This window comes from Ciconia boyciana, chromosome 2 (genome assembly GCF_034638445.1).
Source record: "Ciconia boyciana chromosome 2, ASM3463844v1, whole genome shotgun sequence".
In the NCBI taxonomy this organism is placed as follows: domain Eukaryota; kingdom Metazoa; phylum Chordata; class Aves; order Ciconiiformes; family Ciconiidae; genus Ciconia; species Ciconia boyciana.
The window spans coordinates 121,461,184-121,749,541 of record NC_132935.1 but is presented as its reverse complement, the minus strand read 5'-3'; the positions used below and the strand labels follow the sequence as shown (position 1 = coordinate 121,749,541).

At 41.5% G+C, this 288,358-nt stretch overlaps 7 protein-coding genes and 2 long non-coding RNA genes across 23 annotated transcripts in view; 6 read left to right on the top strand and 3 right to left on the bottom strand.

The window, feature by feature from the left end:
- Positions 1-15,946, bottom strand: part of MTURN (maturin, neural progenitor differentiation regulator homolog) — a 24,487-nt gene extending 8,541 nt beyond the window's left edge. The window contains exons 1-4 of one of the 4 annotated variants that reach the window (XM_072853879.1): positions 15,734-15,946; positions 9,733-9,855; positions 3,231-3,382; positions 1-566 (exon numbers count right to left, since the gene is read on the bottom strand). The exon at positions 1-566 is cut by the window's left edge and continues 319 nt beyond it. In XM_072853879.1, coding sequence (XP_072709980.1) covers positions 3,272-3,382; positions 9,733-9,855; positions 15,734-15,895 — 396 coding nt within the window. In that variant the 5' untranslated portion in view covers positions 15,896-15,946 and the 3' untranslated portion in view covers positions 1-566; positions 3,231-3,271. Of the gene's footprint in view, positions 567-1,435; positions 3,383-4,942; positions 5,072-9,732; positions 9,856-15,733 lie in introns of those variants that run through there. The other 3 variants (XM_072853881.1, XM_072853878.1, XM_072853882.1) reach the window with 3 other exon arrangements.
- Positions 15,947-28,535: 12,589 nt separating this feature from the next.
- EAF1 (ELL associated factor 1) lies at positions 28,536-49,082 on the bottom strand. The gene is made up of 6 exons (XM_072853877.1): positions 48,949-49,082; positions 45,233-45,327; positions 41,858-41,994; positions 39,153-39,319; positions 32,285-32,515; positions 28,536-30,204 (listed from the first exon to the last, which is right to left on the bottom strand). Exons 1-6 carry the CDS (start codon positions 49,049-49,051, stop codon positions 30,158-30,160), a joined length of 780 nt encoding a protein of 259 aa, XP_072709978.1. The 5' UTR covers positions 49,052-49,082; the 3' UTR covers positions 28,536-30,157.
- On the top strand, positions 48,624-60,205 carry METTL6 (methyltransferase 6, tRNA N3-cytidine). 8 transcript variants are annotated; one of them, XM_072853874.1, is made up of 7 exons: positions 49,161-49,769; positions 50,682-50,755; positions 50,924-51,213; positions 51,888-52,022; positions 53,271-53,441; positions 56,917-57,058; positions 59,737-60,205. In XM_072853874.1, the coding sequence occupies exons 3-7, from the start codon at positions 50,932-50,934 to the stop codon at positions 59,883-59,885; spliced, it is 879 nt and encodes a 292-aa protein (XP_072709975.1). In that variant the 5' UTR covers positions 49,161-49,769; positions 50,682-50,755; positions 50,924-50,931; the 3' UTR covers positions 59,886-60,205. The 8 variants fall into 8 exon arrangements, with proteins under 8 accessions (XP_072709977.1, XP_072709976.1, XP_072709973.1 ...); XM_072853876.1 differs by lacking the exons at positions 49,161-49,769; positions 50,682-50,755 and adding an exon at positions 48,624-48,816 and having other exon boundaries at positions 50,826-51,213; XM_072853875.1 differs by lacking the exon at positions 50,682-50,755 and having other exon boundaries at positions 49,054-49,182; positions 50,826-51,213.
- A 7,746-nt stretch (positions 60,206-67,951) lies between these two features.
- LOC140647074 (uncharacterized) lies at positions 67,952-71,816 on the top strand. The gene is made up of 3 exons (XR_012040651.1): positions 67,952-68,211; positions 69,999-70,203; positions 71,090-71,816. It is a non-coding gene; the product is annotated as an uncharacterized lncRNA (long non-coding RNA).
- Positions 71,817-91,028: 19,212 nt separating this feature from the next.
- Positions 91,029-145,172, top strand: SH3BP5 (SH3 domain binding protein 5). Its single transcript, XM_072853868.1, has 9 exons — positions 91,029-91,188; positions 93,276-93,338; positions 103,715-103,843; positions 124,482-124,646; positions 132,628-132,758; positions 136,763-136,805; positions 139,370-139,589; positions 142,778-143,038; positions 143,717-145,172. The coding sequence occupies exons 1-9, from the start codon at positions 91,108-91,110 to the stop codon at positions 143,896-143,898; spliced, it is 1,275 nt and encodes a 424-aa protein (XP_072709969.1). The 5' UTR covers positions 91,029-91,107; the 3' UTR covers positions 143,899-145,172.
- A 1,065-nt stretch (positions 145,173-146,237) lies between these two features.
- Positions 146,238-182,081, bottom strand: CAPN7 (calpain 7). Of its 5 annotated transcripts, none has more exons than XM_072853862.1 (21): positions 181,912-182,081; positions 177,527-177,635; positions 175,706-175,863; positions 173,414-173,481; positions 172,085-172,285; positions 170,478-170,564; positions 169,414-169,540; positions 168,597-168,682; positions 167,585-167,678; positions 165,850-165,996; positions 164,040-164,146; positions 162,357-162,477; positions 161,970-162,114; positions 160,028-160,127; positions 158,216-158,351; positions 157,684-157,759; positions 155,186-155,331; positions 154,560-154,622; positions 151,818-151,948; positions 150,494-150,586; positions 146,240-150,411 (listed from the first exon to the last, which is right to left on the bottom strand). In XM_072853862.1, exons 1-21 carry the CDS (start codon positions 182,011-182,013, stop codon positions 150,267-150,269), a joined length of 2,442 nt encoding a protein of 813 aa, XP_072709963.1. In that variant the 5' UTR covers positions 182,014-182,081; the 3' UTR covers positions 146,240-150,266. The 5 variants fall into 5 exon arrangements, with proteins under 5 accessions (XP_072709967.1, XP_072709963.1, XP_072709965.1 ...); XM_072853864.1 differs by lacking the exon at positions 181,912-182,081 and adding an exon at positions 181,540-181,793 and having other exon boundaries at positions 146,241-150,411; XM_072853863.1 differs by lacking the exon at positions 181,912-182,081 and adding an exon at positions 181,128-181,247 and having other exon boundaries at positions 146,241-150,411.
- On the top strand, positions 156,723-176,094 carry LOC140648208 (uncharacterized). The gene is made up of 4 exons (XR_012041144.1): positions 156,723-157,103; positions 160,451-160,552; positions 160,674-160,750; positions 174,105-176,094. It is a non-coding gene; the product is annotated as an uncharacterized lncRNA (long non-coding RNA).
- An 8,254-nt stretch (positions 182,082-190,335) lies between the features above and the next one.
- LOC140647252 (collagen alpha-4(VI) chain-like) lies at positions 190,336-273,767 on the top strand. Its single transcript, XM_072851612.1, is given in 41 exon segments — positions 190,336-190,392; positions 220,029-220,161; positions 220,794-220,796; positions 222,134-222,721; positions 224,238-224,685; positions 224,687-224,835; positions 225,518-226,141; positions 226,404-226,548; positions 226,550-226,872; positions 226,875-226,949; positions 227,437-228,036; positions 231,814-232,163; positions 235,179-235,257; positions 236,418-236,563; positions 236,657-236,749; positions 238,214-238,267; positions 240,573-240,644; positions 241,121-241,147; positions 243,647-243,691; positions 243,928-243,981; positions 244,227-244,289; positions 245,312-245,377; positions 246,517-246,570; positions 248,117-248,152; positions 253,469-253,531; positions 254,364-254,426; positions 255,321-255,383; positions 256,975-257,037; positions 257,479-257,529; positions 259,560-259,595; positions 259,720-259,782; positions 260,099-260,161; positions 262,937-262,972; positions 263,845-263,881; positions 265,061-265,072; positions 265,184-265,671; positions 268,353-268,443; positions 269,520-270,191; positions 271,084-271,177; positions 271,395-271,666; positions 273,595-273,767. Coding segments are annotated over 41 exon segments (6,624 nt in total).
- LOC140648678 (collagen alpha-1(XII) chain-like) lies at positions 220,937-221,776 on the top strand. Its single transcript, XM_072855036.1, has 2 exons — positions 220,937-220,971; positions 221,125-221,776. Exons 1-2 carry the CDS (start codon positions 220,937-220,939, stop codon positions 221,774-221,776), a joined length of 687 nt encoding a protein of 228 aa, XP_072711137.1.
- Positions 273,768-288,358: the final 14,591 nt, after the last annotated feature.

The window sequence follows — 288,358 nt, the reverse complement described above, 5'->3', positions numbered from 1 at the left end:
TAGCCACTGGGTCATGCTACCCCTGGTTAATTACTGAATGGCTACTAACCTCAGTATGTGGCGGCAGTGAGGGAAAAATAAAATACAAATAAAATATAAAAATACTTTGTAATATAACTAAACCAGTTCCACATCTCTTGCATCGTTTGGTAAGTATGGAACAAGTAACACGGTAATACAGAAATGTATTTGGTCAAAGTAAGCAATCAATATTTTTTGATAAAATACATTCTATATTAATGCTCATTCACATTTAATACACATGTAAATTAAATTTTCTATGTATAAAATTCCAGTTTATTCTCAGTGCTGCCTGGTCATGCTTCAGTTCAGCAGCAGGGCTCAACACATCCGGCTCCCAGCAAAGTGAGAGGGGACAAGAGTGCTCAGCTCTCTGCAGGACCAAGCCTCATGCATCCCCTGGAGCGCCCGGTCCTGCAGGTCCTGTTTGAATAAAATCTCGCTGGCTTCAGTGGGAATTTTGCAGGGGTGAGCGCTGCAGAAGAGCCCCCCAGCTGTCCAGCACTTGCGGTCTGGTGTGGAAGTCACCCAAATGGCATATGGCACTCCGGAAAAAAAAGCGAGTTAGTGAATACAGAAAATAATATATCTACATAATTTACAGCGTAATGTTTGCTTGCAACCATATTAATGCTCAACCGCTCATTAACAATTAAATCAATATGCAGGAAAGGTAGCAGAGTGCAATACATATTACAACCTCCTGTATGCAATTACAAGCACTGGATCTTTCAGTCTTTCCTCATTTCATGAATTCCTGCCTCTCCCGCTGCCACCCAGAGCCCAATTCTCCATTGAGCCTTGTAGAGTCAATCCTTCCCAGCACTTAGGCCGGTTCAGATTGCGTCCGCACCTCCGCCACGAGCCCCTAACACCGTGCAAGGGGTGCAAGGTGCCTTCGGCCGCGGGTCCTCAGCTACCACCCATGTCCACCCCTGCACCCTCCCCTCTGTTGTGCTGGCACCCGTCTGTGCAGCCACACGCTGAACCAGATGGTGGGATTGATCCAGCTGGAAAACTGCCTGCCCGTAAAAACGCAGAGGGTTATTTTCCAGCCAGACCAACCCTGCAGCCCAGCTCAGGACGCAGCCGTGCCCGGGGCTTGCGCAGGTGTGCGTGTGGGTGCGTGCATGTGCGTGTCGGTGCCAGCCACCTGCACCTAAGCAAAACGGGTGCAAGGGGCTAGCAAACCTGAGCGGCAGGACTTTGCCTCCAGCTTGTGCTACTGTAAATTATGTCTTGCATTACATTACAGCAGAGGAAAGTCAGCCCCAAAAGATCTACTTGTATGAGCCACAACCAAAGGACTGGATGCTACGAAGAGAAAGGTTCTCCCGAAGCAAGGCTCTGTTTAAGGTTATGGCATCTGTTTTAGCTGGAGAGGAAAGAAAAACTTAGGGACTTAAAGCAGGGATGGAAACCACTGGTCTTACACTTTATTTTAGTAAGCAAAAAGCCTATTGCTGCTGTACAGTGTTATACAATGAACTGCCACGGTTCTCACGTCACTAGTCCATAGAAAATGTGCTGCGACTACCATGTTTATGCCTGCATGCCGAAAGAATGTACAAAGTTGCGTTAAGCTCTGTTTGTCTTCCACATTTTTTTGATACTCTTAAACTCTGACTTTTGAAGTGTTGCAGACACTTCTGTGCATACTTGGGTACCACACACCGTCCCACTTATGGAAGGTCTTTGCCCCAGGTTGGAAAAACCAAGTGCTATGCATCTCTCGAGCCATCGTCAGAAATGTAAACCACCAAGAAAACTTGCTCTTTTAAGTAACCTTGAAAAAAAACTCTTTAAAAAGTCTATTGAAAAGGAGACATCACTAACAACAGGGTTTTCAAAATGGTGCGAGTTGTTTCTAGGAGTTGTCCAAGCATTTTCTCTTCGCTCACTTTTTGTTTTTATAAAGCTAATTCTGTATAAAAGGGCTTTTGAAGCGTGTGACCTTCATTTCATGATTTTTAAAAAATTGGATAAAAGGAGTAAATTTAGAAACATTTTGCTTGATTGTGGAAAACAGCTGTATTACAACAGAATCCCCTTTGCTTCTTATATTTTCAGTACAAAAGGCAAGTAAATAAAGAGACCCTGCATCTTCACAGTCTGGTACTCATCCAAGTCACTTAAATCTACCCAAAATAGGTATAAAATACGAGGGGTCTTCTTCTCCTTTATACCAAGACCCTGCCAAACCCCTCTGGGGAGCAAGTCCCCAGCTAAGTAAAACCTCACTAGTTTTTATATCAGCCAAAGTAGTAGTATTTTAGCTCCCCTCCAATGAGGTGTAAATGCCCGGACTAGCTCAAAGGCCCAGGGAGAGGAACAGGTCCAGCATAATTTTAAGAGCCAGGTGCTGGTTTATACCCTTATGGCTTCAAAGTTAAGTTGCACTTCAATTCACAATGCCACGAGGTTTGAGTAATAATTTAGCAGTGTATTAAAAACAGCAAAGCTTAAAGTTGGTTGTCATGCAGAAGTGGGATACACGATGGCTATTTTTTAAGTCATTTGTACAAAAGCAGCATTTGGCTTTGGATCAAATGGTGTCAGAGTACCAGGGTTGGTTATAAAGTGTACTGCTGATACTAATTACTCCCAGTTATTAATCCAGCACTTGTAAACTCAGGTGTCAGTAAAACGACATTAATATGCCTGACACCAACACTCCCCTGGCTTTCCCACTTCCCATTATTTTTGTTAAGCCTTCATGTGCACTTCTGCAGTACTGACCACTATTAAACTAGTGTTTTTCAGGAGAAATCTCTCCAAGTTTGGTACTTTGTCAAAAACCATAGCTGTTGAACTAAAAAGAAAAGCGCAGGTCGCGTTTGCTCTCTGCGCTGGTTTCCTCGGAAAGGTCACTGGTGAGGACTCGGCACTCTCACCACATGCTTCCTACATTCACGGTACTCTACATTCATGTCAGCGAACGCTACTCTCGAACACAAATCGAAGAGACAAGCCAGCGACAAAACTACTTCTAGACTGATAACGGCAGAATGCTACCAAGACAACTCCATAGAAAACCCACTGAAGCAGGAGCAAAATTCAGGTCACTTCTTAGCAAAGCTCATCACAGATTACTATTATTAATTATTTTTTTTTTTTAAACCATTTTGTAAAACTTGTATCCTGGGAGCCAGATATCCCCATGTGATGCACTAATTCGAACAGGCTAACGTGGGACCACCTGACCCCACCTGGTACCAAAGGCTTCCGAATTTTTTAGCTTCTCAGAAAATCACTGCTGACTGACACCCATCTGTTGATGATCGGCTTCTGGTTCCTCTTCTTCCACATCTGCGTTATATTCTTCAAATGCATCATCATCAACATCTGGAAGCCCAAGTAACTACAAAGAAGAGAAAATACGGTGTAATAGCAAATTACCTGCTCAGGCAGCTTTGCTGCAAATCTCCACACAATACCTAGGTGCCACTTCTTGAAAACTTCAAACCCTGGAATTTTGTATTGCATAACGATCTCGACTCTCTTTCTCTCCTTCCTGTGATAGAGAAAGATTTGAAAATGCATCCTCACACCAAATTAAGTGCTCAGAGACTGGAAGATAAATAAAACCAAAGCAAAGCACTTGCAAAAAGCTTTGTGTTCTTCCCTGAGGTCATATCATGAATTGTTGAATGTTTAGACTTGGCAGTGGTTTAACTTCAGAAAGAACTGTGATAATACTGTAGCAGTAAGTTATCTCAGTTTAAGATTGTGTTCAGCAACCCTATGAAAGCCAATGAAGAAAGCATCCTCCTGCAGAACTGGCCACTATGGAATAGGCAAGGAGTCCCTAAAAACGTAAAGATCCTACCACGTTAAGTGCTTCTCTTTTACCCTTCACTCCATCACACCAGATGAAGCCTTGCATGCTGGGTGAAGCCCTCGCAGTGGAAGTACTGTGTATTCAACTCAAAATTGCCCAAGTCCCTTTAAATATCTGCAAATTAGATTTGGGCTTGTGAAGAATGGCCAGCCCATCTTCCTCGTACAATGGTTGGATGCCTCCACCTGATGGCTCTGAGCACTTGTTCGCTACAGGAAAAGGAGCGAACAGCGATGGTTGAACTTTTCCCCTCTCCTCCAAAAGGTTGCCAAGCCAACAGAAGTCAGGAAGACAGATAAACCAAATAATAGTCAAAATAATGCATCTGTTGTGGAAATCTCATATTAGAACCCTACACTAGCAGCTATTAATATCCACAAAGCAAAATCACACGCCAGGCATTATTGGGAATGCCATGTATTTAGCTCGCCAGGGCTGGAAGAGCAGCACAGACGCATGCAACGCTCTGTTTGGAGAGTGACGCAGCTGTTAGCTCTCAAAAGAGGCAAAACCCAGAAAAATCGGGAGGAGAGTGACACTTGCTAGGTGGTAGCGTGAAAATGAGAAGGCTGTGATGAGGCAGATTTTTAGGGACCTAAACTAATTTAGTCTGTGATCAACATTCAAAATTATTCAGTGGGTACAAAGACAATGCACAGAATTAGCCTCTGGGTCCAATAAAGCTCATATTCCTCACTGCCACTGGGAGAAAAACAGCTTTTTAGTTGCAGGGTTTCTTCGACAGGGAAATGGAAGGAGAATTTGCTGACTAAACCCCCTCCTTCGCATTTTAAAAATAGTTATGGAGAGACCCCAAGCTGAAAATGTTCTTGTTTTCTGAGCAGAACAAAGAGTAAATATTCCTATGCATACATATTTTTCAAATCAAATGCTTAACCGAACATGAAACTATTTGGTTCATTTTCAGGATGCGGGGGTTTTGTTTCGTGTTGAAGCTAAAATTAAAATACTCAGTTTTTAAAATGCAAAAGCAAGGCCTCTAGACTTTCTTATCCACCAGTATTATTTTCGCTAAACTGATTCAGTGTATTGAAATTAATTGTGAGCGTTGCACTGCTCTGTTTATACCACCCGGCAGAAAGAGCTTCAATCACACTTTTTTTGCCCAGCTCTGGTTATAATTCCTCCTTGATTTGCAGGGAAATGAGCCACGTGAGTCTTCATTTCATGGGATACTGTAAGCCTTTCCTGTGCAAAATTAGCATGGAAAACACAACATACACCATGAGAACCACAAAGATGCGCATGATCCCAAAGGATGGGGAGCACGTCCTGCTTTTCACACATCCCCTCTCCCTTCGCCCTCGGGAAACCCAGCTCTCCTCTCCCTGGTGCAGCGTAAATCAAAGAGTGATGCCGCTGACATTAGCGGTTTTACGGAGCGTAGGAAGGATGGGGATGGGATGGGATGGGATGGGATGGGATGGGATGGGATGGGATGGGATGGGATGCGATGGGATGGGATGGGATGCGATGGGATGGGATAGGATGGGATAGGATGTTCCTCCAAGAGAGGTGCAGTTTTGTTCTCTCATGGACACTTTAGGATCTTCCAAGGCACCAAGGACCTCGACCATACAGGTCCTGCTGTATCCAGGGGTTGCATCTTGTTGCTTCCCACAGGACTACGATCCCTCACCACTGTTAACCCCTTACTGCTCCCTGGACTGCAGTGACAAATCAGCCCACACCTTGGCCCCAAGGAGGGAAGATCAGGGTCCAAAGTGCAGGGGTCTCTACAAACATTGGGTCAAAGCAGAAGGAAGGTGTATAAAAGATGAGGACAAAATAAGATTATGAAGTTGGCCTGAGCTGACCCTAGACGGACTCCCACCTTGTCTTCTTTCAAACACACTAGTTTCTGCTTCTAGTCCTTATCTGCTTCATATATTAATGTATCAGCTATGTGGCAGACTTGAAAGGACTTTAATGGAGTGCGAAAACAAGGAAGAAAGAGGTAAAACAGGAAAGGGGTGTAGAAAGAGAGAGCTGATCCATCGGCCAAACAGCCAAGGGCAGCAAAACCACCAGGCGGGGACGTGTGGGGAGAAGGAGGACAGGAGGGTGGTGAGGAGGGAGGGAGGACAACAACCAGCAGCAGCACCGCCTGAACTACATCTAATTATTCCAGCTAGCCAAACTACCCCTCTGGAGGTAAAGGAGAGGTCACTGGGACGAGTATGAATTCAATGAATATGGGGTAAATGGTTTTTACACTGCAGACTCCCCAGTTCAGATGTAGGCTTTTTAGGCTGAAGGTGAGCTCAATGCGGGAGCCCTGGAATTTGCTGCTGAATTTTACGACTCATGTTTTGGTTCTCTGCAAACTCTGCCAGTTGGTGTGATGTCCCTCAGGCATTTTTTATTTGTCTGTCTCTCTTAACTCTTTTGAAGTGTCCTGATTTTATACAAATAACCTAGGAGTTTTTAAGTCACGAAAGTAGAATGACATTGCCTCCTACCAAAAGCTGATGTACAAGCACACTGAAAAATAAGCCAAGTACAAGACCGAGCTTTAGCGGTCCACACGATGCTACACTAGAGATAACGTGGTTCTGTCAAATCCCGGTGTGAAGGGCTTAGTCTCCAGGCAGATGTGCTTACAAGCACCAGCATGGACACCTCCTGCACCAGAGAGACAAGGGCGTTGGAGGAGCTGGGATGCTCTGAGGCAAATAGTGGTATTTGAGCCCAGTGCTACTGATATCACTTCATGTACCTGCATGGTGTCTGGCACTTTTGGATGCCCCCTGAATAAGTGGATAATAAGGCAAATCACAGAGCTTTGTGGAAACTGACCCAGGAAGGCAGTAATGGGCAGAGACAACATGCCCCCCACCACCTTTCAGTAAAGAAACAGCTTGACCTTGTCTACAGCAGGATTTAGATGTGCAGTTTAGCTGTTGCAGGTTAACCAACGCTACTTAAAAGCCTCATCTAAATAAATATCCTGCCCTGGCACTGTGCTTATGCCCATAAAACATAAGGGAGAGATGCCTGAGAGCAGCGAGGGCTGGTGAGCAGCCCCCAGACCACCCTCGTTGCCTCCTGTGCCCAGGGAAGAGCAGCGAGCGGAGGAAAATCTCTGTCTCTCACTGAGGGATGCTAACTGCTGGGCATCCCCACTCTCACCGCCTCCAAAACACAGGGCCCAGCAGCGTGAGCAGCCAGTCCCTTCCCACACCGCAGCCCCAGGTTAAGTCTGTGGAGACACAGCTGGGCTGTTATCATGAATGTGCAGAGCAGGGCTGAGATGAGTTACCTGGTGAAAATCAGACTGGGAGCCTTTGGTTAAGGGAGGGCAGGTGCTCGTGGCATGCATGAGGGCATAGAGAGTTGCAGACACACCACCGGTGTCTCCTCCTAAAGATTTCCCTTCAAAGGACCCTGACAAAGACTTTCAAAACTATCTAGTAATCTTGGATGCCCAGCTGGAAATACCAAATGGAAAAGACTTTCAGAAGGTGCTTACCAAGCGCATGCTAAAATCCTGGCCCCTCCTCAGTGTCTCAGACTGAGTAGCCAGGACCATCAGACACTTCAGAAGAGCCCAGTCTGACCTTCAGCACCAGTTTTTCCTAAACTGCCATTTTTCAAACTGAAATTTGCCAGACTGGTCTCTGACAGCAGACTTGGCTGGGATAGCGGAGAAGAAATGCCCTGCAAATGCACTGTTACCTCCACGCTCACAGCAAGGTGGTTTCATTAGCAAAACGGGTCCAGCAGAGAAAGGATGAGGAACAGTGCAAAGTAACGCCAAGGAAATAATTTCCCCATACTGACAAAAAGTGGTTTTGTTCTGGCAAAGGCCCGAGGGTGTAAAATAACTTTTTCCATACATTTATTGTAATACCCTTCACTTTTTAAAATGTATCCTACCATGCATTTGCTATTTTTAATAATTACAATAAGGGGAAAATGTCAATACATTCCTTATTACACTTGTCTACGCATAACCATACCTTGAATGATAAAACCGTTTTTGTTATGCTGATGCAAATCACTCAATACTAGGTCAAAGGAGAATCTGAGAAACTTAATCTTTGTGGTACCTCCAAGAGAAAATGAAGAGGTACTTCACTACAGTCTGCAAGAGGTCTCTGACAATTGAGGAAACTGTTCTTGAGCAGACAAAAGCATAATAAAATTCAACAGTTAGGAAGCAAAACTAGAAAATCGCAGATTGTAGAAGTTTTTCACAGGAGCGTAACTAATGATGAGAAGAAAAAGTGTGCAGTAGCGTTGTATCCTTTATGTCACCTGAAGACTCTACATCGAGAATGGGTGTCTTTGGAAAAGATATGCTCCAGCTCAACCACAATTTATGTGCTTGGTGGTAGCGATCATAGGGTGAAATGTGATGTATGAACAAAGGGCCCAGACTAAAAGAGCGTAACAGTTCCCCTCGCTTTGAACCTTTTTATTCTGAAGAGTAGCTTAACTTGGTTTGACTGAAGCCAATTTCTCAGCAACTTAAGCTGTGCTGAAATAAATGTGGTTTAAATGAAATAAGTGATCTGTACCAATTTAATTAAGTCTTTTTGAAGTCCTCCTTAGTTAAACCAATGGAAGTTTCTCTTCAAAGACACAGCTTTTCTGAGCGGGAGAAAACAGCTATGAAGATCTAAGAGCCGAATACTGTTCTGGGAAACATATTTATATTTTTCTGTGTTTTCACAATTACAAGCAGCTGTACTGATGGATCAGATTTCCAGCCCTTTCTAAGAAAAGTGTGCATCTGTTCTATTTATTTCCAGTCTCTCAAAGGATTCTTTAAAACGATGCTCTTTTATGTCGACCAGCTGTGGCAGTCCACGGCAAGGCAATGCAAGGGTGTAACACAGGGAGGGCCAGTGTTTTCATATCGGTGTTCCAGGCCCTCCCTTTTGCTCTAAATACTTGGGATACATTTTCAGTTTTCTCCATTAGTCAGGCAGAAAAAGAGAAGGGAAAAATGTCTACATTTTCAGTTGAGTTTAAAAATGTCCATTGGTCAGCTTTCCCATGGACATCACCGGGGCATGGCTCTGGCAATGAACCTCTGCTCTGCTTTGCACCAGCCCCTTACCCGGCCCGAGGCTCTCAAAAGGAGAGGCTGCACAACGGGAGGATTTGACAAAAATGAAGGACAACAGCCAGCCTAAGTCACCTCATCCTGATGCAACCCAGGCTTTGACCAAAACCTTAGTGTTAAACAAGGACAGAGAAAGCTGAGTAGCAGCACAAGAGAAAAATACACACCCCCTCCCCACAAAACCCAGCTTCTGCTCCAACCTCTTCTCAAGCAGTGACCAAACTGGCATTTGCAAATACCAAGTGGCAACCATCCTAACAGCAAAATCTGGACCACTTGGGGGGAAAAAAAGCCAACCCTAAAATAAAACAAACCACTCTGAAGAGAAACCATATTTCCAGCCTCCCAGAGGTTTACTCTCACTACTCGGATCCTTGCAAAACTCCCCAATTCCAGTGCCAGGAAATAACTCTGCCACAAAGTCCCGCGGCGCTGACTCGCATCCCGTTCCTCGGAGTCAGCACTGCATCAGCAGGACGGGAGCCCCTGCGCAGCTGGGGAGCCGGTGCCACCGGCTGCCACACCAGTTGGCCTCCCACCCCGTGTGGGAATCTCATCCTCTCAAACACAGAGATGGAAATAAAAAGGCAGCTGGCTTCCAAGAAACAATTTCCAATTGCCTGATAGTAGCTTACATGCTAACACCCCTGCACCCAGGCAGCTGATTGGAGATGTAAGTCCCTGAAGAAGAAAAAACACCTTGTTCCATCCAGTGCTATCCTACTAAAAGTCACTGGTAACTGTCAATATTTAGAAGTAAAAAAGAGGCACTTACGGGTCTGAAGGATTTGAAGACTTTTTCCAATATTTCATGGAGTGTCTTTTTCCCACAGGAGGAGATGTAATCCTGTGCGAGCTGCAGAAAAGGTAAGCAGTCCTCACTTTCACTCCACACATGCTGAAAGCCAACGGCAACACAAGAAAGAAAAGCCATTAACAGGAATTCACGCCAGCCTTTCCATGTGATTTTATAAGGTGACATGTTGTAAACATCTGCCAAAGTACACTGGGCCTCCTGCAGCTCAGACCCACACTGGGGACAGGCACTGCAGGCTGTTTCAGAAGCCACACTTCTGAGAAGAAACCTTGATTTTATTAGCACAATGCATCAGGAAGCAGGGAAATCGATCTGGAAGAGAAAACACCTTACGACTGCACCAGCAATGAAGGGTACGCATGCCTTGCACACGCGCATTTTACGAGTAAAGGTGTTTTCATTTGACATCAGCCCTGCTCAGACCTGGAAGTCACGTTGGGTTTTCTCTTCTTCTGCATCATCCACTGCAATGAAGCCCTCAGGAAGAGCTAAAGTGTCTCTTTGTCTTCCTGGCGTTAGCACAAGTGTGATGCAACCCTGAAGGTGGAACTTGATATGTAATTCTCTTGACGATGCAGAAGAAAAGATGCAAAATATACCCGCAGGTTAGACACAGAGCCAAGGAGAGACATTTGGGCACTCACAACATCCTGACACTTCATGCCTCCCTCCCTGTTTTGAGGTTTACTCCTCCTAGACCCGCATCTTCTCTTCCCGGGCAGGCACATTTAAACCCATTTGGGATATTCTTCTCGTCTTGCTCTTACTTCAGAGATGCTGGTTCCCCAGCCTGGCTCTGTGAAGCCTCTCCCAAAATTGATGCTTATTGTTGAAACAGAGCTGGTGAGCGACGGTGGAAGCACTCAGGCAAAAATGCTTCTTGCACACAAGGGCAGCATGCAGCACAAGCTAATGCATACTTTTAAAGACCTTCTTTTTGAAGACTTTGTGCATGGGACTGTCTTAGGCAGTCCGCTACACAGAAAAGCGTAATACTGCAACATTGGTTTAAGACTCTTCTACCTCTATTTTTGCACAGCAGCTCTTTTCCCCAAAGTGCCGTGCTGCTTTTTACTGTGCTATAAACAGTAGGTTATGCTTAAACAAGGAAAGAGGAGGGTCTCTCTGAAGCTTAACTAACATTCAGGGAAAGAGTCAGAATGACAGATGTTTCCATCCCTAACATAAGGCTTGCATGTCGCCTTCCCGTTCAGTGGTGAATACCTGCCAGGGATGCAGTTTTACACTTACCAAAAGAAAACACTACTTAACATCACCTAAGGCGCATCTTTAAGATGAAAACTGTAACTGCCTTGCTATGAACCTCACTTGACCTACATTTTCTTTGCTGCTTGTTGCATTTTACAAGCATAAGCATAGCAAAAGGCTTTGTTATGAAAAGAGTCCTGCCTTACTGAGTAGGTTCTGCTCTTTCCATATAACCAGAGTCATCTCTTAACCAGTCTGGCAATAAAAATAAGTTCTTTACAGTCTTGCCAACTCTCAAAGGCACATACCACAAGTCTCATGATACTTCATGCCATCTTAGAGTCATAGGCCTTGTAGTCCTATAAATATACAACCAAATCTCAGCTTCTGTTTACAAAAAAAAAAATGTCTGCACTTTGTGATTTCTATGGCCTAAAAAGGCAGAAGGTACATAAAGTGAACTCAAATGAACCTTCTTTAAAATATCAAAGGAACACTTTCAAATCACAACATTTTAAGAACAGCCTCAAGATTTTGGAGGTCTGGCCCATGATTTCTTAATACTTGGGGTTAGCAATAACTGTTTGGTTACTTCTAATCTTTGCATCAAACTTAAGAGCTGGATGTTGCAGCTTGGCAATTCATGGCTTGTGCTAAACCTGTTGTAATTGTTTATATGTATAAAATGATTATGACTGCTAACATCCTGATTCTTGTTTAAATTGTGGCTTCTTTTGACTACCAGAGCTATACACAGGAGCTTCCATATAAATGAAAATCAGGCCCTGCCCTTTTATAAATAACAGCTAGTTCGTTCCCCAAGGAAAGTTAACCTCATGTTGTCCTATCATGTTTTTACAGTCTCTTTTCGAGCTGCACCATGTTTTAGACTCCAGTGTGAATTTGTCAGCAGTACCACAGAATAAGATGATCTAACACAAGGGGAAAACCTACGCGAGTAACTTGATCATTGAGCCTTTGAGGAGACTTTTTTGCATAGCATTGTAAGGCAATAAGCAAGTAAGGCTTCCAACAATTTCCACGTCTGCAGAAGATTTAAAACTTTGGCTGTAGCAACAAACACACTATGAAAGGTCTCGCGTGCCATTAGTGCATGCCTCTCATTCAGAAATGGCTTGATTTTATCTTCCCCCCAAGAAAAATCCTTAACTGTAATAAAGACTAGGGTTATAACACTATATATTCAGCTGCATCTACAGCTCTCTGTCCACGTTCAGCTCTGCACCGAGGCAGTGCAGGAACTGAGTCTCACCACTGACTCACGCATCTCCAGAGGAACCTGCAAAAGGAATTTTGGCCTCTCAAAATAAAAACAAACTTAATCTGAGGATTCAGCTCTTGCTTAGAAAGTTAGAGCAGTCAGTGAGGCTGCACATACGGAGATGCTTTTCCCGGAAAAACCCTGACGCCTGAGAACCTCTTTGCAGTGGGAGAAGCAGGCTGCTGGCAAACCGGTGGACCACAGTGCTCGGCCATGGCTGCGCAATTCAAAAAACATTAACCTCATCATCTGAGTATGTGTTTCCTAAGCTTGCCCAGTTTTGCTCACGGTTGCTTTGTGTCACTACAAAAGCACACAGCCACTCGTTTCCACCTCAGCTGACCTAGGATCATGGTTGAATTACTTAGTTCAGCGTCTACGCACAGCACATAGCTGAGGCAATTCATAGGGTTGCATCTGGAGGGGTTTGCTTTTCCTCATGCCTTTAGATGATTCAGTGTTGCTGGATGACAGAGTCACTTCCTGGACCACCTTCTTCTAACCAGCCCACCTGTTGAGCCTGGCAGCAAAACTTTTTCTTTGTGGGGATAATTCGACTTGCAGAAAATATTCAGACTCACTGACTCTGTTCTAAAATATTTTACAGGAAATCTTGCATCCAGGTGGCATCATATTTTTATTTGCTTTATCGGTTACTTTGAATACCAGCAATAACACAGTGACAAAACAAATGACAGACTATAAGGAATAGCATCACAACCCTCACCCTCATTGGTTTATGGCTATACAAGTCCAATTAATTTTTTGAGAACACCACGAGCCTCAGGAGCTAAATTATACATAGTTTAGCTATCTAAAATGCTGATTCAGAGGGTTTTAGTGTCCAGGTGGTACTGAAAATGCCAATAGGCATCTAGATGGGTATTCTGCATCCCTAGCATGTTAAAAACCTAGCCCAAAGATACCTTTACAGGAAATTAAAATTATATGATTGTTGTGATCTGGAATCTCAGATTTTGTAGAAATTCAGAGTTATTCTCCCCGAGATTGCATCTTGGCAACCTTTCCACGTTTTTATCCTCCTCCCTTTTAAGTTCATCATGCTCATCATTTCCTCCTTACAAGTGGGTTATCATGGACTTCTCTGGCACCTCCTACATAGCTTTTTAAGTCACATTATTATGAAATGAAGATGTAAAGAAACGGAACAAGAATACCAGGCACCAGATGCTTATTAAATGTGAGGCTCCTTTATGAGAGTCACAGGGTGCAAAAAGGCTGTAAAGCGCGCCACTGTGAATTCTGTTTATATTTACTCACTTTCACACTCCGTTGTGTTACTGGAGCCATGCAACAAGGCTCAAGTGCAAATGAGACTCAGTCCCCTGGCTTGTATTAAGTCTCCTTAAAATAAACTTTAGCCTGTAATTGCACATAGAAAGGAAACTTATCTTCTGGAACATAAAAAAAGAAAATTACTGCAAAAAACAACATAGCCAAGCTGGGAGCAGAAATGAAGTCCCACAGTGCACTAGGGGCAGAAAACACGATGCTGGTGAATCAGCTCATTAGTGGTTCTTAATCGCATTAAAGAGACACCCTCAACAGGAAAAGACTTAAGAATGACACCTATCTGCCTGTCTTAAAAGTAGTATTGCTACAAAAAGTGCCTCAAGTAATAATGCCAAAAAAAGACAGAAGAAAACACTGCTTCTAGTTTTCCACTGTCTACATTCTGCATTTGACAGGAGTTGGCCCTTCTGGCAGCTCTGGGTGGGGAGTCCTTCCCACAGCAACCCTGGAATGAAAATATTTGCCAAAAAAAAAAGGGGAAAATGTGGTTGCAAACCCACAAAAATTGGCCAGTGTTGGAAGCACGGGAATAGGGTCTGAAACCGCTTAAGATTTTTTTTAAAGTTGACTAGATTTTGTTTTGAAAGAGTTCGCTCAATTATTGAGCAGCATATAAAGAAACAATACACATCTAAGAAAAATAATGACCTTTCTTTGCAATTTCTGAAATCGTTAGCACCCAATCACAGCTTTAGCCTCGTCCTGCATTGGATTCATACATATCCCTGCTTAAGAGTCCAGCAGGCATGGCCCTTTCTGGGCACAGGCATCTCTAGAAGGGAACGAGCGCCCGAGTTTAACAGGCTTATAGGTGCTGGGAAGATGGGTGTGCAAGGCTAGTCACACCGTGGACCGGGAGAATCCACACCCAGAGATGCTCCACTGCCACGGTTGGGACTGCAGCTGAAGGTCTCATGTACCCCGGGACAGATGCATAACTAAACTCCAGATAACTTCTTTCATAATTCAGCGTGACCATCTGCCCGACACAATAAATAAATGTCCTGCTCGCTGAGATTTGTGGTCTGGGAGAAGTCACTTCACTGCTCTTTGTTTCCATGAACCCATCTGTCAAATGGGTTCCTACTGCACTTACCTGTTGGAAAGGGAATTAATGAACATTTTGTCAAGTGGATCAAAGGATGAAACTCGCTCCTAGGGAAGGACCTACAACATTCCTGCAATAATGGTCTGTGCTAGGAGCTATTTTTTAAAAAATAAAATAAAATCCTTTCATTGCAGTGAACTGGAGCTTTGCAGGTTACAAACCCCGTGGCGAGCTGCCGCTTTTCGGTAACTCTTCTTGCACTTCTGCTCCCCACCGGGAGGGCTGGGGGGGAGGGGAACACCCCCCCCACCCCCCCCACCCCCATCCCAAAGCCACGGGTTGTTTTGCCGGTGCCATTTCTGCACAAACTTGCCGCTGAACTCCGCGAGGGGCGGGGAGGGGACGCGGCGGCGACAGGCCGGCACCTGCCCGGGTGCCCCAGCCCCGGCGGGGCCGGGGGAGCGGCGGGGGGGGGCGCGGCCCTCCTGTCATCCTGACTCCATTTTATTCCTGCCCATTCTCCATTTGCCGTGACAGCCCTGCCAGTCCGCCCGTCCCTGCACCGTGCCCCGGCCCCGGCCCCCCGGGAGGACGGAAGGGGCCGCGGGGGGAGCAGCAGCTGCAGCCCCCGCGGGGCGCAGGAGGAGCGGGGGGGGCTCGCACCCCTCCTCCTCCCCCCCCCCCCCCCGGAGCCCGCAGCCTCCCCGGGCCGGGGTGATGGGGAAGGCGGGGGGGTCCCTGCCCGCAGCCCTGCCCGCGGGGCCGCCCCCCACCGGCAGCAGACTCCATTTTGCAGATTGTGGTGCGCGCTGGGGAGGATCCCCCCGGTCCCCCGCCCTGTCCCCGCCACCCCCGGTCCACACGCCGGGCACCCCCGCAGCCCCCGGCACCACCGCCCTCCCTCCCCGCACCCCTCCGGGGCACGGCCCCGTCCTCCGCCCCCCCGGCGCTCCCCCTCGGGTGCTCCCCCAAGCACCGGGGACCCGCGCGGAGGGAGAGGGGGGATGTCCCACAGCGGCGCAGGGGCTGCCCGCCCGTGCATGCACACGCACGGATACCCACGCACGCCCGCGCCCGCCCCCCCGCTCCCCTCCCGGGGCACTCACGAAATTGTCGCCGCAGGCGGCCTCCGGGCAGAGCACGTAGAAGGAGACGCCGGGCTCGGCGTAGAAGTCCATGCGCCGCTCCGTCTCCTCGGCGGCGATGAGCTGGAAGGGCGTGCGGGCGCACCACCGCTCCGCCGCCTCCGCCAGCGCCTCGAAAGCCATCGCCGCCGCCGCCGCCGCGATCCGCGCCCGCCCGCGCACCCCGCGCGCGCCGCCCCGCGCCCGCCCCGCGCGCCGCCCCCCGCCGCGCGCACCGCCCCACGCCTCGCGCCGGGCTGCCGGCTCCGGCCCCGCCGGGGGTGCAGCCGGGGAGGGGAGGGGAGGGGGGGGGGGCCGGGGCTCGGCCGGCCGCCGCCCGGGCGGGCGTTTGCCGCGGACGATTGACTTGACGCCTTCTGGCGACCGGGGGAGAGAAGCCCACCCGCGCACCCCGCGGGGGCCGGCAGGGCCGCGCCGCGCGGCGCTTTGCTTCTCGCCGCTCTCTTCCCAGAACCGGTCCCGAATTTTGGCGTTGACTAAAGAGAAAGTCCGCCTGGCAACACCCTCGGAGGCTAAACAAATCGGCACCCTTTGCGCCCAGTTTGGCGGAAGCCACCCAAACGCGAGGCGTCGGGCTGTCGAAACGCGGGCGGATTCACCCCCTGACGTCGGGAGGCTTTACGGCTTGTATCAGCGGCGCTGGGCACCGATGGATTTGCAGTTGGGTTCACATTACTCTTCCTAGCATATCCCAAGTGATTATCTATATGTCTAGCAAGGCATACGAGATGCGAGAGCTGATCTGCATTTATAAAGGGCCTTAGATTTGCATTGGTGTCTGCTGTGCCACAAAGGAAAACAAATCCCCACAGACCTGCGTGGGTTTTTGGCTGGAAGCCCGGGATCTCATAGAGGTGATGAGGTAGCACAGAGCCCGTACGTGGCAGCGGGTAGAAGAGTTTGCAGGGACAAAGGCAACACTGGCCTCTAAATAATGCCCAGCGGCTGTTGCTTGTCTCCAGAGCGGTGTTTAACTGCATTTCCACCGCAGGTACCGAACGCTCAGCTCTGTGTTACGCATCGTACGCTCCCATCGTACGTATTAGTTGGTGCATAGATCATTCGACTGCTGCCGAAGTGACTGGGGAGGTCGCAAGCTGTGGAGGGGATGAGGCTGAGCGGGGCAGCGCCAGCAAGGCTGTGGCAAGGAGGCACCCGCCCTGCCTCTGGCTGGCCCGGGACACGCTCCGAGCACCCATGCTGCTGCGCTCGGCCTCACAGTCATCGTCTCCTCTCCGCCAGCTTTGCCCCGCTGTGGGCATGGGTGCAGCGGAGCTCGGTACTAATGGCACCACAGAGAAAAACCTCCACTGGCGTTGCAGCCGAGCACTGAGGTATCAGGAAATACCAGCGACATGAGTGCTCATGCAACCGTAACTCAGCCCCTTTGTGCATGTGGGATGCGATTGCCTGCTGTTTTTTCCACCAAAGGATGTTTAATTTATTCCGTGCAGCTATTCTGGATATTGCCCTCATTCCTGGGGTTCTGTTAGAGTGGTAAATACTGAGCACCCCTCACTGCACTTGGAGCTATGCTCTGACTGTGCAAAGCATGGTAAAAATGACAAATGTTCCAAAACTCCTGGTCCAGGTGCCTCAGATCTCAGAACCTGGGGGTGCTCTTGTAGGCACTTAGCCTGGTCCCACCACACCTCCCTTCGCCAGGGGAAAATGTCAATCTCCTACCTACCGCACAGGCCTGGGGGAGGTGGGTGCAGTAATACCTGCGAAGCAATCAGTGGTGATAGGGGAGCTCCATGGGGGCACCCGTGGAAGATCTGTGGGTTTGCAGGCAGCCCGAGGCGGGAGTGGTGGGTCCTGAACAGCTGGAAATGAAATTTTAAACCACTTGCCATTTCCCAAAGGAGGCAGGGGTCCTGCAGAAACCCAAACGTGACCACAGGCTGTCGGGGCGCCGGGGCCTGGCGAGGCTGTGAGTCCTCTGCAGGGCTTTGCAACTTCAACACTCTTTCAGTGTTGGGTGTTTGGTGGGGTTTTTTTTCCAAATGTATTTATGGAATTAGCATGACAATAGGACATGGAAAAATACAGCACTTTCTCCTAAAACGTGACATTGTCAGCTTGCCTGCAACCGGTGGGCAAGGTGCTACCACCCGGGCAGACATCTCCCCTGCCACAGCGCTCAGCCGCCAAGGTCGACCCCAATCCTGCTGTCTCTTTGTGCTTCCCTGAGATCCAGCTTTGTTTTCCTTCCTCCCCAAAGACGGTGCTGGCGTTGGGTAAGGACGTGGTGGTGGCAGTGAAGTCTTGGCCTTCCCTCTCACTGGTGGGGCTGTGCGCAGGGTTTGGCACCCGGGTTTGGGGCCACCCGAGGCAGGCAGCCAGGCAGCCGTGTCCTCCCGGCTGGCAGTGCCCTGGCCCATAGCAGCAAGGGGAGGTCAAGGCTGCGTTACAAGCAGCCACAATTTCAAATAAACGAGGTCTCGGTGTTAACACCTATGATTTATGTGCATTTTCAAAGCCCCACGTGCACATCTTTTTAGTCCTTAAAACGTTGCTTTGAAGTACATGCTGTTGGTTATCTCCCTTCTGTGGGGTAGGGAAGCTGACAGGTTTCAAATGAGATTTTAAATATCTTATTGCAGCACGCGCTGCAAAATCCTTTGTCACGTCTGACAGCGTAGCCATTCAAACCAGACAGCCGTGCTTATTTGTTTATTTACATATGACAAGTCTCTTTGCCTTTACACGTGTACCCCAAAAACAGATTATAAAAACAGCCTGGTAAAGGATGGTGATTTTGGCAATGCTAGAAAGCAACCTGCAGAAGTGCTGCTTGCGGAGCAAGCCAGGCTCGGCGGCCCTGGCCATCACGCTGATGCTAGGGGCCGAGGGATGGCAACGTGGATGCGAGGCGGATGCAGTGCCCGTGACACCCTTCTGCCTCTCTGCAAGTCAAAAGGAGAAGCACTCGCTGCTCATTTGAGTAGATGGGTAGATGGCCAGCAGTGCTGTAACTATGCCTCAGCTTTTCCAAAATACTGTATAAATCACACGCATGGTTTTGCTTCCAACTTGCTCTAGATACTGATGAGCATCCATGCCCCGAAGGATAGCCACATAAGGGGAGCAGCTGTCTTCTTGGGAGAGGAGGAGAGGGGAGGTCAAGAAGCTGTCTGCTGTGGCAAGGATGGCTTGCAGAAGGGAAACCGCACCAGAGGAAAGGTATTTCCCTCTACCCTGCGGGTGTGCACTTCCATTTCCGTCTCCCTCCGGGACACAGCAGCTCTGGTGCTTTCCATCGCCCTGATCCAGGCTGTTGCAAAGTCAGGGCAATGTTGCTGTATCATTTCAGAGGGATGCCACTAACCAGTAACTATCACCTACTGGAAACGGCATTTCACTTCGAAGACCATACGGAGAGTATTAGAAAGGGAGAGCATGTGCACTGCCATAGCCCTGCTAATTGAATCAGAAATATAAATATTGGCATTTTACAGGTGAATTCTGGTTTTATGCAGGTTCTCCACCTTCTCAGAAATCAAATTGTCAGGTCAAAGGTGAATTACAGCATGAGTGTTCAGCGGATAAACCAATTTTCTGCCATTTGCATGGGTTGGAGGAGGTACGGAAGGGAAAGTTTTTAAAGTATCAGATACCTTGCTCCCAGGAGTTACCTTTACAAAAGCCCTTGCCTCCAAGATGCCTGGTGATGAGCGTGGTCTAGACAGCTGGAAACTCTACAGTCCTGTGCTCAAGGGAGGAAGGGAAGATCACCTCGCTAGGTGTTTACTATTCCCCTACTCTCCCAGGACACAGAGACATTAAATGACGCGGGGGAAAGACATGCAGGGAAGGGGGAGTGAGAAGCTGCGGAAAGTGGAGGAGCAGAAGGGTTTCTGAAATGTGTCAGACAAAGGCAACTTGCTGGCAGCTGTGGTGTCTCTCCAAAACACTGAACCACTGTTCTCCTCTGCAGTGGGTTTGAAATCTGACAAATCCAGCCCATGGACTGGCCACCTTCAAGATTTTTTTTTCTCTTTTTTTCTTACGAAGAGCCCTCATTGGTCTGCTTTTGGTGAACTGCCAAGCAATTCGCATTAATTTGCCTGACCAGCTGTAAGAACCCTATTGCCCTCCCGTGGCCCTCATTATGCACCCTTCCTGCTGATCTAAATACAGAAAGGTCAGGAGAGTGAGCTCCAGTAAATTATTAGAGATACACCCTTAATTGCTGTGCTGCGTCGGCTTCTTCTTTTGCATCTCTACGCTGTCTCCGCAGTTTGGTCTCCTAAGGAAAGACTGGTTCCCTTGCTCCAGAAGAGAAAAGGATCAAGAAATCCTAGGGGGAAAAAATGGGCAAGGGGGGTTGATCCCCTCATGGCCAACCCCTCATAGGCCTTCTTTACACGATGGACCTTGAAAAAGAGAATATTTCTTACTGTTATCAGTACTGGCTCATTTGCAACATGCATTTCACATGTCCAGCCTTGAGTATTGCACTTGCTTGAGAGAGGTGCTGAAACAGCTGTCCCTGCAAAAGCCTGGTCTGTGCAGGGCTTGCAATGGTGCTTGCACCATCACAGCTCTACGCACATTTTCACCGAGCCTATAACAGCGTTAAACGTCCTATGTGGACGGTGGGTTCTTCCAGGGACTCAAGCTGAGTGACTGTTGCCAGCAGATCAGTTTTTAACTGATTGAGGTGTAACATTGAGGTTACTAAAAAGTGAAAAATTCCTGTCTGCTACATTTCCAACCCATCCATCGGGTGCTGCATCCTCCCTGAGCACACAACCCCAACCACATCATCCCCTGAGGAGGCTGGAGTCCAGGAGCCAGCACGCTGGTGTCTTCCAAATTGTTCCCCACCTGACTTCCCCGCTCCTGAGGATACTCAGCTTTTCCAGAGTGTCTAGACAGCAATTTGTGTTTTGCTTGTCTTTAATGAGGAATGCAGCGGTGGTTGTCTTCTTTGCTTTGGGTTGTGGGTTTTTTTTAACCCATTGCCATGGTAAATGGAGTTGAGGAACGACCAAGAAAACTGTGAAGAATGATCCAAGCCAAGAAGATGTTGTAGAGGTAAGGTGAATTAGAAATGCATGGTTTCTCAATTAAGTTTTAAACTACCAAAAAATGTTTGTTAAAAACTATACAGAATGAAGAACTGGCTGCTCCCACAAATCCTGACATCCTCCTTTTGAAGTCAATGGTTGAACATCCTATTGCTTTGGCAGTAAGAAATCAAGCACATAAATAGTGATGAAGATCTGGGCTATGAAAAAGCCACTTGCTAATTAGCAGCTTTCCCTGGTGGCATTGCCTTCTCCAAAATATGAACTTAAATTTAAAAAATCATCAAACAACCCCCAAATCTGTCCTCCTCCAAGTCCCTGCTTTTTAGGAATAAGGAGATAATTTGCTAAATGTGAGGGAGAATATACTGGTGCACTGTCATCTTCCAGGTCCTGCAGGCAGGCAGTTTTGACGTCTTTATTGCTCTTGACACCCAGACCAGCGGCATCGTGCCACATTGCTGGGCGCTGTGCAGTAACAGTGGAGTGTCTCCAGGCTCAAAAGTGCTATGCTTTTATTAAAGTGATGGCACATTACATTTGTGAGCTGTGTACTGAAATACAATGGAAATATTTGATGACTCAGCAAACTGAGTGTGACACAAGAGGCTGGATTCGCCATAAAGCTCTGTAGATACTTCCATCCATCCTCCCTTTATTCTGACCATCAAAGCCCACCACGAAGCCTTCATCCTACTGCATGCAGGTAAAAACAACACCAGCTGATTTTGAAAGAAGTTGGTTTTCCTTGAAACTTTCTGAAGCACAGGCTGCGTACACATTTAATATTAGGTGCCCTTTTGAAAATGGTATGACTCATCTCAAATATAGACGCGATGGTAGAAATGAAGAGTTGTGAAATTTGTTTAGGGCTGGCCAGCTGAGGGTCAGCAAGCAGCCAGGCAGACGTGGCCAGAGATGAGGCTTAGCAAGCCCAGGCTGGAGGCAGGCATGGGAGAAATCAGGTGGAGAGCACTGGACAGCTTCTGCCCTTGCATCTTTTTTGGACAAAAAGGTTGACATGCCACAGCTCCTACCTTTTTCACCAGGAAGTATCTGCCAATGCTCTTTATCATTGGACCTGTGTAGTCATGAGCAGACCATGTGGCTAGGCAAGCCAAGCGTGGGATATATTATGAATTGGTTTTAAGACCCAAAGGGTGATTTTTCAAAGACCTGAATGTCGTAAGGCACCATAATCTCTTCAGGGAAGCAAACAGGATTTTTTGTCAATTTGCGATCCTTTATGATATTGAAAGGGCACAGAGCTGCAGACTGGTCGTGATTTTCAGATGAATTGCTCCACTAGTATAAAAGATATTCTCATAATAGTCCGAAATTAGTTGATTGCTTGAAGTGCCAGAATCCTTAATGCTCTGCTATTTTAAACATATGGAAATTGATTCAACACTTATCATCTATTTAGAGATGTAAATTTATTGAAAAAGATGCCACTTCTTCCTAAGCTTCAGGCAAGCTCTGATAGTTAGCTTTCTGGGCACAAGCAGGTTTTTACGAGGACTTGTGATTTTAACTACTGTGATTTATTTTCCTTCTAAAGGCTGGGAGAAGCAGAGGAAAATTGACTGTATTGTCTACAGAGGAAAAAAAGATACTGGTACAAGCACTGGTGTGAACTGACACAGATACAGCAGTATCTGGCACATCATACCCTGAGGGTCTTCTCCAAAGCACGGACACTGGCCCAGGCCTTGCCCTAACTTCTGTTGCAATTGCTCTGTCAGTAGGTCCACAGCGATGTTAGAAGCATCACTTATTTGTGTTATAGTCACTTGCTTTAGGGGAAGAGCAATGAAAAACCGAGCACAGGCAGTGATGGCAATGACATTGGTCAGGTCAACACCCTATGGCAAAGGAAGCTCCCCCCCTTCCCCAATTCAGCCTAAGCTTCTAAAAGCAAAAAGCATTGATCATTCATCTGCAATTAAAAGCTCTTCTCTGAAAGTCAGTCTGGTTCCCATCTGCAGTCTGTTGGGATACCTTCCTGCACGAGCAAGCCCTGCATTGATGTTGAGGGCATGAGGCTGCTATTAGGATTAGATGAGAAAATCTGCAGCCTGATCCTGGCTGTGCTGCTGACAGCCTTCTTTTTGATTTGGCATAGTCACTTAGCACCTTCTAAGACGGAGATTTGTGTGTATTACATAGGAATGCTGTTCGTGCCTTAAAGCTTGTGAAAATATGAGTTTCCCTGGTGGAAAAAGATTTTTTTTTTTTAAATGGTTCTCAGCTATTTGATCATGTGTTATTATTATTCAGCATGATTCATATATTAATACCATACTGAGAATGTCTCTATAAAGCCTAATATTATGCTTCTGGGATTAAGCAATATTTCTTAATGTGTTTCTTATCCCAGTATTTTTGCAGAGAAGCTGGAACGGGGCCAGTTCACGCAAGGTGCCTACTATTAGTGGTTAGCTCAGGTCAGGAGAGCACTTACAAGTGAATGTCCCAGTCATCGCCACTTACCCTGCTTTGGTTTGCATCATGGAGAGGGCACGAGGTGGATTCCTCTCAGATGAAAGGTGCATGGTGCGCACATTGCAATCTCAGCACTCTTCTGCATTACGGACCTGCTCCCGGGCTGTACTACTTGCTAGCGTAGACACAGCTACAGCATATTTACTGCACCTTAAAATCTCTTGATGGCCTTTGGGAAGCGAGTTTACTGGCTGGATTAACTAACCACCAAACCTGGTATCTTGACTGGCTAATGTTTAATCAGGGGCTTTATTTTCTTGTTTACACCAGTTTGTTCATGATGCCGAGTCTAGCCTCAGTAGCATGGAAGAAAAATCTGTCTCCGTTCCTGAGGTAAAGCACCTTAGTCGTTTGCATAAGCCTGAAAGAATTAATTTGGAGTAAGACAGAGTTACTACCAAACTGGTTTTTGGAAGTGCCCATTCACTTCTGGGGGTCAGGTTCAATCAGTATCTTTTCTCCCAGTGGGAACTGGTGATCTCCCTTGTCTTGAGACCCAGTAGCTCCTCTTTGAAAAGAGCAGGGAACCACCACAGCCTGCTGCTGCTGAGTGCTCCCCATGCCTACCCTTCCCTTGCACCTTCACTCTCCACCATCCAGACCCAAGCGACCAGCTCTCTTCCCTAATTATGCAATGACTCTGTACCTAACTATACTTCTTACATCATGACGGAAAGGGTGACAACCACCAGCATCTCAGGGCATTCAAAGCCTCTCCCCCATGCCAGTGACCTCTCACGTTGGTTGTGCTGGGCTGCTATGGGGCTACGGTGTCACCCAACTGATGGGACCCTGTGGCTGGCATCACTGGATGGACACTCACCTTCATGTCCCCTCCACCTCAGTCCCATCAACAGCCCTGCTGTCATCTCCTCTGTGCAAACCACTCCCAAACCTCTCCTCCCATTCAGCTTCCCAACGCACACGGGGCACAGCCCGTGGCTCTGGCGTAATTGAAAATTTTGGTACGCATCCCATACGCTTACGAAGTTGTGGCCACCTTTGTTACGTGTGATGAGCACCCAGGTCTCGTATCACAGGCTCTGTGTTCCTAGCAGACTATCACAATCCTGAGACTTATTTGAAGCATTGGAGTAAAACCCATGCTGCTCACTGAAGTATTTGATCACTGTTTTCCTGAGCAGATGCTTGTTTATTTTTGTCAGCTATTATAATGTCTGGCAGTAGGAAAATGTTAAGGAGGTATCAGAGCTACAGAGGAAAAAGCCAACTCCCAAGTTACGAAGGGGTGATGGCAGAATTTACGGGCTGGCTGGGGTTGCAAAGAAGTGGACAATTATATCTTACTTGCAACGCGCAGGGAATGTTTTCCTTCAGACCAGGCCCCGTACAAGAGTGCCTCAAAGGTTTTTGCACAGGGTCCTACAACAAAGCGAGCTGGCCTGGGAAGAAACGCAGGTCAAAATTTTCATGCAAAACCTTGAAGATTATATTTAGTGCATTTTTACACTCTGCCCTTCAGAAAGCCCTGTTTTTACAAAAGTTTGGGAGAATTAAAATTGCTGGCAGATGTACCAGAACCTATGGATTCTGTGGGATTTCAAGTCAAATTCATATGATTCCTTCCAAGATATCCCATCAGTTGTCTCATTTAGCTTGTCAGTGCCATCTTTAAAACATGGTTCAATTAAATCCAACAGCACACAGAAAAAAAACCACATCAGCCTCGCTCCAGCCCCTGCTTCCACCAGCATCTGTCCAAAAAGTCAGGGAGACGTGGGTACCCCCACTACGCACAGCGCACCATAACTCACTGGCAGAGCTAAATGAAACTTAGCAGAGCCAAACATCTCACCAAAACTCTTGTGCAAATCCCTTTAGCAAGATATTTTTAACCCATTTTTTCTCCAAACTCCACTTCTCTCCTCCCAGCCACAGGGCAACAGCAGCAATGAGTTTTGCGTTTTATTTACAATGATGCTGCGAGATCGCGTCAGGCTAGCTCAGGCCACGGCTTCGCGAGAGAGCATCCTCAACGTACACAGCAGCAGCTTGAGGTATTTCACCCTCTCACATCTCACCACTTGTTTGTTTGCTGTCCAAAGGAACAGTGTTTAGTCCCAGTAAAGGCAAGGCCAAGGAGGGGGAGGAAGATGGGTCCCTTCACGAGGTCTTTGTCATTTACAATAAATTTAGAGCAAGGGTGAATACAGCTAATGCCTTTGTAACATTTCAACACCCACCCCTTTTCCTGTAAATTCCTGCAGGACTTTGGCAGCAGAAAGCGTTCATGTGCTAGGAATAATGGAATTACAAAAGAAAGAAAGGAAGGGAGTGTAAGCAGTGGGAATAGGAAGAAATACCTAAACAGATACCTTTCAATTTATATACAGACCCTTCTCACATACACCAGCGGTAGTTATCAGCTAACTAACTATTAGTTTGTTAATCAGCTTATCTTTTGAGAACAGGGTTTGGGTGTACGATATAAGTAACAATCAACTACTTCAAATTCATGTCTGTCCCAACGATTCCCCAACATTGCAGCTTTTGTTTTTAAGGCAAGCATCAGCCATGCTTTTTTTTTTCCTTTGATATTACGTGTATTTGTGTGTGTATAAAAAACTGTAAATAACCAGGTGGATTCAACATTCATCGTTAGGAGCTGAACCCGAGACCCTCAGAGTTAGAAGCCTTCATCCCATCAAGATGCCCATTGCTTGGCAGCTGTGTTTTCCATAGGAGCTCTCTGACTCAGCGGCTAGCAGGAAATGCATAGCATGCTGAACAATGAAGCACAGGCAATTACTGAAAATAAGTGTTCTCCATTACAAGTAATTCCAGACTACATTTCTCTTAGTTTCCAAATTAAAAAAGAAAAAAGTAAAAAAAGTAAAAAAAAAAAAAAGATATGCATGAATTGCTGAACTTCATTTTTTTATTCAAATAAATGGACTTTGAAGGAGGAAAAAGAGACTTATAAAGCTTTGCACAGCAAACTGTTTCTATACATAGCTATAAACAGGCATATAGCTAGTATACAACAAAACAAACTGTGCAAATCAATTTAGGCATAGATTCTTCAAAATAGATGTACGACCCACAGTTAAGCTCTGAGCTATTCCAAGCAATGCTGAAGAAAACAAACATTTTCCTGTCAGTCTGCCTTCTCAACAAAATCGGTTCAGTCAAGACTTCTGATGACAGGAGGGGGATGCTTTGGTGGAAGAAGAGAGGGTCGTGCTGCGCGCTCTTACAAACGTGTGAGTCTCATCAAGGGACTGGGACACGTTTTGCCCGGAGGTGACCACGCACTGTGGTTTAGCTGTTGGGACTCAAGCCATGCCTGTTCGCAGGGCTGGTCAGCCCTCGGGGGTGGAACAAGGGCAGAGGTGGGTGGAAGCTTTTCTGCACGACTGCCATTTGAAACACCAGCTTGGGCATTGCTGCAATCGTATTTTAAGGTGTTCAAGATGGACAAGAAGGTGACTGAATCTGTCCTTTTTGAAACAAAACCTTGTTATTTAAAAAAATTAGTAACTATAGTTGAAATTATGACAAGCTAATTGAATCAATTTAAATCATTATTGACTATTACTCCTAGAGCAATTCTAATTATGGGAAAAGTCATAAGCAGGCCATGTTTGCTGCTGAAGTTTTAAGCAAAGTCAAACCACTGAAATGGATGAAGTCGCTGAACAGAAGAAACCATCAGAAACCAAAGCTGCCTTGAACTGCTAACCTCGCCATAGCCAGCAGGCAGCTTTCCCACGAATGCAAAGAAATATTTACTTCGTTTCAGTTCATTCAGATAATTGCATTCCACATGCACTGTTACATCACATTTAAACTAACTGGCATATAGAAGATGTTCCCACTTTATGTGGAAAAAGTAGTGTAAGGTGGTAAGATCTGCTAGTGTTAAAATCTTGTGGGATTAGAACCTACCAGGAATAATCAGGAATAATTTGTTTTATTACCAGGTTTAATCAAAACATATTTTCGTCAACTTATTTCTCCAGCATGTTAAAGATATTGCCAACTAATTAAAAGAATTCTAAACAACTGCTTTTCTGCAAGTAATTTGAATTCCAATTTCCATCTGAATAAAACTTGCTGCAAATCATGAACAAATGAACAACCATCTAATAGGAAAGGATAGACAACTTTTACTATTTCTTAATATATGAAACATAAAATTTTAAGAGCCCTAATCAAAATGTCAAGCTGGCAATGGCTTTAACACACACTCACATGTATTTAGAAAAAGGAAAAAAAAGTGGCAGCCACGCTTTCTGATCTTACAAGTTGCTTACTGAAGTCTCCACATGGTTCACCTTCACGAAGCACGTACCATGTACCTGTGAGAGCTGTGGGAAAGGTGCAGATCCCAGAGAGCTTCTCTGGCAGGAGAAGCTGGGAGCTGCTCAGGACACAGTGGCAGGGAGGGGACGGGCTGGTCACACGTGCGTAGGGACTGTCCTGCTTATGCCCACGAGTGGGCTGCGGGGCACTGTGTCACTCACCAGGCCTGTGGGGAGCCAGATGCTGCAGTCTGGGTGCAGGATGTGCAGCTAAACAGCTCACGAACAACAGGTTGGCCACCCTTGATAGGATGCATCTCCAGGGGGAACGAAGGATGGCCAAATGTAGTTTAAAAGCTGTTATGTAATTGTGTGAAAAAATAGTGATTTTGTTACCAACCGAGAGGGGAAGAAATCTTTTAGGGAGGGATAGCAGGGAAACGTGACCTAGAGTACAAATACAAAACAAGGCAGAAATTGATTATCTGAATTCAGCTTTCTCGCTTGCTGATCTAAACCATAATTAAATTGGCGATTCAAATCAATGTAGCTTGGTGTTGTCTGATCCGCTTAAGTTTCCTATATTTTATTTACACATAATTAGGAAACCTCCTATGACAGGTCCTGGATTTTAGAATGCATGGGCAGCCAGTGAATGATAAGCAATGAAAATGCTGCACTGCTGCTTTTCCATTTAAGCACAAGTAATGTCAACAGAACTCAGGAATAAGCTCCGGTAATGGGGAAATGGCATCAGAGAAATGTCTCCCTGCTTATTCAAATCTTAAGCTCGGGAAAAGTCAGAAGCAGTATTAGCATTAATTAGACTGCCAGCGACCATGCAGATCTCCTGCACCAAAGTGTAAAATCCCAACTTAGTATAAGCTTGTTAGAACAGAGCACTTTTACTGTCGGAGAAGGAACAGGGGAAGAAAAAATAAAAAAGAGAAAAAAAAAGGAGAGCAATTGTGGCTTTACATCAAGTATATTTCATAATTGTCTGTTAAAATACGTACCCACATCATAAAACACTTTTAAAAAAAGAAGTATTTTTAAATGTATGTACAATAATGCAAAAATATGCCTAAATATGTATCTAATGCAAAAAAATAAACCATTTAATAAAATCTCCCTTCAAATGTCCCCTTGCTCTTCAACACCTTAAAAAAGAAAGGAAAGAGCTCAGTAAACAAACAGGAGTTAAAACAAACTGACAATCAAAAGCAGTGCAAAGCAGACATCTAAGAATGGAGAGGCATCCAGTTCAGCTTCCCATTCCCCTGGATTACACCACAACTACGGCGCCACTTGTCCTATGCCAGTTAAATTTTGATTTTAAAAAGTCAGCCTGGTGTTCAAGCTATAAGAGGCTGCCTGTGACACTCGTTTTCCATGCAAGCAAAAAAAGTTAATGATAATCCAACTAAGCACCCTTTAAGCCCCCTTAAACAGGGGTGAATTTCACCCTAGGCAAATATTTCATGTTCTGTATAATCCTGCCAAGTATAGAGATCCCGTCCAACAAACAATATGAACTAAAGTCTACCTGGACAGCTCTGGTAGGAGAGAGACTTCTGCTGTTTCACAACTGTTTAGTCATCTCTTCTTTCTGCATTCTCCAGGAAACTAAAAACAGGGCTCTGGTCCTACAATTTCAGTAAGTCCAATATCGTGTATTTGTGACGTTGCAATTACAGTAGTAATCGGGCTCCTAAATATTTCTGAAGACTAGGTCTGAATGTCTGAGTTAAGTGAGACACTTTAGTTGCACAAGAAAATACTGATCTGGTTCTTACTTGGACGTGTTCAGGTGACTGATGTATATCCTTTGTCTTGCTAGAGTAAGTACCCTCAGAGTACAGTTGGCTGTATGTGAAATACAGCTCTTGTTTGCAAAAGCCATCTGAAGAGGTTTCAGTATTGCTCCCTATAGGAAAGGTGGCAGGAACTGAAGCTCCGTTTAAAAAACCTGCTTATAAGGCACTGGTGCAGCAAGGTTAGTGACGAACATGGTTTTATGATTTCTCTTTTCCAACTGTTTAAAAGTCCATTAAATCAACCATAAACAGCAATAAAAAGACATTAGAAAAGTCCCAAACCAAAGAAATCAACTTAGCATTGAAACTTAATTTATGACAGTCCCACTTCAGTGCACATGCTAGCTCCTGCATGTTTTTTATACTCATTGTTGGCTCATGCTCATCCTATATACAAAAGCCCCGCCCTCCCCCCAAGTCATGATGGGCTGAATATCTTCTACAAACAAGAAATTTTTAGATGACATCATGAAGTTACACATTAAACTTACAGATGATGGACAGGAACATAGGAACATCTATTGGCTTACCCACTGTACATATCTATTTAAAGCTTTAAAAGAATATACACAAAATATACACTTAATTCACAAAGTAAAACAGCCCTCAACATCTGCTATTTTGTAGGGCTATGCATTTCTTCTATTAAAATTCCACACATGGAACTATCTCTGTGCCAGCTCCTCTTCGTAAGCAATAGGATCACTTCAAGGTAAATTAGTTCTTCATGTATATGTAACAGAAACAGCAAAAGCTCAGCCTCTAGTCATCACTGTCACTCCCAGACTCACTCAACTGCAAGTCATTTCCTATGGAAAACAAAAAACAACAAAACACAACAAGTGGGTAGGCGTTAATTCACATTTCATGGCAATCAGACCAAAGAACAGTCACATTTACACTGGAAGATTTAAATAAGAATAACACAAGAAATGAATGCAAACATCATCTGTCATTTAATGGAACTGCTCCCCATGCCCAAGAACACTAAGAGCTGCATGGGGCTAATACGTGGTCGGATCCAGGCCAAACCGAGCGCCCTTGGCTGCACAGCCACCAAAGCTGCTCCCTGGTGGGAGAACAGCACTCCCCACGCTAGCAGCTGCAGAAGGCATTCCACAGCCTCCACCCAGCCAAGCTCCCGTATATGGCTCTGGGACAAGGTACTGGCGAATTCCCTGGCTTTCTCAGCCCTTTTAAAATAGATTTTTTTGTTTTAAGGCCATTTGGGTAGCCAAGGCAAGGCCTCCACATGTCACTAAACCAAAAGGAACGTTAGAGCCACCACAACTCAAGGCTATCGGCTGAACTAAGCTGACACATGCTGTGATGGTGAAAGCTGCCCTCCAAAGTGCAAAGACAGATCAGACAAAAGAAGGCCAGGATATGGATCAAATCTACAGTCTTAGACCCTGTTTTGCAGAGCACTTGTGATTTGGTGAGGTGGAGGGGATAAAAGGCGGCAAGAATCATGCTTGTGTTCTGGTAACCGAACATAGCTCTTCCAGCATTCTCCCATGGCCCTGCCCCAAACAGCTGCAGAGCAGCCATGCAACAGCTATGCCCTGGATTTCTTCACCTCCTCTCCCCTGTTATGAAACAAGAACTTGGGTTAGGGGTGATTCTCCCCATGCAGATGGTCACCAGTGACTTGAACGCTCAAGGACATATTAATCCTTGGCAAAAGGATTTTAAATCCAAAGGTAAAAATCATTGCCTGAAAAAAGAAGCTATCCTACCAGTTCCCAAATTCTCCTGGAGTCAGAGGCTTCTTGACATTCAATGACCTATGCAGTATTGTTGTCGTGGCCCAGGAGAAGCAGGGAAGAAGCAGCTCACAACCAGAACGGGGAAAAGAAAAGAGTCCTACTGACTTTGTTGAACTTTGGATTTCACTTAAGACATTCATTACTGGCAGGAAGACTGACAGGCATCTCCAGTTTTCCAGCAGGCCTTTTCAGTATTGTCTGTATAACATACTTGTCTTCTCAAAGCTGGAAACCCTACATTTATCTGTATTTAAACTCCACCAGTTTGCTATGTGTGGGTGCCAAGAGATGTACGCAAACATGCCTCAGGAGGAATTAAGACCAATTTATGATAACTAAGTTCCAGTTTCTTGTGAATGCAATATTTTAACTCCACTGAGTTAGAATATACCTGATCTAGCACAAGGAAAGAGCAACACAGATGTACGCCATCTCCCCAGAGAGTCTCATGGGACAAAATTATGCTTTAAAAACATTTTTTACACTTTTTAAAGGGTAGAGTGAGTTGGTACCGATTCAATGCTTGCAAACACCATAGCTGTAATATTTTAACCAAACACATTGCACTTCAAATTTCCCTTCAAAATGTGGTATTTGTGAAAATGCAGCTGAGACCAGCACAGTATATAGTAAATACTCTGACAAAACAATACAGCTAATAATGAAGACCACAGAGACTGTGCATTTACAACCACAGGACAGCCTTGTGCCATTCACAATTCTTTACAGACCTTTAACTGACACATGTGACAACCCCACTATTTATGCCTCATCTGTGTTTTCACATTAAATAACTCCCATCCTCTGGTGCACCATGTCCTCCCACACTGATGCTTTTCTACCCACTCATTCCAACTGGAGGCTTGAATCAAGGCTCAGCACAGTCAGTGGGGGCCATTGCACCGATGCCCACAGGTTCCAGACCAAACTGAAGCAATCTCCACACCTTCAGACAGGTCTCGGCCCTCTGTTCAAAAAACCTGCCCATGTATTTCAGCCAGTGCAACTCCCTGGGATTACTATTTGGCAAACTGTACTTCATGGAGTTAGCCTAACATGCTAAGAAAATGAGTGGTCTCAAGCAGCTTCCCACAGCGATAAGACACAAGCCTTTACTTACGGAGAGTGTTCATGAGCTGATTGCTTCCTTGTGGCCTGCTGGTGCCATTAGCAACAGCATTCCTGTTGTTATACTGCTGGTGTGGTGGCTGGGAAGGGGAAACATGTGCTGCCTCTTCCCCCTCGCTGCTGGAGCTTTCATCTTCACTCCCAGATGAGCTTTCTGAATCCGATGAGCTGCTTCCACTGCTGCTGCTCATCTGCTCAATAATTTCAACCTCTGCTCTCAGCTCTGAAATAAAAGGACATTCCTCTGGTTGAAACCATGAACAGAGCCCCATGGAATTTTGGAAAAGAATGTGGAAATACAATAGTTTTGTCAAGTATAATTTATCACATCAAAATATCTCACATGAAAGAGAGAGGAAGGAAAAACAAAAAATTCTGAAAACTTTTTTGCTTAGTTGTTGTAGCTAAATAGGTTAGTGTCATAAAACCTTCACTTCCACTATTATTATTTATATACTTTACACTCCTGAAAGCACTTCCTGCTTCATTATTTTCAACAGGTTATATGCTCTACATACAGAGTAAGTACATTTCCTGATTGAGTTTTACAGGCCAACAGCTAGCCCATTTTTTAAAAGCATCTTAACGTGGAGGAATCTAAATTGTTAGATTTCAGTGACATTTAGGCTTTTGGAAAACACAAAAAGGAGGGGGGCACAGCCACATGATCACAACAGAAACTGCCTTGACTTCAGATAATGTATGAAACTGCTCCAGCGGAAAGTCACACAACTAATTTTAAACTTCAGAAGCACATGGATGACATCAGATAACTTTGCAGTGGAGCACATGAGAATAGATGAGAATATTCACATGTTGGGGAGTGGTAATAATACCTTAACCTGCTATAGAGCTTACAAGTAGCCAGGAAAATACAGAGGCTACTCTGAAACTGGGAAGCTATTCAAGTCTGACACACCCCACTTCAGGGTTTCCAGTGCAAAGAAACACTAGAATAACATGACAGCACCACAACAGCCGCATCAGCAACAGCTAGTGTTGGCTGAACAACTGGTTACTAACAGCTATTAAGGTAAGTCACCCCAAATCATACCCTATTGTTAAATTTGTCATAATAAGTGGCCTAAACACTATTAGAGGACAATTCTTTTGTACCCACCCACAAAGCTGAATATCTAATGACTCGGTTCACCCAGGCAGGTTTCCATGAGAGGACAATATTCACACATATGTTAAGCATAGGATATGAAACCCTCAAAATTCAGGCTTTTGTTGTGCTAGCAGTTCTATACCCACAGGGTTAGAACTCAGTGCTTGCCCTGGAGAAGTCAGGCTAAAGAGACAAGAATGAAAGAAGGGAGAGATGAGGTATTATCATCTCTACCTGACAAATGGAGAACTGATGCCAGGAGTAATTCACCTTAGATCAGATGTGTGTCAGAGTGAGATGAACCCCAGCTCCTCAAGCGGGGACATCCTTCTTGTGTATGGCATAGCCAGATCACGTAAAATAAGCACAATTTTAATGCTTCTTATCTTCAGCCCCTGCAGGAGTAAGTCTGAACAACTGGAACTCTTCCCTTTTTTAAAATAAGGCCCATTTTCCTTGGGCTGCTTAACACTATAAAGTAACAGCTAAATTTTCAGCCTCTGCATTATTTGCTGGAGAGAGTTCCTCTAGCTCAGCATTAGTTTGAGAAATTAAGTTTTCTTTTGCCAGTTTTAAAATGGCTATTTTTCAATTTCAAAGTTCAGAGCTCAATTTCAAACGCTATACTTATATTGAATCAGAGGCAAGGAAGGTGTATTGAAAAGGAACAACCATATGACTAACTCCAGCTGGATATTTAAGCACAGCAGTGGTGTTCCTCCAACTTACTTCCTAAGTCTAGATCCCTGACTAGACCACCTGTGTTCTCTGTACTTTATTAGCATGCCAGGTAAAACTTACTCTTTCATCTTGAAGACATAGCATAAGAGACCATTAGAAGAGGGAGGAAGAATATATGATTAGGCCAACAGAAGATATTACTTTGTACTGTAATGTCTTTCTCCCTTATTCCCTCCCAACATAGTCTTGCAGGCTTTAAAAATCCATTTCATGCCTGGAGTCTGACACATAGACAAATGAGCACTTGTAAGTCACTGTTCTCAGCCTACCCATATCGAGGATTTCAAATTGTAAATGTTCCCTGTGTTCAAGGCTAAGAAATTCATAGAGGAAAGCTAAAGGAAAGGTAAACAGGAATAAGGGTCTTTCCCTTTAAAATGCCCAGATTTAAATTTTTTTTTCCCCTAGCTTAATGATGTAAAGTGTCCACATACTTCTAGTAATGGAGTTGTTAGTTGTACATTATAGTGATGATAATAATAATTGTTAGAATATCCTGGATTGTAGCAAGTACAATCACCTATAGACCACAGTCCATATTGCAAAAAGACTCGATAAACAAGTCTAATAAAGGACAAGCGTCCCAGAATTACACACGTATGCTTACAGAGCTAGAGAGTCTATGGCTGAAATGGAGGAGTGTTGGCACACGGGCTGAGAAGAACATAGCAGCTCAGAAAGCAGCATATAAAATAGTGTGAAGAAGGTGAAGCAATCTAAGAGGCATTGGTGGTGAAAGGGATAAGGTGCAACAAGAAATGCACTCCAGAGAACTAGGGGGAAAAAAAAAAATCTAAACAAGAAGTTTGAACTCAATACAGTAGGCGAGAAGATAACTGAAGGAAGGAAGTGATGCAGTCTGACGAATGGGAAAGGAAGATTAGCCTGGCTAATTTTAAACAGAATTAGAGATTAGTGTCAGATTGAAAAGTGAGGGTTTTCTGCTGGGGAAGCAGAAAACTAAGAGCCCATAAAAGAGATTTGGTGATGAGGAGGGAAAAGGAGAATGCCTTGGAAGAAGTGGTAAGGCCCACTATGCAGAATACAGGCAGGAAAAGCAAACCAGCACCAATACCACACGCTTCAAGGACTGGGAAGTTAAGGATGTTATCAGTGACAGTGGTCACTGGTGGAAACTTGGTCTGAGCTCATCTTCTAGTCAACTTTTGCCTCACAGGCTGTCAGCTTCCCCTCAGGTCTCTCTTGTCTCTTAATTCCTTGAGCCCAGAATACTAAACATCTCATCTGTGCAGATGAGAAAAAAGTAATTGTTTTCACTAATGTTATGGTGGCTGCTGCATCGCTAAAAGTCTGTCAGGCAGAACTCCAGCAGGACCACTAAGGAAGTCTATTCAAAACCCTCTTGTGTCACATTGTCAAAGATGGTGGATAAGCCAATGATGACACCAAAGCATTGTAGGAAAAACACATCTGCTTTAAAATTGTCCGATTTCGCATTTTCCTATTTGCCTGTTATGCTTAGTGCAGTTACAGGTACTGAAGCCTTGGCTAAACATCTCCTTGTGGTGCCTCCGATTAAACGAGTTGCGTGTGTACATATATGCTAAGCTGAACAACAAAAGAGTCAGACCTTTCCTACATCTTTTTGCGCCGTAAGATCAAATGCCTCATGTTGATGCACCTTTAAGGTTTAAAAGATGACAAGAGTTAGGATGTGCAGCAGTTACTTTTAAAAAAGCTTTCCATATAGTATAGTTCTGAACACTTGCCTTAATTGAGTCTACATCATCTGAAAAGGCTGACATTGCCAGGGGAGCCTTAACTTTTGTGCATTTCATGTTACAACTGTAGGCTTTCTTTCAAGAAAAGAAAATGGCTTACTGTTTTACACTGGCACTCAATGTAGTTTTTAGAGCAAAAAAAATTCAAGGTCAAGAATCATTATACAAAGAGAACAGCCCTTCTCAACAGGGCTGTCTTCTGTATATATTCAGTATCAAATGCCCTAATTTCTTTCCAGAATCATGTCTAAGAGTTCTTACTTCTTCTCTCAATTCCAATAGTCTATGCAGAATTTTTAACTACAGCCCTAACCTTGGGCTGCAAGAATACCATGAACTTTTGGAAATAAAGTCATTCAGCTTTAGGGAGGATAAGGCTGTATGCCTATAGCAGAATGCTTACTGTTAATAATGGTATGCAAGGTGGAGAGAAATCAGCTTGATACTGGCACTTTGAGCATGCGGAGATGGCAGCTAGAAGGGGCAGTATTTTACATTGAAGTGCAAAAAATTTGATTGAGGTGTTCTTGAGAGACAAACACGGTGCTATGGCATAATCCTTAAACACTACAGCTGCATTTTAGGTAAACAAGATCTGCTCAGATTTTTAAGCACTGAATTTACAGTCTCCAAACCAGAAATATGTTTCTGTGTTGTTTTTTTTTTTCCCCACGTACAGCATGCTGTAATTATGTCAATGTTATTGAAAACATTTCTGTTGTGGTCAAATATGTCTGATAAACACTGATTATTTCATGCACATAAATGGCTGTATTGTGGTGTATGTGTGCAAACATTCACCGCTTAATGAAGTGTTATCAGATGTAGACAAGTATTCAAAAGAACAAGCTTTTACCCTCTTCTTTTCCTCCCTTCAGGCAGGAGGACAGTATAAAAGCTTGCAGGGGAAAAGACTCTTCTGATGCAGGACCCTAGACACAGCCTCCCAAAGGCCTCTCTGCACGAAGGCAAGGACTGGTTCAACTCTCACATGCTCCGACTCTGTCCTCAGGCACTGTGTTTGGACAGCTGTGTAATGGGACAGAGAACTGGCCTACCTGAAAGTTCATTTCCCATCTCATCTGTAAGGGGAGCTATGGGAATGCAGAGCTGAGGGTACCGGGAGAAAGCAGAAACCTACACTGAGGTTACCTTAAAACTATTGATAAACATCACGAGGGCTGTATGTCTTACCACACCCTTAAGTAGGGCATACTGGGAGCAAAAGAGTGTCATAGTACCAGAGATCCTTTCAACCACCTCCTTTGGGGATTGTAAGTTCTGTGCTGTGTCCATTACAGAAAAAACACAGAATTTCAGCTTTATATTTATCTTTCTTTCATACAAAGGAGGTACTTCACCCAGAAGGAAAGCTACTGCTTGAATGGAAAGAACACAGTCTCTTCAGAACTTACAAGTTTTTGTTCATAAAAAGACATGTTAAGGGAAGGTAACAGGACTGAAGACCATCTCACAGCTTTTATAGTTAAGTTTTATCAATTATTTTCATTGTAGAATGGTGCCATTTTAGTTCTACCTTTCCCAAGTCAGTTCTTATGATATAAATGGTTTACTCATGCTGACGCTCTAGCTAATCAATGCTGGAAAAAAATTATAAAGAGCATAAACTGTAAGCAAAAAAACACCTGCCCAGGTATTTGCGCTCTTTTTAGGCCTTGAACGACTCTCCCTATAAAACACCAACTTGAAGTCCTATTTTTAGTACAAGTCAGGTGTTCTTTTGCTTGATTTTGGAAACAAAACTCTACAGGTTATTTATTTGGAGGTACTTTCCAATAAAAGATGATCAGGTGGCAAAAAAATTATTAGGACAGTTCTAAACAACGTGACTTATATTTTAGACCACCAGAAAATGGTCTTTGTAGAATAGATGTCACACCAGACAAATGTAATTATTTCACTATAACATGACCTTTACAAGTTGCTGTATGTATACAATGGTTAAGTAACTTATTACACACTACAAGAAAAGACATTTAAAATTCACAACTGATTCAATTTTTAAATTGATATATCACCTGTTATCTTTCTCCTTACCTATTACACAGAAAATAAAAATGGCAATGCAGCTAAGGGAACTGTAGCTAACAGACTCTCAGACGTTGATTCTGTCTGCTGACCAGCGTCCAGGTATTGAAAATACTACTGCTGCGAAAGAGTGAGACCAGTCAGCACTTATGCAAACACACAGATAGCGTAGCAGTAAAAATGTCACCTAGTGATTACCATGAACTGAAAAAATACCCTGCTAAGTAATTAACATAGTCTGGGCAATTAACATAGGCTATGTCTACAGGCAAAAATAGCTATATGGGACAGAGGAAAAAAAGAGAAAGAAAAAGAGACCCAGGAAAGAATACTAGACAGAAAGAACAATCTTAAAATAAAATAATTGCATCTGGTGCCAGACAAGAAACACAAGAGAACCAAATAAAAATTTTTTAAAGTCTTCCTCATTCTGACTGTGTTATCCACAGCAAAACCAGATATCACACCAGTATGAAAGGAAGGACGTGGGCAAAGAAAGTGCGCCCTGCCCACAGCAAAACACTGAGACAAAGCATTGCTTGAGCAGGAGACCGAGTTGAGCCAGTCATCCCTTCAATGTACTTTAATAGAAGTATAGCAACTATATGGCAGACGTGATCAAAGCTGCAGAGGAGTGGTTGTGGTAAAGGGGAAACTGCAGGGCTGTTCACTCTCATCCCTCCCCTACTAGCACTACTTGGCATGGCACAAGCTCCAGGTCTTGTGATGGGAACACAGCCACCCAGCCCTTCCATCCCACTGGCAAATGGCTCCAACCTTACTCAGTGCAGGAATAACTTCTGTCCAAGTTACTTGATTGCGTAACTACATCTTGGACCATTAGCTTTCATTGTTGTTGCTGCCCAAGACACCCATTCAACTTGTCTAGCACTCAGCTACAGGTTTCTGAATTCATGCTTATTTTGCCTTCTTTTCAGAACAGGGAAACAGTTTGGAAGAGGGAAAATTATCCAGAAAGAGGAAGTTCTCTCATGCCAGAGAAGACTGCAGTATAAATATCTATGCTGGCAGAAGAGAATAAATAATTCACTAAGATGCCTTAAAACAAGATATAAAGATGACAAACCAGCTGTCAAGTACCATCTTTTAATCCCTGAACATTCTAACGTTTTTATAAATTGCACAGTCATAGTTTTTATTATAAAGAAGAAAGACAAAACCAGCCAAAACTCAGGAAACTACAAACCCTTCTTTACCTCTCTTAATGTCATCCAGCTGAGGCTCAGGCGAAGGATTATCTTTCAAAGGAGAAGTTTTAGGTCCAGCTGCTGGCTTGGTTGGGGCTCTGAACTGTGAAGGAGGCTGAGATGCCCGGGCAGACTGTTGTTCTATTCGGGCTTGGATCTTACTGCTGCCCTCTGCTCTGAAAAAACAACCAGAGACATTCAGCAGTACTGTGCAACCATGTTCAGCTTTTCCAATATCCTTGTACTAATGCATCATCTGTGACTTCCTTTTGTAAAGATCTCTACTTTGTTTTATAAAAGATAAACAGTGAATTACAGACTTCTGTACACAACACTTGCTTTCAATAACAAATAAGCTTAGACAACTACACTGCAACAGCCTTACAAAATGTATTTTCAAATCCAGATGTGGTTCAGCAGTGCCAAATTCTCTACTTGAAGAACAATGAAGGCTTTAATTTAGCAATTAGTATTTGTATTTTTAAAAAAGAATAAGCAATCATAGTAATTTAAAGTAACTACATGATAAAACAAATCCACTCATAAAATCCTGCTTAAAACAATCACAGCAAAAGAAACAATTTTCTCACTTGCAATTAAATCATCTCAAACTGAACTCTCTTAGAGGTCAACCTGACTAGAGCAATCATTCTTACTGCTAAATACAGCATGCAAGCATTTAATTCCCGTTTTTCATTCATTTGCTGTTATCCCTTAAAAATAGTTTAAGCTGTTTCCGTAGTGGGAAATAGTATCCAGAATAACGCTATGCCTAACTGTTCAATTCAAATCAGGTATTTCTTCCCTTTACTGAATCAATGATGCGATTGAGATTGTAGGACAGTCAATATCCTTGGCAGAAAAAAAATCCAAACCAAAATACTTATCCAGGTCCCTCTATGGTACACCATAGCAAGGTTAAAGCGTGTGGTGTATTTATCGCTTAACACCAAAGCCTTTGGGGGTATGGCTTTATGTAGTGTAGCACAGAAGCAGCTTATGTGGATATTAGAACTCAGTTTTGGTTCTAGGGGGGTCCCAGCTCAGCAGTGTGACACTTTGTGCCTGTGAGCTAATCCCACTTAGAAACAAGTTAAACTAGCCCATGTGGAACTTCCTGGGACTTGACCTAAGCCGCTTCTGGTATCTGAGCTAGTACATTTAGCACTAACTCAAGTATCTCTGTGCCTCATTGAATTGTAGATGCAACCTCAAAAATTAAGCACAGAACCACCTCTTCGTTCATCACTGAAATGCAGCTATTAGATACCACATTAATACAGCTTACGCAGTCATTTACAATAGAAGTGAGGATTTGGGAATACACTCACTGTATCAAGTGAAAGGTAAAAGCAGAAGACTGTTTCCAGTATTAATTATGCTCTTGGAACTACAGAAGGTTTTATGTAGAATAAGTGCAATTACTCCCCTGTGAATATCATCAGGACGTTAACACTAAAAACTCTGCTCCCACAGAGTTTCAACAGGTTGTTAAAGATCAAAGTAGCCATGAAAAAAAAAAAGACACTTCTGATCTAGAAAACTGAATGATTTTGCAAAGCACTATTCCTCAAAACAGGGATCCCCAATTTTTTACTACCCTGCCTCTGCTTGAGAAAAGTTGAAATATTTTTCACCTCACCAGAGCCAAAACTCAGTGTATCCAAACACCTCACTGTACCCAAGCCCTCCTGCACTTCTTTGCTCCTTTCTGACTTAAGCTTCACATGGACAAAGTCCAGCAGAACTTAAATTAGGAATTCAAATCTCATCTATGATGTGCTCATATCCACTGGACAAGATGAATGCCACATGGATGAGTTTTCACATCACTGATTCAGAGCAGTGTTACAGTTCATTTACCTTGAACTCAAGGTGTTCTTGGCAAACTTCCAGCCAACTGCTGATGAGCTGCAACCCACATTTCTAGTAGTTGTAGCAGCTAAAAGTTCTACGCTGCAATAAAGTGTTTTTTCTTTTTTTTTTTTTAATGTAAAACTTGTAAAATTATTTAAGAGCTCCTTCACGAGACGTTTGAATAACTGATTTCTCTTTACATCTCAATAACCTGTGGTCCAGTGATACTGAAAGAACATGATCCAGAGACTTCAGGTAATTGCAGAGCACCAAGACTACTAAAAATGTTCCAACCGCACACTTTGTAGCAGCTGGCCTCAGCAATTCTTCTAGGCAAAACCTCATAACCATTATTTCTACAGTTCCCCCCACCGCAGCTGGAGGCTTTGGACTTGTCCTCCACTTTATGTATCACTGATCCAATACAGGCATGCGTGTTTCTTGTTCCCTAAGAGTATATTATTGACTCCCACAGGAAGCTGTAGGGAACAAACATAGAAAGTCCAACAATCCTTTTGACAGCCTAATATTTCCATGATCTTTTCCAGCTAACTAGAGATTCCCAAAACACATCCCATCCTTCAGCCAGCTTCCAAACCTTCAAATCATCAGAGGTGTTTCATTGCAAACTATAATTATAGCCTTTCAGCAGTGGAGAATTTACAAATTCTTTACTCTTGGATTCACACTCCTATTTGCATTTTTAGACAAGATAATTGGCCATGTAAAGCCCATAAGGCTTAGTAATTAAACATTACTAAAAAATAAAATAAAACTGAGTTCTGGTTCAAAAGACAGTCTGAAGAAGAAACTTCAGCAAAAAATAATCCTATCAACAGCCCTGTCCCCAGCTTTACCTTGTTTTCTTGACTTGAATGCTGCTACTAAGTTTTTCCAGGACATATTCCCCAGTGTCATGATTGATAATAAGCACACAGTCCTTCTGATATGGCCTTTTATTTCCTTTAAACACAGTCATTGGTGGAGTTGAACCCTGGTATCAAAGAAAGAGCACACATCTGTTTGGTTATATTCCCCTACCCAAAAGTTTATAAACACTAAGAGAAATGAATATATGTATTGTTCTGACCAAGAGGCTCAGCAGTTAATGTTTAGTTCCTACAAAAAATATTCATTCATTAAAAGGGAAAAATACAGTTATATGCAGTAGATCAGACATTTCCTCATAGCAATATTATGTCTTTCATCATTTTAAGTGTCTCTGCAGTGACAAAACATCTTCTCCATGGTTGCCGTTATTTACAGTTCTCATTGCCAAAATGGTAATATAACTGAATTTGCATAGCTGGCCCTGACAAGTGTCAGAAATCTTCTTGACATTTCTGCTCTGGAAATCTTGGGTTGGGATAAGAAATAAAGTTCTAATTATTTGTGTAGCAGAACTGCTGCCTAAAGAAATATGTGGTCAATTGAAAAATAATTTAAACTGCTTTGTATTTAATAAATATATATATATATTTTGAAAGGCAGTATTTTCATAGTGGATTACAAGCAACTGTCACAAACTATGTAAGAACAGCTGCCTTCTTCAAAGCCAGATTAGCATGTAGATGCCATGCAATTAAACCAAAATGTCTTCTCAAAAGCAAATGGGGTATTTTGACGCCTTCCAGAAAGTCCCCAAGTCCACACAATGCTGCATAGAGCCATAAAGTCTAATGGCTTAGACTAAGAAGCAATAAAGACAAACTCATGAGGTGGTGCACGCTGGCTAACTGATACTGCTAAGATTATGTTTAGCTGTACTGCAGGCATGCAGGGGCTGGCTCATACACCTGGTTTTGGTGTTACAGGAGGTAGAATCTATGGTCTATCTGCACATAGCAGCATGGACACACATCTGGCCATGTCAAAAAAGAACATGTTACTCAAAGGGAATATACAGAAATACATTCTCAGCTATGAAACCTTCTCAGACTTCTCTGTAATGTATAGCTACGGTACAAAATAAATAAAAAAGTTTCTTCACATGCACCTTTGCACATGCTGTAGAAAAGCAACCAAAATCAGGGAGAAAAGGAAAAAAGGCACTCTTCTACATTTTATTCTGAGTAGCAAACCCAAACAATCATATTTTAATCACTCAGAATGCAATTCCTATTCTCCGTATTGCTAACAAATAGAATATGTTTGAATTTAAAATGGCTTTGGAACAGTAAGGGTGAAAAATCTGCATTCCCAACAAAGATATAGTAAGACAGAGATACAATTCAGAAAAGATGTCTCAAGAAAGTCTAGTCTTCAAAGGCATGTTACATTTTTATCATTCCTACATTTAAGAGAGGAAAGCAACATTTAAGAAAATAAAAGGCAAGCTGAAAGTCAAATCCTGCTCGCTGTTGACAGCTAAGTCAGGAAACGTACAATGCACAAATTTAATGAAAATTGATCAAAGTTTGTTGGCTATCATTTTGATACCCAGAAGCCTCCTAACTCAAAGGCTGTGATTTTGACTAAAAAAATAAGCAGAAATGGAACCCTGCTTAAGCAAATTAACAGTCCCACCATTCTACTTTAAATTAAATGTTTAGGGTTTATGTTAGTGCCTAAATAACACTGGCTTACAGATTCTGCTGATTACAGGATAGAAGAAGAAGGTAGGTTGAAACAGGTGACATTGAATCAATTTGTTTTCATGCGAGGCTTTTTTAACAAACAGAATTCTTCACTTCCCCAACCAAGACTGTTTATCAAATATTAAAGCCACTAAATCTACATGTAGAAATAGTACTTCACTTTATCCAAGCAGCAAGGGACACCAAAATATCTCCACTGAACAAATTATCAGAGACATCCTGAGGACCAGGCAATTTCAAAAAACAACTTAGAATCTGAATCCTATCCAGTTGTTGGGCAACTGAGAACCAAAGCAGGATCCAAGAAATTCAGTAAATCTTGTCAGGATGAAACGATCTCAAAAATTCTCACTCTTTTCCAGTATGCTCAGCATTTTCCAGCTCTCTGTCTGGAACACAGGCAGCACTGCCTTGGAACAACATAGGTACAGTGGCTGCGTTCAGCGCAGTTAGCTGCCCAAGCCTCCAAAGCATACTATGAGCTTAAAGTTGTTCATACTCGTGGGAAGACAATCAAATTAAACTCATCAGTACAGAGATTCGGAAAGGGACATTACAAGTGCTGCTGTTCAACACAAAAGATGAATGAACAACACTGTTCCCAGTCAATCCAAGATGAATGCCACTGCTGTTAATTGTATTGTTACCTGCTCTCAAATAGCACTACCATGCTCATTGTTTTTATAGACAAAAACCAGTATGTGACCTCCTGCAGCACTAAAGGTGACCAAAGCCATATAAATAAGCGGGGGAAGCAGGCTAAAGCCTCATTCAGTGAGAATTATCACAGTACCATAACCTACCAATTAAAAACACCAACATGCGAGAATAAACAATACCAAAAGGATCTGACACACGGCTTCCAAACTGACTGGTACGCCCCTGCAATCACCAAACCCATCGATGTCTGTGAATTCTGGTTTATTGGCTTGACACATAGCATTAGCTTCAGCTAATAAACAAATCCAGTTCCAGCATGCAAGCACTTTCTTTTGTTTTGGTAAGGAAACCACTGAACCTTCAACTACAAAACAGCTGCACCTATAAACAGTTTGATCGCTTGTTTTATTACTGTTTGACCACCATCCTCACACAGTAGATCTTTATGGCATAATTTGAGGAGGAAGTGGATGGGAAACCACTTCATTGCCACTCATCAGAACAGCCCCCCTCACTTCCACTGATAAAGCTAAAGGCAAGGAACCCTCTATGCTACCTGTACGTGTTTTAGTAATGGGAAGAATATGCTTACAGGCCTACCTGTGGCTTCTGAATATCAAACCTTGACTAAAGCCCAAATTATTGGGCCTTTCTTCATTAAGCCATAGCACTAAAAATGGATGGAAACCAGATACAGAGCTTCAGCTAACAGTAGAAGTCTTCTTGTTATTCAAGGAAGAGCAGGAAGGAAGGAATCAAAAGCAAAGAACAGACTGCAAGCTTACAAATATAATCCTTTACAAAGATTCAATTGCACAGTCCTTTCCTAAGGTAACACATTACAAGTCTGGCTGCTCAAATATTGAACCCACTTGTATTAAGAAATATGAAAGTGAAAATAACATTTACATTAGACTGTAACTACATTGCAGATTTCTTGGAGAGTAAACAAGGACACATATATAACAAACTTACTGGAATATGTGGCAAAGTGATTGTTACGTCATCTCCTTTACCCACTTGGAGGTCCCCCTCACAAGATGTATCAATTGATGCTGGCTTAAAATCATCTAAAGAGGAAAATAATTGTGATTACGTTTCTTACAGTCTTCAGAAGTGTCATCCTACCCTGCAAAGAGTCACTGCACATTTACTGTGACTATAGGGAATGCTAAAACACACACTAGTGTTTACAGCAGGGGTGGAATAACGCACCAGTACAATGTGTCTATGGTCAGCACCCCAGTCATATGATGGTACCAGATTCTGAACTTCCGTTTTAAAATGGAAATAAGGTTCTAGACCTTGTGTTTGAAGACCAAAAGCAGACTTCTCCAAACCCCAGGCTTTGAGTGACACTTAATTTTGCAGGCAAGTGTAAAACTGTACCACGCATCTCAAAAGAGTATCAACTTCAAGACCCAGGGCTCTGTGTGGCTCCTGCCAATTCCAAACCTGAGGACTCTCTCTGTGACAACTAATTTAGTGACACCAACTCATTTAGCCTTACTGATATTTCTGGCTATTTAACAGCCATCTTGCCTCCACAGTACCTCAAGGGTAGAGGAGACCTCAGATATCACTTACGAGGAAGAAAGAGATTCTGATCTTACTTCAGCAGGCTCCATGCTAGTCCAAAGCCACTGTGGATAGAAAGCTTGACTAAGGTGAGACACTGTAATGGCTTTAAACTAACCCTAGTTTTAAGTATTTTTGCTGCATTGTATAGAATGCTTTGTCTCCCAAACAAGGCATTTCTGCTTAGTGTATTTATTTGAACTAAGAACATTTTAACTTAAAAGTATTTTCTCCTCGTAATTCTGTTGTGCTGATGAGCCATAAAAAAAAAAAAACCAAAACAATCAGAACCTGTAATATTTTGACAGAGGATTTAGATAAAGTGAAATAAGATCAGACAGATATAGGTTGTTTTGTTTTGTTTGTTTTTAAAATAAGCCTCTATTCAATTCTAGCATCTCTGGAATGAAGAGGTGCAATCATATTCATGATCGAGGCTTTTAATTACTGCATTAGTTAAGAAATTAATATCTCAGAACAAATGTAAAATATAATTCCACCATGAAAAGCACATTTGCAGAAAAAAACCCAAAACCTCAGCTTGTAATAAATTCTCATTAAGAGGACATTAATGTCTAATTCAGTTTTACTTTGACAGCACAACAAGCAGAATCAGGCACACTTGACTTAATCCTCATGCCTTAACTGCCAGACCAAATCACACCCTTCATTTTCATCTGAGCAATCTATTCCTAGCTATTGTTTCCCACCTACTTTATGTGCAAGCTTGCTAAATAAAACAAACCAGCTGTACAAGAGCTAGCGTCTTTGCCAAAAAGGGATCAAGTTTCAACAGCGCAGTCACTAAATTAAAAGGAATATCACTATCACACTTCTTTCTTAGGTATCAGCAAAATATAGTTACTCTAACTAAACACTCAACAAATTGTTTTCATTTGGTTAGCTTCCTAGGTGTATGCGCTTGGCTAATCTTGCTGTGGATGGAGTGCACATGTCCCTCCAAATGTAAACATAGTCCTTTTTCCAAAAGTCATATGTTTTTAAGATGAGTTTTCCAGGGATAATCCAGTTTTTCAGTACAGTATTTCATAAACATTATGGAAAGGAATGAAGCATTTTAAGAAGGCCAAAACAAATTTAGCCTACAAAATCCTCTTATTGTAGTTTGTGTGAAGAGGATTACAGGAACAATATAATGCTTGGATCCCAGATAAATCATTCCAGATCAACAGTTAGAAAAAAAATTTATAACCAGGAAATGAAAGGATCTCACTTGAAAGTCACGGATGGAAAATACAGCACACAGAAAGCTGTTTTGAAATAAAACTGCATTCTTCCAGTTGCAGTCTGAAGAGCTTTGGCTTTGCAGTCCCTCAAGAAATTGATTATTGAAGCACTTTCAATTCTAGAAATCCCGTGTATTTCTATCTGGATATAGCTTGGGTTCAATTCATACACTATCAGACAACAACCTCATTCATTTGATAGTTGGGCTATTTTAAAATTTTGATTTATAAATGGAGATTTGCTAGTATGTTAGTGCTGGATAAAACTGTTCAGTGTTATGTATAAACACTTAAAAGTACCAAACATATGGTATGGTATTTTTTAGCATGGTGGAATTATGTATAACCAGAGGGGTGAAACACACAAAATTTAAGTGTTAATCCACTAGACAGAGTTTACTATTGAGCAAAATAGCTTTGCCTCAGTCATTGACCATCTGCTTGAGTAACAGCTCAATCTAGAAAGCTATTCTTTCAAGTCGCACTCAGGTGACTAATATCACCAAAACTACTTACTTGTAGTGTGTAAATCTGGGCTGTGAGACTGGGCCTTAGATTATACATCATAAAACAAAAAATTCTACTGTTAAGCATATAAATTCCCCACCTTAATACAAAGCTACTGAAATATAAGTTTAGTATTACTTTCATTTACTGTTGGTGATTTACTACTCATTTTAAATCCTGGGCTCATTTAGGGGATGAGAAAGCAATTTCTTGCCCACAGAATTCAAATACAGAGATACAGCGAGCTCCTCTTCCAAACGATCTTCTAATATGAAATGAAATGTACCCAATGCTAGAATAGAGCAGTTGGAATAATACCTGGTGTCTTTAAAAAAAACACATATTCTTCCAATTATTCAAAAACTTCTTAACTGCTCGAGATCCTACCTCAGGTTTTATCTTACACTTATTAGGCAGTACTGGATGCATTTCAGAAATTTCTGCTCGCTTTCCGGGGAAGTGACTGATTACAGCTGCCTGCAGTCGGCACAGCCAGGGACGGGGCTGCTGGGTTACGCGTTGCCTCATCGCGAAAATAACCGGTTAAAAATCAAACTGCGGGCGCTTGGGCTGCCGACCAGCCGCGCTCCTCTCCAGGCGCTCCCGCCAGGCCGGGGCCTGCGGTGACCTGTCCTGCAACTCCCATTAGAAAAATACAATAAAATGGCAAGCCACCCCCTCACGGAGGGGATCGCTTTGTGCTCCTAAGCGATTCATATGCATTTCATTAAAAACTGCGTAAGGCGTTCGTCCTCCCCTGCCTGCCTTCCTCAAACCTCCTCCCTACCGGCGCTCTCGGCCGGCATCCACCTTCCCCTTCTCCCCTCACGCTGCCCGCCGGGGATGGTCGTCTCTGCGGGGAAAACACTCGTGGGAGGGAAGATGGGCGCTGTGGGGGGGGGGGGGGGCGGACGACGACAGCGGGGAGACGGGCGCTGAGGGGGCCGGGAGACGGGAGCTGAGGGGGGACGAAGCCCTGAGGCAGCGGCACGAAGGAGGCGGTGAGGAGCAGGGGCGGCCAGGGCGACAGGAAGGCTTTCTCGTGGCGGGCCGGAGGCCCCCGCAGGCCGGCGGGGAGGGGACGGCCCTTAACGAGGAACAAGCCGCGGCAGGACCCCGGGAGGAAACCCTGGCGAGGATGGCGGGGCGCCGGGCAGGTACCGCCCCCCGCCCCGGGGCCACCCGGCGGGAAGGGGTCCGAGGGCAGGCGGCTCGCCGGCAGGAGGGGTGAGTGCGGCAGAAGGAGAAGCGCCGCCGGGGCAGGCGGCGGGGGGACGGGACGCGAGGAGAGGGGGGAGAGGGAGGAAGAAGAGGCGGCCGCGGCGGGGCCCGCCGGGAGGGAAAGGGAGCGGCGCTCACAGCGGATGGTGTGGAAGGAGGCCTTGGGTCGCCGCTCGAAGCTCTCGCCCAGCTGCAGCGGGTGCTCCTCCTTGTCCAGCAGCGAGTTCGCCGAGCCGTTCATGGCCCCGGTCCGGTCCCGTCCCGTCCCCTCCCGTCCCGGCCGGTCCCTTCCTCTCCTCCGTGCGCTGCCGCCCGGCGCCCTTCCGGGGGCCGAGTGCAGCCAGGAAACTGCTCCGGGGCCGTCGGCGGCGGGTACGGCGAGGCGAGGCGGGCGGCGCAGGGCCGAGCAGGGGCTGCTGTCCCCGCGGAGGGGGCGCGGGTCCCTGGAGGGGCGTCTCTCGGGGAAGAGGTGGGAACCCGCCGCTCCCCGCCCTCGGGAGGGCAGGGCAGGGCAGGGCAAGGGGGGGCCTGCCCTGCCGGGGTATTCGGCGCGGGGGTGGCGGCCCCGGCCCCGGCCCCGGCCCCGGCCCCTCTGAGGGAGCAGCTGTTGGAGGGAAGCCGGTTTCCCTGTGGGGGTCCGGGGGCTTGGGCAGAGGTATTACCTGTTTGCGGTTTTAGGGCTGGATTAAACACCTTTTAAAAGGCTCTTCAGCTTAAACATAGGCTGCTAAAACAGTGTTTATCATCGTGCTAACTTCCCACCACAGCGTTTTCTGAGCGCAAATGGGTCAGCGAAAGGACTAACTCCGATTTTTTTTTTCTAGCTTGTCCTATGAAGAAATATAAACGTTGATCTTTTTGTAGCGTGCCAGGCACAGAGAAGAAATGTTGCTGATCAAGCTTTTTGTTGAGGATCTGTTCTTCTTGAGGAGACTTTCTTTCAAGGGAGCCTCTTCTCTGTAACCTTTTCTGTTGTTTTTGAAGGAAAAAGAGAGTGTCATCTGTCTCCTGTGAAGCTGGACAAAATGTTGACAGTTCTTTATTTCATTTGCACACGTTTGTATTTTACATTCGTGTTTGTATCATGTAAGATAAAATACGTAAGTGAAGTACTACTCCTTTTTTTGCTTTAGGATGGGTATTGTTGGGTTTTTCTCATTTCCATTTTGGTGAAATGACAAGAATGCCCAGTTCTGGGCACTGGCGTACATGAGTGGCACACTTTGGCTGCCTGGGCTTCCCTGGGAGTTACTGAGCTGTGCAGGATTTAATTCACATGTGCCATCTTCCAGGATCTGGATGTTTGTGGCAAGGCAGAGGTCAGAACTAGTTTAACATCAGGGAAAAGATTTGGATCCCTTCCCAGCCTATGCAGAACTCTTTTCATTGCTCCATTTTTGTTAACTTCTGAAAATAAAACCACCTGTGATTGTTAAAACCGGTGTAGATCCTCAAGAGGAGGCAGTGGAAGGAGTGTTGACAGAGGCTGGCTATGGTTATTTTGGCCACAGTACTGGTTTTACTCTCTTGTTTGAGTGACATGGTGTTATAAATGCTGATGTTTTCACCAGTGTTTTCTCACAGAGGTGAGAGCAAGAAGGAGAAATGCTAACGTGAATACAGTTTGTTTCATCAACTTCAGTGGGACTTTTAAATGTCACCTGTTTTTCAGTTATGATTTTTCTGAGGTGGTCTAACTGAGGTTAACAAGAAACAAAGGTTTCTTCTTCTTCCCATGCTTTCCTTTTAAAGTCAGTTTTAGTGAAAATAAGCTTAGAGCTGCACCATCTTTCTCTTGTTAGGTAGCTTTCTAGGATGCAGAGAGAAGACCAGCAGACTCTGTTAAGTATCTTCTTTAACTTTGACATCAGCGTGATGTTGTATGCAGCTGTTAGTTTGGATGGTCTGAAATGAAGAGAAAGCTGGTGGCATTGCAGTTCATCAGGTAGGACAGATCACTGTAAAATCGTAATAAGCGCACACTAAATCTTTCTCATTTTTTCTTCTGCTTCTAGATCCTCAGTTATTTTACCTAAGTTAAGTGATGGAAACATACACTAAAGAAAAAAAAATCACCCTTGGGTCTTTGGCATTAATTTCTTTTATGTGAAAGAATCTAGGATGTTCCAAGAAAACACATCAGCCAATTGCTTAAATATAATAACAACATCTACTGAAGATGGTGCTTTCCAAAAAAAAGGCCATAGTGCAAGAATCCTTAGCCCAGAAGAAGCTGAGAGACTGGCAAAAGATCGGGTTTTGGTGTCTGAGTTCAAACAACTAAAACTGGAGAAAGAGGCACAGAAGAACTGGGATCTATTTTACAAAAGAAACAGCACCAACTTCTTCAAAGACAGACACTGGACAACCAGAGAGTTTCAAGAGTTAAAAGCATGTCGGGAGGTGAGATCTATACACTTCCTCTGTAAAAGATGGGATTTATTATTTCCAAATAATTCAATAATACTTATAACAAAGCCATTAGGGTGAGAGCTGTCACATGTTAAGTTTGCAGTGCCCTGTGTAGTTTATCTTAATATCAAAGATAACCTCCTCAAAATCAGATGCATCAGTTTGGTTTCAGCTTATAATTGACCCATACTGGATACTAAGAATGAAATCTGGAATATTTGTTCTGTCCTAAATAGACAACTTGTCTATCTGTGATATGACATTTTCAGATGCAGGTTGGTGCACTTCAGAACGCTACTTTAAAGAAAAGCATCCAGAATTACAGGCTAATTGCAAAACATCATTAAGGGGAATAGCCAGATGCATCTGTTGTTCATTATAGCCGAATGAAAGACAAGACAGAAATGGTACAACAATCTGTTGATTACTTAAGGGGTAGATGACTAAAGAAATATTACTATATTCTGAAAATATTTGTAATTTTGCAGAAATCAAGATTTCTGTTTTGTAGTGTCAGATTATCCAATGGATGGCTGCTTTGGTTTTCGAATCAATGGTAATTAAAATTTATCATAGCTTTTAAAATGCTGATTGTACAGTGTCTCTGCTCGTATCATGAGGAAAACAAAAATGATGTGCTTTATCTTGGATTTCTTCCTCCCCAGTTTGCAGATCAGAAACTGACCATTCTGGAAGCAGGCTGTGGGGTTGGGAACTGCTTGTTTCCACTCTTAGAAGAAGATCTGAATATTTTTGCATATGCCTGTGATTTCTCTCCTAGAGCTGTTGAGTACGTGAAGGTTGGTGTGATATTTGAAACTTCTTTTAGAGTGTCTTTAGAAGCTTCTGAAATGACAAATGACAGGAACGACAGACTTCTCTTGCCTTTCTTTTTGTAAGAAGGTTAGAATAGATTTTGCCAAAAAATGGAGACTGATCCATTTCAGTGGCGCTTCTATGCAAGAAGCCGAATCATTGCTCAAGACCTGTTTTTTCAGTGTCAAATTGTAGCATTATGGTAATATATGTATATTACTTGCATGATTTGTGAAGACTGTGTTTTTTGGGAGCGCTACTATGTCTCTGCTGACTGTGCAGTATGAGCAAAATTTGTTTGGGATGGAAGCTTGCCTTTGATATTTGTGGGGCAGAGGGAGTCCCAAGGAGAATCTTGAAAACAGGACTATGAAAGTTATTGTTAAGGAAATTTGTAGCCTGATTAGAAATAGGTATGTTTATACTTATTCATAGGTAGGTGGTACCACAGTCCAAAATTAAGTCTTCCAGCAAGGCTGGTGGGGTCTTTGGGCTTTAAAAATCTCCTGGTTTATTAAGTTTATAATCACAGGTAAATTTCTATGTATCTGTTATTTGAAAACATTCTCTTGTGGGATATTTGTGACCGAGAACCACAAGACACATGCTGCGTGTCTCATGGGAAAGATGGGAAGAAATACGTGTGGCAAACAGGAGGGGACAGCAGCTCCCTGGGATGCCACAGCTGCACTGCAAGATGAGGTTGGGCTGAGTGTGTACCCTGGGTTTTGGATGACTTAGTGGTGTCTGCCTCCACAGCTCTTACTGAACTTCTTTCTTGCCAAGACCAGGTTTCCTTTTACCCAGCAAAACTGTGGGCTAGAACATACCAGCTGCAGGTTATGTGACATGAACCTGAACTGTTTACAGTCTGCTTGTAGCTTAAGAGCTGTACTTTGATCGCCTTGTAATACAGAATTTCTTTTAATAATATTTCTGTATTTTTAAAGAGTAGAAGCAGTGGTAAAACAGAAATGGTATGTTTTCTGAACTGTCTTAATGCACATTCCTTCTCAAATTCCACAGAACAGACTATTCTGGTAGTTGTAGTTTCACTATTGTAGTATGCAGCAAAGAATTTCTGATTGCATTAGTCACCTGTTGGAAGTTAATGTTCTTTTGCCACCATGTTTTGTGTTGCTCCACTGATTAGTTTCACAAGTTTTTTTGCTTTTTTGCAATAACAAATGCTGCTAATTTTCAGTGAAAGCATACTCTTCTCATTTCCCTAGAAAAATGCCTTATACAGTACTGAAAGATGTAAAGTGTTCCAGTGTGATCTTACCAAAGATGATCTTCTAGAAAATATACCAGCAGATTCTGTGGATGTTGTCACACTTATATTTGTGCTTTCTGCCATTCATCCTGACAAAATGCATCTTGTCTTGAAGAACATTTACAAGGTAAACCAGCTGATTTTACAGCCTTTAAAGCACTTCCCTTCTTTTTAGCTTGAAAGTACAATTCTTTTCTGAGAAAATAACCCCTCTTGCAATGGTGATCTTTAATACTATATTCCATGGATGTATTTAGTTAGTTCACCTAGTATACGGGACTAAAATACATTTTACAGTTGTGTTTTTTTTCTCTTTTGGTATTGTGAGGTTGTTTGGATTCCGGTCTAATGCATGCCATCAACATAACAAAAAGGTATTTTGAATCTGTGACTTGGGCTCCTAGGTTGTGTGCTACAAATAATGTTTATGGATTGCAGAAATGTCTGTGTTGATAAGGTGTGAATGACAGTGAACCAAAATTGACTTCCAGAAGATACGGTGACTTGCAGTTAGTATGTTATTATTATTAAACACACTTGATCTGTGGTGACTTAAAAGTGGGGTGTTCAGAGATCAACATTAATCTAGAGAGACTTGTGTCCCTGGGCTGCCTTTGCTAGTTGATAGACTAGGATAGGCCTGTCCAGAGGGTGGTGTAAACAATCTGAATTGTGATTGTTCCGAATTTCACAGAATCACAGAATCGTATAGGTTGGAAAAGACCTTTAAGATCATCGAGTCCAACCGTAAACCTAACACTACCAAGACCACCACTATACCATGTCCCTAAGCACCTCATCCAAATGTCTTTTAAATACTTCCAGGGATGGCGACTCAACCACTTCCCTGGGCAGCCTGTTCCAATGCTTGACCACCCTTTCAGTAAAGTAAAATTTCCTAATATCCAGTCTAAACCTCCCCTGGTGCAACTTGAGGCCATTTCCTCTCGTCCTATCACTTGTTACTTGGGAGAAGAGACCGACCCCCACCTCTCTACAACCTCCTTTCAGGGAGTTGTAGAGAGCGATAAGGTCTCCCCTCAGCCTCCTTTTCTCCAGGCTGAACCACCCCAGTTCCCTCAGCCGCTCCTCATCAGACTTGTGCTCTGGACCCTTCACCAGCTTCATTGCCCTTCTCTGCACACGCTCCAGCACCTCAATGTCTCTCTTGTAGTGAGGGGCCCAAAACTGAACACAGTATTCGAGGTGTGGCCTCACCAGTGCCGAGTACAGGGGCACGATCACTTCCCTAGTCCTGCTGGCCACGCTATTTTTGATACAAGCCAGGATGCCATTGGCTTTCTTGGCCACCTGGGCACACTGCTGGCTCATATTCAGCCAGCTGTTGACCAACACCCCCAGGTCCTTTTCTACCAGGCAGCTTTCCAGCCACTCTTCCCCAAGCCTGTAGCGTTGCATGGGGTTGCTGTGGCCCAAGTGCAGGACCTGGCATTTGGCCTTGTTGAACCCCATACAATTGACCTCAGCCCATCGATCCAGCCTGTCCAGGTCCCTCTGTAGAGCCGTCCTACCCTCAAGCAGATCAACACTCCCACCCAACTTGGTGTCATCTGCAAACTTACTGAGGGTGCACTCGATCCCCTCGTCCAGATCATTGATAAAGATATTAAACAGAACTGGCCCCAATACCGAGCCCTGGGGAACACCGCTTGTGACCGGCCACCAACTGGAGTAAACTCCATTCACCACCACTCTTTGGGCCTGGCCATCCAGCCAGTTTTTTACCCAGCGAAGAGTACACCCGTCCAAGCCATGAGCAGCCAGTTTCTTCAGGAGAATGCTGTGGGAAACCGTGTCAAAGACTTTACTGAAGTCTAGATAGACAACATCCACAGCCTTTCCCTCATCCACTAGGCGGGTCACCTTTTTGTAGAAGGAGATCGGGTTGGTCAAGCAGGACCTGCCTTTCCTGAACCCATGCTGGCTGGGCTTGATCCCTTGGTTATCCTCTACATGCCGTGTGATAGGACTCAGGATGACTGTTCCATCAGCTTCTCCGGTACCGAGGTCAGGCTGACAGGCCTGTAGTTCCCTGGATCCTCCTTCTGGCCCTTCTTGAAGATGGGCGTCACATTTGCTAATCTCCAGTCAACTGGGACCTCCCCAGTTAGCCAGGACTGCTGGTAAATCATGGAAAGGGGTTTGGTGAGCACTTCTGCCAGTTCCTTCAGTACTCTCAGGTGGATCTCATCACGCCCCATAGACTTGTGAGTGTCTAAGTAGTGCAGCAGGTCACTAACCATTTCCCCCTGGATTATGGGGGCTCCATTCTGGTCCCCGTCCCTATCTTCCAGCTCTGGGGGCTGGGTACCCAGAGAACAATTGGCCCTGCTATTAAAGACTGAGGCAAAGAAGGCATTAAGTACCTCAGCCTTTTCCTCATCCTTGGTCACTGTGTTCCCTCCCCCATCTACTAGGGGCTGGAGAGTCTCCTTAGCTCTCCTTTGCTGCTAATGTATTTGAAGAAGTATTTTTTGTTGTCTTTTACAGCAGCAGCCTGATTGAGCTCTAGCTCAGCTTTGGCCCTTCTGATTTTCTCCCTGCACGGCCTTGCTACACCTTTATAGTCCTCCTGAGTTGCCTGCCCCTTCTTCCAGAGGGCATGGAGTCTCCTCATTTCCCTGAGATGTCATATATTGACTGCAGAGGGAAATAGTCAACTTCTTTTTTATTTATGCATATGTGTGTATTTGGGGTTTTATATTATCAGATATCCTGTTTTATCATCAGTAGTTTGAAAAGGGAATGTTATATTTTTTGGTATATCTCCAGCTGTTTTCCAAAGTCAGGATTGGCTCTTAGCTCGTGCACATGAAAAGGCTAATTATTGTTTTCTCTGTGGAGATGCTTGGCTCATTTAACTCGCTTGTAGGTTTCTGCACAGACTTGCAAGTGGCAAGTACTCCTTTTCTCCTCTAACAAATACAGCTGGTATTTGATGAGGTAGGAAGGTTTCATGCATCAAATGTTTTAAGTCAGCATGGCCAATGACCATGTATTTCTAAATTTAAAACTCTGTGGCTTGATTTCTTTACCAAAGAGCAATTAAAAAAACCCCCCAAAACCGCAACCCATTTTCCTGAAATTGTTCCTTTTTTATTTCTTATTATATTGCAACATTTTTCTTTCTCACATGAAAAAAGAGATGTCATGGTATTCTAAATTTTATTGTTAATCATTAAGCAAAATCAGGTGCTAGACTGTATACTACCCAACAAAGAAAATGCCCTGTTAGGACTTAATTTTTATTGTTAAACTGTATATTTTCTTCTTTCCTCTGTATTTGAAGAATGTTGCAAAAAGCTTATTTAGTTGATCAGCACACAAACAGGTATCTTAAAACTATTTGTAGTCTACTGTTCATGGGGAAGCATTTTTAAGAGCGGACAATCCAGTTTATATACAACTTTTTTGTTGCACAGGGAATGAATTCAATATATGTATCACTTCTGTATTGAATGTGTTAGGATACCTTGCCTTAGTTATATGTGTATGTGTCTGTATGTGTATAAAAATAAATATATATATATATATAGCTAAATCCATTTACCTTATTAAAGCATATATGTATTATGTGACAGGTATTAAAACCAGGCAAGTGTGTCTTGTTCAGAGACTACGGGCTGTATGATCATGCAATGCTCAGGTTTAAATCTGGCAGCAAACTTGGAGAAAACTTTTATGTTAGACAAGATGGGACAAGATCGTATTTTTTTACTGAAGGTAAGACATACTGTAGAGTGCTTTCTTTTCTGTGAATCTTCTGTTTAAACTTGCTTCAGAGAATTGTCAACATGCCCATGGAAGTTTTGTTTTCCACAAATGAACTGTTAAATCGTGGTGTACTTCATTTGCCATCCTTTTTGGGAGGAAGAGGGTATTTAGACTGGCAGGACTTTTTGGAGCACTTTCTTGTTTACAAGCTTCTTGTATGTGCTATAATGTGCCAAGAACAGCAGTTTCTGAATTTGCTGAATTTCATTCAGATTTGTTATCTAAGGGAAAAAGACCAATGTTCAGTAACAGAATCAATCATCTTCATGAAGCAGCTAAGCAGTTACCTTGGCATCATGCTTTTTGCAAGGCTATTCCTGGTGGGCAAGATGAGGTCTACTGAAGAAGTCAATGGCTTCTAAAGCAGAACCATGACTACAGCGCTGAGATGCTTGTGCACAAATCCTGCTGAGATAGCACTGACTAGCTGTGGTCACTCTGCCTTCTGTTTTTTTTAGTGAAGATGATGCAAAAAACGTTTCCGTGTGATACAGTATTTAAACAGTTTTTCGTTCAGTGCTTGTAATGCTGTAGGAAGGAAGGTAATTATTGCAGTTTACTGGTGGAGAATTTGAAGCACAGAGACATGAAGGAATTTGCTTAGACTCTCACAATGAGTTGGGATTATAGCTCGTCTTCTAACTCCCAATTCCTCATGCTAAACTTTAGTGAACTGTTACTTCCCCCTATCAATTATAGGGCATTGTGTAATAAAAGCTGTGTGTTTATTTCTGTGGGGCTCTTTGTTCTTAGTCCAAAGCAAAATACAGCCACTGAAGAGACCAATTTGGAGCCAAGTAAATGTTATTCATATTTTATGACATAACGTATTACCTAATTGCTTCTGATACATAAAAAACATTAATCTTGTCTGAGCTCTCTCTATTCTTTATAGGACAATGATGAAATCTAAGATAATGCAGGCTGTGATACAGCTTCATTGAAGCATTTCTAGAACTGTTATTTATTGAGTGATTTTTTTTAGTTCTGTTTAAACAATTAGCTCTTACAAAGAGAATGGATGCTAAAGGGAACAAATAAGAGACTGACCTAGCTGCGGAATTTTAAATCCCATTTTTATTTATATGTTTCTGAATGAGAAATTCCTTGCTAGTATTCACATTTGCTTTGGGGGAAGAACTGAGGTAGGGAGGAGGAAGAGGAAGGAAGGAGAAAAGAGAGAATTTATCTTGTATTGCTCATGTTAGCCATTGTTTTGCCTTGGACTGGTCTGTGGCTGTCTCGTGGACCACCTCTGCTCCCATTTTTAGTCATTATGATCTCATTCATGTCACTAATTTTCATATGAATATTGCTTAATGCTTGAGAATTCTTTTGTTACTAGAAACATGTCTCCCATCATTTCTGCACAGTTTGCAACCCGTGCTATTTTTAATTTGTTGAGCACTACACTGGTACACCAAGTAATTGCTGCATGGGATGATTTCAGTGATGCTTATTTATAATATGTCTGACCTCAGAGAACAACACTGAGCTTCTACCATGGAAAAAAAGAGCCCCATTCTTCCACTGTTTGAAATGGTATTAAATTTGTGGAGGAATGCATGTTTATAATTTTGTGTTATGAAATATGTGCAAGTTCCTCACAATGAGATTTCAATAGGTCCACAATTAAGTGCTGTTTATTTATATTTCATTGATGTGGGTCCCCCATTTTACGTGAACACACTATGTTTACAACCAGTGCACGTGGCTTCATGGTGGGCTTAGGTTGATACAAGCCTGCACTACCACCAAAGTGGGTGTTCTCATCTTCCTTCCGCAACACACCACCTCATCTAGTGCTGGGGTTCCTGTACCGACATAATCAGCCATTTCATCGAGCTGATCCCCCTGAGCAGTGAAAAAATGACATGTCTTTGTTTTCTATCTAATAGCACAAGTTTAGAATGCCTTAAATTTATTGTGAAATTACTGCCTGAGTAAACGCAACAAGGTGCAGGAAAGGAAAAGTGATGATTAACATGACAAGTGAATAGCATGAGCAGCCCTTTCTGCTGCATAGGTCACTCTGTTTCTGAGGTACTTCTGCCTTCCCTAAAGGAGATAGCTTTGAGTAAGATTCTTTCGTTTATGGAAAATACTTTCAGTTTGACTTAGTGGAGGCTTGGTACCACCATACCCACTTGCCATTTTGTCAATTTTTCTGTTGAGCAATGGCATGTGAATGTCTGGTAACAGGGTGGTATTTTTGCTCAAGCAGAGATGCGTCTACAAGGCTGGATTACCTTTGGAATATTTGAACTAAGTGATGTATTCAGCTAGCGAAGGTCAGCTGCACAAAATGAAAATGCACTGGTGTCAGTCACAAGGAAAATGACAAGGCTCAATAAAAATAAGAGATGTGGCAAGTTTTGGAAACTAAACTGAGTAACTAGCTTAAGCCCCAGTTTTGCAAGCTCTTCTGCTTAGGTTGATGTTTCTAAAGGAGATCTGTATTGATTTTTATTCAGCAATTTGCCTGCATAGAACAGCTTGAAATCTGAAGGCCTGTGTGATTTTCATGCTGTAACACATAAGAACATATGCTTATATAAATGCTGACTAGTGTTTTAAAAATAGCTTAAACATAATATTTCATCTTATTTTTTTAAATTCTCTTCCAGAGTTCTTGTCTCAGCTTTTCAAGGCTGAGGGATATGAGCAAGTGGTCAATGAATATGTGCAGCGAGAAACTGTGAATAGGAAAGAAGACTTGCGTGTTCCAAGAGTTTTTCTTCAAAGCAAATTTCAAAAGCCTTTCAGTAAGACATAAGTTCTTGCTGATTAGCAACAGCATTGCTTGTTTGAAATGGAAGCTAGCACGTAGTTTTTCCTTATGTGTGCTCATCTTTCTGGTAAACCAGAAATGACTGCATCCAGTACCTCTTGTTGGTTTTCATCCTCAGATATGAAATATGAATGCTATTTCTAATTCAAATTTAAGATGGTTTAGCGAGGCAGGCAACCTGTTGAGTATCTGTATTCCTGCTTCTAAAGTGTATCCTGTGCAGCATTGTTGGAGGATCAGGTAAAGCACACAAAATATGGTTAGTTTTAAGCACTAGTTTTCATTAGTTATTATCATAATTGTTATTTTCATTTTTATTAAAAACTATTTTTTAAATAAGTATCCTGTGTTTCCTATTGCTTATGTTTTTTGTGGCCTGTTAAAGTTGCAGTATTTCATCTGCTTTCAGTACTTGTAGGACTTCTAATTTCTCAGATACAAGAATGAAATAGACTCAATGAGTGGTATAATGTAAGCTGCTTTGGTATTTTAATAATGGTATCTTTTTAATATGCTCAGCATTTAGATACGTAAACAAATGTTTATATTCTAAATAAGATCCTAATTTATGTGATTTCATGCTTGGAGAAAGTTGTTAGAGGATCAGGTTGTCTTTATCCCTAATTAATTTCAGACATTCTTTGTTGATGAGCAGAAATAGTTGAGGTTTTGCGAGTCAGCTTCCCATTTGGAACTGAAATCAGTGAGTCAGAAGTACTTTCTTTTATATCAAGTGTAGTCAGCTTCTTCTTTCCTGAGCAGAGGTCTTAATTCTTTTCCATCACTCTCAGGAAAGTTGTTGGTCTTTGCTGTTCCTATCACTAAAAGCCACTGTATTAATGCTATGGCTCATAGCCAGCCACAGACTTGACTGCTTGACCCTTTCCCTTCAACAGCCCTGGTGCTTTGCACTGTAGAACTTCTTTGTTCTTGGATGATATAATCTCAAAAACATGTCTAGATCTTTAACCTGCATTTTGAACAGCTGCTCTGCAGCAGAGGAGACTCAGAAGTATCCTGTGACTTGTGCAATGGGCTGTGCTGATCTAGTGTAATGTACACAAGTTGCAACAAGGGAAATTCCAATTAAATGCTAGGATTTTTTTATTTTTTGTGTGTAAGGGGAAGTCAGACACTGGGACAGGGTCCAGAGAAGTTGTGGAACATCTGTCCTTGGAAATACTCAGAAATGGACTGGGCAAGGCCTTGAGCAACCTGTGGCTTTATTTAGGGTGGCCCTATTCTGAGTAGGGATTTCATCTCTTGCAGTATATATTAGTATGTGATTGATTGACTCAGGCTGTCATTCCACTGGACTTGTGTGTTGCTAGATGACCCAGCCATACACATCTGATGTGGACCAGAGGTGAGCATTTGCCTCTGTTTACGACAGACTAGCCATAAGATGTAATGATGATTTTTTTTTTTTCAGCACTCTTAACACTGGCTGTGTGTGCATGGAGGAAAAGAAGTAATAACTTTTCCAGCATAAAGCCTAATGTTACAAAATTAACCAGTCAGAATTTTTTGAGCAAATTGGAGCTGCCAGAGGTCTTATTCAGTTGATATGTTTATAAATAAATTTGCAGCAGATTGTTGCTTTGCATCGGGGCACCACAGCTTTTTTTGGTCTGATACCATAAGCCCCAAAGCTGGATTTATTGTGTCATCAAACTTTGGCCTCAGAGGAAAAAGAGATTAAACCACACAATTCTCCTAACGACTCTTTGAGGAGGGTTATTACATGACATCTCCTTTTTTTATGGAGAGTATCATCCTGGGGATTTATGCATTGCTGACCCCTGCTGTGCAACCCATTAGCACTTTCTGCCATACTAGTAATAAATATCTATAACATTTATAGTAAATTAAAAAAATATGTTAAAAAGGGTATAACAATGATAGCATTTGTTATAATCTGAGCAATCATCATTTTGTGGCTTCCCTCAGCAAATGTTCATCTTTATTACAGCAGTTCTGCAATGACTGCGTGTAGTCTGAGCTCTGTTGATTTTTAGTGGGATTTGAACCCTGTAACACCAAGTGCTGTACAGGACTGAATGTTTGGTCCTTTTAGAGTATACAGCATATAAATGAGACTGAAGGATTGCCTTGCGTGGCTCCTCGTCACTTTGGCATATGATTGTCAGCATATTCAAAGGCAAGTGCACTGAAGTGAGCAACCCAAAAAGGAAATGAAATGTAGGCAAGTATTAAAAATATTAATCATAAGGTTTGAGTCAGCCCAATAGACTTAGCTGCAGACAGCCATTGACTTCCTTTTTACACTGAACTAATTATTGCCTGAACAATAATACGCCTTTTTGTGGCTGTAGCTTCAGTGTTTCTGTGTGTTTCTGCTTGAGGAACTACTGTCACTTCTTGTGTAGCAACACATTAAATGGAGAGTAGTAGTTCCAATTTATTTTGTTTCTCATTCAGTCTCATTTCCGGTCAGACCTGGAAAATAAAGTAGCATGCATTAGCACCCCTGCCAGAAAGGCCTTCAGCTGTAGTTGTCATAAAGCAGAGATTATTTTGAGATGAATGGTCAGAAAGCTTTGTTTGGTCTCTATGCCTCTGCTTCTGTGAACTCTACATCATTGCAAGTTTTTGTAACTGTGGTAAAGTTTGAGGAAGTTGAGTCAGCTTTAAGAAATCCTTGCCTCGTCATATGAGACCAAATAACTGATGGGACGCATGTGGCTGTTGTAGTGCTGAGTAAAGTAGATATACTCCCCCCAACCTTTCAGCCTTTCCAAGCTCATGTAAGCTCACCAGAGGTAGCATGTGCCACCTAGTATCCTTACTTGAAGAACTGTCCTTAGAGAGATGTGGTAATCAGGGTAAATAGTGTCAAAAGGAGTTGGAAAAAATATACATGCACTGAATCGTGCTCACCTTGCACGAACAAGCTACTATGCCGTGATTGTAATAAATGTCTTGATTGTTCTTTGACTTAAGTTGTCTTCAATCAATGGGGGCTGCTAAGACTGATTCAATTGTCTGTAGAAGACCTTCCTTTTTTTTCCCTTAAGCTGAGCTGGCTGCTCTATCTGGCAAGCATAAGTAGTAAGTTATTTCATTCCATCACCTTGTTCTGAGCAATATTTAGAATAGAAGCAAATTATTATTGAAGTAGTAGGACGAAGAAAACCCAATTTATTTATTTTAAAAAATTTTTTTATAGTTTGGTGTGCTGTGATTACATTCTCTGATGTTTAATAAAGTACGAACTCTGGTTAAAGCTTTTCCTGTGCTTAGGGAATCCTAAATGTCACATTCCAGCGTGGGATTCTCTGATGTCTCCTACTGGAATTAGACAGCGTATATTAAGGAATCATGTTAATGGGCAGTGCGTCAGTGAGGACATTAGTAAGGTTTGTTTGTTGGCTATTTTAATCAAATTTACAGAAATACAATGTCTTTGAGTCTTCTGACATTTCATGTCCTTTACTGTTCTGTGAAATTTGGTTGATATTGTCCAATGTGTTTGACAACAGGCTAAGACTAGACAGAAATCCACACATGTATTGGGCATGTACTGTATGCATGGGTAAGCTTTCTTTCCTTAGGAATATGGGCTACTGAGAAAAATACATTTGAACTTTAAAGTAGTGGTATCACAGGAGGTTTTGTGTAGTTCATTTGATAGCTAAAAGGCTATTTCTGTGCATCTTTCGATACCTGAAGGTTCCTTGGGTTTCAAAGGCATAATCATTTAAGCAGTTAATACAACACTATGCCCATGGTTGATTGCATATCATTTCTATGAAACAAAGTGCTATAAAAGTAGGACCTGAAACTCTAGCATGTATAAGCATCAACAGCCAACTGTAAAACATACAGCCTTGGTCTCATAGGAGGGAACTGGTGTATGGAGTCTGAAAGGTCATTTATAGGCCTAACTGATGTTCTTTTTTTTTTCTTGATTTGTTGTACAGTTTATATATCTGAATATATTGAGCGATACAAATTACCAGTTAGGAAGTATTTTACTGGAAGTTATTTGAAAGATATATATATATTTGGAGAGGATGTAAGTGTTGAGCATCAGTGTGTGAAGGAAACAAGGTAAGATTATGTTTAAGCTTCTGGGGAAAAAAAAAGTTTTCTGAGTTTCACAGGCCAGGGATGACATACAATTAAATGAGTTGTTCATCTAAAAGGTGAAATTTTGGGAATGAAAGCCTGTAGCTTCCAAATCTAGACTAATGGTACTAGGCAGGCAGAAGGGCGACATCTAATTGTGTGCAATATTAGTAATACACGCAAGACGATCTGGGAAGCAGAATTTTGTTTTGGAAAGATAGTATGAAGATACAGTTAATGAAAATAGGTAAGTTTTTTTATGGATTTTTACCTCCCATAGTGTAGCTATGATTAATTTTTCACTGGTTATACTTGTTATTATTAGGACAGATTGTAAGCCGTTTCAAACATTTGGGAGCAAACTTTTACTAGGTATACATTCTGCAAAAACATCTGGCCCTTGGGTGCAGTAGGTTCAGGATACAAGTATGTTTGCGCTCTCTATTTGTAATGTGAGTTCCTTTATTAGAACAACGGCAGATGGTGAGCCTGTACCGTGGGAAGGGACACAGAGGCATTGCCTGCAAAGATAAAAGCTATTAGCCAGGGAAGATGTTCCATTAGAGAACTTTTTTCACTCCTGCTTCCCAGGGTGATGTGCATGATTCGTTGTGTTTGCAGTGGGGAGAAAATACTGCTGCTGTGAAATCAGGGAAGACAAGGGCACAAGGAAAAGAGTGTGTGGTTTGTTTCCAAATGACTAGTGATTTTGTGTACCTCTACTTAAATGATCATGGGTTGGGAATTTATCCCCTTTTCCAGCAAGTCTTAGGTCTCATCCTTGGAGAACTGAGTCGCTTTTGAAGGTCTTTGCCAAAGACACAGGTGTAACCAAAGACACAGGTGTAACCAATGCATGCTTGTAGAATATGTGAAGTGAAAGATTTGGAAAGGCAGCTGTGTGACTGAAAATATAAATCCAGGTTTGTTTTTCTCTCTTGATTGAAGAGGCTTTATATTTCACCATCACTTCAGTGCTTTGTCAGAGTTCCCAGTCTGGGGTGTCTGTGCTGTCTTATTCTTGTTTAAGCTGGATGTGCCCTATCAACTCCAGCTCAGGTTTCCAGTGCCTGAGAACTTAGAACCAGAGGACTTAGAACAGGAATAACTGAGGGTAGTGGTAGGGAAAAGTCAGAGACTTGACAAGTCACAGCCTGCCTATTGTCTAGGCTCCACTCTGTATTTTTCTACAGTCAACTTTTCCAGATCCTTGGACTTCTGTAGTAGATTTTGAATAGTGGAGAAGCTGCTCTTCAATGGGGTAATAATATCTTCATGCATATGGGATTGTTGTGCATCTGAAATCTAAGGATTTTGATGCACTTTTTTTTGGTTGGCTTTTTTTCCAATTTTGGCTTCAAGCTTTTGTGTGAAAGATGACATTTAACTGGAATTTTTATCATCTAATAGAAGCCTTTTTCTTTTAAATGTACCAGACCTGTTGCTGTGAGGCTAAAACCAGAGTATTCAAAAGCAGGATGGAAGGGAATGGGGGGAAGGAAAGGAAAGGAGAGTTGTTTTCTGCACGAATACAATAAATGTTCTGTTCAGCTTATTTTATTAGTAAAGCAAATTTCACAGGAACATAAAAATACTTTGAAGAAGCCACAAAACCATTGCTACAATTTTTTTTCTGAATTACCTTCAGAAAGTTCTGAAGCTTGAAATCCTGTACAACTTCTAAAGACCTAGCAGTGACCAGTTGGCTGAAGTACCTAAACACACATTTCACATTCAGCATTTGAGGATGCTCTGTAATGTCCTTTAGGACCTGGCCCCAGGGAACATCACATTTGTCACCTCTTGTCTGGATGAATGTGAATCACTTATTGGAAGTTTAATATGCAGATATTCTAGATTCTCCACCTGATACAGTAGCGTACCCTCTGCCCCACAGTGTATGCCACCACTGTAAGTCTTTTGTTGGCTTTGGATCAGCTTCCAGTAACAGTTTCGGGCTGTGATTTTGAAAGCAGCTAATAAATTAAGGATCAGTAACCATCTGTATATTCTTGATCTGTACTTGGCTGGGACATGATGGCCAAGAGAAAGCCTGTTAGAAATAAGAATAAAACCCAGAAGACTGAAGAACCCACCTTGAAGTAAACTGAAACAATCAAGCTGATAGAGAGCCAGGATGTATTTTAGAAATACTGAAAAATCTTCCTCTTCCAAACATACTTTCCTCTATACAAAATATTAGCCTGCCCTTTTACTTAAGGGACCCTTTCCAAGCCACTGAGTAAAGGGTTTTAAAAAAAAGAACATAACTGAACCTTAAAGGAAAAGAAAATACTGCAAACAGACTCTACAACATGAGCTACATTTATCTCTTAAAGTGGGGCAGTGTCATTCTCAAAGCCCACTGAAGACAGGGTAAACTTGCCAGCTGGTACTGGTACTGAGAGCTTTTACCTTGATTCCGTAATGCATAGTTTATACTTCATTCATACAAACTTCTTAGGGGAGCTCTTTGTCTGATTTGGTCACCAATAGTAGATAAGTGAGATAGAATGGTTTTGTAGTTATAACAGATCTTAAGATTTATTAGTACTTCTGTAAAAGAAAGGCTTCTTATGAATGACTGATGAATCGAAGGAGCAAGATGGCTTTGTCAATGCTAGCAGCAACATGGTTTGTTCATGTCCCAGGCTAGCCTATTGTTTGGCAGGAAATGCAATGCCAGGCAGCATTTTGTAGTACTGCAATAAAAATCCAAAGATGAATATCCTTTAAAAAAAAGAAAAGCAGCTTTCAGAAATTTAGAGAGAGGAGCTAGAATGTGCCTGGCATGTTCAAAAAGCCTGCAAGTAAAACTGTAGCTGCGACAGTGGCGTTATTTGTTTTTAAATACCAAACAAAAAAAGTTGAAGATGTGTAATGCCAGACTTTGCTCCCGGGACATTCAAATGGTTTTGCAGCACAGGTAGCAGTAGTAAAACTGTCTATTACTATGGTGATACAGTTTTGTTTCATGTACTCTTGTAGAGAGTTCAAAGTATGTTACTGTTGACTATGGTAATAAATACGAGTAAAGTATAAGTCATAAATATGAGTAAAGTATGAGTGAAGTATGTGAAATTTGCTTTTGTGGCTTGATTTGACATTTCCTGGAACCTTTAACATCATATATCCTTATTTGAGCTAAGTTTTTATCACTATTGATTTTCATGTTGAATGTGTTGAATATTACGAGAGGTGGAAAGTAATATAAAGTGCTGAAATGGTGGATTGTACAGGACTACAGGAGAGTCTCTGAAACCAGGGTGAATGGAGCCCAAATGTCAAGTTTAAGATATGGCATCTTCCGAAGATGATTCTTTTGAACAAATCCCTTTAAAAATGTTCACTGCGTGCTTGTTGTGGCAGTATCTGGAGACCCATGAATGGGACAGCATTGTTCTGGGTGCTGTAGACACAGAGAGTAAGAGACAATCCCTGTCCTAAAAATTGTAACGATTCAATTATGCAAGATGGGTAAGAAAAGGAAGAAAGGACATCACCTTGTTTGTGACAAGACATAGAGATTAATATTTTCCCTACTTCAAATTTAAATTACTGTGAAAACGGGACTGAATAAATTGTTTCCCATATCTTGGTTTGGTACCTAAGTAACAAGCCATCTTGCTGCAGAGCAGATCCTCTGTTAATGAGAGATACTAGCTCTGATGAAGAAAAACATGGTTCCTGAATGTCACTGCAATTTGAAAGACAGGCGTACCGTTCCCAACCCTGCTGTTGGTTTCCTGGGTGATTTCAAGCCTTGCCTCTTACTTTCTGCCTGGTAGGGAGGCGAGAGTGAGTTTGGAGTGAAAAAAGGTACATAGGAAACCAGTAGCTGCTTTCAGTGTGAGTTCTAAGTCTTCCTATTTTTTTTTTTCCTGCTACAACCATCAAGTTTTTCAAAGTCTAGCAGATGAAGAGGTAACCACAATGCATCCTTGAAAAGGAAAGGATTGGATAAAAGGGCAACACCAGAAAGTACTTTCCCAGATTGGAAATGGACATGGTGAAAGGCTGCTGCTGTTTCTATCAAAGTCAGTGCGACTTAATCTGAATTCCTTGAGAGCTGTTGCAACTCCTAGATGGCAAAAGGAACCACACTTTAGGATGGGAGATCTAATGCATCCCTCCCCTTGCTGACCCTTGGTATTGGGAAAAGAAGATCCACTGATACAGTCGATGCTAATCAAGTCAATCCTTCATCAAAACTGATGAAGTAGGTACTCAAAATCCATGAGATTGGGGGGTGGGGAGAGAAAAAGATATAAAAGTGCCTTGATGAGGGATACAAAATAAATATTTTTGTTTTAAGCAGAAGTGTTTCAGTTACAGTGGCATGGTGTCAGGAGCAGACACTGTAATAAAAATGTTAGTATGTTACCAGAAGTGGCAGTGCTGCTCTTTGCCTGATCTCTCCTGCCTTTTGCTGCTCTTTGCCTGGTCTCTCCTGTCTTTCCAGTTTGTTCCTGGTTAGAACACAGCAAATCCAGCCCTCACGGAGTCTGTAGGGAAGTTAGAGCTGGTGATCCCTGTGTTTGGCAGCCTGCTGGATTTATAGCATAAATCCCTTTATATTTGATAATTTTAGTGCAAACTTTTCTTCCACTGCTGTTTAAAGCCCAGACACAGAAGAAACATAGGTTTTAGAAAATAAATTGATGTAAAAAAGGAAGGAAAGTTTGTCTGTCAGTGGTGGTTAGCAAAGTCGGTGGCTGACATGATGTGTATTTCTTGAGTAAGGGTAACATTAGGTATTATTTGCAATGCAGTGAAAAAGGAATAGCTTCTGTTAGTCAGCTGTACTGTAAAATAACTTTCTTATCTCTAGACTCTCTCTACTTTGTCAAGCTCTTCTCTGGCTTGGTTGGAGGCTTAGTCTCATGTTTTATGCCTAAATGTGGAGCTCTTACAATGAAATTACTTATTTGTGCAAAAGTTCTATTTTTTTTTTCCTTTACCCTGCTGCATAGGTACAGTTTGACTAAAAAGGGTGAAGGAAGGGTGTTTGGGATTTTGTTCACAAGATGGCACTAGCCACTAACCAGTGCAACCTTCCTTTTAACCCTAGCACTGAATTGTCTAAATCTTTAACACAATGGTAGGAAGAGCTGTTAATGATTAACTATAGACAAGACAGCTAGTCTTTTCTTATATGCAGTTAAGTCATCTTTTTGTCTACTTAAATAGCTCTTGGATCTTGAAGAAAGAAAACGATTTTTTTAAAGAAGATAAAGTTCTGTCTCAGAGGTACTTGTTATATAGAGGGAATGTTCTTAGCACAAAGTGAGGGAGAGTAAGGTGAAATACTATTACTGTTAATGGCAGCAGGGATCCTAATTGCCTCTGCCCATGAGGCAATAATTTGTTGCATTGACAACTTGTGGTTTGTTTCTGTTTAATTTGAGTCCCACTAAACTGTTACGTTAGAAACTACAGTGACTTAAGATACAGATTTCAAAATGCAGTACCTTAATACAATATTTTTTTTTAACTCCTCAAAAATTTCTGTTTGCATGAACTACTCCTGTTTTCTTCCCACTTTTGTTTTATAGATGAGCTGCTCTCCAGTTGAGCAGCTGTTCAAGCAGAGCTGCATAAGATGCACGTGACCAGAGAGGCTGTCTTTCTTATTAATTACTGTGTGAACTCGGCTGTACTTTAGTTTGCCATTTTACAGTTTCTCCTACTCTAGTAATCCCCATTTTGTCTCCAGCAAGCCCTCCTCATTTCAAGAGAAAGAGGAAGAATAGAATAAAATTACATTTACATCTTGCTGGCTTTATATCTCGCTTTAAACATTGTGTGGTTAGTATAATCTGTTACCAGGCAGCACTAATAAGCTACATGTAATGGCCTCAACTGCATTTTACGCAACAGTAATTCTTTTGGGTATTAAATATTTGAATTAGTGTAAGTGCGAATTATCTGCCAGGGCAGAAACCAATTTGTAAAAACACAGCTCCTCTCCTTGCCTTTCTTACGCTTTCCCTTCTCTTTATTTAGGACTAGCTTATTCCTGCTTTTTGCACAAGTGAGTGGGATCTGGCAACCCCAAAAGAAGGAGCACCATGGAAAGGCTTCTTGGAGTGAAACCTGTCACCAAGCAAAGCGCAGAGGCTGTATCCTAGATGCTTCCTTCCCAGCAACTGGATGATAGGCAGAAATGGAGCAGACTAAGAGCTGCTTTTTCCTACTTCCCAGGACAGTGGTGAGTGGGACTAACTGGTGTGTTGAGCCCAGGAGAAGTGTCTCTTCCCACAGGCAGCCTCTTCAGGCACAGTTTTTTCCTGGCCCCTCTCCAAGCAGTATGCCTACCTATGAAGTCTTCTTGCGGGATTTGTTGCTCAGAGCCTTCTTATATATTACCAAGGGTCTGATCCTACAAAATGCTGATTGACTTCCATGGAGGGACCACAGCATCCCACGGGTTCAGGCCTTGAGACGTTTCAAGAAAAGGTTACTTTGAGCAATGAGCGGGAACTGCAATAAGGGTTTACAAGTGACAATAGTGCGATACTGGAGTCCTAGGCATTGTATTATTCTTCCTTCCCAGTCCACCAAACTTGTCCTGATTTCCACTGTGTAGAAGTAGTATCTGACCTACCATTTCCTCTCTAAATAGCCAGTGATCAAAAATAAAACATGTCATTGTCATGTCAACATTCATGTTTCTGTACAGGCTGAGAGAGCAGCAGACCCAGAGACAAAGCCCGCTGAGATTGTACTGGTGTAGTGAGGCAGGACGAGAAGTCTTCCCTTTCTGGTTAACACAGGCTGCTGAGGTGTCACAGAGCCATGGGACTGTGAAGTTTCCCCATTTAGGTCAGGATTCTGTTCAGCCTTGGCAACTCTTTTCAGTAGACAGTGAAACAGCAGGGGAGCAGGCATGTTGAGCAGTACCCTGCACTGTGGTGTTCTTGTTGGCAGGTTGGTCTGTGTCACTGCCTGTGGAGCCATGGCCACCTCACAAGGGAGAAGGATGAGACTGGATGCTTGCATTCTACAGTGCTTGCACCAAGCCAGGTGCTCAGAGCCAACAGCCGTACAGCCTGCAAGAGGGATACTAAAACTGGCATCTGCCCTTTGTTCAACAGGGTGGACCATCCTGGCACGTACTTACTGAGGCTGCATCCAGTTCACAGCTACAGACACACCATAACCCCAGCCTTCCTGCTCCTCACCCCTCCAGCACTCTTCAGCACCAGGCAGGACAGCAGAATGACTCGGACAATTTGTATCCTGGATGTGCAGTGCTTTGCTCGGCTCCCAGCCTCATGGCCTCTTCCTTTCTGCCACGTTCACAGCGTGAAACTAGGAACAAAAGGCATCTGGAGGCCTACAGAGTGGTTGCTCCCTCCCCTCTTCACAGAAGTTGAATGGAAGCATGACTGTTCTGTGTTGGAACTAATCAGTTCCAACAGCTGCCTCTGAGACTGTGCTGGAGTGTTGTACCCCTGAGATACTGTGGCACAAGCAGTTGGAATTGGATGCTGTGCTATGCGGTGGCTTACGTTGTGCCAGGCTAAGCAATTAGGGCTCATCCACTGAATAAAGCAGACTGTGGCCAGGCTTCTTGGCAGTGTATGGCTGTTGTATGGCAGATGGGACACGGAGTATAACAGACTAAGAAAATATTCTGAGTGGGGAAAATGTTGCAGCTAAAAATGCCACCACAGCTGACGTTCTCGGAAAAGCAGAGGCCACCTGAAAAAGCCTTTTATGAAGACAGTGGGTACCAGCAAAAATGAAGACAGTCATGAGGTGTTTTTTTTTCTCACATTCTTAATCGGTTTATGTCTCTCAGGCTTTTGAGGCATGCTTCACCCTCCATGACATTAACCAAATAAAGATAAGAGGATAAGGTGGGTTTTTTTGTTTTGTTTTTAACATGAGAATGAAAATGCAAACTGAGGCACCAGCTTTTTCCATCAGGGGAGTTAACGTAGTCCCTGATGAACTGCCATATCCTGACTGGGATCTGAGACAAAGCAATCCGAGAAAGGCTATTACTAGAGAACACAAAACTGACCAGTTTTATTGATCAATTGTAATTTGCAAAGCAGAGGAAAACACCCAGACCAGTTTATGAAATTTATGAAGGCTGAACAACTGTCCAGTACTGTGGAGGTACTAGAAAATGAGAACTACAGACTGCAAGTAAGGAGATCTAATGCAGAAAGGCATGCCAGAGCTCAAAACTGGATTCTCAAGAAACAAAATGGGACGATACAGAGACTCTGGCAAAAATTGTGAGCCAAGACAACGCAGCATTTGAAAGAAGGATACAAGAACACCTGTGGGTTGTATTATTTGCTAGTGGCAGTAGTGAGTATAGGTTGGACTGGAGGATAGTGAGCTTCAGGAAGGAAGGAAAAGTGGATAATGCTGTAGCTGAAGCTATATAGACTAACCTCTCCTAAAGCAAATAGGACATGTGTTAGCAATGACTTAGCCAGTGGGGCACAAACCAATATAACATCAGAAATGGGAATGTCAAGATTGAAACAGTACTGATAAGGCTGAAAAGAAACAGATAAAGCCTAAGTGATGATGGTAAGAGATGTGAATTGATAAGTTGTGAGTGGGCACTATTACAGTTTGCTGCAGGGCAGGAGGGGGGAGGACAGTAATTGTAATGGGAATCTGGGACTTACCTAGTTGTTGACCTCCTCATGTGGATATACCCATTAGAGAGGCTGGAGGCAAAAAAAAAAATATTATGAAATAATTTGAAAGTGTGTTCACAGGTCAGCAATATTTGTAACATGGCACCAAACAGGGATAGTCCAACTGTCCCATAATTCACACCCTTAGTAAAGTTGTCCTTGCCCTGAGGCTGAAGTCTGGGGAGAGACAGGCAGATTGATTACATGAGGAATCACAAAATCAATAGGGGAGCTAACAGAATGGATGCCCATTTGCTCATTATTGTGGGAGAGGGCAAAAACCCAGAATCATCCACTTCATATATGAACCCAAAGACATTTAATAAGCATTTAGAAGGGGAGCATTTTCCCATGACCTAGAAGAAAAATGCTTGAAGACCTCAAATATTTTTCTTAAGCTTAGTGTGCCAGCAAAGTTCTGAAAGATGCTCCTAGCCTAAAAAAAGCGCATGCATGTATTCAAACCTCCTGCGTTCCTGTGACACTGCTTTCTCAGGCTGTAGCTAAACTGTGGGACTCAGACCTGCACACTGTCCCCCAAGTGACTGAATATTGGGTTAAGCTTATTTGTGCACCATTTCTCCTCCTCTCTCTTGAAGTCCTAGTTTTCATTAAAAAGGGGCATAGCTGTGTGGGCAGGGGGAGATCCGGAAGGGTCTCCGTGGGTATTGCCATGTGGTTATATTACGGAGTATACTCATCTGATACCCTTAAGTTGCCATTTGGGATTTCTTGGCACTTGAGGGATTTCACTGGAAAATGCAAAGGATAATAAATGGTAAGAAGAGCAAAGGTTTATACAGAGAGCTGCTTTGGCAGCCTGGGTCACTGCATGGGTCTCCTTCTCTCACAGACAATTGTGAGATAGATATTTTATTAACTGACAGAAGCTCTGAGTGATCAGGCCGATGCAGTGTGTGGATGCTGATGAGCACCGGCTGTGCACGGTTGGGAAGGGAAGCAGTGCTGCACCTTTTGGAAGGGTACGCTACAGAGTCCCATGTTGCACAGGGGTGCGTGGTTGCAGCCCACAGACTGCACGAGGCAGACCTCTGTGCCTGCTTGGCTCAGGGTGATTTCTGAATCAGGAAATTGAGCCCATAAGCAAGTCACCTCCTATCCAGCCCTTTTCCCCCTTTTCCATAATGTCCTTTCTAATTCTCCTTCCCTTTGCTAACTTGACTTGCCTGGCTTCTTTCCCCTTCAGTGATACAAGCTACCGTGTAACTAGCATTTGCCATTTGTATGTGATAAACATTCCCTTCCTCCTCTAGTTTTATTGCCTTTAGACTGCAAATGTTTGGGGGCAGGTTTGACTTCCTGTATGTTTATGTGGTACTTAGAACAGTGGAACTCAAATTTGGGCTGAAACTACCAGGATTTAGTCACCCCTGTTCTTATTTATCATTTCTAGAAGAGAAGCTCTACTGGTAAATGCTCTGGCAAAAACACTGCTGCCTCTGTTGGTCCTAGTTCCTGCTGTGCCTCATTTGCAAAGAGGATGTGCTGGAGGAAATTGTTCTACACCCAACATGGGGTTAATTGCTCCTTATTATACCCTTATTCAACATCTCTTTGGTTTTTCTTTTAATTTCTCCTTTTTCTATTAAGCACTGACAAAAATGTTGACAATTCAGATTATTTTTCTTTTATGAGCAGTAACAGCCTTGTCTGGCTCCTTGTTATGCTGGCTGGTGAGTTCAAACAGTTTCCTGTCACTCTTCACATACAGCTATGCAGAGTATGCCATCCAGCCTCTTCCCTTCAGCCGTTTGTTCCCATCTCGGCAAGCTCTTAGGCTATTAAAAATCCTAAATTGCATTAATTGGTCTGTGAGCCTACATGTAATGTAGCCTGGTTTGTGAGGCTGCACAGAAAGAGAGGAAACATCATTCATTGTAAGCTTATGTTCTAATTTCTTTCAGCCAAGTGGTGCTTGCAGACGTTTGTGCAAAGAAAGCACCTGTTCTCTACAGAGCCAGGACCAGTGCCTATTTCCCAATTTTGGGTCATGTTCTCTTTAGAAAGTAGTGGTGAGAGGAAGAGCAGCCCAGCTGAAGAGAAGAAGTGAGAAGAGATTCAAGGATGAGCTTCAGCTGTTTGGCAAAACAGAGGAGAAGCCTGTTTGAATTACTGGCTCTGGCACGTATAAGAAAAAGCACATAAGCTGGTGGGCTTCTGCTTTGGTTCCAAAAAACAAAAGTTGTGGGATCCTGTAACCACCAGAGAAGCATGGGTAGAGCTAATTATTACCTAGAGAGTTGCTTCAGGTGAGGTAATGTACTTACTTTAACATGAACACAGACAAAAGTCAACAGCGGTGCAAGACAACATAAGTGCTACTGCTAGCTGTGCTCTAAGCAGTTGGCTTTGTTCCTAAGAGTTACCTGGCCAGTGGGATTTACACTGGCCAGGTAACTCTCGCCTAACTAACTTAAAGCTGGCTAGCAAATGGGTGGTAGTGCCTTACACACACAAAGTCTGTTTGGAGAAACTTAAATAGCAGCTCCTGTTTCTTGAGGTAGGGGAGAATTAAACAGTAGAGAGTGAAGGGCAAGGCTCACTAGCAGATGTGTATTGCTGAGCTTGTATACTGAGACTAGCTAGGGATAAATGGCTGCTAAACTGTGCTGCCCTGCAAGGATATGGACAAGGGAGAAAATGCTGGGTTAAGCAGCTCTGAAGGTATTTTGGCCCCTCTCGCAGTCTGTTAAGGGCAAGAAAAAAAGGACCAGAGGGAGGTAGGCTCTGTTTTTCCTTGAGGCTGGAGCTTATTGGCTGTGTTTGCTTGTTTTCAGCTCTGTGGTTCTCTGTGCTCTCTGGCAGGAGTGTAGCCTGGGTGTCCGAGTGGGCTGAGAGCTGCAGGCAGTCAGAGGTGACTGCCCTCTTCTTGTTTTCCCAAGCATCTCTAGCTGGCTCAAGGCTCTTGATATAACATACTATAGAGTAGTGTGATGCTCAAACTCTTGGTCAGTATAAATAGTAAGAATTGCTCACTCAGCAAGCCTTGGCTTTAGCTCTCAAGAAAGCTTTCATTGGCTTGCCCTGAGTTCCTCAGGTCCCTACAAAAAAAAAATGTTCAGCTGGCCTTAAATTAATGAACACAGTACAAGAAAGACAAAAACCCACTTTGGACACCATTAGAAGAGAAAATAAGCAAGGAGTGTGGAAATAAGGTTTCATGTGCAACCTCAGCTCTCTATGCTGTCTTCCCAATATGCAGCCCACTTTCATCGTTTTCCTTTTTTCTTTTTTCTTGGAGTCCTGGTTCAGGTTGTTGTATTACAAACTCAGTTCTCGTTACCAGAAGTGCAGTCTCAGTTCCCAGTCCTCTGAGTTACAGAGCTTGAAACAATGGCATAAATAAGATAGTAAGACCCCCAAAATGGGGCTGTACTGTAAATCTATTTTAAGCAATTTTGTGGGGAGGAGGAGGGTATTTGGCTATATTATGCAGAAGCCACAGAATTCCCTTCCCTCACCCGTAGTTCTTGTAGATGAGGAGGTGGGAAATGTACCATGTTACCTGGAGTTGATGGGGGAAACCTATTTAGGATTTCTTGATTTAAAAACTGCTGGACATTTTGTATTTTAACAGAAATACTTCATGAAACTCTGCTGTGTTTCATGTGTGTCCCTCTTCAGTGCTTGTAGTTTTTAAAGGTGTCCTAGGTATAATGCACATAAAATGTATTCTGGATACTGCAGACAAGAATGCATGCATGTAATGACTGTTACTATTCGCAGGATAGGAATCTAAGTCAGTAGGCGTGCTAGAAACACCTAGAAGAGAGATCTGCTCATCTGAGAAACCACACAGAACTGCAGACTCGAAAGCAAACTGTGTGGCAGATAAAAGCAATCAGTGTCTTTTGAACTTCTCGCTGACTTTTTCTTGCTTGTCAGTGTATGTGTAAAACAGCTATGAGACCCTTTTAATGCATCTTTTGGAAGGAAGAGTAGTTTTAAAACTCAAATTTTCTTTCTTTCTCTGCATTTATTTTTCCCCTTTAGGGCATACAGGTGTTTCTTTGCTGTCTCTGTGCATGCTCATATTGCAATCTTCCATTTCAGTGCTTGAGGCAGGGGTGGCAGCAGCAGTCTGGCTCTCGGTCAGGCTGTGGCAAGCACAGGAGGAGATATCTGGAAGATCATACACTTGTTCTCCACCTCTGTTTTGAAACAGGCAGTGGGATGGCTCTAACTAACAGCCCTCCAGTGAGACCGTGTGGATTTGTGAAAATATCAATGTAAAGTGCCTGGCTGAAAACCATGATTTGGTAGAAAAGTATTTCAGTGCGCTTACTAAATTATTCCAATGTAAAGAATTCTTGCAGTTCTAAGAATAACCTTTCCGTACATAGCTTAAAAAAACCCCTACTGTTCCTTTTCTACTTTTTTTCAAGCAGTTTCTCATTGTAAACTATAGAATACAGCTTTCTTAGAGAAAGTGTTTCTATTTTTCTGCTGAATAGAAGAATCGATGTTCTTTGTTGTGAAATCAGACTGTAAATATGTAACTCCTGAAAGCTTAAAGTTTATCTCTTGCGTGAGAAAGCAAATTCAGGTCAGGAGTCCAAATTTCAAAGTTTTCTTTATGTACATTTATCTTAAGTTTTAAAGATTTGGATTGTGGAGAAGTAGGGAAGATACGAACTAATAACATTCCAGAGGAGAATTCTGAGCTCTGAATTTGGTGTTCATCACCAATGTCCAAGTTCCTAAAGTTTTGCTTATTTTTAAGCCATTTATTTATTTTGTCTGTAGTCGAATTATCATAAAGTTAGGAAACACATTAGCCACACATCTGTTATCACAGTGGTTCCATTAAAGTCTGATTGCAGTAATTTTTAAAATCAGATCCTGTAAGTGAAGTCTGTAGTATCTGTTTTCATCAGGATGAAAAGCAGCACTCTTTTTTTTGAAGAGGAGTTGATCTGACTCTGCACACTTGGATACCAATTAGGAACAAATTCTCACTGTAAAAGCACAAGGAAGAGTGCGTGGAAGGTTGTACATATCTTTAAAAAGGAACTGAAATAATACCCTTTTTACAGTCACGTTAATCTTACCATGTGAATCACAGAACATCTTGAACACACAGAGTATCTTGAGTATCACAGTCTAATATTTTAATCACAGAGTACCTTGAACACAAGCTTTTGGGTGTGGGGAAGGTGCACCTGAAAACAAGCCATAATCAGTGAAAGGATGCTGTGCTGCTCTGCTCCAGCAATGTGATACTGTTAAGTATTAATGCAATGCATTTCTTATAGGTGAAGGTGTGATATGCAGAATTTTTGTACCCATTTATGTGTTTTTGGTAGAGAGTCTGTTTCTTCCCAAAACAGTTGCAGTTACTGTAACCCTGTGTAAATGATATCATTAGCTTAAAACAAGCTTAGAATGATGTTGCTGTTTCCCATATGGGTGTAAGGTCAGATCTATCTTGCACATCCTGCATGAGACTTAGGTATTTGAGTCTCAGGTGTGCTCTGCTCTGTTGCTTTCATCTCCAGCCTTGTGTGTGACTGGGATGGAGGAGAGGCCGCAGTGTTATGGTGCAGCTGGGGCAGGTTTTGGAGCCAAGGGACCTCTTGCTAGAAGGTGATTTTCTATCAGTAGCTTCATACCATGGCCCTTCCTCCATCCTGCAGTTGGGAGCCAACCTTGTGCCATGTGATGCAACCAGTGAAGCCTTGCATGTTGGACTGAAAGAAGGTGGGAAAGGTCTTCACCTTTGTGCCCATGGGCTCAGATGGGCAAGCAAGCTATAGCATGTGGGTGGCTCTGCACCAATTGTCTGTGGGCATACTCCTGTCCTTGGGGAAACACAGGGGAATTTGAGCTAACTTTGCCCTTCTTCTGGGTGTCTTCGTCTGTACAAAGAGGGTTGTACTACATCATATCATGATTTTTGCACATAGGCAAGTCATGACTAAACCCCTTGCTTCTGTATCATAACATTGTCCCCACTGCTGACAAGGCTACGGACAATCCTTCTTCTCCGTAAGTGACCCGGAGGAGGTTACTCTGCGTCCTCACCCTTTGCGGCTCTTCTGGCCTCTGTCCCCACCAGCTCTGGCATGTTGGACTGGCTCTTCAGCTAGGGAAGGGGCACAGCTCCTTTGAACTCAGTGGAGCTCTGCTAACATATGTGAGTGGCAGATAAGATCCATTATTATTAGTGTTCCCAGGGGGTGATGCGCATCCAGATGCTGTTACTGTAGGCAGGGGATAAGAAGACACGGTTTTGTCCTTAATCTGTATCTTTGTAACGCTATGGTGGGGGGAAAAGGTGAAGAAGCATCTTGCCTTCTCTCACTTCTGCTAGTATTTACTCATGGATGTGACAAGCTGTCATTTTCTAGTTTGTGTGAAAAGTGACGCTTAATTTCCCTTCCCCCCATTGCAACCTTTCCAATGTATTTGCTGCATGCAGATATAGATTTGTGTTCATTTCCCTAGCAGATGTCACAGTGATTCAGTGCAAAATCTGCTTGGGGACATGATGATAATTGAACTGTTCTCCAGGAAGGGGAGATGAATGCATTGGTATTTTCTGCTTCTGTTACAATACTAGAGCTTTGTAATTCAGGTCCTTGATTCAGAGTTTTAACTTTCCATTTTGCACAAGAAGGAGGCAATGTGTGCAACTGTTTTAAACGCTTCAGAAATTCTGTAGGACCAAATATAAATAATGAAAGTTTCTGATCCTAAAAAATAACTTAGATCTATGCTGATTTCTGCGAAAAGGCTCTGAACATCCAGGCAGTGGCATACAGTGCAAGCTGCTATTTCTAAGGTGTTTTAGGCAAGGCTGGATGAGATGTACTGACATACCAATGTGAATTCAAGATGTTTCCTGCGCACTACCTAAAGGTGTTTAGGAACTGACTTTATATTCAGTGCCATTGTGAAGTGACAGTTGTTTGATATTTAGATGCAAGGAAGTGTGTATGAGTAGAAAGTGAATACTACTGTTATTTAAAGTAAGGTTTAATTAAATGCAGGCTCCTGTTACTGAGAATTTTACTGAGAATGCTTATCTCCTTTCTTGCACTTCTGCATCCAATTTGCATGGAAAAATCATTCTCTGCTGAGGAAGTGGCTCAAGAAGGTTTGGCATTCTTGTAATGACAATCCAGGGGCACCACTTCCCCCTTCAGAATACAAGTTAATTATATAGCTGCAGCAAAATAATACAGGAGCCAAATTTAAAAAGAATAAAAGGCAATTATTAGCTGCTCACATTGCTCACATTGCTGCTGCCATGCTATTGTTTGATAGCTGTATAATTGACGTGTGTGGCTGTGATATGCAATCTCTAGTTTGTGTGCATGCTTGATGCCTATATATTCTTTCAGGAGTTCCCAACTGCCTGCTATTTTCTGTCGTTATGAGTAGGTGCTTACATAGCAATGCATCTCCAGCTGGCTCTTGACTAAGCCTTCTCAGGTCTTGTGGAAAGACCCCTCCTTTAATAAAGTTAATGTCAGTGGAGATTGCCACCTTCAACCATTCTGATATCCTTGGCACAAAGGAAATGCTGTTTCCTCCCTCTGGAGGATTAGACAGCATTAAAGCTGCTCTGTCTGTGAAGATTAGCACACTGCTGGTGGTTGGTTTTTCTCCCCTTCCCCCCCCGAAGGAATTATTGCTCCAAAGGGGTGCCCACAAGGGGAGAGCTGTGCTGCAGACTGCCTGACATCTGCTTTGTTCCTTTAATTCTCTCTGCAAAATGCCTGCATCTGAAAATCAATTTCATCTCCTGCTGTTTGGAGAGGGTGTTCCTACGCATCCCCAGCACTGTGCAACAGCAGTTGAAGGACTGATTGTGCCACTGCAGCTATTGCTATACTGGGACTCCCTCCCAGTCCTGCTTGCTGGGACTGGGAAGCGGTATGGATGCCAGACTGAGTTAGAGCAACTTTTGTCCCCGAGTGTCAGGACTGCATTTGCACTGTTGACAGTTTTCCCAGTTTGCTTGGAAAATCTCAAGAGGCAAGCCTTCTGCGTCCCCAGGGTGTTGAGCACACTGAACCCTTTCTTGTGATGGTGACCAAGGATGTGGATCCATCTCCTTTCTGGTAGGCTTGCTCTTGAGAGATCTGCGTGTCAAACATATTCTCAGAATATTTTGCAATATGCAGGTCCTTCTCCAAACAAGGGCTGGATGATCCTCACACACCTGTCAAACACAAACCCCTTCAACTACCTTCCTCCTTATCTGCATTTTGTTTGGTAACCATGCTGATTTCCTGAGCCATTCAGTCCATTTGCTGAAATGGTGCTGGCAAAAAATCACCTAGGCATCCTTTCCTTTCCTAGGCACAGTGCCTGAACACCTCTTTTTTACGAAAAGCAATGTGAAGTTTAGAGAAATGAAGGTACCCTTTCAGATCAAATTTCGGACATGTAAAATCCCACTGTCCTACCCAGAACCTGCCCCAGGTATTCCTCATGCCTGCCATTTCTAGGGAATTCAGATACTTTGCATCATGGGAGAGATGCTTGTGCCTTGGCAGCTCGTCAGAAGTGTGGGTGCAGGGGTGTATGTACGGCTTCTGGTGCTAACAGCTCACTTGCAAGGAGTTACCCTGTGGGAGGGTAGGAAAGGAAAAGATGGGAGGAAATTGGAGGAAAGGCCAAAGGAGCTAAAAGGGAGGCTCAGGGGTCACATTTTAGATCAGAGGAACATAGTCCCCAGTGTGGAGTGATTTGTGTTCATCTGCATGTTAATGAAGGACAATCTGTCAGGCTCCCTGTGGTCCTCTTGGGCAGGATTTTCCGAAGGGCTGAAGCGTGCTCCCTTATCTCTTCCTGCTGTTGTGGAGCTTGCTCCTGGGATAGGCACTGCCTGTTATAGCTGGGAAATGGCCTGCCTGCACATTTGAGCTGGAAAATCACTGTTCTGATAATAATCACTGGCTGAGAGTAAAGGAGTTGTCACCTTACCTCCTTGTGCCAAGGAAAACAAAACTATGAATGGCCTTTTGGGATGAAAGGGAGCAGTTTTTTAATCCAGTTACCTGGCATAAAGCAATCCTATGTACCCCCCACTCTGGAGGTCTAGAGGGCATCTCAAAAAAAAAAAAAAAAAAAAAAAAGGAAAAAAGTTAGTTTCCTGACTGTTGTGGGGGGGTTGCAGGGACTCCCAAAGCGAAATGCTTCACTTCTGCCCCTATGAACTCTTATTCAGTGAGATTGTAAAACTGCCCTCATATTGGAGAGATTTCAGTGGAGAAGAATTTGCAGCACCATATGTTAGTCTTTCCTAGGGTTAAGCATGTTTTCTGTGGCAAAAGAGACTCGTCTGGTCTGGGGAGGATCAACATATTCCAGACGGTACTGCAAAAATTCTCCAGTCTCTGCAACAGGAAAGCAAACATGACCCCAAAGTGGGAGTTGAAATTATGTAGCTGCATCATTTGGACAAACACTGGTGTTGAACCATCGTTAATGGCAAGCGCTATGGAACAGTTTATATATGAAGAAAAGAAATCTGTTTCTGAAAAAATTTATTACCATAGCAAGAATTACTTTTTTTAGTTATGTAACTCATGCTATGGAAATCTTAGTGAGGTCTTTTAAGGACTATGCAGTAGGGCATGGCTCCTAAATAGGTAATTCTAGTTCAAAATGAGAAAAGACCTTTTGCAGAACTAGAGGAGTAGAGCAAGGATGAAGCGTGCCAAAAAGGGGAGTCCAAAAGAGAGGTTAAACTAAAATTAAAAAAGCAACTCTTGGGGTCTGCTTTTGAATTTTGCCATAAGATTCTTACATGCCTTTTTGCAGTCATTTGGCCTCTTTGTATCTTCATGGCTTTGCCTGAAAAGTAGATACAACAATAATACGAGTACAGGTTTTCTCTCAGTCTCATACCCAAAGCTACTTCTGTTGGCATTCTCTGGTACAGTGCTTGCTTTTACCATCCAGGAGAGACCATGGCTAGCCTGGCCTTGGGAATAGATTTTTGCTGGTATATTGAATTAATATTTTTAAGCCTAAGTCTGGAACTTGTCTCACCTGCTGGTGAAAGAGAAAAATCTGAAGCAGTTCAGCTAATAGTGAGACCAGAAGCATGTGGTACAGGTATCTGTGATTTGGTAGCTTTAAAGGTTTGGTCTTGTGCCTTCAGAGCTCTTCAGTTGATGGAGATATGAACCACTCAGTGTCATGGAACTCTGAAGACCCTTTCCCCACCCTGCTCCTGCATATCTATGCTGTACTTTCCAGACATCATGTCAATTTGTAGAAGCTGTAAGGATATTCCCTAATCCTCAGAAATCCCCAAAGCAGTGGGCAGTTTTGCTTTCATTTTTTTTGCATAACTTACGCTGTGTCTTCTTGCTGCTGCCTCTGTTCTTTGCTAGGTCCCTCAGGCAGCCCCAGCAGCCTCCACTTTACGCCTGCCTTGTCTGCATGGCTGAGGGACCTGTGGGGAAGAGCTGATGAAGGGTGGGATGGGTCAATGTCAGCCTGAGGTTTGGTGTCTAGACTTGAGATGGTAGAAAGAAGGGGAAGGTATTAAGACTGTGTAAAAAAAGAGACTGAGCTTGGATGGTGAGGGAGAAGTAGAGATGACAGAGTTGAGGAGTGGGGAGCAGAGGTGAGAGGGGGAGCCTGTTATCTGCATTGCAATCCAAAAGTGTTTATTCAGCTCTTGGAGATGTGAGGCACTTGGTCAGATACTGCTGGCAGCACGGTTGTGGCAGTGAGGCTTTAAAACCTGCCCTGTGTGACTGCCTTTGGATCGGGGCAGGTTTCACAGCCTTGGTGCTGCTCTGGGCTGCCGTTGAGCACCAAGGTGGAAATGCAGGGAAGTGGCTCTGCCGCAGCATGCCCCTGTGGGTTGTGGCATGGGGGAAGGCAGGAGAGGGAATGCAGATAATCACTACTTCTTATCCTGATATATAAAGTTGGGTGCTAAAACAGACTCTACTTCACTCCTACACACAATGTGCTCAATCGCTCGATTTTTATGTAACGGGAAGCACTGAAGAGCATGATTCTGCCAGGCAGTGGGTGGAGGGCAGAAAATCTTGCTATTAATGGTAGGAGAGGGGGTAAAGGGGCTTTGTACACAGGAAACATTTCACTTTTACAAAGCTGAGACAGATTTTTTTTATTTGAATATTTTAAAGACTTGTGGATTTCCGTACATATCTGGAAGGAGACACTTGAAGTGTGGACGCTTAGGATCTTGCAGGCATCAAACTCAAATTTGTTAAACTGACATTTTTTTCTGTATCTAGATACTTGATAAGCTCATATTTTCTGGCACAAGGTAAATTAGGCTATAATGGGCCTGGAAAGGAAACTAAAGAGGAGGGTAGCAAAAACATTTCCTGTTTCTCCTGTCACTGCTTATGGGTCAGCCAAATGTGGTTAGGACGCAAAGAAACTGTGCAAAGACCTTTCTTAATACCGTGCTAATGAGGCTTGGCTGTGGAAGGGCCTGTCCCCATCTTTGGGCTTCCCAGCTGTTTCCCTCTTGGCTGCCAGTCTGCCTTCACAACTCAGAGGCAGGAGTTCTCCTTTCATTGCCAGCCCCTGTCTCTTGTCTCTCTAGATATAGCCTTTCCTCTTTGCACTTGAGCTGGTCATGATGATAATGAGGTCCCAAATCTTTCTGTAGCTACCTGGTCTACTCAGCCCATTTCAAAAGCTCATTTTGAATAAGTGTCTGTTTCCCTGATCCTCTGGGCCATCCTTGTGCTTGAAATGTCTGTGCTGTTTCCCTCTATTTAATCAATTAGCACCTGTAAGAAATGGGATTTGTGCAGGAAACCAAAGGGAAAGCTTCCCTGGATAGCTGATGCTTGAAGGAGTGCTCTGAGATCCTCTGATGAAGGGTGTTCTGGAGGCTCAAGGTGTTAATGTTGTGCGTTCAGCAGCTTAAAATAGAATATGGGTGAATTTTCTGTCTGATAGCAAGATTACTAAGAAGTGAAGTCTGCGGTCAGAGAGCTTTCAGCAGTCACCAGGTTGCTTTTGCACAGAGCTGTGCTCCAGCCTGAACGCACCGGGTAGCTGTGTTCTGTAGGAGACGCCTCACTGGTGGTGGGAAGGTGCCCATGAACAGTGTCACAAAGCACCTCTCAGGAGCATTGCCTGTGACCAGGAGGCGTAAGGAGCCCCTTTCCTGGAGAGCTGGAAAATTACTCTGTGCTGAGTGCATAGAGTAGCCATGCTATGTGAGGGAAGGGTTGTGGAAACTGTCACTTTTGAGCAACCATTCGTGGCTCTCACTGAAGTACACTGGACACATTAATACCCTGAACGAGACCCGCAGGAGCTTCACTACCTGGAGTTTCTTGTTTGTCATTACATTTTCGTAGTGCTACGTTGCAGAGACTCCTGCCTTCATCTATCAGTGTTGCGTTTGGTATCATCAGCAGCATGGGCTGGTGGCAAGAGACCAGTGAGGGGATTTTATCCTGTAAATCTACCAGTGAGAAACCTACTAATATAGTTAAATAGCCACAAATATGGAATCTTCCATTGGAAAGATCTTTCATATGGAAGTCCTTCATATGGAAGTCTGAACATTAAGCAAACAAAGGACTGGAAAAATGAGATGTATTCTTGCACATGGCTAATGTTATTTTGGAATTAGAGGTGGTTCTTTAAATAAATGTTTTAAATGTGGTTTGCATAGATGTCTAAGTATAAAGAATAAAAGATGAGGGTGGATGTTTTTGTACTGAATAGCAATGATGTATCTTCTGCAGAAGCATTACTGAATTGTCAGGCTGGGTAGAAGAGAATGGCACTTGCATCTCATTTTGGCTCTCAAAAGGCAACACCTCTTGTCTAAGGCCTTATTTTGAGTACAGACTAACACCTTTGCATTTGATCCTGCTCCTGTTGAAACTGATGGGAGACTACTTATCGAGGAAAGCAGACAGCACAACTGGGAACCTGGGTGGATATATTTAACTTAAAAGGGTGCAGTATAGGGTTTTTCCTTGTTCAAATATCAAGCACTGTAGAAGGGATCTTCCTTATCATTCAGCAGCAGATCTGAGGAAGAGTCTCATGTTACTCTGTTATTTTCTAAATCTGCAAAAGCAGCACATGCTGTATTTTGGCCAGATGAGCAGCGGGACTTCTCTGCTCCTCTGCAGAAGTAGTGTCGTTGTACTGATGGTTTCCAGTGGGAAATTCCATCCGCCACCCGCCTTGCCGAAAGACAGCTTGGAGGAGGAGAAAATAAGTCCTGTGATGATGATGGTTCTTTCCCAATGAAACAACAACAAGCAGGGAAATCCATCAAGCTGTTAGTCATGCATTTTATATATATATATGCATATATAGCATAGTATATGTGAGTGTGTATATATATATAAAAACTATATTGCGCTCACATTATCTGTATAAAGCATCATTAATATCAGGTTTCAGAATAATAAGAAAAGTAGCTCATGGGATATAGATGTATATCCAGTAGAAATTGGCCCAGCAGGTAATTTTTCTAATAATCCTTGTATTTAGTTTTTATGAATGTTATTAAGATAAGTGTGGCTAGAAAATAGATTGTACCTCTTTAAATGAGCCTACTTTCTTTGTAGCCCTGTGAAACCTAGAGGGTATTTTTAATCATCCTTAAATGGTGCTTGTTAAAAAGAAGTGAAATTAAAGGGTATTTTGGGATGTAGCTTTTTCTTTAAATACATTCCTTGTAGGTGGGGAAATCTACAATTATTTGTACCGTAGATGCTCAAGCTCCATTAATGTGTCCTTGTGTGCATTGTTTGTATGCAAGTTCATAAGGTGATAGCATCTTACAAACTGGTGTAAAAAAGATAATTGATTTTTAGCACTTCCTAAAATGCAGAGCACAAGCATGCCACAACCACTGTGAGTATGGAAGTGTGAAAATTTGCTTGAGAAATAAGCCAGAGGAAGTTTTGATTCTGACCACTTCTTAAGTGTTTAATACCCTGCATGCGCATCCAGGGAATTTAAAATCTTCCATAAATGCAGCACATATCTTCAAAAAATGTAAGTGCTTAGCCTCTTATCAAAGATTAAGATATGGAGGACCAGATCTTCAAATGTACTGTGACTGTGGGCGAGATCCTACTTAATGTTTAAAAATGTTTTGAACACGTGCAATATACTTCTGAAAACCAGGAAAGCATATGGGGTTTGAATGTTGACAGAGCAATATCTTTGCTGCAGTTTGGAAGAGGGAGATGGTGGCTTTGTTTTTAAATGAGACATTCCCTGACCTAAACTAATTTCTGGTGTAATACTGCAAAAGTCAGTGTGGTAAACTGGTCTTCAGGATTAATTCAGTTAAGAAATTACATGGAGGATTTTATGCCCACAATTGTATTTTGGGGGCCATGTTTTATACATGTTTTTTTCTCCTTAGAATTGGACTGTTTATACTTCTTCTGTGTTTGTTTGATGGCAAGTTATTTAAAATCAAATTGCAGCAGAGCTTCAATATTTGAGGCCAATTGGAAGTTAGCCTCTAGCATCATAATCAATGAAAGCAGAAGAATTTTTCAGAGCAGAACTATTTCTCCAGTACCCTTGAGGAGAGAGGCAGTATTCTGTAAGCAAGGCTCTGTCTCTCAGGCTGTTTTCTCCACAAAGGTTTCCATGAACTGCAGATGTGTCTTCAGTAATCAAATGTGCGTTAATTAGTCCTGAACTCTGCTCAATATGCTATCAGTGTTCAAAAAGAGGAGATACTTGTTTCTGAGGAAGGAAATGCAGCTTTGATTTGTATTTTAGGCCCTTGCCTCTAGTGCTTGGGCAGAAGCAAGCTCTGAGGACAAGTATGAGCAGAAATTTGAATGTAAGATGAGATTTGGAAAAAAACCCAATCCTTCCTTAAAATCCATTCAGAATCTACCATTATCAAATATACATAAAATTACACTATCCATTCACTTTGATTCCCCCCCCCCCCCAAATTAACTAGTTATTAGTAAGTTTCCCCAAGCGGTTCTTCACTGATGCATACTTCTTCCCAGCTGATTTTATTTAAAATGCAACTTCTAGTTCCCCAATGTCTATTCAGAGATGTAATACCTAATCTACAAACCATCCTCCAGAACAAGGGAGAGAATTCCTCTTTGTACTCCTCCCTCAAAGTACAGATGTTTCCCTCTTTCCCCTGCCAAATGCTGCCTGTACACTGAGGATTTCCGTGGGGCCAAAAAAATAGGTTATCTAGCAACTTCCCCCAAAAGTAAGACTGTAGCAGTGCTCTTGGCCAGAGCATCACCCTTGCCCAGGAGTTTCCGTGCTTCAGGATCAGGTGTTAATGATAAGGCTTGTACCCCAAATGCCTGCTGTCATGTTGCAACACAGAGGTGTTGCCTGGTGCAATTACACTGGTTGTTGAAGTAACTTGGATCATGGCTATTCCTGCACTGGTACTTCTCCTTGTGCTTTTCAGGTGAGCTGTATCATCTCTGCCATAGCTCGTGTCAAGCTGCAGCCCGGCCCGGCGTGTCTGGGCTAATTGTCCGCTGCGGCTACTCTGGAATCCCATTAGTGAAAGAGCAAGCTGTTTCTCCCTGCCTTAACTTCACAGTGCTTTGTTCAAATATTGAATGCTTGGGACCAGGGTTTTGAAATATTGATACAGGAGAAAGCACAGACTGTCTTGGTCAGGCCTCGTGCAGGCTTTACTCAGCCGCCTTGGCGCATGTGGGAGCTGTGGGGGAAGTGAAAAGGTCAGTATGACTGGCTTTCTGGGAGTGGGGTGAGGCTGGCTTTTAACAGAGCATGTAGGAGAGATTTGCTGCGATGAGATCACTCATGACTTGGCAAAAGTAATACCCAAACATCATCGTCCACAGTTGACTTCTTGCACCATATTGACTTCAGCGGAGCATGAAGCCTGCCTACGTGCTGGGCAGGATTGTTCCTCGGATACTCCCGGGGCTCTGCTGCCCTTTGCATGTGACAGCGGTTTCAGCCAAAACTATTTCATGGGGAAAAGAAAAAACTGAGCATGCAAATAATATTCTTGAGTCTTTTATTGATCTTCATGTGTACTGAATAGTCTCCCTTTCCCTTCTCCGTCAAATCTTTCCCTTAAGGCCACTTTTCTGTTTAAGCCTTACTGATGTCTGCAGTGATGACAGACGTATGACCTGTGCATTCTTCAGCGATTTTTTAATATATAAATCTTTCTGATGTATTGGCTTGATATAAAATTATCTCAATGGCCTTGGGGCTCTGTGTGAGATTTCAGAGCTGTGGGGAAAGGGGCCTGTGTATTCGTACCATCTCTTGCACAGCTTTAAGCTCTGCAGGCAGCTCTCCCAACATGCTAATTCCACTGTACGACTGAGGAAAGAGACAGCTTGCTCTGCCTTGATGGTAGCAGATTGATGAACTTGGCTGGAGGTTTTCTGAGCTGTGACAATCACGGGGACTGTCACGGTGGCAATGGAAGAACAGGGTCCTCGCACAAACATTACAAATCCCTTGGGGAAAGCATGTCTGCACAGGAGCATTTCTGTACCCCAGGCAGCAGGCAGTGCTTTGCATGACATTGCTGTGGGTCAGACCGCGTGGGTTTTGGAGAAACATGGCATAGCTGCAGTAGCTGTTTTACATAGCCTTGTTTTCTAGAAATGTAAGCGATAAGAGTAGGATTGCCAGCATTAACTCTTCCATATGCTGCTTTGTGTTTTCTATGCTCTTTTAGGATGATGAGAACTTTGGATGTTTGACCACCATGGTCTCAGCATGAGCCACACTGGGGATGAGAGACACCAGGGCCCTAGGAACCTCTGGCTGTGTGTACACATTGAATTCCCTTAATGGACAACAGTAGGAGTAAAACACTTGGCTTTGGCTGATTTGGGTTTTTTTTTCCCTCTTTACATGATTTATTCTGCTGTGAGAAATGAAGATGTTGCAAACAACCCATCTGCGTTTTTGCAACACCTCCTCTGTTCCTTGATTATTTTAGTTTGTTGGTGTCACTTTGCATGTTTATATTATTTTCAAATGTTTGTGCCACTCTCCTCTTCCTCCCATCTTTTTTTTTTTTTTTTCAGTTGCTTTACAGTGTTTGGAAGAGCTTGACTGCTTTTCTTTTGCCTCCTTTTTTACCTTAGGAACATGAAATTTTACCTTCTTGTGCTTTGCTGAGATTTTTTTTTCATCTTCAGTCTCACAAAGGAAGCTTCTTCACCACATCTAAACTTTTATTTTTTTTAAAAATCTTTTGAGGAGTTTTCTAACAAAAATGGGGTTAAATCAAAAGTGATACTTTTAAGGCGGAGACCTATTCCTCATCTGTTTGAAAGGACTTGTTATCCACCCAGAGGGAGTAAGCAGTTCAGTATGGTTGGTGTGATCTGAGGAAGGGCCTTGGCTCAGCCAGTTGCCACTTCTTGCCTCGTTTTTCCTGTGCGGGTAGCCTGGCCCATGTGCTTTGGTGGGACTGTCTTCTCTGTGTCTTGAGGAGGGAAAAGACAAAGCATCATGTTTTTCCTTTTCAATGACAAGGGAATGCGCTGTTAGTCTCTCTCTAGGATTGCTGTGAGAAGGGAAGAGAAAGTAACTCTTTAAAATTTTATTTCTTCGCTGCAGCCCACAGAAGGGGTCTGAGCCGTGCCCAAGGCCAGCGAGATGAAGAGGCGCTGGAGCCCATCCCTGCTGGTACACTGCTAGTCAGAAGAGTTGCCCACTCCCTTCCCATTAGTGTTTGGGTGCCAGTCTGGGCACTGCCCCCATGATTAAGGAGCCCCTAATCTGAAGTGCTCTGCAAGCCAGGGGCCATGCATGGCCCCAGCATCAGGGCTTCTTGCAAGAAGTTCCTTTTTACTGACAACAAAAGGACATGTCTTTAGTATGTCTTTTTTATGCTGCATCCAGTAGGTACAATAGTTGCTTGCCTAGCTGCCACACAATAGAAATCTGGGTTTCATTTGAATTTTCAAGGTTTTTTGAAAGTGCCTTTAATATTTTTATCTCCTCCGTTTCTCTTCCCTTTTCTTCTCCATGGACACGTCAGTCCCCAGCAGAGCCTGAAAAAGAGGAAAGAAGAAAAGAAGGGAAAAAAAGACAAAAGCCACGCAAGGCATCGTTAGCATTTCCCTGCACCTGGAACTACTCGTTTTGGTTTCACGCACTGCAGTTGCGTGCGCTTGGTCTGCCCGGCGGGGAGGATGGCGGGGCGAGCACCGAGCACGGCGAAACACAAGCCTTAGCCCACAAAAAAGGGGCGTCGGGAGGGAAGAGGGAAGGAGGGTTACAAAAAAAAAAAAAGGAAACCCCGCAATTTTGCGCTCATTTATTTCCTCCTTGCGGTGCCAATGCACAAAGAGACGAGGGGCGCTGTGGGGAGGGAGGGCTTCCCCCCGGAGGCGGGGCCGGGCGGGGGCCGGGCCGGGGCGGCCGCGGAGCCGGAGCCGGCAGCGGCGGAGCGGGAGGCGCCGGCAGCCGCCGCCGCCGCCATGGAGCCGGGGGGCAGGCGCGGCCGCGCCGCCGAGGAGGGCCCGCGCCCCGAGGAGGAGGAGGTGGACCCCCGCATCCAGGTGAGGGCCGCCTCGCCTGCCTCTCCGGGGGGTGGGGGGACACGGCTTAATTTTTAAATTTATTTTAACGTGTGTATCATAATTGTTACAACGATTGCCTTTTCTTATTGTTGCTTTTTAATGCATATGTGCGTACGTATATACACACACGCGCATATATACGTACGTTTGCCCGCGCCGGGCGGCGGTGCGGAGCGGCCCCGGGTGCGGGGGAAGCGGCCCCGGGGCTCCCCAGGCCTTTGTTACCCCGCGGCCCCCGGGCTCCGTGGGGCGTCCGACCGTCCTTCTGCTGCTGAAATCCCCCTCCCCTTTTATTTTTGACCGTGACAGCATGACCTTGCTCGTGAAACAGGGCTGATGCTCAGAAATTCCTAAATGGGGGAAAACATAGATTTTTTTTTTTAAATTATTTTAATTTGTTTTAAAAAGGAGCCTTAGTGGAAGATGGTGTTTCCTCTCTATGAACGCCTTCTGAAATGCTTTTTATTCTTGCATGGTTTCTGAGCAAAGCTTTCCTCCCCCAAATCATGTCTTGACTAATTGCCTGGTGCAAACTTCGGCACGCTGTGGTCCCTGAAATGAAATGTATTTTTAGGTCTCTGCAGATTTATGGCTTTTGCCTCCAGCGTTGCTGGGGCTGCTTGTCATGAGAGAATATAAGCATGTGTGTACATTGCTGAGAGGATGGATCCTTGGCATAGGGCCCTCCTTGCTGTAATTGTCATTCTTTTCTCCACCGTGAACACTTCTTTTCCAGGGCCGAGCAGAGCAATTGCAAAATTCACGAAACATGGTTACCCAGAGCGAGGCCCTCGGCCAAAAGCTAGCCTGTTACTGCCCTGATTTTGAGAAGCTGAGCTCCGTTAGTGCCTATTGAGCTAATTTTGGCCTTAGGTTCTTCAGCTTGCAACGTTTCCACATACCTGATTTGCACAGTGTTGGTGAAACAGGGGTTTTGTTGAGTTTTCTGTTTGGTTGAGAAAATGGGCTGCTGTGCCTGCCTCTGTGAGAGCCATAAGGTTCTTAAGCCTTACAGGAAAAGGCAATTAGGTAATTTCTGTGTGAGTGTCTGTTTCAGAAAACGTGCAAATATGTATCTTCCAAATCCTAGGAGCTGGAAATGAAATCTGACCTCTGAGGATAAGAGAACTAAACTGTTGCAGTTAATTCCTTTCTGATTGTAACCAGAGTCATTCTTGTAATCTAGTGGGAAATCGCTCAAGTGACAATCAATTTACAGTGTTTGGTTTATACAGCTAAACATTTCAAGGCGGATTCTGTTACACCGGTTGAAAATTAAATAGCGTTTGAGTTAGAGAACGCTCCTGTTGAAATCGTAGGATCTCACATGGAGTAACATGTTGCTCAAATAAAGAAGGCTATTGGAGTCTGCTCCTGAGGGTTGCTTTTTGTGGTAAGAAAGTCATTAAGAATGAGCTTTGTTTTTACAGTAACTTCATTCATGCCAACACCACTTCTAGTAAATATTTATTCAAGGGATTTGACACCTTTGTTTTTGTTGTTAAGAGATCAAAATGTTGGCGTGAAGGCAGACTAAGTAAACATAATCGTATGTCCCGTTGACTGGTTGTGTTCTAAAATGGTTCGCCAAAATCCAGAGTAAAATGCCTCTCGTGCTGCAAGACACGTTCCTTATCAATGCTGTGCTTTCACTGTATGTCTCCTGTGATAGTACTAACTTCGTGCTAGTGCTTTCGGGGGGGGTGGGGTGGGGTGGGTTTGTGTGTATCTCACTGGAAACTAGCAGATACTGACTATATTGATTAACAAGACAGAACTTAATGTACTTTATGTTTATTTTTAATAGTGAGGAGTAAGCCAGAACAGGAAATGTACTGCCTTAAAATAAAGCTATAGAGCTTCTCTGATTATTTTTCTTGTAAGTAGTGAAATAGAAGACCAGTGGCAAAGTTATTCTAAGTGTCTCAAGGTTTCCTATTTTCACTGAATTTGCAAGCCACAACCTTTGTGAGCTTTCAGTGGGGATGCTGAATGAGCCTTCTCAGACACTCTTTCCCCCCTGATTTCTTAATATGCGTTTGACTTTTTTCTTTCTTTCTTTCTAGGGGGAGCTGGAAAAACTAAATCAATCTACAGATGATATCAATCGGAGAGAGACGGAGCTGGAGGTACAGAATTCATTCTTGCATTTTCCTTTTGTGCATGTTGGATTTTGTGAGCAATAGAACAGTATTTTTGAGTAGGTTCCCTCCTGAATTGTGCTATCCTGAATGGTAATTTGGCAGCAAGAGTCTGGTGATGATTTTTTAAAAGGTGTGAATTGAGTTAATAGCTGGAACAGAAAGGGAGAAGGTAGAGAGATGCTGGCAGTGTAAAAACCCTATGTGGAGAACCCCACCCTCCCACTGCCAAACCCTATTTTTAGGTTTTGAAACTAAACTTAGACAAGTTTTGTTTTTACCAGTCACTGTTTTGGGTTTGTGTTCTTGTGATTATAGACAGTGAAAGTTTGTTTGCTTAAGAGGTCTTTGCCATACAGTTACCTACCAGGATCTCCTCCTTGGTGGCTATTTTTTTTTAGTTTGTTAGTTTTGCCTTTTTTGTCATTACTTAGTAAGGAAAGTGATGAAGGAAAGTTGAAGGAATAGACTTTCTAGTTGGAAAAAGAGGTTTTCTTGGAAAAACCAATAGAAAGTTCTGAGGAAATTGTTTCTAAAGCCCCAAATTTGAGCTTCAGCTACTTGGTAGTTATTCTGGAAGGCTCAGCATTATTGATCTAATAACAAATCAAAACAAACTGTCCTGCTTGTGTGTCTAAATTTTCTTTTGTTAACTGCAAAACGAAGATAAAGCCAGTGGAGGTGTAAGATGAATATGTTGCTAAAGGAAAACTGGCATAAAATGCTACTTTTCATCCTAAATAATTTTGATAACATTACAGTATTTTGAATACTGTATCAAAACATGCTGAGATTGCAGTGATGAACATACTCTAAAAGTACATCTATAGATTTCTGTTCTGCATCTTCAAAATGTTAACGTTTGTGGTTGGGGTTTTTTTGTGTTTGTTTTTTTGTTTTGTTTTTTTTTGTGTTTCGTTTTTTTTTTTTTTTTTCTTGTATGTGTCTTCATGAGATGGATACCTGGAGCATGGGATGGTTCCTGGCAGTATTTTGAAATATTGGAGTATCCACGGTATGCACCAAACAGAATATAGGGTTATGAACTTCTTTGGAAGCAAAGCAGCCTTCTCATGTGGCTATTTTCTTCTCCCTACTTGTTTGCATTTTCTGTGCTTTGTGGCATGTAGATCATGAATTTGTTGTCAAATAATCTTAGTGGAATGGGGGACTACTTGTTATGCAAAATTAAACTATATTTCAGCTGTGAAAACTGTTCAGTGTCACTAGCTTGATTTAAATTTTATAAGTGAATTTTAAAAGTCAGTATGCTAGTCTGCAACAGTACCAATTAAATGGACTTCAAGACTCTTTATATATCTATGTTAAAAAAAAAAAATCATTATACATATCTTTTCAGTCTCTTTTTTTCATGCTGAGGTACTGAAATTGAAAGATGGTGCTATGGATAGTTGCCTGGATTTCATTAATCTTGTCATAACCTTGCACTGAGGACATATTATGAAGCAGATAGAGTAGTAATAATAATGCAAATGCATACTCATGAAGTAAGTCCCAATAAGTTAAGATGAGATTTTACTGCTTGATTAAAATTATTCATGTGTTCAAGTGTTTGTAAAGCCTGGAGATTTGTAGCTACTGTGTGTGTGATACATGCTGAGCTCGAAAGGCTCCTGGATGTATCATTGTAAATAAAAGAGCAGTGTTTCCACATTAGCTTGCTCTTAACGTTGTTGCTTACCTTACTTAGTCTAAGAAATACTAGGTGTCAGATAGTGCAGAGAATGATTATGTGATGCTTTCTACCTCTACATCATCAGATGTTTACTGCAGATCTGTCTGTAGTACTTACTGTAAGCAGTGTTTGATGGAATTAATTTGAAATAGCATCAACAGTATGCTTTCATGAATGTTTCCTCTTTGCTTTTCATCCAAAAATCTTACTGGATTGAAGCCAGTTTGTGGTATCATGTAACTGCATAATTTTTACTCCGGAAATATTTTAATTACTTTTGATCTGCTTAAATTTTGAGGACAAATGCAGTTGGATGATGTAAGCAAGGCTTAATTTATATACATGTTGATAAATGCATTTTAAATGGATTTAAGACCTTTCTAGAGGAAAGATATTTAAAAAACCCCCAAAAACTCAACAAACAAACCAACACTTATGGTTAGAAGAAAATCCCTGCATTCATACTCTGGACAAGAAAAGAAAGCTTTGCCAAGCAGCCTCATAGGATAAATCCGGAGTTTGGAAGGGGGAGTTTAGAACTGGGATCACTCTACTTCAAAGACTTCCAAAATCCTTGAATGCTGCTGAAAACATGGGCTTCTGGGAGAGCCATGCTGAGTTTGACTTTGAAGATTTGCTATTTTGGTTGTTATTAGCTGCTTTGGGTCCCTCTTGCTAGCCCTTCCTAGTTTGTGGTACTGCTATTGCAAGATATTTCATTAGAAGAAAGATGTGGGGTTTTTTTAACCAGACAATGGAGTTATATTTGTCCTATTCTTTTATTATTATTTTTCTCATCTTTCCAATATCTGATCATAGTTGACTTTAATGGGAACACAGACAGTATCATTAGGCTACTTACAGCACAAGGTGCTGATTGCAAGCTTCCTGTAGCGTTGCTTTGTGGTCCATACATTCCCACTGTTGAATTTTTTTCCCAGAATAACCTGGAAAAGCAATGGGAGCATTTGAGTAGAAGGTATATTTGCAGGAAGTTCAGAAAAAGACACCCATGTTTTTGTGACTTGATGTGCTCTCCAATAAGCAGGAAGAGTAACCTTGTGGCATCTAAGTACTGCGAGTCTGTTCAGGACTTCCTGTAACTTTGCACAAGTCGCTGTAAATGGGACTGCTGACTGTCTCCAGTTCCCATTAACTGGAAAAAAAGGCTGGAGGTGTTACATGCTTCTAAACCCCATGCTTTTGTTCTTGCTGTGCCTCGGGTCTACATCTGCAAAATGGAAGTAAAAATGCTGCTTTACTTGATGGAAATGTTATGGGGCTGAAATCAGCAGAGGCTTCTAGGATTTTGAGACTACACTCTCTTGGCGCAGCCATATCTGTGTTTGAATGATGTAGAAAATATTGGTGTTTGCTGCTCACAGAGGTGATAAAATGGGGAATTCTGTTTTAAGTTGATCAGTCTGCCACTTTAATTTTTTTTTAAAAGTTGTGCACCCAAACTGCCATGTGATCTGTTTTAAGTTGATCAGCCTGCCTTTTTTTATCTTTTAAAATAAGTTCTGCACCCAAACCACCTGTGAGAGGGGTGGATTTACATGTGTGGCATGACTTGAACAGATATATTGAAGTTAGCTACATCTATTCTTTTACTTAATATAATTACGCATGTTTTGCTCTTTTGACCTATCCTATTAAACCCTGGAGAAATATCCTGACCTGATGATGCTCACAGCCTGTTCAGGAGTTGCGGAGCTGCTGAAGGGCACTGGTAGTTATATGTTGCGTTAATGTATTGCCTGTTAATGAATCTTTGATTAGGCTTGATTTAAAATCCATAATGCTGCTCATACTAAGTGCAACACTGAGCATTACTGACACAGCAAAAGGACGATAAGGGTCCTCCGAGGGATTTAACACTTGGCTTCACTAACGTCCCTGTTTATGTTTGAAGTGGCTGTGAAGAGGTGGGGGAAACATCTTGCAGTGGAGATACAAGTATGTTTTGGCCAAATGCAACTTAGAGCGGCGCCTTGCTATTTGAGCTTTTTTCCTGTTTATTGGAAATGCATTTCCATCTGAACTCGCATCAGGAGTTGCAAATGTACTTAACAAATGTGCATGACTCGCCTGTCCAGCTAACTCATACACGTCTTTGGCTCCTGAAAGTACAATTCAGATGTAACAAATTCACCCAGGGACCCTCTGGCAGCATTGCGGGGAGGGGAAATACAGCACATACCATTAAAATTACCACTGGAATTCCAGCTATCCCAAATGTGGTTTTTGTTAGAGAGTTTTTGTGTTGCTGGAGCTACGAGCTAGCCAACGTTTGTTAAGTTTGTTAAGACTGCCCATGAAAACTAGAGCTGAACACTGCTGCTTTCAGCCATGCTTGTTATAAGTAGGGCCTGGTTAGGATCCTTCTTGTATGCTTGTGTAGATGCTCTGGTCCTGATCTGCAAGACTTTGTGTTACTTTTAGTCCTGGATTTATCCTAAAGGTCACCCTGGGTTGGTGTTGGATAGAGTCAAAGGAAAGGGGTGTATCAGCTCTGGTGCTCTTTGACTTGTGAGCCTTGTCAGCATTTGAACCCCTCTCAGAAGGGGAAGGGCTATTTTATTTAGAGTTGCTCTTCTTACTTCCTTGCTAAAATACTTGGGTTTGTGGTAAAGCTCAAGCTTTTGACCCTGTCACACACAAGAATTTTAAGTAGACTTTTTAAAAAAAATCCTCAAACTTTCAAGTTAGGTAGACTCTTAAAAAATTCTTCAAACTTTCAAGATTTAGAAAAATGGCCTGTCAGTGGCAGGAATCTCATTCTGAGCATGCCTGCTTGGCCTGGGGAAACATCTATCTGTAGAAACATCTGCCACCTTATCAGCACTCCTGTGCAGCATTCTCCAGTGTCCATATAAAAGAGTACAGAGATTAAGGGAGAAGCAGCTCACTGGCTGGTGTTCCTGCTGGTTTCTGGACTGTGATATAAATGCATGATGGATTTGCCCAGCACTAGCAGGACAAATCTTTCTGTGTTTCTTTATAATCTCCTTGTTTCCATAGGAAATGGCCTCTGTGTGTGGATTGCTTGTTGTTTTGCCTTCTGCTTCCATCCATGGATGAGTAAGGAAAGGCTCCTTCCTCTGCTATGGCTCTGGAAAGATTTTGTTGCCTGAGTGAGTCAAAGGGCTTTACTTGAGTCACGTTCTTGAAGCAGAGGTGGGTTTCTAGCCTAAGGGAGGGTTAGCCTAAGGGAGGAAGGGTTAGGCAGAGAAATCTTGTTTTGGAAGGAGCACCCAGTGCCCTCCCCTGCCTGCTTTCCTTTCCCTTCTTCGAAGAGGACTAAAAATACCAGTGTATTTGTAGTCTCAGTCTGTAACTGTCTGCAAGCAGGAGGCTAGAGCAACTTCCAAATACCAATTTTTATTGTTCTTAGATGGTAAATTAGAGCTGTGTGGAAAAAAAGACTTTTCCTCATGCTTAAAAATTGAGATGCTACTTAACGCCTTCCTTGCACTTTGTTTTTAAGGTTTCGTAGTCAGTCTGGTTTACTTGAACTGCTTAGGCACCAAATAGATGTTAAAAATGTCATTAACATGTTCAATGCTCTGAGGTAGATTTCTGAGCACATGCATGTGGATCTATCTGGTGTGTATGTAATTGGGAAGCCTGCCTACTTTGACACTTGGATGTTGTTGATACTGACGCTATTTTAACTTGAAAATGAGCTTTTGGAGCTGGTATGTCTCTGTAGCAGAGGAAGGCAGGTATGGATACTACCTGCCTCTTGGAAATAGATGAAGCCTGTCTCTCAGTCAGCAATTTCATTTCCCATGCACCTCCCAGGCTGGTTTAATGGGTTTTCAGAGGTGCTGCACACCAAATTGTCAGAAAGGTCATAGGACAGCCTTTGTAAATGAAATTTAGATGTACTTGGTACTAAGATGCTTCATACCTGGTTGATGTGTTAAGTTCATTTTAAAAAGAAAGTTGTTTGAAAATACACGCTTCATTTGATGGGCAGAAATAGTTATTTGCCTGTCGGCTGGCATCTAACACCAGCTTATCACCATCACTCATGAGAAAGGAAAACAAGCATGCTTTAGTCTCCAACAGGTGCAGTTTAAGTGTAAAACTGTATTTTAGTTTCTTTCCACATTTGAGGGTAGATCTCCAAAATGCTGCTGTATGGATGGCCTGTCATTAAGTGTGGTCCCTCTTTTGGTGCAGTAGCAGATAGCTGCCCAACAGCAAGTTAGTGGAAAAAAAAGTCTGCTTTTAATAATGAACTACTGCAGCAAAAGCGTGTATGGGGTAGAAGTCTGGCATGTTCCCTAAAACTGTGCTTGTGAAATCTATAATTTGGGAGAAAAGTACTAAAGACTTCCAGGAAGAAAGTTGATGAGAGTGGAGCTCTTGCAGCTGTAGAACAAGATGTTGAAAAGTAAACTGGAGCTGTTCACATGATGCGCTAAGTGCTAATGCCTGCTGGAGCATGTGTATGACAAACACCTAGGTAGTGAAAGTCTAGTTATTAAGACTATAACTTAAGTGAGAAGTTTTGACTGCTGCTTTTTTTTTTTTTTTGCACCTTGCGATATGCATTGCAGGTAAAGTGCCTTAATTGGCTTTTGTCCCGCTTTAAAAAGGTTTATTATCATCTCATTTGAGCAAATAAGAGGGAGAAAATGTTGGAAATGTTAGCCAGTCAGCTTTTGATATCACCTTTCTGTTTGCAAAATCAGTAACAAGGTGTTCTTAAAAATGGTCACGGAAGATTATGAGTGAGTAGAGGGGAAAACATGCTTTTGAAATGTTGTCTGGGTGTTTGAGATGTCTTTTGTCTGTTGCATTGCTTCTGTTACAGTTTATCTGCTCTGTGTATGTATTCAGTGCAGTGATGAGAAAAACAAACCCATGTGTTTTTTTCCAAAAACCCCCCCCAGAAATGGTGAGTGTGACTCACAGGGTTTGTACCTAAGGCTGCATACTTGCTTTTATCAGTAACTAGTGCTTCTGCTGGGAAAGCATAATCTTTCAAAGAACTGAAATACAGAAACTAGGAATTGACGACTGTGCTAGAAAAGTTGCATGGCATATGCTGCGCTGTCTTGGTTTTGCTCACAGCAGCAAGTTGCAGGAATTTTTTTTTCCTTTACCTAGCACACATGGATAATAGAGAAAGATCTAAATGAAGCAAGAGTTTTGCAGTTAAATAGTAACACTTGTAGGGTGGCACATCACACCAGAGGATTTGATAAGTTGAAGGTGGTGTGGTTGTCTTCCTAACACAGATGTACAGCTTCCCTTGTGCTGGGGACCATGGATGAACTGCACTGTTGTGCCGTTCCTGAGCCTCTAAGTTTTTGACGTGAGTGTTCTTCCAGAAAACACCATTAAGAGGATTTATAGCTTTGAACCACTTCACATGTGGGTTGAAGTGTCTCAGTGACAGTAACACAGGAAGCCAGACATGGAGCAGGGAATTAAATTGATTCTCAAGTTATTGCCTTGACCACAGGCCCATCCTTGCTGTGAACCACAGATGCACTTTTCATGTCACGTAAGTAGCAAGCGCACCAAGCCCATTTGCTCCTGGTGCAATTGCCTTGGTGCTTCTGACCTCCCCAGTTTCACATGAAGAGTAGAAATAGCTGCTGCACCTGTATTTCTTATTTAAACTTCCCTAGGGGCACCTGCCAGGGGAATTTTGCACTGTCCCAAGGGTGATGACTTTTACAGATGCTCTGCCAGTACGTGGCAGGGCCGACACACTGAGTGTGGCCGCGTGTTTGCAGGAGGGAGCTGTGCCCCTGCTCACAGGAGTTGTTGCCGTAGCTCCTATATAGGAGCTGCGGTCACTGAGACCATGAGAGCTGAATTGGTTTAGATTGAGGAGGCTGGGTGGTGTGAATGCACTGGGTTGCTGCAGGAGCACACACGGTGTAGATACACAGTGTGGGATCGTTTGCTTTTGTAGCGTAGTTGGGGCTAGTGGAGAGTAAAAGCGGTGCGTGTAGTGCAGGAGAGGGCATGGGTTTGGCGTTACACCTTCTCAGAGACCTCAGCATCTTCTTTCTGTGTCCGAAGGGGACGGCTGGAAACCTTTGGTAGGGGGACTGATCCCAGCAGAGTACGAGTATCTGCTTATTCTCTCATGCAAAGGTGGTGGAGCCTGTAGGCTTGCGTTCCTGACAGTCAGGAGCCTGAGAATAAATGTCATTTAAAATACGCCATATGATGGATGACATGGGTATAAAGTTCTGGGGTAGTTTGGTTTTCGTTATTGTTCTTCACTGGAGAAAATGAGGATGGTTGGACTCAAATAAGGCCTCAAAATAGGAAGCAGGCATCTTTTGGGGAAAGTGATAAACTGGAAGTTCACACCAGTATATTCTTCAGCTGAAGCTCCCTAGTCTGTGTAACTAGCTACTGTGTAACTAGACTGTAACTAGTCTGTGAAGTGAGGCTGTGCTCATGGATAAACGTGTGCTTAACCACTTGCAAGACCTGTGCCTCAGATGCCAGTTACAGGATTACTTACAGTTTAGTAATTTGTATGTGCTTCATCTGAGTTGGTGGGAGACTAATGGGTACAGAAGTTGCTGTTAGTTTGACTGCTCTGTCCTTGGTGTTTTTTGGTTTGTTTTTTCTTTTTTTAAACTCCAGGTGGGAACTAGTAATCTTTTTCCTATTGGATAAGAGCGTATGTAATTATTACATGAATAAATTTGGGGTAGGTCTCTAAGTACAGATTTGGTAGTGATGGTTTCTTTGTTCCAAGTGCTTATCTTACAAACATGGGAACTGAATTCTTTGATGCATCACTGCATAGGGCTTTCTTTACTTAATGTGTATACCTTTATGATTTTCTTTAACTATTTGCTTTCCACAACTAGTATCCTAATATGCAGCTTTCGCAAAGAAAGTGAAAACTAAATCTTCAGGCTCACTCATTTAGAAATGAGTTTTTAATTTTGTTCCTGCACTTGTAGGAAAAAATTTTTTTTAAAAATATACTTCAGTACTTAACGTTTTTCTTGCAATATAGTCATCATGCTTGCAGTCTTATGTCAGTTAATTGTGAAACTCGTTTTGAGCAGTGAACCATATATTGTCCAGTACTTTTAACTGGAAATATTCAAACTTCTCACTGAGAAAATAATTGACCCGATACATATTGTTTGAATGATACATTTCAGGCTTTCACTAAGAAATGAGATTATTGACTGGATTTGAGTTAATAAAATAATAAGTTAATGTGCATTTAATTCTCCATTTTTAACCTTGTTACCCATTTGAATACTTCCTTAGAATAAAGTGGAGTACCTTAAGAATCTAAAGCTATTTACGTTGGACTAAAATATAACCAATGCTGGTTAAGGTTTTAGATAACAATAAAAAGGAAGCAAAGAAGCTTCTGCTGAAGTATGCTGCTTTTTCTGTAAAAACTAATGTATTACTGCAGGTTTTTTTTCCACTTCTAAGAGCATAGTGGTAGGTTCCAATGTATTTTAATTCTTCCAATGAATAAACAGTTGTGCATTCTAGAAATCCTCAACAATAATGACAAAAACCTCCTGAATTAGAGCACTTCTTCAAGCCAGCTGCTTCCTGATAATCAACATGTCACTCCAGCAGTCTGTGTAAATCCTGTTCTCTAATTAGAATTACAAGGCTTGTCAAGAGCTCACATGGCCCATCCTCTTCATCTCCTTAAATCCTGGGCCAGGTCCCAGCCTGAATTTGCATCTCTCTGCAATAATTCCATTGATTTAGAGTCTGCGTTGGCTGCTGAGATCGAAATCAGAATCACTTTGCTTAAAGGTGTGGAAATTTCAGTGGAGCAGAGAAAATATTTTAATTGCTTCAGCTAATCATGTAAAGAGGGCAACTCATCCAGTTTGGAAGTAGCTGGAATTTACTCTTCTTAAAAGTAGTAAACAATAACAATCAAAAGGAAAGTAGGCAGCCTTACCCATTGATACAAACCATAGCTGAAAAGATGGGCTTTTATGGCAGGAACTCTTGCCACAAGGACATGGAAGCTTTTTGCTGCTATTGAAGTAAGTAGGCTGTGTTTATAAAAGGAAAGAGAAGCTGACTTGAAAATACACGATGTGGGAAGTGTCCAGTTCTTCCTGCAGAAAGCAGATCCTGTCCATCGTTGTTTGCATTGTGAAATGGTGTCTCTGGGGGGAACAGTACTAGGGGTCTGACATGCTAAGGTTTAGGAGATGCTGATTCCAGCTGATTTGCCAGCCTGTTGTGGGGATTTGGCCTGCCTGCTAGCCCCATTCTAGCATTGTCTAGATGAGATTTGTCTTTGCCATTGAACTCACTCTCAGAACTTGTTACACTGCTGTTTGCCTCCTCACCGAGCGAGTAATTTACAAGCTATTCCTCTCTGAGAAACCCTGCCAGAGGTGACATCTAGCACAGGCTATTGCAGGCTTTTTATAAAAGCTGTCTCTGAAAGACAAAGATTTGGTGTCCAGGATGCTAGCTTTCAGATGTGGTTCTGGGTTCCTGTTGTTATCTCTACTGAAGAATTCTGGCTTAGTCCAAACGCCAGTAACTGTTTAGAATGTGTCAGCTCGTGTGTGAATCTAAAGAGCAACCTGAAGGTAGGAACAAACAGGTAGAAATAAATTTTAAAGCTCTAATCTGTCTTTGTCTTTTCTTTCCTTTCTGCAACCTTTTGAAGGATGCACGCCAGAAGTTCCGCTCTGTGCTGGTTGAAGCAACAGTAAAACTGGATGAACTGGTAAAGAAGATCGGAAAAGCTGTAGAAGACTCTAAACCTTACTGGGAAGCTCGGAGGGTGGCCAGGCAGGTGAGAACTTTCTGCCTTATAAGCTTGTGCTGGTAGTTGGAGAACACATACTGATTGCATTGCTTTCCTGCTATTAATAACATCATAAGCATATGCACTTGGGTGACGCTGGTTTATGTCTTGAGTTGCATGTCAGCTGTGTGAATCAATGGCAAAAATGTGTTTCTTCACAGCCACAGCTGCACATGTTCTTCAGTCCAGGAACAGCTACAGCAGACACAAATGATCAGTAGCAAAAGACTAGTTCTGTTCTCCTCTCATTATCAATGGCGTTTCAGAGCCCTGCTCTGTCCTATCAGTAGTTGTAATTATTTGAAAATACAGCGTAGACTTCACGTGTCTGCTTTTTCTTCTTAACGCAAAATGCTCAGCAGCTAAATGACTGCAACTGGAAGGTGCTGGGAAAGAAGCTGGAGTGGGGCAGACTTGGGGAAACCTGCAGGGTTTGGTGCTGATTAAGTTGTGCTGAAACAGGAATGTGCTAAATGTGGCTCTAAAGCCTGTTGGTTTAGGGAGAAACTGAGCTCTGCATTCTGTACTGTCATCAGGACCTTACCTCCCTTGCCCCAACTACTACTTGATTATTGATAGGCCTGTGTGGCTGAGGCAGGGAATGAAGAGGCATGGAAGTAAGGGTGTGATCTACTGGCTGCAAGGAAAGCAAGAAAGCTTGTGACATGTCAGGCAGCGTCTCACTTCAGGGAAAAAGTAGCTGAGAGTTGAGTGTGTGGTGGCTTAGGCAGTGCTTCTGCTTGGTGTCTGTAATGGGGTTTGCTGGTGTCTCAGGCTTTTTGTTTTTTCTCCAAGGAGGGGAGGCTGTTCCTAGGTGCTACTTCTATTTTCTCTCGAGGCAGGGAGAGGCAGAAGTAGAAGAAGAGTTGCCAAGAGCTGCTGCTTCTGTGCTCGGCTGGAAGGATGTGTGGGGTGGCATCTGTGGCTGGATAGCCAGGATGTGATTGTGTTCAAAGGGAGAGTGAGAGATGGGGTAGCATGTGTGAAATACATGAAAATTACAGAAGGATTTGGTTTGTAAAAATAGGTAGGGGATGAGGTTGAGGGATGAGAAAAGTAGTGTAGGTGTATGCCAGAAGGCAGAACGTAAACTCGCAGGGTAAGAGAAGGGGAGAGAAGAGAATACATCCTCAGAACAAGGCACAGGAAAGGGAGGCATGAATGTAAGCTTCATCACTTTGAAAGCTGATGAAGCAGGAATTGGGTTGATGGGATGTGGCATGCAAGATAATACGTGACCACGTTGATCCTTTAAATTGCACGGCATTGCTTTGGAGCTGTTGTCTCAGGCAGTGGGAATGATGTGTAGGGGTTATTAGGCTTAATCCTTCAGACTAGAAGCAGTGTGGCAAATAGGTAAACTGCTTCAAAGCATAGTAAGCACAGTATCTACTACTCATCTGTAGCTGCTCTGAAAGCAATCCCTGCTCATGGGGCCTATGGTGTGTGCTAGAGATAAACCAAGAGTGAGCTAGAGAAAGAGAGGAAGTTAGTAATAAAATAAGATCAAGGAATTGTTTATATTGTGTTAATGAGTATGTGCAATTTAAAAAAAAAAAAAAAATCCCTGAAACCCTGCCTCGAGTATGATCTTATATGTCTATTACTATAAATAGCTATGTAAGGCACAGTATGCATAGGACTTCAAGAGTTATACTTGGAAAAGTCAATGGTAGAAATGCATACTCTGCAGTACAAAAAAATCAGATGACACTGAAGTTTGTAACATCAGGCACTGAGAGCAGTGAACTTGTCTTCTGTCCTGAAATTGGCAGTAGATTATGTCCTGAGAATGGAATTTTTTATTGCTATGTCTTTGCTACACCTGAAATCCATTCAGTCATGCTGGTTTAAAGGTGCTTTGCAAGGCCGCTAAGAAACCCAAACCACTGAAGGTCCTTAGATTCGTAGAATTGATACTCCGGTATTGGGCTTGTTAGAGAGAACCATTTTTTTTTTTTCCCCAATCCATTCTGTTATTAGCTAGGTTTAAATGCTATTTATCCCAGATCTGCTAACTTTTTACACACTCAATTTTCTTTTAATTCCTTGATAGTATTTTATTTTTTTTTAAGTAGGGATTCCCCTTTTAACGGTTAATTTCACTTTTTCCCATTTTGTTTTATGGAGCCGGTCATGGAACAGAGCTCCCTCTTTGTATCTGCTCAGCAGACAGAGCTGGAAGATGGTCTCTGGTTTCCCTTTGGCACTTTGTATAATAAAATCTTGAAATAGAAAATGTGAGGGCCAAGGGGAATATTGGCATTGAAGGACAGAGAATCTATCTGGAAACCAGGAGATTGGAAAGACTAGTACCAATCGTCAGTAAAGCATCTGCCTAAGGAGTTTTTCTAGTCTTAATTTAGTCTAGAAAAGTTCCGTTTAACTGGGAGCAAATTTGCTATATTAAAGCACAGGGAAGGAGTTAGTAGGGAAGTATGAAACTGGAGGAATGTACCAGAATATGAATATGTTTAGATGCCACCCCGCATCTTTCTTTTATAATTTGATTTGTAAAATTGTAGAGAAATCATGCGAATAGCTTGATATTTTTATGTTCAAATTTAAAAAACCATCTCGCCTCTGAAGACTGTCTTCCACCTTCTGTCTTTACTGTTACTTTAGAGCCATTAGGCTGCCTCTGAAAACATAGGCACAAGGTTCTCTGTGGTTGAAACAGCTTTAATTAAACAATAAGGGAAAAATGCATGACTGTGCTTGTAAGAGAAAGGGAAGTGTAAATTTTTGTTTGTTGTTCTCAGTAAAGGGAAGTAAAAATATGACCTATAAATTGAAGTCTTCTGGGAACAAAGAACTGCATAATTAATGACATCTAGTTTGGCAGAAATGCAGGAGTTGTCCAGAGTTAACTTGCAGTTAAGATGTCAGTTGTAGGGGGAGTCGGCTGATGCAAGCTGTATTTAGTCATACTGAGGAGCTTGTTTTCACTTGGCACCAGCATGATTCTCTTCTGGAAATACATGTTTCATTTATTAAGATAAAACCCATTAAAATTATATGAGGGCACTGATGTGGGGTCAGCAAAAAACAGGTCCCTGAGTCAAGTACTTCCCTGGAGAAGCTTTAGGACCTTGAGCCCTTTTGTCTCCTCACCCTTATCCCCATCCTGTGCAATCCTCTGTTGCCAGAAAATGGTGAATTCAAAACGAATTAATTCTCCCATGTAAGAGTCTTGCGGCATCTTGTTTGTGTAATGTATGCCAAGAGCATTTCAGCTTGGCCTGTCTCAGGGTGAAACTTTGCTTTAACAGAACAATGGTCCTTAGCGTTAGGATTTGAGTGCTTTGTCCTCTGAAGTGGTGGCACAGGGAATCAGGATGCTGTCTGTTGGCTCCAAAGCAGTGTTATTCGGCTTTTGTTGAGACTGAAGTGAGAGCTGGCTAATATTCTTGACCCTGTAAATTTCATGCAACTTCTGCCAAGACAACTTTGTTGTGATTCTTCATTTGGTATACCAGTGGGCCTTTTGCAGGCACACCTTACTGTTTTGGAGCATTTTGACCCAAATTTGTTGTTTAATCAAATTTTAATGTATGTCTGCTGCAAGAACTTTTTTGAATTTGGCATATTGTCTTTTCATGTTGTTTAACTTATGCCATAATGCACCTGTTCAATGGAAGAACCTTGGCATATAGTGGAGGATTGTGTATGTACACAAGCAATGACCACGTTGCAGCAACATGAAATTCCTATAATCCAGAAGGTGGTCCAGGTTCCAAGTGTTGGGAAGATCAGTCTTCCAATGTCTGGTTTTTTTGGGTTTGTGTTGTGGGGGGTTTTTTTTGGGGGGGGGTGGTTGCTAGTAATCTGCTTCCCTGGTTGACTAGTCAGAGGATTAGACCTTTCTTGCCCAAGAGTAATGGGGAAGAAAGGTGAAGTTGCCAGGAAACATTAATAATGTAAACAACAGTGTAGGTCTTGAGCCTCTGAGGTAAGAACTGTCTTAAGCCACTGTTGACTTAGCATTTTGCAGGGCTGGGGCTGGAAAGTGCCTACGCAATAGTGTCCGCAATAGTGTCTGAGCAAGTGATAGAGTTTGAGAAGTGTGTTACCTCCCTAGTGACAGCATGCTCTGGGACAGGATGCTGTGCAAAAGCAAGTGTGGTCTATTGCATAAATCACTGGGCTGGTAGGAGCTGATTTTGTGCTGCTGCATGGCGTAGATAAATTACTTCATCTGTCTCTTAGTTCCCATGTATAATGGAGTTGTCAAGCTGCTGTGAAGCTGAGTCCATTAAGTGAAGTAAAAGCACTTTGGGGTCATTGGGTGAGAGGTGCCATTAAAATACTGTTACCCGTACGTCATCACTTGTGAACCCAGGGACAAACTGAACAGAAGGACTTGCCTTTCTGCTTTGCTTCTGCTGGAAAAAAAAAATCTGATAAAAATGTGTTCCCACCCACCCCCACAAATAAAACAATCCATGCATTTGTAGTGACCCTAACCTGAATAAAAGCCCTGGGAGTGTTGCTTTTAATTAAGCTTTAGCTCCTGTTACTGAGTGTTTTGGGGGGGGGTTTTTGTTTGTTTGTTGGTTTGGGTTTTTTTTCCTCCAGAGTGAGGGGAGTTATGTTTTAGTCCCCAGTACTGGCTCAGGTTGGGAGTAGGTGCAGATGCTTTGCTCAGCTTTAGTACTGAGCTCATTTGGGAGGGACATGGTTTTCCTTTGTGATATTCCCCCCCACCCATTTAGCTTTTACAAAAGAGTGGCAGAAAACTTGCTTCAGGCAAAAAAGGATGAAAGATCTATGCTAGCTCATACCTATACGCATCTCTCACTAACACTTGCAGCAAGTCTTCAGAGAGCAGTATGTTGAAGGATATGCATGTTCTGCTTCCTCTTGGGTCACTCTTCCTGGTTCAGCTTTACAACTAATTCTTCTTTTCATGTTGTTGGCATACTTTCTTAAGCAGCACCCTTTTATCTCAGAAGGCTTGGAAAATGAGGCTGGAATCAGTATGTACAATGGTTCTTCCCTCCTGAAGTCTTAGGCATATCTGAGAGGAAATGCAGTTGACGAACAAGTAGATTGTGTTCAGCAAGGACAGCTAACCTGTCCCGTTCACTGCAACTTTGTATGTAGTAGAGCTCCTTCCTCTCACTTCACTAAATCTTTCTCCCATGTAATATTTTCTACTGGATTGCCACATGTGCTTGAAGAAATCAGTTGACAGGGTAAAGAATTATTAGGGGTAAGTTTTCAGATATTTGGACCCTGGGTCTCCATTCTGCCTATCTTCACAAAATTTAGGGCCCTTAATCACTGACTGTAGTCAGTTGTGAGAGGTAGGTGCATTTGAAAAGCCTTTTGAGGTACCTACGTCTTCCTTAAATGTAGAGGGAGTTAAGACATCTCGTCTTGTGTTGCTTAGCCATTTGAAAATTGTCAGGTGAATCCTGCTGCATCAAGTGGTTCAATGAATCTTATATCCAAAGTGAATCAGGATGAAAAGTAGCTGCTGTAATCTTGCAGAACAGGAACGGAGGACGAACTGAGCCACTTGGTGGTGAATGTGGAAGAGGTGTAAGCAGATAAAAGCACACTTACCTAGTTGGAAGACTCTTCCTCAGCAGATGAGACTGATACCTTTCTTTGCAGAAGTCAGAATTGCAGTGCCTATAAATGAACGAAACTTTCCAAAGTGGCCGTTGCATCTCAGTTTCTAGGTGTTCAGCTTGAGATGTCTGGAAGTAGTGTGGCAAGTGTGGAAAGTTACAGATGGTAACTTTCTTAGCTCAGGAGACAAAAGCTTTTTAAATTCACATAACTCTGAGTTTCAAAACTGCCAATCACCCTTAAAAATTAATTAGGAACTGGAAACTGTAGTCTTGCCAGTGTTGCTTCCTGCAGCACCCAAGTTTCCCATCCAAATCGCTCAGTGAGTGAGAGCTAATTGTATCACAGCACCAACTGGCCCTGCTGTGGACAGGAGGGCAGCACTTAGTGGGTGACAGCTCTTGGGTCCAGATCCAGCAGTGGTGGATAATCCAGGTCTTCCCCTCTGGTTCCTAGGCACTAGATGTGCTATCCATAGGTATATTGGAGGTAGCCATGTCATAAGGAATCTCCTTTTCGACCCTACTTTTATGAGCTGAAGTCCTCATGCTCACATTTAAGACAACAAGGAGTTAAGACTGATTTGTAGTAGCTGGTACGCTTATCTTGGCAAAAAAGGTGGAGGGAGAGGGAACTTGAGAAGCAAAAAGTAAATGTCAGCAGAGCTGTGACAGACTTGCATTCCTGTTTGGCAACTTGCCATGGAGCTAGTAAAAAGCAAAATTATTGGCACAGTTACAGTGGAACAACCAACTGACCTTGCCTGGCTGAAGGATTGTTTCTGGTTAACTGTTTAGTTTTTTGGTTTCTATCTGGTGGATTCACATTTTCAAAGCAAGGATACAGGAACTTGAAAATTGACTTTGACAAACCTTCTATAAATCCTTCCAACTGTTTAGGAAAAAACCCAAACACCCAGAATGCTTGACTGCTTTCCATGGCTACAGTTCAGTGCTGTGTTTTCATTGGTAAGTAATGATCATCTGTGCAGCACTGCTGCTAATGGACTGTTAATTCTGGTCTCGCAGTTTATTGTCTTGCACATGGAGAAAGCAGTAGAAAACGATGTGTGCAAAGGTGTCCCTTTTATCAAATGGGAACAACTCCTGTCACTGTGGGGTCAGTAGCTGCCATAGGCTCCTAAGAGTATTTCCACCCATGTTTGTGGTGGTGGAGCCAGCAGAAGGTATTTTGTATGGACATTGCTCCTCTGGCCATTCGCAATAATCAGTCTAGGCTGGCGATATAGGTTATGCTATTTGTGGTCTGCCTATGCTGATAATTTGTCCTTTTAATTGAAGTTGCTGTATTGCAGCTGCCCTGGTGGCTCCTGGGGCACTTCACAGTGTGAGGATAGAGGAGGTAACGATTTCTGGTTTAGGAAGGTGGGGTGAATGGTGTGAGAAGTGACTTGCTCCCCAGGTATGTAAATCAATCATACAGAAATGGCTGTGATTTTGTTTTTGGATTACTTAGGCTGGTGGGGTGGAGCGGCCACTCAGAGGTCCCTTCCTGAACTGGGACTTACCTGTTGGTGGTCGAGAAACTTGTCTGTGGGGTGGAGACTGACATGATGGCCTCGATTAGTACTGGGGCATGCCAGTCACAGGAGGGAGGGAGGCAGGCAGGCAGCACAAGCCTTGCCTGGGAAGAGATAGCTGGGGTGCTCCGAAGGGAAACGAGACATGGAAGTTGCCATGTGGGCAATCGGGGAGCTCAGCGCTGTAAAGATGGTAAGGAGGTGAAACATAGGTGAGCTGTGCAAGACGTGGTGCCTGAAAGGGTGAACCATGGAGGCTGCAGGTTGTACCTGATGGCCTAAGAAGTTCTGTGTGTCCTTTTTCCCTTTCTGCTCCCTGTGGACCTGCTCTAGACCTGAACCCCTTCTTCCCACTAACTCTTTCATGTTGTTTTGTTACGAAACACATCATTAAATCTTGGGGAAACCATGTCGATGTGACGTCAGTCCTCTTGTGAAACGTGGAGTTCCCATTGCTGTGATCCCAAGGGGTGTTCTCAGTATATTCATCTCCCTTTCCACGTGGTGCATGGCTGGCTGTGGGGCCAGGCACCCGTCTGAAGAGGAAATAAGCCAAGCAAGGGAATCTGACATTAGTAATTTTATTATTGAGGGTGAGGAGTCACTTCCTGGACTTTCACCAGGGAATCCACCGAGTTTCATAAACTTTTATTTCTAAAGGAATATGCACTTTGGGTTAAGTAAAGAAAATGTTTTGCCACACTCAAATTTTGATGGAGTGCCTCTTGCGCTCTCTTGTCATGTTTGCACAGTTGTGACTGAAATCCTGGGAGTAGCATGTAGGATTCACTACCCTGCATTCAGGTATGTATGGCTCAGTGTTTCACTGCTGCCATACATGGAGCAGTGAAATGATGGAGCTTGTGCTCGGTGTGTTTAGTTTGCTCCACTTGAATGCTTAAAACCTGAAAACTGCATTTCAAGTCTTGCATTATGATTCTGTTGCATTTTTCTTCAGGCCGAAGTTGTGATGATGCCTAGGAAGCAGGGAGCTCAGGGGGACTTACCTGGGTCAACCACCTGGGTTTTGCCTGGCTGATTTATTAGCGCTGTTATTTGAGGCCTTAAAGTTTAAGTAAATAATTCTACATTTGTGTTCTGGCTCTGTAGTCTGGTTGAGCAGCATGATATTCGAGTGTCTCAAACTACATGTCCTTAAACTGCTGAGAAGATAACGGATGTTGCCTGGTCGGATTTGGAAAGTTACGCCAAAGATCTGATCTGTGAAGGAAAGCTCCTGAATGTGTCTTCCCATCAACCCTGCTAATGCAGGATAGTAGGTCAGCGTGACTACCCTCTTAATCCTGAGCAGCTGGAAATCTGCCTCGTGTTTGGGAACACTAACAGCTGCTACTTCACAGATGAACTGAAAAAAAATCCTTACCTGATTCATATTTAGTGCTCTGTTACTTATATTTCCTGCAGACTAGGTGGCATCTGTAGCAAAACCATCTGCAAATACTATATTCTTGGCACCTTTGGATAGTAGGAACTAATTTTTAGCCACTTGGTTGTTGAAATAACCTGTATCGATAAATTCTGTGCATATATGTGCCCCCTCTAAAAGTTAGACCTCCTGTGTCTATCTGTGCTTTCTATGTGTCAGTGAATGGGTCTAGTTATTTTGGGTTGGTATTTATACAGCCTACACTTTCATTTTATGTGAGCACTACTCTGTTGATGGATGATGAGTTTTTGTATAACCTATTGATGCAAAAACTGTAATTGGTCTTCTCATCATTAGTAGAAGATGTGCCTTGGAGGGCTCCATTATTTAGATTTGTTAGCTGTGCACTGTAAATTAGAGGTTCTTCCCTCTTCTGCTTTTCTTTCCAGATGTAGAAGAAAATACTGTTTTCATCCAAGTGTTTTGAAGAATTTATCTTCTTTTTTTTTTTTTTGGTGTCTTTCTCCTACCCCACAAAGCATCCATCAGTTCTTATCTATTCTGGATGGCAGCAATACAAAGCCAGCTAGCTGTTCAACCTCCTCTCCGGTAATTGTCAACAATGCAATAACCTAATTATTTTCCCTACCCTTCAATAATGTTTTTTCTTGTTCTTTTTCTGTTGTGAAATACTAGAAGTGTTGGGCAAGGTCTGAAATATTGGAATACTGGGGTAAATTGGTGTAGAAATGCCCTCCGTTTCTTGGAGTAACAAGGAGAGGGCTAGGGCAGGAAAGTTTTGGGTTTTTTTTGTTACAGGTCAGTTGATTTAGGCAGAAAGAAGTGATACAGGTGATCTGGCTATTATGCTCAGCCACAGATGCAGTGGCAGATGCTGGAACTGGTGGGAACGTGTAAGCAGTTCTCAAAGGGTGCTGGGATGTGAAAATAGAGATGAATTCCTTTTTCCTCTGCTGTTGTCTGAAGATTTGATTAGCATAATTTTTGCATCCTCTTCAATTTGGAAAAACCCAAGAGATTTAGATTGTGGGTTCCTTTGCATAGCTGTAGCACTTTGCATAGCTGTTTCCAAAAGGCAAATCTACAGCACTTGAAAAAACGGTAATTTAAAGGAAAGATTGTCTGTCTTTGTTCTCTCTTACTGTTTCCCCTCCCAGTCTTTTTCTGGCCACTAGTACAGGCTATTTCAAGAGATTGTAAGCCACAGACAGGATCATCTGTTAAAAATAGTAGCTGGCATTTGAGCCTGGGTGACTTGAGGTCAGGGTGATATCCTATGTACCTGTTTTGCATGGTAATTACTCAGGGATGACTGCTGAAGGCAGCACAAATCTTGCAACTTTGGGGAAGTTGTTCAGCCACCCCAATCTTTATTGTGTACAGTGGTCTAAATAGGTGGGAGTTTATTATGAAATGATAAATGCTCATGTGAGGGGCTGCTGCCAAAAAAAATCTGATATGGATGTTGATTACTGCCTTCTGGGTGTGTTTTGTTCTGTGTCTTCTAGTAAAACAGTATGAATTTATGAGCTCTTGTCTGTTCTTGCTGGAAAATATTACCTGAGGAGTCTTAATTTCTCTGTGTGGGATCGGCTCTGCATTGACTCAGTTTCTGTAAGAAAAGTCTCTCTTAATTGCAGCAAACTTGCAGTTCTACTGTTAGAAGATAAATTTCACTGCCAGGATGTGGAAGTAATGTCAGTCTTTTTTAGTTGTGTCTGCTTCTGATATTTGTTTTTTCACTTAGTAAAGGGTGCTAATGGTTTGTTCTTAAAGGAGGATTTTACTGCTGTGCAGTGAACTTGAAATTTTGTCTGTTCCTGCTGCTACCTAGACCTTTTCCTCCAAGGAATGGACTTAGCCCTTCATTTGTCCAGGACACCACCTCCAATGTTTTCCTTTAAGCGAAGCAAGCCTGTTATTCACACATGCCATGGAGACATGTATAATTCCATGAGGAAAAATTTCAAAGGGTCAATAGATTAATTATCTTCAACAGCTCCCGTAGGAAAATGACTATCTCAAAAGTAGCTGTGAGCATGCTGTCAAAGATGTACGAGGTCAGCCTGGGCCTTTCTTCCAGAGCATGTCCCTGCTATTGAGGATGGGCAGTTGCTGGTGGGTGTGAGGCTTTCTGGGGACTGGGAGAACATGTCCAGCACAGCCCGTCACCCAGGTGAAACTCCTACCCATGCGCCTTTTCTTTGCTTATGTTGGTATCCATGCATGCATAAGATGTGCTTTCAGAACCAGCCTGCCATTTCCTTGCCAACCCTCTGGAAACTTCTGCGAACAAACATTTGCTGTTTTGGTGGCAATTAGGTGAGATAATGATCTGGTGTTTCTCCTGAATGTATCTGTTGCATCTGTATGTGCTGAACGTTTATTATCTTGGATAATCAGCAAAATCCACTAAGGCAGGCTGTGTAAATCTTGCAGCATGTATTTGTGGGAGTTTGTTCCTGGCTTCTATATTTGATTTCAGCAAAGGAGGCTGCTGCCAGGGGCAGGTGAGCATGCAGAGCCTCTGTAAACCTAGAAACCAGCTGTAAACCCTAGACTGGCTGAGTCACTGCCTAAGCCCTGAGAATGCAGGTGCATATTGGGGGGGAGGGTTATCTTGACATTTTTCTCTATTAATAAGATATTTTACCTTGGAGAGAAAAACCTGGACATATTCTGTGATCCCCTCTTCCAGAAGGCAGCAGCTTTATAATTTTGGCCACAAACAAGTGCACAACTAACAAGCAGATGGCAGTGAGTGCCCAAGAAGGCTGTGTCTGGATGGTATAAGGATGAACAACTTGTCATATTCTGGTGCTATAGACTCATTAATTAGTGTGAGTAACTCCAAGCAGACCAGCGTCTCGCAACAACCTCATGAAAAATGAGAGAGGGCCAAAAGGCTTGGTGTAGTAACTCCCATACAATCTCAGTGCCCAAATGAGCATCGCCTCCCTACTCCTGTGAGGCAAGGAGCTAGATTGATTAAAAACAGCGAGGAGTCCAGTAGGTTTCAAATGACTGAGTGCACAGTGGCGATGATTGGCTCAGAGATGATATTCTTGCCCTCGTTTCACAAGGTCCTAGTGTACAGCCTAGGTGGGAGCCACCAGAGAACAAAGAAGGGCTGGCAGCTGATTGTTCAGTCCAGTCCAGGATTGGTTTAACAGCGTTTAAGGAAACTGTGTGTTTAGATATTTTCTTTCTCATTTCCTTCCATAGCTCCTAAAGAAGGGAGGTGGGAATCTGTGTTTGAAGAGACCAACTGTCTGTATGCTGGTAACAGAAGTAGCTAATGAAGTGAGCTGCTGGTTGTGCCCTGAACTTTTTGTCTCTTGGAATATGGCTTGTGATCCTGTCTTAAGGGAGTTACACATATCGCCTAACTTTAGCACAGAGCTAGATGTCTCTGAGAACATGCTTTGTAGGTCTACTCTGATTTCCTGGGCCTTTTTAGAGACTACAGGTTTACCAGAAAATAAAACAGAGACAGGAGTCAGGTCAGTTCTATAACAATTAAGCTGTTAGAAAAGGAGGGGTGGATGCATGGATGGGACCAAAAAACCCAGCACAAGAACAAGATACCTGATTAAAAGCAGAGACTAAGGGACAGCTGGTCATTGTATTCCACAGGCATTTCATTAGTTATGCAGTAGGGAGGAAATGGTTTGTGTTCCAAAAAGCTCTAGCAAGGCTTATTTTCACCTTCTCCTCCCCTTTGTCTTCTCCACCCAAATAAAAATCTTCAAATCTGCTTTTGAAAAAGCAGATTTTAACCTGTGTACAATTTTATAGCTTTTCAATAAACAGCTTAAAGAATACAAGGGTGTTTCGGACTCTTGAGAGATTGTATTTTCTGTCAGTAACGCAAACAATCATCACAGATTAATATCTAGCTCACAAAAAGCCTCATAGATCTGCCAAAATGAGATCACTCCCAAGGCTTTGGATTTTATAAGTTGTTTATAAGCATCTGTACATGGCCTATAGCAAGAAGGGGTTTCTGTTTTTTACTACCTCTCAGTTCTGGTTTGGCCTGGAGTTTTTAGTTTGTAGGGAGAGGGGAAAGGAAGGTCATGGTCCTTAAAGAAAGCAAACAAAACTCCCACCCCCTCAACTGCATCACTATTCTGATTATTCAAGAAAATAAATGCATGGGTCTAAGAATCTAGGAGAATGTTCAGCATCACTGCAAATTTTTTGCAACTATGTTTTTTGCTTTCTGATAAACTGTAACAAAAATGGTGGTATCTGATAGAAATGCTGGTTGTACAGGTCCTCTGGAGGTCATCCTATCCAACCTCCTGCTCAAAGCAGAACTGTCACCATTGCTGGATTGCATCAACCGTGGCTTTGCCAAGTCTTAAAAACCTCCAGAGATGGAGATTTGTAACCTTTCTGGGTAACCTGAGGGTCACACTGCCCTCCTGGTAGGAAAGATTTTTTTAATGTGCAACCTGAACTTCCAAGCTGCTGTCTGTGGCTGTTGCTCCATGTTATACCATCCAATACTGCTGAGAAGCATTCGTTCAGCTCTGTCATTTTTGCAGCTCCCCTTCAAATTTTAGCTGGCAGCCAATTAGATTACTACTTAGTCTCCTCGTTGCTAGACTAAAAAAGCTGACATCCCTCAGCACTGCGTGTGGGAGTCATTGAGGCCTCTGGACCCTGTCTTGACATCCCTCTTGAACTGGGGGGCCTGGATGTAGTATTCAGTGTGCAACCTCACCAGCACTGAGTTGGGAGGAACGATAGCTTCCCATGACTGGCCAGCCATGGCCCTCTTAACATAGCCTAGGACATGGTTTGCCTTACTTGCAACAAGGGTGCACCTTTTCAGCTTTTTTCAGCCTGGCACCCGTTGTAATGCGCAGGTCCTTTTTGGCAGGGCTGAACTTCCCATCTGTGCTGATCATGGAATTATTCCGCCCCAGGTGCAGGGCTCCACACTTCTCCTTGTTGAACCTTGTGAGGTTTCTCTTGGCCCAGTTGAGTTTCACAAGGTCCATCTGGGTTGAGGTTCTGCCATTTGGTTTTCAACCACCTCCTCTAACTTAGTATCATCTGCAGATTTGCCGGGGGTGCAGCTGTGCCGGCATCAAGATTGTTGTTAGGATGTTGAGCATTATGGGCCCTTGTGTTGATGTCCGGGCTGCTGCTCTTGTTACTGGCTGCCAGCTGCATTGAAACAGGTTGAGGAAAACTGGAGCCAAAATAGCAGCACTCAGTGGCTAGTTACTGTGAGTGCCATAGCAAGTGCCTACTGCATTCACCTTGTAGGCTTCCAAATTACTGAACCCACTGCAGTGGTGGGCAAGATAGGTATGCTGTGGTCAAGGAGTGATGATCCTGCTGTCCTCATCCCTGCCAAAGCTTGCGCAGGATGCTGCAGTGCAGTCACCATGATCAGAGTGATCCCTGAAGACAAGCAGTGCTACGGCAACTCTGGTGGAGGAAAGTTCCTGTTTTAAAACACGTTCCCTGTTGTGCTTTACACAGCAAATTAACCGTGGGATGTTGTTAAATGAATGAGAGGGGGTCAGAATGGAAACATCTGAAACTCGCTTCCCTCTGAAGAGTGTGACTGGAAGCCAGTTAATGATTATCTATTTGGTAGTAAGCAAGTAAGTGTTTGCCTGTAGCAATTAAACTATTGTTTTAAGGATTAATGAATGGAAGAGACATTGGTTTCACATTAACAAACAAGCGCCTTTTAGAGCAAAGGCCTTGGGCCAGCACGTGATGTGCCAGTGCCTTGTTCTGAGCAGCAGCTGTGTGTTCCCTTCATGCTCCAGCTTACAGCGATTTTTATAAACAGAGATTGTTCATGCCTTCTATTGGCAATAGCGCAGAGATGCTGAAAGAAAGTGGATGTCAAGACCTTGGCAGCACAATATGAGACAGGTTCACCTGGCTAAATGAGAAGCCAATTTTTTAAATATCTGAAAATAACTGATCTTTGCTGACTCTCATTTCTAATGGGAAATTTGCTGGTTGTGTTAGTGATGCACTTTTCATGAATTTACCAGCACTTGTGGTCTGGTCCTCTGGTGAGGGAGACTGGCCAGGGGGAGAAATTCTGTAGCAGACTTGGCCCCACAAAATGTACCCTCTGCACCTATTTCGGGCAACCTGACTTGGCCGTTAGTTGCGTGCACGTGTGCTCGTGGGTCAGAGGCTGGGCAGTGTCTACCAAGGTGTATTAGATGTCAGCTAACCTCAGAGGAATGCTATAGCTGTGTTGCACCGTATTTTGGTGTCAGTGATGTTGTGCAGTCCCGTATAACTAGGTAGGCAAAAACAAAAATTGGAGATTAGATGAAAAGAGGAAGAGGAGTATATGTCTTCATTGATGTTTAACGCAGAAGATTCAAGCTATGTGTGGTAGGGTGGGAAAAATCCTCTATTAGGTCAGCCGGGCAAGGGTTCTGACTACAAAGGGGGATTGGGACAATAAAAGCTATGTGGACTAAACAGAAAATTGTATTTCATAATTAAAGAGTACAGGGTTTTCTGCTTTGAAAGTGGACAAGCAGATGTGTCTGCTGGCCTGAAAATCTGTCTGTATGCTGCTGCCAATTCCAGAAGAATGACTGCATTTTAAAAAGTGCTGGGTTTTGTTTTCTTCTATTAGCTTGCCATGGCCTGGCTTTTTTGTTTTCATCACTACCTTTAGCTAACAACATAATCCAGCTGTTGTGCATGGTTCCCTTCTGTGCAAGGCCCTGTGTAGACTAAGCAGAGGATTGCCCGTGAGGGTGCAGCTTTTATCCCTCCAAAAGGGATTTGTCAGGACTGAGCTCCTTTCAGCAATACATTAGTAGCTTGCAATTATGAACCCTGTCAGTGCCCGTTTAATTTTACATAATTTTTTATTTTAAAGGTTGACATATTTTATATTGTAGTTCTCCATTTGCTTCTGTGAGTGCTGCTACTGGATATCACCTCTGAGTCTTTGGGAGCTGGCTGGGAAGTTCAGGGCTGTGCATACTGGAGCCAGGGAGATGAGCGGCGGATGAGCTGGTGAGAGGAGATCACCTGTGCAGAAGAGCACAGGGTGGATAGTGGCAAAGAGAAAGCTCTCGGCCATGAGGAGAGGTAGAGAGGAAGGGGCTGAGTGGGCAGAGCAGGACTCTTGGGCATCCTGCTTGTTGTAGGGAAGGGATTTACTGTTGTGGGAGACTTGTTTGTAGCAGGTTGCTTGTAGAGTACTGAGTTGCAGGGGAGGGATGAATGCAGCACCAGAAAGAGTTGGTGCTCTGTGTGGATGGCATGTGACAGACAACGGTGGGATTCTCCTTAGCTGAGATCTGTGGCTGCTTAATTGCATTTCTTAGGGGGCCCCATTTTATATTTTACGCTAATAGGGGAAGGGTCTGCAGTGGTGAAGACGTTCAGTTGCGTTTCCTGGCAGAAAGCACTGATGATGAGGCACAACAAGCTCCCAGCCACTGTGGCAGCGGGAGCTGGGGCACAGGTTCCCCAGTTCCCAAGGTGTCAAGGCTTTCTTGTTTTCAATAAGGGGTTTCACTGGCCTAGCTCCTTCTGACTTTTTTGGAAGAGATGCTCACTTTTATATCAGGTAGAGTCCATCAAGCACTAGCGATATGGGTGACAGGCAGAAAGCTGACATCCCACTTGCCTCCGATCTCCCTCGGAGATTTTTGTCCTCATCTCTAGTACATTTTCCCTCGTGCTACCCTAGGACTAAACCTCTCTTAACTCGAACACCAGTTTGTGTTTGAAAGCAAAATAACCTAGTTTTCAGACATTCATTTGAATTTTGAATTTTTGTCTTTTGAGAGAAACAGCCACTGTCTAAAATGATTAAGTTCATATGCAATGTCAGGAGGTTGGATAGAGACGTGAGCTCCTGTTGTTCTCAATGGTTTTAAAAGCACATGAAGAACATGGCTACTCTCTCTTCCATCAAACTGAGTGACCGGCAGGCTTGAGACTGAGAGCGTGAGAGCAATCTGTCGGTGATGGTGCAGAACAACTTGTATGTGCTGGAGGGAGTTTTAAATGAAGGCAAATTATTGAGTAACTGTACTAGCTAAAAAGTGTTTGAGTATCCTTTTTCACATTGTCAAAACCGCAAACCTGTTGATGTTTCTCTAATGACTAATGTATCATTCTTTACCCTAGCATTTGGCTTTTTTCTTTCCCAGGTTTTCAGTAAGTTGCTTAAAATAAAAGACTATAGACTGACTTCAGATAACTGTTGAAGCCAAATTGCTATTTGGACTAACTCTTTTGCTTAAACAAAACAGCATTTTGTGTTCCAAAACAGTATTTCCAAACTGCCATTGCAGAGCAGCATTCAATAAATACAGCTGGGAGAGAGTATTTAAGTACAGTTTTGTTTCAGTTTTCCATTTGCCCACGCGGTTACGGGGCATGAAGCTGAACATGGACAGAGTTATGGGTCTGCCTGTTAACAGCTTCAGCTCTCAGTGTCCTACAGGTCCAGGTGCAAGCAGAAATCTAGATGAATTCTAAACTTAGCTTCTGGTTTTCTTATCATAAAGAACATTTTCCTGCTGTGCAGCCAATTGTGCTTTAAAGGCTTCATCAGAAGAGCTACTAGTACTGCAAGCTACCACTAAATGTTGTTTTCTGTGGGGATTTAGTAACTCAGCTCCTAATGCTCTGCAAACTTTTTGCTGGCTTAGATGTGTTGATCTCTGACCCAGGTATCTGTGCCAACAGAAACTTTCAAGTGCTGATGCAGTTACAGTGAGAAAACTGTACTTCTCCTGTGCTCGTGTTGCCCCTGGGATCTGGTTTTACTAGAGTTTCGAAAGCAGTTACTTGCTGGTGCGGTTCTGCCTGTGCTAGGAATGGGTTGCCAGTCTGTTTTCCTGTGTTTGTAAGTTGTTTCTTGTGTGGGCAGGCCCGCTCCTGCAGCAGGGCAGCCATGGAGCTGAAGTCTTCACTGGAGCTAGGCTTTGACGGCCTTATTGCCTGGAAGTTATTGGGACCTGGGTCCCCCTCATAGGGTCTTCCATGAAAATCAGTCCTGCTCTTCCTCCCAGCATCCTCAGCACTGTTCTGCAGTACTTGGTGCAGGCTGTTACTGGAGGCTTGCATTTTATTTCACTTTTTAAAATTCCATCTCAAACTATTTTTATGGAAAACTTTTTGCCTTTATTTGCATTGATCCGTTTACTAGCATAGGTCAAACTTACTGGAAGAAAAAAAAAGTTGTGAATTTTCGGAGAATTCAGCAGAGGATATCTTGGAGACTAAGATTCAGGCTTCTTGCTCTGTCCTTTGTTGGGAGCTTAGGTTGAGCCTCATTTAAAGATCCTCAGATGGCTTTCCTGTGCTTGGTGGGTACCATGGTTTAGGTTAGTGGCTAAATTAAAATATTCTTTAGTCAGGCTTATTCTGAATTTATAAACTGTGTTAATACGTTTGAAACAGGTAGCTGGTGACTGGGATGGTGAGGAGATGTAACGTGTGGGGTTTTTTCTTAGACTTTCTAAGAGACTGTATTAATGATGAATTTACACCAGGATGCAGTTCATCCACTAATATTGATCCAAAGCTCTGTGCTGCTTTGGGATGTGCAGTCCTGCATGGAAATGAACACTTTAATGCCCTGGCTCTTCACGAAGGCTTTAGGCAGGGTGGTGTGGTGTAAGCCGCCTGAAAGCAGCAAAGGGCATGGTTAGATGAATTTCTCTTCTGTGGAAAACACCAGCAGCCACTTCAGAAGGAAGTGCATCAAGGACCCTGGTTGGAAGGAAATTACTGCACTGATTGTGATGACTTTGATTTCCCTCCCCAGCTAGTAGCTGAAGGACCTCTGACACCTAACTCCTATTTTTCCACGGTCACTTTGGGGTGAAGTACGTCTCTGTGTGATAGGGGGAAGGAAGTAAGAAGAGCTTGCTGCTATTTCAGGACGTTGTGAGGGAAACATAGTGTGCTTTATTTCCTTTTGAGACTTGTGTTTAAATCAGGAGTCTGTCTTCCCTGCCACAGGGCAGGGAGGGAAAGGTTTTTTCCATTACCTTTACAAATAACTGTGGTGTCTCAAGTGTGAATGTATTTGATGCAGCTGGTGTTGAGGAGGTGTAGCCAGCTGTTTGCTGGAGAAATGCACCATTGTTCTACTTATTTCCCATTTTGTATCAGGGATTTTTAGCCACTTCCCAAATGACCACCGTTTCTTCACACTAAAACCTCTTCCTTTATTCATAAGACTTCATCTTCCTCAATTTAATATTCTGTATGTCAGAGTCCTTTCGCCTGTTTCAGCCTCAGACTCCTTCCCTGTATATCATGACATGTAAAGTCTTATTCATGATTTTGTTCTGTCAGTCATGTCTGGTCAAAGACATTTCCCATAGGTATAAACCGGGTAATTCTAGTTTATTTTTTTAAAAAAATCATTGAAGTGTAAACGAAAACTGTCTTCACAGTGCTGGATGTTCAATTAATTGAATGTGAAGCTTGCATTTGAAGGGTGGTGCTTCAGTGCAAAACAGCTCAAAAATGCTACTTTAAATAGAAATTTATGAAATATATAATGTAGAAAAGTCCAGGTAAAGATTTTACTTTTGAGCTAAACAAGGTATTTGTGTGTCAACCTCAAAAGGGCTCTAGATCAGTAAAGTGCTGATATAGTTAAGAGACAGCAAATAACACAAAAGCTTCAGAAATTAAAATTTTCTGATGAACTAAAACAATGTGAAACCTGCATGTTTGAAAGCCTGTTAACATTGCTAGTTATTCAGTGATAACTATAAAAAGAGGGGACATCTCTATATTATTAGGGGAAAAAAAACCAACAAACCAACCAAAACCCAGCCAACACCACTAATTTGTTTACTGATATTCTTTGTCTATTCATTGTAGAGTCACCTATTTTGAACATTTAAGACTTCTCACTGGTACTAAACCGCAACACGGCACACTGTTGAACTCTGTGATGACTTTTGTCACCACAGTACTACTGAAACCTGCAGTATGACTGGCATTATCTCTGCTTTATTGGCTGCTCTCCCTTTTTGGGCTGAATAGGCGAGGGCTTGCTGCTGCATTAGGGACCCTGGAGGGCTGGCGCTCGGCTGTGAAAAATGGAGGTGGCTCCAGCCTGCAAGATGGGATGTGAGCATTTTACTTGAGGACTGTTGAGAGTGGGATTTGGATATCGTGAGAGCCTCGTTAAAACCTTCAGGAGCGATGAAGGTGGTCTGTAAATGCAATGTCTCAGAGAATTTTTTTTGGTCCAGAATAAGAGAGATCACAGCTCATTGATTAGATGGCTTCTAAGCTGTGCTTGCTTTGCTGGGAAGGTTGTATATTGTTTTGGAGGGGTCTTTACTCTCACAGCAAGAACCATATAGTTAATCAGAAGACTCTGTTCTCCCCTGCTTCCATGAGGACACTTGAAAGTGCTTCTTTCAAGCTCAGACTTCGTGTTATTTTGCTGAAAAGAAGCAGCAGTTTCCAAAGGACATAGCAGGGCCTCTCTCTCTGTGTTTCACATGCATTGCAAATTTCCTTGGTTACCTTCCTGTCGGTGTACTGGGGAATTGCTGCACCAGTTGTGTCCCAGCAATAGCAAAGTAGAAGAACGTCCAAAGAATTAGCAGCCACCTTCTCAGAAAACTTGTTTATGCTTTATAGCAACGTAATACTTCCAAAACATTTCTGCAGCGTGATTAATGGTGCACCAGATAAAAATCCAGCCTGACTAAACTCAAGGAGTGCCATTCTCGATGTGTTCTTGACATGCTCCAAGTTTGCTATTGTATTTTCTTTTGTTTTGTTTCTCAGTGACTTAAACCTACATCATAAGGTATTTATCTCTCAGCCAGGTGCTTTTTTGTAGGCCATCAGCTGTGTGTTTTTTGATTATGAACACCATGAGACAGTTCTTTGCAAATTACCTGTTTGGGTGGGAACTGCTGTCTCAGCAGTACTTACTCCAGTGAGGAAATATGTGTCACTTCCAAATAAAAGGTTGGGAAACAGTAATGCTGGCGTGCTGTTTTTGAAGTCCTGGGATTAGTGTGGTAGGTCTTCTAAATGTGACTGTGAAGGTTCCTTTGTCTCTGATCCCAGCTTCTCTTTTTTAGGCACAGCTGGAAGCTCAGAGGGCGACTCAGGATTTTCAGAGGGCCACTGAAGTGCTACGTGCTGCAAAAGAGACCATTTCACTTGCTGAGCAGAGGCTACTGGAAGATGACAAACGTCAGTTTGACTCTGCCTGGCAAGAGATGCTCAACCATGCTACTCAGAGGGTAATACAAACTTGCCCCAGCATCTGTCTTTTCCATATTTTGTGTTCTCCTGTGGTGTATGAGGCTTAGTTTCTGAATGATGAAATTTTTGTATTTGTCCAGATACATGACATGTAGGAAATGAAGCTACAGAAAATTATGAAGCCGAAGGTTAAATGATTTGGGCCTTGGTCTGCTACTGGGACAACTATAGTTCTCTATCGGGCTGTGCTAGTAGCTAGTGGAGTAGCTCTCTAAAGAAAAAGAAATAACCATCTATATAATAGGGATAAACAATGTCTTAAGGCATATCTGCATTTGGAGTTATGCCAGAATAATTGCATAGGGTTGGCTATTCCTGAATACATGTGTTATGGAAACTCTTACTCTGGAAAAACAGGGACATGTTCCAATGTTAGTATAACCTGTTCTTAGTATGGAGTAAGCTGAACAAGGCACTTTGCTTCGGAAACGTGTGTTTGGATGTAGAATTACTCAAAAATGTGTGTTGCATTTTAACCTTGAACACTGCTCTATCCTGAATTAACTTTCAAGCATAGACAAGGTCTTACCTCCTTTGTAAAGTCTTTTTAAATCTACAGAAGAGATGCACTGTCTAACAGTGAAAGGCGGTATTCATTTTAGCAGCTGTCAAGAAGAATTTTCCTGTCATTTGCCGTGTTTCTCTTTTCCTGTCTGTTTAAAAAAAAAAAGGGCAGAAAGATTTTTTTTTTAACATGAAAGAACCAAAAATCGAAGTTAAAAACCTTTGTTCTGTCAAGAGTTCCCTTAATATGCCAGTGAAGCTGAACTTGCTATTCCAAATATGCTAGCATGCCATACAATGTTCGTATTGTCTTGTAGTCCTCAATGCAGTAGCTCTGTTCTGTTGCAGAAGCTTCTCAGTTATAAGAAAGCCTCTGTTTCAGAGTGAATTGTAAAAAGCAGCTGCCTGATGAAGAAACAGGGAACAAAAAGGATGTTGGCTGTGTGTAGGGGAGAGATGGAAAACCTGGTATATATTAAAAAAGAGAAAACAAACTCCAGGGTATTGTTTGTATTATTGTCCCTGTTATCATTAGGTATTTGCAGGTCTGGTAACCTCTGTGTGTTTCTGAAGGGAGCCCCACCTTTGCAGTGCATGTGCACCAGGACACCAGCAGCTGTCATTTTTCCTAGTTGTTATCCCTGTTCAATGTGAGCAAAGTCCAGAAATGCAGACACAATTTTTGATTCTCAGAATAGATAGGTGAGAAAACTGGAAGCATCTAAGGAGTTGCTTAGAGCTCCTGACTGCTAAACTGCTGAGATCTGGTGTAGAGTGATAGCAACCACATATGAGCTGGCATAATGAAAACTTGTGTTGGGGTGGGTGAGGAAAGAAATGCTAGCAATTTTGAGAGTTCAAATGGATTCCTCTTTTCCTTGGATATTTCAAGGGGATCCCTGTGTCCTTCTATAACCCTTAATCTTTCCCTGACAGTCTGCGAGAGGAGTACGCCTGAGATGGGCAAACCCATTTAAAGCAGAAGACGGCTGCTGACAGTGTTTGGTGGAGTCATGCTGGTGGTGTTGATATGTATCATCACTGAATGCAGAATATCTGCTTGTCAGAGGACTGATTCAAACCATAGTCTCTGATGGTTACAGCTGAACAGTAAATAGGAACCTTAGGTTTATTTACTGTGGTTGTAAAATCTCCTAGGCACAGACTGGATTGTATAGAGCAGCTGATGGCTCCTAGAATGGAAAGTGTGTTACCCAACTCTTCCTGGTGCTTAAAATAGTTTGGGTAAGCTCAGTTCCCAGAAAGCAGCTATCTGCACCTTTCCAGGGTACAGCAGATTTTGAAAGAGTTACATGGAAGTTTGTCTTATGACTTTTATTGGCCTTACTGGAGGTCTTAAGGCTAGGGCCAGAGCCAAGAAGGGTGAAAATGCTGTTGGAAGTCCTGCCTGAACAGACCCAGCATTCGTTTGGAGTGCTTGACTGAGTTTTATAACTTCTTTAGGAGCAGAGTGAATACAGTTTCAGTGCATACAATTAGTGAAGTGCTCAGTGAGGTAAACAGAATAATTGGGGTCTTGAGGAGCAGAAAACGTCATCATTCCGTACCAAGCTATGAAGGAAAACAGGTCGGAGGATGAGATCTCCTAGAACAAAAGTTCTGCTTGACTGCCCCAGTGTTGCTGTTAACTCAGATTGTTAACTATTAATTACATTAGAAATTACTAATGGAAAAAACTTTCTGAGGGTGAAGGCCGAGGGTTTAAAAATATAATTCCTCTACTTCCACATATAAAATCACTCTAGGAGAAAGTTTTTTGCACCCTAGTTGTTTGGATTTGCTAGCTTTTTTGCACGTATTTATAAATGACAGTTGTACTGTGGAGAGAATAATCTTGCACTGGGCCTTGTACTGCAATGAATCAAATGCAGAAAAGCACCTCTGTGCCAAATGTTAGAAGTGGTCTACTAATTAATTTGTTTCTCTATTGATAGAAATGTCAGACAAGAGTAAAGTGTTTTTATTTGCTATTCTTAGGCAGAGGTAGCAGGCTCTGTTGAATTAATCTGAAATTTGGAACAAAACCCAAGCCCTGTAGCAGCTTGGTAGCTGACAAAGAATGCAAACAGAGAGCATAAAGGAAAAGGGTAGGCAAGAGAACAAATGAGACACTTACTTTTTTAATACAGGCATGTATGGAAATACTGCCAGGTTACTTTTGCACTTGACCCAATGGATGTGGACAAATACTTGAGTCCAGAGTACCCAACAGGAAATGCTGTTTGCAGACCCTCACTGGAAGGAAATGGAGATAAGGGTTGCATGTTGTAATTGCTTTTTAATTTCTTCATAGACTGAAAAGCTATTAACTCTATTTTTAATGTGGCAGTCTAACAAGTTACTGCAAACAAGGCTTTTGTAGCCACTGATATAGAAAATCATATAAACTGATGAGAAATGGGAGAGTTACTGAAATTTTGCTTATCCTGCGTGGGCTGGAAGCATAACATGTGGAAAATGTTTTTCTTTGCGGAGCAGGCAGGACCAGCATGAATAGGTACAGGGAGTACAGGCTGTCACTCAGCAATTTTTTCACCTTGCAGTTTAAGCTATGTTTCCAAAGGAAGCTGGGTGCCTAAATAGGAGCTGGATGCCTGCCTGCCTGTGAAGGTGCAACTAATCCCTGTAAACGTATATGCTTGAGCTATGTGTTGACCACAGTGAAACACAGGACTGTGAAGTCAGGCAGCTGCTTTACCCACTTCTACTCTTAACTTGATGTGTATTTTCAGGTAAATTCCTGTGATTATTTTCTAGATGTCCATTTCTCCACAGAACTGAGATAAGTGTAATGACACTTAGGCTGGGATTTAGCTCATCAGTTTCAGGTGTCTAGAACACTACTTTGTATGTCCCAGTTACTTGCCTAAACTTCCATTATAGTCAAAGGAGGTCTGATCAATAAGTTGATGGTGTCTGGAGAACAAGTCATGTGACCAGAGGGGCAAGTTCATTGTAAGATGAATTCTCTGTTGATTATAATGGAAATGTAGTCACCTAGCTTGCATGTATAGAGGTTTGATGAGCTCTTAAGCTGCCTGGAGACAAAAAGTTAGCCATTGGCTTACCAGGTTTTTGGTAACTGCAGTTTGTCTTTAAAATTTGGAGAAAATGCTTTTGGGAAGTGGAAGTGTGTTGCCTATCTGCTAGTACCTTGAATTATAATGCTGCAGTTTGGGGTGCAGAGAGCAGGGCTATAAAAGGGCCAAAGTGTGGAGAATTTTGGAGGGATGAAGGAGAGAGATCTTCACATTTATACTCCTGTTGAAAATGATTGATACAAAATCATTCATTACAAAAGGAAAGGGCTGACAGATGTGTTACCTCAAGTTTGAGACAAGCTGGAGCAGAAAGGAAGATCCTTCATGAATTTCAAGATAAATTGTTAATTTCTAATTGCTGATGCAATCTGCAATCTTAAAAAGCTTCTGCTTTTACAGTCTTTGCTGGGATATGTTCAGTTCATAAATTCTGGCAGGGAGAAGAAATGTTTTGGCTCTTGATCATGAGACATTTTAAAAAGGAAGGGATGATGGGAGAGTGAAGAGGGAGGAGGCCTGCTCCCTCTTGGTTTAATTTGGCTTGTGAAGCTCCCTTTGATATTACACCGTGAAGTACCATCTGTCAGTGTAAAATGTGTGGGTGCTTTCGTGATGTAGAGAGAAGAGATACTTCCTGCAGATAGAAATACTTGGAGAAAAAGCGGGGAAAAGAAAAATCTGTAAAAGAAACAACAAAAATATCCACATCCTTCCCTGCCTTAATCTCTCTGTCACTTCACCCTGGAAATGCAGGGGTTAAATGCATTTGATTCTGTCCTCCTGGTTTACTGATCTTGCATTGTCTCTTACCTCTTTTATTTCTAATTCTTCCCCTAGAAGAGCCATCAACTTAATTTTTTGAGAAAGAAACAGTTGTCCAGAGTAATTCTCTGGCTTAGATGGTCAGCTTTGCTTAATTTCACTGATAAATTTTTCTTTTGCATCCGTTTTTATTACTAAAATTTTGCCTGGAGTCCATCTTTGACTGCAGATCATGCAAATCTTTTGGGGGGCAACAAAGCTACTTGTACAGACTTATTCACTGGAAATATATACTTTACACCAACCTTCCTTTCCCAGACATCTGGGTTGGAAATAGAGGGTAGGGAAGGAGAGAAGAGGAATTGATTGATACCTGTGTTGGGGTTTTTTGTTTGTTTTGTTTTCCAGTAGTTGTATCTTGTAGCCTGTGCTACGTAGGAGAATGAGTTCTGCCTAAGGACAGGTGTGGGCTACAGAAATGTCCAGTGAATGTGTGGGCATCCTAGAAGTTCACCCACTCTGGATGTTTTTGTGTTAAGAGTATGTCCTCTGCTCACCCAAGGGTATGAATGGCAGGTACAACGTAAGGAGGTGAGGTGTGTCTTGAGCAGTCTTAATTTGAAGAGGTGTCATCCTCATTTTTATCTCTGCCTTTTCCTAAGTGATGCTGTTGTATCTGTGATGGCTTAGGAACATCAACAAGGCAAGGTTGGTGGTAGAAGCACAGTGACTTTTATTAGACAAAACAGCTTGTTTGGTAACTGTAACCAAAAGCTTGTTTACAAGTCCATGTAAGACTGCTTTTTCCCCAACCGTATTATTATGTCTGATTAAAAAGTACTTCTTTCCTACACAAGCCTTGTCGGTGGTCTTCTAAGACCTTTTTAAAAGGTGAGGGGTTTCCCTAGCTGGTCTTACATTGAACCTCCCAGATGTAGAGCTGGCAGCATGGTTTACAGTCTGTTTCTGTCCACCTGCCCTGATGGACAGCTTCTCTGTTTAAAGGCTGTTTGGCTTTTGTGGAGGGGTGGGTGATATTTTTGTTTCTTCTTGTCTGAATGAAATGCTTAAATGCATGTTGGCAGGTGATGGATCTCCACAGAGATACCTCACAATCTTCCAGATATTGTCCTCAGCCTCAAGCGTGCACCTTGAGCCGCTGTCCCGGGGGAAGGGGACAGGCTGTCTCTGGCCTCTCCGCAGACTTGCGCGGGTAATGTGAGCGTGATTTCAGAATGCCCGTAGGAAAACAAGGGAATGGAGGGAGATGATTTTCCTTACATCACTGATTTCTCAAAAGGATGAAGTATGCAACCTTTTTTTATTTCTTTCCAGAAAGAGTAATGAATGTGGATATATATGGCTGGCAGCAAATTCCACACTTTGTCAGATATTTTGAGGCATTTACAATCTGTCATCCTCAAATCCCAGTTCTGTAGGGTTCAGCATTTCTGTGATGTTTGATATGAAAGATGTGCAAAATCAACATCATACTGGACACCTAACCTGCTTTACAACCCTGGTGCTGGTAGTACGTATCATGTGGTTCACCCCAGATATCAAAGTTGATGCTAATTTTGTCCCAAGAATGGATGTGAGGGATTGACATTTGATTGAGCATTGGCAAATTTCAGCTGCTCCATTATTTTGTAGCTTCCAGCGTTTTAAAATTGCAGTTTCCTTGCCATGCTACAAAGAAGGCGAACCAGCTTCTGTGTAGTCTTTGGAGACTGCATTTTAATTTAAGACACTTCCACGCTAAAACCAGCCTTGTCTGACATATTTCACTAGGGAAAGTAATTGCATCAACCTAGCTTTTGAACAGTTGTTCAAGATAAGAGGCTGCAGCTTGTTTTCAGGATGCAGGAGAAAGCCTGTTATGAATTTGATAGATTTTTTTTTTTTGACCTTTCTTCAAAAGTGGATGCCTTATTTATGTATAAAATAGTTGAAGGGAGTTGGAGTATATTATTTTATATCTAATCAAAAGAGCCTTTGGAAATCTTTTTCTGGTAGGTTAAAGTTCTGTAGCAACTTCTTTGTTTAATAATAAGTGGCGTGTGCAGATGAGCAAAACGTGGCCTCCAGTTGTGGCAGCAAGAGCTTTTAGTTGATGCTGATGCAGTTCAGCTTTGGCATGTAGCAGTATCACGCTTTCATTTAGGCATCAGAAAGGACAACATGACAGTTTTCCTGAGAGGAGCAGCACTCCAAGCAAGTCAAAGTTGGCTCTGCTCTTTTCTCTGTTCAGTTCAGCCTGAGGGCTAGGATGCTTTAAAGAAATTAGAGCTTTGTGGGTGAGGTTATTTAAAATCAACATATCTTGAATATTTTCCCTCTCTGGATCTGAGAGCTTAGATGCACTTTCTGATGGTGGGACCCAGGTGGAGCAAATTTGCTTGAAGTTGTGGAGCAGTTGGTTTCACAGCTGAGACATTGTGAAATCCAGTACTGGAGAAAATCAAGGCTTGCCATTCTTTGTATGGATGCCTTCATAGCTGCAAGAGAGGGACCCTGAAAACTGCCCGCTTTCTCCTCATTGCCAGACCAATGGAGAGGTGTCACCACTTTTCTTACCTTAAACAAATCAGTACCTCCCTGTCTGGATCTTGACTGCTAGTGCATTAAAGAAAACAAATTTTCTGACTTACGCCCCTGACATCTCAAATTTGCACAATAGAAGTACCCTGGATAGAATTACTGGCAAAACGTGACTAGGGGATACCAGCAGAGTATTTACTTTTCCTGTTGCTTTTGTAGACTCGTAATTGCTATAAAATGCCACGGCAGTGAGCATTTGTTTATCAAGCTTTGAGGAAATGATTACTTGAAAAATTTGCTAGCTTGTGTGCAGGGCTGCAGCCCGAGTGGCTGGGAGAGTGGCTGATGTGCTGGGCCTGGGGCTGCTGTGTGTTAAGCATCTGCCTGCCTAGATAGTGGGCTGGTCATCAGCATCGCTTCCCCCATCTGCATGATAGGGGTGTCAGCTCAGGGCTTGAACCTCCATGCATTTTCGGTGTTGAAACCATGATTTGAGGCTGGTCAGCTGTTTTAAGAGAGAAGCCGGCTTCCTGGCCTTCTGCAAACAGGCAGTCATTGGACACGCTGTTTTCTGGTGACTGGTGATTCAGGCTGAACTGCATTTCAGTCCTCCCACCGCTGTAGTTGGTTTTGAGCCCTTTTGAGAGTGGTAGGACTGGAGCAGGGGCTGACCAGCCTGCCGGCTCCCTGCTGGGAAAGGCAGGCTCCTCTGAGAGAAGCAGGAGGGAACAAAAACAGCGCTTTAAAGGTAACTGGGTGACTTCTGCTAGCGCTGCTCTGCTCCTGAATATCTAACTGGGTTAAAAAATGGATGATCACAGAATTTGGGGCTCTTCTGAACTTCCTGCAACAGGTATTATGCAAGAAGCTGCAACATCTCTGTCATAATTAACACAGTGTTGGCAAATCCGAGATATTGCTGCTCCTTTCGGGAAAGACTTTCAAGTAGGTTCATTGGAAGTAATTTGTTCTATACCCTCACTTTCCTCACATGAGCTGATTGGAGAGATTATGAGGATGCCGTTAATTAAAATGATAAGAAATGGATCATTGTGTCTTGCCACTCAACCTGTTTTTTCCCCTCTTGAAGGTCATGGAGGCAGAACAGACCAAAACGAGAAGTGAGTTGGTTCACAAGGAGACTGCAGCCAAATACAATGCTGCTATGGGAAGGATGAAACAACTGGAGAAGAAGCTGAAAAGAGCCATCAATAAATCAAAGTACGTTTTACATTTGGAGATGAGCTTCGTGGTGAAATTTATTTGGGGGGAAATACCTGTTCTGTGGGTTTTTTCAAACTGGTGAAAGCATGTTGCCATTTGTACCTTTCCCTTTGGGCTCCTGTCTGCATGCAACAGCCTCACAGCACAATTGGTACTGGTGTTTGTCCTTGCATTTGTGTCCTCCTAAGTGTCTTTTGAAGCACCTGACTTGATAGACTGGTGAACTAAGCATGATAACAAACCTTTTCTGGGCACATTCTTGGTCTTGTTCTAGTGCATTGAACCCTTTGGTGGCGTGCGACTTGAGAAACAGGCTCATGGGATTCACATAGATGCTGCTTACAGAGCTGCAGAGCTCTGTGCGTAGATGTTTTGCAGCTTAGGATTGTTTGCAGTTTAGTTCTTATTTTTAGTTAGGAGAGCAACAAAGCAAGTGACAGAAACCTGAAAGGTGCGAGACTGCATCAGTGTAGCATGCTGTACATCAGACTTGTTTACTTCCTAATGCTGCCGTAGCAAAGCTGTGCGAGAGCTGTTCTTGGGGAAGGAAACGCACTTCAGAGAGCATAGCTAAGCAGCAAGCATCATTAATAAATGTGGCTGCATTTGATGTGTAGTTTTGCTCTGTTGCAGAGAAGTGAAACAGCTTTTTGCTCAGAACCTATTTAAAATTTTGGCCCTGTTTACAACCAATTCTTAATCCTCTTTATATTTCACAGTCTTTTTTTTTTATATTTCCAGACTGTAGCTTGTCTAAACAATCTGCTTGCTGTATTTAGCTTTTAATCCCTCCATCTAAAAATTACTTTTTGGTGAAATTGATCAACTAAAAATGTATTTTGATTGGTGTTTGCTCAATTCAAGAAAGGATTAGCACTTCTCAAGGAAGATTCAAGCATGTTTGCTGAAACAGTGTAGCAGCGTGGTTTCCTAGAATGATCTGCATGCTGTTTGTCTAGCACTGCAGAGGGACTGTGGAAAAACATCATCAGGTCACTAAATGACAGATTCTTCTGGATAAGAGCTATATCTGAGAAGTGGTTTGGCTGCTAGGAGTTCCTTCCTTACAATAAGATTTAAAATAAAGACCCTGATAAGTTGTCAGTGAGGTCCTACATACCTTTGTATAACAATGGTGGTGCTGAGCCTGATGCCCCAGCTGCCTCTGGTGCGATTTGCCTTCTGAGTCTTCATTTCCTTGCTGAAACTAGCCTCGTGGGGGTGTTGTCCTGTGTCATTCTCCTCAGGACAAGCTGGTTTTCACTTGTGTGGAAGTATCCCAACATATTCCTTTGTCTCACAGCAGGGCTGACTGCAGCATAAACCACCTAGGCAGGGTGTTTTGGAGATCTTTTAATGAGGGGTGTACAGAAATGCCAATTTGAACTTAGTATTGAAGTGGAAGATGCCTGATGGCACAAACAGGCTTATCGTGGATGTATTTGAAGTCATACTACATAGGGATGTTGGAAAGATCAGTCGTCTCTCAGCATTGCGATTTTTCATGTAAAGGAAAATTGAAACTGAGCTGAAAACGTCAGAGCTGTCAAGTGGCTACATAAAACTGGGAAATGAGGCTGCTGAATTTGTGGCTGTTTGTATTGTATGATGTAACTGGCTACTAGCTGCTTTTCAGGAAGGATTTAACACCAGCAAACTGCTCTGCACTTCTCCCTGGGTGGTGCGGGAGGGTTGGCTGTAACGCCTGGGCCTTTCAGGTCCGTGTTGTCCACCTCTCTCCATAAACTCATGGGTAGACATGCTGAATGACTTGCTCTTTTCCATGCAAAAAATTATTTGCATTTGCTCCTCACTTCAGTCTGGAATAAGATGCTTAAAGCATTACTATTTGAAAGTAGACTGGGACAGCCTGGAGGAAAGTAATTTAGATTATTTGCCGTGTCAAGTTGATGAATGGATGATTGTTGGATTGTTTTGTTTTGGTTTTGCTTTTAATTTTGTTTCTGGGTGCTTACTTGCTTGTAAGCTATGAAGAGCATACGGCTGCATGTTCTTAACAGTTGCCAGATCTTCTGGCTCAGTGCCTCGGAGCTGTAGGATAATGAACTCGCCTGTGTTAGCTGATTTTTGGAAGTCACTTTCTGCTCTGGTGACTCGGGCAAAGTGCCTTTCACTCTTCCTGTCATCTACTTAAAAAGCACTTTGCTTGACTATGCGATGTCATGGACAACTGATGATGTAGGGCAACGATTGCATCAGTGAACAATTCGCTGGTCCTGCTGTGTCATGGACCAGGTTTCAATAGTTACAGGGTCATGAATGTAAGAGAATGAAGTGACCCAAGGAGATTCGAGTCCCTACCCTGCCAGTGCGTTGCTTTCTGCTGGCATCAGATGCCCAGCTGTGTGGTAGCGATGAGTGAGGAGCGCTTACGTTTGAGCTCTTACACGTCAGGCTGTTGGTATCCTTTTCCTGGCTTAGGTGCCATCTTTCTTGTCTGTTACCTGCATACATACATACATGCGTATATATATATTATTTTTTTCACACCACACAAACACACACATGCTTGTTTGCTGATAAAGAGGGGACTTTTCCCCCAGGCTTGTGGATGCTGATGGGAGGTTAGGATTCAAGCCTGGTTGTTCCCTCCCAGTTGGCACCAGGGTAAGGAAGGAGAGAATCAGGTCATTTGAGGTGAGTGGGTTTCACTGTTTTCCCTGCACATGTTTCCCTGCAACACCATTTTGTCAGTGTCTCTGCCCTCCTATCTTTGGGGTATGGCTTGTAGGAGTCCTTTAACTGTTGGATCCAGACTCCCAACTGTGCTGTTTTACCATGCCTGGCAGGTCCATCTGTGTAGACTTCGGCAGGGTTACGTCCCAACAAGGGAAGGCAGAGGTGCAGTTTGACTGGATCAGTGTCGCTGGAAAGACCACATACTTGGCTGTGTGCTCCTAGTGATGGTAGGGGCGTTGATTAAAAACATAGAAGCTGTGAAATCACCTAGTCTCAGGGAAATGTGACTTCGTTATTTAATGTATGACTGTGGAGTGAATTCAACCCTCAAAGCATATAGGATCAGAAAGCCACAGTTTTACACTCCTGAGTTCTGGTGCACCATCCACAATGTAGCGGCAGTAGGACTTACAGCTCAGAAGAGACTTGCTGTCAGGGTAGAAATATGACAAGGGTTGTTAACATTCTATTTCATATAAACCCATATCTGATTGTTTCTCTCCCATACTTTCCAGGAGAGCTTCTGAGAGGTGAAGGAGGTAGTAAGCCCTGCTAAAAAATCAGGGCTTTCTTTGCTGCCCAGTGTTATATCAGGTGGTATTGGCTTGTGGGCTTCAAAACTTTGAAGCTGGAATGTGGTTTCTAGGCTTTGTACTGCACTGCTTGTGCCCCTGTCCTCCTGCAACCTTATAAGCAAGTTTTGTTGTCTCTAGTGGGAAACAGCCTGGGTGTGACACTGTCCTCTGTGTCCAAGCAAACTGTTGGAGAGCTGTGCAGCGGGAGGGAAGCGGCTGGTGGGCCACTGTTGGGAAGTGCTGTGCCCTTGTATGTGGTGCTCTGACCTCCCTTGTCCCCTCTCCTTCACTGAAAAACCGAATAACTGCCCCTCCACCCCCACATCTGAACATAGGGAAGTCTAAGGTTCATGTTCTGTGGGGAATGTACATGTGCTGTGGGCTCAAAAATTAGATGGATACAGAGAGGATGCCTACACCTGAAGGCGGACATTGCATTTAAATATTTTGCAGAACCTAGGCCTGAAGGAATTATGCTGTCAACTCCAAAAACTGGAGTTTCGCAATTTCTATTTAGGTCGAAAGACCCATGAGAAATAGATATATTAGAGGGGAGAGAGACATATGAGGGCACATGTAGGCATTCTATCATCTAGATAGTAGTCCCTTGGGATTACAGTGAAACACAAAATAGCTATGTTAACGCTATGAAGAGAGCAACTCCCGCTCCAGTACTCTGCATTCAGTCCCAGTGATTGTAAACAATTGTTCTTTGTTTTTCCACAGACCTTATTTTGAACTCAAGGCAAAGTACTATGTCCAACTAGAGGTACGTATGTAATTCAGATCCATCTGAAACTCTTTACTGCTTACAGTAAATACTGAAATTACATCTAAAGTGCTCCGACAACTGTGTCGCGTTTCTGTACAAAACCAATTCAATTCAAAAACCTCTTGAGCAATTTGCTAAGCGCATTTTAAAGATAAAAGACTAAGAAAGGCTTTGTTTCCTTGTGTGAAATAAGAGTGTTCCAACCTTGCTGCTTACTGCCAGAACTGAACAAATACAGTTTGACTGTCTTTACTTCTTGTAGTTTGAAGTCTCTGGGGTTTGTTTGTTTGGTTTCCCCCCCCTCCATGTTTTATGCATCAGACTGTTTAACTGTGCTTGGAGTGCTCTTTTCTGTTCACTGGTTGGGCCAATTAACAGAACAAGTAACCTGCTTGTAGTACTCAAACATCATGCAGATGTGAATTTCTGATTTTTGGGCTTGGCAGAAGTGGGATTTTAGGTTTGGCTGGAGAGGCTGCCAGGGCTTTTTTAGCATCTCAGCACTGCACTCTGTGATTGTCATGGTTTAACCCCAGCTGGCAACTAAGCCCCACACAGCCACTCGCTCACTCCCCCTGGTGGGATGGGGGAGAGAATTAGAAGAGTAAAAGTGAGAAAACTCACTTTTGGGGGTGAGTGGGTTGAGATAAAGACAGCTTAAGTAAAGCAAAAGCCGTGCACACAAGCAAAGCAGAGCAAGGAGTTCATTTACTGCTTCCCATGGGCAGGCAGGTGTTCAGCCATCTCCAGGAGAGCAGGGCTCCACCACGCGTTACCGTTACTTGGGAAGACAAACGCCATCACTCTGAACGTCCCCCCATTCCTTTTTCTTCCCCCAGCTTTATATGCTAAGCATGACGTCATATGGTGTGGGATATCCCTTTCGTCAGTTGGGGTCAGCTGTCCCGGCTGTGCTCCTTCCCAACTTCTGCACCTGGCAGAGCATGGGAAGGTGAAAAGTCCTTGATTTACTATAAGCACTACCTGGCAACAACTAAAATATCAGGGTGTTATCAACACTGTTTTCAGCACAAATCCAAAGCATAGCCCCATACTAGCTACTGCAAAGAAAACTAACTCTATCCCAGCCAAAACCAGCACAGTGGTGCAATGATGTCTAGCCAGTGCTTGGGTACAGCGCATGCCTTGCAGGGCACAGTGGCCCTGGGGTGGGCATGGCAGTTGTGCATGGGATGGTAATCCCTGCTATTACAGCCCTTAGTCTTGGAGCTGCCAGGGGTGGGAGTGCAAAGTCGCACTAAAAATTCAAATGCGAGAATCGTTCTCTTTCTATTTGAGTGACTTTTGCTGCATGTGGCCCCCAAAAACTGGGAGCCTGTCTCCTTGGAGTTGAAGGGTAGTGGCCTGTGCAGTGGGATGCGCACAGGGTCTAAGTGGAGCACATTGCCTTGCACTGTTGGCCACGGGTGCAGGAAGGCTCCAGGGGGGCGCTGGATCAGCAGGAGCCTAGCTAGAAGAAGATTCCCATTCCTTGCCTGGGATGCAAAGTACGTCCCACACCTTTTTTGTGAGCCCTTCTCTGGGTTGCCTGAGATGCAACAGCTCTTTGTAAGCCTCGGATACTCTGGTACGCACCTTTTCCTTGCCAGGATCCAGGCTTGGGCTGCCCTCTGCTCCTCTGTCTTGCTGGCCTGTGTAGTCGTGGTCAGCAGCTGCTGTTGCATGGAGCTGAACCCTTGTCCATCCTGGGCTAGGTGCCAGCCTGATAATCCCTTCTGGCTAGAGGCACCTTTTGAGAAATCCTCTTTTCTCCACTGTTGGGGGCCTGTTGCTTTTCCATGACAGCTGCTCAGTGCCTTCCTGAAGCAGGGTGATTGTGTAAAATATAATACAAAAGACAGCACAGATTGCTTTTAATGTAAAATATAAAACAGAGTTGAGACAGCTACAGATAGACAAGCAGCGTTTTAGCTTTGGGAGACAGGGTGTACAACACTTTTGCCCTTGCTATAGAGTGGGTTTTGTGCCTGGGGACATGGAAACTGCTGTATTACAGCTGTCAGGGTTTGAGGCTTGCTGCTTTCTGGTCTGCAGGTTTAGTGACCAAGAAGTGATGGGTTTGGTGATCACAGGAGAGTGAAGCTTAGCCCCTTTAGGGACAACCCACAGCCTTGCTGTGCTCTGCAGGAAGGGGCTGCCAGCAAACCCTTAGGGGTGGTTGTGGGATAAGCAGCGACGTACTGTTGACAACTTCATTTGTGTTAACGAGAGATCCTGCATGTTAACAGGGGGACCCCTGCTCTGTGCATAGTCAGGGGCCATTACCACGCTCCAGAGGCAGTCCCAGCCCCTGGCTCCCATGGTTTACCTTGGTGCTGTCTCCTTCACAAGCATCACTGCTTGCGCTGGGGTGCTCTTGAACCTCTCTAATCATCTAGATTAGAGAGTTCATTACGAACTCTCTAATCATCTAGATACCAAGCCTGGTTTCTGCTAGCTTGCCTGTGCAGAGCCAAGCCATGTGGACACATAACAGAGAACTGCATGCTGTGCGTCGTTTGTAATGAAAGCACATCTAATATCTGTCTCTTCCTTGTTAGCAACTGAAGAAAACAGTGGATGACCTGCAGGCAAAACTGGCCCTGGCAAAGGGAGAGTATAAGACTGCCTTGAAAAACCTGGAGATGATCTCAGATGAGATTCACGAGAGGAGACGGTCCACTGCCATGGGGCCCCGAGGATGTGGCGTGGGTGCTGAAGGGAGCAATACGTCTGTGGAAGACCTGTCAGCAAGTAAACCAGAGTCGGACACCGTCTCCAGTGAGTATAGAGCACTCTTGTGCCTGGGAATATCCCATGGGCATCATAAGAAATGCTGAGATGAAGGTTGCTCTGCGTATTCTGCAGTTTGAAATTTGCTGGCTGTTGTGGGACTGTGGCTAACTTGTTACACCTCTCATTATTACAGGAGTTGATTGTATTCTTTAATAGCCAGTTTTCAAGGGGAAGGGATATGAGTTGAAGTGCATCAGCTGTTCCTTTAGCATCACTGTTGTTTTTTGTACAGTGCTATATGAAAGGAACAAAATTAATGCACTTCAAAGCATGCTTCTAATTTTTAAGGCAATGGTGCTGCTGTTGGTGACTTGCCTGGAGTGGTCGCAGGCTGTTGCAGCTCATTCAGCCAGGTTGCTGAGGTGGCAGTGCTGTTTAGAAACAGACCTTTTGGATTAAGCGCTTGTCTTGGAGTGCTGGGCCTGTGGCAGAGGGACTAAAGTTGTGGCTACAGTAGTACAGAAAGGCGTGATGCTCATGCAGAAGGGGTGTAAGGATAAGCTCCTTTGTGCTGCAGGATCTTTTTCCAATATGTGATTTCAGCAGAGCATGTGTGCTGCGAACAAGGGAAGCGAAGAAGCAGCAATATGCTAATGCAGTGTACTGAGACACTCTGTGTGAGAGACGTTTCTCTTGGGTGACAGCAGTAACAACCGAGCAAGCTCCAAGCCTAGGTAACCTCTGCTTTCTGCTGGCACATGGGGACCTTGGGTTGCAAAGACTGGAACGGTCTCTTGTATTATAGGTTTGCTTTTGTCCTGGCTCTGGGTGAAAGTGGATAGATGGACAATGCATGTGACCTACTTTTTCCTCCCTCCTGGATGCTTTCTCCCCTTCTTGATGCAGAAAGTCTGGTATACAAATCCTAGTTTAATTTGTATTTCAGCTCCCTTTCTGCAGGGAAAAGTCTAGGTCAGGGTTGCAGGAATTAATAAATACACAGCCCCGGTGCCCAAAGGCTGAATGTACAGTTCCCTCGTAGATGCTGGTGTGTACCGGTGCCTGAGTTGCCACAGCAAGCGAGTACGGTGTCTGGGCCAGCTGATGCAATGGGATTTTGGTATGGCTGCATATCTTCTGCCACCCTGAAGTCCCGAGGTTGAGCCTTTCTGAGTTAGGCAGGGATTGCCTCTTTGGATACCCGCAAGTCCCCGCTCCTTGTGTAGAAGGCCTCCCAAAAGCCTTAGGTATACCTGAGTTGAGAGTTTTCTTGTGCTAAAGGAGTTCAGGGGCCTGGTATGTAGGGGCAGAGAGGGCCAGGAAAGTTAATTCAGAGCAACCAGTTGCTGGCCTTCCTGGCCGCTGCTGAGGCTGCAGGCAAGGACTGGCAGCATGGGCTCATCCCTCTCTTTGAATTGCACAGTCTGACACAGGTGGAAGGACTCCAGGTTGCGTCTAGTGCCAATGCAGAACTGGGTTATGACAGGGCAGGACTAGCAGCCTGCCAGACGTAATAACCAAAATAGCCTCGACAAGTTAAGCTCTCACGCATTGTAATGTGTGGTTTCCACCAAGGCCCTTTTATATCTTGATTTCTGTCTGGTGGAGTTGAATAAAACACCTCATCATCAGCAAGAGTTTCTTGGCCCTAGCAGATGCTCCTGTGTGTTATGGTAAGTTTAGATGGTGATAAGTAAGCCACAGTTTAAGTTGTGCTTGTTGTAGACTGGCTGGTGTCAGGGCTTCTTGCCAAGTAGAGGACTCCTGTAATTGGAAACATCTTTTTTGCCCAACCTTTTTTTGCTTTCACCCCCTGCAAAGTTATCTGTATTGCTCACCATATATTGATAAAACACAGCAAGTGAGAAGAAAGGCCACTCTGCAGTCTCGGATTTGACATCATTAAAAACAAAACTGAAACCACAACATACTGTCTCTGAGCACAAAGTGCCCTGGAGGGGGGCTCAGGAAGGTGGATAATGGTGTTATCCATTTTATGTTTGAAGCCTTTTAGGTCAGTTCTGCAATGTGTACGTGCAGTTCTGCAATCTGCAAATATAGCAGAAAGAGGCTGAGCGTCTCTGCAATAACCATGACGGTAGCTGCCTCTGTTGGCACCCTTTGTGTCCGAATGGTGCACGTGAGCCCCAGGCTGCTGGGGTACCAGCAGAACTACTTTGAAACTTCTCCTTTGAGCCATTTTGTTAATGCTGCTGCTTTGCTCCTGCTGCTCTTTCAAGGTGGTTCTGAGCCTCTCTAACAATGGCAGGAATCGCAAGGAGGCGTAATTGAAGATAACCTCAGGTCACTGTAAATGTCTTGCTATTTGTGGGACTTCTTCAGACCAGTGTGATTCCAGCACACACTTTTGTGTGTAGAGGCTGGTGCACGTAAAAAAACCTTCTGATCCCAGTGGGACTACTTGTGTGCAGAAGTCTTTGGTTCGTAGGTCCCCATTCTGCAATGAGCCAAGATTGAAAAATGTTCAATTTTAGCCAAATCTACAGCCCTATGTTGCACAAAATGGAACCTTCTTTAATGGATTCTTCCTGCTGTTACTAACAAAGAGCCTGCAGCTTAATCTAGCCAGACAGTTTGGAGTTGGTTTGCTTTAATTAGAACTCAGATATGAGCAAACATGAGCAGGGAAAATGATGTATGTGGGTGGGGCTTTTTTTAATTTGGTGTTGCTTGGTGATCCTCATCCAAAAAGAGACCTTGGGAGTTCATGATGGATTTTAACTGCAAAAGTGGGAAGATAAGGTGGAAGCAATCTGCCCCTGGAGCTGTGTCTTTCTAATTAGTGCCTTAAATTACCAAGAGCCTGTGCTGGGATCAAGTCGGTGCTGGCTGAGGCGGGCACAGGGAATTGGGCCCTGGCCGAAGTTATGTACCGAAGACGACAAGTGAACAAGGCCAGCGGGGCAGGGGGGAGCAGGGACGGTAAAAATCCAAGAGCATCTTGGCATGAGGAGCAGTAGCTAGTGTAGAACTGGTCTTGCCTGGCATGGCTGGCAGGTGTGCTGTTCCTCAAAGCAGAATCAGGCCTTTGTGATCCATGTATGAAATGCCGGGTTAAGGCTTTGCAAAGGGGGCAGAGTACAAGAAGAGGCAGCCCGTGGGTTAGCAGTGCGTGCGTGGACAGAAGATGCAAACCTCAGAAGCTGCCCTCGCCCGGGAAGGTGCAGGAGGGGGGTAGGTTTGCTAACTGGAATATCCTTTGAACGTTGCAGTGGCTTCAGAAGTGTTTGAGGATGACAACGGCAGCAGCTTCATCTCCGAAGAAGATTCGGAAACTCAGTCGGTCTCCAGCTTCAGCTCTGGTCCTACGAGTCCCTGTGAGGTGCCCACTCAGTTTCCTCCCGCAACGCGACCTGGAAGCCTGGATCTGCCCAGCCCCGTATCCCTCTCTGAGTTCGGGATGATCTTACCTGTCCTTGGCCCCCGAAGCGAATGCAGTGGGGCATCCTCCCCTGAGTGCGAAGCTGAAAGAGGTACGCACAGCTGGATACGCCCTGGGCCAATGTTTTTCAGCTTTATAAAGGGAGCAGGAAAACCTTCTCAGCTCCCCTAGGCATATCGCCAGCTCACTGAGCTCTGACCTGCTGGCCGCTTCCTGGGGGAAGGCAGTTCTTGAAGGCCCTGCATCCCACAGTTAACGATGACATCTAAAATGTTTTAACTATTCTCCTGGCTGGGAAGGTTCCCCAGCTCTGTCTCAGTGGAGGGGTTCAAGGTTTCTCATGAAATAAGTGATCAGTGGGATTCTGATGGTACGTTTATTTTAAGGAAAATCTGAGTTTAATTTTTTAAATTACTGTCCTGCTTGCTGAAAATCCTGCTTTCCAGGAAAAAAAAAAAAAAGAAATAACGTGCCAAAAGGAACCTCTTGCAGGCTCTGCCAGCCCTTTCTGACAAATTCAGACTAGAGGATTACCACCGCTCTTGTGTACTCCAACCTAAGGCTGTTTACACTGTAATTTGCTGATGCAGTGCACAAGACGAGCGCAGCTTGGAAGGCCAACTTCGGTTTCGTTAAAGCATCTTGCTCCTGCTCCTATATTTTTTTTTTTTGCGTGCTTTGGCAAAGGAAGCTGCAGAGGCACCCGCTTGAAGCTTAAGTTGCAGAACGAAATCCGGGTTTAACATCTAGTTTAATCCTTTCTTTGCAGGGGATAGGGCAGAAGGGGCTGAGAACAAGACAAGCGACAGAGTGAACAAGAATAGGAGCAGCAACAGGAGCAGCTCCACTGAGGGGCTGGCTTTGGATAACCGAATGAAGCAGCTCTCCCTTCAGTGCGTGAAAATCAAAGAGGGAATATGCGCAGGCAGAAAAGCTGCCCAGATTGGCTGAGTCCTTCTTGTGCCCTGTCCTGATTAATGGGAGTATAAATATTTATACATGAACTTCTAAGTGTTTGAAGAACATTGTGCCAATAATATATGCCAAATCTTAAGCGTTTACTCTAAGAATTTAAAACTGCACTAAGAAGTCTAATTGATGTGGAGGGCTGAAGTTTTTATTCAGTAAATCCTTTGTAGGCCGGACGAGTTATCAAATGTTTAAGCTGTGCTCATATTTCACAGACTTTGTAAATTGTTTTGTAGCAGCCAGGCTGAAGCAATAACTAGTACTGTTCCCGTGTAAATTCATGCCAGTAGGGGGTCTGAAATTCAAGCCAGACATTTGCAGAGAGCGGTTTGGCTTCAGTTTTGTAGAATGAGATGCTCTTTAGATACAGTGGATCTCTTGAGTATAAGTGGCATATTCTTTAAACATCTGTATTTGTCTGTATTATGCTGAAACTGTAGAAGTATTTTGTATACAGGAAAGCTGTTGCATGTGTGGGGTCTAAAAGCCTTCACTCTTTCCCTTGGTGCTCACAGAAAGGATAAAAATGAGTCATGCCTATAAAAACTGGTGTTAAGAGACAGATGGACAGAAAGGGGATGGTAACACTCGGCGGTGGTAGGCCCTTTCTAGCCACCTTCCTGAGCCTGGCTTGGACTCTGAGGGTGATTCCAGTGACCAAAAAGAGTTGATTGGCCCCTTGCCCTTCCCCTCCCCTGAGAAGTGAAGTATTATTTTTCAGCACTTTAAGTGTTTTGTTTTTTTTTTTCTCAAAAATGGGAGTCATAGATGTTTTCAGGACAGTTATGATAAGGGATTCGCCCTTGAAATATGCATGAAGAAAAGGAATTGCCAGTGTAGATTGACAATGTGTTCTTAAGCTTCTCTGTAGGTTGTACTGTGTGGGGTTTTATAACTGTTAAAGGGACTTGGGATTTTAGTATGCCCTAGAGAAAGTGTTCAATAAAACTAGAAAGGGCACAGGCATGTTTTGCCAGCGGCTGTTAGGCAGTAGTAGTGTCTGGTAATTATGCTAATAAGTGGTAGTAAAAATCCTAGGACTCTTCAGTTTTGGTGGTTAAGCATTTCTGAAAGCACCATTTTATCTAAGATGTCAGTTTATATTGTTAATTTGATGGGAATTTTAGTATTGCCCAGTATTTTCTATCTATGTTTTTGCAGTCCTGTTGTACTTCGTCCCTGCCACAGCTTGTGTATCTATTCTCAAAGTTCATGTAAAATTCTTCACACTACAGTAAACATCTTTGTTTTCCACATTTCGAGTCTGTGCAAGCTAAGTCTATCTCAAGTGCGAAGAACCGCATCTTTTCCTGCGGCAAGTTTTGTCTTTAAATACCCACTTCCAGTCAAAGACTGCAGCCTGGTTCCACTCTGGTATTAGAATCGTCTGCAGTATGTGGACAACTGTTACCTCCTTCCTGCTTCCCTGCATACGTGATTCACTTTTTATTCTGAACTGTGGGAGACCGGACCTTTAGTCAAGTTTTCCAAAATCCCTTAGTATGCAGAAAAGAGGAAGGGGTTCTGTTACCTAACACCTGTGTACTTAATACTGCTGAAATGTGCTGTAAGGCCATGCAGAACTGGAGGTGAAGAAACCTGTTTTCATACAAATTAGGTTCAACATGTTATAGCTGTTAAGCTGTAATAGCTTGAAATATTTACACATTTACATCTTCCAAAGACCCGAAGGCTGAACTCTGCCATTGGTAGCACTTCCCAGCCCAATAAATGCTTAGGAAAGAAGTCGGTGGTTCTAACTTCTGATGTGACCGATACTTGGGGAAAATGTGGGATTGACAGTATTAAATACCAAATGAAAAGCAGTACAGAAGTGCCACACTGTATTAAATGTTTTTACTTAAACTTTTGTAGTTAAGCTGTCATCTGTGCTGCATACAGTTGGAAAAATCAGCAGTGGTATTTGTGGTTGAATATCTTATTTTTGCAGACTTGTCAGTCAACCCCTATTACACTTTCCTGGGTTGTTTGGGGGTTTTGTTTGTTTTAACCTCTCTTGCTATCAAATTTCCTCTCATCTTGCCAGTTCTGACTGGAAACCCAAACTCCCCGCACTTGGGTAATGAATTAATTTTATGTTCAGCAGGATATAAAAATAGTTGTGTGTGCTGCCTTGTGTATGTGCTGATTGGGTTCAGCTCCCAGCAGGGTAAAACCGTTAATCGGGAAGTACGAAAGGGTGTGGAACCCACCATACCCTTACTTTTACGATCTTGCTACAGCCTTCTTCCTTTGGTGACGCCCCAGACTTGGCAGGTAAATCACACTTCAAATGTGTAAGCAAACACACGCACAGTTCTGCCTAATAAATTAATGGAAAACACATTTTATTTTAAACTTCATAAAAGCTGTAATTATAAATATGACAAACTTAAATGAACATACATCACTATGGAGTACAGGCAAATGAACAAGCTTTCTCCAGTTGGAGCTCTTTCTGCATTCTGAAGTGTAACATGATGGTAGCTGCCCTCATGGGTATAAAAATAAGCCTCTGGTGTATCAAAGTATACGTGATCACTTCAGCTGCCCTGAAGTGAGAATGTATAAAGCAAATGTTAACCTAGGAATTCTACTTCTCTTTGGTATTATCAAACCATTTAAGTGTTGTTTTTGACTAACTGATGAAAATCTCTACTACATGTACACAAACTTAATTCTAAATAGCTGGCTGTTTGAACACCGCATAGATTGTGTGGTCAAGTACATAATTACTGTACAAAATAGATACATGAAACTTGCATCAGGAAACTACGACTAAATCTCAGACTCATGGGACAGATGGGATAGAAGCTTGTTGATACCACTCATCCATGTATTACTGCTCACTGAATCTTTGAGAACTGATGGATTGGATTAACAAAGGACTAACCTGCATCTTCTGAACAAAACAAACTGGGAGATGTGTGTGTCTGGGGGGGTGTCCCACCCTGAGCTATAAACAGCAGCATTATGGGGTGTTGTATGGAGTTTTAAGGTAGGATTTAAAAAAAAATACACAGAAAAGGCTTTGCAGTGCATAAGTAAGGAGAATGTCAAAACTGCCAAAGAGACTATCTCTGGTTATCCCTCTGCACCACTGATTGATAGAGAATTAAAAATCATTTCTTTGTAGTAGTCTTCCCTTAGTGAATCAAAGTATAATCCTCTTAAAGCCCCTTAACAGCAACTGTCTTTCATTTTCTCAGTTATCCCTCTCATGCTATAGCTCAGGCAGTAGTTCAGAACTGTACAGTGTGTGACAACTTAGGAGCACAGGATGCTTGGTGGTATATTTTGAGGCTTTGTATTTTAATGTTTAAAAGCTTGAATTGCACATTTACAGGCAGAGAAGGTCAAGAGGTGCATGACAGTCTAACTGGCAGTAACATGACCAATACACCTTTGTTATAGTCTGAGCTGTTGTGCAGCTGTTTCAGTTTTTGCACCCACAGGCCTTCTAAAAGTCTTGCTGCGTAACATTTCCATGCTCACCTCAGCACCTAGTATTCTCTGTCATATGGATCAAAAATGCTAAATGGTGTAGAGGGAAAAAAAAAGTTTAACCTACAGATTAGGTGTAATAATGTAAGGATCATTTCACTGTCCAATAACTTTTCCAGATTTATTTGTGGAAAAAATATAGAAGTATGTATTTAACAGAAAATATCAAAGCAAATCTTAAGTGCTTACATGAACAATTTTTTTTTCTAAGAAAAAAGGGCAAGGAAATTTTGTTGTAAAATTACTTTGCCACAAACAGAATCTGCAGAGTTATTTTTAAGAATATTTTCTATTTCCTTTTAAATACTCCACCAGAGTGTTCTGTCCTACATGTGAAGGGAAATGTACAGTGATAGTCTTCTAGTAGCCTCTGTAGATGCAATGTTTGAATAGGACTTGCCTTGTAAAGGACACTGATACTAAGCTTAAATCCTGGGCAGTAATGGGGATGAGCCCAATCCACTGACTGTACTGTAGGTGTAAGAAGTGTTAGTGGATCCTGGTGCAGACAGGATCCTTTGTCCTTAATGCCTTTGTCTGGCATTAAGTGAGTACATTCCTTGCTTTTAGTTCAGTACAGTATGGAAGCTGAGCCTTAGGCTTGTTTCATCCAGCATAGGCTTTTGGTACTGGCTTGTGCGGGGGCGGGGCAGGGGGGAACAAAAAACCCTTTCTGCAGAGTAGAAACCAACCTACAGAAGAACAACAACAGATTTTACTGTAGGCACGTCAACAGCTGAGGATGTGCAAGAACTTAGTACTAAAAGCTGGCAGTTCCACTGTCTGCCTTTTGTACTGTCAAAAGTATACTCAGTTGAGACTTCCTATCTCGAACTTCACAGGTGATAAAATATATGCAAGACTCCACTGCCACTCTGGTTTAGCCTGAGCTAAAATCATAACACAAATTTGTAGGGAAAGGGGGAGTTGAATGAAATTTTAATTTTGTAGGGATGAAGCAGTCCTTGGTCCATATTCCCAAAAGCCAAAGATAACCACAAAGAACCTAATTTGTTTTTTTGCTCGGCTTGTGCCTGTGCTGTTCCCTGTGTTGATTTGTTGTAATAATCATCAGAAACTTCCCTGCAAAAGAAGGGTAAGTCACACTGTGACAAACTTGTCACAAATTTCCTAGCCCAGATGGTCTTTGAGAGAACTGCAGTCAGAAGGGCATGTGTTTTCAATGCCTTTTTAAAGCTAGACATTTGTTAGGCAGCTGTCTGATGAAGGAAATGAAACAAAAGGGATCTTGTACTTTCTAGAGAGGGCTAATAGCAGACTTCTGTGGGAACAATTGTAGCCCACAGATAGTATTTCTGGTACTCCTGTAGCATGTGTGCTCAGTTTCCCAATGACCAAATGGCACCTGTGCTTTAAAATAAGATTTAAATGCTACCTTTTTTGCTTGGAAAACTGCCAAACCAGCTTGAATGGCAAAGAACTTCCTATGGCTGTTTTAAAAACACCCTCTCCCCCAGCTGTCAAATATAGTGCAATTTTAAGTCTGTCATTTGTAAAAAGACAGAAAACAATGCATTTTAGGATCAGTGAGGCAGTTAGTATTTAAATTAAAAAGAGAAACTTGGTTATCTTTAATCCTCTTCAGATACAATGTATATAGGATCTTCTGGAAGAAGAGCACAGATAGTAGCCTTCTAAAAAAAGTCTTATTCTGGACTAATCCCACTTCCATTATTTTCTTAAGAACTTTGACCCTACTACTATTGATGATACTGGCCAAGCGCTCAATTTGTTCACTGGTTTCAACTTAAAAGGTACCTTTTAAAAGATGTCATGTATAATGGGATCAGCAAGTGCATTTCTTGTGGCTGTGGTTTATTAGGGGGAGAGGTTTAAATGATCCTTACCCTACAAGCTGAGTACTTATAAAAATGTTGAGGATAAAACATTTCTTTTCTGGGATGCTGATGGTGGATAGTTCCCTACCTCCTCACACCAGCAAATGAGACTACCTCCGTAGGTACAGAGAATCTTACAGTGCAGCTTTAGATGAAAACCTTTCACACCTGCTAAATGAAGGGTGTGCCGCACTGTCCATATGCTGCTGCTGGATAACCTCCTGATTCTACTGCTGATCTGGATCAAGCTAGGTCTTGCAGCTAGTAGGAGGAAAGCCACTGTAATATTATGTATAAAGTAATACAGATGTGAAATAACAGCTCTCAGAGTACATGTAACATGAGAGATGCTATTGCTTTTCTTTTAGAAATAGCTAAAGCAGGAATCTTTCTTTTCCTTTATTCCTATATATATATTCTAGACAAGCTGAGCACATTAGTCTGGAATACTACATGCTCAGCAGTAGTAAATTTACATTTAGATGTGAGAACTAGTTCAATGCTGAAAACATTCAACGTAGCAGCACAAATATGTAGTAGAAGCTATTTGGTCCTGAGACTGAATAAGCAGAATACACAAGAATATTTTTTTCTTACATGTTTACTTTTCAGAATAAAAGTCTTAAACCCATATACCCTGTATTTTAGGGGAAGAGAATTTCAATGTTAGTTTTTTCTCTTAACTCACTAGACTGTGAAGTGTGGAAAAATTGCAATAAATTGAGTTCTGCCAGTTCATTGGAATATAAGCATTTTAGCCCCTTCACAAGCCTGTTGAACAGTGCTCACTCCAATACCATAGCAGCAAAAACCACAGCTAACTGTCTACCACAATTAACTGGCCAATTGGTGATTCCATGCTTTTGGCTATAACTTAGAATGTAATTTTCTTTTATGCATATGTGTAGTGAGAGTTATTCACCTGTTCTCAGACTGTAGGACAGCTCAAAACCACCTCCTTAAACAGTAATGCACAGAACTGTCTCCTCACTGCAGCTGTGATACCTTAAGAGGAGTAGCACTGTTAAAATCTAAGAAAAAAGGACCTTCTTGTTGAGGCAGGAATGTGGTGGGGATAATGTTGTAAATGCCAGCAAATATGTTCTCCACTTCCAAGTAGCAAAATCCACACCTATGATAAAAGAAACTACCTGTTAGAACTAAGATCTGAAGTATGTTTCAAACCTCTAAGACTTCATTTAAGCGAGTATTACCTGTAGTCACCACTGCTCTTTTTCTGAAAGCCCTGGGAACCAGGATCTCCTACTGTTGAGACCGTGATGAGTTCAAAACCAACGCTGTATTGCCTGCAAGAGACATGACAGACTGTTACTTTAGTTATTTGGGTCATCAGGATTACCATGAAGAGGGCTATTTATTAAAAACTACACAGTATAACTGGAAGACATCTAAGAATTTTGTCACATTTGTGACAGAAACGCTAAGGCAAACTTACCATGACATGAGTGTAGAATCTGGAGGAAAATGGAACACATTTCAGGTTCAGAACTAGACTATGTGGAAAATGCCTGCTAGAAGTCTGCCTCTGCATTTAAGCAGACTTTGAGTAGTTAAACTTGTGGCGACATACTCTGGTGCCACATGGCACAGATCCTGGGGTGTGATCTGATCACTGTCAGAGGAATCAATGTCAGTGATCTCAGCAGAATTTCTCATGTTGCACTGTAACTTGGGACAGTTTGTCTACTACCTGTTAACGCATGTGACAGGCACCACTGGCCCTTGTCATTCAACCTACCCAAATATGATCTGCAAGTGCAGAAAAAAATGCATACAAAAAACCCACTCAGTTAGTGGAACAGTGGAGCCACACCTTTGTACTCATCTTCATTTCACGAGAGAAGTTTGCTCAAAGAGGGGAGGATGGATGAAGAAGTGCTGCCATTTTGTGGGGCCCACTGTACAGCTTTGCAAAAGATAAACCCTTGACTGCATGTCAGGAGATGTTGCTATTTAGAAGCGCTGTATACTGGTATTTTGAGGTAGATCATGAATTTTGCCAAAGGAATTTGACCTGCGTAGGTCTACTCTATAGGGCACTGACATCCAATGCTTCTCCTGGCTTGCTAGTGGCAGAATAAATGCACTTTCAGAGCTGAAGCTGCTGCATAGGCCATTATTTGACAGCCTGTAAGGGTTTAGTATCCTGCACATTAGCTCTACTACAAAAGAAAAGGAATTATGATCATAATTAGTTTTAAGAGGAAGAAAGAGTCCTTTGTACAGTCTTTCCTTCTGTGCAAGGTCTAGCTCTGCTCAGACCCCAAAACTAAAGAGAAAGAAGGCTCCTGCTTTCCCCGTAGGTCAAGGATTTCCTCAGTAGCAAACGTGCAGGTTTAAATCACTAATGATGGTGAAGTTAGAAACATAAATAGTGCTAAATCTGAACCACCTCCCATACCTCGTCTTCTGGATTTTCATGGAGCTTCCTACACTCCCCATGGAGGATACTGACAAAGCTTTATCTTTAGCATGTAATACTCTTGCTGTGTTGATGCATGCTTATTCTCTACAAACCTTGGTCCTCGTAGTTCAATTAGTAATGGCCCATTCTTGTCCAGCTGGAATTGATAAATGGGGTTATTTTTGTAGGTGTCTCTGAAATTTCCACATCCTCCAGCACTGTGACCTTTCCACTGTCCATTAACCTGAGAGAAGTCAAAAGTACAGAAAATACTTTACAACCTGAGGATTTCTATTGCTTATTTATACACGCATACAAGACTAGAGGCTCCTCTCACTTTAGAGGTCACTGACTTTAGTAATCTCTCCTTATTTTTAAAGTGCAAGTGAAAGACTGTGTTAAGTATTCAGAAAGTTTCACTGCAGTCCTCCGCCCACCTTGATCAAAGCCTTAGATAATTTCTAAGTGTACTGTATTTTTCAGCTTAAATTAAATAAGTACCGAGTGACTGTTTCTGACTATGACAAATTGCATCTAACGAAGGATCTATATTCCCATCTATCCCATGACTACTGGACTGTGCAGGTTATTTTTTTGCTCAGACACTCCTCTGTCGTGCTAAATGAGAAACAACAGCAGTACAGGAAGTACAACACTACTTGTGTTGTAACCTTTCCTTTTGAAATCGCTGCCTCCAGCACTGTCCATTCACCTCTATGCACTCTGAGAACCAGCATTACAGCGACAAGATACCCATAAGGACAGATTCCAAAAGGACAAAGACATACAAGAGGAAAAATGCTGCTCAGACTTTGAGAAACAGGCCATCTGTTTGCAAGTTCCTCCTGCTAGTCATTAAACTGAAAGGTTAGACTTATAAGACATGCCAGGCATTCACACAAGTTTATAGCCGAGATCCATTTCTCCTGTTACTTCCCTCCCCTTTCTGTCAAATCAGCAAGGAGCAACATTTTTTCTTGTGATTTAATTTCTTTACTCGGTGTCCAAAAACCTCAAACGTGGCAAGTTTGGAAGCAAGGGGGATTTCTCCCCCCGCCACACTACTACGCAGGAACCTAGAACTGCTGTGCACTGATAGTTTTCCAGGCCTTTTCCACCTCTGCTGCACTTAGTGCCAGGAATCCCCCTAGGGCTTGGTGAGCTCCAGAGGTGACCACTCAACTTTAGTGTAAGACATCTAACAGAACTTGCTTTTACTGGTAAACTGTGAATTAGTTATCTGCTTGTTTTTAAGTGTGATGACTGCCAAGCAAGCACTAAATAAGCATTAAGCACAGGCAACTAACTTTTTGTATTTAATAATGAAGGCTGGCCTTGGATAGATAGAACATGCCTTTTATTTGAATACTAGGCAGACATCTTCAAATAATTAACATGTTTCCCACATACTTAGTTTTCTTTCGAAATGTAATACAACATAAAACAAATGTCCTGCCTCAAACAGGCTGGTCACCTTCCATGAGTTTTTGACCTCTTAAAGCATTCCCCCAAACTAAACCCAGTTTTTAAGAGCTAAATAGGACAATGGCTTCTGGAAGAACCAAGCAAATCATCTCGCTGTTCCCAGGAATCTCTCTAGCCACTTACTGTTCTCCAGAAAAGGCTAGCTTCAAGGGGCTATTGCAGAAGTAACAGCTGGTACGAAACACTGTCTGAACTCAAGAGCCTCACTGCAAGCCAACATGTCCCCCTGACCACACAAAGTAATGTAATCCTTGGCTTCAGGCATGAGTGTCCTAGAAAGTGGACTGCTCCAGTGTGGCTCAAACTAGCCTTGTCTCTCTCTTCCTGAAGAGGTTACTGTTTGGACAGAAGACTTCTGCCTATAGTAGGATTCCCCAGGGTGTGCATGGCAGGTACAGAGATCAAAGTTAACAACTGCTGGCTTATTCTTTCTTGAGGATAAAATTGCTAATGCATGTATTTTCATGTAAGTTACATTATCCTGTGAGCTCCTGGCTATATTTATACTTCAGCTGAAGGTATAACTGCAGCTCATGTTGACAGCTGAAAGATGAACAGCAGCTGGCCCCAAAACTGCCTGGGCTTCTGACTTAATTTCAGTCAAGTTTTTTCGCTCCTGCCCCTGCTGCTGTACTCTCAGGGAGCATTTCTACATGAAATGTAGCATGGGTATACTGCCTTGATCCTGTTTGGCAGTGTGAAACTTATCCCAATGATTACAGACCTTTAAGATGTCTTCGCAAAATTTAGGAACAATAACATATTGTGATATTGCCATCTTAAGTCCATTTGTCACAGTCTTGCTACTAGTGCCTTTGGTTTGCCATTGCTGATTTTGTCCCATCATGCCAAGAGTTTTTCCAAGAAAATCATGCAATTCTCTCAAAGGAAAACGAGCAATGCTTTTGCAGGGTTTTTACTCTAGCACAACCTGATGTCTGCAGAGTAATTACATACTAGGGTACAGGTTGTTATTCTAAAGGCCAGCCTATTCTACAAAGGCTTTACAGTGTATCTGCAATGAAGATGAAGCTTACATACCAAATGCCAGTGAAACCTAAGCCACCATCCATACAGAGTGGTGTGAACAGAGCGAGCCAGCCCAAGGACTTTTGTGTTGGTATGAATTATGCTAACAGTGCAGCTAATTGTTTGGTAAATTAAATGTAACTTGAGTACAGGATTGGTCTTGTGCTAATGATGCTTAGATTAAGCTTTAGTTAAGAAGTTTCATTTGTTAGAAGATGGCATAAGCTGGCATTTTTGAGCAGTAGCATAAAGATATATTTAAAAACTTTGTACATCTCAAATACAGAAAAGCCAAGCCAGAATTATTATCCACTGACCCATAAAAGAAAATATTTCTTTACCCGTTTGGAAATGGTGTAAGGTGTAGGAATCTTGGAAAAGGTGAACTTGCACAAGGAATAAACCTGTGTTGTAAAAGAAGAAGCTGGTCACACACTCATCTTGTGCTTTTCATATGAAATCATGACGTTAAAAAAGCAGAAGTGCCTACACATAATTTTCAGATACTTGCTAACTACATGCCTATATTACTCATTAGACGACCCTGTCTGAAACTCAAAATCCAGAATAGTGCTGGGACTAACAAGACTTAGTTCTACTTAATTTTTATTAAAAAAGGCAAAATGGAAACAATCTGCATTTTACTTTTTTCAGTGACAAAGAGAGACATGTAGCATTGATCTCTACCTGTGCACAGATACTAATTTTTTATTCTAGGAAATAAAAGTATTTTTCAGCTGATTTCATTACTAAAATTTCATTACTAAAACCACACACACTACATTGTCTTAACTACAGTGGAGAACATTATCAAGCACTTCATCCAGTGGTTCTGCTCCATCATTCATAGCTTCCCTCCCCAAAATAACAATATTGATCCTGAAGTACACTTGTTTATCAAACTTGCAAGTAAAGCACACTTTATGGTTTAATTGTTTACATTCATTATTAAATGAACACTACATACCCTGATAGTGTAATGGATAGTGTTTTGTTTCTCATATTGGGACACCACCAAGGTAAACGTATGGGGCCCTGGAGAGGTCAGCTTTATCTTGGTCAGATAATGAGGACTGTTGATCCGAATACCATCAATATACGGAGGAGGATCAGCTGAAAAAGAAAAGGATGAACACTTTTCCTGGATCAAAAAATCCCCCAGCTTGGTAAACTTGTTAGCCATTTTATATCAGTGAATTTTGCCAGGAAAGTCAGATGTTGGTACTAAGGTTAGACTGTAAGCAGACTTGAGTGCTCTCAAAAGAATAGAGCCTCAAGATTTGCTCATAAAAAGGACAGATAATCTTAAGAGCAACTATTATTTTCAGGAGAGGTACATCCCACATGACAGGACACAAATTCTGCACTTCAAAGTACAGCTTAAATCCCATGACTTGCAAGTACTGCTTATCCATTTCCCACCAATGTCACTATTCAAAGGAGACCTACTATGATTATGTTGAAATTTAAAGAGAAAGATAAGGAATGTTTGAGCACTCTTTAAAAATCTCTGAGGAGTCTGTTCTTTCTCCATTGGCTAGACAGTTCCAGAATGCAAGCTGCCAAAAATCTTTGGCCACTGGGTAAATAAGACTTTAAAACATGTCGATTTATTTAACTGACACATACTTTGTCTCTCTCCAAATCCTTGTGATCATTACACAGATGTAGTTGCATCCCAGTAGCAGTGCACATACAGTACTTACTTACAAACATCCCAAATATTTGCTTTTACAATTAGACAACGTAATTTGTTATTTGGCCTCTAATTGCTTCTTTCCAGACTTCTTTTAACTTCAGCAAAGCAGGAACCAGTCTAGCCAATTACTTCAATAAGCCCAGGATCAGGTCCTTTTATTTTCTTCCACAAAGCAACATGGGAGAGGGGAAAGGATTAATATAAAACAATGAGAAGCTTAGGAATGGGAAATACCGGCCTCGCTGCCAAAGGATTAACCTGCTTTGTACTGATCTTATTTTAACAGATGGTAAAAATAGTACTGCAGCTTGACCAATCTATTTCCATGGAAAAAGGTTTTAAACGAGTTTGAGCTCGTGAGATTAAAGTTTACAAAAGAGTTTGGGCAGCGAGACAAAACATATGAATCATCCAGCTCTTGCTAGTGATCTTGCTGGAAGACTGTCTCTTTCAAGCACAACCGAACAATTCCCTCCGCTATACAAATGTCTTTGGTTTGCCCACTTAAGAATGTTTTCAGTAAGACACACATGTAAAATAAGCACTGCTACAAGTACTAGAAACACCAGAAGCATGTCTTGGGCTGTAAGGAGAAGCAGATGCTTTAACAAGATCAGCTCTTGCAAAAACAGATGATGATTTGGTCAGGTCTCAACAGATGCTTTCCACAGAAAGACAGCTTGGATTCTAAGGGAGCTGGCTGGCAGAGTTAACTGAACAAGACCAGAGATGAACAATGCAACCCTTACCAGCCATTCAAATAGAAAAACACCCCACAAATTCCACTCTTTGTTGAAAAGAGCTTTAAAAGCTACTCTCTAATTAACTGTTGCTATTACCTGTTGCATGAACAGCTACCTGAATGCAACCCTGGTTCTAAAGAGGCTCCCTATCTGTAAAAGCAACAGGCCAAATCCTACCTGTCCTAGGATGCACCTTAACTGAATTCTTCCAAGGAATATTTTTACACTGAGACCTCTAACTTGATGTAAAGAATAAATAAAAATATGACATTATTAGCTCTACCTTAAAGTTGCAGTCTACCCTATCCATTCAACCGGGGCATTACCTTTACTTCCTGTGTCTCAACCTGTGTTTCAGATCTGCTACCTGTCTTGAAATAAAACACACATAGCTTTTTTGCAGCTACAACAAAGCTCCAAAAGCCAAGCCCCTTCTTCTCAAGGTGAGTAGAATATGACCTATAATGACCAAGAGTAATACTCTGATAAAATTTGAACATCTAAATATTTTTCTTAAACATTCCATACCTGATACTTTGAAATATGTTGAAGTGTTCAGCTGTTTCACATGAGCTTGCTTAGGTACTTTACTAAGCCAAGTTCACAGAACAATCGACCTTGATTATTTTAATTTAGTGGAAGCTGTAAACCTTTACATAATTTCACAAATGTGGGAAATAATTATGCTATCAGATAAACAGAAGCACAACATCTGTTCCCTCTAAACATTAACTACTGCCCCTGCAAAATAAACAGAATAATAAAGAAATGCTGTGCCAAAATAAGTATCAGCAGGACTTTGTAGACCTCTTAGCATGCTTCCAACATGTACAGCTCAGTTTATTCCTTCAGTGCAGACTGTTTAAAGTGGTCAAACAGGGCTAAACAACCATTTCAGAAGATTGACCTCTTAGAGCGAGGCATCTAGTTTTAAAGCAAACAGTGCCTTTCCTCTCCACAAAATCCTCTGCAATTCTTCATTTATTTCTAATATCATCTTCTTGACAATTAAGGTACACTAACCTGGGTAGTAAACTTTTTTGCCATCAGTCTTGTATACAACCATTGTAATGAATTCCCGATTGTGTGCAAAGTCATCCTATAAAAAACACAAATCAAGTAGAGTTGTACACTTCTGTGGAACGTAACTAATGCTTAATCAGAATCAAGTACACATTCTGTCATCCCCTTTGATCACCACATGGTATGATCTGATATTTGTATTTATTGAGATACTCGATACAATTCTTTTTAAAATACCCGAAATAAACAAACTGCCACCAATTTCACTTTTAACAGTTCAGGCCCCGGGATTCAAAGTTACTTCAGAACCTTTATGGTGGAATATAATCACTTATCTCAATTTTTACCCTGGGTCTATTTCAACGATCTTGTTTGTAGGTATGTGTACCTGCTGAATTTAAAACTTATACATATATGTAGGCATACATACCTGAACATGAAAACATAAGCAGTAATATACTAATAACAGAAAGCTACATAGAAAGATTTACAGAATATATTTCAGAAGTTGTAATACAGAAGAACCCGGCACCTTATCTGTGATGTGCCTGCTAAGCAGAACCCAGACGGCAGCACCACCTTGCGGACACTGGACCTCTAGCTTGTACTGAGGATTATTAGCCAGGCTGTAGGCATCCTTCACCGGACCTTGCTTTGCATCCCAAGTACTAAAGTAATACAGAGACGTTATTAGGTGAGTAAGATACTAACTTGTGCTTTGAAAACCAACTCCAAATCCGAGCTCTCCATTATCAGTAACAAAGTTACTGAAGGCTAATTTTCTGCAGGAAGCTACGACAGGAGTTACCTAATGCATTAGCGTCAAAAGCATTATCTTACAATTTTGTTTTATAAATGACTTTACTACAATACAAGCATGACAACAAAAAATGCTAAATACAAACAGATTGGCTGTTTGGTGTGGTGACTGCAACCACACAAAGCAAAGAAAAAGCTGAGCCGTTCAGGGAGCTCAGGCTAGCCAATTATTGTAATGATTGCACACACCACTTTTATTATTAAGGGAAAAACACCTATGCTTTTGTAACTGTACAGCTCCATATGTAAGCTATAGTCAGTTCCAAAAGCTTGCCAAATTTTTTCCTCCAGGTTTTTATTCAGACAATTTTTCTTTTAAAATTTGATCTGGTTTATGTTCGGAAGAGTGCCTGCATGAAGTGTTAAAAAAAAATCTTTGAGGGAGGTACCCTATTGCAAAATCTGCCTGCTGCCTCATGAACTGTCTAGGCAAGGAAAATAAGGTATAAAAAAACCCCCCAAAAGTGCTGACAACTGAATGCAAAGCATGGCATCCTGGGAACAGAAGTGGATAAAACTATTCATAAGTCCCATTGACTCTTCCACACTTTTAAAACTGAACAGCATGTGTGGAAGGCTGCGTTATCAACTAAGCTCTTCAAATTGTCACCATCATTATTCCACTTTTTATGGCAATTGCCACTGTGCTAGGTATTTCCCTACACAGAGGTACGATGATCACTAATAATATAAGGAAAGAGACTAATAGATGAGCTTTGAGATTAGCATACACATTACCTCATCTTGTTACGTCACTGCAGTGTATTTTAGAATTAATTTGAACAAAAAGATGTAAGGAGCCTTTACGGATAAAACTCAGCAGTTGTACTATGGATGAAGGAGCTTGTGCAGAGCTAACACACAGAAACAGTGTGGAAGCAGTGGCAAAGTGCAGTATAGTGGAGTAGAAAAATAGAGAAACCCTTGCTTTCAGAAACTGAGGCACACTTATCCTCAAACTGGGTGACAAAAAGACTGGATGTGATGGATACTAGGGAGGAGGCAGGTAGCATGTTCAGAAAAAAAAAATAAATCAGCAGGCAAGGAAGATTACTGATTATAACTACGACTGGTGAAAAACAGAATTAAACTACTCTGACATCAGTGAACACACCCTGTAAAGACAACGTGCACTGCACAAATAACTTGCAACTGTCCAGGAAAATGAATTCCAAATAAAAGCTAGGTCACTCAAGCACTGTCTGGTGACTGCTTAAACAAAACACAGACTGTGCAAAAATCTGATTTCTGTTCCAGCAAAGAGATGTGGGACTGAGGTCAGAATCTGGTTACACAACCTTAGGTCCACAGCAACATCACAAAGGTCACTGGAGTTTCAATGATGTTACAGAAGTAGTCAAAAACAAAGCCTGGGCTGAGAATTTGAAAGTGTAAAGTCAGGCTCAAGAGAGCATGGTTGGAGTTCAACCTCTTCAGCTGTAATGAGGAATAATGGAAAGAAGGAAACACCACATTGGAACATTTAGTGAGATATCAACACACAAGTTTTATCTCTTGGACCGACCTGTGAATACATGTAGATTCTTTAAAAAGACTTGGGTTCCAACTCAAATAAATAACGTCATAGTACTGGCACAGGTCCTCCCAGGCAATCCAGAAAATGCCTGAAAAGGAAATGCTGTTATTGTTTCCTTACAGACACCTTGATTTTACTTGTTTTTCAAAAGTCTCTTTCCAGGCAAATGATACAACATTTCTGTAAAACTTAGTAGTAATGTCTGCATTGCCCAAATTTCTAAACTTAAACTTAATCCCCAAAACAAAAAAGTTAAACCAAAAAAAAAGTTAGTCTCTGCTTATCATCAAGGACTTTCTGAAGCTGTCAAAACACTTTTCATTCTCAAGCACTAAGCAAAAGGTATGAGAGAATGTGTTGTATTGAAAGAGACATCATTAGATGATTCTGACCTGCCTTCCCCTTTCCTAGGTTTTGGAGGGCGGAGCGGGAATTTACATAGTCAAACAGGTTCCCCCAATTCAACAACCTACTTCAGTAGTCATCCAGCACAATCAAGTATTCAATCAACATGTGAGTATGTTTGAATGTATTTCTAAGATACTTCATCCAAACACCTACATGACTTGCTTTGGCACCCTGAATCTGCTTCATCTTTACAACATTCTCATGCATTTATTCTAATTCTCCATAGCTCCTTTAACTGCAACTCCAGCCAACAAGAGTGCCTGCAAACTGACAGACTCCTGGATGAAATGAACTCTCAGAAAGGTAACAGCCTTATAATTCGAGTCTCTGACACAGGCGGTTGCAGATCTTGCAGCACTAAAAAAAAAAAATGTAGTCATAATAGCTACACACACAGGCAAAAACACCAGAGTGTAAATCCAGTCAGAAGGAACAACTCCCTTAAAATTACTAATGTAATTTTATATAAATTTTAACTACTATATATTACAGATATAAATTCCTTACTAAATGAATCGGTAAATAAATAATGAGCTAATCTCTCATAACTGTCACAAAGCCAGGGCTGCTATTCTTATATTTAAATCAAAAATTTTCCTTATGCATTTGCACGAGGCTTATCAATAAATGCTATAATTTAATGGGTTTGGATGCATACTGTTGCCAAAACAGAGTGGCACTGAACAAAAGGGCTCCCTCACAGAGATACACAGAGAGCAACTAGGAAAAGGGCTCCCTCAGAGATACACAGAGAGCAACTAGGATACTATTAAAAGAGCAGGTATCTCTTTCTCAATGTAAAACGCAGCTTCTGCAGAACTGTCAGCAGCCTGCCCGTCCACCAGCAAACCCACACTGACTTTCCAAGGGCTATACTCTGCTGCTCCCTAGGGAAGATGGGACAGGACAACACTGGGCATCATTCCAAGTGTTTTCTCTGGACAGTGACATAGTGTCTATGTCTCAAAGACAGATCTCAATCTACTCTTACAGCTGGAAATAAAGTGTATATAAAAATTTGTTTATAGATATATTCATGTAATGCAAGGGAATAAACCCAACTTACCTCCAGTGCATAACCTCAAATACAGGCAAGACTAGTTTAAATACTGGTTACAGTAAGCATGTTGATACATATTTGCAAATGTTGGAGGAAAAAACCCACAAAAAGTCAATTCATGTATTAAAAAGCAGCATTACACAGCTTACTGTCAGAATGTTATCTTTGCATGGAACTCCCCCACGTCCAGATACTGAGATAGCAACACTTAAGCAAGGAGGCAATTTCTTGTCAATGAATTTGAGATATATTAAACAGTCCAGATTACTTAAACCTCAGACAAACCTGAAATGACAGACTTAAAGACACAAATACTTCCTAAACTTTTGGGCTATTTAGTTTCTAGTATTTGTTTTACTCTCCCTCTCCCTGTGCTTAAGCATTTCTTTCTACCTTCCTGCAGGGATACACCACAAAGATCTATATTATCTGAAAAGATAGTGACTTTTTAAACCTTATTACCATTGTCTATTTTCTGAGCTGTTCTTGGATCAAAGTTCAGGTATTTTTGTAAATCTGGGGTCCAATTTCTTGTGTCATTTTCACTGTATCGTCCCTTCCAACGTAAGTGGCTCCAGGGATTTTTCAACTGAAGAAATCGAAGTCCCTAAAGAAATACAAAATAAAATTGCTGGATTCATCTTCTCTAGGTAATTTTTATATTTATATTAACATGGAATATGGACCAATAGCTCAAGAAAATACAACATCATTAAGCGTTCTGGAATTTCCCAGTGGAGCTCAAGACAAAATAAACTATGTTAGCCACTAGAGCAAAAAATCAGTAGCTACCCATGCCAGACAGGTTTCAAACAGGCATCTGAAAACATCTTCAGTTTGACTCGATACCTTATATTCTCTTATATCCAAGACTGCATACGCATGGGTTGGAACTAAACCCCATTTTTCTCCTTCCTCTTCAGACATCACCCCTGTTGCTGTTGTGATAAGGACATCTCCCTTGTGAAATCTGTTCAAAAAGAGGTGAAAAATAGCTTAATTAAAATCTTGCAAGTTGCAAACTAACATTTGCCAGACACTGTAATAGTATGTTTTTATACTGTCCATTAGTGTGACCCTGCTTTATAAAAACTGGAATACAGGGGGTTTTTTTGGTCAGCAGAAATCACTCCTGAAAAAGCTTGAGAAAGTGGAACTATTTTCTTTCAGTATTTAAGTATAGGCTTTGAGTGAAAAATTTTTATATAATTTCATATTTTTAAAAATAAAAATCAGCAGTTATCAACCTGAAGTTCAATCTGTGTCACTGTTTAAAAGATACTCTTCACAGATCTTCAGCTGAACACAAATGTGGTTTCATCAACACTGAGCCAATCACTGCATATAGCAAATTAACAACTCTGTCACACCGCCAGGATTCTGAAGGAGCTTCCCAAAACCTGAAGAATGAGAAGTTCATGCTTCTATACTTTTGCAGGTGTTTACACTAAAGTTTTGTGTTCACCCTGCATAGGCCTTACAGGGTCTGAATTGTCAACTCACAACAACTGAGTTCTGCAATTGTTCTGAATTGCAATTGTTAATTTTGCAACAATTATTGTTGTGAAAACACACTAGCATGTTTCCTAGCCCATGCTAAAATCCAAGTACAAACTCAGTGTCCCTAGACAATTTACAGGGTCACTGGACTATGGATTGACACATTTTCAGCCTAGCACAGGTGAACAACAGTGATGCTATAATGGCTAGATTCCATCCTAATTGCAGTCACACCTCCAAATTGCAACACTGGAATATCTGAAAAGTTGTTGACAATCAACTGAGAGCTCCTAACCAACTGAAAAAGCATTGTAGAAAGAGAGGCATGCTCTTTTATCATGAATGCAGATGTTTCAGGCAGAATATCCCCCTTCTATGGCATTGAAATGCCTAAGAAACTGGTTGCACAAAGCCATTTTGAAAGAAATCAAAGTACTTGCTAGCTGACATCTATAAGTTACAGCTGTATCTTTCACTATAAGTAGAATTGTTACGGTAGGTCTGAAGATCAGTATTGCAGTTTGATAGACTTTTGCTGCTCCTCCAGGAGATTTACTAATGGGGCATAATAACCAAGATCTTGTGATACTATTAGAAATATTATATTATATCTGCTTGCTAAGGACGGCAGATCAATGCCAAAGTTCTGGGGAACCCTGTGGGAACACAGAACACATTTCCGTCTACTTTTTAAACACTTGTAACTTGTATATTGGTTCCAAGCTGCTCTTCTCTGGCTCCATATTCCATTTTCTTCATCAAGAAATGGGCTACTATTTTTTTTCTTCATACGTAAAGAAGAAAAATCACCTCAAACAAAATTCCACAATATTTTACTCTTCTGTTCTATCAAAGCCACCAATACCTCAATTTGTCTTCTTCCAGAAAGCATATGGAGGTTTTATAAAGCACAATTTGTAGTAGTACCAAAATGCTACTGAAGGATCAGTGATGACTGTACTGCTTTTACAGTGGTAATACAGCTACTACACAGCAAGCATTTTAATTACTTAGGAAAGAACAAACTTCTACCTCTGATAAAGCATTCTGAAAGTACTATCTTTATTGAAAGCTTGATTGTCAGAATGCATAGCAATTCTTTCAGGTATCCAACCAGTCAGTGCATGGAGATCAATATTCTGAAATGCAAGAATTCAAAAGAAATCAGAATAGATAATCCATCTATAAGCACATGATGTCTGTACACAAATTATAATAGCACCTTGAAAGAAATCAAGTATACACAAGTTACAATATAGCTCTACACATAAAAGGCTCAAGATTAAGACTATATTAAAGAAACCAATCAAACAAAAACTTATTTGATTAGTTTAGGACAACATTGCCAAATAGCCTCTAAGAAAAAAAAAAAAAAAAAAGGTGGAAAGTGAACTGATGAAACAAATTGGAATTTCAGTGCAATGGAAGCATAAGAAAATGATCAGTTGTGCTCAATTCTATGGTGTGTTCTATTTATTTTGTTGATTCACAGACTTTTAAAGCACAGTCTCAGAAGCACCATTTGGAACCTTGGTATTATATATGCATTTTAAATTATTTAAGTTTTACTTCTAAGGCTCAGGGTTTGGGTTTTTAATTCTTTTTGGTAAATCTGACACTGACATGTATTTCCATAAAAAGATGCTTTAATCTCCCCATTTCATCTCATTGAAATATTGCTTATTCCCTTCTCTTTTGCTTTGTACTCCTCAAAGCAAAAGCAGAGACTATAAATGCTAGAAGTGTCAATAACCAGCACTGGTGGGTGGGAACTTGAGGAATTACAAGTACAACACAGTCACTAAGTAACCCTGATTATACAGGGAAGCTGTAATACAGTCAAAAGCATAGGGGGCAGGAAGGGTGGAGATTAAATGTCACAAGTCAAGCTGTTTTTCCAGATAGCAAGTTAGAGGATGACAATGGGAATAAAACACAGCTATTGTCACCAGCTTCTGTCCTCCAAAACAAAGCAGCCTAACACTGACATAAACATACATAAAAATGTATGCTACATTTACCCTTTATAAAAAGCCACATTTGCCTCCACAATAATTTTTCAAAACGTGATGATTACCTAGTATACCCTCCAAGAACGCAATTATCAAGACACCAACTAGAATGTGAACAGAACCATGAAATCAAAAATATACTGTTAAAATTTTAAAGATTTTTAAATTAAAATCAGAAATGCTTCCTAAGTAACGAATGAAGATTATGCAGGCTACTCATTTCAGTAAACTGGCCCTCTTTAAAAGAATAATTTGCATGTCAGCCTAGTTGCAGTGATGACTGTTTCTTTAGTAACCACATTATAGGAACCCATTACATATTTATGCAAATGAGTGGAACAATCTGATAAACTCTGACAGATCAAAGTACTTGCTCCCTCTATAAACATGTACTAAATGACTAGCCTGTTCCTTTCCTAGCTGACTCCCCTACCTAATGAGGGAGAAGTGTCCTATTTATTGAACGACAGTTAGAAACCAAAATCAGCAGTATTGATATGGGCAAAACATTTATTACTTTACCCAACACTTTCATCTAGACTCTATATAAACACATATACTTCCCAACCATAAGTGCCAATTCTGCAGTCAGAGAACTAAGATTAACTCTGCCCATCAAGATGTCTTGCTCATTCTATTTTGATGGAATAAATCTCATCAAGTATAGCTAAGCATATTTGTGAAGAAAGAAATAGAAAACAAAATTAAGAAAGCGTCAAACCCAATACTTACCTTCCCAAGCAACTCATTTATTTCACTAGAAGGAAAGTTATTTGACCTAAGACTATGTAAGTGGAATTTTTGCCTCTTAGCAATAATCTAGTACTTACAGAATTTGATCCAGGAAAATCATATCCTCCCATGACCTTCATGTAAGCCTTTTCTATTAGCGATACCCATAATTCATTCTTATTGTTAGAATAAGAGCAGAGAAGTTCCCCACTATGATCAACAGGTAACTGGTCGTCTATGATTACCTGTGTGAAAAACAAATGAAAAATCATCATAAAGCTAATGAAGTATTTTGGAAGTATTTAAAAAATAAAACCAAACTCTCATTCATATACAGCTTCTCAGACAGCCAGATCTGACCATCGCTCTCATATGTGGACAGCTCTATCAATCCCGCAGTGGTTTGCCCAAGTGAACAAGAAATTCTGTTGCCAGCTTTTACTTGCACTGGTCCACTGGGTGACCTGTGATCACCTGCCTCGCTTTCCCCTATGTAAAATGAGGATGATGACAGTATGCTCTTGTAAAGTGTCCAATATCTATTGAAAAAGGAAAGTTCAGTGTAATTACCAGCATTAGAAAAAGGAGAAAAAAGCCTAACAACATCCCTCACCTAATTAGGAAACAGAGCATGGACTGTGCTTGGTAGCCAGCAGAAAAACAAACAGTTATTTATCTACAAGGAAAGGAACTATGTGTCACATCGGTTTCATAGTCTCTACTTCAGATTTAAATTTCTTCTCTCTGGAAAGGAAAAAAAAACCCAAAGCAGCAGTTGTGAAAGTATTAACATTTCTTCTTTAAATTAGGTAGAATATATTTGGCTTTATTACAGATTGTTACTGCAGTATTTGTAGTGGTCTGAAACAGTTTCCCAGAACAGATGTTTCAGTTTCACTTTGACATTAGTCCATTACCAATACAGGCTACCAACACAGCACATTTTCTGGTCAAATTCTGTCTGTGCAGGAATTAATAAATCTTCTCACATAAGAGCAAATGGCCAATCACCCTAACAAAAGGCAGCCATTAGGAGATATTTTGGAAAGAGTGTTAAGAACAAGGCAAGCACATAAATGATACTTTCCTGAAACATTCAGATTCCAGAATTTTGCAACTCAAGGACTTCCTGACCCAGAGTTTGTATCTTAGCAATTAATAGCCTTTGAGGACTTTCCCTTTACTCCCCCACCCCACGCATATGACCACGCAACTTTCGAACTCCCGTAAACATTCATCAGTTACTACGATCTGCAATAATCAGTGCTCAGTTAAGTATTATACAAAAAAATACATTATTTATTGCACTGAAAAGAAAATTAAGCTGTTTGTGAGTTTATGAAGTTCTGTCATATATCTTCAGGCATCTCCTCCCCTTACTAAAAATCTATGGTCATTTGAATTATTCCTCTATGGTCATTCCATGTCTATACTCTTCCTGGACATCCCTCTCTGTACTTTTTAGTTCTGTAACTTCCTTTCTAAAATGGAGTGGAAAAGTGGATTACTTGCACCCCCTATTCATAAATATAGGATGCATAATTTTGTTCCTGTATGGTTTTCGTAATTCTTTTAAGAAATATAAAGATTTTTAAATGCATTTAATGTGAGTAAGGCTATTCTCACAAATGTCTGTAGAAGAAGTACCTTCATTCTTTTACATACTTCACAACCAAAATGAATCTCAAAAGGTTTAACAATTAAAAATCACTTTCCAACAAAACGTATCTGAAGTTTTTGCTATGCAAGCATAGCTTCACAGTGAAGCAGACCAAGCCTTTAAAATATATGACTTAAACAGTAACAGGACCAAGTCTCCCCAAAACCATTTACCTTTCTAGGTACACCATTGATATGAAGCTTCACCATGTATTTGCCACATGGATTATATTCTGGTTCTCCTTTCTTATTCTGAGGGTAAATTATACTGTTAAAAAAACCAAAACGGAGGAAATCGTGACATAAATGACTTGGCTGTACATACACTTTTAACAATAAAAGTGAGATTAACATAGTCTGTTTCTGGAATTTACACTGAACATAAATATGGAATTTTTAATTAAAGAGCAACTCAAATTTAGTAAAAATGACAGTGATGTTTAAATAGGTTTTACTTTTCAGGCCTGGCTTGTACTGCAGTTCTCTGCTTAATATAGCGACAAAAACAACATAAGTAACCTAATTGTTTCTCCAACAGAAGCAAGACAAACAAATTTATCTTACTATTTAGCAAACGGTATTTATGTATTTGTAGTATAAATACCGTATTTGCCTGAATAACAAGTCAAACATTTGAAGAAGGAGAAGACAGTGCAGAACTCACTGCTCTTGAAAAGAACACAAGTTCAGTTCTAACGAGTATAGGTTAAAACAAAAAAATCCAGGAACAACGTTCACACACTGGTCTGGCAATGGGCTCCTGGCAGAGTCTGCCAAACCCAGGCCAAATTTATTACAGGGTGCCAGTCGAGTGGAATTGACATAGTGCCATTAACATTAATTCTGCAATGAGGTGCAAGATGGACCACCTGTTGCACAGCAGTTGGCATAGCAAAGTAGGAAAATAAACCTATAAAGCATTATAAGTAAAATTTCTATTAAAAACAAAAAAACCCCTTCCAAACTATTTATTCCTCCTCAAAGCACATCTAAAGTTAGACCCCAGTGTCTGTATACACATCTATATAAAGCTGGCTTCCCTCTCAGAAGTGCTAAAGCCACATGAGTCCCAGGGAGATGAAGGTGAAACAAATGCTAGTTTTTACTATGCCCAACTGTCACAGAATATTGCAAAAGCTTGGCAGTATTAAGTCTGAAAAGATCTTAGAAAGCAACAGCTACTTACCTTGTGATCAATTTTTTGTTATATCTTCTTTCATATGCTGCACTGATAGCTAGTGATGCCACGAAAGAACAATCTGACACTATTGTCTATAAAGAAAAGAAAACCAGTGAGGACATTTACCAATAACTTAGATACTGGAAGACAAATGGGGTGTGTGGAGTGAAGGAAAATCGTCAGTTAGTAATTCCCTTCAAAAGGGAAAGAATTTGAACCAAGAGAAGCAAAGTTACTACTAAAAAGGCAGGAAACGTATGCTTGCTCAATATGAGGCCCCTACAGAGCAAACCAGAGTTAGAATTATTAATGACAATCAGATACCTCAGCATTCACTCACACTTACTCCCTCCTCCCCAAAACCCGTTGTGCAATATAAACCATATCCAATGGCATAAACTATTGCTGATTTCAGAATAGCTTGGGCCACCTGCAACAAGACATTTCCACTATTCTCAATGGGCCACTCTGCCTCCTGTCAAATAAAAACTTAAAAATCTTGCCCATTATTTTTTTCATGCTGTAAATTAAGTGAACAATTTGCTGCAGAGTACACCTTGCCTTTTTTCATACTAACCTTACTGCTATTTCTGGAAAAACAGGATTTTTCAGCTGGAATTCAAATTCTGATTTTCAATTCCACTGCTAACACACCTGTTTATTCTGCATGAAATCTGAAGTGATACTATTTATTCATTTATTTAATCCCATGAGAACCAAGGAAACCACTCTCACATTTGGGGATTCCTTTTTGAACATGAAGGTCTTCCATCCCCTGCAATAAACCACTAGCAGGACACATTTCTCTTTAGGAACAATTTACCTGCTTTATGCTGAAACTTGATACAGTATAAATCATCGTAGGGTTATTTGTTATGTCATCTGGTCGTACCCACTTGGCAAACATTGCTTTCTGTTTGGGGGATAATGGTAACTTCCCACATTTATCACTAGATTTAAGAGAGAAAAAAGTAGAAATAAATTAATAGTCGTTTAGAAAAGCTTTTCATCGTATGTCCAGTCTTATACATATCTGACAGATGGTACAAAATATGCACAGAACAATTACACAGCTTTGTATACAGAGCTGTAAAACAATTTCAAAGATCACTACTGCTAAGTTTGTGATTTTTAGCGAAAAAAAGCAAAAATATTAAAAGCATGAAATAAAACCTAAGAGCTTCCTTCATACAGGACTGAACAGGAGAAGGAAATTCCAAAAAGCCATCTACACCAGCAGAAACTCAAATTCTTCACATTATTTCAATATGATGAACTAATATTAAAAAGTTTCTTTAGTTCTGAAAATATTGAGGCTTGGCTCATTGACAAGCCTTTAGTGGAAAATTGAAAAACAAACAAACCAACCACCCACCAAACAAAAAAAAACAAACAAAAAAACCCCCACCCCAAACCAAACCAACCCCAGGTGTCTTTGTCTATTATTATTGTTCATGAATGAAGGTCTAGCAGTTACATATCACTCTTCCTCGGAATAGTCCTTTACAGAGGAAACAGCTATCACCTTCATTTTACAGGTAACTGAGGCAGAGGGAGCTAAACTCATTAGCATGCAGCAGAATCAGGAAACAGACCCAAGTTGCCAGCCCAGCCCAATACTCCAAAAAGCCAAATATATTGTTGTCCTTATAGGCCTGAAGACATGAATGCAAAAGCACTGCAGAGCAGGGTCAGCTTACATTAAACAGTTTTAAAATCAGACTGGAAAAAGGAAGTGGCAGTATTTAAGTATCTCTGCCTGAATTATGCTTAAAAGCCTACTTAAACAATTTTAAACTCTGAAAAAGAAAAACATAGAAATACCAAATATAGGAAAGCTTTGGAAATAAAAACAAAAGTAAAGTTCAGTAATTGAATCACACTTACGAAAATGGCATAGGGAAGGCAAAACGTTCCCTCAGATCAACACTCATGAAAGGTACATATTCAATGCCATTAATTTTTGAAGTCTTCCTGCAAGTCATAAGAAAAAAAGAATATAGTTACAAACCTATCTATTATCTTTCAAAGATTAAGTTCCAGAAGGTAACAACAAAATTAGTTTTTAAAAACTAACAAGACACAGTGCTTCTGAAAACAAGACAACTACCTCTTGAAAATGAAACAACCACTGTATTTATTTGGGTTTGAAATGTGCATTACTTGATGGTTCAGTCACTAATCCTGCAAGTATGTACCTGCGGGCAAGTCGCCATGCCAGGATAGAAATGATTCTCAGCCACAAACCTCTTCATAGTTCTAGAAGTCACATTTAAAACTACATCTGTCTAAATAGAATTTCTCAAGTCCCTTAAGCTTCTCATTAAAGAGAGTCTTAGGATAAGTTGACAGCAATTAACAATACTTAGATTTCATCTAATTGGGGCAGTATTTTGAAACACTTTGTCAAACAATAACAAAAATACTGCACGTTTATTAGTACATTTTTTACTAAAATGCACAGAACACTTTCTAAAAAATGAGAATCATGTTTAAATGTGAATGTAATTTAAGTTTCAAACAAGGAGTTAACTCAAAAAGGTATGCGAAATATTTTTAGATCAAATGATAAAGATGTGAAACAACTTGAAGTTCTCTTGCAAGAGTTAAACAAAAAACCAAACCAACATATAAAAAACCCCCAAAACACCCAAACCATCCACAAAAGCAGAAACATTCACTACAAGAGGAAAAAAAGTGAAATTTTAATAAGGCAATTCTTAATGCTCTGCAACTTTTCAAACACACATACATTTCTATCTTCATGACCATATCCTCAGTCCATTTAAGTCCCCTAAAGTCAACAAGCAGACTAAATGTTTTATGATCACATCCTGGACAGTGTTGAGCATCACCTCTGTCACAATCTTTTTTATTGCATGGGGAGTAGGAGGAAGGTTGAAACACCTATCAGACAATGCATTTATTTTTTTTTTTTAAGATATATTTGATAGTTTTCAAAATTCACAATTTAGGCTAAAGGTTTTATGGATTATTTGCAGTAGCTTATTTCACCTATAATAAAAATCAAAGCAAAAAGAACTGGATGTAACAGAAGTCACAGTGCTACAAAATATTATGCTTCCTCAATTTCCAGTGAAGTAGTAGTTGTATAATCTATAAAAACATCTTTGTACCTTGGCTTCTCAGAGCCAGATCTTTCATTAACTCAGTCAGGTAGGTTATGTATAACATACGAAAATAAGGCTATGAAAAATAATTCTGGCAGTCAGTTACAAGAAATTGTCTTCTAAATACGAACTAGAAAGTATGCTCTGTGAATAAAAGCCACTAATTACATTACCGTAGAGAATACAAGAATTTATTAATGTGTAGGTAATACCAGCAATGGGGTTTGTAAGAGGTGGTTTTCCAACCCTCTGTTTATACACCTCATGCTTCAGCTGTTTCAATCTACTGTGTAAGATGCACAAAGGACATAAGCACAAATGATAATTCCAAAAACATTTTGGAAAAACTTGTCTTCAACTTACCTGAGTACTTCAATCTCCTCTGCAGTGTATCTTTGACCTTGAGATTCACTAGCTTGTACTGCTCTGATTGTCTGTGGTTTATCATTTAAAGAAAAATCAGGTCCCAATGGAAAGAATGTTCTGACTGGCTGATTTGGTTTAGCTGCAGTTGACTTCTCCTTGTGAGATGACTTTGACACAGATTCCTTCAGTGCCTCTGCTCTAAAACAAATAAAAATGCATTTTGTTTACAATGATAAAAATACAGTGATGGTTCAATTACTGATTTGCTTGGTTCATGTTTGTTACATGTAATGTATGTCACATGGAATGAACAAATGCCCAAGTTGACCAACACCACTTTTCCTAAGAAAGATCAATTTCTGATGCCAGTACTTCTTTATTTTCCTGTTCTAGAATCAATTAAAATATAGCATTTCCAACTCATATATAAGCTACTTTTGGCAAAACTTGTTAGATTTTTGTTGCCTTTAAATTATGCTAATAGGAGAATTCGTGTAAGTGTTCGTTATCTGGAACCTCAGAACAAGATCACTGAAACACAGAAAGAGAAAACTTATTTGCGTCCTCTCATACCTTCAGGATTTAATTTGTCTAGCAGCTACAGGAGCAGTAAAAACCCACTAGCATTCTCACAACCCAGCATTTCAACCACTTGCAGACTGTGTATTCAGGAACCATATTTTGTTGTTGTTGCATTAAGCTGCTGGATAGTCACACTTATGCAAAATATGGGGTTTTTTTCTGAACACAAACTGAGAAGTGCTGAAAACCATGTTATACTGAAACTTAGCCCAACATAGTCCGTTATTCGCCATCATACAGCTGATTTAAAAAGAGCTACATTGAACTTACACTCCGGTAACTTGTTTCAGATATAGACTCCAGTCCACTAGGTCTACCCATACAATTAGATTGCTACTGTCAAGATAAGTATTTCCCAGTTTCCAAGCTGTCTTCCTTATGAAGGGACGCTGACACCCTGACTTAGTGCTGGCCTGAATTCAGCATTTCTATAGAAGCCAAAAATTGTAGTATAGTACTCTGGTTTATATCTCTGAAGACTGAAGTAGCACATTGGTACTAACAAATAGAGAGTCCTTTCCTAATTCGCCATGTCCCAAGATTCCCAGAGGGCTGGCACAACAGCTACTATATTCAGCAGTATAGCAGCTGGCAGCTATCTGCCAGAAGAACTCTACAGGAGCTAGGTCTACCCAGAATCCATACTCTTTGCAGTACATAACAGACATGCTGGATTGAGAATCCACCTCAGAGCATGCACTTATCCCTACAGCAAGAATGTTTATGAACATTGGCAACACTCACCTATCCAGTGCTTGTCGAGCCAGCTGTTTCAGTTTTGACTGGAGGCCTGCTTCTGAAGTTTCAGTAGCCTTAAGTGCAAAATAAAAGAAAAAGCTACACACCCAAAAAACCCACAGGTTTTATAGGCTGTTTGTCAGATTCCACACTTAAAGATTACAGCAAACAGTAATTAGCTATTTTTTCCAATTCTCTTTTGAAATGAGCAAATATGTTGTTTTAAAATCTCAGCATAAAAAGCATACTAAGTAAGCAAATATAATTTTGCTGTTCTAGTGAATGTTCATGGAACAAAAGTGATATTTAAAATTCTTCAGCATGGGCAACATTGTACACACAAAAAAATGGCCAGAAGAATTAACCATATTAAAATACTACGGGCAGAAAGACGACAAAAACAAATGTTAGGTATACTACTGATCTTAGACGTGTTCCAATTCTTTTCCCCAAATGAGTCAAAGATAATCATAGTAACTTAGGAAAAAAATAAATTTGAATGCTTACTTTCATGAAATACAAACAAACAAGATTGCTTGCAAGTTAAAAATCTTGTTCTTGCACATCTAAGGCATAAAATAATCTATGACAGGGCACCAAAACAGATTATCAAGAGTGCTAACTTCTGCTCCCAATTGGGAGGTCAGCCATGACAGTTTACTCATACAACCAGTTTATGCTTTTGCTTTCCTTACAGATGGAGCATGGCTACTGCAGCTAAGCAATCTGCAAGAGGCACAACATAAGTTGTGGCTTCTCCTGCGACACCCAGAAGCAGGTTTCAGGTTCTAGCTTTGTACCTTGACTGATTCTCCCGGGTCAGCTAGGTCAACTGAGGAACAAAAGGCAAGCTACTTTCACCCCAAGAAACAAAACTAGAAACACCCTCTATAAGCAACTATTTTCATTTGCAAATGAATTACACTCCAGAGTTCCCAGCTGGAAAATTTTGAAAGATGGATGAAGGTAAGCAGTGGAGTTGGAACACCAGCAGACCCATCTAGGAGTCAGTCATAGAAAAGGAGGAATGGCTGCTCTCCGAGTACTTCAAGGGTAAGGAAGAAACAAATCTCTCCACCTGAATATACTGAGGAGAAAGACAGAAGCAAAGCTTCAAGATAGCAGAGTTCCTTCAATCTTCTTTCATCCTGGGAAGAAGAACGTACTTTTTGATCACCCCGAGGGATAAAGCCTACAGTCATCTTCACAAAATAATACGCTAGTCAAGGTTAAAAGAAACTTCATGAAATACTTGATAAAAGCAGTTGTTTATGAGATAATTTCAGACTAACTTCAATATATGCAAGTAATGTTTGCATGCACTGACATAACAGAAGGAAGGACACGGCAGAGGAAAAACAGTATGCTGTCGCAGCAAGTTTTTATGTAACAGACTGAAGACTTTCTGCTCCAACAGCTCAAGTGGAAAAACTAGAGCAGTTCTACTAACTCTTCATCTGGTTACACTGTATCACCAGGGTTTTTTAGCCTACACAAAACCAATTTACAGAATTCGGAGAAAAGATTTTACTCTAGCATGTAGCAAAAGTAACATTCCCCTCCCAACAACCCACATATATTTACATTATAAAAAGGGAAGAGAGGGGAGAAAGAAAAACAGACTTGGTGGAGTTACATTATGATGGTGAGCTCTTCCTGTAATGAGTTAGTTAAGGCAACTGGACTTAAGAGAAAAAAGCAGTACCTGTAATTTTATTCTCCATCATTTATGTAATGGCCAATTCATCCTTACCATTAATTTCAGTGTGAATTTAATTCAGTTGTCACAGCTTTAAAGTTGAGCACTGAGTAATCAAGTAGTATTTTTACTAGTTTTGGCATCAGTAGACCATTATGTTTTCAGAAACTGTTACACACAAAAATTTCCCTTAAATTACTTCCTTTAATGTAGTCAGAAAGTAATATAGCTGACACATTAGCAAGTCATCTTCAGTTTTAACTGGTTTTAATTTCTGTTTTAGTGTTGCATTTGCTCCAGGGCAAAAATTAGCATGAAAAGAAGTTCCAAAATATTTCTAGTTTTTAGTATAATCCTGAGGAAAAAACCATAAAACATAAGTCCCCATAAATTTCAGTGTTGAATAGCAATATAACAAAGACTGGAAGAAGTACTAAAAAAATCCCAAAAAACAAACAGTGGAAAAAAGATTAAAAAATAGTTTTTAGAAATACAGGTACTCCATTTTTAAGCCAGCCTTTAGGGTCAGTCACTTGTGTAAGTGGAAGAATTTCTTACCATCACATAATTCCACCAAGTTAACCTGTAGCTTAACATACTGTTTTCAAACAGAGTTCCACCGCTTCTGTGTACAACTCTATAGCTTCTTCTGCATTGCCTTTATCATCTTCATCAAAAGCCTGTGTAACTAGGAAGTGAGCACGCTCCAAGTCCAACTGTTGTTTTGACTTCAGAGGATCTGCGTTCTGTGACTGAACTAAATGAAAAAGAAAGTATTTAGCTTTCTACAGCAGCAGACATGTAAAAACGTCCTTAACATGGTACTGAAATACTAGCAGTTCTAATCAGATATGTAATACCTATTTTTTGGCTGGAAACCAAAACTTTCTAAACTTTGCTAAAAACAGCTTTGCAAAAACAAGAAAACAGCCCCCCGCCCCCAGCAGAGATACACTCTCAGGATATTTCACATGCCAAATAATGCAAATAAAATCTCTTTCATACTACACTAAGGACAAGGATGTTTAATTACGTAAAATATTGCATCATTTGTGATAACACATCACGTATGGTAATATGCAAGTTCCTTAGGTGTCTATCTCATTTAATACATTTATTAATGACCTGAAGGAGAAGATGGAGTGAACCTTCATCAAGGCTGCAGACCCCACCAAACCGATTCACTCAAGGACACAGCTGCTATTCAAAGGGACACAGACAAGTTAAAGAAACAGGCTGACAGGAACCTTGGGAAATTCAGCCAGGACAAATGCTATGCCCTGTGTCTCGGACAGACTAACACCCTGCAGGGTACGGATCTGTGGAGAAGGGCCTGGGGGACAGCTGGGTGAGCCCAACCCAGCAGGCCCCTGGCAGCAATGAAGGCTAACAGCACCCTGGGCTGTGTCAGCAGGAACACAGCCAGGAGATGGGGGGGAAGCAATTACCACCCTCTACTCGGCACTCAGTAGACTGTATCTAGAGTACTGCATCCAATCTCGGGTCCCTAATGACGGTTGGGGCTGGAGGACTTGGCCTTTTCAGAAGAAGCTGAGGGAACAGGGTTTGCCCAGCCAGGAGGAGAAATGGCTTTGGGGGGTCAAAGTCATCTCTAATAGCAACCTGCCAGTAACTGTGAGGTTACCAAGAAAATGGATTCAGGCTCTTCACTATGGTGCAAAAAAGGGAATAAGAGCCAGTGGCTATGAACTGAAACAGGGGAGTATCCAACTAGATACATTAAAAAAAAAATCACTAGGAAGACAATTACACCCTGGAACAGGGGCCCAAAGGCACTGGAGAATTTCTGTCCTTCGGCATTTTCAGGCCCTAACTGCACCTCAGCAACCTGGTTCAAAAATCAATGGCTACCCTGCTTTGAGCAGGAGATTGGTCTATAGACCTCCCAAGGTCCCTTTTTGGCCAAGTGATTCTATGATTCTAACTGAGAATTGCAGGTGTGCAAAAATTTGGTAGAAGCACAAACACTGAAACTGGATCAAAAAAGAGCAAAAAGCTCTTTTGCCCTCTCAAAGTTAGTAATTCTACATAAATACCAGAACCCACTTGCTTCAAAGCCATCATGCAGCTGAGGCTTAGATGTGAGCTTTCATTTGTTCTTGATCAATTTTTATTGCTATATTTAATTACTTTCTCGGCTTTCCTCTGCAGATGTGATTCCTAAGAATATTTAAAAGGAAAGAATACCAACACCCAAGTCCTTAGGAAGTAAGTCTCCATTTCTGATGTATTTCAGAATTCAAAACACTGATGTGGTCATTGTATTTGTGGTCCTTCACAAAGGACAAGAAAATCAGAATAATGAAAAACAGAGCAAACATCATTGACGCTGATGGCACCGAAAGGCTTTCCACTCAATTAATTTAAGCAGAGGTTTAATTAGAAAGCTCCTTACCCACCTGCTGAATGGAGAGCTTGAACTCTCTCCAAGTACTCATTTATTTTTTCTTGAATATTTTCCAAGTTGGACCCTGCCATCCCAGCATAAATCAAGGCTTGTGCAGCTTCCTGCAGGGAGAAGAATTTGAGACAAAGTTAATGTTTGCTGCCTAGAAATTACTTTCCATAAACAGAGGGCCTACAGCAGCCATGAACAGCATGAAAGCAAGCCCCTATATCTGCAAAAAGACTCAGTGGCTACAGGGAAATTCTGATGGAAAGACCAAGTTTCAAGTTATAAATGAGATCATGTTCAGTTTCTCACACATGGGACAACCTATAGGACTATAAAAAACCTTTTGAGGTTCTATAAGGCCAGATCTTAGGTCTGTCTGTAGAGTAATGCATATAATTAGGAGACTCCAAGTAAAGTTTTTTTAAGCAGGCACTGAAATCAGTTAAATAAAGCTCACAAGCCACAAACTACCTTTTATTTTTAAAGTTGCAGATTTAAGGTTAGGGGAAAAAAAGCTACACACTAGTTATTTGCATTTAATCTGATAATAATGAGACTAAACCAATATGAAACCTTTTCAAAATCAAATGGATAGAATTTTGGTTTAGAAAGTTTTTTCTTTTAGTATTACTCACATAAAGCTATCAAATCTGGAAAGTCTACAAATTTAAAGTTTCCTAGCTCCTCAAACTTTGTTTTTTAATTGTTTGTATGTACATAAAACACCAGATATTGATGAAAGTCTACTTCCAGGAGACAGCATAGGCCTCCAGCTCAGAAGCACATTACGTTATCTGCTTTTCTATAAGGCTTTTCTATACTGCACAAATCTATTAAGAAAAAACGCCTTCAGTTGCATAAGCTGTCTATCCATTCACTAAATTTATGAAAAACATGTAATGTTTGGCAGTTGTTGTAATAAGCAGTGAGAGCTGACAGTCTCAGAAGCATATGGAGAATTGAAATTTGTCACTCACAAAAATGAGGATAAAAACCTTATTTTGTCCTCATTATTGGCATGGAAAAAACCCCACACTTTTGTAGCAGTGCTCGTCTTCCCAGCAGCAACAGAAGAGAGAAGGAGGCGGTCATGCAGCAGGCTGAGCATGTAGGAAGCAGAACAATAACTAGAGAGCTGCTCCACAAAGATGGTGCTCAGAGAGGCCGCTCTGCACAGGGCAAGCACAGAGCCATGGCCAGAGGGTCTTTTGTGTGCTTTATGGCCATGATTTTTGTCAAGCTTAGCAGTTTGCTCCCATACACATCTGCCTAGTTTGCCCAAGCTTAAAACTGATCCTGATACAGCCTGGACTTGTTATCAGGATAAATTTTCACTGACAAGCTCAGAGAACCAAATACCACATATTCCCTGTCAACATCCATCACCATATTACATCACATAAAATATCCACAGCAACAGAAAGGTAAATAGAAGTACTGTGCCATTTATATGCAGCAATTAACTACCGTTAAGGTCTAGCATATAACTATTTTTTTTGAGAAAAAAAATGCACTACTGATATCTGCTGAAAGGATGTATATATTTGTCTGTGACATATCACAAGTACAGACTGACAAAACAGGTGCTGTATCATAAGGGCAAGTTGTTTACATATGACACAAAGAACAAATGTGGATTTTCAAACTAGTGCTGCAAAAACAATGCATAATTGATGTTGCTTCTGTGATTTCAAGCACAACTGTTCTGCTTGGTTTTGAGACGTAAACATAGTGAAAACAGTCTTTTATAAAGTAAGGCTCTAAAGGACTGAAGCAGTTGACTAACCGCCTGCAGAGCCAGCACGCCAACTGTTTCCAGTGACAAGATGGTTGTGCAATTCAGAGTTGGTATTTATGATCTCTTCAATGCCACTATTCTTTGGCATGAGTAGTGTGCCACAGCCGCACTAAGCTAACTACTGATCATCAGTTTGCAAGATGCTAAGTGCTGGTCAACAGTCTTCAGCTGTTTTGCTGAAGTCGTCAGGTGCCCAAATATGTTTCCTATATTTCTGTATAGCACCATTAACAAGTTACCCTAAGCTGGTTCACAATGCAGCCCTCCTCTAGGGATCTATCAAAGTTACATGACAGCAGGAAGCGAACAGGACTTGCTAGCCATAGGAACTCCATTCAGACAGGTCCGTTTGTTGCCTATCGGTAACAAACAGTAGCATTTCCCATCCTTCATCCTTAAGGTCAAGTTCTTGCAGAATACAGTTCAGCACCCAACTTTTCCACATGCTTAGTAATCACGCCAGTGGGCTCTGAACTGCTTAGAGCAGTTGGTAAGAAAGTTAGTCATGGGCCAGAGCTTATTTGCACTGTGCAAAAAAATGCATAAAGTACCCCCAAAATACTAGATGATATTTTGTAACTACTCTTGTTTAATCTGACATTGACAGTGATTCTTCAGGCAACATCCAGAAAGCCAAACCTATCTATGTTAAATCATACATAAAGAATTCTGCTTTAACAGTATCTGCCAAGTTTGGTCTGACTCCTCCTGATCACAATAGGTTTGAACACCAACACCTTCAAATATAACCTGACACAAGAGGCAATATCAAATCTTGGACTGACAAGTGTCACCTGTCTGAACACCAAAAATCTTAGCTGCAGAGTTTTGATCAAAGCTTTCCTCACACAAAGCTGTGTTCATAATCATGCTGCTCTGTGGCCTAGCTTTTGCATACCAGAAAACATTTTCTAGATTACACTCTGTCATGTGTAGCTTGAAGCGCACCAAGACTGCCAGGGATGCATTTTTGAGCAAGAATATCACCCGTATGCAGCAAGTGAAAAAGATTTTCCATACACTGTACAAAAGTGTACAAGAGTGATTATTTGCACAAAAAGATGGTTTCCTTCTGAAGAGCATTCAATAATTTCTTCCAGATATACTGAAAAATGTACTGTAATAAAGTAGTACTGCACGTAGCTATCAGACCATGCACACACACTGTTGCTGATAAGCACAGAGTTTATCAGCATTATTATGGGTAACTATAACTTTTGCATATATATCCTTTACATATACAAACTTAGCTCACCCTACATTAACAATCAAGTTAAAAAAAGAAAGATACTCCTCTTCCTATCCTTTCACAATTACATGCATAGGCCACCATGATAATAATGCTATGGTTTTTATACATTTCAAAGACACCTAGTACTCATGAAGTAAAAGGCCAGCTACAGAGCTCTTAGCAAGTTAATGGAAGAGAATTACTTTGGCAGGGTAATGGAATATGTGGAAAGATTACTGCAACAAGGATAAACATAGGCTTCAAAGAAATCCCTTCTTGCAGGGGAGAAATAAAGCCAGTGGGACATGGAACTTTAATGTAACTTTGCAAAACATAAATCCAACAAAGCGAGACAACTTACACAGGTGAAAAATGCATAATGGTTGCACAGAAGCCACTAAATACCAGTAGCAAGTCTATAGATATTGAGCAAGACACTGAATCAACCTCATCACACCCTTGGTTACACCAACCTGAAGATGTATTGAAATAATAAAATCGGGTCCCTAACAGAAAGAATATTCACTTGTGGTTAAAAACATGTCACTGGTAGCTTGTGATCTGAAGCCAGCTTACCGCTGAGCATCTTGTATTTCACCATGTACTTCTCTACTTATTTGATGACTGATTATACAACAAAGTTGTTTCCAGCTGCACACTCAAGAGCTGCAATATGCCCACTTGCAGTGCTCCAACATGCTCAGCACTTATATCTGCAACATAAAACCGAAGTCTTTCAGGCCTGGCAGGGGTAGGGGAGAGGCCAGGAATGAAAGTGGAGAACCAGCGGGGCAGAGACGTTTTTAGCTAGGTTCCGACGACGCTTCCCGAGAAGCACCGCACGTCCAAGAGCTGGAAGAAGCGCCCATACCCACTTGTCAGGTACCGCAACTGTAGTGCTACCCCTAAGCCCATTAGTAAACAGCAGCGCACGGGCAGTACTTGTTCCCACCTAAAAATAAAACGCAGGGAAAACGCGTTTCGCAACCTGCCCTGAAGGACGCTGCTCCTCCGGAGACACACAAACTTTCGACGCGCACGCCCGGCCTTCCGCTTTCTTCTCGGCTGGAACCGCCACGTCTTCTCCGATGTCGAGCCGCGCTCCCGTCCCCAGGGCATACCCGCCAAGGGAGGGGAGCGGCGGAGGCAGCGCTAACCCAGCACACCTCTCTCCCCGCCGGCAGGGCCGGGCCGGGCCGCAGGGGCGCGGCGGGCCACCCCTCCCTGCCCCGGCCCTCTGGGGGCTGCGGGGAGGAGCGCAGACCTGCCGGCAGCTCAGGGCCTCAGGGCGGCTCGCGGCGAAGGGGAAGGGGACGCCGGCGCCCTGAGGGAACCGGCTGCCGCCGGCGCCCCCCCGTACCTTGTAGTAGAAGACCGCTTCCTGGTAGCGCCCGCTCTGGTCCCGCTGCACCGCCAGCTGGGCGAACTTCACCGCGTCCAGCTCCAGCGTGGTGGCATCCATGGCCGGTTCCCTCCCGGTGCCGCCACCGGCAGCAGCGCCCCTCCAAGCCCACCCCGCCGCCGGCTCGGCGCCCGCCCGGCCGCTTCCCCCGCCTTCCTGACCCGGCCACGGCCGCCGGCCCCGCCCCCATCCCAGCCGCCTTCTCCCCTGGCCACGCCCACCTGCCCTGACAGCGGCTGCCCCGGCACCCGAGGCCGGCCGCGCCCCGCCTGGGGCCGCGGTGGCGCAACGCGCATGCGCCCAGAGGGTTGTCTCGGGTGTTTTTAAGGTGTGGGAGGATGGCCTCATGCCGGGCGGGCGTGAGGGTTGCACCGCGCATGCTCGGGCAGCCGTGGGAGGGCGGGGTTCTCGGGTTTGGCGGGCGCGCGTGCGTCCGTGCCGCGCGACGCGCGGTGGGGAGGGGGCGGTAGGGAGCGGGCGGCGCGTGCCTGCCTGTGGCAGTTGAGGGGGGAGCGCGCGCAGGGCGGTGGGTCTCCAGCCCGCCTCTGCCGCGTTTGTAAGTCCCTGGAGAGGTGAGCTGGGCAGCCGGGCGGATAGGGGAAGGCCCGGGGGTGTTACTGCTGTTTTTTAAAACAGAGTGGGTTTTGTTGTGCTGTTTTTTTTCTTTCCTTACTTTTTAATGGAGGTGCTTGAAATACTTAGTAGCTTCTTCGAAGCCCTAAGCTGTAGAGGTGGGTGTTTTAGTCCTTGTTCATAGTTAATGTTTTAGAATCGTAGAATCATTAAGGTTGGAAAAGACCTCTAAGATTATTTAGTCCAACTGTCAGCCCAACACCTCCATGCCTACTAAACCGTGTCCTGAAGTGCCACATGTACATGTTTTTTTAACTCCTCCAGGGATGGTGACTCTACCACTTCACTGGGCAGCCTGTTTCAATGCTTAACCACCCTTTCAGTGAAGAAATTTTTCCCAATAACCCATCTAAACCTCCCCTGATGCAACTTGAGCCCATTTCTTCTCGTCTTATCACTAGTTACTTGGGAGAAGAGACTGACACCCACCTTTCTACAACCTCCTTTCAGGGAGTTGTAGAGAGCGATAAGGTCTCCCCTCAGCCTCCTTTTCTCCAGGCTAAACCACCCCAGTTCCCTCAGCCGCTCCTCATCAGACTTGTGCTCCAGACCCTTCACCAGCTTCATTGCCCTTCTCTGGACACGCTCCAGCACCTCAATATCTCTCTTGTAGTGAGGGGCCCAAAACTGAACACAGTATTCAAGGTGTGGCCTCACCAGTGCCAAGTGCAGGGGGACAATCACTTCCCTAGTCGTGCTGGCCACACTATGTCTGATACAAGCCAGGATGCTGTTGGCTTTCTTGGCCACCTGGGCACACTGCCGGCTCATGTTCAGCTGGCTGTCAACCAGCACCCCCAGGTCCTTTTCTGCCAGGCAGCTTTCCAGCCACTCTTCCCCAAGCCTGTAGCGTTGCATGGGGTTGTTGTGGCCCAAGTGCAGGACCTGGCACTTAGCCTGGTTGAACCTCATACAATTGGCCTTGGCCCATTGATCCAGCCTGTCCAGGTCCCTCTGCAGAGCCCTCGAGCAGATCAACACTCCCGCACAATTTGGTGTCATCTGCAAACTTACTGAGGGCGCACTCAATCCCCTCGTCCAGATCATTGATAAAGACATTAAACAAGACTGGCCCCAAAACTGAGCCCTGGGGAACACCACTTGTGACCGGCGGACAACTGGATTTAACTCAATTCACCACAACTCTGGGCTCAGCCATCCAGCCAGTTCTTTACCCAGTGAAGAGTACACCCGCCTAAGCCATAAGCCACCAGCTTCTCTAGGAGAATGCTATGGGAGACAGTGTCAAAGGCTTTACTAAAGTCCAGGTAGGTAACATCTACAGCCTTTCCCTCCTCTATTAGGTGGGTCAGCTGGTTGTAGAAGGAGATCAGGTTGGTCAAGCAGGACGTGCCTTTCATGAACCCATGCTGGCTGGGCCTGATCCCCTGGTTGGCCTGCACATGCCTGTTGAGCGCACTCAAGATGAACTGCTCCATAATTTTCCTGGGTACCAAGGTCAGGCTGATAGGCCTGTAGTTCCTCGGATCCTCCTTCTGGCCCTTCTTGTAGATGGGCATCACATTGGCAAGCCTCCAGTCGTCTGGGACCTCCCCTGTTAATCAGGTCTGCTGATAATTGATGGAGAGTGGCTTGGCAAGCTCCTCCGCCAGCTCCCTCAGTACTCTTGGGTGGATCCCATCCGGCCCCATAGACTTGTGAGTGTCCAGTTGGTGTAGCAGGTCATTAACTGCTTCCTCCTGGATTATGGGGGGTTTATTCTGCTCTCCGTCCCTGTCTTCCAGCTCAGGGGGCTGGGTACCCTGGGGATAACTGGTCTGTCTATTAAAGTCTGAGGCAAAGAAGGCATTAAGTACCTCAGCCTTTTCTTCATCCTTGGTGGCAATGTTCCTCCTCGCATCCAATAAAGGAGGGAGTTTCTCCTTGGCTCTCTTTTTGTTGTTAATGTATTTGTAAAAACATTTTTTATTATCTCTTACAGCAGTGGCCAGTTCTAGCTGGGCTTTTGCCTTTCTAATTCTCTCTCTGCATGACTTGACGAGATCCCTGTACTCTTCTTGAGTTGCCTGCCCCTTCTTCCAAAGTGGTACTCTCCTTTTTTTCCTGAGTCTGTTGTAGCAGTCACTTTAGCATTAGTAACAAGGTTTGTTGAAGCCTTAGGCCACAAGCTCTGAACTTTCACCCAGATCCACTGACCGTGCACTGAACTTTTACTTGGCTACATGAAGGATTTTTCACATCGTCAGGAAAAAGGGTATCCAATGGAGAGGAAATACGTAATTTGCTGGAATCGGTCCAACTACCCAGAGAAATTGCTGTGATACATTGCCCAGCCCATACCAAAGATACTACAGAAATTAGTAAAGGAAATGCTTTAGCTGATGCAGCTGCGAAAGCTGCAGCCTGACAACCTCTGAAGGAGTGTATGGTTGCAATCTCAATGGACAATCAGAACGAATGGCCAAATTTAAGAGACCCCAAAGCCATGTATGAAAAAGACTACAGCAGAGGAAAGAAAAGAAACAATGGGAAAAGTGGGAAGCAGAACAAAATGACAGCGGAATATGGACAATTGGAGGAAAACTGATTTTGCCAAAGAAGTATTTAATTACCGTCGCTAGGTGGTTTCATGACAAAGCTCATGGAGGAGCGGAGGCAGTGCCTAACCAGGTACAAAAAATATGGACAGCACCAGGAATTTACACCGCCGCAAAGAGGATCACCAGTAGCTGCCCGACCTGCCAAAACTTTTCAAGTACCAAGTCGAGTTCAGAATTAGGGGGATGACCATGGGCCTATTTCCCTTTTCAGTGATTACAAATAGATTACGCAGATATGCCATCCGCTGGCGGATACAAACATTTATTAGTTATAGTAGATCAGTTGTTAGGTTGGGTAGAAGCATTCCCCACAAGAAAAGCAGACACAGGAGGAGTAATAAAAGCGTTATTGAAGGAAATTATACCCAGATATGGAGTTCCTGAATCAACTGAGTCAGACAGGGGTGCCCATTTTACAGCGAATATAATCAGTCAACTATATAAGTTCCTAGGTATAGAGAGGAACTTGCACACTCCCTATCACCCACAATCCTCAGGACAGGTAGAAAGAATGAGCAGAACCTTAAAGGAAAAGATAGCAAAAATATCTTCAAATACAGGTTTGAAGTGGCCAGATGCATTGCACTTAGCCCTGTGGGATGTGCAAAATGCCCCGCGACAACCCACAGGGCTAACACCAGCAGAAATTCTTTTTGGGAGACATTTGGCCATACCAGGGACTTATATCCCAGCTAAAACCAGCCTGTTGGATGGAGATGAACAATTGACCCACTATGTTACAAGTATGCAGAAACAATTTGCAGAACATAGGAAATATGCTAAATGGTATCAATCTGCACCACCTGAAATGCAGGTACATGATATACAGCCTGGGCATAAAGTTCTAGTAAAAATATTTTCTTGAAAGTCTAAGCTAGAACTGAAATGGGAAGGGCCATATACCATTTTACTATGTTCTTATTTTGCTGTCAAAGTTTCAGGAAAATAAAATTGGATACACCATTCACACGGCAAGCGAGTGAGGGATAACCAACCAGCGGACAAATAACTGGTTTCTGAAAGATCCCTTGCAACAGCAACAATGAAGCGAGGCATCTCACTACTCTTGGTGATGGCAACCCTAACAACTGCAATGGCATGGTTAAGTATAAAAAAGATGAATGATCCCGAGTGGATTAAGGTTGTCAGTAATAGGGGGAAAAGAGTCTACATAAGTTATCATGGAATAGCTGTCCCAGTCCCTTGGGAACCAGAAAGAGAGGTTCTTGGTTTCTGCTGTGAAACAGATACAGTTCAGGATTTAGCTCTGGTAGAACTGACTAGTGGGAAAAAATTACAGTGTTTTGATAAAACCAGTTGTTGCTTGATGCTAGACTCCAGGTGTTGTGTGCAGGAAAATGTTAGACTAAATGTTAAGGTATTTGTCAATGTAACTTGTGAAACTACTATGCCAATATTAGCAACTCTGTCCCCAACCACTACATTACCAACTTCAATTCCCTTAAGAATGAAGAAATTGACCCTACAAATATCTGAAATTGGGCCATACGCTATCAAAAATGTGGGTCAGCAAGAAGTATTATTTAATCCCTTATGGTCATTAAAAAGAGTAGAGTTGTCAATGCAAGTAAAGGTTTCTGCCATTAAACCAACCTGTGCACCATTTCTAGGTGTGTCCTCTGCGGGGCGTCTAGCTTGGCTACATGGACGAACTCTGGTACTTAATGGAATAGATGCTGAAGTACTCACAAACAAACTCAGTGCAACATCTAGCGGATTGAACAAACTGGAACACCCCTTAAGGACCTCTCTATTAGCATTAGGGACTAATCAATGGCTCTTGTCTGATATAATGCCCCAATGGGAGAAAATTAATGAAAAAGACAATCAGTTGATTGTAGATGCACTCGGAATAGTTCAAAACAATTTCTCATTAGCTCTTAGCTGTATCCAGGCACAATTATGGATACAATCTACAGCAGCAGCAATTATAAGAGAAGGTGAAGAAGGCACTTTACCCACTGAGATTCGGAAGGTAATATGGGATAATGCAATTGAATTTGAAAAAGAATTCCAGTCCTGGTGGTATTTAGTTAATTTCACTTATGACCCTGTCAGACAAAAAGCTACAGCTTTCGTTTTGACAATATATAATGCATCGGTACTTACTATATATCCCATCATAGCATTAGGGTTGAATCATGGAGGAACTGTACTTTACCCTATAGAACATAGAGTATGGGCCCAACGTAAAGAAAATAAATGGCAAACAATTGATGTGGGTGCATGTATTGTGCGAGAACAACAAGGGTTTATCTGTGAAAGTAATACCATTGAAGCTCAAGATATATGTTTAGATACTGAGCAAAATGTTTGTCAGTTAGAAATACATCCCAATGAAGCCATAGAAACCAAATTTGTATATATTGGGAAAGGATGTGTTTGTATAAGAACTCTCTGTAATTTTATACTTGTTTATGATAATTTTGTGTGTACAGATAACTATTCAAATATTTGTATTTGTAACTTTACTATGATCATAGGATGTGACTTTAATTATTCAGCTCCCGTTACATCCCATCAATTACTAAAATCAGAATATTCCTTATATCAAGACTTGTCACCCACATCTATTGGAATGGATTTGATGGTGGTAAGAAAACTGTTGCACCATAAAGAATTAAAACAGATGTTAAAGAGAGTCAAGGAGAATGGTCAAAAGACCCTAATCACCGTCCACCATGATGCAGAAGAAATCCATAGTATCCTTGAAAGGGTGAAAAAGGATGGTGACCACCGACAGTGGGAGTCCCTCTTTGGATGGTCAGCCACGGCCACTGGAACATATAACCACATGTTACATCCAGTGATAACAGTCTTATGTTTAGCCTTATTGTGTTTGTTACTTGTAATCATCTTATACATACGAACATGGTGGTTAATTTTTCGTCTTGAAAGAATTCACGACCTTTGTCTGACCTTTGTCTGACATACTAAGCAGGAATGCTTGATCAAAAAAAAAACCAAAAGGAGGACTATTGTAGTAGTCACTTTAGCATTAGTATCAAGGTTTGTTGAAGACTTAGGCCGCAAGCTCTGAACTTTCACCCAGATCCCCTGACCATGCACTGAACTTTTACTTGGCTACATGAAGGAAGGCCCCTGAAACCTGTGGAAACCAGAAAGATAGAGGCTTCAACCTTAGCAGAAGCTGCAACCTTAGAGATAAGAGAAGAATTGGCACGCTTAGAGACAACGAAGGGACCCAATGAAGAACGGGAAGACCCCAGACCCTAATACTACTATTAGTCTGAACTGTCTCCTGAGGGGAGGGGAATTTAGATTGTAAGGGTATAATTGCCCAGGGATTTCTTTGTTCTGGGTCCCTCTCTGGAGGCACCCAGCTCAAGCTGTTTTCACTGCTATACCAATAAATTCGTCTGGCATACATTGTATCAGAGACTCTGCTTTGGGAAACCTAGGGTTGAGCCAGAGCAGAGAGGAAGTGCCCAAGAGTGAGTGTGTGTGTGAGCAAGGAGTCGAACAGGGGCACCCGTCAGCTCAGTGGAGCTGCCCGCTGTGAAGGGACTCAGGTCCTAGCAGTTAAAGTCTCGGGTGGTGTGTGTGCGACTCCCTGAATGGTGTGTGAGTGCTCGGGCAGCGGCTTCTCCTTTAACACGTCCCAGCAAAAGCTCCCTGTTCAGCCAGGCTGGTTGTCTTCCCTGCCGGTTTGTTTTATGGCACATGGGGACAGCCTGCTCCTGCGCCTTTAAGATTTCCTTCTTGAAGAATGCCAGCCTTCCTGGACCCCTTTGCCCTTCAGGACTGTCTCCCAAGGGACTCTCTCAACCAGTGTCCTGAACAGGCCAAAGTCTGTCCTCCAGAAGCCCATGGTAGTGGTTTTGCTCACCCCCCTCCTTACTTCGCCACGAATCAAGAACTCTGTCATACCATGGTCGCTAAGCCCAAGATGGCCTCCAACCACCACATCTCTCACCAGTCCTTCTGTGTTTGTAAACAGCAGGTCAAGCGAGTCACCTACCCCGGCAGGCTCACTCACCAGCTGTGTCAGGAAGTTATCTTCCACACGTTCCAGGAACCTCCTAGACCATTTCCTCTCTGCTGTGTTGTATTTCCAGCAGACATCCAGTAAGTTGAAGTCCCCCACGAGAACAAGGGCTAGCGATTGTGAGACTTCTGCCAGCTGTTTGTCTGCCTCTTCATCCTGGTTGGGTGGTCTATAACAGACACCTAGCAGGATATCTGCCTTGTTGGCTTTCCCTCTCATCCTTACCCGTAAGCACTCGACCTTATCGTTATAATCGCTGAGTTCTACACAATCGAAACACTCCCTAACATACAGAGCCACCCCACTGCCTCTCCTTCCTTGCCTGTCCCTTCCGAAGAGCTTGTAGCCATCCATTGCAGCACTCCAGTCATGAGAGTCATCCCACCACGTTTCTGCGATGGCGACTAAGTCATAGCTATCCTGCTGCACAATGGCTTCCAGCTCCTCCTGTTTGTTGCCCATGCTGTGTGCATTGGTGTAGATGCACTTGAGCTGGGCTATCGATTTCACTCCCGACATTGGCATGCCACTCTTAGGCTCCTCTCTAGTGAGCCTGGTTACATCCTCGGGCTCTGAGGATAGTGTTTTGCTCTTGAGGATAGTGTTTCTAGCCTTAAAGAGAGCATTTTCAGTGTATATCTGTATGTCATACAAGCGTAAAGTAGAAAAATAAGAAAAGGTGTATTGTACTGCCCCCTCTTTAAAAAAAATAAAATCGTAACACTTCTGGTGTGCTTCAGGTTGGCAGTTTTGTAATCCAGATCTCTTCTCTAGGATGTTCAGGATTTTTTTCTTTCTTCCTTAGGAGCAGTGTAGGGGAAAACTGCCCTCACTGGGAGGTGGCTGCCAGTGCTTTATTTGTTGTTTGCATTATAACACCTGCTTTCCCCTCTTCCCAGCTTGTGTTGCAGGATGAATTCCTGAGGCTGAGCTGCTCTGAGAGCCCTGGGCTGGGAAGCCTTGTCTGTATCCCTTCTGAAAGCAGCATCTTCAGGGCTGTTCCCTAGAAGGGTTGTGCCCGTGAATTCATGAATTGCACTTTAGTGTGAAAACTAGTTCAGCTATGCGTTCCTGCTCTCAGAGTTTCTACTTTATATGGGGAGCAGGGTCCTGGGGGGTGGGGTCCTGGGGGGACGGGGTCTCTCCACAGGGAGCCACATGGCGAAGTCAAGGGGCAATGGGAACAAGTTGCACCGGGAGAGGTTTCATCTTGACGTAAGAAAGAAATTTTTTATAGTAAGAACAACCATTCATTGGAACAGCCTCCACAGCGATGTGGTAGAGTCCCCATTGCTGGAGGTTTTCAAGATGGTATTGGACAGGGTGCTAGATTATCACATCTATGCTCTTTTTCCCACAGAAGGTTGGACTAGGTGATCTTTTGAGGTCCCTTCTAACCTGGGCAATTCTGTGATTCTAGAAGCTTTTATTTCTGCCTGAAAACACAGCTTATTGCAAGTCATTGTTTTCATGAGATGTAAAAATACTGCCTGGCAACTTATTCTGAAGCTCTCCTTTATCAGTGTGTCACTTTTCAACCTGTTTTCTGATGATAGATTTAGTAAGAAGTGCAGCTAAATGTGGGAATACGAGGTACTGAAATACTAAAATCTATTACTTTTCCTCTCTGATTTTCTTATGTACAGAGTTAGCGTTCCCACTCTATCTTCTTCTCTTCCTTATCCCTTTTCTGCTTTACAGACTGCATTGATATAAAATGCAGTAATATTCTGTGTAAAAGGTGACTTGGTTTTTCTGATCTGCTCTGTAGGGGGCAGTTCTTGTAATCTTCATAGCTTTGCTTTTGGTTGTGCTCCTGATAAAGTTGGTTGCTTTTTTTTTTTTTCCTTTCAAAGTATGTTTTATGCTACTTGTCTGAGCACAGGAAAGATCCAGATTACACTAAAGGATTTTTCTGAATAAAGACGTATTGGTTCAATATTTACTTAATGATGCCATGAAAATGAACAAGGAATTTCAGTTAAGGTCTGCATCAATTTGATGTTCAGACATAGTGGCATAACTCATATAGCCTAAAATTAATTTGTGTACCATGGCTTTGGACTAAACCATTTACAGACCAAATGCAACTCTGAAGTATCCAGAGTGACACGCGTGATGAAAAGGAGACTGAACTGTGCAGAATAACAGACAATGTTATTCCTTATTTAAATCTACATGTCAAAAACATTTATTCTGTAACATAAACTAAGATCTCTTCTAGCTAATCAGGATTCAGAAATATCACTTGGGATAATTAATTTTTCACTAATTAATGGTCACTGGTGATTTGCCCTCTTCAGATAATAAATGGTTTGTGCGTTTCTGTTTCTTATTAATCTGCTGTAAAATTCTACAAGAAGCTTTTAAATGTACAAAAAGTAGAGTGAGGTCTTGACTGTGGCAATTTTTGCCTTTTGCTTGTAGTAGCATTTTAGTTTTGGAGCCAGATATTAAAATTGGCTCCTCTTGTTTGTAGCTGAAGAAGCATCAGTTCTTTTCATCGATGTTGATGTATCACAGACACTTCAATTTTTATATCTATGGTTAACTCTTGTCTTCCAAGATAATGTGCAGAAAATCACTTCCAGTTACTATGGTTGTTAAATATCGCATGATGTTATTATTTGGGCAGAAGGCCGTAATAGGAAGTAGACAAACATTCTTAGGGCTGCTGCTGATAGGCAGAAGCTTCATTGCTTCAGTCACTCAAAAGTTGGCTGGCAGAAGTGTTAAGTACATGTACCTGTGGTAAGAGCTCCGTCATAAGTAAGAGCACCCTCTGGAGAAGCACATTCTGGTAATTGCCAGTGATACTGATTGCTGTCCTCCATTTCTCACTGCAAGTGTTGGATTCCACCTACCTGACAAGGGCTTGCTCTACAGGTACTGGGGAACACTATTTTTCTTTGATCTTGTGTGCATTTAAACTTGCAATCCTTCTCCACCCTGCACTTTTGCATTATAGTGTTACCCGCTCCTCCCCCCCAATTTGTTCAATTTCCCTATTGTTATAATTCCTATTCTAACATCCCTACAGGTCTCCTGGCATCCTTTCCTGTTATATCCCTTTTTCCACTGGCACAAATCCAGATTCCACATCCAGGTCCTGCTCTGCCTCAGTTTTTCTTACCTTTGGTGATATTTGCCCTGAGTATCCCTTGCTTCCCACCATCTACTTTCCTTATGTGCCTTCCTTCCTAACCTCATCTAATGCTTGCTTTCTTATCTCTCCTTCCTGCCTGCCTTTTGCAGTCAATATGCTCTGAGAAGATCATAGCTGTATGTGTTGTCTTTATCTTATTCCCTCCAGCTCTTGCCTTTTTGCAAAGACTATCAGATGAAGAAATTGAGGTCTCTCTTTCTCTTTCATGCTCCTTTGCTACTAATTAGGCAGAATCAGCTCATTCTCATTTGTCCTTGCTCTTTGAGATGTTTTAATCCCTTTTTTCCTTTTGTCTCCCATAATGCTATAATTTGCGGTCTCCCAGCTCCTCTTCCTGCTTCCTGATTTTGATTCTTGCTTCTCTGCCTCCTCTTCTCCTTGTTTTTCCAAACATATGCTGTAGGGGTAGACATTTACATGTTGGTGATGGTTCTCATCTAAGTTTTGCATATTGCCTTACCTATTTTCATTTGACTACAACTGTAGCTTTTAATGCTCCCTGGCATTAAAAAACAAAGCTCCAAAATGTTGATATAATTTGGTCTTCCACATGTATTTCTATCAGGTGTCTGTGTTTGACTTCCTCCATGGTTACTTGCACTCTGTCTGTCGTGGCGATACAGAGTCAGAACATGGACCACTCTAGTCCCGTCTTCCTCTGACTGGAGTGTACTTGATGCTTGTGGAAAGGGTACAGGAATACGGCAAGCTCAGAGTAGTATTTTGTCTCACCTTCCTGAAGCCTATGAGTTGAACTCACATCATTGCTTCTGATAGCTCTTAGTGGGCTTGTTTTCAATGAATTAGTCTAATTGTAGCTATAGCGCATTTTGATTTTGGCATTCAAAACATTTTGTGGGAATGTGCTCTATAGTTTAAATTGTTGTATGAGATAACATTGCCTTTTTAAAAAAGAAAAACAAACCAAAACCCCCCTGTCACTCAGTTTAACTTTTTGCTCCCTATCCTCTGCTTGTAAGAAATTATGATCCTATCTAATGGTTGCATCTTTTAGGTTGCCTGTAAGTTTGTGTTCTTCTTTGCTATCTCTTCAAGTTATTTCTTTCTTCATACATTTAATCTCTGCTTGAACAGAATCCTCTCAGTATCTTTGATTTATCCTTGTGGTTCTTTTCAGTCTACCCTATGTTTTCTTTGAGATGGGGTGACCAGAATGGTGTGCAATATTAGAGTTGTATCATTAATTTTCATAGAATCATAGAATGGTTTGGGTTGGAAGGGACCTTAAAGATCATCTAGTTCCAACCCCCCTGCCATGGGCAGGGACACCTTCCACTAGACCAGGTTGCTCAAAGCCCCATCCAACCTGCCTGTGAACAACTCCAGGGATGGGGCATCCACAACTTCTCTGGGCAACCTGTTCCAGTGCCTCACCACCCTCATAGTGAAGAATTTCTTCCTTATATCTAATCTAAATCTACCCTCTTTCAGTTTAAAGCCATTACCCCTTGTCCTATCACTACATGCCCTTGTAAAAAGTCCCTCTCCAGCTTTCTTGTAGGCCCCCTTCAGGTACTGGAAGGCTGCTGTAAGGTCCCCCTGGAGCCTTCTCTTCTCCAGGCTGAACAACCCCCCCTCTCTCAGCCTGTCTTCATAGGAGAGGTGCTCCAGCCCTCGGATCGTCTTCGTGGCCCTCCTCTGGACTCACTCCAACAGGTCCATGTCCTTGTAATGTTGGGAGCCCCAGAGCTGAATGCAGTACTCCAGGTGGGGTCTCACGAGAGCAGAGTAGAGGGCGAGGATCACCTCCCTCGACCTGCTGGTTAATTTTGTATCCTGGTGTACTGTTTTATTCATAATAATTCCTAACACTGTATTTGCCTTTTTAACCACTGCTGAGCGTTGACTGAAGTTCTGAGAATTCTCCAGAATGACTCATCTTTCCTGAGAAAGGATTGATATTAAGTACATAATGGCATCTGCCATTATGTACTTAATGTGGTGTTTCCTCCTCTGTGATTTGACAGCATTTAATTTCACAAGCTGTTTATTACATACACAGTTATATGAGATCCTTGCACAACTTTCCGTAGCAGGCCTTCACAAACCAGAGTATTTGTATCACTGGCATACCTCTTCACCTTATTATTTCCTGCCAATTCCAGATAACTTCTGAGTTTTTACAGTACTTGACCACTTTGTTCAGAAACAGAAGTTGGGTATGCTGTGTGCAGGTTCCGTAGAGACCTCCCCCATTGCCATTTTAAGAACTGGCATCCAATATATTTTACTGATTATTAAATTCCCTCCATCTTCTTGTTAAAGAAAGGCATTGTGTAGGAACCTTTAAATGCCCCTGTATTGAACTGCCTTCCAAATTCTTGCTCTCTTCTGAGCGACATAAGAGACTATCCTTTCCCTAACACTCTCCTTTCACAAGATGCTTTCAAAACCGTCTACATGAGATGCTGTTCATATGCTGAGCATATTGGTTAGCCAAGACAGTGTTATCTCATCTTCCGTGGATTGTACTGTTTTATGTCTAGTCAGACGATATGTAATTGCCTTCCATTTTTACATTCCAAGTACAGCAGGACTATGATATAAGTGTCACTACTGTGGAATAAATAATAAAATTAATCACTGTATTGGACCCACCCCTTTCATGTAATTTGTATTATTTTAGTCATGTTAAGTATGTTGAATAATCTCTTTATTCTGCATTAAAGGATTGTAAGCTTGTGTTATCCAGTTTGATTCAGTACAATAAGCACCAGGTAAAATTATTTTAGGCATGTGATGGTAAGTATTTCAAAGACCTGGGCAGGCCTTAGACTTAGAGGCATGCACCAAAGCGACAAGAAGTTAAGGAAGGTATCACTAAAGGATATCACTAAGGAATGGCTCACTAAACAATGACGGCTGTTTGTTCAGAACATCATTGAAAATGAATACCCGTTTCACAAATAAATTGTTGAACCTCTATATGCACTTGTTAAATGGATACTGCAATAATTTAGAGAAATGTTGCCTATATTTTTATCAGATATGTAGGAGCAATTCCTTATATTTGTGGGCCTGCTTTGGTTGGGCTGTTCCAGAGCAAATCTGTTTTAACAGATGATTGGAGTTTGTGTATATTCTTTAATGCACAAAATGTTTTCTTAAACAGACTATCTGATCTTCACCTATTTTTATGCTAAATACCACCAATTTATTGTTACATAGAGTACCTAAGTATTGTGTTTTCAGGGCTGAACCTTTACCTATTGATTACATTAAATTCTTTTCACTTCAAAATGAAATTTTCCTTGATTGAAGGCTTCTGAATCTGAACCCAGACCCCTGATTTCTACTGATGGTACTTTTATGAAATTAAGAAGGCAGGTAAAGCACAGCTGAAAATAAAGCATTTAAGTGTGTATATGGTATTTTAATTATTAATCTGCTAGAAAGCACTTCTATTGATACGGCTTTGAATATATGAAGCTACTTGAAAAAAGGAGTCAGTTACATTACACCACTAGATGTCCGTCTACTGTTAGACTGAAGCTAGAAGTTTTTGCATGGTTAAAAGAACAGAAATTGAACAAATACGTTTTTAGTTTGGCTCTGGTTTAGTTACAAGTGTGGCTGAAGTTGCTTTGGTTCATTTTGGTTTTGAAGTTTTCTTGACTCAGTCACAGAGATTTAGATTTGGTTTTTGCAGTCAAACATCCAGTATCTAGACTGGCCAGAAGTTTTGGGTCCCCTTGCCCCCTGAAGACTCGAGAAATAGCAGTATGAAATATAAAATCATGTTACTGTAATTCTGTAGATAATTTTGTTTATTAAATAGCACTGTTTCAGCAGAGATTATTGAAGTCCTCTAAAATGTCTTAAATTAGTCTCTTACAAAAAGTACTATGATTGTCTAAAAGTAAAGAGTTCCTCCTTACACAGTTAAAACACTGGCTCTCAACTTCGTAGGCTGTAATTTGTGGCATCTGTTTGGAAGCAAATGGTCACGGTGATAGGGACTGCGATCCTAACTATGGAAAGAGGGAAGAAAAGTGAGAAATATATGTTGATAGAAACAATATTCCTCACCTTTGTAGTTAGTAAGCATGCTTCTTTTGGGAATTGCATCTGCAGATTCTTTCTTCTGACTGTGTTGACTGGGAAAAGAAGCTTAATAATGAAATAAAACTTTATATTAAATAAGTTTGAGTGGAAGGCACCGATGACACTATGAACTATTGCATTAACTAAGAGATCTCCACGTGCTATTTATGCATATATGTAATTAATCACATGTGTCACAGTCTGATGTAATCTTGTATAAAAAGTAAGAAAAATTTCTGCAGTGAGTTATGGCACGGTGGCATTTCTCAATTTACGCAAAATATTCTTGGGTTGATGACTCTTTGAATTTAGTCATCAGAGAATTGTAGAAAATGTTAAAATCTGAAGCTATTGTAGTCTTTTCCCCTCTACTTAGATTTCAAAGATGAATTCTGTGGTTTTAGAAGGAGTCTACAAAACTTGGTTTTGGTTTGTGTGAAATTTGGTAATATTTTAAGAAGAAATGCAGACTATTGACCAAGCAGAGCCAGAACCTTTGTTGTGCTTTCTAAAGGAAGCTAATATAAAAATATTATGGATTGCAGTAGGGAGAAGAATACAAGTTTTGTTCAAGTCTCATACGCGTGAGCTCTGATGCGTTAAGACTTCATGTATTGAATTGAGGTGAAATTTTGAGTCTGTTGAATGAATTTGCCAGGGACAAGATTTCCCTTTTTAGGGACTGGTGGGAGAAACTAATGTAACTGTGTTTGATAAGCAAAGGTCTAGCTGGAATCATTAGTGCCAAAAAAAAAAATTGTTAAATGCTATTTTCTCTAAGTGTGACATGACAGGTGTGATAGAGTCTGTAAAATATAAAGGTGAAATGTAATTCCTATGTTGTCTTTCACTTATTTATGTTGACATGGGACTGGTAGAGTTACTCTGCTGTGCACCAAGAGGTATGTAGCATGTTGGTCAGTACGCTCTTTGTAATTTAGTGCAGTTTCTTGCCATGAGCTATCTCCTCTGACTTCTCTTCTTTTATCACACTCACTGTCTACTTTTCAATGCTAAATTTCTCCATTCAGTAAATGAATTACAATAGATATGTATATACAACAGTATCTTAATAAAAGCTAGGTTGTCACTTAACAGCAATTCTTTTCTTCCTGTGTGCTGCATTATACACCCAGGAAGTGCTCTGGAGCAAACTAACACCTGAGCACTGATAGTTTCTTGCTATTAACATCCCATGTTACTCCTCAAAATTGCCCAAAGTAATCAAAATAATGAACATAGCCCTGGTCAATTTTCTCAATTTCAAGGACAGAAAGGTTCTAAAATAGATGTTCAAATGCACCTCTCTCATCTGTTGAAAAACATTTCTGTAAAGCAAACAGCATTATTTACAGAATAGCAAATTCTTACAGAAGCAACTTCTAAAGGGTTTATATTGGCTGGTTTTTTTTATTTTTGAAGAGAAATAATAAATAATTCAGACTGTATGCATTGAGGGGGAGGGGGCTTTTTTAAGGTCCTATTTATTTTCTCATTTCTGATGAAGGGGTTTTAATTAGCATGAATAATGTTATTTGCAAGAGACTTGAATTTAATCAAGCAAGTCCTTTACTGAAACAGCTTGTTATACTGTAAGATTTGTACTCCCAAGGAATTCTAAATTTAAAGCTTTATACACATTCCTCATTGTGATGGGTTGGCTTCAGCTAGCAGCCAAGCTTGTACACTTCCACCCCCACAACAGGACAGGGCTGGGGGAGGAACAGAAAACAGGAAGAACAGGAGTGAGAAAACTTATGGGTCAAAATAAAGGCAAGGAAATCATTCACCAGTTACTGTTGTTGGCAAAACAGACTCCAGTTGGGGAATTTAAATTAATTTATTCCCCTTTAACATAAACATTTAATTACTGATTTGGGCATTGAAAACAAAGATAGCAAACATTTAAACACTTTGGGAAAACACTTTTCTTCGCCTTTTCCAGGCTTAACTTCACTGCAGACACTTCTCCCCCCTTGTTATTGACACAAGTTACACTTAGTACATTCAGTGAGGTGATGGGAGATGCAGGAGTTAGGGGTCAGTATGTAGTGGTTTCTCTTTGCTGCTCCTTGTTTCTTTTTTCTTCTGCTGCTCCTTTGTGCTTATTTGTTTGCTGTGCTCTGGTGTGGGTCCTCCACTGGCTGCAGTCCCCTCATGGGAGTACCTGCTCCAGCATGGGCTGCATTCCCTTTGGCGGTGTACCCGCTCCAGGATGGAGTGCCTCCTACTCTGACCTCATTGCTCCTTTGGTATCCTATGTTGGTCTTCTCAGTCTTAGCTTTTTCTGCCCTTTCTTAAAACTGTTTTCATAGAGGTGTGACAAACTGACTGGGTCAGCTTTGGCCTGCAGTGGGTCCGTTGCTGAGCCAGCTGTGCCAGCCCCACCACCACTACCAAAACCTTGTTCTTTATACCCAGTACACTCATAAAGGGATTAGCTTGAAGGCAAGTAAGAGTTAGATTATTACAAATAAGGATTTTTTTTTCCTCAGATTTGTTAGCAGGCAACTCGGTAAAGCTAAGACAGTCAGTTGGACTGGATTAGTTGCTATTTGATTTTACACATGTAAGGCATGACTGAAGACCTGTTGGAGCATAATGAGGCTCATAGATTACATGGAGTTCAGGTTCCCATTCCAGGGTTACCCTGTGCTATTTGCAGCGGCTCTACCCTGAAGTGAAGGTTGTAGGTTAAACTAAATCCACAGTTGCAGAAGGAAACAGTCCCTGCTGCCTAAGCTGATGTTACTGAATCCCACAGGGAGGACTCTTGTTGAAGACATGTTGGTGATCAAGGGGACATAAATTAGAACCGCTGACACCTCCTGTGCTTTGTCCCTCATGTACAGGTGGTGTGCCTCTGTGGCTGCTGGTCTTGTGAAGGTTTGGGTATTAAGAGTGTTGGCTTCTACCGATGGAAGGATGTTAAGTAAGAATGTGTTTTTACCAGCAAAGCTATGGTGTGAACTTGATAAGCATCTATCTGTTGCACTGTGCCAAGTACCATGTAGATGCTTTCACCCTGCAATACTAAATAATAAGTGTGAGATCAGTGAGAAGGAAAAACTACTTTGTGCATACTGTCTTTGAGAGTATAATGTGCTTGGGGCATCTGCTGATTGAGTTTACACTTGACCTTCCCAAACAGTAATTTTGTTTGCATATCATACTCTTAATTTGGTCTCTCTTGACACCCCCCCCCCCCCCCAAGTTTATATCTTATATTACATGCTAGGTTCATCTGAATTGAACTCACTTTCAATTCCAAGCCATTTGGAGAAGCTTGGCAGAGGTGGTCTTTCCTGTAGAATATGACATCCAAGATGTCATTTTAGCTAGGTAGGAGTTCAGGGTGCAGTATGATGTACTACAATGTCTGTAGTAGATGTTTTTTTTAGTGCTTGCTTCCTGTAAACTCTGTGGCCCAAAGAAATGCCCATTTCTGAACTGCGTCTATAACTGTAGAAAAATTAGTACGTACAAGGTAAGTATTGATGGCTGTCTCAGAGAGACTGCATACGCACTGTAAAAGAGACTCCAGAACCTGAAAAAGGTGCTTCCTAATCTTGCAGCTGAATCTGGGCAGGTGGAATTCATTGGTCTGTTTTATATACACCCATTTGCAAGACTGGTATCATATCCCTTGAGGAAGAGACCAGTCTTACATTGCACTCAAGCTTTGATCGCTCTCTGTGATCTGATAGCATGTTTAACACTTCTAATAGATTACAAATAAATCAAAATGGGTTAAATTTCAACTTTCATTTAAGAATGGAAATGCCCAACAATGTGGAAGGTTTGAAGAAAATTGACAACATTTGGATTTAATTAAAAAGGTCACCTGAGTGGACTGTGGGGAGACTGATTTTCTTGGGAAATCCTTGGGATCACCGTAATAGTCTCTGTGGATCACAAATAGGCTGGTTTGATGGAAGACTGGATAGTTTATCTTCCTGCCGATACTGATGAAAAAGTTGATCCATAAACTCTGCCTTGTAAACTTCCTGATTCTTTTGCTTTATATGCTTACTCTAATAAAGAAACAAATTTTTGCTTTGATTAAAAGGATGCTTCTTCAATAAAGTAAATTCTTGCAGGATTTCATCAAATATCCATACTCTCTATTACTGTCTTTCAGGGCCAGCAAGATATTGGATGGTCAAAGATCTTTTTCCTTCATGAATGAACTTCATTACTGTACTAATGACATTGGAGTTAATTTTGGAGATACCTTTTTGGTAAAAATGTTTTCATGTCCTTATGCTATAAAATCTAGGTGGAAAGAATAAATGTATATGAGGGAGTGAGGAAAAACTGCTCAGAATACCTGTAATGGGAGGATGCCTAGGAATTGCTCCAAGACCATTTTGATTCATCTTGGTAATTGTCACTGTACTGAGAAAGTTTGTCCTCAATCAATGCAGAGAACTAATTTGATAGCATTTGGAGTAAATACCAAGCCTACATCTTCAGCTTTCCCCAGTCTTTCCCCCTGTGCGTAAATACACTTGTGCTCAGTCAAGCTGTTTTTTCCTATAGATTATTTCAATTTCTAAGTATCAGCAGGTGACAAGATTTGTTTGTGTTTTTGCAGGAGGCCAGACACACTATTGTAAGCAGGGAAGTAGACAGGCAGCAGGCAGATCTCACAACATGTGCTAAAACAATGCCATTTGCACTGCATAGGAACGCAGCAGAAAAAATGACACTGAAGTCCTGGGGTCAGAAGTGTGTAGGTAATGGTGGACTTCATTCAGTCGTTGCATATTCTAAACTTTTACTTTATCCTTGAAAATTTCACTAGGATTAAGTTGTTCGTGTGCATAAGTGTTTGTACAGCTGGAACAGAATAAATTTTATGTATGCTACATTTGAATCCCTTAACCTAACCATAACTCTCCAGCTATTAATGAAACAAGTATGCCAAAAAAATCTAGTCAGTTTTTCAAATGAAAAGCCAGTTATTATTTTTTCCTTCTGTAAGTAACAAGAGTCTCCCTTTAGTCCTGTGGGACCATTGTGCAGTATTGAACTGTGTGATAAAATAACACTGAGTAGAATCGAGTGTGTAGAGGGTTTTATCATCCTCGTCATTACAGGATGTCTACTCTGAACTATCAAAATAAAATGGGTGAGTACAATCAGAAGGAATTAAGAACAGAAAAACATCTGGAAATGTCGCTTCCAATCTGGCTATCATATCCTATAACCTTTCCACCTGGTGGTGGCTTTGCATGTGACTGTCTCATTTTTATTGCATTTTTACTTATGCATTGAATGTTTTAAAGTTTAAAGCCATTAGGATATTTGTTTGGTTGTCAGTGAAATAATGTCTACCTCAGAAGACTGAGTGAACAGCAGGATGATATGAAAATGTCCCTCAGAACTAATACAATTCCTGCACTTGTTTATTTTTTAAGTACTGCAGGCAAGGAAGTTGGCACTGAACGTGGTCTGGAAACCAGAACTAGGACCTCCAGCAGAATTGGTAGATGAACACTTCTTTGCCTGTTTTGCTGCCTAGAAACAGACAAAGGAGCAGTTTAGAGCTGGAACTGGAGCAATCTGGAAGTTACAACTGTTTAGGACAAAATCCCCAGTGTTCTTTACAGGAAATTGTCTTTCTGCTCTGTTTTACAAGTGACTTGTCCACGTACATTTTTAAAGTGGACTCTGCTGTTAGAGCTTAACTTCGGGCTCTCTGCAATGATCTTCTTAACCTGAGTTCTAAGAAGAATCTTTGTGTTCTGTATGACAATAAATTTGTCAGATCCTTGGTTTAGCAAAAATTTTTCAAATTATTTTTCCCCCCTCCCTGGAAGTCTGTGTGAGAGATGTGCTGCTAGAAGAGCTCTTGGCCTTAGACAAGTATAAGTGCCATTTGGTAGAAATTAGTGTTGTTCTTTAACAGGCATAATCTTTTGCTTTTCAGAGGCAATAAATAAAACGCTACAACAGGGCTATACTTGATCCATAGGGCTGGATGGCTTGCTTTTCTTTTGATGGCAATTTTAGCATTTGGATAACTAGCCATGAAAGTGTGAATGGCAACAGTTAATATGACCAAATGTCCCTCTAAGCTGCTATCCTGTCTCTGACAAACAAATGCATCTATATAAAGAAGAGTACAAGAACACAGCAGAAATGTAGTAATACTCAAGGATCAGGAACTCCTAAAGAGCTAAAAGGTGGCATCTTTATGTTTAATGACCTCTGATATACTTTACTTTCAGTTTGTCCACTCTTCCTTTGTGCTTATCTGAACTCTTAGCATTCACATCCTGCTGCAAAGCGTTCCACAACTTAAGTATCCAATACATGAGCCTCCATTTTGCTTGCTGTGAATCTGCCAGCATCTAGCTTCAGTTAATATCCTGTCCTTTTCTTGAAGAGACATTTTCTTGGAGACATTGTCTCCAAGCTGTTCATGGCTTTATAAACATCTGTCGTATCTTTACTCAGTCGCCTTTTTTTCCACTAGACTGAATAGTCATTTTACACTCAGAAGTCTTTGCATACCTTTGATTTAGCCCTTTTACCCTGCTCTGTGGTTGGATGAATCTGCTGAGTTATTGCTGGTCTCTGAAATCACTGTTACTTTACATCACTGGGGACATGGGGATTTGATCACATGGGAGAAAAAAGAGCAGGAAAAAAGAACACATGGGCTTGAAAGGTCTGAGTTGTCCAGTCAAGTTCTCTTGTAATTAAAGGCAACTATGCAAACATTGCTGCTTCTTTCTCTCTCATAGGACACTGTGCGATAAACTTAGGCTCTTCAGTAGATCAAAATCTTCAAAAACAATAATGTCAGAAGAATAGAAGTAAAAAACAAGCAAAATCAATGCTTAGGTGAGGGTGATACGGGTTATGAAACACTAAAAGGAAATAAAAAAAGAAGTAAGGGTGTGCAGTTGTGAATGTTTTATTAAGTTGATCTGATCTCATCGTTATGTACCAATCAAGTGGGAAGTATTCCAGTTTATATAAAAGAGCTCAGTAAACCTCCATTCTTAGGAACATTGCAAAGGTAATTTTGCCAGATGTTCTAATTTCCTTTCTTTTGTATGAAAACCAGCGATTGCCAGAGGAGGAAAACATATTTCCGTAAAAGATGGGGGTGTCTGAGGATTTTCTTTATGTGTTCTTTGGTTGAAATCCCTGTTATTGTCACTAAATACCAAAAATTGCCACAGCAAGGTTTGACTTCAGTAATTACCTACATCAAAAGCCAAGAGTTGAGAGATAAAGCAGAATGTATAGTCTTAAATTTTAGAATACTTTTTTCACTGTTAAAACTGTAGAGGTTTTACTTATTAAATTTCCTGATTTGAAATACTCAGACATTTCAATATCTGTAGTAGGACACAAAATTAATCAAATGGAAATAAGTTTATCAGCTCAATGTATGTTCTTCTAGACACTGCACATGCATTCGGTTCAAGACCCTAAAGACATGATGAAGATTTAATTTGCTGGAGTGAAAATATGATGCAGGGGTGGCATGGTAGCGCGCAGGTAAGAGCAGTTGAGTTTTCACCATAAGCCTGAGTTTGATCCCTTCACAAATAATCACACAAAAATTGTATTGGGCTCAAAACCTAACCTCAGGAACAACAAAGTAAGCCTGCCTATTGCTTTCCCTCCCCTCCCCAGTTTGCTTCTATCTATGAAGTACCTTAATGTTTCCAGCAACATATGCAAAAAGAAACCAGGCTCCCAAGAGGCCTAGTTAAAAGCTTTGCTATTCATCATAAGAAAATAAATTACACAGTAGTTTTCTTTTGACCCAGAAAATGATATTGTGCTTTGAGTTAATTAAGGAATAAAGACTGATCTTGCATTTAATTGTGAAAGGGTATACAGATGCAGTGACTTGTTAGACTGGTATGGGTTTAGTCCTAGGACTCAGTTTTGACTGAGCATTTTAATAGGTTGTTTTGTAAGATCACGTTAACTTTATTAATACAGAGTATTGATTCACCTCTTGCTGATTTCTGCAACGCAGATATAAAGCGCCCTCTAATGATATTCATGTGATGGCTTCAATGCTCTGAAATTAAGAGACTGTCTTTTCTTCTACTTGAAACAGGTAGCCACCTAAGGCATCAGACTGTTGGCATGGTAGCTTGTCTGTGTTAGAAAGGATGGAAATCGGTTTTTCCGGCAGCTAATGCTGCTCTTCTGGCCCTGCTCCTTAACTTCACTAAGCTCTGCCTAGTTTCTTATTATTTAATTCTCCCCATTCACTCTTTCCTTCTATTTAAAACTAGCATTCTTGACATGTGATGTCAGCCTATGTGCAGACATAACTGCCTTGTAACAGGCAATATTTTGTATTAGCTTTATTTGGGAGGATAAATGAGTTTGGCGTTATCAACTAATGGGGTTAGATCACCTCATATCAATGCCAGCTACCCAGTTTTCTACATGTAGATGTGTTCCCCAGTTTTGTCCCTGCTCTTTGACAATATGTGTTCGCTGCTGGAACTACTGTGGAGCCATGAGATGTCACTGCAGAGTTGAAAACTGAGCCACTGATATTTGTAAAAAGTTAAAAAAGTCCGTTTCTTAAATGTGTTTTTATGAAGAATTTTCACCTTCCCTTGCTCATGTGTCAAATATGATTTTCCTAGGGAGTGAGGATCTCTTATCTGTACAGGATTAAGGCATCACCTGTGTACTGTCATCCCATGAATGTGCCACAGGACCATGGTGGTCCAGAAACTTTTTCAGTTATTCTGCAAATAGATATGGTTTGAATGATCCATCGGGAAGGGCAAACATTCAGCAATGTCAGTCCCATACACCGACCAGCAGGCCCCCTACCCCCCAGGTACAGGAGAGATTAGCAAAACATTACAGTATTTGATACCTGAAATCAGTTGTTCAATAAAAGGCACAATGAAATAGAAGCTGTGCTGCAATGATAATTTAGCCTGCTACCGCCAGTGATAGATCTGATGTGCCTTTGGAATGAAAAGGATAGCAGATGAGCCTTTATTTGTCTTTTAGGACAATGGAGTGTAAATGATGATACATCAAGCTGATGAAACTAAACATCATCGCCCTTTCAGGTGAGAAGCTTGCCTTACAACCAACTTTTTTTTTTTTGTATCTGGTGTCAGATTTATTTTAGAAAACTTTGTAGCTCACTGTAGTGTTGCCAGTTTAAATCTATATTAGTGCTTTTATTGTTTTGTAGGAAACTGGCATTTAGTGAATGGGTTATAGGTCTGCCCCTCCACCTCTGACAGTCCAGTATCTTGTAACTTACAGGAAAAAAGGAAGATAGTTTTTCCGTTATCCTTTAATTTATCCTTAATTTTTTTTATTCCATAAATAGGGTTTATGAAATGAGATGAAACTATAGTGGAAGCTATACCACATGGAGTTTATTAGGTGAGCTTAATGATGCAACTCTGTCTAACAAACTGATGCTCTTGGTGATATTTTTAAATTCTTGTTAAGGTTGAGCTGTTTATAACAAAGCAGTTGTGGCAGACTGACAGGGCCTGTCTTCACATGCGTTTGCACTATACGTGGTACCTGCATGTGGGCAAAAGCTGCCTTCTAAGGCAGACGTAGTAAATCACAAAATCTTTACTTTGTTTAGTCTGTTCACATTTGTGCTTATTGTCAGGTAAACTGAGACAATTTCTATCCAACTTAAAATTTGCATGATTTATCACTTCCAGATGCTGGGTTAATGTGTTTTCATCCTGTCCATTGATTAAAAAAATAAAAAAATGTTCTGCATTTAAAGGTATACTCTGGGGTTAAAGATTCTGGTGCAGATCCTGAACAGTGTTGGGCAACTACAGTGTCCATTAAGTCAGATATTTAACTTCTTAGCAGAATCCTGAGCAGATTCACCTCATTTGCTCTGACCTATTTTTCACTGCAAAAAGACTCGCAGAAAGAGAGCACAAAAAATTGCTTAGATGTACTTCCTTGAGTATGTGTACTACAAGTGTTTGTGCATCTATCTTGAAAGCTGTTTTCATCTGAGAGCTGCACAGTCTCATGAAAAAAACAGGATGGTGTCAATCAAGTATGAAAATATTAGACTTGTAGAAGGGCACCCATGTGAATGTGTAGCCATGAGAAAGATGTTTCAATCAGAGATAGTGTATATTTGCTGTCGTTTAGTCCTTTCTCGCTTAATTCTTAAATTTTTCAAGTGGATTAACTAGTTTTTCTCTTGACCAGGCCTCAGGATTGTGAGTTTAGTGGTAGCTTTGCCCGTGACATGTAAATTTCCGAATTTAACTTGACAGTGATGACAGCACTAGTTTTGATGGATTAAATATGCAGAGTATAAAAGGAGAGTTATGAAGCAGGACAACTTAAAGTTTGGGGCCTGGAATCAATGTCATGATAGGATTCTTTTTTCAATTAGGAAAATCTGTTACAAGCAGTGAACACCATAGTTTGACTTACTGCTTTTCGTGACTCATCATATGAAATTTCCTTCTTTTGCGCCTCCATAATCCAAAAGTAGAAGACTTCGTATCACTTGTTATCTTACAGAGACTGTCATGCTTCTGCCAGCAAACTGGAAGGAAAACTTTTTTTTTTTTTTTTAATTTAAACCACTACATCTTCTCTAAAAAACCAGAACAGTGCAATTGCCCCACTAGTTGGTGTGCTGTAGTCCACACTGTGTGGAGCTCCTTGTGATGGGAGCAGGGATAGATTCACCACGAACGTTGACTATGTGATCTCTGTTCCAGCATTAACCTTGCTTACAGTGGCATTACTAGCTCATCCACATCATGGCTGCCTCTCACTCTGTTTTTTACACCTTTTTCAGTTACTGTGTTTCAGAAGGGATGGACTTTTCTGCTAAATCTCTCTTGCACTGGAAATGAACCAAAAGATCTGTCTACTACCCTGAAGTAGCGTGGCCAGTAGAGTCACTCTTACAGTAGCTGGGCACTGCCAGTGCCAGGCAGTCTAAAGTGCAATAGCTTTTCTTTTTCCTTCTAAGGAAAGAGATTACTGGAGAGGTTGGAATGAAAGCCCCATCTGCAGGCCAGATCCTTATCTACTGTAAACTGTGGTATTGAAGTCACTGATGCTTTGCTAATTCATACCCCCAGGGATATGTTGGGCAGGAAATAAATTGAAAAAAAAGCTGCCTGTCTTTCCTGAGACAGCTGATTGCTATAAAACAGAAGAGAACAAAAAGTGTGTGAGTTTTGAGACTGTATGATACATAGAAGATGTTTCCTGGAAAAGAAGATGACACAGCTGTAGGTTAAAGCAAGCTGAAAATAAAATGAAAAACTGAAGAGATAAAGTCAGAGTTCTTCCAGTCTTCTTCCTTCATGGAATAAATGGTATATATGCAGACAGTGTCTTCTGATCCTTGGCACAAATTCAAAATCAAGTTCTCTGTGAGGCAGCCTTACAAGTTGATTAGTTAAGCTTATTACTGGAGTTTAAATAGCTTTATGTCCCACTGTAGAAAAATTACATCCCTTAAAACTTTGCTTAGTGATTGAAAACAGGCTAATTGTTAAATTCCAGAAGCCTTACCACAAACAGCTTGAGATATGGATTTGTTCAGGAAGCAGAAAATATGGTGGGGTATCATATGGTAGGTCCGTTGCTTTCTGAAGGAGTGCAGTGTGTAATTAACCTTGTTATCAAGCTGTTGCAACAGTATTCTTTTATGAGCCCTGGTCTCTCTCAGGCCTATGGCGATATGTAAAAAGTTCTACATAAGTAAAAGGAACAAAAGGAGGAAAAGGAACAGATTTTCCTCAAACTCTTCCTTGGAATGGTTGCCTTAAATATGAGTCATTCAACTCTGAAAAAGCACCTTTGTACAGGTGGTCTGACAGTGTGCTAAAGTTACCCTACTAGCACAGTAAATCTCTGACAAGTTTCTAGACATATCCTGAGCAAGCAGTTGGAAATTGCAGCCACTTATTTTGTCTGTTCTATAAAAAGTAGCATTAAAATGACCTGAAAATTCTCCTCCAGTTCATTGCCTCTATATATTTTGGTCAAGCCAGTAGTTATATCTACACTTTTAAGTTTTCTGGTTACAATTGTAAAGGCCATCTGCTTCAGTAGTTGGAAGAATAAGTGATACAGGGTTTATATCAGTCTAATCAACAGATGAGGTTTTGTTGACAGAATTAACCATTTGTAGTTGAATCTTTTAGGATTTTCATGTATTCATGCAAGTCATACCTATTGAATGAAATTGTGATGGACACACAGGAAGTTATAGACACCTTGACCACTGGCGTTTGCGAGTCAAATCTGTTTAAGTTTTTCCAGGTAATATTTTAAAAAATTGATGAACCTCTGATTTCCTCATAAAGCATTCAAAACGTTTTGAAACTGTGGAATACAACATGTAATTTGTTGACTGCAAAGATCTGGGGTTTTTCTTATTAGCTGTCGACAGCAATACAATTTCTAGAAACCTTCTGTGAGCTTCAGCAGAACATAAATAAGTCCATTATTTCTGTAACACTGCTTGTTCTTTTTGTTATTTTTTTCTTTTCTTTTCTTTTTTTTAAAATTAAGCGTTCCAGCATGTGGCTATTACATATACTGTATCCTGAGACGAGTAATTAGTAGGGAGTGGGAAGCCAGGACATCTTTTTTTAAATACTGCTTTTGATGACTACCTTAGAAAAAGGTGGCAAGGGACAACATAACCCTATGGAAACAATCTTGAAGAGTGTTGTACTTTTCCATCTCCAATCCATTAAGTAAAGAATCTGAAAGAGAAGTTGTATCCAGATGTACTATATATAGCTGATGAGCACAAGCTTGGTGTACGGTGTATGTAAGTGAGAAGATACCTAGGAAGACTGTTACTTTTAATACCGTACAAGGTGAAGTATTTTTAATTAAATTAATTTTTTTTTCTCTTTAAGATTTAGGCTTGTCCTCTCTCCTGTTTGGTTAATCTAAGGGAATTTTGTCTTGAATCATCATCTCTGATCTGGACAAGTGAGCTTTCAGCATATTCCTTCCAATTTAAGTTTGAGACATCTCAAACATTTCTGCAGCATGTACAAGCATTTTTCTTACCTAGAACAACTCTAGATATATTTGGCTACATAGCTGCTGCTGTCTCCCTTTCATTGAAGGCATATTTACTACCTGTTGAAGCCAGCATCACCAGGTTGTACTGGGACGCACTTCCATGCTCAACTTTCCGAGGATCCCAGGAGCTCTGCTTTCAGTGTTTGGAGGTAATTAGCATGCTTTAAAAAGGAACTGAACTTCAGTTAAATTATCTGTATGTCACTATTTTGGGCAATAGAGTATGTAAGATTCCACTTTTTTTTTTTTAGCTTTCCTGACACCAGACGAAGTAAAAGCATTTATTTAGAAGCCCTTTTGCAACCCAATTCAACCTACAACCTTCTGAAGCAAAACTAGAATGTAGAAACAGAACTGCTCATGTAAGAATTCCAATCAGTAAATAAATGAAGGCATATGGTAGACTTGAACTGAAACATTGGCCAGGAAATCTTAGTAGTGCTCAGGGAAAAAACAGTGATGCTATATTTGTTGTTTTCTTTTGTGTGGTCCTAAGGAAACAGAGGACTCTTTTTGTAGATGACGCTATAGAGGCCAAATTCCATGACTAACTCCCTGCGCATATGTAGTATGAACTGGTGTTTAATTGTGTGTTATCTCAAAGTATTTTTCCTACATAGGTTTTTCACTGTGCGTGAAGAACTGGCTTTGTGGATTAAAAAAAAAAGTAGTGAAGGAGGTTATGTGCACAAACCTTGCTGGATTTATTGGGACAAAAGGGACAGGGCTTTGAAAGAAGAGAACTCAGCACCTTCAGTGCTACTCTAGGGACTCAAATTATATTCCTGCATCTGCCAAGGTAGTCCTATGTAATAGTGACAAATCATATATGACAAACTTTTCACAGGTAGTCTCTAATTGTGTGTTCTAGGAGTTTAGGGGTTTGTTTGTTTGTTTTGATTTTTCTCTGCATGCCTGATTTTTTTTTTTTTTATGCTGGAGTCTAGCTTTTTTTAACTGAGGTCAGTAAGAGATGTGCTTTGAGTGCTAGGTACCCTGAAATGCCACATCTGAAGTTGAGTACACTGAATTAACAGATATTTTTGTTCTTAACAACTTGGTTCCTTGGCTTCCCTCTGTAAAAGGAAGCAAAAAGTACCCTCATTTTGCAAGTGAGATACAGCTCATTTCAGTGTTTAAAAGCTTGGTATTATAGTATTTCCAAAAAAATCAGTGGACACGACTTTTTGAGAAAATACCGTATTTTGAGGGATGCCAAATCATTTTCAAATTAATTACCCTTCAAGGAGAAATTGGAATTTTTGGCTCTTATTTTGGTTCAATGTGAAGCCACATTTTTAAGTTCCTTAGCTCCGTGCAAAACTGTTTTTTCTACTAAGAGCTCTAATAGAGTGACACTGTTTCTGAGGATTATTAACAAATGTTTGCATATGCATTAACTTACATTATATCTAGTGCATGGTGACTTTATATCTAGTGCATGGTGAGTGTCACAAAAGGCATTTTCTAGGTTACCTGCATGAGTACTCTAGACATCTGAGAAAGTGTCAGCTTTCCACAGTTCTAGCATTTGCTTTGGTCTGTTCTCACAATGTGGCAATATCTAAAACATGCTGCTTAATTTTCATTGCTCTTGCAACAGCAGTAGTTGTAAAGATGATGACCATAAAGCTGTTCAGCTCTGATTTGCCTGCATACAATCATTTACATAATTCTTCCACACATTCAAATCCAAATATGGTATCATTCAGTAAAACAAATCCTGTTTGCTTCAGTGAATAAGCAAAGAGCCTGTGGATAAACAAAATGTATTCCAAATGATTCAAAGTAAAATATGCACCTAATAATAATATTAGGATGCTTCAGAAATGTATATGTAACGTCCATGGGCTAAAATCTCTGCTTTGTTAATATTACAAAGACTTTTCATTTGACAAGATATGATGAACTTTGAATTAATTATGGGCGATATGGTAGTTTTGGTGGTTTGCAGTAAGGAAAGATAGGATGAGAAAAGGTATCGTTGCTTTTTCAGTTTTCCAAGACTTACAGCAATGAGCAAAGCACTGGGAAGTTTCAGAGGAGATGTTAAAAAGAACAGCATCCTGCTTTATTTGTTTCTTGTTACAGCATATATATTTTTTGCATTTCAGTGAAAGCTTGGTTTAAATTTTATTTACTTACTTTAAAAGACTAGTTATAAGCAATGCCTAGAACTGGCAAGAAAGAAGAGATATGCCTCGCATCTCTAGCTACAAAATGACAGTTTTTCAGTTGTTTTCAGGGCAGATCTTGTGAAGATATTCACAAGCAAACCCCTTGATTCTTTCTAGCTTCATATTTTCCTGCTATCAAAAGTGGTAGATTCTGGTAAAACTGTGTATAATTTTCAGCATTAGAAATAAGAGGACAATTAGGTTCTTTTAGCCAAGTGATGTTAGCAAAAGTTTCACATCCATGACTATTGCAAGGCCACAATTTTCTTACATCAAGCTTTTATAAAACAAGAACCTGCATCTTGCCACCACCAGTAAGCTCAGATTGTTGGAGTCCTATTTCAAAGGTCCATCTAGCATATGTTAGCGGATAATGTACTGGTGATTCAAAAACTCCTGTAACCTTATGTGTAAACTGTTGCCTTCGATTTTGAATTCCCCACTTTGTGGTAGTTCAACAAGAGTTGACTTACCCTATTTCTGTTCTAAAGCAAGACTTTTTATAAAAATAATTTGTTCCAGATGAGTACTTTTAGTACTTACTCCTGTGTATAGGATGCTTTCCCACTCAGTATTCCTGGGAGCAGGAGAGTCACATCTGCTAGTTTTCTTAAGCACTTTTGGCTTTGAGAAGCTGCTTTCATGAATGAAATGTTTGTGCTTAGTTCGCTTAATATCCTTTGCTAAATGAGTCAGTGAAGCACATGTGGGTAAGGTTGATATTCGTAGCCTTTATGCTGTTCACATTTGTCTACTTTCCAGTCAAAGGAACTAGCAAGGATATGACAAATTACTTGTATCATCCTCTGGGTTTAGCTGGCCCATTTTACAAGACCCGTCAAATGGTTTGGGTTTTCTGCTTTAATGCTTTTTATTGGTCACCTTTGTGTTCTTTTCTATAAGCAAACAAACTTGATCCTTGGTACTGCCATGATACTTCTTTGGTACTGACATAATACTATGTGTCTTACGCAAAGTAGGTCTAAAGCCAGGATTGATAGGAAAGAGAGAAGAAGAATAACAAATGCATCTCCTACTCCATAAGGACTTTCTGATTTGGGAAAAGTACTCCTCATACCAAGGAGGTCTTTTGACCTCCTTTACTCTCTTATAACAAAACTGTTAGTAGGAGGCAAACCCACCTTGCTGTGAAACACATATAAATATATATATACATGTTATTGATTACAATCCTAAATTATCATATGGGGTCCCCTTCCACCCTTCTTTTAATGAGGCCAAAGAACAAAATGGTTAGGAGTTTGAAAGTGAGCTTGTTACGGATCAGAATGAGTCATTGCTAGGTAAGAACTCATTTAAAAAGGCTAGAGACTCTTCAGCTTCACAGCTCCATTTACAGGGTTTGATTTTCAAGTTTTCTTCCCCCATCTGGGATGAAAGGCAAAATGTAACATTGCGCCTGATTTCTTTCTTGAAGAAACTAAACCAGGAGAAAAGTCTAAAGCCATGGTCCTGTGTACAGTAATGTTCATATTGTAATGACAGGATGGGATAGTCTCATTGAATTCATGCACTTAAAGACAAACTTCAATTAACTTCAGCTGAGTATAGCAATTAAATTAGGGTGTGATTAGTAAATAGCTATTTACAGAGCATGTGAAGTGAAGAAGTGAAAGCTTGTCAGGCTCTCAGAATAACCAGGTGGGCATTTTGTAACCAGCATAACCAGCATTGCAATTTGTGCTGTTTAAGCCAGCAGGAAGATACAAGTATGAATGATAATGAATGTTTAAGGCCTGCAGAATAACAACTTGCAAATTATTAAGCTTTACTCAGAAAAGAAAAATAGACAATAAGCTTATAAAAGGAGTACCAAATACTGAAATGGAAAATCGTTACGTCTGTCCATTCTTTAGAATCAAGTCAGCAAGTAAACATCCATCCCACTAGCTCGCAGACAGGCAGACACCAATTCTAACAGTAAATGAAAGTGACTTTTAATGTCAGTCAATTTTTACATTTAAGACTGGGTGTAGACACCTAATGGGCGGGTTGTGTGCTTGTTTGTACATGTGTGTGTGGGGGAGTGTTCCTATCCTTACGGCCACATCCTTTCCAGCTGTGGCTGCTTGCCCTTCTAAACAAAACCACTCTTTGGAACATCTTCAACCTCACGTTGATCACATTGACTTCCTCAGTCAGGTAAGTCACCCAGGGTGCCATTGCTTGAATCTGTGTCTGGCCATGTAATTGTACCTGGAATCATTAGGAAACTCTTCTTTTCTCTGAGAAACCTGCAGCGAGTAAAGCTGCAACTTTCTTCCTGAGACATTTCAGTGCTAACAAAATGATAATGTACTTGTAGGAAACAAAATGTGCCTGTAGAGAGGAGACAACTGATAAAAAGACTTCTTCCTTTACATAAAGAACTGATACCTAGAAAATATTTTGCATTGTTTTTACAGCAACATTTATCCTTATTCTGGTATTAGTATGTCTCAGTGGTGAAAGTTCAATATGTGGACATATGAGGAGAGTGTTGAGGTGGGAGAGTGGGATGGATTTCTTCTGGTTTTACTGTTTGGTGAAACCAGGCAGTTGCACAGATGGCATCCAGGCTTTAAATTTGCTTTAGTGAGAGAAAAGGGGTTGGCAGAGGACAGGGATAACTAACTGTGGCACGTGAGCTGAAGCTGGCAGTCTGCTGCATTCAAGGACTCGGGCTTTTTCAAAAGACTTCAGAAGGAATGAAATCAGCATGTAAAAGTTGAAGAAATCTAACTGGAGTACTTCAGTAGGTAGGAGAAAGCTACATGATCACGTTCATTTGCACTGGTAGAGACGGTATCTGCAGTTGTCACAAGAAAGGTTGTGTTCCTTCTCTTGATATATACAAATGGAAGAGGGGAAATGTTCCCAAACCAGGGTGTGCAGGGAGATCCTGCATGCAACATGATTATAAATTATAGGTGAAAAACAGATGTTGCCTCAAAAACTCCACGCTTTTGATAGTGTGCTTAAGAAGTGTATTAACATTTGACAATGCAATTTGCTCTGGCAGCAGACATCTACAGAATGACTCTTTTAGGTGCGTAAAACACTGAAGCAACTGAAGATAAAATTGGGGCATTAGTTGATTAAAAAAGAGGAAACAAAACATAGTTGTAAGCAATCTTTGTGAAGCATTTAAAGAATTTAGGAGTACTGTTGATCTTTTTCTTCCTTTGAGATTTATTGCATGCATATTGGTGGGTCTCTGGGAACAAATAAGCAAAAATGCTGGTAGTAAAATAAGCTTTAAAATATGTATCCTTTTACACTGTTTTTATAAGGCTTTTAATAATTTTCATACTGTTGTCTCCTAAAATAGCATTAAAGTGGAAAGAAGTCTTAGATTTTTGACAATTGCTGTCTTATCATCTTACATAGGTTATGCCTCTATATATTTATAAAAACAACAACAGATATGCATATTTAAGTAGCTTATACTAGGACCCTGTATATACTGCTTTATGTTCAAATACGTTTTGGAATTAACATATTGCTAGCTTAATATGCAGAATTGGTAATGCTCTGTGAGACTGCATGTTTCTGAGTGAGTTATTTAGGCTTTGATCCATAGTACCTATGAGCTGTATGGCATGAGTTTTCCATTAAATCACTTCTTTCATTTTACTTTAGGAAATAATGAAGAATACACGTAGAAGGCATAAAGTACCTCTGTTTATGCAGCTTGTAGTGCATGATTGGAATTCTATATGCGAAGATAAGGCAAAATAAATGGTACAAGTAGGGAAACTAGTCCGCACACATTTTTGAATTGCAGTGTCCCTGTGTATTTAAAGAAGCTGCCTGATGTCAATAGAGGCTACTGAAGGGAAAAATAAAGAGCAAGTGGGAAATAGGTTTCCATCTGCACTCACTGTTTAGGAAGAGTGGGAGAGATTTTGCAGCTGTGGGGTATCTGACCCTATGAGCTGGCCACATTCTTGAGGCGTGAGGTTGGAGGAAGCTGAAGGAGGCAAACAGAGACTACAGCTTTAAGAGGTATGGAAATAAATGCATAGCTCAACAGTTGCAGATTATTGTGTGTGGTATAACAGTAAGAGCTAGACTTTGGTACAAAATTCAAATGTTTACGTTATTGAGGAAAGTCTAGCCCCTTGCTAAAACAGCAACTGTATTTTGCTCATCTGTCTGTGGGCAACCACATACAACCTGAAAGCATGGTGATATTGGTGCCCTTGAGTTTTCACAAACTCAGTGTTTTGCTGTAAAAATCTCCACCACTATAACTAGAGGCTTTGGAAATACTGGCAGCATTTTACATACATGCTCTTGAATATGTACTTTTCTAGCTGTGTCTATAGATCTATGTACGATTTATTAAAACCAGATAGTTCAAGATGCTTACTGCTCCTCTGGTGCAATAACTGTGCTATCAAAGTAGGTACTGCATAATACAGTAATGAAAGTTAGTAATCATGATTATTTTTATTTTGGATATCATTAAAATATTTAATTGTGTCTCAGTATAAACTTTTTGCTTATTAACATCTAAAAAAGAGGCTGATGTCATGAGGCGTAATAGTGAAAACAAATAACTGGGGGTCAAATCTCTGTCAAAGTGATCAAGGAGAACTCTCTAAGAGGTTCAGTAACTATCAGGAATATATACAGAAAAATTAATTAAATCCAAGACAAAACTTAATTGTGAAGATGGCATATAAGATGATTGCAAAACATTTTTATTTGCTGTGGTTTCATATATGACATATCACAGCTTCCCTTATGTTAGAAGTGCTTATTAAAGAAAACTGCAATGTGCAGAGGCATGAAGAAGGTTTCCACAATGCACAAACTCCAGCATTGCCTTCTGTTCTTTTGAAGGACCACGTAGTACCTGGATGCCCTTTTGTTGCATAGGGACTGCAGTTACACCGGGAATCTCTGTGTTACTGCAGTACTAATAATAGTAAAAAGTGCCCATATGTGATAAATGTCTTGAAATATAGGAGATGTGGCGCTTTTTTCTCCCCACAGGAGAAGGTTCCAAAGAACCCTTCAAGAGCTACAATGGGGCTTGGTGTGGTGATACTTGGATATGAAGTTTCACTATTGCCTGAGGGTAGAATATAGAGTCAAGCAGATGATTTCTGTTCATTGCTTTTTGTTATTTACAAGACCTAGGGTAATATTACATACTGTTACCCTAAGAACTTGGAACTGAAGCCTGTGCTATGTTAGACCAGCTGTAGACTTTCCACTAAATTGTCATTACAGATACAAGATATAGTTTAAAAACCAGTGTAATGAATTGTTAACAGCAGCATTTGATCATCAACTTGTATTTTCACAGATACTTGGCTTGCTTTTTCAGTAGAATATAAATGACGTTTACAATATGATAAACAATCTAATTGGTTTGTGATTTTAATATAAAAGTATAGCTGGTTTCAAAAGAGATTAGAAGAATTTATGGAAGTATGGTCTTCATCCAAATGCAACCTGGAAATCTGTAAACCGGTGTGTGTGGAAGGGAGAAGATACCTACATTCTTTAATTTTCCTTTTATGCTCTTTCCTTAAGCTAATTGTCAAAGACAAGGGATTGGGCAAGATGGACCTTTGTTCTGATCACTAGGACTTTTTTGGTGACTAGTGGCAAAGGGAAGTTTATCAAACAAAAGTGACAGAAATAAAGAGGAGCAATCTGCATGTATAGGTAGATACCCAGCCCCCAGCACATACCTTGAAGATACTGAAAAGACTAATGTGTGGATTAACCTGTTATGCTGTAGCCATCACTTAGATATGCTCTCCCTCTATATAGATTCAGTTTCACATCCTTCCACAAGAGGAATTTACCTGTGTCTGAGACTGGTTGATTCTGAGAAAGATGCTCCCGGGTTCCAAGAAGCATGCCTAGATAGCCCTCCCATTGCTGCGAGGATGAACTAGCTTGTCTTTTGCCTGCTGTCTGATTGCTTCTATGTGTCTTCACATACATTTCCCTCTCTGTTACTTATAAGTTTAGGCAGTATTCATGCCAACATAATTATTAGATGTTAAGCAATGGCAGAGACACAGATGCTGGGGAAATTTGGGTGTAAATCAGCTCCAAAATGAAATTCTAGATTCATGGTTCTCATCAGAATTCCAGAAGCCCTGAAACCTTTAAAAAGCCAAGCCAGGATCCTGGGTTTGCTGAGGTTGCACTCTGTGTCAAACCCAAGCCTGGATATAAGTAGCTCAAGCTATCTCTTTCTTCTGATCTGAGCATCTGCTAGGATCAACCAACAGGTTCAAAAGATAGCCTGAGACAGAACAGTGTTTGGCTTATTTATATTACTGATAGCTCAACAGTGCTTTGTATAAAATTTTGGTAATAAGCAGGTGGGAGCACATAAAAGTCAGTAGCCATGCATCTTCCAGACCAATATACCTCTAGCATAGGCTGTATATTAGGTATGAGATTCTTAGGGTAGCCCCAGTGAGATGTCTTTTTCAGTCATTTGAGCATAATATCTGAGTTATGTCAGGTTTCTGAATTTTACCTCGCCCTCCTCAGTGACTCATTCCTCAGTCCTCCTCCTCAGTCTAATTTCCACAGAATCCTTGCTACCAACAGGTGTGTTTTGGAGACCTGAGGAAGAGACTACATACAGTGTTGAACAGCATTACCTCTGGCGTGCACATCCATGGGAAAGAAGTACAGCATGGACAGCATCTCTGTCAAGCTATTCTTTCCCCTAGAATGGGAAGAGAGATACTCTCAGTTGACAGAGGACCAGCTACAAAGGGCTGGTGAGAGGAATGACTTTGGCTGGCTGAAATGCAGCGGTGGCATCTTTTAGTTGTCTGTTTTAAATACTTGAATAACCAAAGGTCATAGAATAAATGCGCACTATACCTGATTTTCTCATCCTCCCTGCTGGACATACCTAGCCAACCTGGTTCTCTGCTACTCATGTCACCATGCAGAAGCATTTGGCCTTTATATTCATAAATTTTACCAAAAATATTTTCTTAGTTTTGATCTGGGACAGAATGTGAGGGTGGAACTAAGAGGAAAGCAGCTAATGAGAAAAGAAAGAGAACTTCAGCAGCTCCAAAGAAAAACAATATGAAATATTTTCATATCTATCCTTTTTTGCATGCTTGGCCTCCAAGGCTCTGGTTTATTATTTCTTTTTATTCTTTAAGCTATTTAGCGTACATGTGTTCTAGAATTGAAAATTTTTCAGACCTGTTTTGTTATCGCTTGTTTAGAGTACTTAAGCTCAACGTGGCTTTATTTTGTACTTTCTTGCTGAGAGATTTTCATTCCTGTCGTGGTTTAGCCCCAGCCGGCAGCTAAGCACCACACAGCCACTCACTCACTCCCCCCTGGTGGGATGGGGGAGAGAATCGGAAGAGCAAAAGTAAGAAAACTCGAGGGTTGAGATGAAGACAGTTTAATAGGTAAAGCAAAAGCTGCGCACGCAAGCAAAGCAAAGCAAGGAATTCATTCACTACTTCCCATGGGCAGGCAGGTGTTCAGCCATCTCCAGGAAAGCAGGGCTCCGTCACGCATAATGGTTACTTGGGAAGACAAACGCCATCACTCCAAATGTCCCCCCTTCCTTCTTCTTCCCCAGCTTTATATACTGAGCGTGACGTCATGTGGTATGGAATAGCCCTTTGGTCAGTTTGGGTCAACTATCCTGGCTGTGTCCCCTCCCAGCTTCTTCTGCACCTGGCAGAGCATGGGAAGCTGAAAAGTCCTTGACTGGTGCAGCAACAACTAAAACATCTCTGTATTATCAACACTGTTTTCAGCACAAATCCAAAACACAGCCCCATACCAGCCACTATAAAGAAAATTAACTCTATCTCAGCTGAAACCAGGACAATTCCTATTTCCCATAACATTGAGTTGCGGTACTTTTATATTGCAAGTGTCTTCATTACTGGCCAGCTGGCATATTTCATTTGTAAATGAATGCTTGTTCTTATCTACGTCTATTGTATATAGATACCACCACCAAATTTTTCTTTTAAATAGATGTGTGGGTGGGGAATTTCAAGGCTAGAGGGGAATCTTAAAAGCATAACTCCCATTAATCTTACATTGTGAACAGCTCGCTTTTAGTTGAATTTTGGATTGTGGTAAATATAACTGTGTGAATCAGAACAAAGCATGATTGTGTGAGAGCGGAGCAGTGAACAGCTCATTTTGGTTATATGCTGTACATCAGTGTCAAACTAACAACTCTGTGTTCAAAGCCTGTATGTTAAAAGCTGAGGGAAGAAAATATGAATTTAAAGTGCTGCTTTAAATTGCATACAGCTAGAAAGCCTCCATGTTGTTAACAAAATGCATTTACCAATTTCCCCCACAATTAAAAATCTCTTTCTGAGGAAATCGTGCTCTGTATTTCTTACTGTCATTGTTTGTTTTTTTCTAGGGAGGTTTTCAAAATGGATGACTGGAAACCACTTCTTGTTCTTCTCTTTGTTTCCGCCTTCTGCTCTATAGATGCACAGCAGACTGGTAATACACTAAAGAAGTGACTCTTCTTCACGTTGATAGCAAAATTAATTTTTTCCATTTATACCCAATGCAGAGAGAGATGAAGAATTGATGACAGTTTATTCTTTGTATAACTAGGGATAATGTGGTATGTTTTTACGAAACATATATTTAAGCTAGGATAGGACAGTTGTCCTAAAAACTGCAAAATTAAATGCAACAGCTCATTAAAATTTGGTTTTGTTCATGCGTGCTGAGGTTCTGTGTTTTCAACAGCAATGAAAAACTCTTACAATTGTAAAGCCACCAAGAGCAAGATAAGTCACAGGATTTAGCATTTTTATTTTGGTAGTCAGGTTTTCTGGAAGATCTGCTGGAGAAAAAGTGTTCTGTCCAGTTGCAGAACATTTTCTGCATGTCTCTTGGTTTAGGGAAATAATAACTGTTTCATCCATGCCCTACTAGTGTCATATGCTTGTGAAAGGTGTGGAAACACATGAGTTTAGTATTTGCTACAAGTAAATGTGGTTAGTCCTGTTTAAGTTGGGGTGAATTTATTTTTTTTCCCTCAGATAATAAATATTTAGTAATGTATCCTTGCAGAATGGAGCTCAAAGTGCCTGAGTAACTTTTCCTTTGGGCTCACTTGACAGCAGGTCAATACATTCTTACGATTGTGGTTCACATACAGAAGTGTGTGCAGCAATTACCATATGCATTTACTACATATAAGTTCTGAGCATGTTGCGTGTGGAAATTGTCAGTCTGAATTTCAGCATCTCTCCTTTGCCTAAGAATGGTGTTGCAGAAGGATGCAGCCTCTGACCCTCTGTATGATGAACAGGGGAAAAGAAAGAACTAGTGGGTGGTGAGAATTTACCAGGATAGATGGAAGGATTTTTCTGCAAAAGGCCAATAGGTCTTGGATTCTGAAAAGCAATCAGGAGGCAAAATTACTCTTCTATTAGATTACACATCCTGTAGGAAAACAAGAAAGTTACAAAATATTTCTTCAGTCTGCAGGAAAGCTTCTATGGCAGACATCATCTTCCTGGTAGATGGATCCTGGAGTATAGGGACAAAGAACTTCAAGATCATGCAAGACTTGTTGTACACAATAGTCAATGGCTTTGATATTGGGCAAGACAAAATCCGTGTTGGTATGATTCAGTACAGTGATGTGCCATACACTGAATTCTTGTTGAACGCTTACTATAACAAAAACGATATCTTACAGAAGATACAGAAATTACATTACAAAGGAGGAGGCACCAAAACTGGGCAGAGCCTCCAGTTTATGCTAGAGAATCACTTTGTAACCAGTGCTGGTAGCCGAAAGGAAGAAGGGGTTCCTCAAATAGCTGTGGTGTTAACAAAAGGGCAGGCTGAAGATAATGTTCAAAACCCAGCCACAGCAATCAAGAATGCTGGCATCACATTGTACACCATAGGCATTAAAGGTTCTGCTTTGTCTGAGCTTCAAGAAATGGCTAGTGAGCCAGCTGATAAGCATGTCTATGAAGTGGAAGATTTTGCTTCTCTGCAGGGACTCTCTTACAGTATTCTACAGGTGCTTTGTACTACACTAGAGGAGATAACTGGACCAGCCACCCAGGTTGCCCATGGTATGTCCTGAAAGAGCTGCTTTCTTTCCAGCTTTATTTTTTTTCTATGTGTAGATGAAGTACATGGAATTGCTGTGTATTGCCACAATACGGGTTTTAACTTCTTGCATCTTCCATATATTGCTAACTAGCTTTCAATAATATCAACTCATAACTGTGATAATTTTTGAGTACCTGTCTACCTTTAAAATATTCAAAATAATGGGGGGGGGGAAGGTGAAGGGAGGAAAGAGAAGGCAGAAACATGCAACACAGTTGCAGTTTATTTCATGAATGATAAAATGTATAGTCAGTTCTTCCTTGTTCATGAACAAAGCTGCAGAAGAAGATATAGTAATTCATTCTTCTATGTGATCTTCCTTGGGCAGCTTGCAGAAAAGCCACGTTGGCAGATGTTGTCTTTTTAGTGGATACTTCAACAAGTATTGGCCAGGAAAACTTTCAGAAGGTGAAGAATTTCCTCTCCACCTTGGTTTCAAGTCTTGATGTTGGCCTTGATGCAATCCAAGTTGGGCTGGCACAATACAATGATGAGACTTACCAAGAATTCTTGCTGAATCAGTATTTATTGAAAAATGATGTTTTGGAGCAGATTGAGAATTTGCTATATAAGAGTGGAGAAACTTACACAGGGAGAGCTCTGGATTTTGTCAGCAGAGTGTATTTCACTGAACCTGCTGGTAGCAGAGCTAAGGACTATGTCCCGCAGGTAGCCATTCTAATCACCGGTGGAGAATCCAATGATGAAGTTGAATTGCCTGCCAGAAAACTGAGGAACAGAGGCATTTCTCTCTATGTTGTTGGAATTGGTGTCCAGAATACAGCTGAGCTTCAGCAAATAGCCAGCAAACCTTTTGGTAAATATCTGTATAGCGCTGGTAGTTTTGATGACCTTCAAGATCTCTCCACAAGACTTTTGGGAAACTTCTGCTTTGCAGTTGAAAGTCAGATAGAAGGTAAGAAGTTGTCCTTATACTTGTGCCATTTCAGTTGCTCATACTGTGTAATTGTGAAAATAGGGTGTAGAAAAGTGGTCCTGGTTTTAATGTTGTTTACATCAGTGTTACTGTCATGTAACGTGATTGAAAACAAGGAGGCTAATTTTGAGTTAGGTTGCAGTTCAGGATGATGTTCTTGTTCTTCTTAACACATTTCAGTGTATGTGTTGAAGTCGGTGAGGCTTAACCATTAGTATAGGAAGGTAACGTTATGCTTGGTGCTGTCTGTAAGCTGAGCCTTAATGTATTGCAAAGAAAGTCAGGATCAGATTCACAGATTCTGTGAAGCACATTCAATTTCATCTCATTAGAGCTGGTGGAGCCTTTTATAGAGAATGTTTTGTTTTGATGTCATTGAACAGTTTAACAGAGAATTATTTCTTGATTAAGCTATGCTTTTGGTAACTCTTAATTCCTCCAAAAACCTAGTTCAGAAATTGAACATTCTAGGAGCGACAAAAATGAAGGGAAGCCATATTTTCCCATCTTTTCAATACATTTGCTGAACAGCAAAATTCACAGAAAATATATTTTCCCTGTTTCTTCAAAGACTGTTATTGTTGAATGGTGAAAGGGGAAGGGATATAAAAAAGACATGGTAACAAAACTAAAATCAAAACAAAAAATTGGGGTTTAAAATAATGATAAATGTTTAAAATGTAATGTAGTTATAATTTAAAAAGGAAACTTATTTTTTCCCTGGTTTTGCAGAGGTCAGTGTGGATACCCCCACTAGTTTTTCTTGATTATGAGAAAAGGTTAGGGATTACAGACTATGCTGGTAGTTAGCCACTTGGCTTTAATCCCCTTCTCCATCATAAACTGTTACACTCAAGGATGCGTTTAGGTCCAGTTTCATTTGTCTTGCATCTGATGTGCCCTCCAGATATGCATATCTCTTTTCACTGACTGTAAGTGAAGTTAGAATGAATTTGTTCATGTTCTCTGATATTCAGAGGGACTGTCTGTCCTTTGGAGCAACTCCTCATGGAGTTATGAAGGTAAGAGTATTCTGAAGTGCTCAGATGGGTCCAGTACTTAGATGCAACCTAGATTCCAGTAGTGATGTAGAAGACCTTGGTTAATGGAGTATCAGGGGAATGGAATGGTAAAGCATGCAATCTCATTCCCACAGTCATAAGTAGAAGATTTGGTGTCAGGAAGATGAAACTTTTATCTACATAAATACTGTCAGATGTAGAGTTTCTCAAGACATTTTTCTTAGGACTTTTTTTGCAGGGCTAGTTTCACTAGAATTCTTTGTTTAATTTGTCAAGATATAGAATTATAGTGATTACATAGCATGCTTAATGGTATGCTGTAGACTTAAAACTTTGGTCTAAACTTAAAATTGTGGAGATAGGTGAACAGGTTGTAATTTTCATTTAGCTTGCATTCAAAGCCAGGTCTGGGTATAGGTTGACAGTATTCCTTTTGGCATCTGATCTGTCGCTTTTTTTCCCCCTCTATGCAGCGTTTGCAAAACAATATGCTGATGTTATTTTCCTTATTGACTCCACTGAGAACATGAGGCCTTCAACCTTTGGGAAAGTAAAACATTTCATCTCCCACATAGTCAGACAGCTAGATGTTGGGCTTAACAAGTATAGAATTGGCCTAGCCCAGTTTAGTGGCATAGGACAGGTGGAGTTTTTACTGAACACATATGAAAATAAAGAAGAGGTGCTTGACCACATTCAGCACATCATTGCATTCACTGGAGGCTCATCGAAGGCTGGAAGTGCCCTGAAGTTTTTGCAGGAAACCTTTTTCATGGATGGTGCTGGAAGCCGGCTCAGCGAAGGCACTCCACAGGTTGTAGTGGTCATCACACCCTCTGGATCCAGGAACAATATCATGGAGGCAGCCTGGATGTTAGAAGAGGTAGGGGTAAAAGTTGTCTCAGCTGATGCTGGATACTTTTGAGGAAGAAGAAAAGGTGAGAGACTCCTCTAGCATGACGTCCCAGACTTATAAAGGGGAGAGCATTGACCTTCTCCAGCAAAACATTGTCAGTGATATGGAAGCCTCACTTCAGAAGCTTTATGACCTTGATCCAAGTGGGCCAGCAGGTACGATGTATCACCAGAGCAAAACCAGCAGCCTGAGTAGCTTCTGAGTCCCTAGTAATCCAGAGCAACTTCTCAGGTGGCTGTGAGGGAAGAACAGAGTGCAAATGGCTGGCAGTTCTGCTTTTACCGAAGTGCTATATTGACAAAATATTTACTACCTTTGTCTGGGTGGTGGCAATACTTGCCTGTGCACAGTTTGTTGTAATTACCTGTATTAACCAAGGGGAACAGGGCAGTCGTCTAGAGGGGCTAGCTGCAGTGGAATTGCCTGTTTGACTGACAGGACAATTTTGCTTGAATTTTGTTTGTAGAAAATTGCCATAGGAGAGTTTGTATGTAACCACAGAATAACTTCCCTAATATCCAGGGGTGTCCTGATTAGCAGTCACTCTGCAGGAGAGTGAGAAAAGCATTTGTCTTGCGGACTTTCCTGTAGTGTGGGTAAGGGGCCAGTTAAGGTATGGTGCTTATTTCAGGGATTTCTTTTACTGTGAAAATCAATATATAAATCTCTGCTCTTCAGTACTGATAGGGATTTAGATTTCATGTTTTATTGTAGCAACACCTTGCATATTACCTTGAGATGATCCTTTTTGTAACAACCTATTCTGATTGTCCCACCAATTATCCCATAGTGTGACCTACATTAATCTTATCTTCCTTTTGTTTACTTTGCTTTTAGTGTGTTCCAGTGCGACTGTTGCAGATATTGTGTTTCTTGTGGATGAATCCAGCAAAATTGGGTCAAAAAACTTCCAGCTGATAAGGGCCTTTCTGTTAAAAATTGTTAATGCCCTAGATATTGGTCCAAGTAATGTAAGAGTTGGGCTAGTGCTGTACAGTAATGAACCAAGGCTAGAGTTCACCCTGGACACATTCAAGGATAAATTGGAAATCCTGAACTACTTGCAGAACTTACCATATCGAGGGGGGCAAACATACACTGGAGCAGCCATTGAGTTCCTGAGGAAGAAGGTTTTTACTCAAGAAGCAGGCAGCAGGAAAAAACAAGGAGTGCAGCAAATTGCTGTGGTTATCACCAGTGGCCAGTCCTTGGATGACTACACTGAAGCAGCATCTAAACTAAGACGTAAAGGTGTTACTGTCTATGCTGTGGGCATCCAGAATACCACAGAGAGTAGCAATCTTGCTAAAATTGCAACTTATCCCCCAAGGAAACATGTCACCACCCTGAAGTTTTTTCTACAGCTGTCAAATATTGGATGGAAAATAAAGAAACAGCTTTGTAATGAGATTGTGACAAAAACCTTTGTAGTCCCATTACAGTTGCAAAGTATGAAAAAAGGTAAGAAGTACATAAATAATTGTCATTTCAGAGCTGCTGGGCTTGCTCTTGGTATGTGCACCATCTGCACTTAATGCAAGAGGAAATTAACATTCAGAAAGGTTTTAGTGAGGTTTATGAAGTTGTGGTGATTGACCCAAATGTCAGCAAGGTAAGAGCTGACCTGCTTAGAACCAGGCTCAGGGCTCAGGCTCGGGCGTCAGAGGTCACGGTCAGGGGTCAAGCTCAGGGGTTGGGGTCAGTGGTCTGGGCTCACATTCAGGGATGAGAGTTGGGGCCAGGCTTAGGGGTTGGGGGTCCCATAGCCCCTGTGTAGTGCATGGATCATCTGGTGTTACAGACCTGCAATTCAAAAATGTGCAGTGTCTCATAGAAGCAGTAGTTAATGACTCAGTGATTGGTGTGTATAAATTTCAAGTTTCAACTCTCCTCTGAGTCTCAGAGTAGAGAAGCAGGATTCAACTTGAAGCCTCTGCCAGGCCAGCCCTTCACAGCAAGAGCTTTGAGCTTTGCCAGGCAGAGATTTGGTGTGAACTAGGGTGGGTGTGCATCTTTCCTTGCTGTCACCAGGATCCTTATTCTTACTACTGATGAACCAACTGCACCGTTGGATAGAGCCAATCTTCCCATGGCCAAAAGAGCTTTGAAGGGAGGTGAAATCAACTTAACTGCTGTTGGAGTGAACAAAGCAAGCAGAGCAGAACTTGAAGAGATTACTGAAGGTCAAGAAAGATACTCTTTGCACAGAGCTATGATGCACTGCCAATAAAAACATTAGGGAACTCTGCTTCTGCAATGAAAATGACAGGCGAGAACTCTCTCCACTTCAGGGGTACCAACATGCTGTCTTTCTCCACAGCAGTCATGCAGTTCAAGTGTTTTTTTCCTCACAGTGGCCCTTCAGGTAGCAAGAGGATGAGTGTGGTGAGTGGGGTAGTTAATCTGACTTACTGCTAGGTAAAGTCTGACCTCCCTCAGCTGAGGGTTTGGCTTTGGTTACAAGCTCAGTCTTCTTATGACTCTCCCAGCTGGTCTTTTTAGATGATACATAAAGATCTGTGATTTCTTCTGCAAGTTAACAGTGGAAAAGGATGGATTTTATCTATGCATGGAAGGTCTTTGGGTTGAAGTAGGATAGATGATGGGTTGGCCTTGCATGGCCTTGCTGTGAACAGCTTCTGTGACTAAAGGTTTACACTGCAGAGAATAAGAAAAAGATTAAATGCTGCCAAGGTTATGGTCCTCACTAATTTTTTTTTCTGTTTGTTTGTTTTCCCCTCTGCTTTTTCCCTAAGTTTGCAGCAGTCAAGTGGCAGATCTGGTATTCCTGATAGATGGATCAGAAAGCATATCAAAAAGTAACTTTTCTGTCATTAAGACCTTCATGTTGGAAATTGTGGACAGCTTTGTTATTTCTAGGGATAAAGTACATGTTGGAGTAGTCCAGTACAGCCAAGAGCCCCAGAAAGAATTTTCTCTTAATGAGTTCTATACTGACACCATGATAAAGGAAAAGATCAACAGAATCGAGCAATTGCAGTCCTCTACGTTCACTGGCAAAGGGCTGAGGCTTGTCCAGAGCCTTTTTCAGCCTGCCAATGGAGGCTGCAAGAGCCAAGGAGTCTCACAGAACCTTGTAGTGATTACAGGCGGGTACTCTGCTGACAGGGTGGAGGATGCAGCAATGGCTTTGAGAAGTGATGGGATCCATGTCTTTGCAGTTGGAATAGGGATTATAAACTCCTTTGAGCTGCTTTTAATAGCTGGCGATGCAAGGAGAGTGTTCACAGTGGAAAACTTTGATGCGCTGAAAACCATTGAGAGGAGTACTGTAAATCAGGTCTGTGAATCTGAAGATCTTCGTAGCCAAAGAAAGTAACATAAATGTTTTGTGGGTGTATAATGGCAAATATCTACATGGCTACATGCAGTCCCTGATAAAAGTACCTGAGCTAGCTGGACAGCAATGCAACTGTTTTACCAAAGAATATTGCTCAGGTTACTCAGTCTTGCAACTTTCTAGACTCTCACTTTGCTTTAGTCAAGAACCATTACACTCTTTGCTATGGTAAATGGCTTCCGAGGTAAGACAGTGCATCACATCTAGCATTTGTATTCATAGCTCCTCAGTGTCTGAAAGGTGCCAGAGCAGATATGCCCCAGATATCCTAATCAAAAGAGAAAAATGGACAATTCAGTAATATTTAAAAAAAGAGCCTTCCAAAAACCTAACTTTGTCATCTACAGCTGACCATACTGCTTCAGTGGGACTGTCAGCAGCAACTGTTGACAAAACTTATGTCTCACAGAGGCACTGTGGAGAGGAGGTGTGAGAAAATCTATCCTTGGATATGTGGGAGGTATTGGCAAGGTGGGAGCAGCAAATCCACAGTAATGCTGAGATGCTACCCAAAAGCTTTCCCTATATAAGAAATAGAAGGTGGTATCTCTTACTACATCTTCTTGGTGGCAACAGCAGCTTGGATGCCACACAGCCTGAGAGGCTCCCAACACCAAAGAAAATAAAGGCTCAGTATTGCCTTTGATTAATGTAGCAACTTTTATCAGATGTCAGATGCTGGTTTTGTATCTGAGCTTATTCCGAGTTGGTACTGCGGTATCAGTCACCTTGTCATGTGGGAAGACTGAAGCAGAAAACATACCAAATTGCTCTTTAAAATTACATATTAATGCCAGGCATGTAGTAAGATAAATACTGTAGATGTGTTTGTTAAGTTGCAAAAAGAAAAATGTAGTGAATGACATAAAAAAGCTGAGCTCTTCCTCTACTGAAGGTGAGGGGGACCTACTGTGGTGTAAGTGGATGGCATTGATTGGGGGTAGCAGGAAGAGACAGTGCTGGAGCAGTTCTTTGTGCACATCCTTACAGGAGCTGTGACTGTCCTTTGGATCTCCTTGTTGTTTTTCCTGTGTTTTCACCACATAGGTGATGTTTTACATGTGTTGGATACATGCTCCTTGTTCTCTTTGTTGTGCCGTAACACTGATCCTACCCAGCTCTCCAGGTTTCATTCCCTTAGTGACCAGAAATTTACTGTGAGAACGGAACGCTGGGATGACCACGCTGCTTTTCTAAGGCTTTTTGTAACAACAGCTGAACAAATAGATAACTCTGCCTCTCCTGTACCCTGGGCTTGTGCGATCTTCGACACAGCAAAACTGACTGGTGTTTGCTGGGGTGTTGGGGGCCAAAATGAAGAGCTGAGCCTTCCCTCCTAAAGCCAGGAGCTACTACTTTCTGTGCGAATTATATCTGCTCGGGTGGTTTTCAGAGAGGAGGACAGCTGCGCCTGTTTCGGTATGAGCTCTGCAGCCCCACTCTCTCATTTTTCCCATCAAGAGCTGAGCAACCTCCAGCTGAAAAGGCATCCCCCGGCTCCTGAAAGCAGAGAGAGAGGGGGCTGCTGTGGAAGTGGGGTGCACTGCCGTGGAACAGCGTGACCGTGGCTGATGCAGTAGCACCTCCTGGTGTTTCATGGCCAGGGAAGAGGGAGATTTAATGGGAGATGCAGCAGTAAACTTGATATATATACAGGCACGCTTCTTTAGAGAGAGAAGTTAAGGAAGGCATATTGGCTTTGATCTCACTGATGCATGTATTTATTGTTAAGTTCTGCATAAATTTGTCTCATAAAACAAAGATCAGCTTCCTGTGAAGCCTGTTTTATCTTGTCCTGTCATCTGTTTTCCTATATTTGCTGACCTTCTTTCCTGTAATAAATCTATTAATTACCCTTTCTCCAGTCACCTTCTCTTAAACTGCCAGATTTTTCAAATTTAAAAAAGCTGCATTCAAGGTACGGAAAGCCAACAGGGGAAAAAGATACCTTTACAGCAGTAAGATTGGGCAGTTTAACAACGTGGATGCGTGTGGGAGAACAGGTGATTAGAAAAAGAGGTTAGCTACGCAGAGCTGTTTACTCCTGCAAATAAATACAGATTATCAACAGAGTATAGAGTACCTACCAGAAGCTGTTTTACACATTCTCATGCACGAAAGTGCATGAAAGTGAATGCTTTATTGCTATTTTGGTATTACTGCTGGTACACTGGGGAGTTGGCAGGGAATGTTTTAAGAGCTAGGCAATGTGGCTGACCAATTTTCAGGGCTAAACTGCTGAGTCCGTGGTTGCCCTTCACACTCCCTCCAAATTATGTGGTTAATAAGACCCAGATCTCAGAAAAATCTCATTGTGAAAACCTACTCTGTGTGTGCTGGACATGAACAGATACTGGAAGAAATATCCAATAAATGTTATGTTCATGGAAATGTTTAATCAGAAACATCCCTCACAATTACAAAACTGCTGTTCCCTGAACTGATGATGGCCTTTGCGTCACAGGTGTTCTGTGAATCTTGAAATCAGATGTGCAGCCTCACAGCCTGGCTAAGGGGCATGACTGAGGGGGGTGTGTGTAGACGTATATGTGTGTATAGATATATTTATCTGTTTAAGAATTTTTTTTTTCTTGTGGACTAAACAGAAAAGCTCTATAGGCTTCTTATGTTGCTCAGAGGCCTGAATGTTGGATTTTTTTAAGCCATAAAACCACATTCAACATGACCTTTTACATTTAAAGATTTTCATGCTGCTTACCAGCAAATCATACCCTCTAGGGGGCAGTTTGTACCGCAAGTGAAAATACTGAAACATAATGATGGCCACTTTGAGGTTAAATTATTTCTGGATGTATTTGGTTAAAGAGCTGAACATGTTCATCTTTTTCATGCGTGAGGGAAAACCCAGAAAACTGTAATGAAGCTTATATGGAATAATGGTCTACAGGAACTAGACCAAACTAACAAACGTGGAGAACAACCTTGTGTTTGATAAGTGTTTCAGAGTCAGTGGGTGAAGAAGGAACAAAATTGGGGGGAGTGCTGTTTTACAGATAAAACTGCATGCCTCTGACTTCCTTGCAGAGGTACAACAGATGATAATGCATCTAGGGGCACAGAATAAAATTCAGCACAACATATGGAGAATCAAGGTATAAAAGAAAGAAGCCAAATGGTTTAGCTGCTTGATGAGGGCAAAATGATTGGGGAGGGGGGAGGAATTAACCACATAGCAGTATTTGCTGTTATTATCAGGAGCTATGCAAGTAATTTCATAAGTGAGGTACCCCTCACCTTACAGCAGCTGTTATTCACAGTAGATATATGACATTGCATGTAGGCAATGCTGCCTCTTTCTCTCATGTTTGTTTCTTTGGCCTGTTGTTCTACATTTGTATGCATCATTTGGTCTTGTGACAAAGTGACAAAGCACAGTCAGCCGTCAAGCTTCCCCCTGCAATTGGAATATGTGTTGCACATTCTCAGTTGGTAGCAAAGCTCATGGAAACATTTGCACGATTGGGTCCTTTGAGGACATTTGACAGCTGGAGAACAGTGACCTGTTTTGCAGTTTGGGTAGGTACATATGTCCAGTGATGTAGTCCTCAGTATCTGCAAGTTCACATAGCCCTGCTGAAACTGGTGGGCCGATGGTATTTTATGTTTATGGAAAACCTATCTATCTCACGAATTCTGACTTCTGGTTTTAAATCTACCATATTGAATTTTGTTCTACTCCCACAATTCTGACAAAAGACAAGATCACAAATAGCATATGTTTATAATTTCCTGTTTCTTCTACTTTTTTCAGATTGCAACATAGATCTTTCTATAGCAGTTGATATTTCAAGGCGCATGCGGCCAGCATCCACAGTGCTTCTGAAACAGAAACTGCAAGCATTTGTCCCCAAACTTTTACTCCAGATGAAATTGCTGCCAAATACCAGCTGTAATGCTGGCTCTCCAGTCAACATTAGATTCAAGTTCCAAGTATTGGCACAGACCAAACAATTAATCTTTGACTCTGACTTTGAAGACTATAATGAAGAGATCATCCAGAAGTTCTTAGATGCACAGACCACTGTGGACACCTACCTGAATGCAGACTTCTTACAGGCACTTGAGGAGAAGTTCTTTAGTGTGACCTCTGCTAAAGTTAAGGTAACTTAATGGTGTGAATGTATATGTTGGAAAAATTATGCAGTTTGATGTTTACAGACTCTGATGCTGAGTAGTCCAGGGAGACAAAAAGGTAGTTCAGGAATTGGTGAATCCAATAAACAGAATCACAGAATGGTTGAGGTTGAAAGGAACCTCTGGAGGTCACCTTGTCCAGCCCCCCTGCTCAAGGAGGGTCAACTAGAGCAGGCTGCCCAGGACCATGTCCAGATGGCTTTTGAGTATCTCCAAGAATGGAGACTCCACAACCTCTCTAGGCAACCCGTGCCAGTGCTCAGTCACCCTCATGGTAAAAGTGTTTCCTTAGGTTTATATAGAACCTCCTGTTCTTTTGTTCGCCCTGATATAACTGCATATATCAGTTCCAATTCCCTAGGTGCTCCTGCAGTGAGATGGTACCCAGAACATTTGGGTTAATACATATGATCACGAGTATTCATACAGAAAACCTTCTTACATCTACCATGGAATGTCTTTGTACTTTGAGTAGTGGAAACAGTTCTCTTTCAGAAACTCTAAATCCTGATCCTGAATCTCTGTCCAGAATAATGACAGCTCTAAGCAAAAGTCACAGAAAACATCACCCAATAAATTTGTTTACAGAAGTTTATTTGTGTAGTTAACTTGTCGAATAATTTCAAATAACGAAGCTGAGTTCTGCTCGTGGATAACTGATGGTCAGGAAAATCTGCATAGACGCTGCAGTTAATTCATCCACCTTGAAGTGAGGTGAAGGGAGAAGCATAAGGCTTGATCTAATCTCTTCTGAAGTGAATGGGGAATCTTTCCACTTAGGTGAAAGAAAGTTAGATCTCATTGGAGTATTTCAGGGTCATTGCCCTGACAGTTTATTCTTAATAAGGCACTGACTCAGTAAAGCACTGTTTGAATATTATCAGTTACTAAGGTCTACATGCAGGAAGACCTTCCTACCGAAGAAGGACAGGTTAGCCCTTGCAAAATACATAAGGGGTTTCCTCTATGAACCTTATTTAACTTTTATAAGATGTTAATTTTAATCTGATGTGGAGCGAGAAAGCCATATTGTTACGAATTCCGCTGCTTTCAGATGTAAGTTGGTGTCCTGTGTTTTTTACAGCATTTGCATAAGTGTGGCTTACCAATTCAGGTTGTAATTTGGTGCATATTTAATACTAATTTTTTCCAAAGATTTCTTAAAATGTCATTTTATTCTGAACGGGGAACATGACCATATAGGATTTTGCTTCTTTTGGGCTTCAGTAGAGAGAACTTCTTTGACATACAAGTAAAAGCAGTGGGTTTTTTCTTCTAATTGCCAATTCTGTTAGATCCCTGTTGAAGAGTTAAGCAAAGCTTCTTTCTGCTTATGCATTATTACTAGAAATAAATATGCTGCATATCTCAGCACTTTACCAGTGGATTAATATTTCTTTCTGATACTGTTTATGTGCAAATTGAAAATACAAGACTTTAGAATGCACATTAAATCACAATTTAATCTCCCTAGGATCCTGAGCAATAACATGCTTGTTCTGTAAAGATTATTAGTTATAAACCTCATCAGGGATAGTGATTCTCTGTTGTTTGCATTTCTTCTTTTCTTTGTTATTTTTTTTTTGTTTTTCAGCAAAATTTCACCTAATTCCAGCATTTTTGACAAAGCAAGACTCAGATGTGTTCCAACAAGAGCTTTATATAAATGAAAGCTTTGTAAACATATATAGTGCCCACGCTAACACGTCACATTCCCCCCCGCCCAATGTTTTTAAAATGAAAAGATCACTGGAAAAGAGCATCAAGCCCAGGCCTACAGTGTTGTTTCTAACAGTCTGTGTTGTGTTTACCCATCCATGGTCCAGCTCTCCACTGTATCACACTCTGCTTGAGCAAATGTAGAATCAGTACCATATTGGATGTTTGGGAACTCTCCACTGCCAGAGTTAACTCTGCCCACTCTTAAATTCTGGTCTCCTTGCTGCTTTAGCGCAGAAGTGGGATGTTTGGTGTGGCAGTCACTTCATTTGCCTTTGTCATCTGTGGAAAAAATTGCCTTAACAGAAGTAATTCTCTAGAGTTCGGATTGGTTGAAGCTGTACATTGTATAGGGAATGTAAAATAAGAAGGATGGGAGGGAAGGAGCTTTAGCTGTGCTTGTCCACGTGTTGGTGAGAAAGTTTAGGAGGATGTAGTCACGACCATTGGGGGCAGGAGACAGTTCACCTGTGCAGCCTCTCTGTGGGAAACCTAATCCACTGGATGAGTGGGGCCTGAGAAGACTTCTGCTGGTTTGAAGGGGGAAGGTAAGGAGAGAAATGGGAAGAAACTGGCAGCTTGGAGGGGAACTGTAAGAAACTTTCCTCAGCCCTGAAAGAGGCTTAACTATAGTTCTTTGGCCTGAAAAGGTGGGAATGTAGCCAATACAAAGGGTCAGGATTAGCGTCCTTGTGTGAGCTAAGCCTTATGTCTTATCAAGGAAAAATATGGCAAAGAGTGGAGCAGTGGAGGCGTGGAGAGTGCCTATGTGGAAAGGCCAAGGGGACATAAGCGTCTGCAGGGAGGGAGGATTGGACCCAGAGAGGATGCGCTTCCTGGTGTGGCTCAGGTGACGGCCAACTGGAGCTGCTCTTGTAGAAAGGGAAATTTTTGTTTGCTCTAAGTTCTTCTCCACATTCACTTACAGGAGAACTCTTCTGACATCAGAGAAAGTGGATAAGTCACAGCAGAACTGGCCTTCCACCTAGCATACTGAGAAGATGACAGATATAATTAAGAGCAATGCTATGAACTGGTCAGCAAGACAAATCCCTCAAATGAGAGTGCTGTCAGGGAAGAGAGGCTTTTGTGTTTTGTTCTCCTTGCTCCTCAGCACTTTTTCCAGCACGCGTTTCAGATCTACCATAGTGAAGTGCAATTTGACCACCTCATAGCCAATTTTCAATGCAAACTGTACTTTTTACAATGACTCAACTTTTAGTCTCTTCTCAATTGACTTGGCATTACTCCCTTTCCTGGCAGGTTCTGTTAGTATTTTCAGATGGACTGGATGATTCGCTGGAAGATCTCAGAAAAGCAGCTGACTCACTTCGCTTTAAAGGTATTACAGTACTGCATTGATGCTTCAGCCTCCTACTACCAATGGCCCAATGTATTGCTCCCCCACTGCAACTTTTCCACATGACGTTACCTCTCCACGCTCATATGGCGTTCCTCATGTTGTGGTTTAACTCCAGCTGGCAACTAAGCACCACACAGCTGCTTGCTCACTCCCCCCCGGTGGGATGGGGGAGAGAATCGGAAGAGTAAAAGTGAGAAAACTCGTGGGTTGAGATAAAGACAGTTTAATAGGTAAAGCAAAAGCTGCACACACAAGTAAAGCAAGGAATTCATTCACTCCTTCCCATGGGCAGGCAGGTGTTCAGCCATCTCCAGGAAAGCAGGGCTCCATCACACATAGCAGTTACTTGGGAAGATGAACGCCATCACTTGAATGTTCCCCCCTTCCTTCTTCCCCAGCTTTATATGCTGAGCATGACGTCATATGGTATGGAATAGCCCTTTGGTCAGTTGGGGTCAGCTGTCCCAGCTGTGTCCCCTCCCAACTTCTTCTGCACTTGGCAGAGCATGGGAAGCTGAAAAGTCCTTGATTTACTATAAGCACTACTTGGCAACAACTAAAACATCCCTGTATTATCAACAGTGTTTTCAGCACAAATCCAAAACATAGCCCCTTACTAGCTACTATAAAGAAAATTAACTCTATCCCAGCCATAACCGTCATACTCAGGAGTCACTGGGAGAGTTTTTGCTTCTCCATGTGAACCAGTACACACGATGGCTTGTCACTGGTTGGCAGATGATGCCCGAAACATGCCTAGGGGTGCAGAGGGCCTGAGATGGTTCTGGTTTCTGGAGTCCAGCTCCAGCAGCTGCGGCAATTCAGGGCGCCCCGTCTCACTGATGAGTGCAGCACCAGAGGTTAGACCCAACTCTGACTTCTGCAGGAGAAAACAGTTTTACAGTTCTGTTTGGGCACTGAGTAGCAGTCTGGTCTGACAAGTAGGGAGAGAAGTTAATTGGAAAATTACTGGTCTGGATTTTTCTCTTATACCTTGTTCTCAATAGCTTGACTTCTTTTACGTACTGTGTTGAAGCCATGAAATGTCTTTTAGAGAACTGTTGTTATTCACAATGATATTGTTGGTTAAATAATATAGTCCAGGCATTCACTAATTTAAATCTATACTTATGTTGAAGGTCTTGATGCACTTCTATTAGTTGGCCTGGACAATACACAGAACTTGACTGAACTTCGGGAAGTAGAGTTTGGCAGAGGGTTTGGATACAATGAACCTCTGAGTGTTGGGTTTGCAGAGATTGCAAACATCTTGCAGAGAAATCTTGTAAGTCCTTCTGTGATATAAACAAATGGGGGAAAATAATTCTTTGTTTTATGGTTAATATACATAAATGAAATGTTTCTTGTAATTTTTCAGGATACTGTTGCAGAAAGGAAATGCTGTAAGGTTGTTTGTAAATGCCTGGGAGAAAATGGTGATCGTGGTGGCCAGGGAAGTCCTGGAAGGAAGGTAGGAGAGCCAAGACAGACATTACTTAAGAATTGCTTTATTTTTCAAAGTGTTTTTGTTTTTTGTAGTGTTTCAGAGCATGCATGCATGCATGTACCTATGACTTTGCTGTTAGGACAGAGGAAGGAGAAACATGAAATGTGATCATTTCTCTGCTGCATGTTCCTATTGCAAAAGTATTTTTGTGATGAAAATCATTCGTACATATAAAAATCATTAAGCACTCTCTTTCACCAATTCAACAGAAAATGGGGAGGGATTTAAAAAATTAAGTCTGATTAACCAAGAGGCTTATTAGCTATTGTGAATGAGAAACTTCCAGCCAACAAGCTGAGAGTAGAAAATAATCCTTCTTTACTAGGTGTGAGCCTTATCCTTTTGTGCCTCTAGCTATTCCAAATATCCTCTTCTATAAGTTTCTTCTGACCCAATACAGTACTAATTTACATTATTTCCTTTAAGATTGTATATTGTCTGTTTTAAGCCTTTCAAGTATTACAGATATCACCACTTCTACAGCATGCTAGTAGATTTCATTATTAAGGTTTTTAGTATACGTAGTCTCCATTTGACTACTATTTATTCTATTATTTCTACTTATTCTGGTAACATGCTAAGTAAATTATACCTGTAGTTCACACTCTTCAGTTATGTGGTTGCAGTTAAATGAAATTTTGGTTATCTCTCAGCAAAAGTATAGTCTTCTAATGTTTATTCATAAACCAATTTACTGATTTCTTCCATTACTCTTGTTTATTTTCTTACACCTTTCTGTTTTACTAAAATGTCTAGATTAACATGCTTAGACAAAACAGTGTTCAGAATGTAGACATAGTTGTTTTGCAGGCAGATAGACATGATGCCTGGGTTGTACAGCCTACAATTCTAAAAGCATGTTTTTGCAGAACAAATTCATGTCTCATTTTTGTTCATTTTCATTCCTAGTAATTCAATTCGTGCTAGTTTCTCTCTCTTCAAGTTTTTGCCCTGAGGGTATGAGGTTTCCATCACTTCAAACACAAAGTTGCAATATTCCTAAAAGTCTTTGTAAGGTATTGCAGTATATTTGTCCTAACATGTTTTCAATTCCTTATATTTTTCATTTCACCTTAGAATTTCATTACTGTATAATGTTTCCTCTGCCAAATCATGAAGGAAGATATTTAATTTGACCAAATATCCCAATGAGCTTTGTTAACCCATCAGGCAGTTTCCTGAAATAGCATACTGAAATTTTGTATTGAACTTTGTAGTTTCATTTTTTTTTTTCACAGCCATGTCAAGTACATAGGACTGTGCAGACTGTCTGTGTAAATGTAGTCGATGGAGTCTGCCCTCCTCAGCATAACCAGATCTAATTTTCAGGAAATGTTTTCTACCTCCACGTGCAGAATAATCTGATAGAAATGAACCCAGTGTGCTCGGAGAACAGTGTTACTTATCTCTTAAGTTCCTGTTTTTCAGGGAAGTACGGGTTACGCAGGATCTCCTGGCCATCCTGGTGAGGAAGGTGGGATTGTAAGTAAACATTATTCCTTCCTGCTAGGATGTTGTTGGTTGGTGCCTGAACCTGTCTGCACTTACTCATTCACTAAAATGTGTTAAGCAACATGTATCTGAAGGTAAATATATGGGCTTGATTCTGTGTGCATCTGCACCTCACTATAGTTAGTAATAACTTCTAATGCAGAAAAAGAATCAATTAGAATTGCGCAACAGCATCTTATGTGGCATGTTTATGGCTAACTCATATACTCATTTTTCGTGACAGACTGTACCAGGTTCTGTGCTGATAGTTCTTATAGAAAAGGCCATCCCTTCCCTTCATTGCATGAGTGAATATCTTATGACTGGATAACAAATTTGAATTTTGTAGTGTGTTTTGGTGATTTCCAAATCCTTTGCAGTGTGCTGTTCCTGACATAAACTTCAACGTAATGTGCATAAGCCAAAGCCCAACCCACTGGGAGTATTTCTTCCTCTTTTGCTGTCTAGAAACAAATAAACAAAAATCCCCCAAAGAATAAGACATAATTTCCTTAGCACCATAAGCACAGAGCTAGGTTTACAGCACTGCACCCATGACATGAATATTACTCCTAACTACAGGTGAGAAGCCTGCAAACCAAGAACCAGCCAAGGATTTCTCTCTGTACATAACTGTAAAATCCACATTGGAGTAGTTCCAGTTCTCTCAGCAGATTGGTCAGCCTGAATTTGCCTTTGGTGAGGCAGCCTGGGGCAAGCCAACTGTCTACTCAGAGAAAGGCAGTAGTGGAAAAGAACAATTGGCATCTGGGATTATCAAGAAAGTGCACTGGGATGGTAGTTTTACAGTTTCTTTGGAAATTGCTGGTTGTAACTACTGGAGGAGTTTCCGCAGAATTTATTTTTTTTTTCACGTGGCCTGATTTGCTGAATGATAGAATAAAATTTCATATAAGGAATTTCCAGAATGACTTTAAAATATTTATTTTACTCAGGAATAGAACTATTTTCACATCCTTTCACAGATATGAATGGCATGATATAAGTAGGAATTAAAATTAAAATCTTGAGGGTTTTTTAAAATGAGAAACATTTTGAACAGATTGAAATGGGGTGCCCCAAATTTTTCACCACAGCATTTTGATTTGAAAGATTCTAAGTCTTGTCTTTTTTGAAGTGGTGAAGGGTTGAAAACATTTTTTAATTTGTTTTTGTGTATAAAATTGAATTTCTGTTTTTGACCTTCTGAGAATCCAGAATAATCTTCTAGAACAGGTAAATTATGGAAGTCTTGTCTCTGAGTTTTCTGGTCCCTTCGTTTTCCTTTTCTTTACTGTGGAAGGATGAGAAGTTGTCATGTCCACACTTTCAGAAACTTTCTCTGTCTCCTGCGTGTGAGCCTACAAGTGACTTTCATGTTGTAAATGTTCCTTGCTAGAGGCTAAACTTTTTTCCAGCCACAAGGTAAGAATTTGAAGCATCCAAACCAGTTGAATGTAGTAAATACACAGCAGAAAGCAGGCTGCTGCTGATAGACTACAGAAGATGCCACAAGGAAAGGAGGTTGAGGAGATAATGCTGGACAGCTTTGGTTTATCATGGTGTAGTACTCAGCTCAGGAATTAGTCTTAATGTTTCACATAGGCAATGCAGCCAGGCCAAAATGGTTAAACTTCTGTTTTTTCATATTGTGGTGTGGTTTTGTGGCACCACTGTCTAACTTAATCTAGAATGTGATCCATGTTGCTTTTTTGCTAGTTTAGAGAAAGAGACCTTTCTTTAAAGAGGAGAAAAGAAAGAAGGGTCTTTGTTCTTCTGATCTTCGGCTCTTCAAGTTTGTCTTCTCTTTTGCATGATAGTACAGGAGCTCTCAGGTTTACTGTGTGTTTGTTCTCATTTCATTTGTCACTGTTTACCTCTTTAGATGGCAATTTTAAGGGGATCTGCTGGGAGATGCTGCTCTCTTTCCAATTCGTTTTAGAGCTTCCATCCTAACAAACCCGGAATAGAAGTCTTCAGAGATCAGTGACTAGAGGAAAGGCATTCAATATTCAGTTAAAAAACGACTCACCAAAAGGCCTACATTGAAGTACAGAGATTTTACATGGCGCAGTCTAAAACATGGCCTGATAGTGAGAGCAGAGAACCAGGGTGCAACTCAAACTAGTAACTGACTGTTCTTTTATGGCCAGTATGAAAATTTCCAGGTGACTTCCATTTGCATCCTTAGTGCAGTGAATGGTGATATATTCTGTCTTGCTTTAATCTTATATGATGCCTTAGCCAGTAACCATCATTATATGGATGAGTTTGAACATTCTCTTTTATTTCTTAGGGAGAGAGAGGCCCAGTTGGTTTCAATGGGACTCAAGGAGACAGGGGATGTCCAGGTGCCAGAGGCCATAAGGCAAGTATGTCACTTAGAAGCGTTTCCTAATTTTGTTTCCCACAAACCTGTTTTCTGTACTGAGGACAATCCCTGTACTGTATTCTTGAAGCATGGATGGACAGTAAAACCCAGCTGTAAGAACAGCAGACAATTTTTGCTGTCTCCTTTTGAGAGGTACTTTGTGTAACCGAAGCATGGTCAAATGTCTAAGGAGTTTGCTGACTCGGCAACTTGCCTGTAACTTTTCCACCACCAACTCCAGACTGGTCTTAGGTAAAACTATAAAGCTTTACAGAATGGGAATTAAAATGAAGGCTGTACTGTCTTCCCACAGGAAAAGAGTCAATCCCATATGTGGCCGTAGGGGGTTTTATGGTAGGGACTACGAATACTGAGCCCAGCATGCCTCTGCACAGCAAGCTATTTTGCCCTGCTTCTTAAACTCAATAAAAATAGTTTCCCCAATTTTCATCTATGTTTATTTTCAATTTCAGGGGGCCAGAGGCTATAGAGGAAGTCAGGTATGTGTTTTCATGTGTGATCAATTTTCTTTGAGAACAGTGTTCTGCTTCCTTTCAAGTTCATTTTACCTTGTATGATGAAAATATCAACAAGGAAGGAAAACAGTGTAAAAACTTCAGAGTATTTAATGTGCTTTTGCTATGGTTGTATAAGAATGGATTTAAGCGTGAGCTGTTAGGTATCACGTTATTAAAAACCAACACTCTTACTTGTATTGTATTTTTAGCATGGTTGCAGTCATAGTTGATTTAATCTAATTGACAGGAAAGGAATTAATTTACCGGCTATTTTAATAATCTGTCAAGGTGGTAATTCTAGTCAGCTGTATCTCGTATTCTAAGCAGAGCAGAAAGGAGGAAAAAAGATTGTGACTAATATTTATTGCCCATTTGGACACCATTATCACTGAATCATTATTGACACTTTTTCAATATCCAGACTTCTATTCAGCTGTTTTTGTCATCTACTGATCTTGCAACTCTGCTTACTAAACATACCTGTTCATCAAAAAGATGTTGTCACCAATTCGTTAATAAAATGTGAAGCCTGGAAGACAATGATCTATAATGGCAATATTAGTTTCCAAGCTAGAGCAATTAAAATGGAATTAAAATTGTATTGAGTGCTTTGATACAAAACCACTCCTAGAAAAGATTTAGGAGCCTCAAAGACTCAGAAGATACTTGCTTCCAAACCTGAGCAGCTGTACATGTAAGAAAGTTCGGAGAGTGTTTCTGATACCTCAGCTCTGTTTAAAGTACTGCTCTGTACTGACTTTTTAAATTCTCCTGTGTATTTCTCTTCCCTTTTCCATGTTCTGCTCTGTTCCCTGAAGTAATTTGTCCTCCTTTAAATATCTGAAACATCCAATTAAATAAGAGGGAGAGTTCTTGCTGATGATTTTGATTTGTCCAAGTTGAATTGTACAGTAAGATTCATTAGGAGCACAAACTCTACTGAAATCCAATGAATATGTGAATGTCTTCATCATGTTGTGTCATTATATCTACCAATTTTATTTTAACTAAAAATATGAAACTTTGAGCACATAAAAAATGCAATTCAACACTGCTAACTTAGTAAAGTTGAGGCAGTTTATTGAAGTCTGCAAGGCATTGTAGTACAGCTATTTGGAGAAAAAAAGGCAATGCTGAATATTTAATACTATGAAGTTTGGCTCAGGTTTTCTGAGGTAGGAAGTGAGTGAGGGAAAAATTAAGACTTGAATAAACGTTATGACTGCTTACTTAGTGCTCAAAATTTTTCTGGACTACTTATTCAAGAAATTCTTGTTTGTGACATATTAATCTTACCAAAATGTACAGCCAGATAATTTTTCTTGTAGTACATACAAAACTGTTATAAATGAATGAAAATTTTCCTCAGGAACTTTAGCTATGTGGTTTTGCAAAGCAAGTTTAGCATCAAAACCTACAAAGCAATTGTATCTGTAGTCTCTATCAGAGTCAGACCCCTGTTGGTTTAACTAGCATTTACAACATGCTCTTGTGCCACTTGCAGTGATTTGTTGAATATCCTTTCAGCTTTCAGGGCAGTGGTCTCTGCTAAATTCATTTTTCACTACAAATAAAAACAGTTATTTCCTTCATTTTTATCCTAGTAAAGAAAGACAGATGAAACATTTCAAAATATCCTTTAAAAATAGAGTGTGTTATTTAGCCAGGTCTGAAACATTGTGGAGCATATGTAAATGAAATAAGGTTCTCACAGTTATAACTTTGTTCAGAAGCCTCATTCTTCATGTGAACAACAAGTTAACATCGCAAACTCCCTAAGGTTGGGATACGTGTTTTGGGAAAAAATGGCTTCCATAAATGGTTGCAATGTGGTGATTCGTTTTTGCAGACAAAGGGAAGAGAAGAGCAGTGTGTGTTTGAATGGGAATGTGACTGCTGTTTATGTAGCCAGCATCACATTGCTGAAACAGTAATGAAGTTTCTTTATCAAGTCCTAAAGCCTAAGATCAGACTTCTGTAATTGTTTTTGTCGTGATTTTTCCTTCTAGCTTTTCAATACAGCATTCACAGTATAAAATTATTGAAAAAAAAAAACCAAAACCCCACAGTACATACACATATGATGGTTGACACCAGAATTACAAGATTATCACATGTTAGATCAGATGCTAGTAGTTATATTTTGGAATATATCTAGATTTTGAAGGTGCCCAGTTGGGGAAAAAGATTGAAAACTAACAGATGGAAAAGCAGAATTTAAATCCTGATGAAGATCTATAGTTTTAATAATAATTGTTCTTATTAAGTGTTCTTAACTGTGAATTGTTTTAAAAGTTAATAATTCATTTAAGATCTGAATTATTAATTCCTATTTATAATTATTATTCTTAATTATTCTTGCTAGCCATTGAAAACCACTATTCTTACTCAAGTTTCCAAAAGTAGGGTGAACACTTCTTCCTTTGCTCAAAGAGGCAAGTGGACTGATGCTAATAGGGTTTTTTTTGCTTATTGCTACAGGGTGAACATGGTGAGAGTGGATTTGATGGCACTGATGGAGAGCAGGTAATCATTGCTTTAAATGTGCAGTGCAATTAAAGACACCTACCTCAGGGTTCAAAAGTACAGATTTTTGTGCCTTTGAATGGGCTTTAAACCTGAACAGGAATTCTGTTGTTTAGTGTTTAGAGTTGCATATCTGATTGAAGTTGGATTCTGCCAGACAAAACTGGGGAACCACATTTATCAGAAAGAACAACCATTATTTTTTTTTCTTCTTTCTTCTCCCTTTGTGAGTCCAGGGAGAACGTGGATTTCCTGGACCTTCTGGAGAGAAAGGCAACACAGGAAAACGGGTGAAGTATCCTTTATAGTAATGTTTAGATTTTATGGAAACATCTTTCCAAAGTGTAACACTATCTGTAATGCCTGCGAGTTGTTTTTAATAGCTGCCTGTACTCTAATATGATGTGGCTCCTGTTGTAAATTAGTGTAGCTCTGTTGACTTAAACAGATCTGTGTTCTCTTATCAGGCCTTCCTCTACCACAGATACTATTTCTACCTGTACCCAAATTGCCTGTGCTCTTTTTATGAATTTAGGGCAGAAAAGGCCCCAGAGGAGAACCAGGTGAACGAGGAGAATCTGGTCTAAGAGGAGATCATGTAAGTGTATTCCTTCCTTTTTGTTAGGTTGCACTGATTTCTGCCTGGATTTTGTGATGGAGCTGCCTGAAATATATGTGATTTGAAGAGTTTTTCACAATCCTAGATGGTGCAGTAGTCTGCAAGAAGTATGGCATATTCCAGGAGTCCTAAACTCTTTAGATACAGATGGACTGATGTGTTTTGATATGTTGCTTGGAAGCAGGTGTTTAAGCCTCAGGTCTTCTGCTTGTTCCTTGCATTTTTGGTTGGTTTGTTTGTTTGTTTGTTTTTACCATGGGCAACATAACTCCTTTTGGAGCTACTTAGTCCTCCCTGGTGGTTCCCACCCTACAGACGAATTTCTGGATCACTTGAAAACCCTGTGCACTGACTTTTGGTTAGCAATTTATAATGATGCAAAGGCAAGTTACTTCTTCATGCTGACATTTTTTTCCTTGCATGCTCCAGAGCCCCATATAAATGCAGTCCCTGAGGCCTAAAATTTCAGTGGAGACACCACACTTCTTGTATCACAACTTTGTCTTCTCACACATATTCCAAAGACCTTGTTCCAAACAGTCAAATGTAGTGTTGACTCCTGTCTTCTAACGCTTATAAAAAAAAAATAAAAATCAGGTGTCATGGTAAGTAGCCTCTTTGAGAGATTGGGATTTCACCTGTGTCTAGCATTAAGTGGCTAAATGGAACTCCATTCCAGTGTAACCCCATCTGAAACTCACTAACTAGTTATGATCTTAACCCAATTAACTATACTCAAACAACCAGAAGAGCTTCACATTTTCAGGATTTAATTTGTTGCCCATTAGTAATATTTCTTTTCATCTCTTTGCAAAAGAAACTTGTGGACTTTGCAGAACTGCCTATATAGTGTTCTCACAAGCACCTTCATTTAAAATAGCCTTTGTATTTCTTGTTGGCTGACAAATCTCATTAATCCTATTTCCATATCCTGCCTCTGTAATCAGAGTAGTAAAGGTGTGGTCACTGAAAATGCTGAGCTTTCTGCTTAACTTTTCCAGGGAGATCCTGGGACTAGCAATGATGTTCCTGGTCCTAAGGGTGAAAAGGGAAACCCAGCACGGCAGGTAAGCAAGTAGTTCTATATTATGGAGAGAGGATTTGCATAATTGCTAAGTTCTATTGGCTGTCCAGTGACTAGGCAGCTCTTTTCTTCTATTTTGTATTTTGCCTGTAGTGTATGTCTGCAACACAGAAAGCTTTGAGAAGTGCTTAATACTGTAAAAAAAAAAAAAAAAAAAAAGGTTAAAAAGTTTAACAAAGACTTTGGAAATATTCTCATAATATAGAGCTAAGGGAAGATACAGATTTAGTATAAATGTATTACTCTAACACAAATTTACATCACCAACCTGAGAGGCTTCTGGTAATGGATTGTAAGGATAATGTTAAAAACCATGCTGGGAAAAATGCATTGGGTATCAACAGGCTGTACTCATTTTACTATGTAACTGCTATTTCCTCAGGGTGGTGGATAAACTCCATTTTGACCTGTATCTAGAATATAAGAGCTGGGATATATGCTTATACAGTGATGTCTGAATTTTTATGAGGTTTTTGAGCAATACTGCAAGAAAAGAAATGGAAAAGCACAGCCCATTTTACCATTGCACTTTGTTTGGAAAGAATAAGCAAAGATGATAAGTAGTTGGCCAGTAGTATATAAGTGATGGTAGATGAAAGCTTAAGAGGGTGAGAACTAGTAACATGTGAGAAAAATCCACTATTTTAGAAGTTTGATCCTATCTGAACAAGTAGGGTTGTGTGGACATGTTCAGACATGTGTGTGTGCATGTATGTCTATGTAGAGTGTGCTGAAAGCAGTAGAAAAACTCTGAGGGTCACTCTTCGGAGAATAATTGTGTTTTGCTGACTTTTTGGAAACAGACCTCATCAAACTTTCTCATCTTAAGAAGTCCAGCTGAAAGATGGAAGTCAACAAAAATGATTTCACAAAAGCCTTGACCAAGTATCAGCTGTTAGTAACTGATGGATTGGAAATCCAAAGCAAGCATGATCTCTTTGGTTAATAATTTCTGATTGTAAATGATTTGCAGAAAACAATAATCAGCATTTAGCGTGATACAACTGATTGCAATGAAATTACTTAAGAGAAGAAACAAAGAAGGAATGTATAAAGAAGAATGTGTAAGTACAAGAAAAAGAAAGAGTATTTAAAGAGCTTGTTCATTACTTTGTTTTGCAGGGAGACCCAGGACCACCTGGACTCCAAGGAGAGCAGGGTGATGCTGGCCCTGATGTAAGAATAGTAATCAATACAGGGTGAAAGTAACTGATACAAGATACAGTGGGGTTCCCATTCAGAAAACCAATTTTTCTCTTCTTCCTTTTATCCCACACTTAAAATTCCTGCAATGAGAGGGAACAAAAATATTCTAAAATTTTCATAGTGAAACATATTGGCTTCAAATTTAGTAGCTGATGTGTATTGCAATGTGTTGTGTTTTTTGGTTTTTTGGTGTTTTTTTAATCAGGAATTTGCTGTCCCATTAATTTCAGGTCTCATTCATGTGAAGTCACAAGCCTTAAACTCAATACAACCTTTTCTATGAGCCTTAATTGCTTCATAACTTCACCATAGATAATTCTATCCCTTCTTCCTCCCTGTGACTGCAAGTTCCATATGCCTGTTCAAGCCTATATATAAAATCACTGTCAGCTGAGCTGCTCTTTTTAGCAATGCCACTGGAGACTGGAACTTATGAAGGCACCTCTTCTAGTCTGTCAGAAGGGTGGAATGATGGTCACTCCTCAGTCAGGCTGCAGAAACATCCTAAAAGCCTCTAGTAATGGGAGTTTTAGCAGTACCATTCACTGGTGCTGCTGAGCAGTGTGCAGCAGCAAGTGGTGCAGACCTTTTAGCTCAGAGGGAGAGAAGAGGGCTCTTGTTCTCTTTATTTTAGCCAAGGGGCGGCTGACTGGTGTCGTGGTTTAACCCCAGCCGGCAACTAAGCACCACACAGCCGCTTGCTCACTCCCACCCCCCAGCAGGATGGGGGAGAGAATCGGAAGAGTAGAAGTGAGAAAACTCAAGGGTTGAGATAAAAACAGTTTAATAGGTAAAGCAAAAGCCACGCACGCAAGCGAAGCAAAGCAAGGAATTAATTCACTCCTTCCCATGGGCAGGCAGGTGTTCAGCCATCTCCAGGAGAGCAGGGCTCCATCACGCGTAACGGTTACCTGGGAAGACAAACCCCATCACTCTGAATGTCCCCCCTTCCTTCCTTCTTCCCCAGCTTTATATACTGAGCATGACGTCATGTGGTATGGAATAGCCCTTTGGCCAGTTGGGGTCAGCTGTCCTGGCTGTGTCCCCTCCCAGCTTCTTGTGCACCTGGCAGAGCATGGGAAGCTGAACAGTCCTTGACCAGTGCAAACATTACTTAGCAACAACTGAAACATCAGGGTGTTATCACCACTGTTTTCAGCACAAATCCAAAACATAGCCCCATACTAGCTACTATAAAGAAAAATTAACTCTATCTCAGCTGAAACCAGGACGCTGGGAAGATGTTTTCCAGAATTTTGTTGAGATACCTTCCCTCTGCACTAACTAAGGGTCTAAAGCTTTTTTTCTTTTTCAAAATAAGGCTTACTTGTGTAAGAATTTCTGTTGCAAACCCACTCTTTTCTCATTTTTACCTTAAACCTTTCTTTGGAAATAATCTCTGCTTTCTATAAGCTGTATTTTATTTGATTGTATGTATAATGTATTTTATTATAAGCTGTTGTTTCACATATTGCTCAGTGTTCTGGATGTAATCTCTCATGCCACTCCTTCCTAGGGTGCAGCAGGTCGAAGAGGGCCTCCAGGTATAAAGGTGAGTGGCTGACACTGCTGCTACCTACCTATCTATATGCAGCTATATGATGTCCAGCCTCAGCGTTTGCTCCTCTTAAGGGAGAAATTCCAGTGTGATCCAAGACACAAGTGTTTAACAATCAACAGTCTATTTCAAGCCAAGGCAGCCTTTGGGTCTCAGGTGGATGTACCAAAGGCCCTCCTGACTTGAAGGATTTAGAATTGGAAAGGAACTTTCATTGGAAAAAAAAAGGACAGTTACTTCTATCATTAAGGCAAAAGTGGGAACGTAAATAGTGAGGAGACTGTTGCTAAAGATGATGGAAATGAGTAGTCAGGCTGCATTCCTGCAGCATAAAGCCAAAAGTCTGACAGTTTTTTCCTCCTTTGCTGCACGCACACAGATATATGCGTGACGCGCATATGCAGCAGAGACAAAATAAAGGCAAGTTCTAAATGATGCTTTACTAAAACATAAACATAACAAAGTGTTAACTGCAGCTCTGAAAATTGGCTCAAAGAATAGAAGAGAATTAAGATTTTGGAAACAATTTAATTTCCCAAGTAGATATCTAAGAGAATATAGTGTAGTTTGAATGCTTGTATAGAATGTAAGGAATAGGTCAACCCCAGTGCATGCTGACTGATCATTCCAGAAAGATCCTCTGGTGGAAAATTCTCTCCTGTCACTGTTAGGTGGTAGCCCTGGTTTTCCTAGACCTATACCCTATGGAGCCACAATGAAAGGAAACTTTCCTGAGATGTCATTTGTAAAGACATCACTGCCATTCTCTCAAATGAAGTTTTAGATAATGTGCTTGGAAAAGAAAGCTTGTTTGTCCCAGGGTATAAATGACAAAATACAGTTATCAAAGCAAATCTAAAAGCAGCTATATTCAAGAGTGGATTAGTGCAAGTAAAAGTTAAATTCTAGGAACCTGAGAACACTCAAATTCTCTCGCGCGCGTTCTCTCTCTCGCGCGCGTTCTCTCTCTCGCGCGCGTTCTCTCTCTCGCGCGCGTTCTCTCTCTCGCGCGCGTTCTCTCTCTCCTTTTCCTTCTTTTTTTTCCTTTTCCTTCTTTTTTTTCCTTTTCCTTCTTTTTTTTCCTTTTCCTTCTTTTTTTTCCTTTTCCTTCTTTTTTTTCCTTGTCCTTCTTTTTTTTCCTTGTCCTTCTTTTTTTTCCTTTTCCTTAGGACAGGGTAAACAAACATTTTCCTTTTTCCATCACCCTGGCAGGAGTCTATAAGAACATCTAAAACAATGACTCCCATACATCTGCTTGCAAGATATATCCCTTAATCGCTATCCTATTGCTTGCTTTCTCAACTATAGGTTATATGATCATTCTAGCAAACACATTGCTCTAGCACAAGTAGTTCACATTTGACCCAACTCTCTGCAGAGCTGCTATCACAGATAAGGAAGATGGTATATGCCTTGGTATAGCATTTCCCCTTTATCTTAGTGCATATAAACCCAGGGAAACATCACAATTTTGTGTATGATACTGTCAGTACCTGCAGGATGGAATATCTCTTCAAGTCCTGCCCTTGTGTTGGAGTCTGGGGAATGGGCAGAGTTGTAGCTTCTGAATAAATGTGCAAACCAGCATTTTGAGTAGAGTTTGTTCTATGCAACTCTTCACTCAAAAGCATGGTCAGGGCAAAATTCAGACCAGCTTTACCCCATCTCTTCTTTCCAAGTCATACTCATGCAATTTCAGCACAGTCCTAATATCAAAGAGGAGACAGGATGAAGCGCATGAACTCTGTCTCAGTCCTCAAGTAGCAATTGTTTCAAAGTCTGTTCCACAACCCTGTTTCCTTTATCAAAGTTCACAATATGAAAGTGTTCAGCCTGTACAAAACTTTCTGTTAGAGGACACCGGGTAACAGTTTGCTCGGTTTGATAAGTTTGATACGTTTCTCATGTTTTTAATTGTGGATGCAGTACGTAAATTGAAGTGCTTGCTGTGTTCTTAATCTGGCAAAAGGTTCATGATTTTTCATTAAATTTTTGCATGGATTGAGTGCTTTTTCTGCAACAGCAACAAGCATTTAAACTGAAGGCCAAGTGTAAGATGTTAATAGATAACAGTGAAAATAACCATAATAATGCAACATAGAACATAAGTTTCAGCAAAGGAAAAAGGCTACTGGGAGGGGTGAGGTGTCTTTTATGGTAGTAATATTTCTGCAGCAGCACAGTGTTTGATTTGACTCTCATTTCTGGGCTTTCTGTCCCTCTCCTGTTGAGAGGAGCAGAGTTTTGCTATACCTTTATTACTGTCTTCCTGTGTGCTGCAGCCAGGTAACACAGATTTTTTTTTTACATTTAAGCTGATTCAAATTAATTTTTCACTGGGAAATGACAGTCAGAAGTGAGAGTCCTGCAAGTTCCCCAAACTACAGTCCAGTCACATCCCAGCATCAGCAAGGTAGGCCTTGTGCTGAAACCTCTGCCCCACCTGGTTTCTGAAAACCACAATTTGGATTTCACTTTGAGAATCCAGAATTTTCACTGTCTGGGAATAGACTCTGGAAGATTTTGATGCTATCTGCCAGTAGAGGGAAAGCACCATGCTTTGGCTACTCACAGGGGTCAGTGTAACTTGAAAGAATATGAGCATTTTATAGTTACTCATCCCTATTTCTAGCTCAGAAATTCTTTACAGGGTTTATGCAGACATTTTAGATTAAAATATTGAACAATATTCATCAAGCCTGCCTCTTAATTATTCCAATTCTTGCTTAATAGCTCAGAAATCCATTTCTTAAGTAATGATGTAGCTTTGTGCTTTCTTTTTTTCCATTTGATTGCTGCTGAACTCTCAAAATCTTTGTTTGCATTTTTCTGTCAGGTACCAGCAGAAAGTAATAATCCAAGTGAGCTATGAGGATAACAGGACAAAAATTGGTCTGTGGAAATGGATTTGTACCTTATCTTTGTTGTACTAACAAGCACAAGAACTCTGATGTGGTTAGAAAATAAAAATGTTCAACTTGTTTAGTAAAATCACAGAGTGCAGAATTAGTTGAACCTTTTGAGACAACCCTCTTCATCTCCATGCGGGCTCCCTCCCCCAGTGATGAGACCACCCTTTTGTGATATGGTAGGGAAGAAGAGTGATGACTGAACCTCACAGCAACAGAGAACTTCATTTAAGTACTTGGTGACCAGCTTTGACTCCTAAAAGTATAGCCAGGAACATTTGCATGGGTCAGTAGGCATTAAAAGCTAGGTCCCAACCCATGTTCGGAGCACAGCTTATGTAAATAACCTGTTCATTGAAGAGGTGTAAAAAGCAAATGGCAAAGAGAATTACCCTCTTCTGTCTTCCACGTCTCCTGGGGAACTAGATGGAACAGTAAACCCTGCAATATGACACTGGCGTCCATCCTTGGGTGAGACTTTTGGCCGTTGTGTCCTCCCACTGAGATCTCTTGCATGGCAGGGTGTTGCAAAGCTGCCACAGGGCATAGCTTTACCAGCAGAAGGTATGAGAATTCCCTGTGCAGGCTTCCTGGTGTCCCCAGGCCAGGAAGCAGAACTGTGTAGTCCTAATGTTTGCAGTGTCTTCAAGGGCCCTTCTGTGGACCACAGGATCTGGCTCTGCAAGGAATTATGATATGGCCAGTCCTTCTGGAAGAGGAAGGTTTTGTGCTGGAATGGAATGGAAATGAATCCCTCTTTCACTTGGAGATTGGTATTGGTGGTGACGTAGTCAGGGACAAATAATCGAATTACAGGCAGTGAGCCAGAACGTACCCAGCTAATGCCTAAGGACTTGCACTGGGCTTAGCTGTTAATAAAAGGCACTGAACTAACACCCTCGTCAACAAAATTAACTTCCCTTGCAGTCAGCATGAACACACTGCTTTTCACTGTATCCTGAAAAGGATAGTTTTCCAGGACTTCTAGTTCAAATTATCTGTTGCTTTTTGTGATAAAAGGGAGATTAACTTTTTGAAATAGTTAACAAAGCACAGCTAGCCATTCTTAACAGTCAGAAGTAGTCAGCAGGCAGAAGGAACAGAAGGTGTGGTGTAGCCTCAGAGAGGTGTTAGTCACAGACAAGAACAATACTGCAGTGTGTGTTCTGAAAGCAAAGCAAAATAGCGAAGACAGAAAGGAGAATAAACTAAAGGAAGGCATGAGAGAGAGGAAAAGGAAAAGGGGGAAAAAAAAGAAAAAAGAACAACTGCTCTTCTGGTGAAGAGTTAATTTAAGTAGCTGTTAAAAGTTACAACAACAAAGTCAAAGTTAATTTAAGTAGGTGAAAACTTTCTGTAGGTTTTGGATTCTGGTAGAGTGTACCTAAGAAATTTGTCCATTTTCATTGCAGTCAAAGTGATTTTTGTGGAAATCTCTTTCTATTTGATTTTTTTTACAGCTGGCATAAGCCTGGTATCAGTCTAGTAACTGATGTTCTGTGTTTCAGTATTGTTGCTCTGGCTACAAATAGGCTTGCTCAAATGCCCTTTTTTTTTTTTTTAAATTGTTATTGTTATCTTTCATTTCATTCATATGGCAGAGAATGGCAGTACAGCCTTTTGAATGCAGTTTTCCTCAGGAGATTCTTTCCAGAACTGTCTGTTTCTGAGACTCTTCAGACATATGTTTATAATTTCTCCAGTGAAAGGACATCTGCAAGGCCTGGAAAACCTTGGTGCTAATTATCACCATTTTACTCAATCCAGCAGGCAGCAAATTTTTCTTATGGATGTCAGCTAAACTGACTCATCCTTAGATGGCAAGTTTATGTAGATGGGAGCTGGAAAAGTTGTGGGGTTTTTTGTTTGTTTTTTTTTTCCCCATCATCAAGGAAGATTTGACTTGCCTTGCTGAGTAACCAGAGTGAAAGATGGGGACTATAAAGACTTCTAATTCTAGGATGAATTGTGAAGGCATGGTTCCCCCTCAGAGTAGTTCTCCATGGATAAGGGTGAAGGGATCTGCCCTTGTGGCCCTGGCTTTATGACTTCTCATGGTCTCTGCAGGGGACAAGGACAAGGGTAATGCAGGAATGTTGCTGAGACCATGGTGTAAAATGCACTTAACAAAATGCAAAGCAGATAGAACTGACCTCTTGTGCTGCAGCTCTTATATTCATCACACACCCTAAACAACAACAAAAAGCTACTCAACTCTTTTGCTTTTTAATTGAGTTTTCTTCAACAGGAATTTGAAGCTGCTTGAAAGCTGCTTGGGAGCATTCAAAAACATTCTCTCGACTAATACTCTGTGCAGATATGAAATTATCTGTTGATGTACACATGACAGGTGTTAATTTGTTTGGTTTGGTTGCTTTTTTTGTTGTTTTTGTTCTGGCAGGGTGAGCAAGGAGATCTGGGGGAAGCAGGCTACCCAGGAGACTCTGGTTTTCCAGGCCCACAGGTAGCTAAAAGAACTTCTGAGTTGTTTTTATGTTAGCTATGGAGAAGATGAGTTGTCAGTCTTGATCTTTTGTTTTTCTTTTGGAATGCTTTGCTTACTTCAACTAATTAATATTATGAGTAAGATTCTTCCACTGGCAAATCTCTGTAACCCTGAGGAATTAAATGTGGCAAGTTTCGGTTTATGTGGGTGCAGCTTCTGGTGAAATCAAAAGAGGAAGGTGAATAGCAGAAATAAATAATTGAACCAACACATCTCTAGCTTACAGGATATTATCAAGCAGATATCTTCAAAATGAATTAATTAGAAATTGCTAGCAATAAGTACATGAAATCTATTGCATTTTTGAATGTACTATATTTCCAGGGTGCATTGAAATGATGAAAATTATATACTGATTGACAAAACCAATGAGGAAAGCTTTGTGTTTTAAAAATTTGCTTGGTGGAGTCATTTTGAAGAGAATTATGGTGGTGGACTGCTTACAGTAGCTTCCAGTTTTAAGATGCTCTTAGGTGCTCTAAAGGTGCTCTTAACTTTAAGTTTTAAGATATAGGCATCTGGAGAAAGTGTGCCTAGTTGATAGTGGGTTGCTTACAGCTCCCTTGGTATCTTGGGCACCGCAGCGGTGCTCTGAATATGGCCCTTAGGCAGAGACCATCTCAGCTGCTTCACACAGGCAAATCCCTACAACCAAACAGCCAGAAGTTTAACCTGTGCACTAAGGCTTGTGAAACAGGCACTTGGATTCTGGTCATTGCAGCAATCTAATCTTCATTGAAAGGCTATCAACATTGAACTGACTTTTTTTTCAATGCCTTTTTTACATCAGGGCCCAAAAGGACTACAAGGGATCAGAGGACTTCCAGGACCACAAGGCGTGCCAGGCCCTCTGGTGAGCTTTAAATAATATATTCCTGCTGCACACATTAGGGCTTTTTGTTCTCAGTGTTGATATTATTCTTATAAGGAGTTTTAAAAAAACTTAGAGAAATAAGAAACTGAGGATTTTTCAGTATAGTACTTAAGGAAACTGATTTGCAGCCTCATATGATAAAATAACAGCCTTGAAAATAAGTTTAGGTGGGTGAATAGGAAGTGAACTTCAGTGTTACCAAGCTTTTGCATGATTGCAATGAAAAGCCTTAGCTCTAGATTCCACTCTGTTCTATAGTATCAAGGACTAACAGCATGGCTTGCAGCATGTATAAATACAGATGTACAGTGGTGTAGTTGAGGGCAAAGTTAGATAATGGTCAGTGGTTTCATTAAAGTATGGCCTGTGAGATTTAATGCTAGGGTATGATGAGGTTGTAACTATTGAGCACTGCCTGCTGATCTTCTCACTTGTGTAATGCTGTTGAATTTGGGGGTTCTTATTCTGGAATTACACCAGTGTAACTCAGGACTGGAATGTCCTACTCTGTCAGCCGTGGGCATCTGCTTCAGTCGTGTAATGACGCTCATGCTTACACACCCATTTGCGCGTGTGTATATATTCATATTGTTTGTGCACATATGCATGTATTCACTAGGTATCTATGTAGATAGAAAATAACATTCATGTCATACTTAAAAACATTTTGAGAATTTTAAAGCAGTTGTACAGAAACAGGAGATAACTGGAATGATAGCTTGACCAGTAACTCTTACTGTGGTCCTCAAAAGCCTGTTGATGTGCTAATACTTAGACTGATTCTGTAATAATTTTAAGTGGCAATGAATCCTTGAGTGCAATGAGCCCTTGAATCTTCATTGTGCACCTTTTAACTGATACTTCTGATTACAGGCTAGTCTGGGGACCCCAGGTTCACCTGGCTCTGTTGGGAAGTTAGGTGCAAGAGGAGCAAAGGTAAAGATTTTTAAGGTACCTAATTGCAGCAATCTAACAGCATCATTCATTCAAGAATCTGACGGAAGAAGCATGAACTAACACTTGTTCTTATAGAACATGTGAAGAATGTTGGGTTTTATAGATGTTTTTAGATTGCATGGGAAGGCAAGTGATGTGTTCGAGGTAATCTTACAGGTGTCAAAGCTACACTAAGAAGTTTTTAGTGTTGCCGTGGCTGCTGTTCTAATTGTTGTTGTGGTCATGGCTCTCAGTGGGGCCTGGCTTCTCACAAAATGCAGTAGGGACATGGCAGTGCTGACCCTTGAGCTTGTTTTATGATTCCTAGAATCTGTCCAATCTGTTGAAAATATGTACCAGTTAATCACAGAATCATAGAATATCTCAAGTTGGAAGGGACCCATAAGGATCATCAAGTCCAACTCCCTGCTTCTTGAAACTAAACCGTATGACTAAGAGTGTTGGCTAGATGCTCCTTGAACTCTGACAGGCTTGGTGTTATGACCAGTTCCCTGGGGGGCCTGTTCCAGTGACTGACCACCCTCTCAGTGAAGAACCTTTTCCTGATGTCCAATCTGAACTTCCACGTTCAGTGAAGCATAGCTGTTTATTTTAACCTTTTTGTTCTGAAGATTCCTAACCAGTTCAAGGAACCTTGACTGTTATGATGTCTATTACATGGGAATGAATGTGTTGAGAAAAACTGAATCAACATGAAGTTAAACAGAAAGGCTTATACTAATAGGTGGTCCACATTAAGGTTCACTTACTTACAATAAATATTATCACTTACTTTCTTTTAATTAATGTGCATTGATATGGGAGACTTACTTTATTAAAAAAAAAAACCAACTCATTTTACATCTTGATGCATCTCTGGATCTAAAAGGCATAAAGAATACCAGTTAGCTAAGTATTTCAGTCTCTTTGAAGGGTTATTACATTCAGTGTATTATTACATTCAGTGACACAGAGGTATCAGAAGGTCAAAATGCTACTATGAGAAGAGTCACTGTGTGAAAACATACAGTGAAACAGTGACAAAAATTGGGAAGAAACATAGGAACTTAATCCATCATACATTCCATTTTCTCAGTGTGGTTTTGTGCTGTTTAATACTGGGGTTCTTGTTAGGAGAAAGTTCATTAAGAAAGTGAAAACCAAAAAAGGAACTGAAGAAAAGAAAACTTGCAAGAGGTTTAAGACCACAGTGCAGGCAGCCTGCCTGAGAAATATTGTCTGCTATTGACAGATGCTTCAGGCTGGTAGAATTCCAGGCTATGTCCTGCTACCATTAACATAACTTTTTCCAGAAAACACTCTTTTCACTGGTTATTCTTTATCACAATGGGAGTTTTATTGAATGAAGGCCTTTGGGGTTTAGCTGCATGAATGCTCAGCATATTCTTTCCAGTTCCACCCCAACGAACCTTCCATGAAACATGATCTGTAATGGAATGCTTTCAACCGGCATCAAGTAGTCTATAAAATGTATAAGTACACTTCAGTCTAGCAGGCAAGTTTACATTTCAGAAAGAAGAATTCTCCGGAATGAGCCAAACTAATGCCTTTAATGTTTCAATTATAACAGGGTGAACCTGGTGACCCTGGAGAGAAGGGCCCAGTGGGACCAGCTGGACGGAGAGGCATGCCTGTGAGTCTTTCTGCCCTAATTCAGGGCCTCTGTAGTTTAATACTCATCCATCTGAATCAGTACAGTTCATTCCCTTCTATTTTCTCTGTTTGATACAATTACAATTATTTCACATCTGGTTCTCAGTTTCCTTATTGACACCAGATTCCTTGTGGGCTAGAGAGAATATCTTTCCCGTCAGGTTCTCTATGAGAGAGAGAATATGCTAGAGATAGGGCACACAGTGGAGAGGAACTGTGGCCTTAATCCTTGTTTTCTCCCTACAGATTTTGCCACCATTTGCTACTGTTTTTAGACTGTGTTGTGATAGCTTGCCCTACTTCATCCGTCTTAACAGACTGGGCACATCATTGTAATGGGAGGTCTTTATTCCAAAATGGAATTGGATGTGAATCTAATCCTCTATTAAAAGCTAACTCATGATGTATTCAACCTATGCAGGGCATGGATGGCAGAGATGCCTACGGTCCTGAAGGAAACAAAGGAGCAAAGGTGAGTGCTTAAAGTCAGGATGTCTCACAGTCTCCATTCTACAGTGTCAAATCAAACATGACCACCCATATTCGATTCAAAAGAAATGTCAGACGTGGCCACAGTGCATTCCTGAGGTTCAGTAAGAGGCTCAGCCTTCCCACAACCATCCTTGTGAGAAATTCTGTAATAGGATATTCTTTTGAGAACCACACTTTCCCTTGACGTGTGTATATGGATGTGGGGAATTGTACTTCTTGGAGTACACAGTGCTTTATATCCTCACTTCAGTCTGCTTGACTAGCCACCCTTGTTGGCAAGTATTGGTGGGCCAGCCACCTTGGACTTTTTGAATTTCTCTTCTTTCAGAGGACAGATTCCTTGACTATCAAGGTGAGGGTGATACTCTCCAAACATCCTCACTGTTTTAACGTTAAATAGTCTTCCTTGTGCTCCTGTGGTCAGCAATAAGATCTGAGGATTAACCTCTGGATTGCTACATACTTAGAAATTCTTATCATTCACTGCGCAGCCCTGAAAAAAATAGCAGTGAAATGCCTACTTCTCTAAAAGCATACAAGAATCCAGCTAAAATAAAAAGTATCCAGAAAGGATGAGGTCCAAGTCATGGCACTAGTGGCACCAATGGGTCAGTCCGTGAGCAAAACAGTCAGGATGTTGGAAACAGCTGCAGTCCTCCTTTCAAAGAGTTTGTGTAGTGTTACAATATTAGTCCTTTCCTGTTGCTTGTGAAACAGAAGTGGTCCAATGGATCTCACTGGAGGCCCATCTGTTTCACTCTCCCTTTTTGTGGGAGAAGCAGAGTGCTGCAGAAGCTGCAGAAAAGATATGAAAGGCTGCCCAGGAGCCCCTCCAACTGATGAGCTCCTTTTTCTAAAATGTTTTTTTAATTAAAATGACTCTTGATGCTTCTTATTATCCAGTCTCTTTTCTTACCTTCTTAGCCCCAACAATTTCCTTTGATGGAGGAGTTTCACAGGTTACGCATATGTTATATGCAAGACTAGTTCTTTTAATCTCTTGGAATCTCCCACTTATTCGTTTCAGGGAACATCCTCCTTGTTACAAGAAATAAGGAAAAAAGGTTTCTGCTAAATCTTCTTGTCGTTATACATTGTTTTAAAGGATTGACGTAAAGCCCTTCTTATGCACTGATGCGTCAGCCCAAGGTTTGGCAGGGCCTGAATTAAAGTAATTAATAAAAACAAACAAAAAACCAACTCATCCCAGAATAGTGATCCAGAAAGAGTTGTTTTCCCCTGATAGCTAAGAGAACAGCCTATAGTATATGTTTTACTTAAGGTTGCTATTAATTATACGGGTTCACAGTCACATTACACTCTCTTAGGTGTAAAGTGGGGCCTATGTGCATGAATTTTCTAGAAATTGCAGGATAAAGTCATATGACATTTGACAAGCACATCCACTTTCATGGGAGGGAACTATTAAAACAGGGACATACGTAAGTAGTGTGAATTCTGATAGTTACTCTAATGTCAAGGAAAGATACACTTCAATTCTGATTGGTCTTTGTGAGAGTTCTCATATTTCACATATATGAGCAAAGAACACACCAAAAACTGAAGTAACTGAAAACAAATTAATGAAGTTACTCCTAATATGCCAACAAAATATTATGGTCTCACTGTTTAGTATGGAGGGTACAACATTTTGAAACTGCATTCAAACACTGAGTTCTGAACATTATATTTTACTTATGATTGCTCAACATGAATTCCACTGTGTGTTACTAGGAGGCCTAAATAAGTTTTGATAAAACACTTATCGAGAAATGGAATACTCTTGAAAATTCAGAAACTGTTGGAAATTTTAAAAATGTTCTTTCTTTAGACGAGCAAGGTGTTAATCTAAAATGGTGTCATTTCAGACCAGAGTAGTAGCCAGTGTTACTTGAATGGGGTGGAATGCTAAGAATAATTTTGAAATTGTTTTTGGTTTAAAGACATCAAACACTAAGCAGATCACAAAGTTCTAGGTTCTTATGAAGTCTTTGTCCTTTCTTTTGGTAGGGAGAATCTGGATTCATAGGATATCCTGGGCCAGAGGTATGATTAAATGGGCATGTTTGCTTTCTTTATGTCTTGTTTTACATTATTCTTATTTGGAAGTGGGTGTCTGTCTGTCTGCCTTCTCCTTTCCTATAAAGTTCTGGATGTCGTTAATTTTCAGGGAGAAGATGGAGACCCGGGCATTCCAGGAGCTGAAGGACCCAAAGGAGTTAGGGGTAGAAGAGTAAGAATGATAAATGTTAACTCTGTGAAGAGTTCTATAAGCAAAGCCCTTATGTCTTAAATGTTTCCTTACCAAAAATTTTTGAAATTGGTTCCCACTCTGATCTTTTATTGCCATATCCTGGGCAAGAAGTCTTGAGAGAATGCAGATCTAAGCCTTTAGAGATACTTGTTGCTAATAATTCTTAGGGGTAGTAGTCTATCTTTATGTAAATGCAGGATTCAACTCACAATATAGTTATAGAGGTTTTTCTCTGCTGAAATTCTGCACCTGTGTGTGCAATTATAAAGAATAAAACTTCTATTTCTATTTTTAGGGTAATGCTGGCACACCAGGTTTCCTGGGAGATCCAGGAGACCAAGGGCCATCAGGACCTATGGTAATATATTTTTATTTAAAAAAAATCACTATTTTAAAAAAATCACTGGTAAGCTATGCTTAATCAGCCTGGCAGTTGTATAGAGTTAATATCTTGCCTGTGGATGTGTATGCACAAGAGCACCTGCTGTTGGAAATGGAACTGCAATGATACAATTCAGGGCAGAATTTATTCCACAGTATTTGGTATTGTCTTTAGGCTGGATAAATATCTAATTAAAAAAGAAGAGAGTACTAAAATGCAGAACTGGATTGTTCTGCTGAAAGCCAATGTATTTTTTCATTTAAAAAGAAAAGCCATTTAAAATCAGACTTGCAATTACAGGTACTTACTTAAGGCTTAAATTGACTGTAACCTCTTAATCCTTATGTCTGGATGTACTTTTCCAGCATCTGTGATCTGCATGTTATACAACAAAAAGTTTTATTCTCTATCTAAGAAGGGGAAAGGATCGTGGATTTCAGCAGGATTTAGGACTAACATTGTAGGCAGTCATGAAAATCCCTGTATGTGTCTGTCTTTATCTTGCAGCAGTTCTGCAAATCAGCTCCATGGTGACCAGAAACAACCCCTACTGTTAATTATTTTCTTGTTAAACTTTCTTAAGCTTACTCTTTTAGTTTAAATATGGAACAGTATTGATAACAGTATCTTTATGTCCATAACATGGCCCACGGGATACATGCAACTTAGAAAACTTTTTTTGGACATTGCACTGTGCTGGTGTCGTGGTTTAACCCAGCCAGCAACTGAGCACCACACAGCTGCTCACTCACTCCCCCCCAGCAGGATGGGGGAGAGAATTGGAAGAGTAAAAGTGAGAAAATTAAGGGATTGACATAAAAACAGTTTAATAGGTAAAGCAAAAGCCACGCATGCAAGCAAAGCAAGGAATTCATTTACTGCTTCCCATGGGCAGGCAGGTGTTCAGCTATCTCTAGGAAAGCAGGGCTCCATCACACGTAATGGTTACTTGGGAAGACAAACGCCATCACTCCGAACGTCCCCCCATTCCTTTTTCTTCCCCCAGCTTTATATGCTAAGCATGACGTCATATGGTGTGGGATATCCCTTTCGTCAGTTGGGGTCAGCTGTCCCGGCTGTGCTCCTTCCCAACTTCTTCTGCACCTGGCAGAGCATGGGAAGCTGAAAAGTCCTTGATTTACTATAAGCACTACTTAGCAACAACTAAAATATCAGGGTGTTATCAACACTGTTTTCAGCACAAATCCAAAACACAGCCCCATACTAGCTACTATAAAGAAAACTAACTCTATCCCAGCCAAAACCAGCACAGCTAGTCAATGAATGTACCTGGCCCACTTTATTTTATGATGCTGGGCACAAGAATGCCCGAGAGTGCCAGCTGGAATGCATTGCCCTCCCTGCTGCTTGACTGCTCACATAACGTTACAGACAGGCCTTGTGTGCTGATGAGCCAGATAGCTGTTGGCGTTGCCAATCCATGGTCCAAGAAGTCTTTAGAGAGATTTCAAGCTCAAGATCTCCTCTTAGACGTGAGAGTGGAGCTGGGGAGGTATGGGCTTGGTGGGATTATCGTAGTAGCAGCGCATCAGTGAAATGGGAAAGTGGGAATTCTGTGGGAAGTGGAAGAGATAGGGATGCAGGAAGGGGTACAGGTAGTAGGCAGGGCCAGCCAAAACAGGCATGTTTTACCAATCCTTCCTAACTTGGTGGCATGATTATCCGTATGGGTCAAGTCTGCACAGCTTAGTCACCACTAATAAGCTGCTGCAAGTAGCATTCATTAGGGCTCAGGCGATTCACAGTTAACTCTCGCTGAACAGTACCAAAGAACTGGGACCTGCTGGGAAACAGAAGAAGATAAAAGCATGGAATGGCTGTGATGGTGCTAGCAGAAAGACAGCAGAAGAGATGAGGAAGTTAGCTCAGGCAGGAGATGGAGGAATGGAAGGTTAATTGGACGGGGAAGCAAGAAATATGGAGATGGGGTTGTAATTTGGGGATGTAAGGGAGTATATGATTTTGGTAAACCGTAGTGTTATGGTAGAGAGAGGCTAAGGTAAAGGTTTTGGGATGTGGAGTTCAGATTTTTCTGGTGTATCTCACCACAGCCCCCTGCGAGTAAGTGAAAATTTTCAGTAGTCTTGCTACACATCTGAATCGCACACATCATGAAAACTTTCAACCTGCCTTGAAAGAAACTTCGTTTCCCTGTATTTTATTCCTGTTATGAAGATGAGACAATACTTTTATTTTGAAAAAAGATGGTTGGAATCCTAGCGTTTGCCCACTGCTCCCAAGGAGAAGGCTGCAGAGTAGCCAAAGCTAGCTGGACTGGTTGAGCAGTCATGATGTGCTTATGGTCTTGCAGGATCTCTCGAGGTAGAACTGTGGGGTTTGTACCCTGCAAGAGGAGAGGGCAAGCCTATCACACGTCATAGGTTGAAAAGGATGTAAGGTGCAGATAACTGAACCACAGCACAGAAATTGCTGTTTAGAAAGGAAATCCAATTCTGAATTATACTGGTCCTCAAGGGCAACAAGTATTGAATATTTATAAAACCAGGAAGGAAAATGGACTGAGAAACAGGTCTGAGAAGTACTCTGCAACTCTGTTGGGAACAGGTCCACAGAAATCTGTGCTGGGAACTGATGTCTCCTCATATTTCAAATTTACAAATGGATATCAGGGAAACTCTGTATGCCTGCATTTTCTTTGGCATACAGACACATAGATGGAAATACTTTATTAGGGTCTGATTTTCTGGACCTGTGTTTAATTTGTTTCAGGGTGCCAAGGGACCAATGGGCGCCATTTTAATGGAAGTAAGTAATTACCTCACAGCTAGCTGCACACTGCATGGAACTAACAGTTTTAGTCTTCTTCCATTTATAAGCACTGACTGCAATGAGCACAATTAGCTGTTAGAAAACTGTATCCTTTTCAAATACTTGTCAGAGTGCAGTGGGTTCTTCTGTTTTGCAGATAATCAAGGACTGAGAAAGTTATGCATATGGATTAATGCTGTGTCCAAACTTTTACAAACTGTTGGGCCATTAATATTCCTTTATCTGTTTCTTCATTTACATCAGTTTACACACCAGCTCAGATGTGGGGTTACTTTTCACCCCCTTGTAAAGGATGGCATTTCCTCTGCAACAACTGTTTTCACTGGGAATAGCAGGGCAGGATTTCTTGAGAATCTTAATCCCATGTAAGAGGAGCACTTCTGAGTAAAGGCTCCATCTAACCCTTGCATGGACAACTACCTGCAGGCAATACTGCTGCAGGCGTGTTCTATGTCCAAAGGGGGTCCTCTCCTCCTTTGTGGACCTCTCTCTTCCTACATGAGTTGCTACTGAAATGCCTGTTCTCCTGTGGAGGTGCCATTGTCTGGTGACCTCCTAGATCAGATTAGTACACAAAGTAAAGAATGGATAAATGGTTGCTTAATACTCCAGAGCGTGATTAAATGCCAACAGAGCATGTCTAAAAAACCCCTTAGTTTCTGCAGTAGGGGCAGAGCCCCTGTACTATTTGAAATAGAGAGGAACTGGAACATGTGATTCTGGATTTACTGTAGTGAGAGTCAGTTCCAGAGCTGGGATATAATCTTCAGCTCAAACCAATAGTAAGATTCCCAGTCTGGGATGCTCTGGGATTTGCCATTAATTGCTTTCTTGTTTTGCTCCTGCAGCCTTGTGAACTTGTGAATTTTACACGAAAAAACTGCCGTAAGTAGGGAGCATCTTCTTTTACCTCTGATTCCACCTAGTCACTCTTCTTAAATGGAATAGTCTCCATTGGAAACCCTGTAGACTGGTAGTTTTTATCTGGGTTCTGTTTGATGATGACTGGTAGTTGTTAACTGTGAGGGGTTTTCAGCAGGTGTATGAAACAAGCTTACACTTTTTGCTCATTTTTCCTCTCTCAATTACAAAAACTGTAAAAAATGTGTTTTGTCCTCAATTAGATTAAATTAATTCTTTGGCATTGTGCCAACCCCCTTTGGGGAGTTCTCTGAGAGAAGACAATATTTTTGTATCACCTGTCCTCCGGATTTGGAGTGTTCATTCTCTCTCAGACTTGTGTGCTCAGCTGAACTGTCCTGGTTTAAGCTCAGCCGGCAACTGAGCACCACACAGCTGCTCGCTCGCTCCCTCCCTGCAGTGGGATGGGGGAGAGAATCGGAAGAGTAAAAGTGAGAAAACTCATGGGTTGAGATAAAGGCAGTTTAATAGGTAAAGCAAAAGCTGCACGCATAAGCGAAGCAAAATGAGGAATTAATTTACTACTTCCCATGGGCAGGCAGGTGTTCAGCCATCTCCAGGAAAGCAGGGCTTCATCACGCATAACGGTTACTTGGGAAGACAAACACCATCTCTCTGAATGTCCCCCCCTTCCTTCTTCTTCCCCAGCTTTATATACTGAGCATGACGTCATGTGGTATGGAGTAGCCCTTTGGTCAGCCGGGGTCAGCTGTCTGGGCTGTGCTCCTTCCCAACTTCTTGTGCACCCCCAGCCTACTCGCTGGTGGGGTGGGGTGAGGAGCAGAAAAGGCCTTGACTCTGTGTAAGCACTGCTCAGCAGTAACTAAAACATCCCAGTGTTATCAATAGTGTTTTCAGCACACATCCAAAGCATAGCCTCATACTAGCTTCTATTAAGAAAATTAACTCTATTCCAGCCAAAACCAGCACAAGAACCCAGAACAATTTCTTTAATTCTCATCCAGTAAAATGGCACTATTTTGAGTATTTGATTGTGGAAGAGGAGTGTTGTCTCTCATCGACAGGTTCTGTCAGTTGTCTGAGTTTTGGACCAGGCTCTTTAATGAAAACAAGTGAATATGTCACTATTTTAATTAATATGAGTCCAAAATAATTTATTTGCTCTCCACCTCTTCATTCCAGCTTGCTCATCAGGTAAGCCCATCTGGCCTCTGCATGTCCATTCTTTTATAGACTTGAAGAAAAAACTAACAATGTTTGAGTTGTGGAAATGTTCTTACACAAATTTTTTATTTCAATATACAGACACATGTCCAGTTTATCCAACTGAAGTGGTGTTTGCCTTTGATATGTCTGAAGATGTTACGCCAGCTACATTTGAAAGAATGAGGAACATTGTTATGTTATTGCTGAAGACCATTAAGATCAGTGAAAGCAATTGCCCAACTGGTGCTCGTGTCTCTGTTGTTTCTTTCAATACCAATACGCGCTATCTCATCCGATTCTCAGAATTCCAAAAAAGCAACTTGCTGCTACAAGCAGTCCAGAGAATACCGCTAGAGAGATCCACTGGAAAACGTAATATTGGGGCAGCTATGAGATTTGTTGCAAGAAATGTCTTCAAACGTGTTCGTCAGGGCATCCTCACAAGAAAAGTTGCCCTATTTTTTGCCAATGGTCCATCACAGGATGATGTTGCCATCAGCACAGCTGTACTTGAGTTGAGTGCCTTGGATATCACTCCAGTGGTTATTGCTTTCAGTGAGGTGCCGAATGTCAGACGTGCCTTCTCAGTAAGTAGGTAGACTATAGAAAATTGAGTCAGTCACCCATTTGCTTAGTATCTATTAGTATTTTAGTAAAGCGTGCTCTCAAGCCACTAAGTTCTACAGGAACTGTCCAATCGCTTATTAGAAAGGGCTATATTAAAGGTTACTATTTTAACAAAGAAACACTGATTCACTTTACCATAATGATCACTATCTGACCTCTTTTTGCACATGAATTATTTAAGACTTGTGCTTTTAGGCCAAATCACAGAATTTCAATAACGTTGTGTGAATTTCACTTGGTTACCTATGCCATTTCTTTTCTGAAGTTGTGACATGTACTAACCATTTAATTAACAAACTGTGGCCCCTAGTTTCTAGAAAAAGTAGTAGTAGAAGGCTTCTAGTACACCAGGTTTTTTTCAAAATAAAATTAAATTAAGCAAAACCCCTTTTGATAGCTGTATTTCCATTAGTACAGTAGAAAATTAACAATTTTTGTTTTAAAATATGACTTCATATAAAAGATAGTAAACAAAAACAAGCAATCCATTTTACCAGGCACCAAAGGAAAACAATTCTAAGTTTCTTTAAGGTTTCATAATATGGATTCCATGTTCTCTCTCTTTTCAATTTCTTTTTGTATCATCTGTGCTCAGTTTTAACTTTTTTGAAACAAAATTCTGTCCAGCTGCTGTTTCTTCAAAATTATCCTTATAGAAGGAAAATGTTTACTTACATGTGACAAAAAGTGCAAAACTTGGAGTCTAAGTCCTGATCTAGTAGCATCTAAGTCAGCCCTTTAATCTTTGTATTACATTTATTCTCCTGCAGCCTTATATCTATTAGTCAATTCACATATTTGTCTGGCTGAATGTTAATTTAGCAGAATGAAAAAATTCTCCTGGTATATGAGAAGGAAGCTTATAGTTTGTTCACTGGGTTTCTCCACAGGATAAACAGGGCAAGCATCAGTATTTTGTTTACTTAGTATAAGCAGATTACGAATCCGAATGCATATGATGACATCTGGTATTTACAAAGGTGCCAACTTTCCATAAATCAGTTTTCAGAGTAGAAAAGTTTTTAAAAGCCGCTTAGCAGGGGGAAAGGCAAAAAATTCACCGCCCAGCTCTCCTTTATGGTTACAGTGATGGGAAGGCAATCAACCTCACCACCACCCCCCAAGAAAATACAACCTCCCTTTTTCTTTCAGATGGACTTCTGCCCTTGCAGTTGAGAGGTGGTTTAATCTTCATGATGCTACCAGCCTGTAGCCACAGATACTTACTGGCTTTGGTTAGTTTGCTTTATGAGCCTCAGTTTGGAGATCACTTAAACAGTCATTGCCAATTCTAACTCCTTTGAAGAGGCCTATCTATAACATCCTTTACAGACATTAATCAGAAGTTAATTGTGTTGTGAATGTGTTGTGTATAACACACACAAAGCTTAAGTTTAATGCAAAGAAGTAATTATTTATTTCCTCACCATTTTAGCTTATCCATATATATGGTTCATTTCCTGCAATATTATGATATTTTACAGCCATTTTTATTTATCTTAGTCCACAAGGAAATGTTTTTTCCCTTGAATCACATTTGGATGAGGCTGGGTGGTCAGTGAAATTGTAGGATGTTGTTGGAGCTTCTTCAGGGTTCCTCAAGCGTTTCTGTGGTCAAACCTTCTACTGGGGAAGATTGTCTTTCTTCAGCTGATCATAGGCAACACCTAGGTTGTTCTAATGCTAGAATTTTCTCTCCCAAGAAAATATCTTCACTGTGGAGGATTTCTCTTTGTCCCAGGAAGAGCTGAGATATGAGATCCTGCCCTTTTCTCTGTAGCACCCTACTAAGAAGAGCAAAAAAGTGATAGCCCTTCACTGGGGGGAAAAAAAAAAAAAAAAAGAAAAGAAAAAAGAAAAGTCTTAATATCTTTTACCTGTGCTGAGATTTCCATTCATACCTATAAAGCTGTCTCCCTGCTTTTTTAAAAGAAAGTATTTTTCAGGCCAGAACATAGTGCTCTGCATTGTTAAGGGGAGAATATGGTGACCTTTACAGAAAAGCTCTTGATATATGAATTTAAACCATGAGGGTTTTCTTTCATTTGCATTCAATTGCAATCCCACAATGACTCGTTTTTCCCCTCATTTGTATTATAGTAGCACAAAGCTACCCCAGTCAAGACCTGGGTAGCCATATGCATACAAACAGAGAATAAAAGTTGAGTACTTACCTAATCTAGGATCTAGGAAGAGCAGAAAGACGATGTATAAAATGAATGTGAATAGAGGACCTAAGTTTAACACCATGCAGGAATATCTGAGCTAGCTTTGAATAATCTATCATGAGCGTCTTAATGCAATACTCTTAGCTAATAAGCTGTGCTAACACCAATTAATTGTCATTAGCAGGTACACTAACCTGGCAATCTCTGTATGGCACAGCATGGAATTAAACCTTTAGGCACAAAACAATTTTCTTGTAATGCTCCAGAGCAATCAGAATGCTCCAGAATGGCAACTGAAAAAGTCTTCTGTGTACCTGTTCAATATTACAATAGCAGTGAAACCACCAAGTTAGGGATAGTGTCTATTTTAACAGAGAAATAGTAATGACATTGAGTATTAAGAACAAAGAGAAAACATCTGTATTTCACGTATATCTTTTTAATGTTACTTTTGTGTCTGCTTTAAAACATAGATTGATGATACTAGAAGATTTAAGTTATTTGTCTGGGAAAGACAACAGGATGAAAGTTTGGAGAGCATCACATATTGTACACTTTGCTTTGGTAAGACATTCTACACATTCCAGCTGTTGTGTTGGTCTTTTTACCCTTTCAATAACAAATCCTGTAGTTTTTATTTTGCAACGTGGTGTTGGAGAATTTTTATGGTACCCCTTAAATACGTTTGTACTTAAATATATATAAAAAAATATTTTAATGAACAATGCATTGGGCAGAGTCCTACTGCCATAAGTGGTTCTACAAGGAGTCTGCAAAGATGTGTTAAGAGCTGATTCCTTATGTACATTTGCACCAGCACCAATCCTGTGAGTGGCTGCATGGGGCGCCTCAGCCCAGCTCTGCTGCTCCAGGATGGCTACAAGACAAGGCTGTGGCTGTTTCTTATCATCACCAAGGGAAACTTCACTCCCTTACAGGGAGTCATTGGTCTCTGGCATTCCTGCTTCCAGACAGCTTAACCCCTTCTGCAACTGGGCCTTCTTGCCCTCCATGCCAGATCATTCCTTGGTTACAGATTGCCACTGCTGAGAAGTTACAATTTGAATTTCCCCTTCAGTGGATGGTAAGAATTAGAATCTCAAAACCACAAAAACTATTTAATTAGTTGCTGTCTCAGCCATGTGAAATGAATTACTGTGTTCGGCATTTCCTTTTTAACAGAAATGCCTTTAAAATAGCATTATGATTCTGGGAAACCAGGCTCATTTACTGTAAATTTTACATTGAGGGCAAAGCTACTAAATGATAATATTCCAGAGTGCTGAACAATAGTCTGAGATGAAAAATAGAGTTTGTTCCAGTGTCCTTTACAATGTTTAGATTTTGACAGAAGAAAATTTCTCAAGGGAACTCTTATCTGTTAAGTTTTACCTTATGAACATTTTTTGCTCTCATGCCTAAATAATTTCCCATGGTAGCTCAAAACTTTGTTCAGCAAGACTCATCTGTTGTTCCTTACTAGAACAACAAGATTTTAAGTTGCAAAATTGATTATTTTTTTTTAATCAAAATTTAAGAAAAATGAAATAGATGAATCGGACTGTGTGAATTTTTTGTCTAAACTATTGCTTTTGTTGTATTGCTGAATAGTTTGCTGCCTGTTGGCTCTTCCTCTCTAGATAAATGCAAACCAAGTACCAACTGCGAGGTGCCCTTTTCTCCCCCTGTTCTGATGGATATGGATATCACTTACATCATGGACAGCTCTCGCAGCATCAGCAGTGAAGAGTTTCAGAGAGCCAAAGACTTTGTGAGCAACATGCTAGATCAGTTTGTCATTTCCTCACAGCCAAATGAATCATATGGAGGCATCAGAGTGGCGCTGGTGCAGCATGCTCCCAGGCGCTTCCTGCCTGACAGAAACCAGACCCCTGTGGCCTTGGAGTTTGATCTAGTCACACACAGCAATAAAGATTCGATGAAGAAACACATCCAAGAGTCTGTTCACCAACTGGAAGGGCCATCAGCCATTGCTTCTGCTCTACAGTGGACGGTTGAAAATGTATTCTTTAAAGCCCCCAGGCAAAGAAAACACAGGGTCATATTTGCAATAGTTGGAAGCAAAACAAGCACGTGGGACAGAGAGAAGCTGAGAGAGATTTCACTCGGAGCCAAGTGCCAAGGATTCACCTTGTTCACTCTTGCACTTGGCAGTGATGTGAGTGACGATCAGCTGAGGGAGCTGCCGAGCTCCCCCACAGACCAGCACTTACTGACGTTGGGCAGGGTTTCAACGCCTGAGATGGTATATGCTCAGAGGTTTAGCCGGGCATTTCTAAACCTTCTACAGCGTAAGTAGCATGCAATGGCATTTTCTTGAGTTATGGAAAGAAAGAGAAATGCTGTGTAGAAAAAGGTAGTCAGTGTATATGCGCTATCATTCAGTTTCTAGTCATAATTTAGCTAGCCAATCTCTCGCCTTTAGTTTGCTGCAGATGCTGGATACTAATGAAAGTGCCAGTAATGACAGAACAGCATTATATTCTAATGGTGCCTTAGGCCAAAGTGTTAAGTAGGTTTTTTCCCTTAAGTTTGTATTTAATGTGTGGCTGCTTTGACTACACTTTCACTAAAGAAAGAACATTCTTCAGCTAAGAGAATACAGTTATATTCCTGATTTAGGCCTACATTTCTCCTCTGACCACTGGCAGGTCCAGATTTACTGAGATGTTTATGCCTATTTAGGCTTTGGGGCAGATAGATACAAGTTTAAACATCTAGCAGATTTGGCATTAGCATCTCTTTACTGCAGTTATTCCTCCTCTATGGAACAGAGAAAGAACTTCTTCACTTTTCAAGGCACATTCATGCAGATTAGCAGATCTTAGGTGCTTTGAAATACAAACAAGAGAATATCAAGAAGGAAATTGTCACTGGTTTAAAATCCTCATCAGAAGCATGTACTTAGAGATGTCAAAGTTTCTACAGAAGGATAAATAGTGTATTACAGAGCAAAACAAAAGTATAAAAGGTTGGTTCAGGAGTCATTCTTATCTAGCTGATCTCTAAAATAATTTTCATTTTCCTGGACATAGTGCCAGTCACTCTAGACACAGTGTGTTACTTATTGAAAGATGCAAACTCGAGTTCACAACAAAAAAAATCATGTCGTTCTTTTTATTAAATATACTGGGGTTTGGAGGACTTTAAAACTCACCCGTGGTATCTGTGCTTTCCCCACAGAAGAAATGAACAGTTATCCTTCACCTGAGCTTCAAGAAGAATGTGAAAACTTAGATCAGGGAGAGACACAACAGCAAGTGTCTATGATTGAAAGGTTTGGAATTGCCTATTAAACTTTTTGAGTGTGTATCTCTGAACATAAGATTTCTCCCTTTGCATTAGTAGTTATATTCAAAGTAGGTTTAAAAGGAACAGGATCAGGATCAACTTTTTTTTTTTCATTATATTCAGAAGGAATGAACCAGCTGCATTTTTCAAGGCCATACTGGTTCTTAAATACTTAATTTATTTTTTTTTCCTCTCCTTGGAAGGATGCCTTTTTCTGGAACTGATGAAACTGGTTACGGTCATGGTTTAGAAGACATTGAAAGAACTGAAAGTACAGTCCTGGAGAATATTAGAGAGACCACCACAGAACCTGTATACACAATGCCAGAAATGAAATATGATTATAAGGAGAATGAGTATTTTACAGAGGAAGATGCTGAAGGAGAAAAGCTACAAGAGTATGGAGAAGCTCAGGAGGAGAACAAGGAAAACTTAGAGGCAACAGTAGAAACTAGAGCTGCCTATAGTGATTATGGTATGATTTTAGAATATGAAAATCTTTTTTAATTCAGTAAAAAGACTCTAAATTGTGAAGGGCTCAGTTGAATATTTACGCAGTATGAAGCATTTCCATTAATTACATTTTGTAAAGCGTTTTGTCACCATATGTTTGTATTTAGTCCAAATCTATACAGTAGAGTTTGTGATTAAAGGCTGAACTGCAGGTGTTATTATGACTTTAGCTTTGATTTGTAACTTTTTGTAATAATATAATGTAAAGTTCTAATCCCCTTTACTAAAACATTTTAAATCCCCAAGTTGCACTATAATTACTGAGTTACTCCTGCTGCTAACTTAGCTCAACATGGAGGAACTAAATATGTCTCTGCTACAGTCTGTTCCTGTAGGAAGAACAGGATCCCTCAGCAGAGGTATCCTATCAAAATATATATTCTTCATGGTTTTTACTTTGCTTCCTAATTATGCATTTTTCTTTGCAGATTTGCCATTTGATACAATAGGTCAACAGGTATGGGAAGCTGATTGTGAGATAACTTGTCACCAACGTTCTTTTAACACTATTGAGTGTTTTTATTGTTTAGACTACAGTTGGAGAGAATTTCTGTGACAAAAATGCAACGGTGTCTGCATAGCTTTGGGTGTGGTAGCTCATTGCTCCAGCTGCCATCCCTTCGTTTTTCATCCCTCTCTACTCAAAAATGATTCTGGGAATGTCTGGTAGCCCCATCCCTGATGAGAGAGGAGCGATGCTAGTGCAAAACTGTTTTAATATTGGATCTTTAATTAAGAGCTAATGTACCTCTGGGAATGCCATACATCCACAGTGCATGACAGACTTGCTGAGCACAGATGGAATTGGTCCCATCGCCTAACTGCATGTGTACAATCTTGAATCAGTGCTCCCATTAACCAGTGCATGAACTCTGTGGTCACACAGAAAATTCAGTAGCATGAAGATATATTACTGTTTATACTTTTCAAATAAAATATTTCCTGTGAGGAAGTAGTCAGGGTCATTGCACTGATATTGTGAGCAGAGACCTAAGCCGCTTATGGGAGACGTATAAACTGCTGTTCCCAGTCCCAAGTTGAAATTAGTGACCCAACAGTTTACTTCTAAAAACATGTAGCACGGTTCCAGAACTTGCCTTTTGAGACATGTACTTTGTACTGATCTATTGCTTGAGATTATTGTTTTTCAGTTGATTAGGAGGAGAAGGTTATGTCATTTTAAATCTTTAGGTTGAGTAGTTTTATCGGTATTTTGCTTTACTTCTCAGTGCTTCCCCTTCAATGTTGTACAGATACCAAAGTCTAGAGCTGCTCTTCTGAATTTACATTCAGTAACTCTGAATTTACATTGGTGAAAGCTGATTAGATCTGTACTTACTGAATACCAGATTGCTACAAAGTATGCTAGTCTCACCTACTTTTGGGCTAATTTACACAATTTAAATCTATATTGCTCTGGGATTTGTCTAAGATACTATCATGGATAATTTAACCATCTATGTATGTTCATTCATGAAATTTTACTGATGGATACCAGTATAACAAGTTGGAATAAAGAAGGGGGACATTCTGAAAAGCTTTATTTACCTAGTGCCTATAGACCAGGTATAATCTTTTTACAATAATTTTAGTAAAAAGTCTATGTTAGAAAACTAAAGACCTTTCAGGATTCCTTCTGTTTCTGCCACTGAAAATCTAGTTGTTTCAGACGTTCTTTCTGGTTAAATCAATCATAAGAAGAGGGGCTTCAGGCCACACTGGCACTGTGGGTTTGTGGATGAATACTTAGTGAATCTTTGTAAGACCTTGAACACTGGCTACATCTTCCATCTGCCAGTTTGCACTGAACATTCCTTTTCCCTGAAATTACAGTGCTGAGAAGGGTGACTCTTTCTTTCATTAAATCTGTCTCTTATTTACCTTTTCCAGATGCACGTGACCTTGTTCAAGATAGTGGAGAATGTTAGAATTACGTTTTGAAGTGGTACTACAACAAATAGCAGAAAATGTGTGGTCAGTTCTGGTATGGGGGCTATGGAGGCAATAAAAATAGATGTGAAACGCAAGAAGAATGCGGATTCTTGTGTATAGAGTCTTCCTAGTGTGGAGACACTTAAATTACTTTAATTCTTTAGTTACACTATCAGGGTGATGGGGAAAAGGGAAAAGAGAAAGCTTTACATAGCCACTTGGCTCCTACGTTTCAGTTGAAATAAATACTTGATTGTGAAGTTATTATGTAGAAACTTAATAGTGAAAATAAAATTAAAGCTATTTCTCAGTTGATCTGATAGTCTGATACTGAGAAACTTCTTTTAGCCAACAGTGTATTGTTAAAAAGGGATAAAAGTATTGAAACTTGACTTCGTTCCATAAACACCAAAATGTGCACTTTTAAAGTGTACTGAATAAAATAAAACAATACCTCTGAGATTTTAATGAAATAACATTGGATGTGAGACACTAATGTCACAATCTTTTGATGCATTTGCTTGCATTTGTCCTGCTTATGGAAAATACCAAAAAGCATTTAGCTCTCAAAAGACATAGACTTACTAGAACTTACTTCATTTTGATTTAGAGTATTTTCTACCATAGAGTCATTCTTGGCTTTTAAATTTTTTTCTGAATAATCCAACATGTGAATAAAATAAATAATTCTCAAATATTCACTTCTGCTGTTAGTTCTTGAAACAGATGTAAGCATATTCTTGTAGTGTGGCTTCTCATACGTAAATAAGCATTGGTCCCTTTCCCTTGTTACCAAAGGTTAGACAAGTGTATTCATTTTGGAACATTAGATTTTCGTGGCTGCTCCTGAGGACAAAAATCCTGAGGACAAAAGAATCCTGAGGCAAAAATCCTGAGGACATCTTCTGATTAAAGTTAATAAATGCAATGCCCTGCAGAAGGGTGAGGCTTAGCTGAGCTTTCACACTCTCCTGAGTTACCCAAACTCTGCTGTTGCCTGTTTTATGTCTGTAGAAGTCATGGTGCATTTAACTTTGTCACCTTGGGTCACTGTTTGTAGAGGTGGCTGTACTCACCTGGAATTTTGTTCTTCTCTGTATTTGTCTACAACAAGATAGATATCTTGTTAGATTTGCATGGACTACTGGCCAAGAGTTCCTCAACAAACTTTTAAGGTTTGAACTTGGATTTCCAGAGCCTGGTGCTTTTGGCTGTCACCCAGAGGTCACTCAGAGGGAGCCTATTGTGAACAGTGACTTTGAACAGAGTGGACTCTTGTGAGGCTCTGTCAGCCTCCGGGCTATAATAATGCTGCACAACTCAATGCTAAAGGTGACAGTGCCACCCTTACGTCAGCTGAGGAAGGGTCAAAATGTCTCATGGGTTGCTGCTACTGACCCAAACTCTGAGTGGGGACGGGTGAGTTGATGAAGCCATTGGTCTTTCACCTTTGGGTTTTCTTTCAAGTGACAGAATGGGACTGCCATGGAGTGGGAGATACTCTCTGCTTCTGTTCTTTTTCTACATTTGTGACTGGGAAATGGTACTTAAGGAGGGCACCTGAGCACTCTGTTTGGGGGCTAGAGCTGGTCTATTTATTTTGTGAAGCAGTAAATTGAACCTGGGTTTGCTTTTTATTACAATATGTACAGTGCTTTTAATTCTGAAGTATTTAATATCTAGATTTCAAAAATGCTGTTCTCTGTCTAATAGCTGTTTCCCCACAGATGCTGCCAGTTGGCAGTAGTGTCTCTCCTCTTTCAAAATCAATGGCTCCCTCCCCTTAAGTCGGATGTACATGAGAAATGAGTTTGCCTTTTTTGGAGAACTAGATTGTTTTTTACACGAGACTCACAGAAATCTTGTCTCTAAGACAGGACAGCTTGGCAGTTTGATCTCCTATTTTCTTTAGAACTTTAATGTTCTCATTTTGTTCAGATAAGTAAATAATTCTTTTGCTTGGAAGGGAGAAGTTAAAAATCAAACATCTCTGTTCTTGTAGCAGAAGCAATTTTTGATATCTCGGGTTCTCTTTGGCCCAGGAGAAATGGAGTTCCCTGATGGATCTCAGCTGCCTGCAATCCATCTCTTCCTTTCAGTTGGCTCTTGTTATCTGGGGCTAGTCTTGCTGCTGGCTCAAAATTCTTGTTTTTCAGTGAGGGACGAGTCCCACTGTATGGGATCCTCTCTCCTTGATAAGGAGAAATTTATATGTCTGTGTGGACTGACCAGCTCATGCTTTCTACACACACATCTTCCATCTCATTATGTCAGGCTGGTTGATGATCTTCTTTCTGGAGCAATGCAGGATAAGACCAACCAGCTGCCCCCCCTTGAAGAATGACTCTCAAAACCTCCTAATCTGTTTTTCCTTCTTTCATCCCTGGCATAAATCCTCTGGGCTCTTTTCCAAAGGGGGGAATATGCTAGCTACCACAGGATGCTTAGGGGTCTATTGTCTAACCCCTCTCTCATCCTTCTGGTTGTGTCAGATGGTCCAGCAAGCAGCATTTCCAGGTTTGTTTTGTTTTCTTTTTTTTTCTTCCCTTTTCAGTCATATGGAATACTATAGGAATTCAGATCAGTTACACAAGGTAACATATGAAAAGAATTCTTTTGCAGGCAACTGACCAGACTTCTCTGACTGCTGCATTTCACTGAGTTGTGAAACATCAGCGTTCAGCAGATGGTACAATGTTTTTGTGAAATATTAAGTTCTAATGCCAGTGAAATATTCTGGTGTTGCTGCTTCTAGGCACTTAACAGGCTTTTGTGAGAAATCTAGGTGCTGAATTTCATACGTTGTCTGAGTTGATACTGTACTTTTGGTCCTGTGAGTGCTTAAACATCAGAACATTGCTGTAGGTAGTGGAGTACCGAGCACCTACTTTTTTTGAACCCGTGGCATTCTTTTGAATGGCTGTGGTGCAAACGGATGGTGGAACTGTAAAAGGATCTCTAGTATATGGTGTAACATGTAGTGATCTCCTTGGGTCAGGGCATGCCCTTCCTCCCACCTTGTCCCCCAGGTGCCTTTGTGCAGCCATGCTTACATAGCCTGTGCTACCATATGTCTTCTCCTGCAGCTGGCTCCAGTTTGAAAGCAGTTTAAACACCGTAGCTCAAGGCCTTTGTGCCAATGCTAATAAATCCTGCTTTTTAAAGACAAATTAAAAATTAATATAGGAATATCTGTCCATTAACAGAGTAGAAACTGGGGTATGACTATTTGTACTGGGATATGACTGTCTGCCATGAAGTAACATTCTCTCCTCTAATGAAAGCAGTCTTCTGAAGATGTAGCCGCTGCTCAGTTGAGTGAATGAAGAGCAACCTCTCCCTGCTCAATCCGAAATTCCTCCCAAACTGTAAAAGAAACACGAACCTCTCAGAAGTAACAAGGAAGTGGCTTCTTTATGGATGTTGTCAGAGGCTGTATTTAGAGAGACAAGCCACACGCTTATAAATCTGTTTAGGGAGCAATTTAGTTTTGCCACAGTAAACCTGTGTGCAATGTTTATGCTGGTGAGGGCCTTAGTTAAGATTATCTGTAGTTTAAAAAGTGCAAGAAGGTAGATCTACTAAACCTAATGCTACTACTGTCATATTGCAACCCAAATGCACATATTCTATCTAAGTTTTGTAATCCAGAGTAGCTGAATTCTGAGGCCCAATCCTCTGAAAAGGAAGGTGATCAACAGAGAACAGATGTCCCTGGGACCAAAATACTGCCTCTGAGTTCTGCTGAATGAAAGTGAGTAAATTTAATGCCCTTGCTTGTTTGGCTATTTTTTGTTATAAGGGTTATAATGATGTGAAAATGCTCATAATCTAGTACTAATTTGTAAAAGGTTTCAGATTGCATCTTGTATTAATTAGACCTAGTGATACCTATCTTAATTAATTTAATGGGGCCAGACTGTGTTAGAGAGAGAAAAGATCTGAAGCATGTTTGAGGGAAAACACCTAGCTTTCTGGCTTTGTGTTATTTTCTAGCTCCTATTGCAGAATTTGGCTGCATATCTGACAGGTGAATTGACCAGCTTTTCTAATGAGAAAGGAGCCCAGCTCATCTAAAACATGTAAGGGGTAAATTTTACCTTTTGTAACAAGGCTGGTACCTGTCCTGGCCATAATTTGAACCCAGTGTGAATGGAATGCAATTCTTTCTTTTGTTCTTCCTCCAGACATGAGGTGAATGCCATCGCGTCTTGGCAAGGTGCAATGCATATGCAGAATTTGAATGGGATTGGCAGTTATCAATGCATAAGAAGTCGGTGTTGCTCTTTTCACTGACCCATAGAGCCTTGGCGCTTGCAGGGTTGCTGGTAGTGGCCTGGTGCTGTTTCCCAGCATGGGACAGACCTTCAAGAATCCCAGCCCCTGGAGACCAGTGGGATAACCTGGAGCAAGAAGGAACTACCTTTGGTGGAACAGGATCAGGTTGGGGAATGCTTAAGCAAACTGGACATACATAAGTCCATGGGCCCTGATAGGATGCACTCATGAGGCAGCTGAAAGATTTAATTGTGAGGCCAGTCTTGATAATCTTTGATCAATCATGGCGATTGGGAGAAGTGCCCAAAGACTGGAGGAAAGTAGATGTCAATCCTGTCTTCAAGAAGGGCAAGAAGGAGGACCCAGGGAACTACAGATGTAGGAGCAGCTAATCCTGGAAACCATTCCAGGCACATGAAAGACAAGAAAATCATTGGGAGTAATCAGCATGGATTAACCAAAAGGGAAGTCATGCTTGACCAACTCGACAAACTTCTACAGTGACGTGACTGGCCTACTAGATGAGGAGAGAGCAGTGGATATCATCTACTTGGACTGCAGTAAGGCCTTTGACACTGTCTCCCATAAGATCCTCATAGACAAGCTTATTGATGTGTGGGCTGGATGAGCAGTCAGGTGGATTGAAAACTGGCTGAATGGCTGGGTCCAGAGGATGGTAATCAGTGGTGCAAAGTCTAGTTGGAGGCCAGTAACTAGCAGTGTACCATGGGGATCAATACTGGGTCCAGTACAGTTTAACATCTTCATTAATGATCTGGATGATGGGGCAGTTTACCCTCAGCAAGTCTGCAGATGACACAAAACTGGAAGAAGTGGCTGATATGCCAGAGGGTCATGCTGCCATCCAGAGAGACCTGGACAGGCTGGAGAAATGGGCTGACAGGAATCTCATGAAATGCAGCAAAAAGAAGTATGACTTCAAGACCTCCTTTCTCATTTTTTGTTCAACATTAGGACAACAAAGGGAAGTGCAAAGTCCTGCACCTGGGGAGTAACAACCCTCTGCACCAACATATGCTGGGGGCCACCCAGCTAGAAAGCAGCTTTGCAGAAAGAGATCTGGGGGTCCTGGTGGACACAGAGTTGAACGTGAGCCAGCAACGTGCCCTTGTTGCAAAAGCTAGTTGTATCCTGGGCTGCATTAGTTAAACTATTGCAAGCAGATGGAGGGGGGTGATCTTTCCCTTCCACTCAGCACTGGTGAGGCCATACCTGGAGTACTGTGTCCAGTTGTGGGCTCCTCAGTACAAAAGCAACATGGGCATACTGGAGAGAGACCAGCAAAGGGCCACAAGGATGATGAAGGGACTGGAGCACCTCACATATGAGCAAAGGTTGAGAGAGCTGGGACTGTTTAGCCTAGAAGAAGGCTCAGGGGTGGATCTTATCAATATATATAAATACCTGAAGGGAGGGTGCAAAGAAGACAGAGCCAAGCTCTTTTCAGAGGTGCCCAGTGACAGGACAAGAGGCAATGGGCACCAACTGAAACACAGGAGGTTCCCTCTGAACATCAGGGAACACTTTTTTACTGTGAGGGTGACTGAGTACTGGCAAAGGTTGCCCAGAGAGATTGTGGAGTCTCCCTCCCTGCAGATATTCAGGAGTCATCTGGACACGGTCCTGGGCAACTGTCTCTAGGTGGCCCTACTTGAGCAGGTGAGCTGGACCAGATGACGTCTGGAGGTCCCTTTCAGCCTCAGCCATGCCGTGATGCTGCGGTTCTGTGACCGTGTAGCTACTGCTTCCTTGGGAACTCTGCTAACTGCCAAAATATACAGCAATTTCTCTCATGTTGAGACAGGGTGAAACAATGTGCCACAAGAGCAAACCAGCTATTGCCACTAGAAATTTTTGCACAAAAAATTGCACAAAACCATTACCGGGGTTTATGCAGTTAATTGGACACCCTTTACCAGTGTGTGGCAGTCAGGAAGCCCTTTTCTCTTTACCACAAGGGCTCTCAATATTTTCCCTTCTTATGTCTTGTTTTTCTGTTCCTGTACCCCATTAGCCATTCCTGTTGCTACCTCTTTCACTGAGGGTTAAGCTAATATGTTTTACTTAATGACTAGCCCCGCATGTCCACAATGGAACAAAATAGCCTTATTTGTCATTTTGGGACATTCAGGTAAAATTCTCCCATAATGTGCAAATATATGGAATCATGGCTGAACAAGGTAGTGTCATCCAAAGGCTGCTTGGAATGAACTGCTCAGACCTCTAAAGCAAACTGAGGGCTTGGAGGAAGCTGTGTTTTCTTTCAAAATTATTAAGTTACTTTGTTGTGCTACCCAGGATGTGCAACACAACCATCCACCCTTGCTTTTTAACAGGTCCTATACATACATACAATACATGTACAAATATATGTAAGCTCCAAACATCGACTTTCCTAGCCAACCCTGGTCTTGGTTGCTCCAGAATAATTCTGCTGCCTGCAGTCAGGTTCCACAAGTGAATCCAGCTGGAAAACGTGCTTCCAGCAGCAATTGCATGTTCTGGTATCCAGCCACTGTCATAAAAGATACATAAAAGTTTCTTGTTAAATAAAAACTTGTAATTATAACCAGCAAAACATTTACGTTACTTGCTTCCTCTGCACTCAAGAAGTGCTCTGCATATCTTGCCAAAAGCAACCAGTTTTAGCAGGGTTTTCTGTAACTCTGAACGGGGGACAGCTGGACACATCATGCTTTACTGATGCATGACAAGCCAAACTCAGAGTCCAGTGGAGGGACATGACTGACTCCATACTGAGAACTCCTGCAAAGAAGGAAGATTTCCCCATGATTCATCTCTGTGCTTAGTAGCTTTGTCTTCCAGTGGAAAGGCTGTGGTGCCCTGGGCCGGCCCCACTGCCTGCTTCCACCTTTGCAATGGCAAGCATAAAGCTTCCTTTACTACGAATAAATTGTTGCATAGTGCCTGAGGTACCTTAACCTTTGTATTGCTGAGGGCCTGCCACTTGCACACCTGTGGGTAGCAGTACTATCTGGGAGGTCAGTGTCTCTCCTTCGCCGTCTTTTCACACTCTCAGATCTGCTGATGTAGCTGCTGGTGTTAAGGCTCCCTAACCCACTTCTGACAAAATAATCCTAGTTTGGGGAAAAACAAAACAGAAGTTTTGCAAGTCTCAGGGCTAAGCCTGAACATTTTACCTGATAGGATCTGGGAGCTCTCATGTAAAAGGTTTACCTGGCAGACCTGCAGGGTGAGACACTTCCCTGGCGTCGAAGGGAGACACAGAGGCTGATCTCTTCCTATAGTTTGTTGGTGGCCAAAAAAAAGTCTTTGTGACTTTAGCAGCACAGCCGTTGCAGTCTGTACTTGTTGAGGGAATGCCACTAGCACCACGGCAAACTTTAGCTTTCCCTTAAGGCAGCAAGAATCCCTTGGGAACGTGCTGGGTTATTGACTGTGGTGACAGTGGCAGAAGTGAAGAGTATTTAACTTGCACTGAGGCCGATTCCATTCTCATAACCATGTGCTGATAAACCTGGTAACCCAGCACTGCAGAGCAGTGTTATACCAAGCGGTATGCCATTGAGGAAAAGAGGAGAAGAAATAAGAACAAACTAGTAATAGGCATCTCCAAAAGGGCATTTAAGAACACGTTTGGTCTGAATTATGAAAGCACTGCTTCTCTCTTCTTGGGAAAACTTGCTTTCAAGGTGTAATGCCAAAAGGATTAGCAGTAGGCTTGACCTCATTAATTTACTAGAAATTACAAGAGTAATTGTAATTGATGCTTCCTTGAAAAAAAAAAGATTAAACTGGAAGAAGAGCTGTAAAAATTATACACAAAATGTTTCTTACTGAAGAAATAAAGTGAAATAATGACATAAATTCTATACACAAAGATGGCTGCCACTGAATACAGTACAATATGTGTCAGCTCCCCTTAAAAGAAAATTTAAAGTTTCCCTTTAAAAACATAGGCTTTGCTCTGATTCAAAGGAATTGCCTGCACAATAGCAAGCCCTTCCTAGCAAGTTTTAATTCAAATATTTTGTAACCAAGAAATTATGGGGGGGTTGGTGGGGTTTTTTGGTTTGGTTTGGTTTGGTTTTGTTTTGCTATTTCTAGACCAGAGATTCTCTGTGCCTTTTTTATAGCCTCACATAAAACTGCACTTCTGGAGATGGAGTATGTTATAGTGGTCATCAGCCATTCCTTCCTGTCTCTCCTATTCCCCTCAGCTAGGCCAAATCGCTGAGCAAAGCCTGTGTTACTGTGGAAACCTGGTAGCAGTCTGTAACAGAGTTTTGTAAAGGCTGATAATTTCATGTTTGGATATTGTCATAGTCCAGATCTTTGTCAGGTCTGTCAGGTGAAGGCACTGTCCCAGCCCTGGAGATGGTGCTAATGTTGTATCACGCTATCCATCAATGACAAATCCAGGAGTTTTCATGAACTGAGAAGCTGATTTGACAGAGTAACACCCCACTGGGGTCTTTAGTCAAAGGAGGTTTCTCTGCAGATGCCAGTTCATCCAGGTGCCACCTTCTGCTCACTGGTATCACCTCTGCTTTGTGCAAGGTCAGTGTCCGCTGTTTCATCTTCCCATAGTGATCTTTGTGCCCTTTTCTACATGGTATGCGCTCTGCTCTTGCGACCTGCTCTTTCTCATGAAATGAAAGAAGAGAGAAGGAAGTGTCGAGACAGTCTCTGAACCTCTGTAGCAAGTTTCCTGGCAGCCCCACAGCAGTGCTCCTCTCCAACAACTCTGCAGGTCAGTCTGTTAGCAGGTGTACATCACTGTATCTCTCACTTGAAGCCAAAGGAAAGATCCCAATGACTTTAGAAGCAGCTGGCATAAATCCAATCACATCAAACCGGAATGCACCTGCTGGACAATAGACACCTTTGCCATGTACATCCACTGTTTTCTGGAGTCAACTAGTGTTGTGAAGCATCTTGTATGACCCATTTCTGCCCAGACTGCTTTCTTTCTGGGTGAATGCATGTTTCACACTCCAGGGATGTCTGTCAGCAGTTTTCAAGACCTCAGGGAAATCAGGGATTACTTACTTCCAAATCCCATTCCCCCCTTTTTGGAAAAAAAAAAAAAAATCTTACTGCTAGCTCTAAAGTGTGTGTAATGGAAGATCATCTCAATTTTATTTGAGAAATACGGTCTTTGATTGTGAAAACCAGGGACTGTTTGATGTCTTTATAGAATTAAAACATCTGTTAGGTAGAAGCTGTGTATTACATCTTTCCAGATATTTATTGCAAGCCTGTACAAATAGCTGAGAACACATGAACAACCAGTTAAGTTAGATCTACAGCAAGGGAGGGCAAGGGTTTACTGTAACACTGATGTGAAGAGAAAGATCAAGTGTTCTCTAATGGGGAAATAACATGTGATTCCTCGTCTTTAATTATTTTATTGGCTAATTTAAACCACAGCTTTAAGTTCTGAAAGATTCTCTCTTCTTTACACTTCCGGTGACAAGAAGTCTCTGAGTTGCCATAGAATTCCCAAGGCAAGGCAGTGCTAGCAGCCGCAGCCCCAAGAAAGGGCATGTCTGAAGGGCCATCAGGAGCCAACTGTCTGTTGAATTATTACTGTTGAATAATTGTAAAAAATATACTGTTGAATAATTACTGTTGAAACACAGGACAGCCAGCGCTGGCAAAGATGTTCTAGTAGTGAAAGACCATGTTGCAATTCTCTTATCCCTGTTCTGGTCCTGTCTCCCTATCTATCTCAGCTGTGCCTAACTTACCCCCAGTATCTGTGATGGAGTGCAGTAGATTCTGCCAGACTCCTTAGATTAGCAGAGCCTGAGCTCCTGAGGAAACAAAGTGCTTGGCTGTAACCTTGCTGGAGTTTTAAAAGAGCTACTGGCTTTATGCCCAGAAATATTGCATTGCTGTAGTTTACACTAGAGTTTGTCCAAAGCTGGCCAGCTCAGAGCAGAGTCTCCTAGCCAAGCAGTGGTGAAAGGAACCATTACTAGCAAATGCTGTTATATCGGAATTTATTGTTGATAAGGAAGACTGCCAAAATATTCCTAAACTGCATTGAAAAAACAAGGGTGAGCACAGCCATGCAAAAAGATTAAATCATGGCTACAAATTCTTCCAGATACCTTCCTCTCCCATCCGCATCGTTCCTGGCCTGTTCAGGCTCAGCTTCTGCCAGGTGATTTACATCCACCAGCTGATCTTGCTGGAGGCCTGTGTTATTGAGGAAGAAGTGCCAGTGTCCTATAAGCTGTGAAAGGGAGGCAGAAATTCGTAGCACCTGATCGCTGAGTCCCAGAGACTCTAGTCTGTGTCAGACTGTGACTCATTTAGCAGAGGGGCAACAAAGGCAACTTTCTTTGCAAGCATCTCGTGAGATTGGTATACTGTTATCCCTCACAAAAAAAAAAAAAAGCGCCCAAAATACTCCTGTGATTTTGAATGGAGCTGGAGTAGGCCCTGTGAAGGTGAAACAGCTATGGGTGAACATACATCTCCATAAATATCTCAGAAAATATTTCCATGCTTTTCCCTTTCTGAGGTGAGCTCTGTGGGTGAACATGATGCAGCTTGTTTACTTGTACCCTGGCTCCCCCTGGATCCAGAAAGCATTTCAGGATTTTGGTAAATCAAGGCTTTAATTTATTATCAAGTTCTTATCATGGTGAAATTTCCTTTGAAATCAATGGAGATAAATTAAGTAGTTAGTGCTGTCAGGCCCATCACTCTGTGGGATTATCTTAAAAAAGATTTCCTATGATGTCCTACAATATCATCCACTAGCAACCTGAAGTGGAAATAAACGTGATAACTAGAAACTGCATTAAAAAAATCTCCATTTGCCTACAAATACTCTACCGCTCTACAAATATTTTCAGATAGCTGCAAAGGCTCTAGATAGATTTATAAAGCTCTGTGTAGATTTTCTTCTTACAGCACCTAATTTTAGGCTTAAAATCAACAGGTTTCTATATGTTACATAGACACAGAGCAACTGCAGTGTTTGGCTGTTTATCATCTAGGCACTTAATCTGTTTTTCAAATTCTGAGAAGTCACTGTGATATTACAGATGTATTGAATTTTGAGAAGTGAAACAATGAAAGCGCAGTCCAAGAATGCAGGATAGCCAGGCCAGAAATGTCATGGTGTTAATGAGGCATTCAGAGCCAGTGAATCTCTGTAGCAGCCTGTTTATTTTCCCTGGTATATTCCAATGAGACTGTGCCAATGCTCCATCCCCAACCAGTTTGGTGAAGACTTGAAAAGTGGTGACTCGGAGTGTCAAGATGTTAGTCCCAAATAGGGAAGAGAGCACCAGCAACCTTGAAGACCCTGAAGGAGCTGCTGGCCACTGCCTCACTGTTATGGATGAACAGGGCTGAGGGATGCCATGGGTGACTGCACTGCCAAAAATCCCAGAAGAGGGATGTCATGGAGGAGCCAGATGTGAATTCCAGAGCTGCTGCTCCTGATGTCTGAAGCAGCTCAGCCCTGAAGGTCAGCTTGGTGCTCAGTCCAGAGAAAAAGGGGTGGGAGATGAAGAAGGGAAAAGGGAAAGACTAGGAGGAGGGGAAGACAACAAATATGTATTTTTTTAGAGGCTTCCAAGACACCAGAATGTATCTATTTAATACCATTGTGGGAGGATTTTCCATGGCCAATTAATTGAAATCCTATAAAAGAGTATTGGTCTCCGTAAGCCATTTAGGGACTCTGATGGTCTGAAATCACAGAATCATAGAATGGTTTAGTTTGGAGGGGACCTTAAAGATCATCTAGTTCTAACCCCCCTGCCATGGGCAGGGACACCTTCCACTAGACCAGGTTGCTCAAAGCCCCACCCAACCTGCCCGTGAACACCTCCAGGGATGGGGCATCCACAACTTCTCTGGGCAACCTGTTCCAGTGCCTCACCACCCTCATAGTGAAGAATTTCTTCCTTATATCTAATCTAAATCTACCCTCTTTCAGTTTAAAGCCATTACCCCTTGTCCTATCACTACATGCCCTTGTAAAAAGTCCCTCTCCAGCTTTCTTGTAGGCCCCCTTCAGGTACTGGAAGGCTGCTGTAAGGTCCCCCTGGAGCCTTCTCTTCTCCAGGCTGAACAACCCCCCCTCTCTCAGCCTGTCTTCATAGGAGAGGTGCTCCAGCCCTCTGATCGTCTTCGTGGCCCTCCTCTGGACTCACTCCAACAGGTCCATGTCCTTGTAACGTTGGGAGCCCCAGAGCTGAGCGCAGTACTCCAGGTGGGGTCTCACGAGAGCAGAGTAGAGGGCGAGGATCACCTCCCTCAACCTGCTCGTCACGCTTCTTTTGATGCAGCCCAGGATATGATTGGCTTTCTGGGCAGCAAGCACGCATTGCTGGGTCATGTTGAGCTTCTCATCAACCAGCACCCCCAAGTCCTTCTCCTCAGGGCTGCTCCCAATCCATTCTCTGCCCACCCTGTATTTGTGCTTGGGATTGCCCCGACCCATGTGCAGGACCTTGCACTTGGCCTTGTTGAATCTCATGAGGTTCGCACGGGCCCACCTCTCAAGCCTGTCAAGGTCCCTCTGGATGGCATCCCTTCCCTCCAGTGTGTTGACCACACCACACAGCTTGGAGTCGTCAGCAAACTTGCTGAGGGTGCACTCGATCCCACTGTCCATGTTGCTGACAAAGATGTTAAACAGCGCCGGTCCCAATACCGACCCCTGACGAACACTACTCAGGGGTGTTCCATTCAGACGCCTTTCCCTTTGTCTGGTAAGTGTTATAAACTGTCTCTTCTGCTCATCAGAAAAGGTTTTCTTTAAAAAAACAGCAACAACAAAAAATTTATCCTTGTGAGAAATTTGTCTCTCTGTATTCATTTGCTTATACGTGACTCTACAAAAGCTTTGAGTTTCTGAAATTGCTATTGATTTTCCCTAAAAGCTATTGGACTTGTTTTGTTTTTGTTTTTTTTTCCTCTCTTTCTCCCTCTGTACTATGCATATATATTCATGTTTAATTGTGAACACATACACACGCAGGCTAACACTATGCACACAGGATTTTGAAAGGGTGGTGACTTAAGGAAAGTAAATTAAGTCTTTCAGATTATATCTATTATACACATGGATGTAGTTATCACAGAATCGTATAGGTTGGAAAAGACCTTTAAGATCATCGAGTCCAACTGTAAACCTAACACTGCCAAGACCACCACTATACCACTACACCACTATATTATACTACACCACTATATTATGTGTGAACGGTGGTAAAAACTTACATAGCTCCAACACTTAATTAAAACAATGTTATAGATGAATGATATTCACTGGTATTAATCATGTTTGCTGTAACAGCCTAGCCATGAGAACAATGCTGGGTGATCCTTTCCTTGAAAATTTAAATATTTAAAATGTAACTGAAAGCTAATTCAATTGGATTTGATAAATAGAAAAAATTTAGTTCTGTGCGTGGGAGGAACAAGGAATAGTCTATGTAATGACAATGCATGGAAATCAGTAGTGGGTATCACTTTCCAGGACACCTGACTGAAAAAATGTAAAAGAACAAATTTAAATGCAGCAATGAACAATTAACTTTAGACTTGGAAGTTTTACTCTATTATAAAGGGAGGACCTGGAAAAAATACCACTTCCAAGGGCACTGTAAGAGCAGAAATAGGTTATATAGGCTGTCTTTTGCTGATGGTGTCCTCCTGAACATGCCTCATAGAGACTTGTGCTCTCTTGTGGCTGACAGGGCTTCACAAAGATTTGGCCTCTGGTTAGTAGGGTTTTTAAACAGCTACCTACCTGCTTGCTAAGATCGTCCAGAAGGAGAGAAGATCCCCCAGCTTCTTTGCCGCTCTGGAGGAGTTGCTCACTCCAGTCCTGGCCAGCAGACCCAGCCCCTGCAGAGGTGCAGGGCAGAATAGGCATGGTGCTTCTTGCTTCTTTTCCTCTCTGTTATGGGAAGAATCCTGAATGCAGTGCCAGAGCTCCCTGAAATCCCTCGGGCAAAACTATGGAGAACTTCAGCTCGGTTGTGCAGAAACAGAGAATCACTTACTCCTCCCACAGTGACTTAGGGCTGACTAGCTTATTTCATTGCACTCCTCCAGGGGGAATCTGCCTTCTTTCCAAATTGTGCCAATTGTTTCCTAATCATTCATATACATATATATGTGTGTTTATATATACATATTTAGTAAATAACATACTAATAATCCTGAAAATAGATATATTGTTGCAGCAAAGATTCTGTCATCAGTAGACGCATAGGAACTGATTCTTCTTCTCTATCTTTGTACCTGCCCTGCATGAGAGGATGAAAGAATAGGTTAGAGATGAAAAACAGCACCTGTAAATACAGTCTGAACCTCGTGATTTCTAAACCTTGGGAGCATGTGTGTGCCTTCACCCTTCTCTTTCTTTGTGCTTACTCTTCTTAAAGAGTAACCCTTAAGA

Excerpts from the sequence above, each read along its gene's own strand:
- EAF1 (XM_072853877.1), bottom strand. The coding sequence starts at position 49,051 with ATGAACGGCTCGGCGAACTCGCTGCTGGACAAGGAGGAGCACCCGCTG. Across the intron at positions 45,328-48,948 it reads CTCCTTCCACACCATCCGCT|ATGATTTTAAGCCAGCATCA; the intron begins GTGAGCGCCGCT and ends TTTCCTCTTTAG. Across the intron at positions 30,205-32,284 it reads TCAGCTCATGAACACTCTCC|GAAATGACTTGCAGTTGAGT; the intron begins GTAAGTAAAGGC and ends TGTTTTCCATAG.
- METTL6 (XM_072853876.1), top strand. The coding sequence starts at position 50,932 with ATGTTCCAAGAAAACACATCAGCCAATTGCTTAAATATAATAACAACA. Across the intron at positions 52,023-53,270 it reads GAGCTGTTGAGTACGTGAAG|AAAAATGCCTTATACAGTAC; the intron begins GTTGGTGTGATA and ends TCATTTCCCTAG. Across the intron at positions 57,059-59,736 it reads ATCGTATTTTTTTACTGAAG|AGTTCTTGTCTCAGCTTTTC; the intron begins GTAAGACATACT and ends ATTCTCTTCCAG.
- SH3BP5 (XM_072853868.1), top strand. The coding sequence starts at position 91,108 with ATGGAGCCGGGGGGCAGGCGCGGCCGCGCCGCCGAGGAGGGCCCGCGC. Across the intron at positions 132,759-136,762 it reads AGAGCCATCAATAAATCAAA|ACCTTATTTTGAACTCAAGG; the intron begins GTACGTTTTACA and ends GTTTTTCCACAG. Across the intron at positions 139,590-142,777 it reads AGAGTCGGACACCGTCTCCA|TGGCTTCAGAAGTGTTTGAG; the intron begins GTGAGTATAGAG and ends TGAACGTTGCAG.
- CAPN7 (XM_072853862.1), bottom strand. The coding sequence starts at position 182,013 with ATGGATGCCACCACGCTGGAGCTGGACGCGGTGAAGTTCGCCCAGCTG. Across the intron at positions 167,679-168,596 it reads AACAAAAAATTGATCACAAG|TATAATTTACCCTCAGAATA; the intron begins GTAAGTAGCTGT and ends TTTTTTTAACAG. Across the intron at positions 158,352-160,027 it reads GAATCTACATGTATTCACAG|TACTTGGGATGCAAAGCAAG; the intron begins GTCGGTCCAAGA and ends GTATTACTTTAG.
- LOC140648678 (XM_072855036.1), top strand. The coding sequence starts at position 220,937 with ATGGTGTTGCAGAAGGATGCAGCCTCTGACCCTCT. Across the intron at positions 220,972-221,124 it reads GATGCAGCCTCTGACCCTCT|GAAAACAAGAAAGTTACAAA; the intron begins GTATGATGAACA and ends CACATCCTGTAG.